This window comes from Calypte anna, chromosome Z, assembly GCF_003957555.1.
Source record: "Calypte anna isolate BGI_N300 chromosome Z, bCalAnn1_v1.p, whole genome shotgun sequence".
Classification (NCBI taxonomy): Eukaryota; Metazoa; Chordata; class Aves; order Apodiformes; family Trochilidae; genus Calypte; species Calypte anna.
This window is the reverse complement of record NC_044274.1, coordinates 51,091,634-51,336,345: the sequence shown is the minus strand read 5'-3', so window position 1 is coordinate 51,336,345 and position 244,712 is coordinate 51,091,634. Positions and strand designations below refer to the sequence as shown.

The window sequence follows — 244,712 nt, the reverse complement described above, 5'->3', positions numbered from 1 at the left end:
TCAAAAGTTTTTTTCAGAAATGCTGCATGGAGAGGGGCATGGAAAACTGTTGCAGACCTTAATTTTCTGGAGAATTGGGGATATCAGTAGAACTATTTCATTTGATTGACTGCAGAAATCATGGATCTTGAGGCCAAAGATAAATCTGATTAGAGATTAGGTCTGGATGTCAAAAGACAATTTAAAAAAAGAACCATCAAGGAACTTCATCCAAATATGCGTAGTTCAGTCTCAGTAACTGGATGTGCCAGCTGAGTGCACAGCTATACACTGATTTTTTTTTTTTTTTTCAGGAAATGGACCTGACTCTGCAAAGCAATGTTCAGATTGTCTTGTTTACATTTTCTTAGCAATGCTGCATATGTGCACTACCTCTGAATGGTGCTAAGCAGAGAACATATCACAGAAAGAGGGATATTTTTTAAAAGTTCTGTTCTTGCTTAGTAGCATTAGTTCCTTATTTTACTTCACTTAGTCCAGACAAGTAGGATTATTTTTCCCCATCATGTTAAATGTTTGGGAACATGAGCAGAGTTTTATGTTAGATCCTAGAGTCAGTTCAGGGCACGTCCACTATTCTGGCTGTTCAGCATAGTCAAAAAGCAGGTGCAACTCTTTATATCAGAATGCCTGCAGTACCTCTAGATATTATAGATAAAAGTGGGTTTTCACACTGTATGGGGTCTCGTAGCTTGCCTGCCACAGCCTCTCAGGGACCTGTAGCTGCCACTGCTGCCTCTGCACTGCTGGCAACTCATCCTAGGACCAAAGAAACACAAGTGTAATTTATACCCACTTTCTCCCTCATTGCTGGGTCTTGCCCAAGCAAAACTCAGATGCAGCAATTCATCTGGCAGTTTGTGTCATTTTGAGATACAGGCATGGGAAGGAGGAGTAATTGTCCAAGATGTTTTAGATTTGTGGCAGAGGGAGGTAGAGAGAATGCAGAGTTGTCAAAAAGATGCCCTTACCTGGAACTGGTAGCTCTAAAATCTTGCTTTCCTAAAGTTTCCGGGTCATGCTGTTACTGGGCATACCTGGCTTGCCCCAGAACTCTTCTCTGATGCCTTTAGGCTTCTCAAGGTCAGCACTAGGTGTATGTTTAATGAACACATCTGAAGTTCCAGCAGTCTGCAAACTGTGTCCTTTTGGCCTTTTGTCTTCACACCTCTAGAGGTCTGTTGTCAGTAGTAGTTGACAACACACCTTAGTTTTTCCTGCCATCACTTCCTGTCACCTTTGGCGTTTGTGTAACAAAGTTCTCAGCTGGGTTTTGGAGTTTTTCTTTCTTTTCTTTCCACTTTGAAGTAGTCTCAGACCTTGTCCATCCTGCCTCTGGGGATTCTGCTCTTATCAAAGTGACATCTCATTGCATGGATCCAGCTGCTTTTTCTTTCACCAAATTGAGACTAGCAGCCCAGAAGTTTTCTTGGAAGGGAAACTGCATTTCTGTAATTGTGGTAATTCTTGAGGAGGCAGAAATTTTTTTGCCCATAGAGCAAGCAGGAGGCAGAGCTCAGGACCTTCACAAAAAATATGTGCATCCAGGTACAAAGGGCAGAGGAAGACCTACTCTGAGAAGGTATGTTTAAGCGTAATCTGCATTTATTGATTTCCCCCTTTTGAGGTAAATACAGTCATGCAGATATTTTCAAGCTTAAGATTTTCAGAGAGGGAACAAGACCTTTTTAATTCTCGGAGTTTGGATTGTTTTCTGTTATCTGATGACAGAGCAAGACAAAAGACATGGGAAGCAAGCTGATCTTGTAGTTCCCTGAAAGAGAGACATCACAGCCCTTACTGTCCCTGTTGCTCACTGCTACACCCTGTGAGCTTTGTGGAAGTTATCCCTAATGTGGCAGCACTTGTTGCCTATCCCAGAAGCAACTCTGAAAAGTTTGTTGTCCTCTGTTCAGAGGCTGTATCCCTGTCATTACCATTCAAGCCCTTTTGCTCCTGAGCATTCTGCACATCTGGAGATTTGCTTGCACGGGGAGAAAACAAGAGGGGAAATTTCATTCTGCAGCTCCAAAAGAAGCAGCATGATGGGCTTGTTTGATATAATCAACTTTTCCCCATCTCTGAAAGGAAAAGAAATTACAAAAGCTTTTTTGGGGTGGTTATTGTTAACAGTTGAACCCACGAGTCAAACTTACAATGTATTTCTTGTATTTTTCCTTTCTGTGTTTGTGTTCTTTTCTTCTGCATAACATGAAGCAGCCAAGCACATGTTTACAATAAATGTAAAGAAGTCCTAAACTGCTTATGGAGATACATAAGTATTCAGTGACCCAAACAAACAAAAAACCCCACATAAAATATATCTGTAGGTATGTGGTGCTGTCTGTTGTGCATGAACATCTTAGTGAAGGAGTCAGCCAGCCAAAGAAGCCAGAAGAGGCAATGAAGAAACATCAGATGTCTTCTAGGAAGCATTACTGAAGTATGCTATGAGGAAGCTGTTTTGAATCAAGATTGGCTAAAACAGTGAGCAATGCAAGTACTTTCAGAACACAGGAGTTTGTGTGCTCTTTATTAATGATGACTGCATTGCAGAAACAGAAAATTCCTTTAAGGCATGTTCAACTCTTCAAGTCAAAATACAATAAACTGTCAGGATTGGCAGTCTGTTTTCAGAAGCTAATCTGATTTGCCTGCTACAACAAAAGACTCATATACCGGGCAGCAAAATTTCCCATCAAACCAGAGGATTTCTGTCATCAATGGGGATAGAAGACAGATGCAGAGGAACTAAAGCAAAATATTGGAAACTTCCCTGAGAGACTGGGTACAAAGATGAGAGCAGCTTGTGCACAGCAGCTGCAGTGTGCCCCAAGTCAGGCCGGGATATCCAGATACAAGACTTACAGCCTGGACTGGCAGGATGCCTAGGTATCAAACTGTGCTGTAAGTTCAAAGGTTTTTAAGGGAATTGTGACACTTTGGCCAAATTGCAGTACTGAAGCTGTAACAAGGCCACATATCTACAAATGAAATCCTCACAGCTGAGTGCAGCAGAAGTCATCCCTGTAGCTGAGGAAGCAGCCACACCAGGGACTCCCAGTTTGCCCCAACAGGCATCACCTCAGTGACCCTGACAGAGGGGAGGGGTTACTTGCAAGTTAAAACCAAACTGATTAACCAGACATTGAACCTGGTTTTACAGCTCAGCAGTACCTACCACGTAGCTGTGGAATTCACTGCTGGATCGTAAGTCTCTTTTGAGGTGCTGCACCAGAAAAGGGAGCTACTACTTGAGGCAGTTGTAAGCTGACCTCCATGACCCCCGTAAGCATAGCTCTGCATCTCAGATTGAATATAAGATGGGACATAGCTACTTGGGCAGTAGTTAGCTGTTAACAGTGCTGTGTCTAGTCATCAAGTCTTCATAGGCTGGAAGGTCTGTACAGATGTAAATTAAGATATTCTAATTTACAGTATTTTAGTATATTTGAAAAATTTTTAAGGAAATCTCATGAGTTACTATTGCAATGACATATTGATGGGCTAATAGAAAACATCTCTGTGTACTCTTGGGAAGCATCTAGGCTCCTTCAATGGGGTGACCTCCAAAGGGAGCAGGAGCTGAATTTTGCAGTTCAGTCACTTAAGAAAGGTGGTACTGACAATACCAAACATTTTCTTATTCAAAACTGTAACTGAAAAATTGAGTATCCACCAAAGACTTCAACAAATTCAGAGGACAGACAGAGAGGATTTAGGGTAGTTCAGCCCAGAGAAGAGAAGGCTTCAGGGAGACCTTATAGAGGTCTTCTGATGTCTGAAGGGGTCCTAAAGAAAAGCTGGAGGGAGGCTTTTCACAAGGGTGTGTAGTGATAGGAAAAGGGGAACAGTTTTCACACTGGAAGAGGGTAGACTTAGATAAGACACTAGGAAGAAACTGCTTAGCCTGGGGGTGGTGAGGCACTGGAACAGGTTGTTCAGGGAGGTTGTTGATGCCCCCTGCCTGGAAGTGTTCAAGGCCAGGCTGGATGGAGCTTTGAGCACCCTGGTCTAGTGGGAGGTGTCCCTGCCCATGACCAGGAGGTTAGAAATAGGTCACCTTTTATGTCCCTTCCAAACCAAACTATTCCGTTATTCTATCAAAGTCATGTGCCTTGAAAGATAGGAAGACCTTAGGACTGCTGGGCAGTTGATGGCTGGGAGCAGAACACAGGTTTTTCCCAGGTGGCCGATAGTGTGGTTTTGACAAAAGTTTCTGTTTAGCAAATAGAGATTAAAAACTGAAGCCTTGAAGGAAGTTTTTTGTTTGTTTGTTTGCTTGCTTTTTTTTTTTTTTTCTCTAAAAATGAACAGAGCATTGACTTGGAACTGTAACTGCTTTTGACTATATAGGTGTATTTTATATGTAATATATGTTAGTTTACATACAAATTTAAGCAAAGCACGTCTTCGTAGGCCACCTCGCAGCTCACAGTCTCCCTGAAAATATAGAAGTGACAAGCATCATCTGTACAGAGACGTGCTCTACCAATCAAGCATGGTTAACTAATGCTCCTTCTGACTGAGAACAAGTCCTGCACTCCTGCCATCTTTTCCTGGAATGGATTGAATAAGAGCAGACATGCTCCGACCCTCACTTGCTAGCACGTGGCTTTTCTCGATCCCATCTGCTGGCCAGGGGCACCGGAGTAGTGGCCCAGGAATGGCCAGACCTCAAAAATGTTGCTAGGCTGGCCCACTGAGTAGGGTTTAATTTAAACTTGAGTGACACAGCACGGTAGGGTGGGGGACGATGGGACATCTCATATGCTACTGCAGAGCAGGTGGAAATAATTTTTTCATAAATGGTAGTGGAGGACATGAGGAAACCCCTATCTTTCAGCCAGGAGGCACTGCAATCTGGAGAAGCTGCGACCTTCAATCAATGGAGATATTCAGGAAGCAATTCTGGGAATAACACAGGGAGATGTGCTTCGACAACAAATGGACAGGATGTGTGATTTATATATATTTTTTTTCATGCCAGTTCAAGAGTTGTGGGGTTTTTTTGTTTGTTTGTTCGTTTTTTTTTATTATGTCATTATAAATCAAGAGCAGTGTTTAATGGCTTCGTTGTCAAGTTGATTCTGCAGGAATATGTCCACTCCCAAAAGCTGTTTTACTCACAGAAAGTGAGCATGGGGGCAAAGAAAAGGCCATTACTGTATGGTGTCTTATATGAAGTTGATTCATAAAACATCTGGTGTGTTGTTTAAATTGTGAAGTTAACATGCATGGTAGTTTGAGCATGCATTGGTGATTTTGTATGCTAAGAGATCAGTTACATTCCTGCTGACATTTAATGGGATTAAAATAAAGTACTGAGGAAGAAAAGCATAGTTAATATAAATGCTTGGTATGAATTTCATGATTCTTCATTTTCTCTTATTCCTTTGACTCTCATTAATATACAGAATGTTATATGATGCAAATTGGGACAGTTAAGTTTAAGATAAAATGAAGTTCATGGTGTATTTAATTTCAAACATCATGATTGTGCTTGGCCTTATACAGACAATATGGGACATAGTGATATTTGTCAGAGAAGTCAAGTCTACTGTCTCCCATGGTGAGGAGAAGGTTAAAAGAACAGGTGATTTGTCTGTGACACAAGCACTCCAACAAACATCCCACAGACAGCACAAAAATGTAGTAGGAACAAAGAGTTACAGGGACTGATCTTGAATAGATTTTTGGTTTTGTTTTCTCCAAGATTTCTGGTTCATCAGTGATGAGACAGTGAAGCTCAAGACTTATGCAGGCAGCTGGCAGCTGTTAACAGCACAGATAAGAATCTCTTTTATCCACCAGCCCTTCTTGTTGAGGCCAGGTTTCAGGGGAGATTTTCTGGCTTTGAGCTGCTAAGAGTCTGGACAGTCAGCATAACAGTACTGAAGGTTTGCAAAAAGTTTAGACGAAGTAAGAGATTCTCAGTGCAAAGGAGAAATAAGCAAGAAGGCATCTCTGTGGGAACAAGTCAGGGCTGAAATTCTGTAGGATGAAGAGCAGGACAGCAATTTGCAGCACTTCCATGAACAAGGCAGGTGATGTGATGAGTCTGCTATAGCTTCCTGGTAGTATCTCTGGATTGTTTTCTGCTGAAGTCCCATGTCATCAGAATGATGCTCCTAACAGTTAAATGGCAGACAAGGCACATTTGAAGTTTACAGAGGCTGTTTTGTTATCTATCCCCCCTCAAGGTAAAATCCTTATACCGAAAAGGTAAAAACAATGGCAACACTCTATGGTGGTGCTGGTGACACATCAGTGGATTTGTGTTTCAGAGACACCACTTAAGTCCATGATTCCTGTCATCTCCCTCCCATGGCAGGAAGAATACAGCCTGTAAAATGGGCTTCAGCCTTTGATGACAAGCAGCAGTAAGGCCTGATGAGAAAAATAAGCATTCATAGGTTTTGGAAACAGATCTGACAAACTCACTGTCCATTTTTACTTCCCTCCCTTCTATCCATCCTCTCTGCCAAGTATTATGCAGTGTAACAGAAGCAAACCCTATATATACATATATATTAATAGTTTCTGTGGGAAAGAAGTGGCTTTTTACGTCTTTGTGTGGGGATTATGGAATGGGCTGCCCAGGGAAGTCACCACCCCTGGAGGTGTTTAAGAAGGGACTACAGGTGGGCATGGTCTAGCTGATGTGGTGGTGTTAGGTCATAGGCTGTGCTTGATATCTCACAGGTCCCTTCTAACCTCAATGATTCTGTTATTTCTGTGAATGTTTATTTAAAATGCACCTTTCCATCTGACATGTAACCAACATGAAAAAAATAAATTACGGTTTTACCCATCTCCCATATTCTAGATGCTGTATAAACATGTAGGCCATATTCCAAATAGCATACCACTGCCTTCCCAGTGTGTCTACAGAAGCATTCACCGAAACAGAACTGAGTTTAGGTTGGAAGGGACTTTAAAGATCACCTAGTTCCAACCCCCTGCCATGGACAAGGACACCTCCCACTAGATCAGGTTGCTCAAAGGCACATCCAACCTGGCCCATTCAGGCAGGGGGTATCCACAATTTCCCTGAGCAAACTGTTCCAGTGTCTCACCACCCTCAGAGGAAAGAATTTCTTCCTCATGTCTAATCCAAATCTACACTCTTCCAGTTTAAAGCCATTCCCCTCATTCTATCAGTACAAGCCCTTGTTTGAAGTCCCTCTCCAGCTTTCCTGTAGGTCACCTTCTGGTCCTGGAAGGCTGCTATAAGGTCTCCCTGTAGCCTGCTCTTCTCCAGGAGCCCCAGCTCCCTCAGCCCATATTCCTAGGAGAGATCCTCCAGCTCTTTGATCTTTGTGGCCCTCCTTTACTCATTTGCAATACTGATGCATGCATTATTATATATACTTCCCACCTGTATGATAGCTGTAAGAGTGGCAGAAAAGCAGCTACTTATCTACTGAAGGCAATGCCAAAGCAGACACCAGCTGATGGTAGCCAATGGTATTAAACAGAATTTTGTCCTACAGAGCAGAATGTGTGAGGGCACTCATGCCAGGGTGAGAGTGTTAGGAACAGACCTCAGCTGCAAACACAACCTTATTCTTCCATAAGAGAAGCCAGTAATTATCAAAGAATTTGCTTATTTCAAAATACATTTCCTACTTGTTCTACATTTTCTACCACAGCTGAAAATTAGCAGCATATACCATTGTCACCAGAAGTGAGAAACACTCTGAAATCCTCAGCTAGACAGGCCTCAGATTTTGGATACGACCCTTTGCATTGTACATTTGTAATGCAAACACAACCTTTGTTTCACTTTATTACTAGAAATACCTTTTTATTGTTTTCTCAGGCTTGCTTTTTTCCTCTGTTTTTCCGCTCTGATGTTAAGGCAAAGCAGAGCACAGAATGTGCCAGCACTGACTACCCTTCACTGTAGCTCATGTACCAGAAACACAGGAACGAAAGGAAAAAGATACATATCTATCTCTTTCATAGAACAAGAAATGTGTATACGGAAAAAAAACCAACCTAAACAAAACAACCCAACCCCAAACAAACCACCACACAGCTGGCAGCTCTAGTTCAGGACATGATAGGTCACCTGTTATGGGATATTCTAGCCCCCAGCCCCTCACTCCCCACCCCCCTCCAAAAAAAAGGTTAAACTCTTCTGCTTATGAAATATCCAAGTTCATATCAATCTGATTTGATTTTGGAAAACTATAGTGTACATATAGTAAAAAGCAAAGAGTTGATAAGTTCCATGCTTTTGAGATTTTCCATTATCATTACATGTATTTTAAGTGACTGCAGGTGGGGGCTTAGTCTATGTAGTGGCATTGCCAGTAGAAGGCAGAAGACTGCAATATTTAAAAATATTTAAATTAATATTTAAAAAGAGACTGGATGTGGCACTCAGTGCCATGGTCTAGCAACCGCAACGGTGGTTCAAGGGTTGGACTCGATGATCTCTGAGGTCCCTTCCAACCCAGCCAATTCTATGATTCTATGAATAAGGGAGCCAAGCTCTTCGTATTTCTGGGTTTAAATTTTTTACCGTTTTTCATTGACAATTTTTCTCTTTGATTGAATTGTTTATGTGACTTTGTTTACAAATATATTACCTAAATTATTCCCTGCTGCAACACAGCTAAGGCTGTAATTGCTTAATCTGCAATTAAGAAATGACAGTCAGCTTGAGGAGTTAAACAAATAATGGACACCTAAATGAACAAGATATGAGTTTGGTTTTTTTGTTTGTGGGAACCAAAGTGTACTACAAAAAAAAAATTAATGTGGGTACATATTCAAAGTTAAAACCAGAAAGTGATCAAATAAATATTGTTTAATAACGAAAAAAGGAATTATTTAAAGCACCAAAACTGTGAGTATGATGTTACATTGCATTTACAAGAAGGTGAGTGCAGTACTTTGTGTACAGGTTTAAGTTTTGAGCCATGATAATAAAACCCATGAAATACACAGCAATAAACTTGCATTGCAGAAAAGCTGCACTAAAGAAAAAAGAGCAAAAAGCAGACAGTTCAAACTATTTTTAATTTTTAGGTATTGCTAGGAATGTTTGTTTAGTAACTTTTTTTTTAACATAATTGTTGCTTAATACTTTGTAACAATGAGCATTTTTAGGCATAGTAAATTTGCAGAGTTGTTTACAACAAAATATGCATTTAGTATGTCCTTTTGAATATAATGGAGCTAAAGAATTTCCTTAAAGCCAAGCACAATGTGCTAGTAGTGTCTACTGATAATATTGCACAAAGCTAGTGAATGGCAAGTTGCTTTCCTTTTGATTATTTCTTATTTATTCGGCAGGCTTAACAAAGAAGTTAGTTTCATTAAACTTCACTGGCTTCATTCATGCAAGACAACCTGCAGGCATCTGTATTTCTTAAGCTTTCATCTTATGATGATGCATTTGTATATATTTAAGATGAAATTTAAAACATAGTAACTTCACTAACACACTGGGAAATATTAAGTGAATATACATAATCCCCAACACCTATTTCCCAGTTCAGAAATCAAAAATATGTTTCTAAATGTGAAAATCAAGCCAGTCTACAGTAAACTAATTACTGACTGGGTGACAATCTCTGGAATAAAATCTCTGCAGAGTCTGGACCATTCTCACCAAAAAAGCCATTGTCCTTTTCTAGTTGTTCCAAATGGACACTGGTTAAAAGCCTCAGATGCCAGCTTTAAATAATACTTTACATTAATATTAGAAACTGAGCAGAGTAAATTCATTGCTTGGTCATTTTCCATATCAGAGGTACATCAGAGCATTCACATTTGAGAATGGAAAGACGACCTTTTCTGTCTTCTGTCAAATTCTGAAGCTTTGGGTTACAGAATACAGAAGACCTGAATCAGCACAAAAATTCACAGATGTCAGGTTGCAGATTCACCACAGTCAGAGCTGGGAGTTACGGATTAATAGTCAAACTAAATGGGAAGTGCAAAGAACCATATATACAACAGCCCCTCCTAAAAATACACTGACATCCCCACCCACCCCAAACCTCCTAAAAAGTCTAATTTTAAGTATTTATGTATTAGGCAGCAATTAAATATATATTCATTTGTAGGAGAAAATTAAATTACAGATATTTATATGTTAAAAATAGCCACTGCTGTACTTCTTACAGCATTGATAGCAGTATGTTAATGTGCTTGTATCACCAAAGAGCAATTTGCAGTCAAGTTTAGGAACTTGCAGTCAAGTTTAGGACTGTTCTGTCATCTCCAGTAGCACTGAAATCATGCAACACGCTCTCCCAGTAAGGTGCTTCTCTTTATTCCTTTTCTTTTCAAGAAGCTTCACTTGTTCTTTAACATTATTTCTGTAGCGCTAAACTTAACAACATATTGCCCATCCTTATGGAATCATTACCAGAAATATATCCAGGTAATTTAATTACAGAAGCATTACAATGAAAATAAGATCTGATTACACACATGAGCAAACTTTCTTTACAAATTACACCCTTGAAATTCAGTGCAACAAATGGAATAAAGGTAACATTAGCCAACACCAGTTCCTATCTCCTCAATAAGTTGCATCTTCAATAATGCACCTGTCATTACTTTAATATTAGACATTACAGAATATAGTGCGTATACTCAAAATGATTCTTCACAAATAATGTAGTGAAGTATGTTGAGTTCTATCCCCAATGCAGCCACAAAAGAATACAATATATAATCATACTAATTTATTTTACAAGTGTCTGGTGTAGTATGCTGACTGTCAGGTTTAAAAAACAACACAAAAAACAAAACACCTTAAAAGTGATGTTTAAAAAAATAAAAAAGCCTTCATCTAGACAGGTAACTAACATATGAAAACATACTAAAGTGAGTAAATTAAGAGTGTCTGTGAATGAGAGTGTGAAATTCATGATGATGCAAATTCCATTTCTGATCAAAAGACTATAGCTGTTTACCTTGCATTTTGGTTATTTCAGTAGGAACTGAGTATTTCATTTCTTGTTCCCACTCATGAAAGATTTTTCAGTCCTTCCATTGGCATTTGTACAATAAACATTACACATTCCAACTCCTTAACTCAACGGGTCAGTTACACTATACTGAAACAGTTTAAATCTGAACAAAGAAGTTTCCAAAAGTGGAAAAAAGCCTGAAAACTGACAAACTGCTTAAGATAAATCACTAGCAACAGAACAATGCACCTACAGCAATGAAGTCCAGCCACAAATAAAAAATACCAGTGATATAGATGTCTTTTTATGGAGCCTCTCTTTGCTTGCATGTTTACATGTTTTTTCTCTAGTCATGCTTGCTCAGATTTCTCAAGAGCCAACATGATTATGCCAGCTTTCCTCAGCAATGGAAGAACCAATCTCAATGCATGACTGTCTTTCTTGTGAATATAGCTGAACTTTCACCATTTGCTGCTGTAGCCATCCCACTGCACAATTTCATGTTAGAGAGGATGGGAATTTTTACGCATTAGCCTGTACACCACTTATGCACGATTTTTATATCGAAGTGGAGAATTATGTGATATTGTGACATCTAGTGACTCCTGGAGGATTTCAATCCAGGAGTTACCTTTTTTTAGCAGTATGCAGAGTAAAACCCATTCACTTTCCACAATGAAGATGGAATTTTTGAACTGATACAAACTGCTGTGCTCAGCAGAGTGACTACTTTCTATGTGTGCATAAAATACATGTTCATATGAGCATTTTACTTATATAAACTAAGCTATTACATGACTCTAAGATTTCAGATAACTATAGAGATTAAGGACAGCAATTTTTCTCAACCATGCACACATTTTTCAAGGCAAAGATGTCCACATGGCAAACAAGTCTGAAAACTGTAGTATGGTACAGCCTTGAGCTATTTAGGTAAGTCACAACACAGTGGTAAACTGCAGACACAAATGTTGTGCAAGGGACAACTGCACCTATAATTTCAAACTACACTATTTTTCCTTGTCTTGGAATTTTGCTATGCAAACACTCTAAGGAATAAAACTGCAGACTGGAAAATCAGAAAGAAATTACATAAAAGTTGCTCAATAACCACTGTTAACTAAGGACTAAGTTTCAGATGAGCTGTATAATCTGAATCACCATTCTATACCATATTTCTTCTTCATGCTACAGCAAAAATTTGATTACCTCAGTTTTAATGTGTGGTGTGACTGGAAGGACAGACGAATAGATGCAGTGAAGAAACACCACAGTTAATGGGATAGGCAATGTCAAATGATTCTGATAAAACTTTGAAATTACTGCTACTGCTGCATGAAAACAGAATAAGACAGCTTACAACCAGACCATGTAACTTTGGGTTCAGAGAAGCAGTTTCAGAGAAAAATATCATGTAGTCTTAGGCCCTTGGAAAGCCAGTATCACGTGTTTCATAGAGCTGATCTCAGGACAGAAAAATACAGACCTGACGACTAATACAGCAAAATCAATACAACTCTACAGTAACCCTGCTCACAGGTACTTTGAAAATCAATGTTCATTAACTTTATAAATAAGGCAACAAGGTTAAGAAAACACCTGTTGATAGGAAGAGTAAAGCGATATCCTTTCCAGATGTTTGACAGAGCTTTGATTTCAGGATGGCCACAGCAAAACAACTGAAGGGTCTGAGATCTGAGGTTCCTTTAGTTTACATAGCCTATTGCTAAGGTAAGTCCCCCTGCTCCTCTTTATGTAAGTAAATGGGAAGACACAAAATCCCCTTTTAAAAATGTTAACACAGTATGTGTTCCATTACATGACAGCAGCAATGCATAACACCACTTGAAGAAACAAATCCACGTAGTAGGTTGTTTGTCACAACAGGAACAGTGAATAGACCACACTACGCAAAGGACAAGGACTGTGTACTTCTCACACACAGTGTATGTCATGCTAGGAAAAATAAAATGTTTGTGAAAATTCAGTTTTCTTAGAACTGTCATGGCCTGACTTATCATTACAATGGAGTTTCTAGATGACACTTTACTGACATACCTCCTAGTGCTGTGGTATCGTAAGTGTAGCTGCCTGCAGCCATTAGTTATGACGCTTAGGATTACTTATAAGTATTCACCACAGAAGAAGGTGTCACTTTCCTTTTTTAAAAAAGGAAAAAAAAAAGTCAGGATCAAAAGGAATGTTTTTTCAGCCAGTAGGCCTGTGGGTATGAAATACAAACCTTTTTGCAGCCAGTAAAGGGAATAGTGAAAACCAGCTAGAGAAGCATGATTTTCACAACAGAGTTATCAGTATGTTTACATGCTTTGAGCTTTTTTAAAGAAGGCTGCTTAGAGTAATCAAAAGCCACTTTAAATCAAAAGAGAAAAATAATTTTAAGTATGAAATTACAAAATATTTCCTTTTATAACAAATGATAGAAGTATAACTAACTTGGTTCAGCATAGCTAAATATTATTTTAAAAAAGCATGAAAACGTCTACTTCAAAAAGGTGTCAGACTACAAATGACCTAAAAAGGTGCTGCGGTATGTCCTGCTAAATGTACCATGTTCAAAACAAACACATTCTTGAGTATGTACTGAATTAAACTCCTATTCTTAATTGTCCTATGGTCACTTGCTACTTTTCATACTGACAAGCACTTCTTCAAACTCAGAAGAAAAAAGTCTTTAGTTCAGTTTAGTTGCACATTACTGAATTTCAGCTACTGCAGTGCAACTAAGAATTCTGCTCTTTCTGCAATATCACATACTACACAGCAAAATTCTCTGCAAGGAGCTATTCAGTTGTTTTTTCAGGCAGATGATATATTCAGTGCGGTGAAGAGGATGTTTTATAGTTGGTTTGATTCTTGTCAAATCCTAAAGTTCCTCACACAGCAAGTATTCTCCCAATGCAAAATGTTCCCCCTCTCACTTAACTGGCCACGAATTACTTATGCAAATATAAAAAGTGCTTAAGAATTGGGCATTCCTGATTATATAAAATGCACATCTAAACAACTTAGCTTTCTGCCCAAACCAAATTTTTTTTTGTTTTTTTAGCAAACTAAAGAAAAAAGTGACCTTAAAATTTCAGGTCATTTTTTCAATATACTGAACCATTTGCCAAAGAAAGACTATTTCTTTTCCAAAGAAAGCCTCCCGTGGAATTGATGGTCATAACTGCTGGCTCTGAATTTTCAGAAATGAAGAGGAAAAGTAATCTTCAGCTGGGGTTTCCTTCCTCATGTTGGTGGCTGTGAATGACCTGTTTGGGAAAAAAAGAAAAAGGGACATCTGAAAAGCTAAACTAAGTTCAAATATTCTCTGATCAATGTATTAAGCAATTCCAACACGCTATACTGAGCACTCTCTTCAAAAGCCTTGATTCTCTTTGTTCCCAGGGTAAGGACACACACAGTATGACCATGTCTTTTTTGGCCTTCTAGTGAAGTGAACCTTCACTTGGTGACAGTGAACACAGATTAGCATTTGAGGACCCCAAAGCACTGGATTAGAAGACTATAGAAAGCAAAAGCCCACTTCTTATCCCTTACTTTGTCCATCAGTCCCAGCAAGCCAGGCTTTGCATACTTGGTGCTTAATGTAGTGACTGATGTGTACCATTATGCACACATACTCAGACAGTCTTGGGATATTTTTTGTAACTTTTGATATTTCATACAGAAGCTTCTGCATCTTTATACTGTTTGTTCAGCTGCACTTCCAATACAAAGAGTGCCTCAATGTTTTAGTATGTAGATAAGTGTCCATAAGGAAAGAACTCATCTTTAAAAAGTTAGTCATAACTTCATGTAGAAGTTAACTCATAAAGCAGATAATACAAGAGATGACAAGATATCCTGCAGGAATTAAATACTATTAGTTTGTCTTCAAATTCCAATAGTTAATGAAACCACTTCAGAAGGCACTGTTAGTACTTGCACATGCATTAAGATGATTTTTGGCACTTGATAAGCATACATCATTATATCAGATCTAGGCTTCATTCCTAAGGCAAATTACATTTAGCCTATTTGGATGTAGGTGTATTCACAACATATGCGGTAGATCATGAGGAAATAAAGGCAACATTTATTTTCCTTTTTTAAAAAACCTACACGTTATTACTTGAAAATAGTATACCAATTGCATGTGCCATGGCCAGTTTGAGACATACTATTTCATAATCACAACATTCAGATGATTACATGGTGAAGTAACTATGTAACCGTCAGTTTTTAAACAGCTGTAGCACTTGATCAATGGACCTCCAGCTATGGTAATAACTAACCAGGGTAGCAATGCCTGACTGTAAACACCCAAAAATGTTCTCTCTTTCCTACTGCTAGCTGTGTTGCAAGAATTATAAATACTTATCTTGCATACTCTTGAAATATCCTTTGATTTCTAAATGGATTTTTAAGTTCTTTACAGATTGTCATACCCTTCTTTGCACCAAATTTTAAGTTTGGTGGCAGGTTTTTTTTGAGACTTAAGTAGATCCACATGCCAACAGCAGAGCAATCACAGAAGAAAAATGTTGTAAGAGGCTATTGTACTTAAGAACCTCTTTGTGCTACCAATGCAGCATTAGTTTTGAAAACTAATCTCTTGATCATTGTTTGTTCTGAAATCATTAGCTTTGAAGTCAACATCTGTACTTTCAGGCACTGTATCTTGTTTGTGGGATTTGTGTAAGTAGTAGAAATATAAATTGTATTTGCAAATTCACTGTTTATAATCTAGGAATTAATAATATTAAACCAGGATGTTTACACATAGAAACCAAGCTATCAAAGAATCAGTTACACAGGGTAACCAATGAGATTTCAGTGTTTTCAGCACTGAAATGCAATTATCCTTCACTTAGAACTATTCAGTCTGAGGTGACATACATGCTAATTTTTTATAAGGAAGGAATTAATCAGAAAATAAGTACATGCTGTGTCCAAGAGTGATCATGTTGCTTTGTTACATAAAAGCTTTAAAAAGCTTTTCAAAGCTTTTTGATAAGCTGCAAACAGTCCCTACAAATTTACTAAACAAAATAGAGCTTTTTACTGTAGTTCTGTCAATATTCAGAAAAAGTATCCAAACAAGGACAAGATGTCACCTAAAAAAGTTTTTCCTTAAATTCTCTGAAAAGTCAGTAATATTAAATTCATATGAGCATATTTTACCACACTGCATGTCAGTGAGTTTAGTCACACTAATACTGAGTCTCCTAGAATGCACAGCCTGAGGCTTAGCCACTAGTGTTATGCAAAAAATGTTGAAGAAATGTATATTTTTTAAACGTAGCTTAATTACAGATTAATTTTCCCAGTCTGTGCAAGGCAAACTCTCCTCTTCATCCTCTGATTCCGGTGATGCTTCCTTAATTCGTCGCAATGCTTCATGGATGCTCCTCGTCAGAGGGTCAGTATCAGGTAGAATTGTAAAGGATTCTCTCAAAACATCTTTCTGCACTTTCTTCAGTTTCACCCCTTTTCTGATCTGTGCCAAGATGTTATTGCTATCATCTTCATCAGGGAAAGGAGGAAGACTTCGCTGTTCAACTTTTCTTAAGTGAAAGCTGCCACGTTTCAAGGAAGCCAGCACTTCATCCATTGGGGAGCTCACTGCAGTAAATGAAAAGACCTTCAGTACATCTCTTACAAAATTTTAACAGTCTGCATTTGTATTTCCAAAAAGCAGCTGCACACTATTGATATAGTATGTCCCACACTATACATGTAATGGCACCTCCACTATTGTTTTTGCTTCCAAGTTTATTTTTGCTATTACTAGGTCAAAACTGGTTTATACAGACAATTACAATATATTAAACCATTTAACCTCCTATCAGGCAGGCAGTGAAAGTATTTTAATGAGACAGCTTTCCTGTTCAAGAAAATCAAATTAGCTACAATGAATCCAACACAACGAAAACTTTACATTATCTTTCTTGACTTTGAAACTCAGGTAATAAGTACTTATCTGAAGTATTGAACTGTGCAGTTCATTCTCAGCTCTTGCATTTTGTGACTGCTGTTACCTACTATATGAATATTACTACATGCCAGTGAGGAGGCCAGAACTACAGTAAATGCAACAGCATGCATTTTCCTGCTTCTCCGGACTAATGTTTATATTAACATCTAGTCACAGAGGGTCTATATAAATTCTCTTAATTTATAGTTAATGAAAAAGTAAGTAAAATTAATAGTTTATCATAAATGGAAACTAATCCACTGCTCAAATAAAAATCAGGCTCTGGCTCTTTGAAGAGCAACAAGTAGGTCAGTTCTCTATCCCAGAGAATACACTGTGCTAAAGTACAGTTTGAAACAACTTGCATACACGTGCACATACAACATGCAGCACATATCAGTCAGTAGATGTGAATATCCACCTCCAGCTCTTTTTCATGTAATGTAGAACACATTTTATAAACCTGTTTTGCATTTATGACCATCTGACTAATGGCCCAGACAGCTGGAACAGACATGAGGAAAAGACAAATAAAAGAATAATACAGGACTGCACTTTGAAGGACAAAGGAAGAAAATCACTCTCATACTGAAGCCATTTAGAGACTTGGGGCACTCAGCAGCAGGTGGAGTACTGCTGCAGACTTTTAAGAGGGAACATATGATTTGATTTTATATGGGTCATTTTATGTCATACATCAAATTGTGCATACAATGCATGCTTTATATAAAATTGCAAGATTAAATGGTTATCAGAAAAATAACAATACAGCTATAGAAAAAGAAAAATGGAGCACAGCAGCATCAAAATTGACAATGAACTTAAAACACTATACTTGTGACCTGCAAAATGCGTAACTACTTTAGAATTCTCTACCTATGCAGCTACTTCAAGGACTTTCAGTCATTCAAGGACAATTTCAACAATCAAATGCTCTGGTTTCTGTCTCATTAAGACAGTTTTAAGTTTGATTTTTTCTGGATGATGGTAAATGCCAATGGGAGGGTGGTGTCTGTTGCTGTAATTGACAGAATTTTTATAACATATTACAGCCATATTACAGCAGTGTTAATGAGGTACTTTTTTCCCAAGTGACTTCCACTATAATAGTTCAGCTGAGCAGTTTTGAAATCTGATTTTCAAATAAAAACTTATCTCCAATATAGCATGTTTCATTTAAACACTAAGTTTATTTTGTTCAAACATGGTTGGCATTCTTCCCTTTTTTAGATATGGCCTAAAGCGCAAACAATTTAGAACCTGTAGCACAGAAACAGCAGGTTGCAAGAGATCTCCTGGCTCAGCCCTGTGCTCTACTCATTCTCCTAAGTTTACGAAGAAATTTTTGATCTTCTAACTAGTCAATAACACGCTTTGCCGAATGGCTACAGAATTAATTTCCAGTTGCAGTTAAATGTATATATTCTTACTCAGCTCTCAAGAACATTTGAGGGTTTGTGGCTTTTTGTATGAAAACGTGAAGAAACCTTGTACATAGCTCTCTTAGGTTTCCTATGTCCCAAGACAAATGTTCATTTTGCTATGCTAGACATAGATTATGTAAAATGCTTTTAGAAAATTACCACTGCCCCCTCAGGTAAAGCACAGAATACCTGTAGTGTTCAGTAGGTATGAATATTTTCTTTTAAGCAATGTCTAGCTCCATTTTCCAGCTAATCTAATGTGGTATATCACAGAATCAGTTTCAATCTGTTTGCTCTCCAGCTGAACTACTTTATCATACGCTGTCAGAGGTCCAGCGTTTGTGTGATGTTTGTCTGAATTGATGACTTTTGTCAATGATTTCCTAGCTTTCCCATTAAATGAACCACAACATCCACTTTTCTGTAGATGAATTCAAAAGAGAAATCGTGTGCATTACCATTAAATACACAGAAATGAGAACATTACCTCTCCTCCTCTGTAAACCCTCTAAATCACCGGTCTTCTTCAGCTTCTTCTTGGCACTGACTAGCTGACTGCTGTCCAACAGATGTGCTGGTGGGACACTAGAAGAGTGCTGAACTCCTTTCTCCTCACTCTGACGTTTAACAAAGCTGTCGCTTTTCTCTAAAGATTTGGTGGCATCTTCTCTAGAGGGCAAAGGTGGAGGTGGTGGAGGCAAAGGGGGTGGAAGCGGTACCACAGTAACAGTGTCTGGTTGAAGGTCACTACTGGCAAGTGGAGAAGTATTAACATGGGGCAGTTCAGAGGTAACACCATTGGGAGGTAAGGAGACATCCTGAAGTTGTTCTATGCTTGTTGATTGATGAACTTGTAAAGGCTGAACTGCATTTTCCACTTCCACCTCTTCACTCTTCTCTGGGATTTGTATAGTTGCTGGCAAAGACTGAGGTTGTTCGGCACAGGACACGGAGCTGGCTGCAGATTTTCTTCTTGCATGAGCCATTCGCATCCTGGTTGATTTAAGTATTACTTGCCCAGGGTACCGCTAAAGGGAGGAAGTTGTTGACAATTAGATCAGAACATGCAAAGCATTAATTCTAGACACTAAGTACCTGTCCTTAGGATTCTACTAACAAGTAGAATCGATCCACTATTTTAATTCATTTTGCTCTGGATGTAAAAACAAAGCAAATATATCCTCACCTTTATGCAAAAATTACCCGTTTTCTTAATTTTTATTCTTAAGTCACAATTCACGTGATTGCTCTAGTTACAGATACTTGTAGGTTAGAATTAAGATTCCACGAAGAACTAGACTCTACATTTAAAACTTTTTTCTGATAACTAAAATTCAAAATTCCCTCGTTTTCCTTTTCTAACACTGGTAACTTCCTCTGCAACAAAATCCTCTGTGAACTAATGCAACGGCCTTAGATGTGAACTTGTCCTGCTTAAAAAAGTATCTCTCAAAACTTTAAATGTTTTGTGACTTCCCAAAGTATTTTAATTACGTTCTTAAGCTGGCTGCCTCACGTGTTTTTTCAAATTATTTCAGCCATAAGCCATTTTTACGTAAAAACTGAAACCAGTTGTGACATTTCACACAACTGTGGCAGGCCTAAAGCAATAGAAATAACAATATAAATATGTTAATCTATAAAGTATATTAACAGTTGCTGGCTAAAATAAATTTCCTGTATTTTTCAGACAGTATGCATTCAATAGCCTTGCAAACAATATGAATACGAATGCTGAGCAAGACTGCTTTCCAGTAAAGAAATTTCTCAGACCTGTATTTTTAATGTACCCAGCAAAACTCGAAGTCTTCACCAGCTAATAAAAGTCTCTGCTTTCTTGCACTTTTACCTCATTTCTTATTCACTCCCCTTCATTCCATCTTTCATCCATTTTCAGATATTTACATTGTCAAAGAAAGGAAGGCATTCGTGGGTGTTTTATCAACCAGTGGCAGTGGTAGGAAACACCATTTAGATTGTATTATGCTTTTTAAGGGAACATTTACTAAGTGTCTTGCCCTAAGTTGTGCATGTAAGAGTGGAGAGAAACTTACTATGACACTGGAAATGTAACAACCCAAGGAAGTCATTACCACCAATGCCATAATTTGTTATTAAAGTTTCGAAAGAGAACAGATAATAGCATAGTATAGTCCTGGAATGAGTGATATTTATTTTGTAACAAAACTAGCAGAAAAGAACAAGTCTTATTCTATTACCTGTTTAAATGTGCGTAGTCTGTCCAGTGTTTTCTGTCGTTCCTGACTAACCCAGGAGCTCTTTCTTTCCTCTTCGTCTTGTAATTGATCCCGCTTCTGAGAAAATGTGTGGAAAACATACAATTATATCCGTTCAATATGTCCAGCATTGTTAAAAAATATGAATTGAAATTGATATGCTGAAGAGCAGCCCCATGAAGAAGGGCCTTGGAGTCCTCGTGGACAAGAAGTTATCCATGGGACAGCAATGTGCCCTTGTGGCCATGGCCAACAGTTTCCTGAGGTGCATTAAGCAGTGTGTCCAGCAGATGGAGGAGATTCTCCTCCTCCTCTACTCTGCTCTAGTGAGACCTCACCGAGAGTACTGCATCCAGTTTTGTGCTCCCCAGTTCAAGAGGGACAGGGATTTACTGAGAGTACAATGCAGGGCTACAAGGATGACTAAGGGACTGAGAGCTGCCTTATGAAGAGAGGCTGAGAGACTTGGGGATTTTTAGTCTGGAGAGGAGAAGACTGGGAGGTATATTTTTGTGTATATTCAATGTGTATAAATACATGACAGTGGGGTGTCAAGAAGGATGGGCCAACCTCTTCTCACTTGTGCCCTATGACAAGATGAGGAGCAATGGATTCAAGGTGGAGCACAGGATGTCCCACCTTAACACGATGAAGAATTTCTTTACTGTAAGGGTTAGAGGGCCCTGGAAGAGGCTTCCCAGAGGGGTTGTGGAATCTCTGTCTATGGACCCATGACCTTTTGTGATTTTGTGATTGTGTGAAAATAACTCTTCTACTAATTGTTAAGATTTACATAACAATCTACTTCTCAAATAAATACATTTCTCCACTTTAACACTTGATCTTTGTCTTCCCCATAACAAATACAGATTTCGTGTTTTATAATATCAAAGAAATGCAGGGTTCAGAAAATAAAGGTTTCAGTCTGAAATTGGACCACTTGAAGACTTGTCACCTAGAAAAATGAGAAATAACTAGAGATGTGGCAGATTATTATTCTGAAAAAAGGCCTTTAAATTAGAAATTGTATAAATCAGCCAGACCTCAAACCTCTCATTCTAAGAACAAAATTACCATTCAAATTTCAAGGTTTCCCGTTTAAAATAAAGTCATACTAGTATTTTTGTAGTGCAAGATGTCACAGAGCTCAGAGCCACAAAACAGTAAACGAAAGAGTTTTATTTAATTAACTTATGATGTCATTATTTAATCCAGCTTGATTTTCTGAAATTTTACTTCAATAAAGCTTTGATGTAAGGACAGGAAACTGGCAAAAAGCACAGAGGAATAGAAGCATGTGGGAAAAAGAAGACAGCAAAGCAGTGGAGTAAAGAAGTTAAAACAGAAGTATGAAGAAAAGATCATAGCAAGAAGTAAAGATAGTTCTACCACCACATCTGCATGTTACATGTGTGATCGGGTCTAATTTTTCCTCATGTGGTCTCAAATTCAAGATGTGTTTTGTTGGTTTTTTTCTTCTGTTTGGTTCGTTTTGGTTTGGTTGGGAATAAGAATGTTACTAAAATTTTGTGTCATTAGAACTGTTAATTTGTTCAGGTTTGGACACCTTTGCTGTCAGATTATTAAGAGAAAACAGACAAAAAAGCCTAGCACGTTGTACTTCATAAAATTCAAATAGGCATCTCCACAAAATTAACAAGAAAAAGCTCTGTAGTGTTTGAGACAAGAAAGTCCTTCTGCTTTGCCAAGTCCTACTTTTAAGAGTGATTGATGGACTACAATCAAGTCAGCAAATTCTTTTGCCTTATTGTAAGAACTGAAAAAAGTGTTTTTCTAAGATCCTGAAAGAGTATGCCAATGCATAGCGTCTTCCATAAGTAGCCTTTTCATAAAATAAATTATGTAGCTGACTTCCTGAAGAAATGTATCAATGCTAAAAATGTATAAGGATGAAACACAATCACTTTTGCTAATCTAATCAAAGCCTGAATTAGAGACTTGGATTTTAATGGATCTTTGTCAGTGATCTTTATTAAAATTGATAGTGTATCAGCTCTCATGACTTAAGCACAGATTTTTACTATTCTTTAACATAAAACCTATTATGTTCAGCACATCAGTTGGACTAGCTAGCCAATTCTCATTGATGAGACTGTGAGAGAACGAAGGAGCATGCAGCCTGGAACTACATCTTTATACAACACAACTCAAGTGATTCCTTATGTAGAATGAAAAAAAAAAAAACGAACAATCTTACTAAGATTCAAGAAAAAATGTGTATGTTCTCCTCACTCATTTGAGCATATCTGACACTGTTCTCAGATGTCTGGAATCATCTGTGTGGACATTAACAAACTGCATACAGCACTATGCAGTATTCACTTAAACCATGAACCTAGAGTAAAAGAACTGTTTTATTTGCTTGGGTTCAGTGTCATCTAACATATCTATATACTCGCCCTTACCAGCATAATATGATAAACAAATCCATGGTCCAAAGGTCAGGGTTATATACCACCTTTTAAGAACAGCTATCACTCTGAATACTCTTAGTCCTAACTGGTATATAATGAGGAATGCAAGTGGTTGACTAAAGTCTAACTCAAGAGCAGAAAAATCAGACTTACTAGCTGAACAGTATGGTGCATTCTGTATTCCTCCTCACTCTGATGATGCTGCTGGATCTTTTCATTATGCTTTGCAATACAGATCTCCTGTAGACACATAAAATGCTATCTATAAAACACGAGTTTTAAACATTAATTTACAGTGTATGTCATATTTAGCAAATACCAATATGAATTAGGAAAATAAAAATCACAAAAGCTACCTCAGACAAACTGATTTAATATAGCTAATTTAATCTACAATCAAACCATAATCTGTAAACAAAACCTAGACATACAACCCCAAAGGTATTACTTCTGACTCTCTGAAGAATATACATAAGCAAACCTTGCTTGAAAAGTCTGTTCTACAACATCAGTAGAAATGTGGCAACAAACACCAATTTGTCACAAATTTCTTATAGCCCTTGTATAACTCCCTATCATTGTATACATGGATAACTAAATCTTAAATATACTACACATTCCTGTTTACACAATAAGGCAGCTTCACATTCACAATTCCCATTTCATGTTTTACAAGTATAATTTTGAGGCATAAACACTAAGGAATGTTACAATTTCTGCATGCACAAGTAAGTTCACCTATTACAAGTTCACCTCTGCAACATCTGGTTTAAAACAAACATCTACTACATTGTCTGCAAAGAAAACAGGTTAAAAAAAACACACCACCAAACCGAACAAAAAAAGCCATGTTACAATGGGTGACAATCGGACTTCAGGTAACAACATAAAAAGAACCAAAGTAAGCATCTCTTAAAAAGCACATGCAAGGATCTAGAGTACCTATAAGACAGACAAGCTCATAGGGCATTACTGCCAGCCAAGCAATCAAACTATGGACAATGAGGTTAGGTCCAGTACAAGCACCAAGCAGAACTGAAAGAAAGTCAAATGTGCCATTAGAAACAGTTTTTGTGGCTGTGTAAGAGATGGAAGTGTTAGGAACCTAAGTTTGGAATGTGACCGCAGCTAAAAGAGCACCCAAGAGTTGCAGTTCCCAGCCATCAGTCATCTTGTCCTTATAGCTGAAACCTGACAGGTTTCAAAAGCATAGCCTGGGACAGCTGATGGAGTTGGCAGCCATCAAGCAAGATACTGCAGCAGTAGACACAGAAAGACACAAAACCAACAAAAGAATGTATTAAAAAAAGCCCACAATTTTTTACACTCCGAAACATAGAACAAGCTATGTCCTCCTAAAAGGTAACTACAGACATACTGTGATCACAGAAAAGGTAACTGGTATTCCTGAATGTTGTTGTCTGAATTGTTCTAAATAGTATGACCAACAGTGTTGCTACTTGTCCTGGTTTGAGCCAGGAGAGAACCAATTTCTTTCTTGTAAGTTTACTTGCATTTATGTTTCTTCTAAGTAGCTGCACTTGCTGAAATTAACATCTTTCTCAGCCAGTGCCTGCTTCTAGAACTCATAATGCTTGATGATTACTAGTGAACAGTATGCAGAACCAAGGCCACTGCCTGGTTCTGAAAAAAATCTTATGATCCTTTTGAATCAAAAGGGTACAGAGGGGTCACAGATGCAACCCCCCGATTAGGGAGAAGCAGATCAAAGAGATGACCAGAACTGACCAAATGATTCCATCTCATATGTATAAACTCATCAGTATAAACTTGAGGGATCACAAGCATCAAGCTGTCTTGGTCCCTGGCTGGCATCCTGGGAGGACTCCATCCATTCCTCTGCCTTCGATCCCAATCCATGCACCCCTTAATCCACATGTTCCTGCATACAGCTGGACTTTCTCAGGCCTGCCCTTCAGACTCAGTGGTGACGTGAACATTACCGGGGGGGAGGAATGTGACACCGTTTTTGTATATATTTAGTAATTTTCCTTTGCACCATTACTACTTTGTCAAAGCTGTGCGGTTTTCCAACCTGTAAGTCTGTCTCCCTGATTTCCTTTCCTTTCCCTATGGAGAAGGAAGGAGGTTTAATAGAGAGCATCACTCACTCTCAATGTTTTACTGACAGCCCTGTGTCAAACTCTGACACTACCGTATACAGGTTAACATTCCAACAAGAGCCTAAGTTCCTGTGGAAATACTGTACCAGCTTAGTCAGGAGTGTGTGTGTATAAAATACTACTACTGATTCAATTAAATCAGTTCAGTTAAAAGTTTTCTAAAATAATGAGGAATGTATGTTATAAGATTAAAAAAAATTGATAAATAATGAGAAAATGTATATTACATTTGTTTTGGGTTTTGACATGTCTCATAAGTATACAGGGGGCTGTATTTTTTAAGCACTTCCTCTTTAGCATCAGTATTAAAATCTTTCTAAGAGCAATAATGAAAGGTATTTTAGGCACATAAAGAGGATACAGCAGACCAAAACATATTTGGTGCCAACTCTGTATTAATGAAGACCTACCCTTACATAATCAGCCCTCTGTGACTTGAAATAATAAAAAAGACTAGGACAACCAGAAGTACAGGACTAGAAATCTGAATCAACAAATTCCAGAAATGGTCCTAAAAAAACCTGTTGCAATTTCATAGGGACAAATGCAGGTTCCACACGTAGGCAAAACTAGTGACTAGAAAAAAAGGATCAAGAAAAAAACATCCAGCACTTAAGAAAAATATAGAGATGACTGTGACAGATGACAAGTTGAATATAAACCAACAAACTTTGCTAAAAAAAAAGAAAAAAAAATACCATAATACCATAACTCCATAACTCAGTGTATGAGCTGGAAAAGAAAGATGTTGGTCAACTGTATGGAACTGAGAGAGCATCAAGAAGTAATGTTCATTTCTCTTTTAATCAGCTGCCTGGTACTAAACTGACAAAATGAGAGAGCTGAGTAATCTTTTCAACCCTCTTCACTGGATAAGCTACCATGTTTTAGACTAGTAACATGTAATGTATGTAAAGGTCTGCATCAGTATTATAACTAGTTCCAGTGAGCCTTGCTTGCAGAGTGAAGAGCATCTCGATTAAAACATTAGCTTCTCATTTAGTAAACACAGTAGGTGCGAAAACTGTACTTATTACTGCACGTGTTCGGTGTAGTCATGCCCTTTAGTATTAGAAATAGTTAGTAGTAGTAATAGTAATAACAGCAGTTGCAGCATACTAAGTAACCCTGTACCAATTGTCACTGCATCTTCATAATACTGGTTTTAGCATGGACTATGCTTTAAACTGTTGGTTTGCAAAGCAGTAAAGGCAGTAAAGGTGTCCTGCTGAATGGACACAGCAGCATGTGAGTAAGCCTCCTAGGTCAAAACACACAATATGAACATACCGGAAACAGCTTCACCAACCAGTTGCTTCTCCCAGCCTGCTCAAGATGAGGAATACTCTTCCTGTATGTAAAATAACTCAGTTTCTTCACAACTCTATTTTTACAAAGATACTTTCCTAGATGCCTTCTACACTATCAGTTACCTTGACCCTGTCATAAATATAGTTCCTAAATAAAACAGCTGCTTTTTCTAGAAGATAATCTGATTAATACTACTGTGCAGCCAGCAGGGGGTAGTCTTGGATAACAGTAATGAAAAATCTAAACTAGCTTTAAAAAATAAGTAATGAGACTGCTATTAAAATCTTATTTTCAAATAACTAACTCACTGTCATCAACACAAGAAACATCAGGAAATGACTGCTTAACGAATGAAAAAATGAGTTCGTATAAAAAAAGAGTTTACAGTCTTTGTAGTACAGTGAAAAACATCAACCTCTGTAAAACCATAAATTCCAAAAAAGCTGGGTCAGTTATTCAGAATCACAGTTGAATGAAGTTTCTAGCAAAACTTCAGCCAAAGTTTCTAAATAAATGTTTGGTGCAATTATTTGACAAAATAATTTAAAAAAAGCATCAACTGCAAAAATAGGAATTTCTGAAAAACTAATAAAACTATAATCACACAAGTTTATATAATATAAAGCTTATATTATATATTATATACATAGCTTATTCTACACAGAGTAATTGGTTCCCTTTCACTGCATTATCTCCTTAACAGAATAGAACTATTCTACTATAAGAAAATAATTTCCTTTTGTTTTTTTAATCATGAAATCTGCTCATAGAAAGAAAGCATAGTTTTAAGGGAATCTTAAAACTTAAGGGAATCTTACTACTTGTAACGAGTAAAGACTTTAATGTCTAAATATTTCATAAGCCTGCGATATACACCACTTAATGCACAGCCTGCTTTCTCTCTTCAACTTGAGAACTAAGTTAAAAAAAAACACAGAGGAATGGGGGGAAAAAAAAAAAAAAAAAAAGGATGAAAGTGAAAAACACCAAAACCTCACCAATCCAGTCCAAAACAGAACAGCTGTTAACAGTTCTGATTTAAGAAACTTTGCTGAAACAAGTATGGCCAGGAACACAATCTGAAAAGCATTAAGTAGATTCTCATCTTAATTACACAATTGTCCTGGTTTGGGCCAGGATAAAGGTGATTTTCTGTCTTTTTATCAAGGAGGAGAGAGAGATTAATAGAGAGCGTCTGTTATTTGGTTTAATTGCCGGGCCAGTGTTAAACCGTGACAACAGTAAGTGTCTTTTAACTGAGAGACAGCCTTTAAGAAAGGCGTTTACCACACAGCATATACTTTCCAAATGCACCCTCAAAGCTTACTTTTTTCTACCTAGCATTCAGTCATCACTGTGCTCATTTCTCACCATCTTGAGTCTGCTTCGCAGCCTGTCTCTTTCTTCAGCGTGCTTAACTTAAATTGCAAACTCTTCAAAGCAAGAATCCTTTTTCCTCCCAGTTCTTTAAAATACAACTACCCACATCCACACTGTAAGTACTGCTCATTAATGTTTTCAATATCACCACAGCGCTCACTTAAGATACAAAGCTTGTTTATGTTTCAAAGCCACTAGAGTCTTGATTTTCCAGTAATTACTATTAAACTAAGTAGGGCTTTGTGGTATTCATCAGTAATAACAACATTCGCAGTAAATACCTCTTGCCCTAGCAAGTATAAATACACATTATCTTAATGTGTGAGTTCTTTAGAAGACTCAAGTTAAGTATCTCAACACAGCCTCAGTTGCAATGTAGTCAGAAAAGAGCTGGAACTAGTACTAAGAGCTCTGTGATGTCCACACCATGATGTTAAGCAGTGAAGTTCCACATGGAGACATTACTTCAGGTCCTGAAAGCAGTATGACCAAGTTCTTCCAGAACAATGCTGAGCATACATGACTACATTACCCCTGCAGGCATGCTCAGATAAGCAACTCTCATGATGTCTCAATGCACAAGCATGCTGCAACTACTGTTGCAGCCTAGAAGTAATTCCTTCAGCTTAGCCAAGGAATATCCTTGAAACGTAGCATATCGTAGCATATCGTAGCATATCCTTGAAACAAGTGGGCCAACTGAAGGTGGTGGCTACTTCATTTCCACAGATAAGAAGGTGTACTAACACACATCTCTACTCCTGCTTCAGGATGTCTTCTTGACTAGACAACTCTTGTGAACTGAGTATAGAATATCAATCAGGCTGTTGCTTTTTAATAGGTTTCTGCATTCTGTAAGATGCCAGCAGTGTCTACTCACAGTCAGGAGAAAGTAGCATAGCTTTTATAATGCAGCCTATATTAATTAGAAATGATAACATGACATAGTATTCATTTCTTAAAATACTAAAAAGCCCAACATCTTCATCCCTTTTTATGAACTTAAATAGAACAATGTCAATGACTGTGAGCAAACTACTTCCCATAGCAGGATAACAGGAGAGATTTCTTTAATATTATACTTGCAATCTTCTCCACATTGTAATAATCAGGACAGTGACTAAAGAAATATAAGCATGGACTACTGATTTGTTTGTTCCATTAAACTCCAGATACAGGTACAGACATTGATATATTAGTTATTAAGGGGAGGCAACACCTGAAGGCTCTACCCTCAATTTACTACAACTGTTTATATAAAGGGGTCATGTCCCACATCAAGAGACATGACTGGGAACAAACAGCCACATAGAGCCCTGATGATCATAATATAAAATCTAGAGTTCTCATCTAAAATTTCTGCATAGCCCTACCATTTATAGTATGGGGTGGAAAACTATTTTATGACAAGTATTATATGCTATCTCACAACTTTAATCCACTACACTCATTAAGCTCTCATGTTCTGAGAGCACATTTCTAAAACAATTTTCTGCACAACATTCCAGTCACTTATCACATAAAAAAGTTGTCCTACAGAGCATATCTACTTTTACAAATTAAGAATATATACTGGATTTCATATCTATCTGCTGACTACACAGTGTCAAAGGCAGGTAGGTTTAAAAGGATGAGGTAAGACAATATAGAACACGCTAGTGAGGAAACATTGAAAATTCTGTTCTCAAATACATACAAAACTTCTCGCTGTAAAAACAGACATTCTAGCATGTACTTTCCACAGGAAAGTATTGAAATTAGTTAGTAGAAATAAGTTTGTTGAATTCAGTCATTAAAGATTCCTTTAAAGCTAAAAGGTGAACTGAATCTTAAGTATATCAATTTAGCAACATATACTATGGTATTTGGTACTCTGTAGAAAAACTTCTAGTAAGTAGTAAATATAATCCATGAAAAATTCTGTGAGACTTGGAAGTGATCCCTGAAATTAAACCTTTTTAACTTTTATTAAATATGCTAATTATGATAGAAATTTGCAATTTATTCATACCTTCTTATTTCTGAGGTAGGCTTTCTTGGCTGAAATACGTCCCCGTCTTGCTTCCAGTTGGCGGATTTTTTGTTGCAGCTTTTGAAGCTCCTCTTTTTGCAAGTGCATAGATGCTGCCGCTTCTTCTTTTTCAAGCATGGCTTCCATACTTTCGTAAGTGTCATAGTATACCACCTCATCTGTCTTCTCTGAATTAAAAATGACAGTAATGAAAAAGTCAAATCATTAGTTTGCATTTGGTTAACATTTTGTTTTGTTCTACAAAAATTTCCCCACTGAACCCAGGATTTAACACAGAGGAATGCTATAGTCCTTCCAGAGGACTATTAAAAACTGAAAGTTTACAGAAAAAGCACTATTAAACAGCGTATCACTGTAGAGCCTTGAAGTTTATATGGAGAACAGGAATCAAGACCAATAAAGCAAGGCCTGGTATTCAGATAAGCTCAGAGAATTAGAAAGCAAAGGCAACTGTAAAAGTACATTTGTGTCTATAGCCTAACTCAATCACAATGTCCATGCATGTCTCTTGGTCTCCTAACCAGTACAAGGAACCCACGATGTGCAGTGATTTTCTCTGTTCTTCCCAACAGAGTTCAGAATACAGACTCTTTCTGAAGTCTTTGGCATGAGATTCTTCTGCCATAATGTATTCTTCATTTTGTGAAAGGACAATCAGCCAACAAAACACCAAAAATCTTTTTGTTTTTTGACCTCCCAGTCACTGCTACTGCTCAGCATTAGAAGAGGATGGGTAACATCAAGGCAATCCTTCAAAGCATTACAGGCCTGAAAAGGAGGTCATGACTAATATTTTATCACTACCCATGATTTTTAGCCTCCTGAGTAAAGCATTCAGTATAACATTGAGCTCATCTCTGAATGCTGCTTTCTCATCTCTTGCCAAGAAGAGTGATGATTATAAATCCTTGCAGAAGGCTGAGATGAAGAAGCAGCAAAGGCCTCTTGTTCTTTATTTCACTGGCATAAAAAGTAGGATATTTTAAAAATACAGTAAGAGGGATAAACATTACTTTTGGCTGAAACAGGCAGATATAGCTGGCATGATTGTCAAGTGTTCTCTCTGCAGTACCACCAAGCCTTTTCATTTTAACTTCATCAATTACTTTCAGCAAGACCATAACTTCCTCCTGCTTTTACTAGATTCTCTGGAGATAGGGTTAGGGCTTTCTTCAGTACAGTGTCCAATTTAGAATGTGTTGTCACTTTGTGTTATTTGTGCATACAGTCTCTGCTGCAACCAAAATTCTGATTGTCATGCTAATTTCAGCTCAGCAGAAGACATGGCAGGACCAGAAAAGAAAGCACAGGACTATATTAACCTTAAAAAAAAAATTACAAAAATAGACCTATTAGATCCTTTACTTAAATGCTCATATAAAAAAACCTAAAATAAAGCAAAAACAACAACAAAAAAACACACAAACCAGCAAAACACAACAAAAGCTCATCACATTATGTGAAACTGCCAAGGCATTAAAAACTACTTTGAGATTCGAGTAAAAATAAGACTCCTGGCTAACAACAATTTTGCCATACACTTATAAGATGGGAGAACTTACATGCCAATTGTGTTTTAGAACACTTTCACATGAAGTTAAAGACAGGATTTTACAAGTGAAAATGCCACAGCTTGGTTGCAGACCAGTCAAATCTACCACTACTAAAACACTATTTAAAATTCTGTTTTAAACAAAAAAACCAGCACCTTGGCAACTCTATTGCACCCTCCACCAAACACTCCAGGAGTTTTCTAAAAACAGCTTTTGAAATGCCTATAAATTTGGGAAGTGCTTAAGCTTCTAATGACTTAACTACTTAAAAGAAGACAATTAGAATTATTCCCTTTAAAATGCCATCCAGACCATTTGCACACATTCAACACACCCTCCAAACAAAGCAGGAACCTACTGCCAGATTCTGTTGACAGCAATGCACCCACTGCAGAACCATCCTACACAGATGTATGAATAGTTTTTATGGATACAATATGATCCTTTAAAATTCTAACCAAATAAATTCCCATTTTGTGTATATCAATGCAGGTATTTGGTAAATGACATTTAAGAACTACTACTGTTTTTATAATATGACAATCTATTATCACTTGATATTTTTCAGATCCAATGTGCCCATTACGCAAAATAAAATGTTTTTCTTCTAGCTGACAATGAACTAGCAGTCAAATCAAATCATGGTCTCAGAATATTCTGTTGATACTTCCATTAGTAGTACTGTGGATGTCCCACAATTCAAAACAGAATCCAGAATTCTGAAATGTCTCTGCAAAGCCAGTATATTGAAAAAGTAAAGAATAGTAACTGCCTCTACAAGTCACTAAAATGCATGTATTTCAGATCATACATATGTGCACAATTAAAAGTCTATTACTTTAGTGATTAGAAGTACATTTAAAAAAAGGAAGCATAACAGAAGAGGCAGCAGACCATTCTTTCCTCTGCGTAGGAGACTGCATAGGAAACACCACATATTAAAAGATAACTACATGTTTTAAGATGCTTTTGTTCAGATTAGGGGCTAAACAGTCTTGAAGAGATCTGGCCTCTATACTGTCAAATTCTTCACATTAATTGCTTTATCCTCTCCCCCTAAGTAAAGTCCAAATAGATCATTTCAACCTTTGAACAAAATTCCGTGACTTTAAGAACTGTATTTTTTAATCCCCATCCTATGGGATATAAACTGGTAACTGTTAAAACACAGTAATTCCATCAATCATAAGTAGCTCTCTTTAGGGAAAGAAACCTCAAATTTAGGATTTTGTATTAAATAATACTTTACCAACTTAAAACAGCAAAGAAGCCAGAACAATGAACTACTCTGTCATGTTGGGGAAAGGAGAGGGTAGGTAGTTTAGCTGACTGGAGTTTTTGTTTTACTTTGGATCAGGTTATGGCTTTGCAGTTTGTTTGGGTGGGTTGTTGTGGGGGTTTTTTGAGATTTCTGGATAAAACATTAGTGACATATGATGCTTAATCAAGGATCCTTAGGTTTTACTATCACTATACCAAAGTGGGGAGGGGGGAAAAAAAATCTTAGCCTCTTGTTGAGGGAATTTCCTTTGGTCCACAGGTAATTCAACCAGACCGTGTCCTCAGTATCAAAATTAAATGTCTGATTTCCTAATCAGATATGTTGCCATCACAAGCCTAAAAGGAGGAGACTCACTTGACAGAAAGAAGAATCTGTGATAACTATGTTTTTTGTTTTTCCACAGGCAACTCATATCACAATCCAGCTTCAAATCACTCTTAAGTAACTCTTCTATCCATAACAAAAATTGCTATGCACGTTCTATGCACTAAACAACAAAACAGACCTTGTGTGGATAAACATGTTAACTAAACAAAGGTCCAAAGGACATAACTGGACTAAAAAATGCTTTATGATTTACCTCTACCATTTCTATTGCTTTCAGGTATCCAAGGTGTAGCAGGTTCTGAAAACAAAGTTTGCATCACTGTTCTAAGACAGTGAGATGGCAACACAACAAGTTTCAAAGTTTATCTGAAAGACTCCTTATTTGAAGCAGTATCTTATGTAAACCATTCATCGCTTCAAATAAAAGAGTACCAATGGAAATTTCAAATGAGACAAGTCTCCAGCAATTAAGATATTTCCTTCTTCTTGAGTTCAGTTTTCAAAAACTTAGATAGTATGTTACATGCTTATTTCTAAACACAGTCAATAAGAACCAGACCAAAGCTTCTCTGGTTATACACATGAACATGTGTATATTTTATGAACATGTGTAAATTTAAATTTAACAGTACTTATGTTAAAAGATCAACCTCTTCACATGGTTAAGGCACTGCTTTCATTTAATTACCACAGGATTTATGAGACTGTAGTCTAGTAACAACCACAGAGAAAAATAGACATTTGTCTTTTACAGATTACATATCAATTAAAATGCATAAAGCACCTGACATCAGTCTTCTGATGCTTTCAAGTTGTGCTGTCAGCAGCAGCTCTTCACATTTCAAGATCTCAAACTGTACTTCATATAACTGAAGCTGTAGATCATAATAATCAGCTTCTAACTGGTCCAAATGGGCTATGGCTTCTGTACCACCTTTCAGGCTCTGCATCTAAATGGAAAGAGAAAAAAAAATAATCTACACAACTCAGGACAATGAGGAGAACAAAACCACAGACTTAATGATTACAGCAATACAATATGGTATTGTATGTAATATGGAAATGTAATGAGTTAAAACCAAACACATCAAGAGTAGAGGATAGATTTTGATGAGCCACACATTTTTAGACATCTTTGACATTCTTCTATATGGTGACAAACCATATAGAACACACATCTAGAAAACTACAGCTTAAACCATCATTAAAGCTGAACTGAGGAAAAAATTGAAACATGGTGGGAACAGGAATAATTACATGCACTGACCTCCTTGTTATAACAACCCAACATCGCTTCTGGAGGCAACCACTTCTTTATGTCAAGCATGTGACATAAAAAAGTGACAGTAGACACTATCAAACCATATTTAAGAAATACCATTAGGTATTTCTTAAATATGGTTTGATAGTGTCTACTGTCACTTTTGTGCTGTCTTATGTGCACTGTAACTTATGTGCTGTCTCACTTTGGAAGGAATTCAAAGTCATGCAGTTCTAAAAACTGCATGCAGAAGGGTTACAACCACATTTAAGTTCTCTACCTGATTAAAAAGAAAATGTATCTCTGTCAAGTTTCTCACTGAAGTCCACAGCCTTAATAATATAAACATTGCATAGATATATAGATGTGCCATCTTCAAAAGTATTAGTTTGGTAAGCATCAAGCTCTAGCAGTCTAAGCTCAGTATTTGATTCAGCTGCAGTGCTGTCTGCCTGATGAAGGGCCTGCATGACAACTCAGTCTTAGCATTGTAAGCATACACACCAGATGCTGGCAAGTATCTGGTCTGTTTTAGTGGTACAACACTACTATATTAATTTTTCAGGTGCAGTAGCAATCAGAAATTAATAATGTCATCTGGCTCTCAGGCGGATACTGTAGCTACATAAGAGAAAGAAAAATGGGGACCCTAAATTTCAACCATTGATGTTAAAACTTTGTGAGATACTATATATGTTATAATTCAAGATACAATCATCCCTCTTTCTGTTAAAAATTTAAGAGTGATTCAGTTCTTAATGTTACAAATTGCTATCTAATCTGTACAACTAAAATGCTTCTTCCTTGGTAGGTCACAGGCTAAACAATAAGTTGAAAGAAATAATAACCCTAATTTGCTAAAGAAACATTTTGAAGTTGGACAAAGAACTATAACTGAGATCCGAGTTCAATTTCCTGCTATGCCACAATTTCCTGCATTAACTCAAGCAGATTATTTAATCCCTTTGGCCCCAGTTCAACCAACAGTGTTTATGGTCTTTTGTTGTCCCATTCATACTAACTGAAGAACTTCAGCAAGAACTTGGGTTTCTCAATGGTTCTAAAGTATAAATGTATCACCCATATACCCACACTGGGAATAAATACAAACAAGTTAAAACAGAAAGCCTCCCACAACAGTAGTGAACAAGCATACTAAATGGATAGATTAAAAAATTAATAGTCAAATACCTAAACATAGAATAAAGAGTAAGAGCCACCAAATCAATCCTTCCACCACCATGGAATGCTTTTGACAAATCTAAAATTAATAGCTTTCATGAACTGAGTTCTTAAAATTATTTTCATGATGTTATTGTTGTTCTCTGATTTTGTCAAAACAAAACAAAGCTTCCACAAAACTCATACTGCAAGTCTGTTCCAGATACTCCCTCCTAACTGCCAGAAAACTTCCTCCACATTTCCAGTGTATTCATAATCAGATAATAACATTTGCTCTTGTATCTGTATTGAATAGGCAAATCCACTGCTCTTGACAAATGCATATTCCTATCGGTATTTTTCATTATTCATACAATATTATTCATACATATGTTTTGTTAATGTACAAACATATGTTTTATTTATGTTTTATTTATTGCATTATTCATACAATAGTTTGGCTTGGAAGGGCCTTTAATGATCACCTAATCCAACCTTCAGCATTGAGCAGTGACTGATGTTTTCAACTAGGTCAGGTTGCTCAGAGGCCCATCCTATCTGACACAGTTTCCAGGGATGAGGCCCATAGCAGCTCTCTGGCCAAGCAGTTCAATGTTCCACCACCCTACTGTAAAAAAAATTCTTTCTTGTATATATTTTGAATCTACCCTCTGAGTTTAAAACCATTACCCCCTTTCAAATTGCAACAGGCCCTATGGATGGCCTACCCAGCCCAACTCCACTATGTTTGCAGAGAACAATTTTTTAGCATCTCAGGCTTCATTTTATTTGTCAAAACCACTTCATCTCCTCTCATAAATCAGACTTGCTGTTCCTGGCATCACTGTGGTAGCTCCATCTAGAACTAGTATTTCTTGGGTGATGAGAAATGCACAAATAAAATGTGTATAAGAATCTCACAAGTCCATGTTCAGTGACACTAACACTTCCCCATCTGACAGTTTGGAGAGCATCTGCTGCTGTACCATCCTATAGCACTGGTGGCTCATTGACTTTGCTACCAGGTTCTAAGACCACAGTCATTCTCATCACTACCAAGAAGTGGTCTTGGTTCTGCATACCATTTCCTAGCAGTAACTATAAACATCATTTGTTATCAGCCCTAGAAGCAGATGCTGACTGAAAAACAAGCTGTTAATTTCAGCATGGGCAGTTGCTTAAAAAAGACTCAACTGAAAGCAAAATTACTAGAAAAAAAAATTGGTTCTATCCTGTCTCAAACCAGGTCATCCTAGAAAACAGGAGCAGAATGGTTTGCCAAAGAAGGTATTTCAGTTCTGATTTGCTAACATTGCAGTGAGTCTGTTTTAAGTTACCATGAATAGCTCATCTCCTTTTTCTGAGCAAACAGAAACTAAATGTCAGGGATGCACAAAACCCTTCAAACAAAATGCCTCTTCAAATGCTGGGGTTTGCCATCTTTAATACTCTTTAAAATACAATTTCCCCATCGTTTTCTGGGGAAAAAAAATGAACTATGCTCCAATATTGTTACTTCAAAAGAACTTATGAGGGTTTTGATTGTCATAAAGTCCAGTAGGTTACCTTCATTAATGAGTTATTTTCTAATAATGTCTCACTGTTATTAAAAGCATAACTACCAATGACTCCAAAGCATGATTCCAAATGACTCAAAAGCATGTCTCCAAATTTTTGTACAGAATGCACTCCAATAATTTACCTCAGGTACTTAAAGCCTTCTGCTTTCAATATTCAATATAACACAATGACAATTTAAAGTACTCTTAAGTCTTTCTGAACTTTTGATCAACTGGAGATTAATACACAAATATTCAGTGTCAGATTAAAGAAAAAAATATTAGCATTTTTACAACCAATTTTAGTTTGCCAATTTGAATACTGAGGAAGAAGAAAGCAATAGCATTCATGATCTGTTATTAAAATAATTCAAGTGTACTCAAATAAATCTTCATAGATTTCCCAACTCAGCTTCTTCCTTAGGCCTTCCAAAAAGCTGTTCCAGAAAGTTCTAAAACGATACAATGAAAGCTACCAAGGCAAAGCATGTATTTCTGCAAAATACATGCTATGTATTTTGTATTTTGACATGTTGCATATCAAAATCTCTATCCATTTTTAGAGAAAGAATAAAAATTTTCAGAAATAGCTATTCATGCTTTCCTGCATAGATTGTTTTATAAAATTCTTATTTTTGCTGATGCATCCAACTCAGGCAAAAGCGAAGTGACATTTGTGAAACGCAAAATAAATTTAAATACTCAGTCACTGGAAACAAGTATGTGTTTGATTCAGGCTCAGTTACAGGAAAGTACTAGAATTATGAAACTATGAAACATTCTTTTTAAAAAACAAGCAGTACTATGTTGGAATATGATTTTGTTTATAAAAAATATCACAAAACACTTACAATGTAAATTAAAAATTGTTTTCAATGTTTATCTTTAGAACTGAACTGCATGCTTCTTAAGGGAAAGAGAATAGTTAATGAATCCTACATACTGCAAGATAAAACTTGTTGGAATTTGAGTCTCCAGTCACTCATTTCCATCTGTCCAAACTACTTTACATACTTAAGAGAATTACAAAGGATTATCACTCTGATTTAATGTTTCTGTTCACTGTCATGAGGACAAGACTTGGCAACAAGTTAAAGAAAGCAGAGTCTGCTTTACCTCAAAAGGAAAGTTTTCATCCTTCCGCTCAAACAAAACTCAGAACAACAGATGGAACTCAAGGGGTACAAATCAGGAAAACAAAAAAGCACAAAATGCAACTTCTTTAGAGTTATTCTTGCTTAGTTTTTTTCTTTTTTTTAGCAATAGAGATGATCATAGTGCTAACATTTTCACTTGTCAACTAAAAAAAATCTTGTAACTAACCAAATCACCTAGACAGATGATTGTTGTATCATAGTAACTTGAAAAATATAATCACTTTCTAGTGGTTAACAGTGTCAACACATTTTAGGAAACAAAAAAGTACTCTATTAATACTAAATCAAAACTACAGAAACAAGAATACTTTTCCTGCCTCTCAAAAATCAACCAGCAGGGTCAGTTTAGATTTGGAGAAAAGGGAATTAAGTGCAAGACAAACAAATATACGATTTCCTCAAATATGGGGTCCCCAGTCACATCCAGCTTTGCATACTTAGGGCTATTATATTCCTGTAGCAAAATAAGATCATTTAAAGCAGCAGCTGGTCTCTTTGTCTCACCATCACCATGTTTTGACATGTACATCTCTATACCTTTTAAGAATCATCCCAAAACATGATGCCCACACACACCCATCATATGTTCCTTCTTTCTCCCTCCCCAAAAGCCCAACCTCTGATAAGAGCCCTTCAGCATCTACTATACTGCAATGAACCTCTCCTCTTCCTATGCAGCCCCTAATGCTTTGGCACATCAAAACAATTAATCACTCACTCACTAGACTGATATGTAACTCAACAAAAATTTACAGGCAGTCCCTACTGGATGTGCTACGGAAAAGATGATGCATGGCTGCCCTAAATAAGTGAACATATCAAATCTAATGTTTCCAAATAGTACTGTTGGATTCTCTTACCAACTCTTAGCTAAGGATGGCAGCAGCCTGATAAAACTCATGTTTCTGCACAACTCTTGACTTTCTAAATATACAGAACACTGAAATAGAGCAAATATTTTATTTTCATGCTCTGGGTCTTACATTAATTTTTTCCTTGTAGATCAGGATATCTTCTGTAAAAGATACTAAAAATAGGCACATAGTCTATCAGGCTCACAAAGCTACCAACCTACATAGTGCTGAAATCATGAGTACTCTGGGTAACCTTTTTATAACGGAGCCAACAGTTTATCAAATTTTGCTGAAATGCTTGAGAACTGCTCTAAAAATAAGCAACTGATTAGACAGAATGTGAATTATGTATGACAAAGTTCATAGCACGAATATTCATATGATATTAAATTTTAAAAATATATATTTGTAGCATTTTTGCTTTTGAGGAGGTGCCATAAAACCCAATAAATGTGGGTTGTTTTTTTTTTTTCCTGCTAAGACACTTAAATGCTGTTTAATGCATGTACTCTTTCCTCAGGAAAGCTGTAAACAACATAAACCCCTCTGGAATATGTATTAATAATTAGTATAAGCAAACACTAAGAGAACGCAGTACAACAGGTTAAACATCTGTGTATTTACTTATGTTCAGAGACCTTGCATCTGGGATCCCAGAAATATTCCAAAAAAGGTGGTCATGCCTATGAGAGCTGAATTGCGGACATTACATAGCAGCAGATTTCTGACCTATCCCATTGCTTAATTGTGTTCATATTGGTGGATAGATGCAAGATTTAACAGTAAAAAGATACTGGTTCACTGACCAAGAAAACAGGAACAAAACTGTAAATAAATGGCACAAACTCTACCACACCTATGTTGAAATTCCATTTGTCTAGCATGGTACAGAAAAAGTTTAAATGCAAACTATTATTAAAAGTGGAAAAAATGATTTTTCAAGCCTGGGCTGGTTTGTTTGTTGGTTTGGTTTTATATTTGGGTTTTTTTTTAAGTACATCAACTCTCTTTAAAATTTAGGGTTTTTTATTCATGTTTTACTTTTCTGTTTACCAGTATGAAAATTACCTCCTCCTTCAGAGCATGTTTCTTCTGCTCCAAACAGATTTCTTTAGCACGCATCAATTGCAGAGTCTCCTTAGAAAATGCATACTGAAGCTTTTCCATACGTTCCACTGCTGCTGCCCATGCTGCCTTCCCAAATTTTTTCTGGTCCGCTCGCATTCGATCATACACAGCTACAGAAGAGAAAAAAAAGGCAGATATGTTACTGCTCTGCTCCTCAGATCACCAGTGATTCTAGTACAGAGGCAATGCACATATTTGCATCCACACACAAAGTTCTCTTAGCAAGAAGCAGTCATTCTACAGAGCACTAACTTTCAAGTCCAGGATGTAAATTCTCTTAGGATTAATTTAAATATGCAACTAGCTATTTGCTGATAATTTTACCATAATTCAGATTTTTATTATCCAAAGAACCATTCTGAGTATTGACTACCACGATGACAATTTGAACCACTGGCTCAGAATTCCTGACTGAATAAAAATACGGCATTAACACTACCATGTGGTATTAAACTGCATCTCAAGTTTTCCTGCTCTAAAAGCTCCAGTAGTGAGTTACTACAGACTCCAGTTTACCTTTACTTCTGTAATGCAGTTACAAGTTTAAACAAATCTGCAGAGTGAAAAGAAAGTGCAATTTAAAACAAAAATTTCAGCTTGACCTCCAGTGCAATTCTATAAGAATACCAAATTAAGTTTAAATAACCTCTACCTTTTTATGTAGACTGTAGGTTACTTCAAAAAGCTAAGTCACAGTAATGAATTCAAACTATAATCTGATCTTAATATGGAGGGATGAATGCGAATCTTTTCGCGAAGAATGCAGAGTAGCTGCAGTCCCTCGCCTGATTCAGATGTTCTACTTCTTGAGTCCCAGGCAGCACGCAGGCTGACACAGATGAGATTTTCACCACTAATATATAGAACAGTAATATGACACTGTACACTTAGCTTTGCAAAACAAAAGCCACAGAAGTCACACAGTCAAAGGGATAGCATTCAATCCCCAACTGCTAGCAGATACTGCATGTTGTTGCTAGGTAACAAAAAATACCTTTATGTTCTCATGTGTTTTTCCTCTCCCATCTGTTAGTAGTTTAGTATGTAAGACTACCCTGGGATCAGCAGGAGGCAAAAAAAAATAAAAATCCCAAAACATAGCAGAACATGCAAGCAACCTGTAGACCAAATATTTATAGTTGTAAATGGTCTCCAAGCATTTAATTTCCCAGCATTTTTCCCTACAATCCTGTCTGCTGAACATTAAAAAGAACATAAACATACCAAACCATTAATAGCTATAAATATGTATTATCAATTAATAGGATATTTCATTTGCTGCCATTCTCACACTAGAAAAGGAACCAAAGTGTTCAAATAAGTTCAGAACTTGCTCTAATTAAATTCATCCCAACATGCCTGAACTGGTTTAGTCAGTTTTTTTTAAGTGAGACAGAGTTTCAAGTTTTACTTAACTTGAGCTGTCACCAAAAGAAATAAATTTTGCAGTGACTACTTTCTCGTGAGGCAGACCTAACAGTAATGCAAGGAAACCTACACACTAAAGATTTTCTCCTAGGGGTACAGATCATTTATATGCTTACAAAATCATTATCATGAAGGCAAAAAACCATGACCCTGCATTTAGGCCAGGAAGACAGTGAGACACAAACTCTTTCAGTGGTAGCCCACAGTCAAACTCAGAGGTGACATGAAACCACATCCTCGGGCCTGTTTGCTTTGATAAACTGATGATTTATGTTAAAATGGCACAACTTGAGCAAAGGTGTACATGGCAAGTCATATGACTTTGTTTTACTGCAACAACTCTTTAGTAAAGTAGCATAGGAATGCCAAGGTTATTCCCATGCAGATTTCTGAAAAATAAGTAGCTTTCACTGAGTAATTACACTGTGCTGTTACTAGTATTTAGAGCTATGAAAAGAAATCACTGAAATGCAGGGGAGACTGGAAAAGGAAATTAATTTAAAGGTAATAAACACTTACTGTGGTGGTCTGCCATATCCAGTACGGAAGACAGAATGCATCAGGAACATTATGCTCCCTAAATTCTTTGCAAATGTACAGTGCAGCTAATTCAATCACACTGACAAAAGCAGCTGTGATACTTTTAGCTTATTGGTGAAAGATTTGAAAAGACAAAGAAGGAAAAAATAATGGAAACAACATTTTCCCCGTGGAGGACTCATGAAAAAGAATTAGTATCACAGAACAATACAGAATACAGCAAACATTAAATACACTTTTGAAGATCTATTATTTGATGGACAGGATAGTAGAAAATTATTACCTTTCTGTGTTTTAGCTGTTATTTCAAAGTATTTAACTGTAAGATCTTGAATAGAAAGCACAGCCATGTGGGCTTTTCTCTGCCAATCGGCATCTTCTTTTTGCAGACTCTCAATTCTTCTGGGGCCTAGGTAGTCATTCTCTATTGAGATCTGAAAATAAATCAGTCCATAATTAATAGCACAATTAATTTCTGCTATATTGCTAACAGCAACCAGCTACAGGGTGCCTAAGAAACAAAAACAAAAGTAAAGAAAACTAACAGTAAACCATCATGACTTCTAACATTTTCTCAAATTCACTTTCTGGTTTAGAAGTTCTGGTTTAGAGTTGTACTCTAAAGTTCTAGAGAATGTGTGGTCTAACAAAAAACCCTCTCAATCTTACAACTACATCACAGAGGCAAATCTCGTTTCTTTACTAATCATCACAAAGCATATACTGTTTAGTATTTTTAACAGTGATACATACAGTGGGATGAAGTGCACCATCAGCAAGTCTACAGATGACACCAAGCTGCGTGGTGCTTTCAGAATTCTAGAGAGATGAGATGTCATCAAGAAGGACCCGACGAGGAGTCCTTCTTGAGGACTCCTCAAGAGTCCTGGAGAGGTAGGCCTAGGTGAACCTAATGAGGTTCAACTAGACTAACTGCAGAGTCCTGCACCTGCATCAGAACATTCCCAAGTACAGGCCGGGGGATGAGGTGTTAGAAAGCAGCCCTGTAGAAAAGAACTTGGGGTGCTGGTGGATGAAAAGCTGGACATGAGCCAAGAGTGCATGCTTGCAGCCCAGGTGGCCAATTGCATCCTGGGCTGAATCAAACAAAGCATGGCCAGAAGATCAACAGATGTGATCCTGACACTTTGTTCTGGTGAGAACACTCCTGGAGCACTGTGTCCAGCTCTGGAATCCTCACTACTGGAAGGACATGGACCTGGTAGAGCCAGGTCCAGAGAAGGGCCACAGAAATCATCAGGGGGCTGGAACACTTCTCCTATGAAAAAAAGGCTGAAGGAGCTGGGATTTTTCAGCCTGGAGAAGAGAAGACTCCAGGGAGACCTCATAGGGACCTACCAGTACCTGAAAAGCACCTACAAGAGGGCTAGAGAGGCCTGTAGTGATAGGATGAAGGGCAATAGTTTAAAATTAAGGAGTAGACACAGACTGGATGTTAGAACAAGTTCTTTTACCGTGAGGGTAGTAGAATAATGGATCAGGTTACCCAGCAAGGTAGTTGAGGCCCCATCCCTACAGACATTCAAGGTGACGACTGACAAGGCTTTGAGCAACCTGATCTAGTTGAGGATGTCCCTGCTTACTGCAAGGTGGTTGGACTAGATGATTTTTAGAGGTCCCTTCCAACCCAAATCATTCTATGGTAATTACTTTCTTTTAAAAATTTCAGCTATTCTTCCTTAAAAACCTTTTATTCTCTAACAAGAATCTAAGTTTGATGGTAAAACTAGCTAAACTCCATTTTGGAAACCTTCATGTTTTGCTAGCTTTATTTCAGGTAATGATTTAAAACCAAGAAAATTAGAACAGCTTTCAGAAAAGTGATTGTCAGAAACTAGACAAGAAGATGAAGATTTAACAGAAGTCATTAACTTCAACACATCACATAAACATCTATTTTCATCAACTATTGCTTCAGAGTAATAGAACATAAAAGAACACATTTCTTCACCATATGGATATGCTTCTGAAGGAAAACAAATTAGTTCTTAAGAGGAAACAAACTAAAAGAAGGTCCCTATTCCAGCCTGTGAGAAAATGAGAATGAATCAGAAAAGCAAAACTCTTCTAATGGAAACATTCTTCTCTGGAAAAGTTCACAGGTTATTGCTGAGCTACACGTTTATTGTGAGAAGATAGAAGAAACAGGTCTGCAATTGTAGAATTATGTTAGGTTTCATACAGCTTACATATCCTAAATATGGACATAGTCCCCAAGGATCTTTAACACTTCCCAGGTTCCTTCTGAAGACAGTTGAGACAGAATGACAATACTGACAGGAGGAGGACAGCTCACGTTATAGACAAGTCAGGGATCTATCACTTCTCTCCTGCTCCCTTCTTTATTCTTCTCCTAGAAGTACACAGCAGTTCAATTAATTGCAAGAACGCAAAAAAGTTAAGGGAGTACTGCAGATGACAAGAGGCAATATGCAAAAAGCAAACAGGTTTATATATAAAGGAGTATTACAGCTCAAACATTCAGCTACCTTCCATTGTCACACTCTAGGTGGCCAAACAGAAAACTGCAATCACAACCTGCTGGACAGATGAGCAATCATGTTTCAGCTTCACCATTCAGTCAGAGACTTCTCAAAGTTAGTCTTACAGGTTTTAACTATGCTTCCAGCTGGTAACATAAACACAGCACTATTTGCCGAAATATGCTTTAATTCCATATGTAAATCCCCAAATATATTAAGTGAAAGCACTCAGCTGTAGAAAGTGCTTTACAGTTTTACTGGTTTTATCCTAATGAATCTTGACATAGACTTTGATGTTAATACATGCAAAGTAACTTAGGCTGAATGGTCTAGATTCCTTGAAAGATCTGGAACCCAAGACTAACAATATAAACTAAGGGAGTTTTAATTATCAAGATATGAAACAACATACACAATTCAATCTAGATGAAGCCTACAGAGGAAGTAAACTAAAAAGCAAGTAAAATGGGTTTTGTTTTCCAGAATGATGGAGAACGCTGAAAAATAAAGTAGTATTCAGAAATTTAAAACTATGTAATATTGAGTTTACAACAAAAGTAAGGAATGACTGGGATTACTCAACCAGTTTTTAACCCAGACACCTAAGAGTGTATATTAAAAAAGCATTTAGGCCATTGCGTTTAAGTATTTTATAATGGCAAATGACAGAATTTAGGCTAAATTCTGCATCCTGAGTTATGCCACCCTCATTTACCCACATGTATATAAAAATCTAGTTGTTTACATTTCAGCTTCACTGATTAAGTTTACCTTCAAAAAGAAAGCTTTGGGTTTGTTTTTTATTTTTGTATTTTTACTAAGCTATATCCTACTAGTTATTTGAATACTTAGTTTAAGATTTAAAGTCCTTCAGGTGTTTAAATAAGTGAGCTTGAGTGTTTCTGGATGTTCCAGACAATGTGGATGAAAAGGACTGGATGGATTTTAAAATTTTCAGTTAAAAGAAGCTTAACATATACAATCAACAAAATATTAAGCACATCTACCAGGAATTCATGCCAAAAAAAATGCTTGACATTTTTTACAGATAGACTCAGGGAATGAAAATAATGACACAATTATTTGACAAGAAGAAATCAGATTAAATACATATAAACACCCATGAATAGGGATACTGAAAATATGACAACTGCAAAGACTCAGGCAAATATAAGACTCAGTATAAAGGCAGCAAACATTACGAAAGCTTGCAATAATTTTTTTTTCAGAAGACCACTGAAATAAAAGTATCAGATCCCAATCTTTTTACAGAGTTAAGTAAACATGAGCTTTACCCTCTCATGATCAAACTTTTTTTTGAAGACTTTTCTATTAAAGTCCTTGCAAACCTCAAGCCCCTTCCCTTGCCCTCCACAACCTACATAGCATTACATTGAAGTCTCTATTTCTCATCTCCAACACTGCAAAATAAAAAACAGCATGCACCCTCAGCTTTCACACTCTTTTACTCTTAAATACTTAGAAAGACAAATAATTTAGTATTTTCTTCATGTTTAACACCCTTCCAGAGTTTCATCAAAATACTTTTTGAAGGGACAACCTGATTCTTCATCTTTCTGCAACGTTTCCCCCATAACACAATTTTAGGACAGCTCCAAGGCTGTACTGGACACTGCTTTCAACTGTTATTATTACTAGACCTAGAGAAAAAAAAATAAAATGTAAGCCATGAGGTATGGATACATTGGTAACTCCCAACACCTGTGGCCTCTAAAAGGCCTAGAGGCTTCCTGAGCTGATGGTTAATCTGAATCATTGTCAACAGCCACTGCTGGATCTCTCTTTCTGAAATACATATATATTTAACCATAGACATATATACATGTCCATACATATATGGACACATCCTTTAACAGTGGAAATTATTGCCACACAGAAGGTAAGGTGTGTGCAGTAAGAATAGGCTTTTTTTTAGTATGAGAAAGATTGAAAGAACCAGTTCAATACTTCCCCTTATCATTTATGATTTATCTTAAGACAAAGATCTCCTTTTTATCTTAAAAGAAGCATATGCTTTCCAAACAAAGGCAATCTGATTCATTTACCAGCCTTGCAGTGAGGCTCTTTGCAAGGAAATACCCTTAGCCACCCTCACTGCCATGCTATAACTATTCTGATCCTACAGTATGTTTTTGAGAGTGAGAAACTAAAACTGCACTATTCAAGATGCAAATATACCATGGATAAAATACAAAACACATGACATTGTTTTCCATTTGGTTTTGCTTATTTTTTCCCCTAACAATTCAAAATGATGAATGGCAATCTATGGCATGACTATTCATTTACAATTTCATCAACCACTTCTTATTCAGCCTTTTTTAGGGAGCTTCTTTAAATAAAAATAAAACTTAAAAAAAAGCAACCCAAACCAAACAAATCACCAGACACAAAAAGCCTGACAAAACCCCAAACCTTTTGGCATTCAAACACTATCAGATTTTTCTACAAGTTTTATAAGCTATTTTATAGTTGAATGTCCAGGGCAGTTTTGTACTCCATTCACCTTATATACAAGCAGATGATATACTCTCACAGTTTTGTACTCAGCATTATCATACCAAGAGGTCCATTTCCTTACTACTGCAGAGTATCACACTACCTTCCAACAGATCACCTGCTTAAAGTATTTTTCCAGAAAGCCCATAAAACCCTAATTTAAGTCAGCAAAATGTTTTGCCACAAGTTCGTATAATATATCTAGAGGTTTTATAGTTGAGAATGTAGAGACACACAAGACTGACTGTTCTGAAACAGACTTTGATGCTGTAGAGGCAATCCCAGCATAATTCAGCATACTACAACAGTTTTTGAAACAGCAAAGCAGTGTTTTCAACAAAGCTCATGACGTTCATTTGCAAATCCAGTCATTTATCTTAAACTTAGATTACCACTTCTTCCCTACTCAACAGGTTTTTCAAAAGCCAAGTTTATTTAATTACTATTTCACATCTTCAACTACAGACACACTAAAAGAGACTTAAGAATTCTTTGAAGTGTTTCAGTCTCTGAAACTAAGTACTAAGTACTACCTTACTGGATTTTACCAGACATTTTTCATCACCTTCTTGTCAGCAAGTCACTAGTCTATAATTACTGGAGGGTGTGGTTCAGAAACTGAGAGGAATGAAATCAAGCTGATTGCCATGTAAGTAATTCTGTTTTAATCAGTACTGCATTACTGCCCCCCAATATGCCTTTTGTGTAGCTTTGCATTAATGTTCTTCATTGCAAGACCACCAAGCAACATATTTTTAAGTATTTCATTTTATGCAGATCAGAGTCAAGTTACAACATACTCAGAATATGCCAAGTAAGAAAGGACCCATCAGGATCACCAAGTCCAACTCCTGTCCCTGTGTAGGGCCTGCCCAGAATCACACCATGTGCCTGAGAGTGTCATCCAAATGCTTCTTGAACTCAGGCAGGCTTGGTGCTGTGACCACTTCCCTGGAAAGCCTGTTCCACTGCTCAGCAGCCCTCAGGGTGAAAACCTTTTCCTGATACCTAACCTCAACCTCCTCTGATTCAACTTCCTACCTACCAAGTCCTTTCTTCTGTCACAGGAGTGAAGAAATCAGTAGCAGTCCCATCTCTTCCCCTCATGGGGATGCTGCATACTGCGATGAGGTCTCCCCTCAGCCTCCTCTTCTTCAAACTGAACAATCCAAGTGACTTGCTCTTCAGAAATCATCCCCTCCAGACCCTTCACCATCTTTGCTGCTGAGGCTCCTTTGGATGCCTAAATTAGTTTTAGGGTTCACTACTGCAATACCCCATCAAGTATTAAGCTGCAAAATAAATCTGCATGTGGTTGAGCCAGTTACATCTTCAAGTATACCCGTATCTGCTTAAAGGAAACTGAAAGGGAAGCACAACACAGACTAATAAACCATTCTACAATTTTAATTAAAAAATAATTCATTAATTATACAGCTATATGCTGCTCTAACCTCTTACACCAGACCTCAAAATCAGTTTATTTCAAGGTCTTGAAAATTAAAATTCAAACTAATTCACATTCAAGTGAAAATAACGGAAATGTGTGCAATGAAACTAAGACTACTTTTAAATATATTTAATATATAATTGCATCTTAATGTTCTAATTTCCTGGACAAGAACTGAGTGTAATGATTACTATAGGCTCTCACCTCTATTATGATATAAGCAGATATTCTCAGTTTAGCAAATCCATTCCAACTCAGACTTTCAAGAATGCTTGGGTCAAAATTTTGCTGGCATTTATATGTGGGTTATGAAAGAATTTATTTTACATTTTCTCTTTTGTCCAATACCAAGTAGATAAAAACAATTTAAAAAATTTAAAAGGCATGGAAAAAAGGAAGCATCCCAGCAACTTTACTGGGGTTTGATCAAACACTTTTCATATTCAACAAAAGGGCCAGTAAATAAAAATGTAAATTGAATCACAGGATCATAGAACAATTTGGGTTGGAAAGGACCTCTAAAGGTCCCTCCAGTAAGCAGGGACATCCTCAACTAGATCAGGTTTCTCAGAGCCTTGTCAACCCTCATCTTGAGTAGGGATGGGGCCTCAACAAACTCCCTGGGTAACCCGTCCCATTGTTTCACTACTTTCACAGTAAAGACCTTCTTCCTAACATCCAGTCTATATCTACTCCTTATTTTTAAACCACTGCCCTTAATCCTAAAAGCCTTTATAAAAACTGTTCTTCGAGCCCTCTTGTAGGCCCCTTTTAAATACTGGAAGGTCACTATGAGGCCTCCCCAGAGCCTTCTCTTTTTCAAGCTGAAAAACCCCAGCTCCTTCAGTCTGTTTTCATAGGAGAGGTGTTCCAGCCCCCTGATAATTTTCAGGGTCCTCCTCTGGACCCAGCTCTATCAGGTCCATGTCCTTCCAGTAGTGAGGGCTCCAGAGCTGGACACAGTGCTCCAAATGGGGACCTGACAGGACAGACACATCCCAGTGTCCCAAGAGAATTGGTAGATTTAGTCACCAAGCCACTCTCCATGATATATGAAAAGTCATGGCAGTTGGATGAAGCCCCTGGTGACTGGAAGAAGGGACACATTACACCCATTTTTAAATGGAGCAGAAAGTAGGACTGTGGGAATGACCAGCCTGTCAGCCTCACATCTGTGTCTGTAAAGATCATGGAGGAGATTCTCTTAGAATGTCTGATAAGGCACACGGAAGACCATGAAAGTGATCCAAGATAGCCAGCACAGCTTCACTACATGCAAATCTTGCCTGACAAACCTGGTGGCTTTTGAAGTTGTTCTTTTGAAAGATTTTTTTTCTTTTAAATAACTTGATTTGACTTCCTGTATTAAAGAATACTTCATATATTACTCTTAAATGGCTTAAAGCTTAATAACATTAAGCTCCCAGTAATTTCTGTTGCCTCATATCAACCACTATCTCATCCCACCCCTCCATACTTTCAGAAGTAAACTGCGCTATATGTGGAGGACCTAACAAAATTGGGATTAAAGAGTCTACCTACAAGTTGTCTCACTTTTACCCTTACAGTCCTCTCCCCTTTCCCCCTGGGATGATTGTGTTGTCCTTAGTTGCTGGCTGGGTTTAAAACACAAAAAGCACTAAAAAATATTAAGCATTTCTACTATCAAAAGTAGCTTTCTGAAGCTGGAAGCCCCACAAAATGATAAACTTATGACTACTGAACACACTGTTCTACGGTCAGATGGCTAGCCCATAATTAAATATAAATTCTGGCAGAAATCAGTTTTCCAGACTGACATTTAATTTCATAGAAAGCCAATTTTCTCTTTCCATAATCTTCTACCTTTTCCACTATGTTTTCCAAATTCATTCATACGTAACTGCATCACAGCTTCGATTCCCCTCTCACACTACATGATTCATCTTTTACACTAAGTGAAGCAAAATACACCTGAGAAACACTAGGATACAATGAAGTTAAAATATAAAACAAAATGAGAAAAAAAGCCTAGACTTCTATTATTAAGAGTAACATCCATTTTCAAGCTTCAAAATGTTTTTGTTTTGCTATGAACTTTTGTTCTGGGTTGCTGTGGTTTGCTGTTTCCCAAAAAGGGAAACTGCAGCTGCAGAGACGACATCTTTTCTACACTAGTAAGCCTCTACTGAGCAGACAGAATTTTGTGTTTGTTCCTCCCTTCCCTCCTGTAAGTTTATCTCTAGCTAAAAAGTTTCATGGAAAGATCAGAAACTTAACGCCTGTAACATATCTTCAAATTTTTATTTCTTGCTCTAAAAGGAGAAGACAATAAGCACTCTTCTCAAGGTTTAAAGGCATAGCAATTAATTGGCTCCAAAACTCATTCTCAAAATGCAACTGAGTAAAATACTTAATAAACTCGCCAAATTCTTAAAAAAGAACATTTTCCTCACAGATAAAAATCAGAAACCTAATAGAGAAGAAGTCTAAAAATGTTAAATAAAGTAATTGGAGAAGGCATAACGAACGTTGTCTAAATACTATTTTTATTCAATCTTACTTATCCTTGTAACTAATATTTTCATTTTAGTAACACATTCTGTAGGTTCTTTTCTTACCCTACCCTACATCTAAATTTTACATGTCTCCTAGCCACTTGTTACAAGTATACAGTATTTTACGTTCACAGCTCCCATTTCACTGGAGTAATAAGCATCAGAAATAGTTCTATTATGCACTAAAATGGAACTAACCCCAGCAATAAGGGATTACAGGAACCTAAGTATCTTTGTTCCATTATTAAGCCTGCCAGAAAAACATATGCAGCAAGTTAACACAAACCATTTCATGCACGAGTTCTATTTATAAAGCAATTATTCTACTCTAGCTACCCAGCATAATATATATTTTGTCATCACAGATAGAAGCGCTGCTTTCTCCCAGACTATGAAATCAAAAACAAGAGATGGCATCTTTCCCTACCACATAACACAGAGGACCAAGTTTTATAACTCAAAAATTGCCAAGTTAGGAAGAGAACTTGAGTTACCTTAGATACAACTATGTGCAACTAAAACAATCAACCACAGAACATGCCTCTGAAGTTTACCAATAGAAAATGAGGTTTTTTTAGAACTGGAATTAAAGATCTTGTTGATGTTGAAACAAAACAAAGAAAAAAAAGAAAACAAAAACAACAAACAACAACCCTTAATTCTTATGACACTTATCTTTTCTTGCTTTACAAAAAAACAAAAAAATCATCTTTTCCTTTGCTACAAATTCAAATAAATTTGGAACTATTTCATCACAATCTTAAGGAGATTTGTATTAAATGTAGCATTCATAATCTTCAACTGCATAACAGACGTGAAAAAAATATTAATCCGAATTTTCTATGTAGCAACATTTATCATGCAGTGGAAGGGAAGGCACTTTTAGTTCAAACATCACCACATTAACTCACTGTGTTAGTTTCAGATTGCTCAGCTTACTGAAAAATTACTTTATGGACACAGCAATAACTCAAAATCGTCTTGCCTGTCTGTCTTACTCTATACTCAAAACCATTTTCTTAAACTGAAATCAGTAAAAATAACACAGGCTAGTTGAAAAAGGTACCATGCTGAGGGAAACTGGCATTTGCAACACAGATTGATTGAATGAAAGAAATTCATTTTAGCTTCTGTGTTACAACACATATAGTAGAAGAATCAAAAAACTATGGTCTTAAAAATCTGCACAGGAACTAATGATTTCATCAAAAGTGCTATGGAGATGCAATAAAGATGACATTTTTATTTTTAGCTAAATCTTTAAAGTTGGAGTTATTTATCAATAAAACAAACATATGTATTACAAAAAAGTTTTACCAAAATGTAGTGCTCTTAGCCAGCTATACTTTTTCAGCTCTTAGGAAAATACACTGTTAAAGTATTATAACAAATTATATACTTCTAATATGCTCCCGTGTTTAAGTATTTCACAACATCATATCAGGAACTACTGATCTCTCATGGTTTAACAAACACAGAAAACTGAAATTAAAAAGTAACTTCCTGTATAATATTTTAAAAGAATTAACAAAAGCATAGATACTGTACCTACGCTTCCTTCTGTTTCAAATAATAGTTAGTATACCCTGTAATCACAATATTGCATATTTTACCTCCCAAATCACCTAGGGAATTTAAACAGTCAAAACCAGTAAGTTAAACAGGTAATAGTCAGCTGAGTATGTCACATTCTCATTCTTCCAAAGCACTCCTCTGAATGGAGGAACCAGAAGAATAGGGTCTACCTCTAGTGAAGAAACCACCACTGCATATACTGCATAATAAAAGTAATAACAAGTAAACAGTAACTAAAAAGTATGGTTTATCCATTAATAACAAGTTGTTATTACTATTAAGTTGTTACTTTTACCATACCTTTATCTGCTGTCTTCTAAGCATTGCAAGCTCCCTCATATCTCGGAATGGCTGTAGTAAGTACTGGTAAAGCTCTGTGGTAGCTTCTGCAAGACTACTGTAGGCTTCATCTTCCATTTGGTACAGTTCAAGCAGCTCTACCATGCTTTCTGTGTTCTTATGTTTTTCCAGGAGCTGCAGAAAAGATACAAAACAAATCTTTATCCCCACCGACAACTTGAAATTAGACAGTCAACTATGAGCTTAATTCTAAGTGTGCAGAACCCCTACTACTTTTTTTTCTTCAAAAAAATCTCTTGAACGTAAGGAATATAAGCAAAAAGCACAAGAAAGCAACTTAGTACAACTATATGTAACTCTGATCAGATACCTGACTTCACACATTTCCCACTTCACTGGTCAGGTGTAGAGGGATGAGCTACATGACAGGATCCAGAAGAGAAGACACACTTTGATCTTTCTAGTTTTTTGGTGTTTAGTTTGTTGTGTTGCTTTTTCAATGCCTGTCTGCACTTTGGGTACACACAGCCCCACTGTATCACTGCAGCTCCAGAAACAGATAAGAATCTCCATAAAATAAAACAGCGATGTGCATTTCTGATTATTTTGCCTTCCTGTTTATAATTTTAGACTAGAGAGTTTACATATTAAATTTCAAAATCATGAAGTTTCTATTAGGGTTTTTTAAAAAGGAAATAATTTAAATATTATAAGCCTTTGGAAAATATTTACATAAAATAAACAAAAGTATGTTTTCCTTCATGTACAAAACCAACATTGCTGAAGTCTGTCTATTCCTGACTTTAGTTCTTTTGAAACTGAAAATTCACCTCCCTGTAAAAACTTGCTGCAATATATTTTAATTTATATGCTTGTTTTGCATCTATTTTGGCATTTGCCTGGGAAGACCTCACATGCTGCTAGAAACCTTTTCACCACTTCTAAAAAAATATTCAACTGTTTAGCAAAAATTACTCTCATGAAGAAATACATATTTGATGTTTTTACAAAGACAAGATTATCTGAAATAAATTCCCCTCTTAAAGAATTTTCAAAGTTGAAGTGTCTTGTCCTTTACACAATAATCTCAATCATATATTCACAGTCTCAGTTTATTTAAACTTCATATATATTAGGAACACTATGGATAAGCACAGTGCATCTTCTACCTGTTCATTCTAGTTGGATGCCAAACCTACATATTTTCAGTATCCTCAATGCATTATAATTGGAAGGCAGCATAGAGGGAACTGCAGATTAGACATCGAACAGTCCTTTTCTGTCTGCTTCATTTATACCTCAGGCCAGAGAAGTTTTGAGTTTACCACAGTGCCTACTGATTTTCCTCCATTACCCTTACATTACTATGCTGCTTTTCAGCTACCTGACTGTGTAAGGAAAATTTGTCTTTCTTCAGAATGTAAAGTTTGCTTCCGAAGATTCCCCTAGCCCCATCTGGGCTTTCTCTGAAACATTAAAGACTGGCCAAAAGTAGACAGAGCATGCAGATCAGAATGCAGAGAGGCTCATGGTAGCTTTAGCTTTATTTACATGTTCAGCATGAAAATGATGGTCAGATGACAAGCCAGGAAAAGCTTTCCTGCAGCAAGCCTCAGCAGAGATGAGAGGGCTGGGAGAGATAGTGTTTAACAGATGTGACATTCCTCAGCAGCACGAGGCAATTTGTTATATCACCTAAAAAATTCCACCCAGGGAATTGTTCCTATTGCAAAGTCACTTGCTACACCCTTCTGTTCTTTTCCAGCAGCATGTAATATTCTGGCTTTGAATCCCACATTTCTATGGATTTCATGCATTATTTCAGCACCCTAGCTGCTTTAACAGCCTAGTCTGTAAAGCCACTCTCTTCCTCAGCTCTTCTTGCTTGTTGCTAGTGCCTAAAAACAGAGCTGCTGCCCTCCAGCTTCCCTACAGCACTAATCATAAAACTCTCTTGAAGTCCCATATCTGTAATAATTCCTCTGACCAACTACAGAAAATAAAGAACTTTATTCTCAAGCACCCACTGCACTGAGTCTCTATTATTAGCAACAACCCTACAGCATACTGTAATGTTTATTTCCTTTTAGTCACTTAACCTATTAGTAAGTATCTTCTTATCAAGCAAATTTACATGTTTGTTTCATGGTGAAATCCTACCATTCTACTAGAATACTAAATCCTGAAGGTCAAAAATAATGTGACAAAATTATAGGAAACTTATTGCCATTCCACAGAGAACCAGAAGTTAATATTGTTCCAGGAATAGAACAACAGAATGCAGGGTGGTGGGTTTTTTCTTAAGGCTAATTAAATAGTTTTGATATTCTGGAAGACAGTCACAACTTTGCAGAAATTGGAGGTAAAGTGTCAGGAAATGAAGTACCATTTAAATGTTAAGACCACAGGTACAATACAAAGATATCTTAGGAAAAACTAAAGGCAAGTATCTACTTGTAATTAGCGGGTTGTTTCAGTGAAAATCATGTCCATCACTGGAAAATGTATGGACAAAGTAATGAATTGCCATCAAATTCCTGCACATACAGAAGACTAATAAACCAGCATTGTTTCATGTTGACCTTGTCTAGCTCTATTTGGCCAGCTGCTGAGGTTATCCCAATCCTAAAACTAATCCTCAGTTCCTTCAGAAGTACCAAACTCCCAATAAAAACAATACAAGTGAGGGCAGTTTATTCATACAGAATATATATATTCTGAAATTATTAACATAAAGTACGCAAGCATTCTTCCTCCCTAAGGCAATGGTGCACACAAAGTCTATTTCCTGTGCATAATGGAATTGATCACTTCACTGCCACCATTCCCAAAGGGGCACTGACACAGGAGACAGATGGTTCTGTGCTGGCTCTGTAAAGGACCTCGCCCACTTGCTCTGTCAAGCAGTTGCATGGAAGCTTTCCTGTTCTGGATCAAAGTCAGCTGAAGCATTTTTTTAGCTGGCTGCCCTCCAGACAGTATTCGGACTATCAGACAACAATAATGCCAGGTCTAGCAAAGAATCCACTGGATAAATAATGTCATAAGACAAACCAGGCCTCTGTAGACTCACAGGTGGTTTAACTGCAAATGTTCCAATTTTCACACAAAAGTACCTAGAAGACACACTACATTAGAAACATGAAAATTCAGCTAATACCTTTGAGTAAAATGGAGACACTGGTTAAGCTTGGTGACTGCCTAAACCAACTTGGTGCTTTACAATCATGGAGTTTTCAAGGTCTTACCATAAAATACATGAACAATTTTTTGGCATGTTTTAAGCCTCACTCATGATTAATTCTCAGCAAATATACAGTGTTCCTGTTCATTTACTTCAGCAGTCTCAGTATGAATTTTTGACTTTTGCAATTTTTAAAGTATATTATTTAAAGAAGTGGGTGGAGGAGGGTAGAGTAATATCCTGTACAGCCTGACTAGTGCTCTAACCATTGAATACTGCATTTATTTTAAGAATCATGTTTCACAGATGTTACATTGTTCACAACTAAATGAATCCATACATTTCAGGCAGCTATTATGCAGATAGATTCTAACCAGCAGGAAACTTATTTTTTTCAAGTAAAGAGCACATTTATTTGAACTAGATAGCAAACAAAATTCTGTCTTTTTTTTTTTGTAATGTTGTCCACAAAGCTTTAAAAGCCTTATGGTAAACAGTGTAATTATGTGCAAGTTGACTTCAGATGAGAATGAAATTCAAAGCTTAATTGAATCAGTGAAGTCTCAAGTCTTACATTTCCTTTGCTATTATTCTTCAAACTTTCCCTATTATTCCTGTTTTATTCTGCGTATTTTATAAAAACTTTATAATATGATGTATCTATTTTAAGCTAAGACAGCCCATAAGTCTATTTTTCAGTCTCTTCCTAAGCTTCTTCATATTTTTGGAATAAACGTTATTACCTAATACCCTATTTGCCTCTGAACTTAAGATACTCAGAAGCCTGAAAGTAATACCTTCCATTTCCAGGACAATTTCTAAAAGTTTTAACTGAAGATTGAAGATCACAGGTAAAACTAAGGATAGCTGTTTTCAGAGAAAAGTACACTACTGCAGATGGAGTAGTTTTTAGATACTCCATCCTTGCCATGGAAAGGAGTCCATGGTGGAGTGGATAGACACTGGGCAGCCTGTGGAAGAACCCACACTAGAGCAGCAGATGTGCCCCCCCTGAAGGAGGCTGCGACACTCCGGGGCAGGCTCATGGCAGATCCTGTGAACCCAGAGTGGCTCACACTGGAGCACCCTGCCAGCAGGGCTTCTGACCCTGCAGGGTATCCTACATTGGAGCAGTTCACTCCTGAAAGACTGCACTTTGTGGAAAGGGCCCATAGTGAAGAAGTTCATGGTTTGTCCCCCATTGATCTGACTATCACTGAAGTGGGGAAAAAGTATGAGGAGCAAGGAATAACCAAGACGATGTGTAATGGACAAACTATCACCCCCATCCACCTGCACAGCTCAGATGGTGGAGGTTCAGAAATCAAGACTGCAGCTGAGCCAAGGAAGGAGGGAGAGGTGCAGGGAAGGTGTTTTTAAGATTGTTTATTTCTCATTATCCTACTCTTGATTGGCAATAAATCAAATTTATTTCCCCAAGTTAAGCCTTTTTTGCCTGTCATGGTAACTGGTGAGTGATTTCTGTCCTCATTTTAACCCATGAACCTCTGGTGGCCGAGGTCTATCCACTACAAGAGAGCATACCAGAAGGCTAAGACCAGTACAACCCTAACCCTCACCTCTTTTCACTCATTTGTTATCTTTGTTTTCTTAAGCTAACAGCTCTAAGGGCAGTAACAATTATATTTGTCAGGGTGATTTATACGGCCTACCAAAATGCACCTCATTTCATTGCACCACCTGTAATACAAGTCCATAAAAAAAAGAACTTAACTAAATAATAAAAAAAAGAAGTAATATTTTAGTGCAGCCAAGTGAGCCAAAACATTACTGAATAATGCCATTATTTTCCTCCCACCTGGAATTCTAAACAGAAATCTCAGAAGAACTCTATGTATACACATAACTCATTGGAGTACCACAAGAAGTACCACATGCTTACAGTTGCCAACTCTGACAAGTAATGGCACACCAGATTTCTTCTGAAAGATCAAAAGGGCAACGTCTACAGTTTAAAACTATGCATATCATTTTCTGCAAACAAGACAAAACTACATGTAACACCATGGTAAAGTTACTTCTATTTTAAAATGGTAGTTGTCTGATCACCTTAAATTCCTGTGTGGTGGGGCTGTGCCACTCCTGAGTTACACTACCATGCCAGATGTGTAGAAGAACCAACTGCTTGTTTTAATTTAGTATATTCTTTAACACAGCACAGCCTAAAATAAGCTACAAAAATTATAGCAAACAGGGACTAATTGGATTGGAATGCTCACAGTACAGGACTGTGACGCTTTTTTCTGCTGTTAGTAACACGGAAGTAAGTATTTATGTTGTAATGTGACTACTAAAATAGATGTTTACTGTATGTTTAAGTTACAATGACATTCTTGGACTCCTTGCCTTTGGAAAGGAGCAAAATAACTAAAAGATAAAGTCACTAATGAATCACTAATCAGTTGGAACATGGTAACTGAACAAAAAGACTCCGAGGCAACACCTTACCCTGAAGGCTTGGCAACGACCTTATATTACAAGTCCTAAGGAATACTAAGCAATCTTTTTCTCGAGTCTGATTGAAAATAAAACTAAAGCCAGAATACTGTGAACCTTAAGTGTTCATTCTGTGCCATAAAATACATTAACTTTCCATCCACACCCCATCTTCCTCAGTGCTACTGAACTATTAATCAGGAAAACATGTTCAAGAGCCTCAAAAATGTCAACTGTCTAAATAAACTAGTACTTACACATAACTAATATATTTACTTGGCAGGTATTGTGATGCTATTTTAAAAAACCCTTCTTTGTGTAAAGTTCGTAATGTGAGGACACAGACCTAGGCAATACTCCACTAAAAAGCAAGTGTTTTTTTATGAAAATAAAGGTGAAATTTGATGGGAAGAAAAAATTTAAGAGGTGTGAATCTATTTCACTCTGAAGTCAGCCCCCAGGAATTGTATCAGCAGCACTGAATATATAGTACTCTTACCACTTCTACAATGCATTTGGCATGGCAGCAGATATTCTCAAATGTCTGATAAATCTAACATTAGGCTTTTAAAAAAATCTAATTCAAAGTGTGTCAAGCACTGTGACAGTATCGGATTCAAAGTTCTACTAAAGGAGAATTTACTTTTTAAAGCTGAGCTGAGATACAGTTCTGCTCCTATTGAAAGAAGATCCCACTTTCCATTCTGTCTTCTCTCTCTTCTTACAATGCCACCCTCGTTCCTTCTTCTGTATGCTCTCATGTACCTTCTTCCTCCAATGCACTAGCTTTGGTATTTCTCAGATCCTTCAATAAACTAACTAAAAACCTAAAACCTAAAAACCAGAAACCTATTTTGACAGTTTCTCTTGGATTAATTTACTCTGTTGAATCAGCACACTCCAGGGATTGAGAAGACCAACAGGAACACAAAGCTGAAGGGAGGGAGACAGAAAGCAATAGGATGCCCCACTTTCATCACTAGCAAGCTGAAGATCCAGCTCTTCAGCTCCTTTCAACAAGGTGGCTGAAGAGCCTCCTTTAAACCCTGCATAACAGCTGACAGGTAACTGTGATTTCTCAAGGCTGGTACAGTTCAGCCATTTTTCAACCTTCTAAGCCCCCTACACAATGATGAAATCATGGAAAGGCAGGTCTAAGAAGGAAACAGCATTACATATGAATAAACGCTTTTTTTTTTTAAGTTTCTAGACTACAAAAATGAGGGTCTTTTCAATTAAAAAATCAATGTAACATCCATAAAAAGCCCAGTAGAAAGAACACATTTACAGTCCACTAACAGAAGGCTAAACAATATACAAAGAAACTGAAATCCTGTATCACATGCCCCATTTTTTCTCTTACTCTAATATATCATGTAAATAACCCAGGAAATCATTTCATAACAACACATTTCAGACAAAAATTATCTATACCAGTACCAGGTGAACACAGACTTGTACTCTTGTGGTAAAAAATTTGAAAAATTTGGACTCTGAAGCCAGTGTTATTTTTAGAAACATTATACTTCCAGAAACTTCCAAAACAGGTCCCTCTAAAGTTTTAAGTGAATCAATACATTTGTTTAATTTTTTAATTATTATTATTTTCTTATGGAAAAAAAAAAGCATGAGATTCAACTGGAACAGGCAGAGAAGTTCCTCCTAGCATAGTTCTTCAAGATGCTAAGTCACTGAAAAATCTTTTACAATACCCTCTCCCTAAAGAAGCTCAAAATAAGTCATGATGCAATGCTGTTACGTGAAGTTATGCTACTACTAATTTTAGATGACTCATATAAGTTGTCTGCAAGTCATCACAAACAAATGCTAATTGATCATTTGACATTTTTCAAATAGAAAAAAAAAAAAACAAAACAGCCCCCAAAAAACCCACAACATCCACTTCCCTCACACTAATATCATAACATTTTTTCCAAAAGAAGGCCATATAAACATTTGTCTACAAATGTATTTGGAAAGCATTCAAACAGTAGCATAAAACAAGCAAAAATTCTATTATCATTTAAGAAAGAAGAGGTACTCAAATTTACGATAAAAATATAAACAAGTTTGCTGAATGACTGTGTTTTATAACACCTCTCCGGGGCAACTCATTTAACAGAAAAAGTCCACCAAGCATTTATATTTTTCTGCGTGGATAGTTTTTCTGCCTCATATATAAGAACCACCCCCCCCCAAAAAAAAAAAAAAAAAAAAAAGGAAAATAAACCAACCACCATACATCTGGTAACTCTTACTATATAAATACCACAGACAGAAAAGAACAGAAAGGAAACCCAGAGATAGGGTCTTAACAGTAAGTTTTTCAAGTGAAAACAACCTCTGTCACAATGTTTACAACTGGTAAGAGGAGTCATAGGCAGATACATCACTAGCGTTCTATTTGCATCTACTCTGAACAATCTACAGATGATGACTTTTCAAAACCAGGCTGACAGGGAAGCTCTCTGCACATCAAAACACTTTCCTGCTTGTGACCAGAAGAGTTAATATTAAAATAAAATCCCAACTGCACAGATGAGCCTCTAATAGAGTTATTAATAATAATGGACACAGTTGACAAGTAAGAGCTAGTAAACAAGGAAACATTTGTGGTGACATTTTTAACATCTACCACTCTGTGTTAAAATTCTTCATGAAGCTTTCAGACAAACTAATATTGGTTTGGTTTACATTTCAGGCCTAAATTTCAGAAAATGGAAAAGTTTCAATTACAAACTAATTAAAATAAATACATTTGCCTAATTAATTTACACAGAGTATGACATGAAGATACTATGAGGTTATTCAATCAGCCCAACAAAAGTGTACTATATTGTTTGTTTTTGTAATTCTGCTTCCATTTATGCATGGGTTTCAACAACTGCTGTTAAAGATTAACCTGCATTCCAGCAAACAGCACCACCAGATTTGTGATGACATCATAATACTACTTTCTGTAAGGGCATTTTTTCACCATTTAAAAAACTTTATTGCATGTTAGCTATTTAAACAGCACTGAACTAAAAGCAGAGATTTCCAGCGGACTATTCAAGATCTTCATTCTGAATGGTTACAGTGATGTTATCACTATGCAAGATGTATGACCAATACAAATAAATTTTTGCAATATATATTAACTTCAGCTCCCCTCCTCAAAACCTCTCCATTTTCTAATCTCAGTCAGTATAAGGTACACAGTTAAACCCACAGTTCCTGTTAGCCTCCTTGGCCCCCACCCCAGCACTTTCAAGCTGAATACCAGCAGTAGAACAAAACTTCTGGATACTCAAGTCTTTAACACAGAAAATTGTTTACAACTGCACAGTATCTTATTTACAAGCTTTTTCTACATAGTAAATTTACAATAACTGGTGGTGGATTTTAAAAATAGAGTTAATTCAACTAGTTTTTGGTTTGTTTCTTGGGAAAGAAACAATGTAACTGTTTTATTACTGGCAACTCATGAATACTCCACTTATCCCAAATCACAAAATACATTCTAGGAGTATGTTCCTCTGAGAAGTTCAATTCCTGCTCATTTGTTTCTCTTGCTTTTCCATGTTACCAAAAAAAAACCCCAAACCATTATGGCATTATAGACACACCAACAGTAGAATTATAATGTATCGCCAAATGCTAATATTTGATTCTTCTCTGAAGAAAATAAAGAAAGAAAAGGACTGAGCCTATTTAGAAGATAAGTGCTTCAAGTGCTAAAGCAACAAGCTCAACAGACCACAATCACACCTTATTCCACTGCCCGACACTATTTAGCAGACAGCAGTTTGAGCAACAGTTCAGATGTATTATACAGAATACCTCTGAGTTAGTCAATATGTATCGTAATAGTATAAAGTTCTCCCTTCAATATAAGAAATAGTTGTTAAGAAATATAAATTATCTAAAGCATTCTGCTGTTTTCAGATACAGCAGTAGTATTCACCATCTTCAGCTAGCTCTTGACAAGCTTAACAACGCACAAAGACAACAATGCATAAAGTCTACCTACATCTGTATGTACAAGGGTACTGTAGGAAAGGAAAGCAAAACAAAACAAAATTGAACAAACAATAAATACAACAAACTTCAAATCCAAAAGATGTGTCCAAATTAAAAGAAGTCTAATTAACCTATGATCACTACCTACACATCTCTGCAACAATTTGTTGCTACCCACAAAACAGAAGTAAAAGGAAAGGGAAGTAAAAGAAAAAACATTTACTCAAGAAGAAATCAAATGGAAGAATAATAAACAGTAAGACTTAAAATCAGAAGGTAAATAGTTACTTTGATTAGGACTTAGAAATTTTTAATACACAGACTGCAACACGGTCTGATGTCCTTTATATATGGGACTCTCAGAAGCCATTTTAAAGCATGGATTTTAAAATTGTATGTCATCGTATCTTAAGCTTTCAGCAACTGTGACTCCACCATACAGCTGAGCTGTTGTGTAATTATCCTTAATGCTATAAGGGTACAAGAATATTAAGTGAGTCCCTCTACCTGATTTCCACATCTTCCAGTAGTATCAGTTGTCACCACCAAGCTTTTAACACCTATTTACCTATGCAGAACATATTTCAGAAACTCACTTAAACACTGAAAACAAAATAGATCTTTTTATTTGTAGAACAGGGGAAGGAAAGAACCACTCCACATTTATTTTCACTTATCTTAAAAAGCATTGCAGTATCTTTGCTATGGGGTTTGATGCTTGTAGAATGAGTCAGGTGTGAACTTCCACACCTAAAATACCAAGCCTTTGAAATATTTATTAACTTAGGACTAGTTTGTAACAACCAGAAATAACTGCTAATAACTGCAGTTGCAATTTATATAAATAAAAGGTGACAACTGACAAGGAAGAAAATATCTTTCACTGGTTAACAACAGAGGTACTAGCCAGAGAAAAATTATCATGGCTCATCCAAACTTGGAGTCCACTTACCGGCTGTACACAGCATGCCCTACAGCTTCTGACATACTATAATTTGGTCAGTACTATCTTATAGCACCGATAGAGTACTTAAATAGCCTATTTACAAAATATTTAGAAGTGAATCGAAATAGTTTTATTGAAAACTAGTCTTAACACTAAAAATAATTAGTATATAAGAACAATCTTTCCAACACAAATGAATCAGATTTCCAGACTGCTCAGTGTTAGTCCTAAGTCTGCCCTATTCATGTCAATAGAAAAAAAAAATCCACAGTATATGTCATATTAATCCTCTCTGCTCCCGAAGTTAAATCTCAACCAGTGTTCTCTCCTGAAACATCCTGTCTATCTTCTAAATCTAGCTGTTAAAGGTAACATACAGAATTCAGGTTTTTTTGGCTTCTTTCATAGAAAGGTACTACAATTGTTATGATAGAAACTTTGTTGCTAGCATTTATTTTTTGCATTACTGAATCACTGAATACCTTTTAGTAGTGTTCAACAACATTTACTTTGCATTACTTATAAGTCTGATTTTCAAATATCTTTAAATCACACTGTGTAGCAGTAGATCATTAAATAGAAAAGGTCAACTTACCTCTGGAAAACTGGTACATTGCTCCACTACCTACCATGTAGAAATTTACTTAAGAACTTAATGCACATAGTCAAAAGCAAGGAAATCAAATTCTCTTAGTTACTGAGATGACCATAAATACTAATTTTCCTAATATTAGACCAGGTTGACAAAAAAAATAATAGCTTATGGATATAATTTTTAAATGCAAATAGAAATATTTGAAAGTATCATTGGAAAGCAACAAATGAGAAATTCTGCTATTTATAACCAAAACAATTACTCAGTAATTTGTGTGACTTGACAATCATATTTTGTTCACTGATAACAAAACTTCCTTACTAAAGCTGTGCAAGTAATTCTAAATAATTTTACACATACTGGTTTAAGAAGTAAAGATGACAACATTACAGACTGTTGCCAAACTCCTACATTTTCTTCTAATACAATTTGTTACTGTAACAAAATATAAAAGATAAAAGATGTTTATTTTTCTTAAACTTTCTAGCCCTTTGAATAAAAAGAACATTAAGCCAACCAAAATAGAAGTTCCTATGGCTATTCTGGTGCTTAGTAAAATATCCCACTATACAGGAGAAGAAGTTTAGAAGTATCAGTAGGTTCTCACTCCCAAAGCAGTCTTAGGTTAGCCACTGGAAACAAAATGCTCTCAGAATTTCTAGATAATGTAATAATTATTCGAAAGTGTTTCTGAACTTTTCTATTAACGCAATTCAGAGAACAAAGATGCAAAATGGTCTTTAACAGCCTGCCTGCAGATATGAGACTTTATAAATTTTACAGAGCAACAACAAAATGACAGCAACTAGTTTTTTAACTGGCATTCAATATCCTATAGGCTATTACCTGCCTGTTTCAGACTTCCATGGCAATTATGAGTCATAGGGAATGGAAAGACTCACAGGCATCATTAATTCAAAGACGCTGAAGTATACATGTAAGGTAAAGATAGGCTTCCCAAACTCAAAACTCACTATGCAAGGGCAAGTAAGAGAATAAGCATACAATGAAATACGTTTGTTGACTAAGCCATCAAACCCTTTTAATCTCTTTTTAATCATGGTTTATACTACCACCACTTTTTACTCATCAAAACTGTGACTAGGTTCAAACTTATGTGAATACAGCACTTACAAAGACATGAAACAGCATATTTGATATTAAAATACTCAAAATGTACAAGTATGTACACTTAGTCTAGAAAAACTCCTCCTATGTTATATGGAGAGGAACTTAGAAAACTGACAGGATCAGGAGGACAGAGACCTTACTGTGCTTTCAAGAAAATAAGGTTTTGAAAATACTGGTCAAGAAGAGCCCCACATAACGATTCAATGTCATCCTCTCAGTTGAAATAACATCTTTTTTATCCGATTCTCTGTCATGTCTCCATTTGGTAGCTCAGATCTCTAGCTAAGCACTCAAAAAAAATTTTTTTTAATAGGCATAAACTTAAAGAACATGGGCTCCAAAGAATTGTTTACTCATGTTCAAAAAGGAGGTAGAAAATGCATTTACTCCATTAGAGACAAGTGTTTATTTTAACACAAATCAACATAAATTAAATTCCTAAGCTATTTCAGAATTAACTTTTACTTGAAAAAAATGAAAAAAACCCAAACAGCTATTTCAAAAACTGCATAATATGCAGAAGAAATTAATTCCAGGTCATACAGTTCTTTTAAAACTATTTTTTCTCTTCATCTTTGATCTGTTTGTACCTGAAATATTATTCTCATTTATTAAAAGTCTACAATTGAGACAGAGATAAAAATGGCTATTACAAAAAGCAACCATTACTATTAACTGCTGTGGAAATAAACTGTCCTATGTATAATTTATAGAAAGCAATATATGGAAAGGAAGGGGCTGCTGAAACAACAGAAACAACGTAAGAGGTTTTGTTGCTCTTCCTTCTCCACCCCAAATCCCATTACTAACAAAAACTGAAAGCACATCTCAAATAATATCTAGCTGCATGGAGACATTTGTCCTGGAAAAAGAAAAAAGAGATATATGAATTAACTGTAGACCTCACAAGCATTATTTTAAAATGTTAAGCCAAAGTTTTTGAGTTCTGAACTTTGTTTTTGCACATTTTAACATTAATGACAATCTTCCATGTTTGTTATGCTCCTTGATACCATTTCGGTTGCCAACACTGCTTAATCCTTTGCCCCTTTTCCCAAAAAGTTCTTGTAAGAAATAGAATCATTGAAAACTGCAGGAATCCAACATTCCAGCAATCAGTTAACAGGCAGACTTTAAACACAAATGGAAAAGTAAATTAAACAAAGAGATGAAACATTGATTCAGTCGGTTCTCTTAAAACTATGAAAAACCTTTACTTCAGAAATACAAAACACTATCCACAATCAATTGCTTCATTTGCTTGGAATTGCAATGACAAACAATTTTTTAAGTATTTACTTAAAAGAAAGACATTTCCCATGAACCAATTAAACCACTGACAAGTAAAGAAAAGAGAAACCTGAGAGTGAAAAGGGAAAAAGCAGGTCATTTGGTTGATTTCTTCTCTTAAACATGAACTACCTTTAATTAAAGAAGGATCAATTTACACAACTAACAGTGACAGAAGTACAGTGTACTGACTTTAGGTACACTACTGGATTGGTTACCAGAGGAAAATAAAGGTTGTACTGTACTCAGATATACAAATAGGCTCTGCCATTTTGTCTGAACCAAGTTCTGAACAGAGAATGAAATCTTGTAGTTCAGAGAACTTTATCTTTTGCTAATAGTACTGGTGCTGACAAATTAACAATTGAGCTTCTCCAAGAAACAAACACTTCTTGCACAGTAATCCCAAATTAGTGCTTCCTCAAAAACACCATGCTTTGATATAGGTACCCAGTTCCCAAACACAGGTTTAACACAAACTGCTCTAGTCCTGCTCAGCTCCTTAGAAAAAGTGCTGTGTTGAAAACTAAGTAAATCTAGGTACACATGCCCAAACATTCATGCCACCAAAGAGAGAAAAGTGGAAGACTACACTTTTATACACTCTGGACTAAAACTACTATAAGACTGTAACATTAATTACCAGCTTTGTTGCAAAATTAAGGGGGGTGAATTCAGTCTTCTAAAAACCAAAACAAAACCGCAAAAAAACCCCCAGAAAAATATATCCTAATGTAACAGCTTGGAAACAAATTTGCACTTGACAATGCTACCTACACCTGGATGCCCTTATCATTTCATCTTTGATAAAACTATTTCCTCACACTCTCTAGGCAAAACTAGGCCTGTGTGGACCAACTCGAAGGCAGGAGGGCTCTGCAGAGGGACCTGGACAGACTAGAGAGCTGGGCCGATTCCAACGGGATGAGGTTCAACAAGGCCAAGTGCCGGGTCCTGCACTTTGGCCACAACAACCCCATGCAGCGCTACAGGCTGGGCACAGAGTGGCTGGAGAGCAGCCAGGCAGAAAGGGACCTGGGAGTCTACATTGACAAGAAACTGAACATGAGCCAGCAGTGTGCCCAGGTGGCCAAGAAGGCCAATGGCATCCTGGCCTGTATCAAAAACAGCGTCACCAGCAGGTCCAGGGAGGTGATTCTGCCCCTGTACTCAGCGCTGGTGAGGCCACACCTCGAGTACTGTGTCCAGTTCTGGGCCCCTCAGTTTAAGAAGGATGTAGAGGTCCTGGAACAGGTCCAAAGGAGGGCAACCAGGCTGGTGAAGGGACTCGAGCACAGGCCCTATGAGGAGAGGCTGAGAGAGCTGGGGCTGTTCAGCCTGAAGAAGAGGAGGCTCAGGGGAGACCTCATTGCTCTCTACAACTACCTGAAAGGAGGCTGTAGCGAGGTGGGAACTGGACTCTTTTCACAGACGACCTTCAACAAGACAAGAGGACACAGTCTTAAGTTGTGCCAGGGGAGGTTTAGGTTAGATATTAGAAAGAATTTCTTCACGGAGAGGGTGATTAGGCTATGGAATGGACTGCCCGGTGAGGTGGTAGATTCTCCGTCCCTGGAGACATTTAAAAAAAGACTGGATGTGGCACTCAGTGCCATGGTCTAGCAACTGCTCCGGTGGGTCAAGGGTTGAACTAGATGATCTCTGAGGTCCCTTCCAACCCGGCTAATTCTATGATTCTATGACTCCTACAAAGACTCAACAGTCTCAAATGAATACTACAAAAGATTTAAAACTATGTCATGAAAAAAGTCAGCAACCAGATATGCTCACACTCCATCAAGGAACATGCATGACTGCGTATTTTTTAACGTGTTGCTAAAATATATACAGGCAGCTAAAACAGCCAAGCCTGACCTATATCCATACAAGAAAATTTACATGGTGTTTGCAAAAATAAAAAATTCCATAACCTCATTCACACAGATGGTTGCACCTACATAAATCCTAGTACATTCTGCATTAGGGCCATCCAAACACAAACATATGTATAGAATTCTCCTTTTTCATTGGGGAAAAAAAGAAGTTAAAAAATTCCCACACATGGGTGCTGGAAGTTAATAGAACCTCAAGTAATTTCATGTAAATAGTATAGTATGAGAAAGATTAACTGTCCTGGAACATCCAAGTCTTGACAGGCACAGTGAACACTCACTATGATCAGAAAGGCTGCTTTTTAAAATCCGAACTTTATGACCTCATAGCTGAACAAAAGTTGTACTCACTCCAGTTCCACTGGAAAAGATCATCACACTTGAAATACCAGATTCAGTACCCGGAGCCTTTAGGAAGCTAAAACTTTTCTGGCCTCAAATGCCTAAACTGTACTGTCAAACATCACATGTTGCTGCTGCCATCAAAGAGAAAAAGTCTTCAACATACCCTGATGCAAAGCAACACAAGGTAAAAAATCTGGGAGCAACACTTTCCGAAATCCAACATATCCTTGTTCACAAACATCTATATTCAACATAACAGAAAAGTCCCGAGCCACACTTAGAGGACTAGGGAAATCTGCACCCTCTTAAATCCTGGTCCTAGAAACCTAGGAAAGTCTCATTTTCTTATTTAGATCTGCAAAACTTTTTTTATTGCCTTTTTTTTTGTTGTTGTTGTTGTTGCTTTTTTTAAATACTAGATGTTTTTCCTGTAGTTCTTTTGTTCCATAGTACAATCAATTCTGCAGAGGTAGAGGGGCACAGAATAACCACACAGGATGTAGTTACAACAGTAAAGTCGAGATAGCAGAACCATGTGGTAGCCTCACCTCCTGGATTCTCCTCCGAGCTCGCTGCAGCACCTCTTCGTACCCCTTCTGGCGCAGCTCACTCAGGCTCTCATAATACTCTTCGGGGTCGTCAGTTTCTGTGAAGAGTACCTGCGAAAGTATCTTCCAGCCGCAGGTATCCAAGCTATGGACCAAGTAAACTTGTAGTTTGTAGCAGAGAGCGTCCATCTCCTGCTCGGACAGCTCCGGGGCTCCGAACAGCACTGTCCACATGCCCGAGGGCTCTTCGGGGAAAGCAGGTAGGTAGGGCTCCAACTCCGAGTTCACCGAGCACAGCTGCTGGTGCACAGCCCGCAAGTCCTGGAAGGAGAAGAGGCCGGCCCAGCTGCACTCCTCCCCCGCGGGCTCCGCGTCGGGAGAGGCCGTCTCGGCTGCCTGCAGCGGCGAGGGCGGCAGCGATATCGCGGAGGCCGCGTCCTCCTTCCCCAGCTCCAGCACTTCGATCTCTTCAGAGGCACCTGCCGCCTCCGGGGCCCTCTGCAGCCCCCGGGCGGAGCTGCTCTTGACACGCAGCGGGCTCTTCGGCACCGCCTCGGCCCGCTCGGAGCCCCGCGGCAGGCCGGGACCCGCGGCCCAGGCCGGGCCCCTGCGCACCGTAGGGCTGCCGGCCTTGGGGTCGGCTCTGGCTTCGGGGCCGGCGGGGCCGCCGCGGCGCTGCTCGCGGGAGCCGCTGCGCTGGCGCTGCGCCGTGCGGTTGTGGCAGGTGATGGCGAACTTGCCCTCGATCTCGTTCCAGGCCACGATGAAGACGAACTTGTGCTTCTCCCGCTCCTGGAAGGCGTGAGGCCTCACGGCCACCCAGTCGGCCTCCAGCGTTTCCTCCAGGGCGAAGGCGGACATGGCGCTGCGCGGCTTCCCACGCACCTCCCCCCCGCTGCCTGGTCCCGTCCCGTCCCGTCAGCCGCCCCCGCCTGCCCCGCCGCACGCCGGCCGGCAAAGACTCCCCGCAGCCCCGCCTCACCGCCCACCATCAGCCATCTTAGAGGCGGGAGGGGAAGGCGAAGGCGCTGAGGGGGGAAGATGCGCTGGATCCCCACCGGAGTCGCAAAGGCGACCGGGGGGGGGGGGGAGGTGGAGAGAGAGGACAGAGAGGAATCACCTCCCCTCTGCTGGGAGCCCGCTTCCGAGGAGCCCCGCTGCCGCCAGTGCTTATGGGCCCTCCGCCGCGGCGGACAATGCCCGGTGGCCCCGCACAGGTACTTCACGCGCGTCACGTGGGGCAGGATCTGTTTACAAGCGGCGGTCGCGCTGCGGCAACTCCGCGCCGGCCCGGCCCCGCCCCGCGGCCTCCCGAAGCCCCGCCCCACGCCCCGCCGAGCGCCCTCCCGATTGGCTGTCGCTCTGGTTCCCCGGCGGAGGAAGACGGAGTGAGCCGCAAGCCCCGCCCCGCCCCTTCCACGGCGGCCACGCTCGCAGCCTCCCGCCCGCCCCCCTGTGCCCTCCCGCCCACCACGGGCGGGGCGGGGCGGGAGATGCCGCGTCCCTTCCCTCGGACGTACAACGCGGCAGATCGAGCTCTGCGCGTTGCATGCCGGGAGGGGCCGGTGCCTGGCGTTAGGGGCGGTGGGGCGGGAGGGCAGCGGGGAAAGGCAGGGATTGGTTGGGGCGCTGTCATCTTTGCTCCCTCGTGGAGTCCGATGAGTGGCGGGTTCTGCCACCCTTGGTCTGCCTGTACCGGGCCTCCCGGGGGCAGCGGCCTCTGATCCGAGCAGCTTCTCTGGCAGCGCTGTCTTCGGCAGGCGTGGATCTGGCCTTGCTGTTAACCCCGTCAGCCCCGTGGGGCACAGTGACCTCAGCGCTCCTGCACTGCGGTTCCCTTGCCCACTCTTGAGTAGCCGGCGGCCAGTGCTGCTTCCCAGGGCCTCTGCCTCCAAGTTGGCAGTGTCTTAAGAATGGAAGCCCATCCAGGCAATCCTCTCCCAAGGAAATGGTGACTTCAGGGGATTTGTTTCTCCTTTTCCTGTAAAGTGTTTTTCTGCATGGTTACAAGAGTAGAGGTTTAGCAGCTTGTTTTAATTGTATGACCTAATGCGGACTAGAAGTTGAGCCAAAATACTTCAAAGATCCATTATCAAGAGCGTTTAACGGCATAACATGCAACAGAAGTTTGCATTTGTGGTTAGGAGTGCAGCATCTGTGACGACCTGGAACAAGGGCATGGTGTCTTGGGCAGTTGTGTACTTTTGTGGCTGAAGTTAACAGCGCTGGGACACAGTGTTTTATACTCGTGTTGGATAGTCCTGCTTAAGACTTGGCAGTGCCAGCAGTGCTCTCTGGGGATTCCAAGTGTGTTTCAGAGCACGTAGGTTTGAGTAAGCCAGCACAGACAACTCTCATAAGCATGTCTGAAAAGATTGATTAATCACCTGTGATTCCAGGTTCAATTACTGCTTGCCTTTCAGGATATTCCTTTTCTCCCCTTGTGTAAATGAAAAAAATCTGTTTCTTACTATAGCAATCCCAAAATACTTGAATAAAGAATGAGATCAGTAGACAATACGCATTGGTCTGTCTGCAATGTTGTTGTCCTGCTCCAAATTAGAGGAAGCAATGGGAAAATAAAACATTCGTAGTTGAGTTTGCCAGAGAACCAAGAGTGAGTCATGACTTTTTTTCTGAAGTTACTGTATTCACTAGCATCCTGTCTTTGGAGGCTAAAGTATTTGAGAAGGGCCTCTGGCAATCCAAACATTCTCTGGTCATTATCAAAGCAGCCTCATATATGTGGGAGAATCACAGCTTCGTCTCAAATAACCAAAGTCACAGCTGTTAGAAAAAAGGAGGAAATTACAGCTCAGCAGGCAGAGGGAGGACTTAGTTCTGAAGCTAAGGGTGATGTGTGCTGTACATCTTGGTGAGCATCATTCTCTTCTGTTACTGTAAATTCAGGCAACAGATCAAAGCATCTGTGAAATCATCTGGAAGATATGATTACTCCCCATGTGAAGTGAGGATAAAAGCAAGCAAAAGAATAGAGTGGTGGGGGGAATCTGGTTTGTTTCTCTAAAGTATTCAGAAACAATTTTTCACTTGATGAATGTAAGCAGAAATCCAGTTTTGTCTTTAGTAAGGCATGACGGAAAAAATAAAACCATGATGATGCAACAGTACGTGTATATCTCTATCTCCAAGCATAAGAGAGCTAAGATCGGATTCAAAAATTCTCATCAGCCAGAGTCAGTCAGTATTTAAGGTATGTTACTGCACAGTCTGACACCTTTGAAGCACTATTTGCCTGGCTGTTCTCTGGTACCAGAGGGGCAACCTGATACAATGTAAAGGAGATACTAGCTGAATGTAGCATTTGGGAGCTGGCTGAAAACTAGTCTGAAATCACCTTTCTCACAGCCCTGTTTTCACTCAAGAGAAAAATTGTGCCATCAGCTCTCAAGAGATGTTGTATTTTACCAAAATTGTATCCTTACAGAAAAAACTGCAAGGAAATAGAAGTTTATCAAAATTATGTTATCAAAGAGCACTGAGTAACCTTCACAGTAACTTCTGTGCAGGGGAACATGAGTAACTTCTCATTCATAATAATATAAAGGGCAGTCTTTTCAGATGTCGGTGAATTATTCTTATAGGTAGCTAAAAGAAATATATCACTGATTTCTACTAAATAAACCAGCAAAAAAATTAAATTACATTCTTAAAGGCCTAAATTGCCTTCTGAACAGGGCTTGTCGTGGAGTGTTTTCTTCATCAGTAAGTATTAGTGGGTTAGCTAGCACCCAGTCAGCCTGACCTGCCATTGATACCCACATTAATAAAGGTGACAACTTTTTTCAACTTTTTTTTTTTTTTTTTAAGAACTGGGCCGAGCATCAGAAACAGAGTATTTTGAGTCATTGCTATGCCTGGGCAGCCTCCAAGCAGTGATTATTTAATAAGATCTTTTAAGATGCTGAATTAGTAAGCCAGAGTAGAGGAAGTTTGCAGACTGCCGGGAGTTACTTCGCTTTTTCTGCCTTGCACTTTCACTGTCCTGAGCTTGTATCTGCTGGTTCTCAGATAAGGTCAGTACTGGGAGAACAAGGAAACTACAGAGTCCAAATTCAGCACAAAAGGTAGCCTGCCTAGACAGATGGGTACATAGTAAATGCAGAACCAAACTGTTGATGGGATGGAACTGCCCATATATACTCGTGTATGTGTGGGGTGGATAATGATTGCTGGGTGTAAAAGGCTGTCTGGGTCCTTTGTGAACTGAATAACCACTGCAAAGTGACCTCACTCAGTGCTGCCTAAATTGTCTTCTGCATGATGATGTTGTGAACAAGAACTGCAGTGCTGCTCTAAATGTTTGTACAAACTATTCCAGCAGCTAGTGTGTGACTCTTGCATGCTGAACTGAAATTATAACCTGCAGGATCTGAATCTTTGAGCACTTTGGATAAACTTAGCTTTAAACAGAACATTTTTGAGAAATCCAAGTCCCATGTAGAAAGACTGATTTAAAGTTTGATCAGTTCCAAATGACTGCTCTTGGAAGATGATTTCTGTCCAAATGACAGACTTGTATTCTCAGTTAACCATCTGCTCAGTTCCTTACAGAAGTTGAGGAGATGAGGAGATTCCATAGCATATTTCAAAGTACCTTAGCATCAGGAGTATTTTTACATGTCCTGAAATTGCCATTAAATATTGTACTTCACACAGCTGTGCTGGACAAGCATTTTTAATAGGTTTCTGTTGAAAATATGGCTCAGATTTTGATGTGGTCAAGCCAAATAAGTGTCTGCTTGTTGATAGCGTGTGTCCTCTTTCTTGCAAAAGTTTTAAAATTGTTTCTGAGAGTTATGTCTGTGTAAAGTGACAGGAAACTGGCTGCATAAAAGCACTGTTGACTTTTGGATGCCTTAGTAGCAATGAAACATTCATCCAAAAGCATACTTTGTAGTCATAGTTGTACCTGCAATTGAAATTTTGGAAGTGCCTGTCCTTAACAGCTGCTATATAAGAGATTTGGGGTAATTTCCAAGAACAGGATACTGCATTTTGTAGATCAGAACCAGAATAGCTGCTGTGCATGTCATAGCCCATCATTTCATGGAGGAAAACAGGATACTTTGCACATTTATCCTGGCTCTAAACTGAAGAATTTTCTGCAACCAAACGTTGTTGCAGTTCTATAGTGGAGTTACTACTGCATGGCAAGCTTTAAAACCGTGTGATCAAATGTAAGTGTAGTGTGATCTCTTGCTTACTGCTGAGAGGACCCTAGCAGTTTATAAATCAATATTTCCTTGAAAGAATTAATAGATAAAAGCTAATCTTCTACCTTTTAGCCAAAGGACTACAATGGCAAAGTTAATTTGTTTTAAGTAAAAGGTAGAATGAACTTAATAGAGCAAAAATTGGTATATTGGTAATATTGAAGAATTCCTCTGAAAGCTCAGATAAAACAAAACTTTAAGTTTCCAACTTAAACTTGCCATTTTACTGGGAAACTTGTAAGTTTAACTAATAAAATTTTTACTAAATTGTATGAAAGTTTTCAATAGTCTCTGTGATAGATAAAAACAGTCTACATCAAGAGAGACAATTGGAGCAGTCTTGTCTTGCAGGCTGGATGAGTTTGGAGGGATGGTGCTTGCAGGTCTCTTTAGTGGTTTAGGAAGCAATTTGTCAACTTGTTTGCTTACAGAAACCATATTCTATGTGCTCCACCCAAGTACATGGGTATGGGGAAAATTATCCTGGTGACAGAGAGAATAATTTGTAGCTTTGAAATCTAAAGGTTTTGCAAATAATTAATTGTAAAATTGATAAAACTATTTCTAATGTAAATATATATATAAAATGTAAATATATATATATATATATGATTTTTGTCATGCTCAATATCTCACAATTAAAGATAATTTTATCAAACAGTTCCATGTCTTATTTTATTTGAGGACAAGAATTAAAAACTGTGTTCATCATATTTTGAGATTCTTCAAATCTATAAAGAAGGCATCTACTTGTCTCTGAATACTGTGTGCTGAGCTGTGCAGCAGTATCTGGACTGCAATGGTGTGTTGGAAGATACCATTCAAGGAAAGAGGAAACAATATGTTAGGCCACATCCCCCAATCCAGCTTCATCGAGAAGCATGATAACTAGGCAGGGAAGCCACAAACCACAGAGCAAACATAGGCAGATGAAATACCTCCATGAATCTATAAAAAGGAAATTCTAGTTCCTATGTCAGTGAATAATCTGCCTTTTGATTAATCAGTGGAATATTTTACAAGATGTTTTACAAGAAAACATCTGAGATGTGTTTACTTAGTCTTAGAAGTACCATCCTCTCAATCCTGGATACACTGGTGGAGAGATCAATAGCCTGACAATCGTGATCTGTCTGCAGCATCACACGAGGCCTATACTAAAATAATTTGATTGTATGGAAAAAGATTTATCTGAAGAAATACAGATTGCCTTTTGGGTGAAGGGAATGATTGAAGAACACCTGGTTTATGACGACTCTATTGGGCTGAATGGGTTTTGGAAGCAGAGGGGCTGCAGGGGTGGCATTTGCGAGAGTCTGACAGAAGCTGCTCCCATGTCTGACAGCCAGTTCAAGCCAACTCCAAGACAGACCTGCTGATGGCCAAGGCTGAGCCCATGAGCCAAAGTGGTAGCACCTCTCTAATAAAGTATTTAAGAAGGAGAAAAAACTTTCTCAGCAGCTGACAGCTGGAGAGAGGAGTGCAAATATGGGTGAGAAACAGCACTGCAGTCACCACGGTCAGTGAAGAAGGAGAGGGAAGAGGTGTTTCAGACACCAAAACAGAGTCTCTTTTGAGACTCTGGGATAGTACTTGGTGTCCTTATCCTGATCTAAATTCAAGACTGTTTTGATATATTTTTTCCCATCTTGTCCAGCTGAAGAGTTGCAGTGATAGAGTGGACTGGTGGACACCCGCCAGCGGGGATCAACCCACTGCAACCAATTACCTTTTTAGTGTATGATCTTGGCATCTCCCATAATCATGTAAGCTTTTGTTCCTTTGGTCTGAAGGAGGAAAACTTTGAATGCTGGATGAGTCATTCATATTTCCAGCATGTTTCCAGTCCATCTGACCCCTGGCAGGATTCTGCAGGGTTTATGTCACTGTGTTATATGCTGGCTGAGATGAGCATAACAGGCTATTATGAGCACAGTCAACACTGTCCTTGGATCACAATTAGGACTGTAAAATTTCTAAATGCAGTCCCTAAAAAGCGAAGGATAGATTGAGCAATGGACCTAAATTACTCTGTTATCTGGTTAAGGGGAAGTGTACCTCTTCTATCCAATATTCAAGTGGTCTTAGTTCAAATCACCTATTAAGGTGACAAAAAGCTGCACTAAGCCAAGAAAGCATCAGGGTTTGTTTGCATTGTTTGTGACTTTAAAAGGTGGCTTACCAGGCAAGGAATTTGATTGGCAATCAAGAAAAAACCTTCAGGGAATGACATAAAATTTGTCTTTTGCCAATTAATCTTTACTGCTTTCTCTGTATTTCTTAAGATTCTAAGTATGATCAGTTATCAAATTAACTGTCTGTGGTTTATGAAATCACGAGTACACTATCTCACTTTTTTTCACCAAAATATTCTCCTTTTTATGATTCTCTCTGGTGTTCATACAGGTGAAGGAAGCTCATAAGTACATACTTTTTTCATTATTCACTCACTGTCTCATGGATGCCCAGTGCATTTTGAGTCACTTGCTAGCCTCACTATAGAAACTAACTTATGTTCAGCCTGTATGTAATCTCCCTGCTGTTTCAGCTCTCCTATTCTAAATACCCAAGCTGCTTATGTTAAAGCTGCCTTGTAAACATTTGTGTAGGATTCAGTCAGAGATCTGCCTGCAGTGTAGACATAATTAAAGGCAAAATAAAAGAACAAAAAATTAAAAGACAAATTTAAAGAAAAGCAACTTAAAAAATTAATTTTTGGTTGGCACAGCAGCAACAGAGAATGCTTAAGACAGAGACAGGGTTGGGACAGAAGCTAAAGCACAAGGCAGACTAGCAACAGTATTAGCAGACTTGTGAACATAAAAAAATGCTAGACTTGCCTGATGTTTACTAAGCATGAAGTATTTTCCTAGGCATTTTGAAATTCTATCTCCTAGTAAAGTACAAGTCAGTGGGCTAAAACAAAGTTTAAAGCCTTACCACTTTTTGAGCAGAAATAACTACAGCAGGGATAATTTGGCAGATACATCTTCCAGCATTCTGGGATCCAGTGAGGTTGGAGGCTGTTCAAGATAGAGGAAAGCTTGCTGAGTGAAGAGATGCACACTAATGAGAAAGTCTTGCAATAAAATTATCCAGAGTGCTGTGGGAAGACTCCATACGACTGCAAAAATTCAGTTTATGCAGTTGTTTATGGAGTGAGAAGTCACAAAAATGCTGTTGATTGTATGGCAAAGCTTTCACCCTGAGTGTTCATATCAAAGCATGTCAGGATGAGACCCCTGTGTCTAGGGCATCTAGTGTCCTCAGACAGAAGGCCTGACATTTTTCACTTGTGAAAGAAGTTCTTGTCCTGATTAAACTATTCTGGAGAAATACTGGATAAGATCAGCTGCTGTCTGTAGACATAGCTACACCCAAAGCCGCTACATACTTGAGTCTGATCCAGTTACTCAGTTCAGAGAAACAGATGATATCTTCATCTGGTTCCATCTTCAGGAGAATTGCCATGTGATCCCACTGCCAGCACAAAGGGAAATGGTAAAAAGAAAGACTTGTTCACAGGCCTCCTTGCTTTCCATTGGATGGATAAAATCCTTCCTTAAACCCAGGCAGTCAGAGTCAGACTTTGAAGAGTACCAACATCCAGGAGAGACCATATGGACCTATAATTTGTAGTTTAAATGAGGATGATGAAGGGGAGATTCTTGATGTTGATTATAGCGTCAGTGGGCATTTCTGTTGTGCAAGCCTCTAAGTAGGCATTTTGCAGTGAGGCATCAAAGTCCAAAGATGTGGGAGACGGTATAGTGTTAGGAATAATAAAATGTTTCTGTATCCAAATTATGTTCAGTATTTGCAGAAAACTGTTGTTTATCTGATTATTTATTACTGTCACATCATTGCTGATGAATATCTGGGCTGAAAGAAAATCAGGCTTGTAAAAAATAGAACAGCTTTCATTTTTAGAAATATTTTTTTTCCTCTGAAGCAGTATCTTTGAACAAAAATTCACCTGATTGCAATTAAGAGTTGAAAGAATGTTCATAACATTACTTCATTAACTTGTTTGTAGGTTGAAATGAAACATGGCTTTTTTTACTTAAGTTCGGTTACCTGTGTCATATTTTGTGCTACTGTTCTTTAGCTCATATAATGAGCCTTATTGTTTCCAGCTCTTACATTCATGTCCCTGGAAATTTACTCTATGAGAAAAAGAATATTCAAAACTATTTTCTTACAGATTTATGTTCCATATCCTCAATTTAATGTCCTAACTCATCCTGCACCCCCTCAAGGTGACACCCCACCTGGGTAAGCATCAGTATATGCTATGATTCATCAAGCTATGTTAATACAGGCATGTGTGTCTTAGTTGGTCAGTCAGCTGATACAAAAAATAAGGTGTATGCATATATGTATGTTAATGGCAGATTTTTTTGAAACTTGTAAAAAACGCATTTACCTTTTGGTACTTGACCAGCTGAACCAGATGACCTCTTGAGGTCTCATCCAATCTGAATCATTTTGTGATTCAACATTGCTAAGTTGCCTCTGGGTGGTTTAGCAGTTGGACTCCTCCAACCTGAATTGTCTGGCAGCTCAGTGCACAAATTGGCCAGCACTTTCCAATATTGGTAGGTGTGGAGTGCCAGGGACATGGACTGATGGGCAGTGATCTGCAGATCAGGCTGGCATAGCGTTCCCAGCAGTGGGCTCTGGGGCTGGCACTTCAGTGTTGCTACCTCAGGCTCTGATTGTCATAATACTAAGGTTTACTTTCAGTATCTGTTCAACAAATATGTTCCATACCTGACATTATTGAAATAAACCTAATGACACTGTATGCTATTATCATACATTTTAACAATCACCCATTTGGTTTTTGCATAACATACATTCAAGGGTTGGACTCGATGATCTCTGAGGTCCCTTCCAACCCAGCCAATTCTATGATTCTGTGATTCTGTGATATTAATCAGACCATTTTTATTATACTATTTTTATATTTGCTTTAAGGCTGTTATGTTTTCTGTTGCACAGAAGCTGGTCATCCATAGATATTATTTTTATTAATGATTTCTCATGTGTGTGCCATTAATTACCAGGTGACACCCTTTCCATCCAGTCATTATTCCTAGCATTGCATCATATGACAAACACATCTTAACATCCTTTGCTGTTGATGCAAGATCTAAAGAATTCTGAGTTGTTCAAGTTCCTGTTGGTAAATTTTTGTCATCATCCTGTGGCAAATCCTTTCTGCTTGATTATATCAAAGCTATATTCTGTATGTTTAATTATTTTGGAGATATTTATAACAATAGCTATAAAAATGTAAGACAACATTTTTTAAAATATGGGAGAATTGGCTTTTATTAGACAAATATAATTGGAGGAAGAATGTACTCTTCTTTCAACATTTGTTAATTGATACTACCAGTAGCTGTAAGGTTTGTTTACTAAAATATTACATGATTTTGTAATTGCTGAACAGTGAAAAAAGACCCTGTTTCTTTTGCTTGGTAATTCCTTGTTTGTTTACCAATACAGAAAACTCATTTATGCATTAATCACTCTATTTCCGCTAATTTAAAATATCACCTGTTTTTCTGTAATTAGTAACTATATTCTTTTTAGTGGCTTCCTTTTTTTTACAAGACTTGACAGACTTTAACCTATTCTGTCTTTTGATCGTTTTAAGCCAGTTTTGGATACGTCTGCTGACAGAACCAGATCTACTGAAGATCCTCACCTGTACCAATTAATTAAAGTCAGCTGCAATGTATTCTGATTTTATGTATAAGTCACAGGTGTTGAACATCTTGAATAAAAATAATTCTAAAGCCTCATCTCTTATTTACATTTGCTCCAGTGAGATACTGATAATTTCCTTCTGGGAATGGATGTTTCACTGGTGAAAGACTGTCTATCTGGTGCCTTTATTTATCATCCCTTCATTTTAATTCCTCAAATTGCTTTTAGAATTTTCTTGAGAATTCTGAGTGGGTCCAAATGTATCTTATATGGCAATGAAGATTTTTCTTTTTACTGTAGGACTCGATTTTTAATTTGTAAATCTGCACAACCTTCAATGCCATTTCAGTCATAGGAAGTATAACTTAAATGTATATTGATTTGTAAAACCTTATTAAGGCTGTCTGGATGTCAGTTCCGCAAATCCGCATTATTCCAGTAATATTTTAGAGACATGTATGTGCTTAACTGTGCTACACTGACTTGAAAGAAGAATCCTCCATCCTAGGTAGTATGGCAAATATTCCACTTTAGTTATTTCTCTTGATGTGTTTGCAGTCAGAGCAGGCACTAAGAAGCAGGGGATGGGATCTAAGAAAAGGTTGGTGTAAAAAGGGGCAACGTGCAATGGGTCCGAAGGTGCTGGCAACATACTTCTTCTGTTAAACTGCTACCAAGAATCTGGCTTCAGTGTAATTTGACCACCATTTGTAAAGTATTTTAGGTGACCACTTGAACAGAATTCAGGTTAGCCTCACCTGGCTTTGGTGGAGTCAGATTTGTTAAGTGGAATCAGATATTTCTTATTTTAGTACGGAGTCAGTAACTATGTCAGTCAAGGACCTCAACAGATCAAGCAGAACATCATTTCTCCTAGAACAAAATCCACTGCAGGTAACTGCTTCCCTCCAGCTGTCTCTGCCACCTCTTATCTGATGTGTCCAACAGCAGAGGTTTTTCAGCCTTGTTAGGTCAGCTATTACACTGCCAAATTTTCTTTGTGATGGAAAGATGTTTCCTTCTGTCTAACTTGTTCACCTTCTGCAGTTCCAGAACTGGGTGAAATTCTTTGGCAGTGTAGTGGTCAGAATCTGTGCTAACAGCAGGGAATGACAAAGTGGGAGAGTATGGATTAACTGAGAGCCTGGCTAAGCATAAGGAGTATTTCCCCAGAAAGTGGCTACATGGAGAGCAGTGTGTAGTGATGGGAAGAAATGGAGGTGGTGCACTGGCTACAAAAGCCAGAAGCAAGGGGAAAGCTGCAATGAGGTAACAAATTATATCATAGTTGCTGGCCATAGTCTTGAGAGGAAGAATATGAATGAACTGAACTATAAAAAGGCTATCAGGCCTCACCTTGTTATCAGAAGAACTGTATTTCTCTGATTTGTGTAACCAAAAGTAAAGACCTGTGTTTCAGCTTAAAGGACTGCTTTTCATTTCAGTAAAGCATATCAGGGTAAGAGCAGCTTTTTCCTGGGGAAAGCAGAGATGGTTGGGTCTCCTCAGTCAGTAAGGTTAGGGAGGTAACCCAAGGAATGGCAGCTAAGCAGTGAGAGGAAGAGCACTGGGAAGAAGAAAATAATGAATAGGACTGTTTATAGAGTCATCAGCGGGGGTGGAGAGATGATATTGGCATCCTGTATTAATTAGAAGCTTTAAGCCTGTTTTACCAGAACAGATGAGTCAGTAGGGTCAAAGTTAGTTATTTATATGACCCACTGTATAATACGGAATTCAGAGACTCCCAGACACCCACATCTAAAACAAAAACCCAGTTTAAGCACAAAGAAAAGAGAAAAGAAGGGACACACTTGAGGGAGATTATAATCACATCATTTACTTCCTTAATCCATAGCTTCAGTAACAGTGCTTGGGTTTGTTTTATATCCTATAATAAGGGAAACTGTTGTATTTGGCAGACATTCAGATGGTGTGAAATATGGTAATAACTGTTCTTTTTGGATAAAAAAGGAGTTTAGATGATGAGCCAGAGCTGCTTGTTGTTACTGTTGTGGTAAAAGCCTGAATCTGCCTCTTAAATGATAAATCATGACAAGTACACACAAAAGGGGAAAGGAAAAAAACCCCAGCAACTTAGGAAATACACATTTTGTTCCTGCTACTGACTTTAATTTGCAGTACTACTGCTAGTGGTGATCGAGTGTATATATATATAGAGTCACACACATGGTGACTTCAAGATTGGCTTTTGAGAGCACTATGTTTAAAGGCATTGCTTTCCTTTGCCTCCCTGTTTTGTGTTTGCTTTGGTGTTGCCAAAAATAGTGAGCCAGCTGGCTAAGAGTAGCTGAAGGCACAGGAAGGGAAACAGAAAGATGGCAGTGTTGGAGAAGAATACAGGCACAAGTGAGAAGATGTGATGCCATGAATGCAAGTTATCTTGCAGCAGCTGCATTTGCTGAAGCTGAAGCGAGAGGCAAGCACACAGCCTGCTATGCACTGCTCTAGTCAGGGTGTTTCTTAGGTCAGAAGAAAGGAGACCCAGAGAAGTCACAGTGGATCTTCTTGTTTGCCACACCATCTTTCTTCATGGTCCTTGGCTGGGTACCTGAGGCCTTTCTAGCTTAAATTTTTCCTGACTTGTATAAATAATATGGTTTTATGGCCTCTACCTATACTCAGCGCTCATATTTCTTGGCTGTCTTTTACTTGTCTAAGCTTTTCTCAGGGGATATCAGATAATCAGCAAACTGCTGTTCCTCTTATGGTTTGAAAGCCAAACATAACTCTTCAAATACCAGTATTTACTATGCTATTGACACTGTTTTCTTTAAAAAAACAGAATGCTTTTATTTGAGCTGGAATGAATACAGGGTAAAGATCAACTAGCCCTCATTTTCTTTCTTAGCTTAGGAGAAAAACCTAATTTGATAAGACTATCGTAGAATGGTTCGGGTTGGAAGAGACCTCTAAAGATTATGTATTTCACCCTGCTGCCCCTGCCATGGCAGAGACATCTTTCACTAGGTCTACTTGCACAAAGCCTCATTGAACCTGACTTTGAATTCTTCCAGTAATGGGGCATTCACAACTTCTTGGGGCAACCTGTTACAGTGTCCTACCACCCTCATTGTAAAAAATGTCATGAAAGCTTATTTCATGTTTATTTTGCTGCATCTGTTTCAGGACTGAATGACCTCTCCACCTTTCTTTGTTTGCTAGTGTTCAAAACAGTTTCTCTGCACAGGGGCTCAACCCCTGTGTTTCTCTTCAGCGAGCAGCAATTGTACTCTTAACCTATATTTAATAACATTTCCCATCCTACAATCTACTTTGTAGTTCCCATCTTTACTGCACAGTATCAGTGCATACTTCTTCAGAGTTGCTGAGTTGGACTTCGGTACTTCAGATAACCTTGGACCTTCAGATAACCTGTTTCTGCCCAGGGCTTTCATGGGAGGCCAAGCCCTTTCATCCCTTTGGACTTTTAGGTGAAACAAGATAATTTTATATTGATTGACAAAAAAAGAAGACTTTTTTCAATTTTATTGGAATTTCTTATTCACTTTGTTTCAGTGACATTAGGTAGAAATGCAAAGAAAATTGCATCAGTTTTTTTGTTTGTTTTCCTCCTCAAAGGTCAGAGGAAAGCATTTTTATTTCATTATGAAAATTAATTTTTAGGAATCTTTTAAATATTATAAACATTTTCCTTGTGGAATACTGAGCAGTTTCAAATATATTTTGCTGGAATACAGTGGCTTGTAAAGACCAAAGAAGCAATGGGAGCTATTGTGCCTTTGACCTACAAAACAAAAGGATTTGGGGGCCCAGGAGGAACTAATTGGGACTTGAATAAGGGCTAAGCTATTTTGCAATCAGATCTTTCAATGTCCTGAAATAAGCAGTTTCTCCCATTTAGCCACTTAAATACATTTTACCACATACAAATTCTGCCAGCAAGAGGAGCTGTAGCCTGGAGGGAAATGGAAGGTGGGGCTGCAGAGAGGCAGGAAACTGCTGGGTGGGAATCTTCAGTGATGAGTTTGTTGGAGACTGATGGCTCAGAGGTGCACCCTGAGTAATTTTAATGTACTGTAGTCAATCATGAAGGTTGGAAACAAGCAGAGAAAATGGAAGGTTGGAGAAATGTAGGGTATGCTGTGATGCAAATGAATTTTCACAATTATGCACATCTATGCTTGTGAAACACTGAGGTCCTTGGGGAGGACACAGTGAGTGTGAAAGAGAAGTAAAATGGAAAAGCTTTCAGAGCACTGCAACAGGAGGTAAGCAGTTTGTTTAACTTTTTCTTCTGTTACAGTTTCCCTTTTTTGGTCTTCTTAATTTGGTTCTTGTTTTCCTCTTTCCTCACTAATTCCATCACTTGTATTTGTTTTGCTTGGTCTTCTTTGGGTACCCCAGTTAAAATGTGGCTACACCTTTGTATTAACATGTGTATGCTACATTTTCCTTAGACAATGCAATTTGACTTAAAATATTTTAAGTGTATGACAAAATGGAACTGAAATTTTGACACACATAATATTTCAAAAGTTCCAAGTTATTTTCTCCCTTGTTCTGAGTATATACATTATAGAAAGAGACTTTATTTTCTTATCTTCTCCTTTCGAAAAAACCACCAAATTTTAAATCAGTGCAGTAGTGTTTGTGTTTTCATCTTTGACTAGCTCCTCTCTTCATACTTTTTACTTGCATTTTTTTCCGTTTTCCTGTTGGTACCCAATTGCAGAAGTGATTTCTGGTTTCTATCTACCATTCCCAGTTCCTGTGAAACATTTTGTATGTTTTTGGTTCTATTGTAGAATCATCTCTATGAAGGGCGCATAATTTACAGCCTCTTGTAAGCTTGTGCAATAACAACAGGGAGAAAGGTAATATTTGAGTGTATCTATAGTAGTCAGGGAATGAGTTGTGCCTTAACCAAACTAGTAGGTCTGCTTAAACCACTGCATTGTTTCTTCTATTTCTCATTTTTTTAAAAATTAATTTTTAGTCAGGAAATCAAACAAATTGTGTAATTAATTTGTAGTATGTATATCTGTGTAATAATTTATTTTTCAGTGTAGGTATTTCTGTCAGTAGCAACTTCTGTTCTCACTAGTGCTGTTGGTGTGTGCATTCAGTTTGCTTCCTGACAGACAGGTGAAATGAGGACAGAACAGGCAACGCTAAGATGTCAGTCTGCATTCTAGAGGTAGCATTTAAGCTGCTGGAAAGAGCATTAAGGAGGTCTGTTTACATCAAAAATGAATAATTTTTTTTGTTGTGTTTGGTTTGGTTTGTTTTTTATGTATTCATGAGTTTTATATAGACTTAAACTACAGGTATGGCATTGTCCAGCCTTCATAAATCAAGTGGTTGGAGACATTCCTGATTTCAATTTCAAAAGTATACACCCAAACCCCAGAAATCAGATTAGTTCCAGATACATTCCAAATAATATTTTTATTCTAGATTCTAGTTTCAGTTCTTATACAGCTTCACAAATTTTCTACCTTAATGTTGTATCTCCTTTTTGGCATTAATAAGTGAACAATTTGGAAGGAATAGCAGGGTAGTTACAGTAAAAGAAGAAAATAAAGATGCAGTTAGCTATTCTGTAATGCAAGACAGAGCTTTTAGAGAGTCTGAGCTTATTTCTTTGAGTATATTTGAACACAAGTAAGAAACGCAAGTTTCTCTGTTCTCAGTTCCCAGCCTTTTTCAGCACAGACAGGCCAAAAGCTGCATTAGTTTTGTTCGTGCAGCTTTTGCTGCTCATGTCTTGTTTTTTTGCCTTGTTTTTAATCTGTGTGTATGGAGCTTCTCTTCTCTGCTCTGTTTGTTAAAAACATGGATGCATATGAATACCCCAGCCTCAGACACACACTGTTCTGCTTTTAAATCAATACCATACTTCTGCGCTATTTCCCACACTCAGGGACAGCCCATGGGACGCTGCAGCTCAGCTGTTGCCCCACCCTTAGTGTGGCTGATTTGCTGCAATTTTTGCCATTGCTGAACAAAGGGGTCCCTCTAAATTGTTTCCTGAAATAGGCTAAGTAGAAGATAATTATTAAGCCAGCAACTTCAGCCAAGTGCTGCCATTGCCCACAGATCAAAGACTCATTTGCTGGGAACTTAGTTGATAGATAACTAGGGAGTATTCCTTATGGCTCTGTTGTAGGAAACTGAGTTAAACACAGGGGCTTAGTTCTATTTCTGGAATTGCTCTGCAGTGAGCACTTCAGTGAACATCGGGATGTCTAAATGCCACATATTTTATTGACAATTTTTTTGGTAAAAATTTCAGGTCAATGTTTCTAGTTTTTCTTTTCCCACTGTGTGTTTGGTAAATTTGGTTATTATTTTCATTATATAGGTGAGGTTTTTATTGAGACACAGGTTTGCAGTGCATAAAGATACGGATTCGGGCCCAGGCAACCAGTATGTTATTAGTTTCCAGAGACATACAGGTAGTTATGGTGTGTTGAGACTAAACAGCAGCATTACCTTGAATTTAGTACTACTTATAGGTAGTACTGCTTTGGCATTCTTCCCATTGCTTAATATTTTAAGAGTCAAAAATGCCTTTGTTAATTTTTAAATTTTGTATTCTGCTGCAACCTTAAATTTAAAAGGAATTGCTTCTCAGTACTTCTCTACTTGATCCCATATCTGCCAGCCATTATTTGTGACACAAATTTGAAATGTATAAAGAGTTTTCCTTCCCTAGCACGTAACACTCCTCATACTGGGTTTACCTTTTCCTTTGGCTCTCAGGTGAAGCAGTATGCTTGTCAATGCAATGTGTCAGCTATCTTGAAACTGCTTAGCCAGTCATTCAAACTATTTTATTTCCAGAGCTTTAGCAAGAAATACAAAATATATACTGATCCTTGGAGCAAGTTTTACTTCTTTTTGATGAAGAAGTCTATTGAATTTACACCAGTAAAATAATCTGTTCCCTTCTGAAGGGATAGGCTAGTGAAACAGGAAAAATTGCATTTTCCATGCAATGACATTATCTGTTGTGGTTATGGATCTTGGATTTATACACTTATTCCTTATTTTTACAGAATCTGTAAATCTAAAATTTTTATTTTAGCTTTCTGCAAAGTAATAAGCAAACAATTTTTAGATTTTAGGTTGGATGTGACTTTGCAATACATGTTCTTTTAACTTGCTTCTTTCTAGATTATGTCTTTGAATGCCACTGAAGAAGGTCTTCCAGAGTTTTGCTCATTGCTATCAAAGACACAAGTCTCTGAGCCAGTAATGGATTTATTCTATGTGCTCTGACACATTTTTAGGTTGTCATTGAGATGCCAACTTGAAAACAATTAGGGTTGGATTGGATATTAGGCAAAGTTTCTTCATTGAAAGGGCACTGGAACAGACTGCCCAGGGAAGCAGTAGAGTTGCCATCCCTGGAGATATTTAAAAGATATGTGAGCCTGTGGCTCTCAGGTGTGTGGTTTAGTGGTTGACTTGTCAATGTGCTAGGTGGACAGTTGTGCTATATGGTCATAAGGGCCTTTTCCAACATATATGATTTGTAGACTATGTTTATATAGACTGTATAGACTTAGGAAAAGACTAGTCTGTCCTGCTTGTGTGAGGGAGATGAAAAAAAGTTTTTGGATGCCTTCCTTGTGCCCAGTTTTTACTACCAGTAGAGCAAGTAAAGCATGGAATGTAAGCAGATGCAGATGATGGTAGTTGAGGGGACAAAACTAGTCCTATAAACTGCTGCAGAGCTTCTGTATAGCCACTGCTTTATGTTAGAAATTGCTGTTCTCCTTATAAAAGTAATGTAGTGCTTGAGCTTTAGTTCTGCCCTGTATTCAGTGCCAAACTATGTAGCAGTGAAGTGGCTTATTTTCAAGAACACGTTTTCTTTACCGGGATACTGCAAGGAAGCAAAGGGCAAGAATCAGACTACTGTTTGATGTTGTGGTCCCTGTCCTGTTGGTGGGTATAATAGCTACATTCTGCTCCAACTGTAAAGGTTGTGTCAGGATCAGAACTGTCTTTTGCTTCTTGGAAAAAAAAAACCTATTCAGAAACTCAGATGGAAAGGAACTTTTTTCCCAGGTGAAAGAGAAATTTTCCAATGGTAGCATCTGGTTCGTGCTTTCTTAGCAAAATAAACTATGCCCTGAAAAACTTCTGCATAGTTTAATCTGAGGCCTTCTGGGTGGTGACCCAACCCCAGCACAGAAGTGAAACACTGATGTATTTCTGAGTTACTTCAGCTAATAGTTGTCGCTCAGTCTGCTCCACATCTCACTGAAGCATAGCCATCACATCCCTTTGGTCCCTCTAGTCCCTCCAGCGGGATTAAGGATGACCATGAGGTGAATCATTGTTACAGCCTTGTAACGATTATAGATTTCTATACAGAGGAAATTATATCTGTAAAAGGTGATTGTTCCTGCAGTCATACAAACCCAGATGTTGAAGTGGCAGAGAAACATACACTGCTGAAGAATAGAGGAATGAGGCATCACTTTGGCTTATCATAATTTGCTTTCCTGATAGTTTTCTCAAAAAGAGATACTAAATGATGAAAAACAAGAGAGAACATGATGGAGAATTAGCATATTATTGCTAATGCATCTGGCTGTTTAATTACTATATGGTGGAATGAAAGGTGGATGTGAGGACAAATGACTAAGGAATCAAATTTTCTGGCTGAATTATGGTACTTCCTTGTATGGTGTATTGTCCAGTTTTCCCACCAGCACTGGGAGATGCAAAATTGTTTCCATCATTTGAAGTACAGAAGAACTTCTTTAATTGCTGAGAAGTCTTCAAATGGATCGTCCTGACCGGATGCTTCAGCTGAGAGTTATGGCTGAGGATGTATTCAGTTTCATAAAATAAAATCTTGGGCATCTAAGCTTTCACTGGAAAGTTTGACTAGATCCTACTGTTCTTACCACACCCAATATAAAAACAAGCAAACTAAAAAAATATCTCTGTTTTCATCCTTTCTGAAGTGTTTGAAAATATATTTGCTACATTTTCTGCAGATTTTTAGGTCTCTGGCCAGGATCAGTAACAGGCACTATCCCCAAAGATATGAGAACAGTCCTGAATTCACTGATTGAACTTGCAGTGCTGCAAGGGCATTTTACAGGCAGACATTTGTGCCAGCAGTAGGATTCTTGCAGAACTGTGTCCTTAGACAAGAAGTAATAGACCAAATAGAAAAAAAACAAAGGAACCACTGAAATATAGATGGTCTCACCATACATTTGTTTCTATTATTAATATATGTGGATGAAGATGTTAACAGAATCTAAAAGACTACATTTTTGGCTACAGCATGACAAGCTGCTTTATGTATGAGCTGTGTGCAAGTTATATTGAAAACAAACTTTGCTTCAAGAACATTCTTGGCTCCAGTGTTCAACAGCACAAAGGGCCTTTGTTATGTTCTCAACAGTGTTATTTATGGATTGCAAAGGACTTATGAAAGGATACGTTCATGTGGTGGTGTTCATCCACTAACTCAAATTTAAATGTAGTGACTTAGGTTAATACAAATCATAATTACAAATGTAATCAACCAGATGAAGATTTCTGAAACTAGAAATGGGATTGCTTTACAGACTGAGACCCAGGAGAGCAGTACAGAGTGGGGTTTCAGAATCAGGGCTTTGATTCAAATGAGCCAGAATCGATGAAGCAACAAAAAGCTTTGCATAATTCACATCAATTCCAATCATCTTCAGTTGAATTGAAAAGGAGACTCTTGGCTCTTGAATGGAAAAAAGATTCACAGAGAGCAGAGGGAGCTAACTGGCTGTTGAGTAGAAGAAAATTCCAGAGAAAAGTGGATTGGCGAACATATGCCATCAGTTCTTAAGGATCTATGGGTCCTTATGAAGCTAGTCAAAGGGACTATGCTTTCCTCTGGATCACCTAAAATTGCTTTTACATTAAAGGATTACTTTCAGAAACACTTCTTTCTCCAGATTTTTCCTGCTTGACCTGTGGGACTTGGGAAGCATCCAACATCAACTTGATGTTCTACTTCAAACTCAGCATGAACAAGCTCTTTAGAGCCATATTCAGATCACTTGCTATCAGTACAAACCTGTGGTTTCAGAACTGCTGTCACATCTAGGTTTAAGAGAAAGAGAAAGGGTTAAGAGAAGACCCAGCTTCCCTATGATACCATTGGAGGAGGAATTTTATATGAACCACTCTGAATATAATCCCTGTTCTTTCTTTTCCTTTAGTTTGCCATGTGCAAAACAAATGGTCATAAGCTACTTACCTCACTGGGTTCCTGTGAAATGAAACACTTTAAAAGGCTACAAGGCACTGAAGTACTGCAAGAAGGGAAGTTATATAAATGTAATACAATTATATAAGCTTCTTCAGATGAATTGCACTTTCATTACCATAACTTTCTGCTGCATCCTTGTTGCTTATTCATGCTATTAGTGGTTGCATTGGTTAGATGTTATTTCAGATGTGGAAACCCAGTCTTATTTTCCTTACTTGGTAAAGAATTATTTTTTTGATCATGCAGACTCCTTGCAGATCGTATTGTCTCCATCTATAGCTGCAAACAGAATGCTTCTCAGCATCTGGGCAAGTTTTCTGAAGAATTTCAGAATATATTTACTACAGTATCTCCCTTCTTGCCATTTTCAGGATCCACTGTGACCTGTAGCTATGCCTAACTCCAGATTTGTTGTCACCCAACATGCCCATAGGGGAAATGACATCAAACTGTGTTTGGATGGAAGGATGTACAGTACTTGGCTCAATTTATAAGTAACTTGGCACCAACATGGCATCACAATCAGTTCACTGTTTACAAACTATTCCTTGACATCATGATGTTCTTAAGTTGCTAACAAAATAATTATCTGTCATAATTAACTGTTAGTTTAGTTATTAACTAAGCAAAAGTCCTTACTGTTCTAAGTGATCAATGGCATTTTCTGTGTTTGCTTAAAAAGCCGCTGGGGTACAGCAGGTTTTTGTATGGAAAGCATTACTATGTTTCACATTTAAGTATATCTTGAGCTTTGAGTATCACACATTTTATTATTTTAATGAATTCCATGCATCAGGGCACTGAAGATTGCAACAAAAAAGTCCTGTGTTCTTCTGTGAATGAAGGGATATTTTCTGGTTTATGGAAGCTTGATGTATGTGGTCTCTGTGAGAATAAAAAAAAAAAATTAAGAATGTCCTACCAGATGTGTCTACAAACACTTTTTATAGCTGTAGAGTGGCTGTAGGACTGGATTCTTGAGTCTGTAAAATGCACAACACATATCTGGGCACTACTTCTAGAAATGAGGCCAGAATATTAGGAGAAAATAATGAGAGATTTGATTTATTAGCTACAAATATCTAGCTAAATAATGGAATGGGCTATGTTTCTCAAAAATATCTTTATGCTTCAGTTAAAAAACTGTTAACCAGGCACCATATTAAGTTAGACCCTATTCAAGCCAGACTATTAAAATGAGCCATGAACAATAAAGACATACCTAGTAGTGAATACAGTCCATCCTTAGGTCTCGTGCCACTGCTGTCATTATCTTCACTCTGTTAATGTCCATTTCCCTTGGTCCTGGCTACTCAGCTACACTATGGGGACATATGCCAGCCCAGTAGTCTGGAGTGCAGTGCTCTGGTCTTTCAGCATTGAATGCTCACCTGTGTGATATGCCTGATTGTTAATAACTGAAGGGAATACTGATTAATGATTCTCTGTGCACATGAGTGAGAACAGAACATCTAATCAAGCCTGCAGAGGTTTTCTGCATGGTTTATGCAAGAATCAAATCAAGGGCCAAATCCTTGTTTGGCCAAACAATTTTCTGCATGCAGAAAGTGCCGCCAGTTACCATATGGATAGACTCCTATGTCCTTAGCTGAGGACAACTGCCTTACACATCTTTTCTCTAACACCTCATGGTGAACTAAGCTACATATTCTGGTAAAAATTACAAGTCAAAATATAAGGTCTAAATTGCTATGCCTTGGCAGTTCATAGCAGTTCTGTTCAGCATACATATAAAGCATGAACAGATCATAATTTTTTACTCCCATACTCCTATGTAGCCTTACATGACAAAACTGATCAACTATTTTAATTCTCTAGTGAAAGGCAACCAGAGTGTGAGCTGGCCTGACCATTCTATCACACCATTACAATGTTCCGTATTCCCACATCTGGGAAGAAGCTGGTGGGTAGGAGCCAGGAAAACCATCTTTACACCACCCAATGGTTGCTTCATTTCCATGCAAATACAGCTAATCCAGTTTCTGTTCCTTTGTGCTGCTGTGTCAGTCCAAACAGAATGGAACACATTCAGCTTCAGGTCCAAAAAAAATAATGTGGATTGTCTTTCAGGTCACTGGTGCAAACATTAACTGTCTTTTAGAAACCTGTCTGCCTAGCAGAACCAGCAGAACCAGTCAGATGAAACAGGTGTAGCAGTATGGAAGTAGGGTGCCATAACGATGACTTCTCTGAAGCAAGAATTCTTATATGCATGAAAACATCAGGAAGGGCAGTAAAAGGTTTAAAGTGTACATCTTTAATTTGCAGATGGGGCAGTCTTGCCAGGTAAGCATGTGCAGAACCTGGCATGGTGTAGCTCTGCAGAAAGCAGTGGATGCAGCACAGCAGCCTGTCAGATCAGCTAAATTCTGGCCTATTGTGCGGTAGGTGCAGTTTTGTACAACACTTAGTATTACACACAGTGTCTCTTTCTCTCTGTATTATTCACTCTGTAGGTCAAACACACAAAATACAGTTAAGTTATTAACCACTTAGAAACTTTGGAAATCCTGCATTCTAATAATGTCAGGACTTTGGAACAGTGTTAGAGGGGAGCCAGAGAGAAGGTAGAGTTATGTTGTATTTTGACTTTCACACTTGTTAAGTACCTTCCAACTTTTTTCTCCACTGTCCTGTTCCTCGTAATACAAAATCTGTTTTTCTATGTTGTATGCAGTATTATTTTTTAAAATAAGAATTACTTGGCCATATTAAAAGTAAATCTTCAGTCCAACCCTTTTATTTTGACAGTAAAAATAGCTTGAAACATTGCACAGTTGGAGTTTATTTAAAGTTAATTAGCTTTTAAAGTTGTTGTAAAGGAAACAATTCCTTGTTAAGTAAAAAACTACAGGTTTAATTAAGCCTGTTCTGAAATGAAATAGAAATGACTTGCTCTTCTCTATGCTGTCTGTGTATACAAAACCAGAAAGTTGCTTGAGGTGCCACCTTCAGACAGTCGCCAGGAGGCAGTATTTGCACAGATCGCTACAAGCCTGCGCGTTTAAAGTGCAATTTGATGAAACTTCATCATTAAGGGAAAGTCTGAGCAGAAATTGAATACTGAGAAACAAGATATTTAAAAAGCCTGTGCCTTAATAAAACACATATTTGATTATCCACAAAGCTGCTGTAGTGCGATACCACTCAGTGCAATACTACAAAGCTTTTCACATGAAGATTTGTAGGAAGAGCTGTCAGGATTTTTGAGCAGGCTAGCTGATATAATTGAAAGAACATGCAAACTTCCCTGCATACAAAGCTTCCCTTTTACTGGAAAACACTTCTCTTCCAGACGCTGCAAAAGAACACTACTGCTTGAGCTAAATAGTGGTTTTATTCTAATTTATAAAGTTATAACTTTTTACTCTAGTTTTTTCCTGAGTAGAACAACCACTTTTTTTTTTTTTTTTAAATTAGAAATAAAAATCAGTCAAAGGATTTTGCTTATCACCAGCTATAGAGCTTGATATCATGTCTGCTAAAAGGCAAAGACTAGTTTGCTGGGATGAACAAGTTTGATCTCTTTCCAGCACGCATGTGATTTTCAAACAGGTAAATTGCAAAGCAGGACTTACTTGCTTTTGACAATTTCCCTCCCATGTTTCAGTAATCACTTGATCTCTCTCTTCAGTAAACTGAAATGATGACATGAAAATATTTGCAAATGAATGCTGCAAAACACTTCTGAGCTTCCCGTTGATAACTACTACTGCTTGTAAAGCATTTTTAATCAATGGATGTTTGCTGTTGCTTTTTCAGTCATGAGATAGAATCATGTTTCTTCTGCCTATTCCAAGCATATATTTCTTCCATCTGCCTTGAAATTAATTTCTTAGCAATTACCCTCCACTATGATTGCATCAAAACCTGTTACCCAGACTTGCTTTTCTTTTCAGTTTTACAACTTCAAACACGGAAGCTCCAAGATGAAGTTGTTAAAAATACATGGCAAATCCATCTTTAGATTCTTCAAATTGGGATGTACTGTCTGCCACTTCTGTATATGGAGAGGTATATACCCTTCAAAATGTTTGATATAATAATTCCATGAAATTGTATGTTGTGGAGGTTAGTATCTGGTATAAAACTTACTGCACATACCATCTCTTTCTATATAAAGTGGAATATAAAGAAAAAGTAATTAATATTTTTTGAAATAAAGCAAGATTCTGAAATAATATATTTTGTGATAATACTCTGTTTGTCCTATTTCAAGGATGTCTATACTTAAAATAATTTAATGTACTGCAGGATGAAATGAGATTGGTTGTGTTTGATACTTTCTAAAGTCAGTGGAGTAGAACAAGACATCCACTTCTCTAATGCTTAGATTTTAAAATGTCACTGAATTTGATGCTGCATTTGTGTATATGTGTTGAACACATTCACTTCCATACAAATTTTTGCATGTTTGGACAGTTAACAAACCAATCAGTTGCTTATATCGAGTATGATGGTCAAGCTGTATCTTTTGCCACTGAATGTCCTTAAATTGGTGATGATTGTTCAAAACAATTCCTTATCACCTGTAACTTGTATTTAAGCCACTTTATCATGCATAGATCTTTAAGGATGCATACATTTCAGTGGTGATCAAAGATTAGGGCTTTTTGTTTAAAAGATTTTGCCTTATTTCACTGCAAGGGGAACATCCAGATGAGTTTAGGCAGCAAAGAAGTTTCATGTAGTGCATACACATGTACATGGATGCCTTCCATTTAAAATATTAATTGTCTTGATTTGACTGTTTTAGGCTTTCAGGAAAAATTTCCAACTAGTAATTATTTCAGTCTGTTATAACCTTGGTGAAGGCAGATAACGTTTTCTAAAATCTCTCTGCCAGTAACTATTTGGAAAGGATTAATGAAACTTCCCATTAAAGTGTTGCATCTTCAAATGTTTCCTGAACTGCAGGATATCGGCACAGATAGAAATACGTTTTTTGTATAAAAAGTAATCCAACAAAAGCTTTCAACACTATTTTTGAGATTGGTTTTCTCATAAAGATAGTGACTTTAATGTAGAATGGGAGGGAGTAAGATTCTTGAAAGAAATATAAGTTGTGTTGTATTTCACAAAAGTAAACTATGGAAATGTGTCCTTTATGGGTGATACCCTTCCCAAGAAAACCCTTCTCAACAAATTCAAGATAAAAATGTCCATGGGCTTTCTTAAGTGAGTTTTCTTAACAGGATTTTTTAATTTCCTAACAGGGTTTTTCATGTATTCTTATAGCAACAATTCTACAGTGATGAAGTAAGCTTAAAAAAAAATCATGTAATGTTCTACTGCTCTTATAAACAGGAGTTATGTTTTAGGAAGCTTCAGTTTTTAAGTGGTATTTTGAGATAACCAAATATTTCCAACGAGATAGCCAGAAACCAGGTAGATTATTTGAAAATCAGTTGTTTAGTGGAGGTATTCAGTAACAATAAGGTTGAGTGCCTGTGGATCAAATTAAGGGGAAGGCCAACAAGGCTGATATCCTGGTGGGACTCTGTTACAGATCGCCCAACCAGGATGATGAGAGTGATGAACTATTCCACAAGCAGCTGGCAGGTGTCTCAAAATCACCAGCCCTTGTTCTCGTGCGTGACTTTAACCTGCTGGATGTCTGCTGTGAACTACACTTAATCTTTCCACTTCTTCTACAGATACATCAATAGCAAAAGGAGGGGTAAGGAAAATCTTCATTCTTTGTTAGACATGGGGGGAAACATAGCTGCTAAAGAGGGAAAGGCTGAGGTATTTAACACTTTCTTTACCTCAGTTTTCAACAGTGACACAGCTGAGGACAGCTGCTATTGGGGCTTGTAGAGAGAAATTGGAAGCTGAGTAGCTCCCCTGTAATCCTGGAGGGAACATTTTGTGATCTGCTGTGCCACTTGGATCCTCACAAGTCTATGGGAACAGAGGGAACCCACCCCAGGGTGATGAGGGAGCTGGGGAAGAGCTCTCCAAGCTGCTCCCCGTCATTTACCAACAGTTCTGGCTCACTGGGGAGGTCCCAGATGACTGAAAGTTGGCGAATGTCACAGCAATCCACAAAAAGGGATGAAAGGAGGACTCAGGAAACTTCTGGCCTGTCAGCCTGACCTCAGTCCCTGGCAGGGCTATGGAGCAGATGTGAGGTGCTGGAGCAGGTCCAGAGAAGAGCAAGGAGACTGAGAAGGGATCCAGCACAAGTCCTGTGAGGAAGGGCTGAGGGAGCTGGGGGTGTTCAGTCTGGAGAAGAGGAGGCTCAGGGGAGACCTCATCACTCTCTACAGGTCCCTGAAAGGACCCAGCCAGGGGGGGGGGTCAGGCTCTTCTCCCAGGTAGCTCCCAGTAAGACAAGAGGGCATGGACTTAAGCTCTGCCAGGGAGGTTTAGGTTAGATGTTAGGAAAAAATTCTTTACGGAGAGGGTGATCAGGCATTGGAATGGGCTGCCCAGGGAGGTGGTGGATTCTCCATCCCTGGAGGTTTTTAAGAAGAGACTGAATGTGGCACTTAGTGCCATGGTCTGGGAACCACAGTGGTCGTGGATCAAGGGTTGTACTTCATGATCTCAGAGGTCCTTTCCAACCTGGATGATTCTGTCATTCTGTGATTCTGTATGTGATTCTGTTTGGGTCTTATGATTTAAGGTGTCAAAATAATGCAATATCTTGCATCATCATCAATATTGCTTTTAATTTATTTTTTATAATTTCAGAATCTCTTCAACATTTCAGTCTCTAGAGGAGTAAAACTTGAGTACATGGTACCTTGAGACAAAAAATAGTGTTATTTAGCTGTCATTTTTCTTCCCTAAAAGTTCTATGAACCTTTCTACTCCAAATAAGAATTTACCACATGATATTATTCTCCTTATATTTTTATTCAAATTATACAATTATTTTCCAGTTTACTTTTATTCTCTTGGAGTCAAGAAAGTGGCTATAGATAACTATGTGTCTCAAGTATTGGCAGCTTTTTTATCTCTGAAGTAGCCTTCAACAAACCTTGAGGTCTGAGGAAGAGCCTTTATATCCCCAAACTGAAAACAGACACAGGAGTGGAAGTCCATTGATACAGTATTCATAGAGGTTTTCTTCTTTTTTACTGGTGAGTTGAACCAATTATTACTTATATGCATTTTTGTGTCTGCCCAATTAATAGCACCTAGCTAACAGGAACTCAATTAATCATGAGAATCCAAACCTCCTCCTGACTGTATTGTTTAAACTGTTTGTCCAGAGAAAGATACTATCAAAGTTTGACATACTTAATCTCTAATCGCATTCTTTCTGCATTTTTTTCTCTTCCATTACATGTTAATTGATAAATCAACAGGGTACTCATCTTCACAGATTTTCTTGTGAAACATGAGATGAAGATGATCTGTAGGTAAATCACTCAGCATTTACACAGCTGCAGTGGATTAGAACTTCTGTTTCTGGAAGAGCTCCTTCAGTTGTTGTTCACTTGTTGCTTCCTTCTGTTGCATCAGTTCCTTAGCTCCTTTGGTTACTCCCCACCCATCTGGCTTTGACATCGAAGGACAATAGGGCCTGCCTGAAGCAGGCTTCAGATTCTCCCAGTATTCTCTTCTTGCCCTAAAGAAAAGGAAATGTAAGTGTTCTTCCAGCAGCTCACAATACTAAAGGAAATGTGCAAATCACCACTGCAAAGGGTCATGTGACTTGCACAAGACTGACTTTATATTTAGGTACAGAGGTATGAATGAAATCATGCAATGCAATTCTCCATGCTTAAGAAGTCTATTTTCATTCTTGAAAGGAACATTCTAAGGAACATTCTACTCATCATTAGGAACTGTTTTACATCAGCCTGTTAGTTTTTGATCTTATCTTTAATTACTCTAACAGTAGTTGAGACTAAATCTTTAGGGATGAGAATTTCTTGAGCTCTTCTACTGCCCCTTCACCCCTTTCCCTGTCCCCAGATCAGATTTAATTATTCAAAATTATTAACACATAGAATGTTTACAATGATATCTGGACCTCCATATCACTTACATTGGTCCATACAGCAGATGGGCTTAACTGATAAGCATTTGCAAATAATAGACTGGTGTACTTTCCAGTTCAGATAAACATACCTTGCTCTGACCCAGGGTTTGGTATGCATGCTCAGGTTATTGCCCCAGCTACCATGTTTCTCAGAAGCTTCTGGCAAAAATCCTCTTTCAGGAGCCAGTTCCTCAGCGATTGCTCGGACATGATACGGCTCAAATCCACAGCAACCTCCAATGTAACGAATTCCTAACTCATAGGCCTTTCTTGCATATCTTTGAATATCCCATCTGGTTACAATTCTTGGCTCCAGACCTGCAAAGACATCGATATCTTAAGTTTCCACCATGTTCCATTTCAAAACATTTTGAGTAAGAAACCGTTTTGCTGAGATACTTGCACGCTGATTGCAAAACTGATTGCTGAAGTAATGTGCATCTTTAAACTACCTGATCTGGAACGAATGATGTAAACTCTCAGAAGTCTAGCTTTTAGATTTTGCTATGCTCCGCTGAGCTATGCTTGTTGCAAGCTTTTTTTGACTTGCAAAACAGCACCTAGTATCTTCTGCAACTTTAGGTCACACGTGTGCCATTCTACCAGAATTCTTAAGTGAAGTATTGGACTACTTTCAGTGGTACACCCACATTTCCAAAGAGCTCCTCGTAAGCAATCGATATCTGGGAAATCTGATACAATACTCTAGTCTGTGAAAGGATAAGGTACCAACCTACTATCAAAAGGAATAAGTATGTTCATTATTCCTCAGGAATGCTTACTCTGCTTTTTTCCATCATCAGGTAGTAGAAACCAGTTGTTTCACTGGTGGCTGTGATCTGTAGCTATTTCTCAGCTGACCTTACTTAGTTATAATCCCAGCCATAAGAAGCTTGATGCCTCAAACCACATTATTCCTTGTGTGAAGTCCTGAGTAAGGACACAATCTTTATTTTGAACCCTTCTCTCTGTTGCAGGCTGTGGTGAGCTGAGTGAAGGGTTAACAGAGCTGAGAAGATTACTTGTGAAAAGGAAGAAATAACAAGTGAAAAGAAAAGCACACCTTAAAGGGAAAAAGGAACAAGAGAGGCAGAACTAGAAAGAAAAGACCAGAAACTGAAGAAACCTCAAGAAATAAAAATACAAAAACAATGGAATAAAAATACAGGCATAAAGGAATAACAATTCTCCCATTTCTTTATGCACATTTGCAGGAGAATTAGCATGGTTATCACACAAGTGCAGTATTAAGTCTGTCCATGGAAAACTGATGGGCAAAGAAGTCATGGTGAGGTAGTAACACTCCATCAGCACACCAAAGCAGTAGGATTCTTCTCCCTATGTCCCTTCCCCAAAATGCATAACATGCAAGAACTGAAAGCACATTTACTCCAAGTCCAATGTGTAGTCAAGAGACAGGTTCAGAAAATAAAAAGCTGAAGGAAGAAAATTAAATGTTTTTAAACATAAAATTATTTGTATCCAAGGAAAAGTTTGGAAAAAAGGAAAAGTAGATCATCTGATACCAGAAGCAAAACCAGATGAACCTATTTTAGAAAGCTGTTTAAATAAAAGTAAGCTTGCTTACAGTTCTGCAAATGTCAGAGAAAGCTTCATAGGTGCAAGGTCATTAAAGAGCCAGTGTTCAATAGTTACAGAATAATCAACAATAAGAATGCAACATCTTGCACTCAATTTATAGCTGTATAAGCAATTAAACTCTGAGGGAACTGTATAATGTTTTCCTGTCCTCTCCATAACCCAACTTGTCACAGTTCATAGCACCTGATGAGATGAATCTGAGGGTCCCAAGGGAACTGGCAGATGAAGAAGCAAAGATACCATGCACCGTATTTGAAAAGTTACAGCAGATGAGTGAAGTTCCCACTGACTGGAAAAGGGGCAGTACTCCAGGTGTGGTCTGACAAGTGCTGAGTACAGCAGGATGATGAATTCTTTGTCTCTGCTGGTGATGCCCTTGTTGATGCAACCCAGCATCTTGGAAAACATGAACCTAACTATATGGGTCCAGATGAGGGTCCAAGATGATCAGGGGGCTAGAGCACCTCCCCTATGAGGAACGGCAGAGAGAGTTGAGGCTGTTTGGCTTAGAGAAAAGAAAATTCCAAGGAGTTTTTATAGAAACTTTTTAGGTCCTGAAGGAGGACTGTAAGAAAGATAGGGAGGGACTTTTCATCAAGGACTGTAATGATAGAATGGGGCAGTCATGGTTTCAAACAAAGAGAGAAGATTTAGATTAGAAATAAGGAAGAAATTCTTCACTGTGAGAATGGTAAGGCACTGGAACAGGATGCCCAGGGAAATTGTTGATGCTCCTTCTCTCATAGTGTTCAAGGCCAGGCTGGACAGGGCTCTGAGAAACCTGGTCTAGTGGGAGGTGCCCCTGCCCATGACAGGGGGGTTGGAACCAGATGATCTGTGAGGTCCCTTCCAACCTGAGCCATTCTGTTTCTAAAAATCAGTCCTTGTGCTTCAGTAATGTAAGGACACCAACAACCTAAACTCTGAGGAAACAGGGGAAAACATCACCTTAGCAGTCAGTGGTGAAACATGGTGATTGAAAAGAGGCATTATTCTATGAAATGGATTACCCATCATATTTGGTGGGATTTTCCCCTTCCCAAAATTGACTAACACTACATTTTCCATGCCTGTCAATGCATTTTTTTTTCTTGGCTTTATTCAGAATTAATTATCTATAGCATAACAGTTAACTTTAACATTTATAGTAAAAAGAGAAAGAAATTTTCATCAGTTTTGGATGAGAAGATTGTCACCTTCTCCTTAATTTAGCTCCTCTGTATTTCTGCTCTTGGGATTATTTGGTATGCTTTGACTGACTAGGACATTTCTTTATAAAATGTTGTACTTGCCTAACTTGTGACATTTCAGAGCAACTGGAGAAGGGAAAACACAGTAAACTGAAAAAAGTTCTACAGATAAATACATACTCCGAGCATCTTGCTGTTGGAATTTGCCAGTACAACATAGGCAACACTCTTCTAGAAACTGATCTTGTTGGCCTGTACAGAGGTTATGTACTCTTCCAATATATAAATACCTCTCTTTGTGCCTTTTGTTAACTGGGTCAGCTTAGCAAGGATTTACCAAACTACTTCTCTGCTGTACACAGATCAGTCGCTTCTTCTGTATATTGAAAATGTTCACAGAAATAGCCTTCTCCAATTGACTTGTGAAATTTCTGAAAGCTGACACCTCATACAGATTGCTTATAACGTACAGATTCCCTTAACATACAAGCCAAGAACAGTAAAAAAAACAGTAACAAAAAGTGAATCCTTCAATTCACTTGATTGCTTATTTCATCTGTTCAATCTTTTTTAGCCTGTAATCAGAGCAGTTATATGAAAGAATAAATAGGATAAATGAGTTCCTTTGTAAGCATCCCTGAGTATTTTCAGAACTCAAACACATTGTTATAATTTAATGAATTCCTCAGGCTCATGCTTTATTCTCTTCCCTTCATTTATATGAAGAGAGGAATTTAAAACAAATGAAAAAATTCCCCCAAATCACATATACCTCTTAAATTCCTTGCTACAAATTCGAGTTTCAAATGTTTTAATACCATATTTTATAGTCTGACCTTGAAAAAACAGTGTATGATACCTGAAAATTAAAGCAATTTTTCTAATAAATTTAAAAAGTATTAGCTTGTCTTTTTATTTTAAAACGATGGGATTTTCTACATCCCAGGTGGAAATAGGTCCTAAATACACAAACCTTAATACACAGGAAGGAGCTGACTCTTTCAGTCTTTGTAGAATTTCTTCTGAGCCTATATGTGGTGAATCCATTTCCAAACTGCTAATCCATTTGTTAGCAACATCAAAGAGCATATTACCTCTTCTGGTTTCTCTCTAATCTCACTTCTATTAGACTGAACCATTATGAATTCAATAATCATGCACTTGTATCCAGTTACGTCTATGCATTTTATGTTAAATCCCCATGCTGGTAAACATGATACAGCTTCTGGGGTAGATGTCAGAACCCAAAACACTGAGGAGGTCCTATGCAAAAAGCACTTAAGTTTGGGCTTTTTAAAGTGTATTTACTCTTGCTCATTGGAACTGTTTATAGCTGTTCTGAAAATTTTTTTGTAGCACAAGGCACAACTACATTTTTTTAATCTGAATTCAGATTATGGCACTTTAAATATTTTCATCATCATTTCAGCCACATGCTTTAATACTACTGAAATACTCGCACTATGTATGCGATCGTTAAACCACTGAAATTCCTTTTAATTCCATTAAACCACTGCAACTGGGATTATAGAAGAACACCTTGCAACTTTAGATTTACTGAAGTGGGGAGGTAAGAAAGGAACAATGAAAAAAAAATTAAAAGCCTTGCCTTACCAAAGGGAAATTCTGGGAGATCAATAAAACCCTGCTTTCCACAATCAGGTGTATGGAAAGCGAGTGGTTGGGACATCAGGTGAGCTTTCAGTTTAGCAGCCTGCAAGCCTTCCTTCATCAATCTCACAGTTTCCAGGGAAGTATCTGGATCAAAATGGCAGTTGACTCCAACAATAGAGGCACCTAGGAGGAGGAAAATAACTTAAAGTCACATCTCCGTAGGAAATGGGAGGCAAAAACGTTCTTAGCCACACTAGTGCAGAAGCAGACCAGGCCATCTTTACACCAGCATTACAAAAACAAGGCAGTTGTGTTAGAGCCAGCCTCAACTATCCTGAGGTTGATCATTCCATTTACACTTCAATTGCACTCCTTCCCCTTCCTCATGATGAATCACATCTCCCACCCTCATACGGCTGCTTTTCTTACAAGTGTTTACTCCATGTAGAGTGCTACGTACAGACACTTAAGCAAAGAGCAGGCTCCTAAGATAGTATCTACCTTTGGGTTTCAACTGGAACTCCAGAGGACAAGAGTGGTTCAGAGTATATACAACTGAACACCTATACCATCATTAGATGTCCCTGACTAATTTCTTCTTGCCCTTCTACTGCAGAAAACTCAACCTTTGATGGGGAAAAAGTTTAATTTTTTTCATCCTCTTATTCTTTCATCCTGGATTTTGAACTGTGATCTCAAAGTTTCCAATATCATGAGCAGAGAACGAAAGGTGGCTTTGGACTCTGCTTATATTTTATACTTGTGACCCCAGTATCTGGGGTTGGCTCTCTAAGTAAATTTAAGTAGGTTTAGGATTTTTCTCTATTGAGTATCAGCTGCCTGTGGTTATTACTCAACACCAAGCTGGTTAATGAGGATTCCACATCTGTGTTTTCATGGTTTTATTTTTTCCACAACTACTCTAATTAAGTACACATTAAAACTTTTCTCCAGGGTCAAAAGTTTTGTCAGATATAATTGGGAAGGTACCTACTTGAGATACACATCTATTTAGCTCAATACTTAAGATCTTTTCTTGTTCCTTATTTTCAAAGGGCATATTAAAATAGAATCTTACCAGCCTTTACCAGTTGGACAGCACATTGTCCAGGGGACACACCATGCATGTCTCCTTCTGGACCAATGCACATTGTAGCTGCGACTGGCTTTCCAGATTCTTTTAGAACTTCAACTGCCCAGACAGCCTCTTCAACATGTTCAAAATACTAAAAAAAATTAAAACTGAATTACTTACTTTTGCTTGGAGATGAAGCATAGACTCCTTAATCCAAAACCTAAATTCATGAGCAATACAGTGACTTGGTTCTTTTATGGTTTACACTAAAGGAATTCAACTGAGTTCACTGACTACACAGTTTAAAAGAGTTTTAAAAAATCAGTAACTAAAACTATATAAAAAATAATGATACTTGTTTATCAGAATAAGGATGCCCTTACTGGAGGTTAATCAGGGATTCATCCACGACGAACTGTTTTTATCTAGAAAAGTCACCTTAGGGTGACTGCTTACAGTATATAGGGGGAAACAGGAGCTAGTTAAGATCACATTAAACTATCTTCTTTGTACCAGTACAGAATTTGACTTGACAGAGGTACAAATTCAGGTTCCAAAGTCTTATCTGAGGATGCTTGCAGATACTGCTATGCATTTAGAAAAATACCTACTACTACTACTGGAATAACAGCATAACAGAAAACTTCTCTACTCCCTGAAAATAGACAAGGTATCTTAAGGCTAACACTGTGCTGGTCAAAGCCATGAGATTCTTTTGCAGATTTACCTCTGCAATAAGGAAGTCCACGTTCTTCTTCATAAAGACATCCAGCTGCTTTTGGAAAACTGCTTTCACCTCTGCTTTATCCTTGCAGCTTAAGTATGAAGGTGTTTGACTGACTCCTCCAGCCACTAAAGCATCACCTTCATTAGCCACTTCTCTTGCAATGTCACAAGCAGCTTCATTCACTTTCTGGCACTGTATGAAAAATAGATTATGTCAGTTTTACCTAATGAGAGATGTGCACATAATTTCAGAGCACAGCATCAAAATACATAATGGCTATTTCACGTTCTTTTATAATTTAAATTAATTTTTAAATAATATTAATTACAAAGATCATCATCTTTTAAAAACCCCCCAAACATCAGGAAACAATTTTCTTGCTGCCTCTAAGTTATCATATTACCTGGTATTACAAGAACATACTACCCTTAATACATCTTACACAAATAGTCTGTAAAAGCAATTATTTGGTGTGAAGTGGAATTTTCTTTGCCTCTTAAAAAATAAGTTAGATATTTAAGTGTATCATTTTATTCTGATAGTTTGTGGGTGGAAAAAAAAGGTATGCAGCAATTTCAACTTATTTTTTCTATTATTTAAAAAATTTATTTTAATATTTTGATAATTTTAAAAATTTAAGTATTAATAGCATTAATATAGACTTATTTAAGACTTTTTTAAAAAGTAATAGGTCAATGATGTTAAAATTGCCAAATAATGAATAATTAGGGAAAAAATTAAGCTAGGGAAAAAAAAATTTGGGAAAAGAAATATTATTTGGGATAGATAACAGGTACTGACAAGAGCAAGTTTCTCTGCATCCCATGAATTGCTAAGAACCCATATAGACTTCTCTCTGCTGAAATTTTCCACAACTGTCTCAAAAAGATGCAGCCGATTTTTTGAGGCACTGATTGTCTTCTGTTTGCGCTTGTGCTCAGGCGCAGGTTTGGGATCTCCGAGAGATGGAGCCATAAACCAGGCTTTAGCCTGGAGGAATCTGCTCCTAGAACAGGAAGCAAAACAATCTTGGAATGCTGGAATGCATTCCCAATACCAGATGCTCTCCCAGCCCTCTGGATTTCGTGTGGCAGCAAGAGTTGCTACAATGCTTGTTTCAGAGGCACTGTGTTTCTGGGGCTACTACTTCAGACATTTCAATGTTACCTCTATTGAATGTAAAGGTGCACCACATCAGATAAATTTGATCATGACGTTTTGGTAGGGCATCTTAATTAGTCCTCAAGCATTTCCCTACTGCCCAGATTGTTCTAATTTCTGACTTGGGTTATCACCACAAAGATACTGTTTCCTCCCTGCCCCCCTGGATTTTGCTCTCTGTGCATTTAGTGCACTTTGTGCCAAAATTCCAGTAAAATAATGTTAGAAGTAAAAAATACTATTTGAGCATTCTCTTTCCTCTCTTCATCCTGGCCCTATTTTAGTTTTTTTGTATGTTTGCTTGTGTTGTTGGTTTTTCGTTCTTTAACCTTGTCTTCCTTGCTATTCCAAACTCTTAAATTCATCATCTCACTCCTTGGTCCTCAAATACAGACAAAATGTGTAATAACAATACATGAAAGTACACGATAATCTCTCTACTAAATCCTATTAAATTAATCCTTTTTTTTTCATATCTCCATCAATACAGTGTTTCACTCACAGTTATTTTCTCAGCCACATAATTGCCTCTGTTCTCCAGTTTGTCCTCACTGGCATAAAAGGTGAATGTTTGCAGAACATTAGATCCAGCTCTGAGGAATTCCCGATGAAGCTGGCGGACTGAGAAGAATTAAAAGAGACAAAGAAGAGATATTTCATATACTTACTCTTGTTATCCCAAAATTAAATGTTTATTGAAGTAATGTTACTATAAAATACGTGATAATGTGTTTCCCAGAAGAGACCTTATGACAGAGCAGAAGCTCTACTCCAGTCTGTAGAACTCCTTTCTTCTCACTCTCAGAACAATAGGCAGAAAGCTTGCTCCTTAGTTATTCTCTGCTGAGAATGACTGAATATTTCTATTTAGTTTATCTGTAGATTCAATTTTATATGCCACCTGGCTTATTTTCTACTTTCAGTGGTCCTTTGGACCGCTGAAATTTCACTGTAGAGAATTGTGCTGTGGTTTAGGAAGGGAAAGCAGACATCTGACAAAAGATCATGAAAACATAACAAGGAATTACAGACAAAAAATCATCAGATTAAATAGCCATATTTTCTTAGCTTCTAGACTATGACAAAGAAAACACAAGTACTGGGGCGATAACTTTAATGACAAGATTGTATTTATATACAAGAATAGTGTTTCATTATTTCTTCTATTTTGTATTTTCTAGTTTTCTCCCGCTACAAAACTCTAGATGAGTCTAAGCAGCCCAAACCAAAGCTCTGGTTTGCTAAATACACCCTTAATTGAAAGATTATTTGTTGATGAAAAGAAACAACACAGACTTAATTCTTCTCATATGTCAGCAAGGGATGATTTTGCTATTGAGACAACACTTCTTTTGAAGCAAAGGTTGGTATTACTTTTAAGGGACAAATTTCCTACATTAGGACTTTGAAAGAGGGTTCTGTAATGGTAGTTCTGCTTTCTTAGCTGTAAGCAGTACCCTGCAATTGTCACAGTCGGAACAAAACAGGAGATGTCAATGGATTTTATAAGCAAACCCATGGAACAATGACTATAACTTCTAGAATGCTACTAATCATGTCCAACAGACTTAAAATGCAAATTCAGGAATAACCTATTCCCTAGATATGTAAAGACATAAAAACACTGCAGTTTTGTAGTATTCCCTGGAAGGGTCTGACAAGAGAAACCCTTGAGATCCCTTCCAACCTGACATTCAGTGATTCTATGGTTCTGTGGCAGATGCTTCAAGTTGTTTTCCTGAAGTCCTAGTTTATCATACCTTATCGTCTACAGACATCCTGTGTTGTTGGGGAAATATGTGAATGTGTTACAAGACTAAAATTACTCCCTTCAGCTGCAAAAAAGACAGCCTGTTATGCCAGAGAAGCTCAACAGCAGTTTGAGTTGCTAGCATAAATCTGTGTGCACACAAGCTTGCTGTGAAGAGCATAGTGTCCCTTTCTTTTCTCTACTAGTACATCTTTCATTTGCATTTGCAGCCTTGGGTAGCACAGTGTGGCTTAACCCAATGCTTCAGCCCCCAGTAATCACAGAGACCTGTCCAGGCATACAGATCGTAGCAGAGCTACAATTCAGAATATCTCTGGGATCTGCCTGAACCACCAGGAGCAAAGTTAAGTTTTACAAACTCTACACAGAGTCAAACCATTCCTAATGCAGGAAGAATTCTTCTTGCCAAAGTGCTAGAATAGTCTACTGATCCCAACTCAAAGGGCTGTCTTTGTGTTCTGTAGTTTTTCTATTCTCTCCCATGAGAAATCATTGATTGAAACTTGTCAGGAAATTAAAAAAGAAAAAAAAAAGAAGAATCTACAATAAACCAGATTTCTTTATCCTTGTGGCTAATGATCTTTAAATATGACTCTTTCATTGTTAGAAGAATGCTTAATGCCAAACCATCAGGTATGTGAACAGGAGACTCTGAATGGGTCTACCTTTAGAGGTTACAAGCATCAACCTAAACCTCATTCAATCCCAGGCAATTAATTTTTGCCAGTAGAACATACTGCTACTACTATCAAGTCCACAGCAGTCTGCATTATCAAAATCCCAAACCACCCTGTAATTTACTTCTTGTGAGACTTTCAGAACACTATTGAAGCTGTTTTCTTCCACTATTTGAGAAATATGGGTATTGGCCACAAATAAAGTAAAAAAATTACTAATATGGTACATTTTATCAGTCATACCTATAACACTGTATTTTCATTTCATTCTACCATAAACTGGCCATTTCACAGAAGACACAGACTTAAGCTAACAGGACAGGGGGGGAAGAAGTGCCTACGCATCTTGCTCACTGCAGAGCAAAACCTTTCCTTTCTCAGAAGAAACACTTAGATCCCATTTCTAAACTTGTCAGCCTGGCAAGACTTCTCTTCTTTTGTAATGCAGATAGTGGCCTTGAACTCACTTTTATTTATTTATTTTAAATTTCTTGTTGGATTCTCCTTTTTTTGTCCTTCCTTCCAAGGACAAAAAGGTCTGGCAGTCGTAGGATTTTACACCAGCTGGCTCAGCCAGTTGCTCCTTCTATTCTGTACACCTGCCTGCAAAGTAACATGACCCTTAAGCATGAAAGAGGAAAAACCAGTAATGGAGTGAAGGAAGCAAACAGCATTAAAACAAATCAACATATTTCCAGAGAAGGGTGTGTTTATAAGTAGTCTATAACGGGCTTATAAGAATTTTATAACTGTGTTACAACTATGAGCAGTAGGTTCCAGCAACTTAGCAGCAATTCTTAGAAGTCTGGATTTCAACTCATATCTACTGATGACTTATTTAAAGCAAACTATGTGCCATTTTAGCCAATTTAAGCCATCTACAGCTGCCTTTAAATATTTTGCATTCCCCATGGATTGAGACATTTCATTCCCAAAATGACATAAAGGGAGCGCCATTGGCTTCTGAGGTGCCAAATAAGAAATCAGAGGCAAAATAAAGAGTATGAGATAAGAGCTGTGATTTTAAGATGGAATGTGTGGGGGCAGATGGAGGTAGAGGTGGAAACAGAAATAGAGGTGACGGGATGTTTTTTGTGGAGATGAGAATCAGCAAATTAGGTCATTACCCTTTAAATCTTTGCTAGAGCTTGGCATTATTTAAACATTTCTGTGACTCTAAATTAGAAATGCTACACATTAAGTGAAAATTGAAGGCTAAAAAGATAAGAGTGAATAAATAGGTAAGGTGTACAAAGTAATGTAATGGGGAGAGGTAAGATCTCTCTCCTTCTACTCCTCCTCTTCCTTTTCCCCATTGTGTAAAAAGACTAAGAATGACAGACACTTAAAGCAGACATCCCCCAGGATATTAGGAATTGGCTGTGGTACACCATATTACTAGGGCAAATGCTTTCTTGTAATATCTGCAATTATGTAAGCGTGCATAGAGAGACAACAGCATCTTCTTTTGCGCTGTTTATGCTAATCACTAGAATCTTTATGCTGGAAGACAGAATGATTCCTTGTTTTTTAACAAGTGCTTTAAGTGTGTTACACCATTAAGTGTTTATTGCAACTCTTAGGTTCTTTTAAGGTTTATCATTCCCCATTTCACAGTGGATACTTTAAATCCTCCTCTTCCATTCCATTGTTTATTAAAAGCTGCTATTTTTCTGAAAGAAATAATTAACAAACTATATTCATTTATAACAATCTGAAAGTTCTAGAATGTCTAGGACATGAGAAAACAGATAGCTTGATGCAGAATTCCTTTTTTACAAGACGTTTGAAATTATAAACTCTGTATCCGCCCATGGAGAGACTGGCCAAATCCACGAGAGTGGAATTACTGCTGTTAAATACAAAGATACCATACGTGGCTCTAAAACGTCCTGGCCTGCAAATTCCTGTACACTGGGATAGTGTCCTGGAGAGGTGCCACTATATGTTTCCACTACTCATGTTCTGTCTCAGAAAACTGGTTTTGGCCAGTATTAAGAGCAAGAAAAAGGTATAGGGTGAACATTTAGTCTACAGATTCTACAGACTAAACTTAACTGTGTAATGCCAATAAGTGTCAAGGATGACTTCTATTTAAAAACATACAACATGTTTATATATATTTATTATTTATCCAACCATGTTTATATTCACTATGGGATTACCAGTTCCCAGTATAACTGACCTGCTTCTGGGTGTTCTACTGTTGCTTCAGGAGTCCAAGGCCCAGCTTTTACATATCCCCTCTTTTCGAGAGCAAAGACAAATCCTCCATCTCCAACCACAATTTCTCCAGCATCTAAGCGCTCTAGAATACCCTGAGGAAAGCAGGAGGAAAGATTAACAATTACATTTCTTCATTTTGGTGGGCATTCTTTGGCTTTGTTGCCATTTCCTCTATTTGCATAGCAGGCATAAACATTTGTGGTCTGCCAGAAACAATCTTTGCCATAATGGAAATAAATTTTCTTCTTTAAAATCTCTTTAAAGAATGGTAGATGGTCTGTTTTGCAACATAAGGCTTTAATATGTGCATATATAATATGCACGACTTTTAGACAGTATTCCAGAGACACGGTCCCCAGAAATAGAAGCCAGTGGTTCCATTCCATTCCATTCCTAAGAAAGTAAAACACTGTATTAAATTTTCACGTAAAATATAGGAAAATTTTTTTAAATGAAATGCTAGTATAACTGGCCTCTTGATTAACTCATTTGCTCTTAACTAGAAATGCCATCTCAACAGAGCCTTAGCACAAGTAGCCTGTGATCCAGAATAGCACATCATGCATCATATAAGAATTAGCATATAACATTCCTGTACCAAATATGACAGATCTCAAAATGCTGGCCTTTATTTTCTGGCAGATTTTTTATCTGACCGGATTTGGCTTCCTAGACTTGCAAAATGAAAGAAAATAATGCTTGTTTTGCAGAGCTCTGAAATGTTTCAAGGTGTCAAACTACAAACCTTACAGCAAGCACCCTATGATTAATCTTGTTTTTCCCTTGAACTCCATTCTAATGCAAGGAAAGTAGTAATTTCCTTTTTAAATTGAACAACATGAGAACAATATATATTGGTTGCACCTATTTATTTATTTATTTATTAATTCATTAATTGCTTCATTGCTTTCTTCTAATTTTCCAAAAAGTACATTGCTATTACACTCAAGAGTACTAATTTCTGCAACTGCATTACAACCATAGTTGTGTTTACTTTAAAAAGTGGGTGAATGCAGACTCATTACATCAACAAAGGTAGTCCATACAGGAAAATAATTAGTCAAGGGACAGACTGAAATTTTCCTTCATAGTCTCCTTTATGTCACTAGCATTTCGGTAGATGAAAACTGAGCACGAAAGGCAGGAAAAATATGGCCTTATGGACACAGAGCTGAGTGTGGCTGTTGTGTTGAGAGGAAGGATTTTTCTACAATTAGCCTCCAGTCTTTAGTAGATTAGCTTTCTTGATAATTTCTCCTTCATTAATTTGATTACCTCAGTCCATACAGCCAGGAAAGACATACACTTGTGTTGTCTCAGTAACTTTAATAAAATAATAATTAACTTTAATAAAAGTGTGCAAGCAATTGTGGTCAACTAGGGAAAATCTGTTCTAAGTGTAAATGTCAGAAGGCTTTCTGTTTATAGGTAAGTAATTTGTAGCTATAACTCTATAACTCAAATGGGGCCAGAGAAGGCACCCAAGGGATCACTAGTTGGGATCACTTCTTCCTCTGCCCGCCAAGGAATTTTTTGTAGAGAGAACCTGCTTCCAGAAGCTTAATATGTAGAGAACATATGAAAGACGTAGATGAACAGATGAAAACAAAATCTTTAACATACAGGCTGCCTCCCTTGTTAACTGAATATTAAGTAATAGATACATGTTGACATAGTATATAGATATTATATTTAAATTTACTCCAGCTAACAGATTTTTTGCTCTTAACAAGTCACTCCTAGGATTTAACAACAATTTTCTTTCACAATTTTAGTTTTTAAACTGCATTTAAAATTAATCTTCACTTCGGCACACGGAAGCAACATGACTAAATAGACCATGAAACCTTAATATATCATATATATATATATTGCGATACATTAAACTTAGCATTGAGGTGTCTAATAGAAGGTGACAGTTCTATAAAACACAAGGTGATGAATACAACTTTGTCAGTTCAGATTGGCTTTAAATGGAAATACATATTTGCAAACTTTATTATAGGTCTGATATCATCTCTTCACACCATTTTTACTTTATCTATACTACGCACTATACAATTGGTTCAATCAGCATACAGGTAACGTAAGTTCAGCATAAACATTGGTTTGTTCTGTCCTGGAGATTCACAGTTGTGTGCTTATGCTCAATCTGGATCAAAATTGTACTGCTAAGTAGTCTGGTAGTACACATATTTGGTATTAAATAACTAGACTTGGTATCTGTAAAAAGCTAACCGGGGCTTTCTTGAGCTTTCTTTTCACTGTTTTACAATTGCAACCATGAATTAAGTTGCACCACATAGTCCACGGAAAGAATGCAAATATTTGTATGAAGAAATTCCCTCAACCAACTTCAGGAATGTTACCAAACCATGTAAGTGAAAAGTCTGATTGGTCAGCCTACATCCTACCTTTCCATCAGGGAAAAAAAGAATCTTAAAACAACTACTGAGATCTCAAAATACGCTTATCTCTTCCTTTGCCTGTAGGGGAAACATAGGACAAGTGCCTTCTGCTACGTGTCTGAAGTGGCATCAGTATGTGTCAAGAAATGAAAAGCACAACAAATACCTCCCTCTTCCTTTATAACTGATTTTCCTGAAAGGCCTAGAGCTCACAGATTCCTTCCCTTATCCTTCTGTTTTCTTTTTCTAAACTTAAAATGCTACACATAGAACAGAGTAAAGTTCTGAATAAGAAGTGTCCTGTTGGTGATAATAGCAACCTTCTGAATTGAAGACAGAATATGTGATTCCACTGATCTTTCCAAGCAGCAGTGCAGGGTAGCAGTAGTGGTGTGTGTTAGAGAGTCTGATTTAGACATTTTTCATGTGTTTGCCTTTATGACTATAATGTCTGATACTTGCATAAATTTTTATACTGGATTATTTCTTTAGCTAAATGAGAGTGAAAACAGCATATATTAGAGACTGCACTCATATTACAAATACTGTTGGTTCTCAGTCATATAAATCAAGAGAGGAGCAATTTAGGGCTTTTAAATAGAGTTGTCAGGACACTGGAGACAGAAATCCCACCCAGTGATGGTTTACGCTCAAAATATTTACAATTTTAGTGTGTCCCAAGCATTGCTTAGTTTGCATGTCAAATATGCTATGCAAAATAGTTTTGAACCCTGGTAGATCCAGTCTTTATTTCCAGAGAAATCAGAATTCTGTGAGTGGTTACTGCTCTAAGAACAATCTAATCTATCTACAACTGTATCCAAATCATAGAATCATAACATGGATTCAATTTGAAAGAACTTTGGAGATCATCTAGTTCCAACCCTCCTGCATGGGCAGGGACACCATTCATTAGAACAGATCCAGCACGCCTTGTACACTTCCAGGGATGAGGCATCTGCAGTCTCCCTGGGCAATCTCTTCCAGTGTCTTACAACCCTCAAAGAATTTCCTCCTAATGTCTAACTTAAATCTAACATCTTCCATTATAAAACCATTACCCCATGTCTTATCACTACACACCCCTGTAAATGTCCCTCCCCAGCTTTCCCCCAGGCCCTCTTCAGGTACCAGAAGGCTGCTATAAGGTCTTCCTGGAGCCTCCTCTTCTCCACGCTGAACAGCCTGAACAACCCCATCTGTCTCAGACTGTCCTCATAGCAGAGGTGCTCTGTCTCTCTGATCATCTTCGTGGCTCTCCTCTGGATTTGCTCCAACAGCTCCATCTGCTACTCATGCTGAGGGCCCCAGAACTGGACACAGTACTCACCAGAGCAGAGGAGGAGAATCTCCTCCCTCGACCCGCTGGCCACACTTCTTTGCATGGCTAACAGGTCGAAGGTACGGTTGGCTTTCTGGGCTAATGTCTTCAGTGCCTTGATACTGAATAGGTCTAGCTATTATTATGGCTTTACTTTATCTGTTTGCAATGTGACCTTTCTTGCAGAAATCGAGCACTTTACCGGGAGGTTACCAGCTCCGGCTCCAGCAGCAGCTCCCCAGGAGAGCCTCGGGGCAGGGTCCCTAGGAGGAGGGGGAGGTGGTCGAGCCCCGCCTGGTGCCGCAGCAGCGATGCGGGGCTGCTTCTCCCATACGCCCCCATCCCGCCGGGGCAGCGCCCGCACCCTAGCAGGCGTCGACGGAACCTCTTCCAGCGACCGCCGGGCCCCCGCGGGCTGGGGAGGGGGGTGGGGGAATTACCCTTTTGCCCTGTTTCATGGTCTTCTGGATCGGCAGCATCTTCCTCGCCCAGGGACGCCGGCTGCCTGAGTCCTCCCCGTCGGTTCGGCACGAAGGGCAATGCCCGACAAGCGCTGAGCCCAGGCTTTTATACCTCAGGGAGGAGGCGGGCCGTGGTGGGCAGCGCTGTGGGAGAGACCCCCAGCCGCCTGGCCCCTCACCCCTCGGGGCCGTCCGGGGCTGCTCCTCGCACTCCCACCCCCGCCCCGCCCCCCGCCTGGCCCGAGGTCGGGAGCTGGGTTGCTCCCCCGAGCTGTCCCCTCAGCCAAGGGGTGGTCCGGCCCCCTCCTCCGCCAGGGGTGGCCTCGTCGGGGGCAGAGAGTGGACGGGACGGGACGGGACAGCGTTTGGGGAGGCGCGGAGCCAGCGCTCTCCATCCCTGCTGCCGGCGGGATGAGCGCGGTGCTGCGGGGAGCCCTGCGGCGGCTGCTGCTCCCGCGCCGTGCCGGCCGTACCGACCCTCGTTCTGCGGCTGCCCTGCGGCCCTTCGGAGACGCTGCGGGCGCTCAGGGGCGGTGAGTGCGGGCCCGTGGGCCGGACAGGTCGGGCGGGGCTGCGTGGGACGGACAGGCGGGGGGCGATAGGGGAGGCGCGGGCAGAGGACCCGTAAAGGCCGCGGGTTTTGCGCGTGGTCACCGCGTCGCCTCAGGGCGCGGCGGCCCCCGAGAGTGAGGCTGCCTGGAGGGGGCTGCCAGGTGAAGGCGGTGAGGGAACGGGTTCCTGATGCGGTGCTCCATCTGAGACCATCCGGGACCGCCGGTCCGCCAAGGCCTCTGCGTGCCTGCGGGCAGCCGGTGTATCTTCGCCCTGAGCCTCGCCCGTCTGCCTCGGAGACCAGGGCCACCCAGCCCCGGGTGAGTGGCTGAGCAGGTATTCAGGGATCCCTCCTGATGTCTTCTGGGATGCATCTCTGAGAGAAAAATGACCCGGTTTCAACGGGCTGGAGTAAACATCAGGGTGAACCGTGTAGGCCTCACAGGGCAGGTACCTTCTGGATTCTTATCAGGCTCCTGGATTTGAACGAAAAGGTTTGAAAAGAACTGAAATTCAGGTGAGGACAGCTCAAATTCAAGGCATGAAAAAAACATGGGAAATACCTCCACTCTGACTTTGGTTACCATGTGCCTCAAAATTCAGTGCAAGAGCTTGTGCTAAGTGTCGCACATTTGGCTGTTAACTTGCAAAATTAATATGTAATTAACTTGCAAAATATATATGTATGCTCAGAGAAAGAATACATGAAAGTACAGAAAACCCGGGGTTTCCAGAGCTCTCATTTATTTTTACTTTTTGTTCATTTATACATAGTCAATAAGCATGATGCATATTCCTCCTGCATTTAATTCTAAAATGTCATAAGATGTCCATTCCAAGCACATAAAATTAATAGCTTTGATTTCTAAGTGAAGGATGGGTGAAAGGCTAGTTACACATTACAAAAGCATTCTGCTGTAGAAGTTGCAAAAGCCAAAATGTACCAGGAGGAAAGAAGGGGGGAGATAAAGCTGAGTATTGATTAACTGTCCTAAAGGGAGAGATACTGTGGTTTCATAGTAGTCTGTACTGCTCCTGTACTAAGAGATTCTACCTTGCCTCACATTGAAAATTGTTGGGTTTAAATTTGAATAAATTTCCTGATCTGGCTTGCTATTTGGGTCTCTGCTGCTGGGGCAGGAGATCAGAAGAGATGGAGGAGAATGGGTTTGCTGACAGCAACTGTTCTGGCTTGTGATGACTTGAAGTGGCTGTCAAAATGCAGTTTGGTGTAGTCAGAAGTGAGCCATGAACAAAAACCTGTTTCTATGCTTTGACTTCAGCAAAGTAGAACATAACAATATAGAACATGAAACACTGTTTCATTGTTCATAAATACAGTGATGTATTCTGTTGAGACTGGCTTTAGTAATCTCATTAAGGCTCTTTACTAAGCTAGTCTTTAAAGCTATTTTTTAAGATATATTTTTATTATCTTTTAAAGACTTTGTCTTGTGTGTATTAGAGCACTTCTGAAAAGTGAGGTTTTGATACTGTCATTTCAAGGGTACAGTTTCTCAATGAAAAGTAGGGTCTACATATTAGGGTATATTGAACAAATAACAAAGATTTCAAGTTCTGAGTGGAAGTAAACTTGCTTTGCTTTTTGTATTACTACTGTTTATATATATAGCCTTTGATAGCATTTATTTTAAAAGAAGACAAGAGTGAACAGGTTGAGTTTTAAATTAAGGGGGACTAGACTCCCAAGCAGACTCCATGTTGTACTATAAATGGATTATAAATCAAAAGAGATGAAAGAAAGTGCATTTGTCTTTTTATAACTATCTGTAATTTTTATTTATTTATTTTTCCCCAGGAAAAAAACATCATCTCCTTCCTTGGGGAAAGACAAAGCAGACACAATAATCATTGGAGGTGGCTGTGTTGGTGTGAGCCTAGCCTATCACTTGGCTAAGGCTGGGTTGAAGGATGTGGTTCTGCTGGAAAAATCTGAGCTCACTGCAGGATCTACTTGGCATGCAGTAAGAAGTGTTTTGTTAATCTCTCAGATTAACAGCAGTTTGGCATTGGAAATGGTGGTGGATATTTCATTACCTTTATATTCCCTGGCTTTCCAGATATTAACTATGTGGTTGTTTTATAGATACAAACTTTAGTACTGGATTCATTATAGATTGACTACATGAGTTTTGAAAAATTGGCTCATCTATCCATATTACCATTTTTCTCAGTTGTAAAAATTGGAACAAATACTCTGTTTTGAAGGTAACTGTTAGTATGACTGTATGTAATTACACAGTTCTGTGTCAATGTCCAGAGTAGGTAGTATTGCAAAATGAAATAAAGCTTGCCACATTAATAGATGCTTTTTCTGTTTTTTTTCCAGCTATGCTTAGCTGAAATTGGGAGAATGTTTTCCCTATGTGTAGCAATACAAAATCCAACAGTTTGCTGTCTCTAGAACTGTTACAGAATATCTGAGCGCCTTTCAGGAACAAATTAAGTTTGGTGACTCAGATGGATTTTATTTTTTTGTATTCTCATTCTTAGCCAAGAGGAGGAAGTCTGAAATTTGAAACACTTCATCTTAGTGCAGATGTTTTGTGTGTTTTGTCTCGCGAGAGAACAATATTAAAAAATGAAGTATAAAAAAAGTGACAGTCTGACATGTATAAGTACATTTTTACTTAACTTTCCTTGCTTTTAAGCAGAGTAAAATAAACAACATTGTGTAGACTTTGGAAAAACAAAATACAGTAATTAATTCTTGTTTGGATGTAATTATACCACAGCTAATAGCATTCTGCAAACAGAGCAACTCCATGTATTGTGTCAGATCATGCATCTTATGTATTGAAATGCTCAAAGAAATACTGTGACTTACATATATAAGTAAGACACAGGCTGAATTCTATGTACGCAATAGATATACAGAACAATATGTGTGTAAAAAATAATAAAAGTCCCCTAGTTGAATGAGACCAAAATAACGAACGGGGGGTTGTTACTAAATGTTTCTTTTGCTCTTATTGTTATGCTCACTCACTCTATCTTATTGCTCATAACTCCGTAAAAACAACTTCTTCTCCAGTATTTTTGCCCTCAGTGAATGCAGTGAAGGAGCACTGTGTGAGGAACACGGTTTCAAAAGTAGGGAGGGTTCTGGAGTGCAGCAGAGAAAATCTTGCGTGGAGCTATTAAGAGGGCTGCCTCTGTTGCAATGGAATTTGATGGAACTGACATAGCAAGACACCTAGTTATGGGACAGGTGAAAATGGGTAACTGTTAGGTAAACTACATGGTATGCTGTCTCTTTTAATGGAACTCGCTATTCAAGTACTGCGTCTGAAGGTGAAAAAGTCTACTGTAAGTCTGTTTCAAGTGATGAGAGAGATCAAAGCTGTGGCTGTGAGTTCTCATGACACTTGGCACTGCATATTTATCAGTGTTTTCCTCACAGCACTACAGTACTGGGTACAAATGAAGTTTGCACATATTGTTAGAACTTATAGTGGTGCATAGTGTATTGCCTGCAGTCAGAAATTTGGGAAGTCTGGTTCATACGTTGCTATACTCTACCCAGTACACATTTTCCTTCTTTCACAGTCCAGTAAGTTTTGCCAGAGTTCAGGATCATGTTTCATATAAGTCACTTTCTTGATAGTGATGCTGCCGAAACTTCTTCCTCTTCTTGTGTCTGAGATGAATTTGGCATGTGTGTTATTAAAACAGCACAAAAAAGTGTCCACATTGTTATTCTATCAGTAGTAAGAAGATAGAAATAAAAGACCAAGTCCTGCTCAACTTTTTACATCTAATCATGACAAAGTAGTGGTTATTATAGTTGTAAAGTAGGTCAAGACTTAAAGCCCAAGAACTCCAGAGGTTGTACTACAGGTCATTTGAAATCTCACTGAAACCTTTGGAACTGAACAACGGATATATAACTCTCACAGCAAAGAGGGGTTTTGTCTTGTTACTTTTTTAAAAGGTGTTTTCTAAGAAAATGTTTAATGTATCATGCTCTATGTCACACTTCTTCTTGCAACATGCATCTTATTCTGCTGCTGATAGTTAAAGAACAGCATAAGACAAATAAAAACTTGCTAAGACTTGGTCAGAAGAAGAAAATAATAACAATTTGAGTACCATTTTCCTCCAGAATGCTAATGTATTAAATGGAATTGGTATAAAATCTGAAACAGACTGGAATAAAACAAACCTGATATATTAATATTCCAACAAAGAAAAATTTCAACTATAAGAAAGCCCTTAAAATCGCTGTGTGAATTCTCATATCAAAGTGACCATTCTTAAATTTGGTTTTGCAGCTCATGCTCACCTACAGTAACAAAATCTCTGGTTTAGTAAAAATAGGGCTAAACCTGAGGCAAATCTCTTTCAAATAGAAAAATGATCTACCTTGAAACTCAAGAAAAAAGGGGGGGGGGGCAATTCGGGAGGGGATTGTTGCACAGCTGGGCCAGACTCAGGACTGAGTTCTGGAACAAAACTACAGAATACAGCAGGTAGAAGCAGGAAAAGGTCATGGAGGGGTATTTCCTAAGCGTGTCAGGGGGATGTTAGGAAAACCAAAGGTCAATTAGAGTTAAGACTTGTAAGGAACATTAAAGGCAACAAGAAGAACTACTGCTGCATGAGTAGGAAAGTCTAAACAAGGAAAATCAGGACCATTGCTGAATGAGGTGGGTAATTTAGTCACAGATGAAGTACTCAATGGCTTTTTAGCCTGAATTTTTACTGACAAGATTTCCTAGGCCTCTGTGCTCTCAACAGGACTCAAGGAGAAGAGGAACTGCCAGCAGTGGATGAGGACCAAGACAGGGATTACTTGGGGAACTTCACTCATGAGCATACCTTGTACCCTATAGGCTGCATGCAAGAAGGGTGCTGGTGGCATTTCACTGGCTGCTGGTGGATCACCCTGAAAGATTATAGATATCTGGGGAGGTGCTCAACATTTTGAGAAGGGCATATATTTGCATCATGTAAAAAAGCCAAAGGGATAAGAAAGGAAACTAAAGGTCAGCTAGCCATAGATTTGGGAGAATCAGGACAATCAGAAAGTGAGTCTCAGATCATATTTCTAGGCCCATAAAGGAGGAAAAAAGGTCATTTGGAACAGTCAGCATAGATTTGCCAAGTGTGACCAGATCTAATTGCCCTCTATGATAAAATGACTGAGTCTGTAGAGAAAGGAAGAGCATTGATGTCACTTATCTGCATCACAGAAAGACTTAAGACACCGTCTTCTGTAATACTCGTGTTCAAATGAAGATCTTATTTTTTGTGTGGCTGGACAACTACATAGTTAAAAGACTGGATGGTTTGGCTCAGAGGGTAGCAGTTGGTGGGTCACCTGGGAGTAAGCGAACTGTTGCAGGGCTTTGTCATGGGACCCATCTTCTTTAAGATCTTTTTCAATGATCTGGACTAGGTAATTCAATACATGTTTCTACATCAAACCAGGAGGACCAGTCAATGCAATCAGGGGTAGTGCTGCCATGTTGAGGGATCTAGAGAGGCTGGGAAGGATAGGAAGGAACTTTATGAAATTTAGCAAGTTCTGTACTTGGTCATAGAAGTAGTGCAATCTCTGCCCTTGGAAAAATTCAAGACCGGGCTGGAGAAAACCTTGGGCAACCTTGTCTGATCTCGTAGATGATCCTGCTTTGAATGTGAGGTTGGTTATAGATCTCCTGAGTCTTACTCAGTCTTCTTTTGTATTTTAATTATTTGAGATCATATAATCTTAATTTTTATATAGTCCAGTTATTTTATACAGTGTCTCAGCTGCACTCCTGAAATCAGAAACGTTCATTATCTGAAGCCAAAAGGTATCAAATATATTTAAAATTCTTTTATTCACTTGAAAATGGCAGAGAGATAAGTTTTGATTCAAGTCCTACAATTAAATTCTCTGGAATGTATAGCTAACTTGCAAGTGATATGCCATTCTTTTGGTTTGAAATAACTAACAGTGCCTGATAAAATGGGATTTCCCTACATCTGGAATACATTACTATGTTTGGAAAAATAAGAAAAGACCAGAATATGTTTTCATAAGTAAAAGAAGAGAGTAAAAAGAATATGAGATTACACAATCTGTAGGTATGAGTACATTCATTACTTATAGGTTATTGTGAATTGCTAAAGAAATTTAAACATTTCAGTGCCTAATGTATTTCCTTATGGACAGATCAAAGGCCCTTTGGACTTATTTTTTTAAGAAATAAGAACTTTTTAATTACAAATTCTGTAGTGAAATAGCTCCAGCTATTTAAAACGCTAATTAAAACAATTGTGTTCACATCAATGAAAAACCACATGTATCAAAGGAGATAAAAAGCACATTTAGTCAAATACCATTTAGTCTCCAGCAGCGTCTAGTATGATAGTAATCCAATATGATAACAAGAATAGGAAAAACAATTTTTTTCCAGACTATTAATCTAGCCCAGGGACATCCTGAATTCAGTGTGCCTGCTTTGTGCTGAATATTAACCTCAGCTGTTGGTTCTTCCTCCTACAGATTTGTGTGATCACTTTTTAAACTCAGATTGTTGAGATAACAAGCAATACCAAACATACACTGGGAATTTCAGCCAAATTTAGGAATAAAATACAGGCACAGCTGAAGGATATGCTGCTGGTAGATGATGTATTTTGCACATTTTTCCATTGTTTTATTTTGACATTTCACTCATGTGATACACTGTGATAGCATATACAAACTTTGAATTATCAAAAATATAAAATCCTCAACAAAGAAAAAATTTGAATTGCTCTTGCTAATTGTTTCTGAAGAAAAAGATTGGATCTGAAATGTGAAGCTGCAACAACAAAGATGGATTGCAAGAGCCCATGGTTTCAAAACACAAGGATGTATGATCCAATTCATGCAACACATGTTGATGTTACTTAAAGAGAAGCATAACTATTTAATATGCTTTTAGCATAACTAAATTAGTTTGAAATAAAATACATCTTTAAAAATCCTAAATCTTACTTTTGTTATTCATATGCATTCTGCTAGCTTTTGAAGTTAAAGCCTTAAAATATGTAGCACAGAACAGAGATAGCAAGCTAAAATCAAGAATAGTTACTGTATGTGCATACTAGACAACTTAGAGGGAATGTCTCAAAACTACTGTTTTACTTTTCATCTTTAGATTTCCTGGGTTTTTTCTCAAAATGGTGGTAACTCCGGTGTCTAGCTCCATTAATTAAGTCAACTTTCATCTGTGAACAAACTCTATTTTAGTTGCACTGTGTATAAAGTATTTAAGTCAGTGCAGTTAGCTTGAAAATCTAATGCAACTGCACATACCTGTTTTTTCACTAGGAAGAATTTTAGTGAGATGTCTAATTCAGGAGACACAAAAGCATATCCTTAACTTCAGTAACACTTCAATTCGGCTTTATTCAGATAATTTATTATCTGCAGTTACAACTATCGTTAGATTGATGCAGCTTCTGCTTGTAGGCAGGTGAACTGTTTCCTTAAATATGGAGTAGGCTATAGTAACTTCCTGATCTTACCTTTCCATGAACTCAGAAGGGCTTGAAAGCCTTCTTAAAGTCAGACCTAGTAAAATGCTGTTCAGAATACATTCAGGACTTTGTTTCTCTAGTTCTGAAATGCAGCAGTTGCTCTTCAACTGCCAAACGTGACAACTGTTGAGAAGAATATTGACTTCCACTGCCCTGCTGTTCATACCTCATGAAAGTTAATAACTTTTCTTAAGATCTGATCTTTATGAAGGTTTGGTCTCTCTCCCATATCTATGTGCAAGAAAGAGAAGATCTCACTATGGAAAATTTAGAGTTAATCAGTTGATATATTTGATCAGCAGTGGGGATGCTTGTCTCTTCCAAAATATTTGAAACAGACAACTGAGTAATTTAAGGAAGAATGAAAACCATAGGAGAGAACAACTGCAGCAGTATCATGGGTTGACAGATTTGATGAGAAAAGACAGGTGGAAAAACATGTGTGCTAAGAACAAGAATGCTGAAAGTTGGGAAAGAATTTTATTTTTATTTTTGTAGCAGTTGGTTCTGTCCATGTGTTCCTTTTATTTACAGTATCATGACAGCTCCTTTTTGAATGACACTTAGAGGAAGGGAAAGAAAACACTGCTTTTCTAACCTTATCTCTATGCTGTTTTTCCTGTCTCTTATTTTAGGCTGGTTTAACTACTTATTTTCATCCTGGAATAAATCTGAAGAAAATACATTCTTACAGCATCAAACTCTATGAAAAGCTGGAAGAAGAGACTGGTCAGGTAGCCTCATTAATCTTTTAAGTATTCATTCAGATAAATGTTAACCTTACTAGTAGTATTACAAAGAAGCTTGGGGTTGACAAGTTGATAATGTGTTTGTTCATTACTATCATAAGGCTATTCTTTTATGGAAATATATTCTTCAGGCTGCATGTAGTCTGTTGCTTAGTCCCTAAATATTTTAGATGGTTTCTCAGATCTCTCCTAAGTTTGAGAAACTGTTTTCATCAAACATTTTGAAAGCTCAGCAGGCTGAGATTCTGCAACTTGAGCTTGATATAGGAGTTAAAATAGCATCAAGGATGTGGAATTAATGGATTGATTCTGATACACTCCTGCGTTATGCAAGTCAACTATTCATATGATATGATACTGTATGTACTTCAGAAGATTGCTGCAATTTGTCCCATCCCTTTCAGAGATGTGTTTTTGTTTAGTGATTTAAAGAATGCATGTGCAGAGAAAAATAGGAGCCATCTTTTTTATCTGGCATAATTTGGCCACGTAAATAGATTTCATTTATTAAACTCATTCTTGCTTCAGGCTGCAACAGATATTGCCTGTACTAGTCTACAAACTTGATAATTGTAATAAAATGGGGGTTTTGTCATCCTGTTGCTCAGCTAGAAGAGATGCTACAGTAGATTAGCATCATGAGTTTTACTGAAAGACATACTCTGCTATATTAATGTCCTGCAAAATAATACCAAAAAAGTGAAGTAAATAGTATACACTAGAAAGTGAGCATTCAGTGTCCAGCTGTACAAGGTTTTCTTCTGTATTAAAAAGATTAAAAAAGGCAGGTGGCTATTCATTGTGTCAATGAAGGTGCTTAGTCATTTAAATTTATTCTGCATCATCAAAAAAACCCAGTATGATAAATTTATCTTTGAGATGCTTCTGATTGTAATTTTGAAAGTGTATGATTGCATAAATTCAAATATGAATAAAAATTGTATTGCGTTATTCAAGACAAGCTTTTTACAAGTGTTTTGAGGATAGTATCTATTAACCTTTAATTTAACCTTCAAGGGCTCTTAACCTATGTGAGTCCCTTTCCAGTGATGTTAGAGGCAAAATTACTGTAGATGTCCTGTAGCACAAGAATGCACATTTGCGGAGATAAGTAAAGGTTCTTTCAATTATTCACTTTTACTCTTTGTTTTAGGCTGTGGGTTTTCATCAACCTGGCAGCATCAGGATTGCTTCAACCCCTACTAGAGTGGATGAATTAAAATACCAAATGACTCGTGCTGGTTGGCACCCAATAGAGCAGTACCTAATCACACCTGAGAAAGTACAAGAACTGTTTCCCTTATTGAACATGGATATGGTAAAGAACTCAAGTTTATGACAAATAACTTCCCTCACAATTAAATGTTGTTTTTTTCAGATATGTAGACATAAGGTCTTTTTCCCTTATACAAATTGTACAGTAGAGATTTGGTCTTCAGTGAAAAAAGATGCATTATAAACAAAAATCTTACTCATGTGCAGTTTGCTCTATCCCAGTATGCATATATATATTGTATAATATTGTATAACATTATACAATATTATAATATCAAAGCATTGTAGCCTTTGATCACATGGGAGAACTGAGCAATTTTACTTCCTTATACCATTGTTATGTTGGCTAGCCAAAGGCCTGATATTATTATATGTTTTGAAAAATTTTTTTTTTTTTACTCCTTTTGGTTTACTGAAAAAAATTAAACAAAAATAAACAATGTTTTCTTTTCTTTAAAAAATAGTTAATTGTGATAAATTTTAATTTGTTTCATTTTGTATTTCATTTTACCTCCACTTAGGTTCTAGCTGGCCTGTATAATCCTGGAGATGGTCATATTGATCCTTATTCTCTTACTATGGCCTTAGCTGCAGGAGCCAGAAAATATGGTGCCCAACTGCATTACCCTGTTCAAGTGACAAATCTGAACTCCCAATCGGATGGGACATGGGAAGTTGAAACTCCACTTGGAATACTTAGAGCAAAGAGAATTGTGAATACTGCAGGTAACATAAATGCTTGTGTACTCTTCAGATTTGCAAAGTAGATGACGCAGAACATCTGTGTCAGAGTACTGAATTGTGTAGATTACAGGAATAAGTAACATGTTTTTGAACTAGTTTCATGTTTTTTCACTTGGTTTGTGGTAAAAAGTACTCTGCTTGTATTTCTTTACAGTCCTGTGAAAATTTAGTTCTTAAGTTAGTTTTCCTTGACTAGGCATTACTAGTAGTTCTTTCTGGTTTGTTTCCAGTAGTTGCTAGTCAGACTGCTTTGTTAGAATTTATTAGAAGAGACTTTTCCTGGTCCACAGTTAGTTGTGCATGAGACAGGCTACTGTCTATGCATATTGTCCTTTAAAATACTATAAGCACTGTTTTGGAAGGGAGAAGGGATGTGTAAATAAAGTAGAAAGGTCTTTGCTCTTTTTAGAAAGAGACTGAGGATTTGCTGCAGGGAAGATAACCCTGCTTATTTCAGTGTTATCTTTCTCTAAGATTCTCTATCCGCATATTCTTGAAACAAAAGATTTTGTTGCCCTTTGAACAGTATTTCAAACATGCACTTGGCTTAACAAAATCTTTTTTCATGTTGTAAAAATTTCCTAGCTGAAAGGAACTTTTATTGACATATGCAATTTTTAATACTCCATTGTGTCAAAGAAGCTAAACTGATATTTCTGCTTCAAAGAGCTTTTTTGCAGTATTCCTTTGCATTTGTGGGTTTTTTCCAAACAAGCTGATACCTCTGAAAACCTGTATTCAATCTTTATGCTGCTTTATACAAGTGATAGAAAAAATATATTATTGGTGGATCTGTTGGAACCAACAATGTGAAGCAAGCCTTTTACTTCCTATTCGAAGACTTTCTGGTTTCCATTGTTTGAAAATATGCTGAATATTTACCATTCGGTTGAAATTTCTCCAGAGTTTTGTTCCGAGATCAAATTCTGTCTACATCTTGGGGGCATAAATCTTTCATGCATCCCAGTGAACAATCACACTTTGGTGGGATGTGATGGCTCAAGAGGACTTTCTGTTGCTCAGATGGGACAAGTGAACTAAGAGCAAGGATGTATCTTTATAATTCTTTTTTACATCTGTGCAGTGGAAAGGAAACAAACAAAAAAGCATCCATTCCTAGTGCAAAGCAGATAAAATGAGTTTCAGTAAAGACTAGCTTGGAAACCCACCGAAAAGTGTTTTCTCCTAATGTGCCTCCCATCACCTGCTATTGCTAAAGTAGCAGAGATCTGAAAAATTCACCTTGAAGTTCTAAGCATACTCATGAATTGTCATGGCATCCATACAGTGCCACATAATGGTATCTTGGAGAGAAAGAGGACTAGATGAGTTCAGTATGCTTTTGAGAAAGCCAGCAACCACACAAACAGGGAAACCAAATTGAAATAATTTTATTTAAACCACAAAGTCAGGCACTTAGAAGATGAGAGGCATGGATATTTTATTGCCTTGGGACTTGCAGTTCATGGCTTTCAGGCATGAATTATGGGACAGCATGCAGTTACAAAATCACAAACTCTATTACTAATATGTTCCTTATGTCATTTTTTACACAGAATGTACATAAGGGCCTGGGAATGATCCAACATTATGAAATGGAAAGGCAGCTCTTTTGGCAATCAGACTTTCTATTTAGGCCTCACACTTCTAGGCACTCATTATTCCTAACTATTGGCTCTGCATTACGTGGAGGAAGTATTACAGATGTAGTAATTTCCCTTTTTTTTTTTTTTTTTTTTTTTTGCCTGATTATCTTTGTTTGGCTTGCTTATCAGGCTGACGTTAGGCAGTGTTTTCTAGTAAATGTGCAAAAGTTAAAATGTGCCCTTGTGAAATTTTCATAGTTTTGTTTATTAAGTTATTTATTTAATGTCATTCCACCTAACAGTATATTTAGTTAATTCTCTCATCTAGTTAAATATGCAGCCAAAATGGACATTTGAAGTATGTATCACTTTTCATTCTGGCTAAGGATATGAAATCAATACTGTATAACACATATCTCTTATAAATGTTCTCTCAGCTAATATTCATTCTTCTTCTCCTCAGCCTTGCCTAACTCAAATACAGAACATGACTGGTATCATTCAGAGCTCATATTTTAGGTTCATATTTCAATGTGAGCAGAGAAAAATTTATCAGAAGGCTCTCTATGTTCTCTCTCCCCTCTTATCCCCTAACTGACATCTGTTGTGGAACTGGAAAAAACTAGTTTCAACCAGCCTTTATGTGAGATTTCCATTTTGGAAGAAAGCAGATGCCTAATAAATAATCGCTGACACGAAGTAATGGCTATTGAGCTTGATGAAGTGATCTGCAGCCTGTTGTAATGTAATGTTTGATTCAAGTCTACAAAAATAGTGAATTTAGTTTATATATACATATGTGTATATATACTATGTGTATGTATATATATAAGGATACATTTAAGACCAATACCACTGTATATATAACTGTTTATCCATATGTAGTGATGGAAAATTGGAACTTTTTTTAAACCTAGAGTTAGTCAAATTACATATTTCAACAGATATGCTAAGTAATACCACCACTAAATACTGCAGCATCAGATGTTTGCAATCTCTACAATTTAATCTTTATAAATACCCTAGAGATATAATTTATGCCTTCATTTACTATGTATGATAAGACTCGACATCTGTTCCTAATTGGAATTTTGATTCAGAGAACATATTCTTTTTTCTTTTTCTTTTTTTTTTTTTTTTTTTTTTTCTTTTTCTTTTTCTTCTTTTTTTGTTTGTTCTTTGTTTGTTTTTGTTTTGTTTTTTGTTGTTTATAACAACTTGTATGCATGGTTGAAAAATTTTAAACAAAGATACTGTAATATTTTTAATCTAGTAAATGTCAGATGTTGTTTTCTAAGCTATTAAATAATCACTTACCATTAGTGTGATTTTATTTTTTGGAAGTACAAATTTTATTTTGAGCAATACTGTGGTTTAGCCTTTATTTCAAAAACAACTTAAAAGCAGCTGTATTTGTAGTGTACTTCTGCAAACTTAGTGGCTAAGAAATGTAACATTACTTCAAAAGAAATAAAGTTAAGTTTCAGGGATCTAAAACTATGTTTATCATTTTTATTTTCTTGAGGAGTTTGAAAATGCTTCCTCTTTATATTTCCCCACTCATTCAGTTTTAATGAGTAAGCAAAATAATGAATTTACTAGAAAAAAAAAAACAGACCACTATTTCTTTTTCAAATATCTCTTTAAGTCCAAGTAATTTTGGCAGGAAAACAGTAATTGATATTAAAGATGGCATTTTCTGCTACTTCACCTTTCCTTCCCCTTCGTGGACACCTTAATCTTAAAATAGTTTTCCTTGTAGGTGATGAGGAAGTGCCTAAATGCAAAGTTCCATAAAGGATGCTAGCCTCCACTTAAATCCACATTTATATTTGTCATGTGTAATGGAAGAAACCCTTGCAGATGTGCCAGAAATTAAATCTTATTAGATTTTTTAGCTGTTTTTCTTTTGTACAAAGGAGCATAGATCATGTTACAGTAGCCCTAGAGATTTTTTTGGCCTACTGGATAACTATGGCATGGTCTTCTCTGAGATGGCTGAACTGACTTAACAGCTGTTCTGTAGTGAGTCTCCTCCAAGTGCTGAGAATGCCTTTAAGGAGCAAAACTCTATATACGATCAGTGCAGAACAACAGATGGTCATTTTTAGTATTTATTGAAAAAAGGGCTTTTGACAGATCCATCTCTCATGATCCTTGATTTTCTGCTCCCTTGCTTTGCCTGGCAGCCAGCAATTTGCAAGTGAGTCACCCACAGAAAATGTTCTCCTCAGAAAATTTTGCATTGTTAAAAACTGTATGTATGAGACCATGAGGCTGGTTTGCAATATGAAATAGGAGAACGACAGCCCTCCAAGTGTGGGGAAATGTCTCTAGACCAGTGCAGCCCAACTCAACTTTCCTAGTTGCCCTGACTTTAGGCCATGCCAGAGGTGAGAAGATGTAGTCCCATGTTAATGTCAGCAAGCAGCGTGAGCCAAGTGTGGTAGCCAGGCTGGCAGGGGACAAGCCAGCAAGGGCTCTGTCCTGCAGCGCACAAGCAGGGCAGGCTCAGGACCACCTGCTGGGGTCAGCCAACAGTTCACATCTCTAGACAAATTTGTGAGGATGAGGCACATGCAGATCCATAGTGAAAAAGCCAGAGCCAAGCCTGAAAATCAATCCACAGGTCAGAAACAAGTCTGGTGACATCAACCAAGGTCAGGTACTGCCCATTCATCAATGGGCAGGTCCATGGAGATGAGACTGTGCTAAGGTCAAGCTGGGAAGCAGTCCATAGATCAGGGTCTGGATCAATAAGGTCCATGACCAGGTACAGGCATGGTTGTGACAGAGCTGCAAACAGGCACATCTACAATCAATCCAGCTCAGACAGGTTCTGAAGGACCTAGGCTGACCTGAAATGGGGCTCCAGGTGCAGTTGTATGTTAAGCTGGGCATCATGATTGCAAGTCTCCGGAGAAGGGGCAACTGTGTAATGTAGCAAGTCTGGGAGGTAGCTTTTCATAAATGGTTTGGCGTCAGCTGGTTACACAGGAACCAGGATGACCTGTTTTTCTTTTATGGATGCCATAGAGCACGTAGCTTTGGAAGGCCTGGCAGCCACTTATTGCTTTTCCATTTTGCCTTCCCCCCACATTCATTCTTGGACTTCCCTGGAATTCCAACTTCCTTGGATTTTTTCCCCTTCATTCCTACTTCTGAGACCTCTACTCCTTGGTCTGAAAAATCAGAAGAGTGGGTTTGAGAGATATTCCAAGCTTCTTACAGCAGCTACTTTTCCAGTCAACCTGTCTGATTCCCAGATCTATATGTTCCACCCTCACAGCAGATGGGAGCTGCAATGCTAAGAACAAACGAGTAAGTTTGGCAGTCAGGGATCTTCCACTTCTTGACTTTGACACAGGTACCTCACTGTGAATATGTCTTACCAGCTGGAAGCAGCCAGTTTGGAGGGAATTAGGTCTTCTTTAACGTATGCACAGTAATATACCTGAAGGGCCTGTATAGGCTTCAGAGGCAGGCAAAATGTTGCTTGCTTTTTCTGGTCTCAGTCAGTATCAGAACAGCTATGGGAAAGCACACAGACTATTCATCAATAGGAACACCATAATGAATTGATTGCTACATGAGACATGTAATTAAGGAGTTACACAGTGCATCTGAAAGAGTAGAGAAACTTAAATTCTTGAGATTAGCTGGCTGAAAGTACTGTCATGCTCTGCTGGGCTGTTCAGACTTTACTGTCCTGGGAAAAAATTTCTAGCTCATTTGGTTAATAGTAAGAGGCTAGGTTAACACCTAGGTTGTAGGCTAATTTATTCTGATCTGTAAGTGTCTGACTTTGATAGGACTGCACTACAGGCCTACTTTACCGAAAGAAATAATGGGATTTGTGATACTGTTAATTAAACTTTCTTCTGAACTTTCAGAAATCTAGTCTGTATTTTTCCAGTTACATTTTTAAATATCTGTACTCTAGATTAGAATATGGTTAGACACGTACTTAGACACAAGGACATGGGATCATGAATATGCTGGATAATATGAAAAATTACTTAAAAATTTAAAGTATGGAAAAAGGTTCCTTATCCACATTCCATAAAGTGGAATTCCTGCAAATGTTTAACTGTTGGTTTCTGTATGTTGAAATTAGTCTGAATATTTCTTTTTTTTTTTTTTTTTTTCTTTTTGTTTTTTCTTGTCTTCTCAAGGTTTTTGGGCCCGGGAGATAGGCAAGATGATTGGCCTCCAGCACCCTCTCATTCCTGTTCATCATCAGTATGTTGTGACTTCAACTATCCCTGAGGTGAAAGCCCTAAAAACAGAGCTGCCCGTGATTCGTGACTTAGAAGGATCATACTATTTAAGGCAAGAAAGAGATGGTCTTTTATTTGGTCCATATGAAAGTGAGGAGAAGATGAAGCTGCAGGACTCGTGGGTAACAAATGGGGTCCCACCAGGTAATAAAGAACCTCGCATCATTAAGCACTAGCATATGTTTTAATGTGCATAAATCCCAGCCAGTCACTCTGTCTCATGCGATGGAAAATGGCAAATATTTGCAATGGGCAATTGTTAGGCAGAACCCTTTTTTTCAAAGAATGGAAAAGGTAAGAATGACCAGAAATAATTGATTGTAACATAATTGATTGGCACAAAATACCTACAACATAGTCCTACCCTGCTGTCTGAACAGGTGCCCGTGTGTTGTCCCTAAATGTGTGAGGTAGCCTTTTGCAACTGAACAGGGATTTTTCTAATCTACACTTCCCTCTGGCTTTCTGCAAGAAGCTTTGGGTTTTTGCTGTTCTCACAGCAGTCATGTGGTTGTCAAATAGGAACACAGGCATAGCAAATCAGTGCCTAAAACAAAACACTGTGCTCAGATATACACTCAAGAGAACTGTAGATTTGTGTAGTTTTTGTGTAAAAAATCCCAACCATGTAAAACTGCTACTTATTAAAAATATTATTTTAATAACATTAATATTAATAATATTTTTTATTTTGTATTGTTATTTATAAATCCTACAGGTAACTAGGCATTTATGCACACTATTTTTCTCATGTAGGATGGCACAGTCCTGAACATATGAGTTCCATGTAACTTTTATGTATGTTGGTTGCATAACTATATTTAAAAATTAACAATTTTCAGTGTGATTAAGTTTATAACAAGAGTAAAATATTTGTGCAGGTTTTGGAAAAGAACTTTTTGAGCCTGATTTAGACAGAATAATGGAGCATATTGAGGCAGCTATGAAAATGGTCCCAGTTCTGAAAAATGCAGACATTGTCAACACAATTGCGGGTCCTATCACCTATTCTCCAGACATTCTTCCCATGGTGGGACCACATCAGGGTGTCAGAAATTATTGGGTAGCTATTGGTTTCGGGTGAGTAAGTTCTTTGTGAAAGCTTTTTTCTCTCTCAAATAGTTAAAATGGCAGATAGCTCAAGCTTTGCAATTTTCTGTGTGTTTGGGGGGTTGTTTTGCACAGATTTTATGTCAAATGTAAAATGTAAATCTTTATTGCCTTTACAGGCATAATACAAACTCTGCCTTGCTTTTCTTGGTAATTCTTACTGTTTTTTCAATGTTTCCTTCTTTTATTCTGGAGGCCGGTATCTGTAACACTTTATGAAACAGCAGTGGGTGGTATTTAATAATGTCTGTGAATTAAGTTCAAGTTGTAGAATCCTGTGCTTTCCAAGAGACATTCTGGTTAATTTTATGTATTGTTTTGAATTACATTGTGTTCAACAATTATTTGGCATTTGTAGAAACTAGTGCTCCTGAAGTTGTGGCAAGAATGATTGGCACATGGAAAACTTCTAATATGAGGTATTAACTTTGGGTGATGCCTGTAGGACAAAGTAGGCAGAAGGCTCTGCCAGCATCTTGGGTGACAGACCACCCGAGGGATACAAAGTGTAATGACTCCTGAAGGCTGAGCTGAGAAATCACGTTGCTGGATGTTGGTGGAAAGCAAGTGAAGGCAGAACGATAGCAGGAAAGGCTCTTTTATTTATGCAATTTATTTTACCTATTACACTATTTCCTCTTAATGTGACTTAAATATATGGCCCCTACTGAAGTCAGTGCTGAAACTCTGACTGACTTCTCTGTAATTGTCTTAGTTTGACCATGGATTCAAGATGGATGGAATGAACTGAATACAATTCCAAGCACATGTTATTGAACACATTCTGTTTACTCTGTCTCTTCAATTGCCTAATTTTCTGTTCAAAATCCAGCTCAGCCATTTCTAGTTTTCTTTCAGTCCAAACCAAACAAACCCTCAGATCATAAGATAAGGCAGTACCACTAACTTGCTTTCTGAGGCTCTCAAAATAAAAGGGTTTGGTAGTTTCGCAATGGTTCGTTGTGAAAGGTATTCACCTTTGCTGCTTGGATTTAAAAAAAAAAAAAAAAAAGTTATCTTTTAGTAACATTTGCAGAAGTTACAGTTACAAAAGTGGTTTGCTTAGTCCTCATTCACCAAAATGTCTGTTTAAATTTCTGGCTGTGCCCCCAGACTTTGGAGCCTCGTGGGGTTTTTTGTTTTGTTTTTTGGTTTTTTTGTTTTGTTTTTGGTTTTTTGGGTTGTTTTTTTTTGTTTTATTTTGTTTTTGGTTTTTTTTCATTGGTGTCAATGGGGGCAGAATCAAAGTTCCATATAGGAACAACTGAAGACCAGTGCTACATGTTTAAGTTCCTTTAAAGAACTTATTTCAGGAATTTGATTAATCTCAAAGTGTTTCAACACATGTTGCAATTACGTTGCTGTCATAGGATTGCTTTGTCTGCTTTTCAGGGACTTTTGACTCCTTGTTCTATGCTTCTGGGTCACTGCAGTGTTTCTACCAGTGTTGTAATTTTTTTGTGTGCATTAGCAAATTGTTATCTCACAGTCAACTAGAAGACACATTGTGACAGGGTACTTAGTGCTGATAATTTAGAGGATTTTTATTACCTAAAATTAGCAGCTTGCTAGGTATTTTAATGTGCAAAGAAGTTAATAAGTGTAGTTATCAGAGCTTGTAGCTCTATTTATTATTAAGGTTACTCAACACCTCCCCTTTAAGACTGTTTTCAGTTACTTATAGGTTTGAAAATGCTAACAAGGGTAGGATATAATTTTATTCAGAAAAGCTTAAGTCAAGCAGTGTAACTATTGCAAAAAGCAAGATTTTTAGAAGGTATGTTGTTTTGCTTAGTTAAGGTTTTTGGCATGAAGTCCTTCTTTTGAAAAGTTCTAAGCCACATTTTCTGAGAATAAGTTTCACCTTTGGCACAAGTGGCCTTTCTCCTAAAGGTATGTCTTTCTGTCATTCTTCACAAAATCTATCCAGGAGTCCCACTCACAAACTTTTATAAATGTTACAACTTGCAGTAGAGACTCACTAAATCTTGCACTAAGATTCCTGCATTCTGCCCACAGTAGTATTGTTTGAACAGTTTTTCTGGAGAAAAGGGCTACAGAAATGGTAAACTTGGGAAAAAGACACTAGAAAATAGACATGGTTTGCAAGGACTCAGATTTCCTAAGCAAAAGGAGTGGAATGAGTCAAAAACTGGTGAGAAGCAAAGGCTGGCAAACAAGACAGGCACAACAGGAAAGATAATCCTGCAGAGTTTGGAAGGAGAGAAGAAAAACAGGTAAGGGCAGTTAGTATTCAATAAAGAAATTTTCTCTAAATCATCATATGAAGAATGAAATGCCTAAACTGTAGTCAAATCTGATATTCCTGTAATTCAACACTATCTAGTACATTTTGGTCATATGTAGACTAAGCAGTGATATACACATGTTGCAGCACAACAAAGATTCTTTTTTTTCCTTTTTCTATTTGACCACTGGAAATACCTCACAAGAGCACATTTCACACATGCTTTTCTATCTATGGATGTCAACCATTTTTGAAGTTACATTATGTACAAAATTATTAAATACGAAAACCTTACATCTATCAATTCTTAACTTTTGAGTTCCTCTGCTGTTTGGTATGGTTTCTTTAATGCATGTTTCTAACAAGGTATCTGCTCTACAGTCTTGTCACGCAATCATCTAGAGATAAGACAGATTTTTTTTGCAGACTGGTAGAAGAAAATTTCTATATGTTGATTTTTTACCATAAGCTTTCTAGAACCAGTTCTCTTTGCAGTTGTGGTTGAGAAAAGAGAAGGTAAATCAGGTGAGAAAAAGCAGCTTTCAGATCAGGTACTTCTGCAAAAATGTCTTCTAGTTTTACCTGCAGGGCCTCTATATTGTCTGATTCTTTAAAGCTGCCTCAGTTGTGTGTCTCCTGACTTTTGCTGCTGTTGCTCTTGTCACAGCAATTTAAGCGTTCACTGTGGCAGCTAGAATGCCTCAGTTTTTCAAGTGTTAGGTTTAATCAAATCCAATTGAAAAAGAAGAGGTATTCTATGACTGCAAAGTGTATTTAGTGGATATCAGAACTCTGACAACTTTATTTACTCTTAATTGTTTAGTTCTAATGTCCCTGGAAAAGATGGTTAAATTCTGAACTTTGGAAAAGGGAAGAGCTTGCTATTATCTCATGCACTGCAAATGATGTACGTTAGCAATGGGTGTTTTCCTGTAGCATGGGTCAGTAGAAGTATCTGTCAATAAGGTGTGCAATCTTGGAAAACAAGACAAAATAGAACAAAAAAACAAGCATAACAGAGGAAAAAAATTGGAATATTTTAGGAGGTGTGTTAGTAGTATATGCTAGTACTGATTATTAAAAAGTAAAAAAAAACTGCACTACCCGACTTCTACCTGTTTTTAAGGTATGGCATTATACATGCTGGTGGCATAGGAAAGTACCTGAGTGACTGGATCCTTGAGGGGGAACCTCCATTTGACCTGATAGAATTAGATCCCAACCGGTATGGGAAGTGGACCACCACAGAATACACAGCAGCCAAAGCAAGAGAATCTTATGGGTTTAATAATATTGGTAAGAAAGTGTTTTCAAAAATTTCAACAAAGAGTGCTTTCATATTTTTTGTTTATATATATGTAGGTGCTAATATATATTCTATCTGTGTGATATAGAGTGTTTAGGATGTTGTGGATTTTAGTTTGTTGGGTTTTTTTCCCTCTAGTTAGTTACCCTAAGGAAGAAAGATTTGCTGGGAGACCAACAGAGAGAACCAGCGGGCTGTATGATTTGCTGAAAACAAAATGTTCAATGGGCTTTCATGCAGGATGGGAGCAACCTCATTGGTTCTACAAACCTGGAGATGAAACTGGATACAAGTAAATGAAATAGTTCTTACCCCCATTCCTCCTTTTGATAAATTGCCATGACAGCAACGTCAATAATAGCTCAAAGAAAAGACAAAAGAACAATTTGTCCATTGTGTTTTTTCCCATTTCCTTTTCATATTATTTGATTGGCAGCACAGAATAAGGTTTTCATGAAAAAGGCCATTCCTTTCTGTATAATTCTCGGGAAAGGAGAAACCAAATAATCAAATCCCCCCCCTTTTTTTTTTCCCTCTCCCTGCCTGCCTACCCAACATGCATGTGGAGCATCCAGCAACTAAACGTTTTCCACAGGGATACTGGAGTCCCAGCCTAATTGAGGCTCATAAAGGATTAGAGATACACTCTGCTGTTCAGAATTAAAGCCTTTGGCACCCTAAACTCAAATAAATGATTCAGCAACCAAGTATGCTGTAAATTTGCACATGACAGACTACTAATTCTTCTAACATTTGACCACTTCACAGTTTATTGTACACAATTGTTGGTAAAACATCAACCTGTATCTTTCTCTGTTAGAAGATTTTAATAATTAAGCTATGTTAGACCAAGGAAATATTGGGCAAGCTGCCTACAATTAGGAAAGTTTGTGTCTTCTGAATGATTATTAAACTGAAGGAACTAAAGACTGCATTTTACTGAAAAGAGCACAAAATTTCCAAATTGTGTTTTATGTGTGTAAATGCTCTGTTTCAGACCCAGTTTTCGGCGCACAAACTGGTTTGACCCTGTGGGTCGTGAATATAAACAGGTTATGGAAAAAGTCGGTGTGATTGACCTGTCACCATTTGGCAAGTTTAAAGTAAAAGGCACAGATTCTGTTAAGCTGCTGGATCATCTATTTGCAAATGTTGTTCCAAAGGTAAATGGGACAGTGGTAACTGTTTTTAAGCAAGATGAATAAGTTCTATTTAAAAAATGGAAAATGAGGCACAATTCTCTTGCCTAACTTTCAGATTTCAAACACTCAGATCCTTTGGAGAAATTGCTGCACCAGGAGATGTGTTTCACTCAGTTAAGAGCAAGGACACTGGAGTTTACACTAGAGTAGCCCAATGTAGAAATACATTTTCATACAAATGATTAAATCATAGAATGGCTGAGACTGAAAGGGACTTCTGGACGTCACCTTGTCCAGACATCTTTTAAATCTCTCCAAGAATGGAGACAGCACCAGCTCCCTGGACAACCTCTTCCTGTGCTCAGTCGATCTCACAGTAAAAATAGTGTTTTCTAGAACCACAGAACCTGCTGTATTTCAAATATTTGTATAAAAAAATCTAAGTGTGTCTCACCTGGAATTTCTTTATTATTAGAATAGCTTGGCAGCTGCCTGCCTAAAACTGCTTTGTGGAAACTTCAGGAAGCAAAGGAGAGCAGCGAAAGGTGCTGTTGCCTGATGATAGCTGGATGTTCTATTGTTCCTGGATGAACAAGGGAACAGTTTTGGTTTGGTTGGTTGGTTTTTTTTTTTGAAATGTGACTTATGCTTATTTTCCACCCACCCTTGTTCCAACAGCTGTTCCAACATTTGGCTGCCTGGAGCAGTCAGGGTTGCAAACATGCAGGAGATTCAGCTTTCAGCTTGTACCTGTCCTTTCTCCACAAGTGTGGCTGCTTAAAGATCCTCAGAATATGTCCCAGTTTTCAAAAATTATACATTGTGACATACTACTCCACATTTCTTATTCATGGTTATCAGTTCATAGTAGTGCTCCATGAGTTGTTTTACCTTCCTGCTTTGTCATGTAGTGTTATTGACTTCAGAGATACAGCTGCAGCAAGCAGATTGTTCCTTCCCAAAGTGCTGCAGATATGAGGTGTGCTCGTTTCAGCATAGAATTTCATGAAGCTTTTGCTGTAAGTGATGGGTTTAGTTCTTGTAGACACCAGAGGGAGGAAGCGTAGGGCAACAGCACTGATATTATAGTTGTGAAGGCAGATAACTCCTCAGAGGTCAGAGCCAATGGAATGGGAAGTCTGTACACAGGAATGGTACCCTAAAGGTTTAGGGGAAAGAAGAACTTGAGGTGCCACATAGTCACATTTTTTACTATATTAATTTTTTGGTAGCAATATAGATCAAAATTTTTCTTCCTTTTAGCTTGGACAGAGGTAGGGTAACTGTCATCAGTAAACATGGTTAACACTTGCAGAATACATTTATGTGCTGTCAGGAAAGCAAAATTAAATAGGAAATTATGAGAACAAAGTGAGTGTTTTCTATGGAGTTTAATCGGTGTTGCTAAGGGGAAATGGAAAGATAGATAACAAAATAATGTGAAGAGTTTAGAATACAACTAAAATTCCCTCACTTCCAACAGCTGATTATTTAAGTTGTCTAATTATTTGTACTATTCATGCTTGCATGCATCATAAACTAATTCAGTGAAACTAGTGGAAATATACTTTGGTATCAACCGGGTTGGGTGTGACTACCATCATATCCTGAATATTAAATTGTGTGCCTGTGATATTCCAGTAAATATATTAATGTAATATGACCTTGCAAAAGAATGTTAAATCTGCCGTATAGTTCCCTTTTCCATTCTTTGTCTGGGATTTGGGCACTAACTGAGTGATTGACAGCGTTCTTATGAAAGCAGAATCAAATAAGAGAAATTAAATTCTGCCTCTGGAACTAAACCAGCACAACAGCTATGTCATGTTCATATTTCTGCTTATAGGGATGATATATCTATGAGCATGTATACATTTCATGGTCATTGCTTTAGAGATCTTGTTTCTACACTGGACCTAAGGGAGGTAGCTTCATAGTCAGAAGCTACATAAAATATAAAGACATATGTCAGTCAGGGTCAGCATAAAATCATAAGTGAACTCAGTATTTTTTTGTTTAAGTAAGGGCCAAAGCAATGTTACCCTTTTGGGAACTGAAAGCCTTATTCATATGATTGGAAAAGAATATGTCAACAACGTAGAGTTTTTTATTCTCATGATCAGAGAATGAACTAAAACTAATTGAGTTTGCATTGAAAATGCATTCTTAAATCAGATGTAACTTAAAGACACCTTGTGTAATACACAACTAGTAAGTACTTATAAAAGCCTTGATTTGTCTAATTTCAAAATTGAAATTTTTTCTTTCAAGAAAAATATGACATTTCCAATGTAAAGCTTAAGCACTGTTAATTGTTTGTCTGTCCACTCATATTATGGCATAGCAGAACAAACATAAAAACATTGTTCTTTCAAATAAATACATATTCACATATGTTTCATAATGTTTAAGAGTTCAAAGGGTTTATTTTGCATTCTTAATAATCGCAACTTTTACTCTGTAGGTGGGTTCCACAAACATAAGCCATATGTTAACACCGAGAGGAAAAGTTTATGCTGAGCTGACTGTCTGTCAACTGTACCCTGAAGAGTTTATGCTTGTAACTGGCTCGGGGTCAGAACTCCATGATCTGAGGTTAGTTTATTTCTGATGCAGAAAGTACAGTCACAGTAATATAGAAACCTTTGTACTAAGTGCCAGATTTTTAACCACTACTTAACAAATGTTTTGCTAGGTTCAAGAGAATTCTATTTATTTACTGAATTTAGTTTCTTCAAAAATAGGTGGAGTCGAATCCTAAAGCCTAAACAGTTGACTATTGGATTACTGGCTGTCTAAAAAGATGGAGAACTTACTGATAATTATGTAATATAGTTTAATGGAGGCAGTTCTTGTTGAACCTGTTTGTGTTTGGCATTGTATGAATGAACACAGCACAGTTGTTCCTTTCTAGTGTTTTCTCTTACGTAAGAAAAACTGGCTTTGACCATGTATTCCCCCACAGACACTGACCTGGCCAGTCCAGATAGGTTGTTCAGTCTTCCTGATACTGTGATAATGTCTTCTGCTTTGGGGCGTGGGGTCACAAAGAGAAACAGCAGAAAGATAAGAGGTAGAAGAAGTTGCAAGATGACTTCATTAAAATATTTTTCATAGATGAGCTTTGGAAGGGGTACTTCTAGTGCTATTAGTGGCTGTGTATACATGCTAGGAAAAGACTTTTTCTTACTGCAGACTGCTGACAAATCAGTTATTCAAGATGGGTCACCATGTAAAGGTCTGAAATTTGCTATCCCAAGACATAATAAATAATGTGGGATACATAATAAATAATGTTGGAATACTCTTTCATGACTGTCCCAAAGGGATCAGTAGGACCACTGGCACATTCAGGAAGAAGATGTCAGGACTGGATCTGGGGCATTTACTACTACAGAACTTCATCAGTTCTGTATGGTACTTCCCTGCACCTGAGATTTTTAAACAATGCTTAACAAAGTAGTACTTCAGAAGATTTTGAACTATAGTCCTTTCCTTTATTTTGTGAGCTTCTTGAAAGACAGCAACCAGTTGATGTTTTTTATTAAATTAAAACTAAAAAACAAACTTCCTGCCAATACTTTAAATAATGGCTGTAGGAAGGAACAAGTCAGACCTTTCTGTTAGCAGAGCAATTGGTGTCACTGTTTCTTATATTTGTGGTGTTAAATGCTTATTCTTTATATATTGGCTATTTTATTAAATATACTCTGGATCCAAAGGCAAATATGTGTTCTATTCTGAGTTCACTTCGTTCTCTTACCTTGAAATACCATTTCACCCACTTTCTCTCTTTCCTTGCTATATCCCAGCTGCTTGTGTTCCTCTACCAGTATCTCACAAGAAAACACTTTTTAACATCAATGACAGATTTGACTATTTTGTGTACATATTTCCATTGTTTTTTACAAGGTGTGGGACTGGGAGCTGCTGGGAAGATAAACACTGTCAAAAATAATTCCTTTTTAATTTTTATCTAAATAAGTTATTTTTCATTAAAAATTGACATCATTGTTTTGTTTTACATGTAGATGGATAGAAGAGGAAGTAACAAGAGGTGGATATAAAGTTGAAATTGAAAACATGACAGATGAGATGGGAGTACTTGGTGTAGCAGGTCCATATGCCCGACAGATCCTCCAGAAGCTGACAAGTGAGGATCTGAGTGATGGTTCATTTAAGTTTCTCCAGGCTAGACAAGTGAAACTTTCTGATATTGCTGTTACTGCCATTAGGATATCATACACAGGTAAGAAACAGAGAAAACTGACTCTTAAGGAAGTAGTAATAAAGTAAATGTGATTAAACTTAGGCTGAAACGTAAATCTTGTTGTGTATGCATAATAATTCAATAGGTTAATTACATTTTGTATATAAACATGTGAGGAAATGCAGTACACAGATTTTCAGATGTGATCCGGTCAGAGTCTGTGCTGAGTTTTCCAAGAGTTTTTTCTCTAGAATACCCAATTGTGTAAATATTTATTTTACAGATCAAAAGGCCAGCTCTAATAACCTCTGTGGTATTTGAAGCAAAACCACCGCCAAGAATTTTTTTTTTGATTCATATATAAAGTGTCTGTAAAGTCCCTTGAAAATGTAACACTATAATGCTGAGTATTTGTTTTTCTCAGTTTATTTTTATTTTTTTTTGTGTCAGACCTTACTGTAATGACATGAATTCAGACCACTCTGAAGCAGCTGTAGTCCTCTTCCTATTGTGCTAACTATGATACAATATACTCATTTTATGCTTGTTTACACTCAAGTTACATTTGCTGGTTACTTGCCAAGTCTTTTTATAATGCCCTTAAACATTCTCTGTCATTATGACTTTGGTAAATGATCTTTTCTTATCATGTAGTCTGATTTATTTTTTTTCTCCCCCTTTTTGAGTGTTTAAATTAGAATAGCACCACTGCTTAAGATCCAGGGCATAAGTCATCTGGTGGTTCTAGCAAGGAGTTGGACTGAATATATGATAGCAGAGTCAATCATAGAATGTGAATTAACAAAGCACTGATCCTTATTTTTTACCAAGAATAGAGCTGTATTTGTTAGAATTTTTAAAATATTGAGCAAATGTGACTGTTACTCTTGCTTTTGTAACAGGTGAATTGGGCTGGGAGCTCTATCATAGGAAAGAAGATTCTGTGTCTCTTTACAGTGCACTTATGGAAGCTGGCCACAAAGAAGGAATTGACAACTTTGGAATGTATGCTCTGAATGTTTTAAGGCTGGAGAAGGGTTTCCGAGCTTGGGGGGCAGAGGTCAGGAAATACAACTGATTTACTACTCTTTCTGTTTATTTTCTTTATTTCATCATTACTATACAGCTTTTAGTCAGCACTTAGTCTAGATAATATTTGTGCAAGTTTCTCAGTTTAGCGTGAAAATAAAGTTTACCTTGAGCAGGAAAAGCTGGTATAATTCTGAACAGTGGCTTTTCTAAATAAAAATAGTCCATTGCACTGCTGGCAAAGAAACACTTATTTTGATTCACTGATATTTTTCCCTTTGTGTATAACATTATTATGAGTGTTTTGCTGAGCTCCAGTGTTCTGAAATCAAAGATTTTGCTGATTGATTCTGAAAATGCTTTATTACTCTAATAATTATGTCATGAGGGGAAAATTACTTTTGCTTCAGAATATATTTGAAATTTTCATTTTCATTACCTTGTTTCTGCCAAATCTACTCACAATATGGAACTATTCAGGAAGCCTAAGGAATCTGGGGAAAATCAGTATAAATTCTGCATATCTGAATTTTTTCCTAATTGCTTTGGAAAGGAATTCAGGAAGGTGAAATAATGGGCTTTTAGGGTTTCTTTTTCATTTGCCCAATGGTAATTATTTTCATTCCTGCTTCAAATGCTGCCTAACAGATCATTCCCCCTACACCTAATGGGAACGTGGTAAACAAAACTGGTTTTCTGTTTTATTTTCCTCTACAGCTAAGTCATTCTGCCCTGTTGCAATTCATGTGCATAGCTCAGTTATTCAGTCTTCTGCTGGTTCTTTCTGCTTTGATGTGAAGTCTTCTTTCTTATTGAAATCTCTGTTTACTTGTCATTTTAGTAAACATTTAGATTAGGCATAATAGTAGACATTTTGTTGAAATCACAGTTAGGAACCATGCAATGTGTTCAAATGGAAGTCACGTGTGTGTAATGGGGAAGACATTGAATTAGGAGTAAACACAAGGCTGTGTGGAATAATTATATGAATACTCCCCACCCCAACCCAAAAAGCTATGGTAGTCCATCAGATACAAATGACTTTTCTTTTTTTAAACAGATGAACTGTGACACTAATCCCTTGGAAGCTGGACTGGAATACTTTGTGAAGTTAAACAAGGTATGTCCTGTTATTTGCAAAGTGTTCTATTATGCCCAAGTATAGTGCTTTAAGTATTTGAAAAGAAAAATGTAATTCCCTGTAAAAGAAAACAGATTTAGAAAATGAAACAAGCAACTTTTTTTACTGTAAGAATAATTATTTTATTAATGATTTGCTTAAAACAAACAAAAAAGCCCATATTTTTCCATTTCTCTTCTGAACAAAATTAATACATTACATCTGAATTAGCAAATACACAATGTTGTCTACATGAAAAATAATTCTTTGTGATTTACTTTTAGATAAATTTGAGTTCATGTGCTTCAATATATAGTACCTATGCACAAGCTCAACGACACTGTTTATATTGTGAAAACATTATGACTGCGTATTCTTGTTCAAGGAATTGTCTGTAGGATCATTTTCCATAGTTACTACTCTGGTACAGCAGTTACTGAAAAAAACCAATCCGGTTGCGCTGCTGTCTGAAAATTTGGGTTTGAGTAAAATGTAAGTTAAAATATTTTGATTAACAAATAATAACAATTAATTTGTTCATACAAATTCTGAAGAGGTCCTGTGCTCATAATGTTTCCTTTTTGATTTGAAGTTTAGAGAATGGGACTAGCTGAATTTAAATATGTAGTAAAAATCAAAATTATTCCATCTCCTTATATTAGCATCTCCATTTTCTTATATTATTATTTTATCAAATCAAACTCTGTTGTAACCTAAAAGATACAGAAAATATTTGCAATTCTCTTACCTGGTCCAAATGAAACCTAACCCAGTGTCCTAATTCTGTCAAATACAGCATCTTTCCATTAAATCACTGAAATTTTTTCCCATGCAGCTCTAATGTCATCTGTTATTATCAGTTAACCCACCAACAAAAAGAAATTACCTGCACAGTGGATGTGACGTTTCTAATGTAAAAACATCAGGTCTTATACATGACAATTTCAGTGACCAGGATGGTCCCAGGAAGATGCTTTTCCTCTACAACTATTGAACTATAGGTGTTGAGGTCTTCAGCCTGTGCAGGACTGATAAAACATTCATTTTTGTCCTAGTTTAACATCAGTGTGTTGCCTCTAGCACGAAATCAAGGTTAAAAATTGTCTTTACCCAGCTACAGAGCTCATCTACTGCAAGACAAGGTTCTCCCAGAGATGTCAATTGAAGTTCCTACATGTAGTGGGTACAGTGTCTTCATTGGGTATTGTAATTTTTCCCTAATTAGAGAGAATGACACATGCAAGTGAAATACAAAACTTTATGGAGTAGGAGTAGGTTATATTTACTCATGAAGTAAATCTTGAGGAGAATGCAATGAAATATGTTATTGCCACTAGCTTTCCTTTCCACTTCCACTTCTACTTCCACTTCCACTTCTACTTCCACTTCCACTTCTACTTCCACTTCCTTTTTTTTTCTTTTTTTTTTTTCTTTTTTTTTTTAACTAAAAGCAGGAAAGCAGCCATAAACAGGGAACTGCTTCTTGCCAAGATGCCCATGCAGAACATGCAGAGGCGCTAATGTGAATGAAGCACTTGATTCTTTATTGCTCCGTGCAGTTCTCTGGATGTTTGAAATGCAGGGTTGGAACAGCTCTCTGGAGCAGATATTCACATTAGATGAATGGGTGTCGAATGAGTCTCCAGCACAGATGCAGTATGTCAGCCTAAAATATTTGCCAGTTTAGCTGAACTGGCGTGAAAAAGGAGATAATCGATGTTTATTTATTGACTCAAATGGGGGGCAGCTGCGGCTGTGTGTTGGCACTGCAGAGGTACCTGAGCTAACTCAGATATTGGAAATGGTCTAAGCACTGTAGCATGAAGTGCAATGTGAGATTATTTACTCTGCATCTTGGCAGCTTGGGGCTGTGAGTCCTAATTCCATTCCTCTTGTTTTGGAGTCTGTTTGGCATGGCATGGACCTCAGCACTCCTTAAATGGAGTTCTACCATGAGGGAAGACAAGCAGAATCTTCTGCTATTATCTGCTTCTATTTATAATGAAATTTCCCCCCCCAAAAAAGGGCAAATGGAATACAAACTAATAGTAACAGATGCTTAAATGACCCGTCCTTGGAAGTGTCCAAGGCCAGGTTGGATGGGGCTTTGAGCAACTTGGTCTAATGGGAGGAGCCTCTGAACATGGCAAGGGGGGCTGGAACTCGGTGAGCTATGAATGTCCCTGCCCATCCAAACCATTTTGTGATTCTGTGAAGTCTGTTTGGCCTGCAGGGTGACTGACAGGGATTGGTTCTCTAAGCATGCACACCTAGCTGGGACAAGTGCTGATTTTTGTGTAGAGTTTAAACTGTGTAACAAGAACCTGAAATAGCTTACAAAATGCAAAGAGACTTCAGCATACATGAATTTCAAGAGGTATTTAACGCTAAATGTGAACAGTTTGTAAAAAGATTAAGGTGAATGAATGACCAGATACCAGTGAAGGTACCCACAATCGAAAAGTATTTTAATTTCTATGAGAGGGCATTCAAATACCTGGGGGATAAATATTGAGGTGTAAGTTCCCAACAAAATCCTGGTGTTTATCTATATTTGTGAAGTGTATTTTTTGCATCATCTGCAAGTACATACAGACTAGTAATTTCGTTTCCTGATGAGTAACAGGAGAAACTCTTAAAAATTTAAGACTTTTTTTTTTCACATGGTCTAGTAAATTATAGCATGACAATTTCTGTGTCAGGTTGCATTTTATCAGTAAGGCTGAAGAGACAGTGTTGTTCTAGGTGGTTTACAGACTCTGCATGTTACTCTACAACACCATTTCCCTGGTGTTGGTGTTAGCTGCTTCCTTACACAGATGAGCAAGCTAGGCTGTGATTAAACCAAAGGGGAGGAAGAGTAAGAGAATTAATTAATAGAACTAAAAGAATTAATTTCTTGCTTGGAGTATACATTGTCTCATAATTTCACACTAAAATCTGGTTATGTGTGGGGTTTTTTTTTAATAGCTGTTGATTTTCTTTAGTTCGTTCTATTGGTCGTGTATGTAGAAGGTTAGGTAAGTTGTTAGATAGCCTCATGCATTAATACTTTCATTTCATGAATAACTAATCTGGTTATTCACTCTGCAAAATATTCAATTGGTCTTTGTGACAGGAAGTTCACAGAATAGCTTTAGAGAAGAACAATTTGCAATCCTTTTTTTTTCACATCCCAGAATATTGAGTTTTGCTGCACCTTGGAATTTTCTCATGTTCAAGTGGTCAAAGATATATTGTATATCACCACTGAATACTTTCTATTTTTCAAAAGTCTGGTTTGAATTTAATGACTTTTTCAAATGCTATCATGGAAAAAATAATAAAATAATCCAGACCTTTGTTCTATGGCAGAATCAACTACATATGTTTTCCTTGCCATATGTATTAAAATTTCATGTGTGAAATTCCAAAGACCTCTCGATCTTGAAGATTCTGCAGTGTCCCTTGGCTGTCTGTTCTACTGAGTCACTGTCCTTGTGCTAGAATATGTTTTTATTGATACATATTAAAGTGATCACTGGTTATTTTGTTCACCATTGACATATGGCGAAACATAATATGTTGGCAGGATAGAAACAAGAACAGATAGATACAGAGAGAAGATACTTGATAGAAGTAGTCAGAGAAGCAAGAGACCAGGCTAGGAAAACAAAAGCACAGAAAGGATTGTATCTGGAAAGGGAGGTTAAGGGCAACAAGAAAAGTTTCTATAGGTATGTCAATGGTAAGAGGAAGACTAGGGAAAATATGGGCTCACTCCAGAATGAAACAGGGAAGCTGGTCATCTAAGCTGTAAAAAAGGCCAAGGTACTAAGTGACTACTTCACCTCAGTCTTCATGGGCAAAAGCTCTGGTCACACACTCCATGTTCCAGAAGCCAAAGGCAGGGACTGAGAAAAGAAGATCCCCCCCTCTGTAGAAGAAGAGCAGGTTCAAGACCACCTAAAGAACCTGAAGGGGAACAAGTCCATAGGACCTGATGGGATGCAGCCACAGATCCTGAAAGAACTTGTGAATGAAGTTACAAAGCCACTGCCTGTCGTATTTGAAAAGTCATGGCAGTGTGGTGAATTTCCTGGTGACTGGAAAAGAGGAAACGTAACCCACATATTCAAAAATGGAAAAAAAAGACCCGGGGAACTGCAGTAGTCAGTGTCACTGCACTGCCTGGCAAGATCATGGAGGTAAGCACAGGGGTGATTTGTGACAGCCAACACAGCTTCACAAAGGACAGATCCTGCCTGACTAATTTGCTGACTTTTTATGATGGGGTCACAGAGTTGGTGGACAAAGGCAGAGCAACAGACATCATCTATCTGGACCTGTGCAAACCATTTGACACTGTCCCACATGACATTCGGGTCTCTAAACTGGAATGATACGGATTCAGTGGATGGACCTCTCTTTGGATAAGGCTGGATGGTCACACACAAAAAGTTGTGATCAACAACTCGGTGTCCAAATGGAGACGTGTGATGAGTGGTGTTCCTCAAGGGTCAGTAGTCAGACCAGTGCTATTTAAGATCTTTGTCAGTGACGTGGTCAGGGAAATCAAGTACACACTCAGCAATTTTTCAGACTAACACCACACTGTGTGGTGAAATCAACATGCTAAAGGGAAGGAATGCCATCCAAAGGGGCCTTGACAGGCTAGAGAAGTGGGATTGTGCAAGGAACATGAAGTTCAGCAAGGCCAAGTACAAGGTTCTGAACCTGGATCAAGTCAATCCAATGCATGAATACAGGCTGGGAGGAGAAAGGACTGAGGACATCCCTGAGGAGCTGGGGACTTGGGGATGATGGTGGGCCAGAAGCTCAACATGAGCCATGAATGTGCACTTGCAGCCCAGAAAGTCAACTGTTTCCTGGGCTGCATCAAAAGAAGCATAGGCAGCTTAAAGAGAGGTGATTCTCTCCCCCTGCTCTGCCTGGAGTATTGTGTCCAGTTCTGGGGCCCCAACATAAGAAGGACACAGAGCTCCTGGAATGTGTCCAGAGGAGAGCCACAAAAACCATCAGAGGGCTGGAGCATCTTCCCTGTGAAGCCAAGCTGAGGAAGTTGGGGTTGTTCAGCCTGGAGAAGAGGAGGCTCCAAGGTGATCTTATAGTGGCTTTCCAATATCTGAAGGGGGACTACGTGAAAGCTGGGGTAGGGATTTTTGCTGGGTATGTAGCGAGAGGTCAAGGGAAAATGGTTTCAAACTTGAAGAGGGGAGATTTAGGTTAGGCTTTAGGAAAAAATTCTTTCCTGAGAGTGGTGAGATGCTGGCACAGGTTGCCCAGGGAAGTTGTGGGCACCCCCTCCTTGGAAGTGTTGAAGGCCAGGTTGGATGCGGCCTTGAGCAACCCTGCCAATACTGTGAGGGTGGAACGAGGTGAACTCTAAGTTCCCTTCCAACCCATTCTGCGATCCTGTGGTACAGAAAAAAAATATTTCCTTAATTCAGAAGCTGCTTATGTCCTGAAAACATGCTAGCATGTGCCTTTTTGGTGTTCTGAAGTGGATGTTTTAAAATTTTTTTTTTTTTTAACTACTTAAATGTTCTTAAAGCAGCCTACTTTTCTCCTAAGTGTAATAGATGTAAGTCCCAATAAAATTGGATATTAGAGTGAAACAACTCCTGTCAGTTTGGCTGGTTCCCAGAAAGGAACACTCTCAGAAGGTTTTTCCCTGTGAACCCAATAGTGACAACAGTCATGAAGACAGTGGTGCTACAAAAATATTCTGTAGTTACATTTGTAGGTTTGTGACTAATTTCTATAACCAAGACTGCCATCTTCTGGGCATTTGCTCCACAACAACAGCTCAATGCCATTTGGGAAGAGAATGCAGTAGATCATAGGAACTTCATATAAACACATTTTCATTCATACATTTTTTATGCATGATCATATAATGTTTGTATATGTATGTGTGTGTTTATATATATCCATATATGTGTATATACACACATTTTTGCATATTGTGTGTGTATATCATTTATATATTTGCCTATATTTTGCAGCATTTGAATACTAGGTTATCTTGTGGTTGTTTTTCCAAGACTTGTTTCTGAAAAGATAAGAATTTTCTTAAACTTCAAGATACATAAAATAACAAAGAACAAACTCATTACATGAATGCCCCAAATTAATCTCTAGTTAGTGATTTATTCCTGGTGGCCAGAAACCTGTCCCAGTTAAAATTAATTGGGTAGAAATATAATTATATGTCTGTAACCAACAGGCAAAGCTTGATCCAGAGATATGTAGATACTAAAGCTTGCTAGCTGCTTGCTCTAATGGTTTCCATATCTAAAATGTAATTAAGATGTGGAAGTCAAGATTATTTTTTCGGTCAACCTCAAGGTTCCAGCAATTAGTATATTAACAGGACTTAACTGTCATCTATAGAGTTAATCTGGAAGTGACCCATAAAAGCAGTACGTATCTGTAATCAGGTCATACTTAAGGCTCTGAATATGATTGCCACAGTAATATCTATGGAAACTGTTCTTCCATCTCTAAATGAGGAATTTATAGAGGCAATCTTGAATTAAACCCAAACCAAAACAAAACCAACCAAAACATACCAACTTCAAATACAAAAATAAGTGTTTTATAAGGCTCCCATTTCTCTCTGTCTATGTATTTAAAAGAATCTGAACATTCCAGAAAAAAGGAGCTGTGCTGTCAGTACAGCAGTGGGTACTGCAGTGCTGTGTGATAATGCATTCCTAAGGTCACCGATTACAATTCTGCCCTCTAGAAAACTATATGACTTGGCTAAGGAAAAGGGCAGAGTAGAAAAATGCTGTCAAAAGCTGGTCAGAGAGTCCTGTTTGTTTCCACTTACATATTCCTAAGAGACCTAAAAATGGGAATTCACAGACATTCATACTGCTCTGTTAGATGCGTTAGATGGGTATCAGTTACATCCCCACTGGGTTGGCAAAAATGACACAGGACTGAAGTGAGACCTAACCTCTCCCAGAGCAGCAGCTGAAAAAATGGAAGGCCTCAGGGTATATGTCATCATATTTGGATATTTGTGTCCAGTACCACAGTCACATTCCCCAAGACTAAATACCAGCTAATCCATTAGCACATATAGGAAGAAGTTGATTCAGTGCTAAGTGTACCAGCAGGATACTTACTTCTTGACATTTCTACATCATGAAAAACATTTTAGTCTGTGTGTCAATGCTGTGGTACACAGCATGCCCAGCAGTGGGCAAGGGAAGAGCTATAGATGTCTTCTACCTAAACTTTTGTAAGGCCTTTGTCACCGACTCCCATAACCTCCTTGTCTCTAATTTGGAGAGAGATGGATTTAATAGATGGATTGTTTGGTGGATGAGGAATAGATTACTCACATCCAGAGGGTAGTGGTCAGTGGTTCAATGTCCAGATGGAGACAGGTATCACTCTGGGGTTCATACTGGGACCAGTACTGCTTCATATATTCATCAGTAACACAGACAGTATGATTGAGCACAACTCCAAGGAAATTTTCAGGTGACAGACACCAAGCTGAGTGGGGTAGCTGACATGCCTGAGGGACTCGCATATTGCCCAGAGAAACTTGGGCAAGCATTATAAGTGGGCTCATGTCAACCTCAGGAGGTTCAACAAGGCCAAATGTAAAATCCTGCACCTGGGTCATGGCAACCTGCAGTATCAATAAAGACTGGAGGATGAAGGGATTGAGAGCAGTCTTGTGGAAAGGATTTAGGACTACTGGTGGATCAAAAACTGGACACAAGTCAGCAATGTGCATGCAAAGGCTTTGATGTATTCTGGGCTGTGTCAAAAGAAGCATGGCCAGCAAGTCAAGGGAGGTGATTCTGCTTCTCTACTCTGCTCTGGTGATACCCCACCTGTAGCATCCACTCCTGGAGTCCTCAGTACAAGAAAGACCTGGACCTGTTCAAGTGAGTTCAGAAGAGGTCCACAAAAGTCATCAGAAGGCTCAAGCACCATTCCTGTGAGTTTGGCGTGTTCAGTCTGAAAAGAGAAGTCTCCAGTGTCTCCAGGAAGACCTTATTGTGGCCTTTCAGTACTTAAATGGGCTTATAAGAAAGATGGGGACCAACTTTTTAGCCTGTTGCAACAGTGCAAGAGGTAATGGGTTTAAACTGAAAGAGTGTAGATTCAGACTAGACATAAGGAAGAAACTTTTCATGATGAGTGTGATGAAACACTGAAAGAAGTTGCCCAGAGAGGTGGGAGATGCACCACCCCTGTAATTCAAACAATTCTACACTTCTGTGATTTGTGTTTTTAGTTGTTCCCTTCATAAAAGGTGTTCCCTTCATAAAAGTTCCTGTGTAGTAGAAATGTAATTGTATGAAAAGTGAGAGGGGTCTACAAGCTGCTAGTTATTGTCTGAGATCTTTGCTTCATCTTTTTCAGCAGCATCTTGAAAGTTGTCTTCAAAAATGAATCCTCACAGTCCCTTCTTTTTCTGATCTGGGCTGAATTACATACTGTCTTTTCCCCAAAGTTGCAATCTACAATCTTTATATGCCTTATCCTTAGCTGATCTGCCTCGATTTTCATACTAACTGCTCTGTAACTGGTTCATAAACTGTTGCCCACAACTGCTTAGAGAGTGTTAATCTCTCAAAGTTCAAAAACTCTTCCTTGCTTTAGTAATTTCTTTCAGCCTATGCACAGACATATGAACCTGAACAGGAACAACAGAAATAAGAACTGATAAAGCAACTGAGCCAAAATCTATACCAAGTACAGTGTGTGATGCTTGTAATTCAGACAGTGCAATAATTCTCTACAGAAATTTAAAAAAACATTACCAGAAACAGTATTTTTTACATCTTCAACAATATTTTCCTTCTTTTCTCTTAAGCACTCATCAAATTAAAATAATTCCTGCTTTAGACATACTAGAGCTGTCACAATGTCCTAAGATTAAATGTCTTAAAATATGCTATTCACCATCCCAGAGAATGTTACTGTGTTTCCTGCCCCTGGGGGCAGGCTGGTGTAGATCTGGCAAATTGATTGAATACAAAGCTCTCATTCTGCCTGATCTGTATCTTTAAAGAAAAAATTAATAGGTAGAGTTTATAAGCCAGTATTGCTAATATTTTCTGAACAATTATTACTGATAACAATAGCCAGCCTGATTACTATTTAATCCTCTTGTCTGAACTGTCAGGACCCTTGAAAGAGGCTTGCTCTTGGTTCTTAAGGCATTCTTGTCCAGGACCATGAAGTTTATAATAACTTTTTTTTCTATGGCTTTTTTTTTTTTCTTGAATTATTGTCTACCCACCCAACTAAATCAGGAAATTACCTGAGTTTCTTTTAAGAATTAGGAAATAACATCATGAGGTGTCAGGTTCACAGCCACTTTTAGGCAAAATAAGCTCATACCTGGGATCCTGGCCATGGAATCAGTCTAGCTCATTGGAACCAGCTGAACATTATCACATACAATAAATGGTATCTTATATACCCACTTAGGATTCAGAGACTTACTGATGGCTCCCCCTATACTTGACACACATTTATGCAATTTGCTTCTAGAAATAAAAGAATCTGGGGTTTTTTTAGGCAAAAAAAGACATACATAAAGACATACATAGTGTAAAACAAGTGTATGGAGCAAAGTGCCAGCTCTGCAGCCTGGCAAAGACACGGAAGTGGAACATTAACAAGTTGCTATCATGTTTGCGAATGCCATCAAAGTGGACATGTGTCCACACAGTGAGGCCAGGACTTTATGATTTGGGTTGGTATTCTATTTTATTTAAAGAAACTGAAATGAAACACCATCTTCTGGCTTATAACTTTAAGCAGACAGTCTCATAACACACTTCTTATTACATATGTCTTTCTACTACACTTGGAATTATATTAAGGTTCTCAAATCTAGCAAAACTAATATACTCAAAAAAGTTACCAATTTATAATGTGCCAATATAAAAGAAAGGTACCAAGATACAATATCTTTCAAAGATTTCATTCAATCTCTATTTCATACAGAATACTTCTCTGATAAGAAAACAAACAAAAAAATAGACATATTTGAACATATGTATCTCTAAACTTATCACAGGACACAAATAACCACGTATCATCTTTATATTTTCTCTCTCTCTCTTTTTTTTTTTTTTTTTTTTCCCCAGTCAGCAGACTTTACAGGAAAGCAAGCATTGAAGCAGATTAAAGCAAATCAGCTCAAACGACGACTGGTGTATCTCACCCTGGAAACTGATAATGTTGATCCAGAGGGAAATGAAAGTGTGTGGCATAATGGCAAGGTAAGGTGAATGCAATACTTTTGTTTTACTGGTACAGAACAATTTGAAGCTAAGATAATAATTTTCTACCCTTCAAGCAGGAAGCAAAGGCTAACAAAATATTTACAATGAAAAATGTGAAATACCATGAAGTCACAAAAACCAGAGCCAGAACAGTCTAAAGTTTTAACTCATCCATTATTTCCTCCTGCAAGTTCACTGCTATCAAAACAAAACTTTTGCTATTCACTTAAAAGAAACAAAACAACATCAGTGTAGGCCGACATGTCAGCACAGATTTGTGTTGAAATGCTCACAGACAGTTAAATTATTGTATATAACAAACATAGGCATGTGCATAACATTTGTTCCAGTAAAAACTTAACTGAACACAATAGGGGCAGACTTTTTTTCCAGGAGCAAACTTTTTCCAGTTTAAGTGATGACACCTACAGCAGAAAATATTATGAACATCATGACACACTTGAAACTTCATTGATGTCTGGTTTATATAATAAAACTAGTATATAAGTTGTATAATTGTTTGTCCTGTTGATTGGTTGTTTTTTGTTTGCTCGTTTGTTTTTTAATTAAACCTTGCTGCATCTTGGAATTAATGGCAAACGGGTTGTGTTTTGTCAGGTTATTGGCAACACCACATCTGGATGTTTCAGTTACAGTGCTCAGCAGAGTCTGGCTTTTGCATATGTTCCCACAGAACTCAGCAAAGTTGGACAGAAACTGGAAGTTGAACTTTTAGGAAAAAATTATCCAGCAACCATCAGACAAGAGCCACTAATGATGACTGAACCAACAAGAATGCGCCTTCAGAGAAGGGGTGGAAGTCCCAAAATATAAACACAACATGAGGATATAACAAACTGTGCAGTAGGAAATAGTTCCTTTGTGTGCATGACGTTAAGAAAAACAAACTACTTAGATTTCCTAATTACTAAACACATCATTGGCTCTATCACACATCAGTGAGAAATTCCGTGGCGTTACCCTCTTGCTCCTTTGCATGGGTTCTTCAGGCTATCAGATGTCTGGGCATAGTTCATGACCTGGTATGTGTTCTGAGCAGCACTTGAGAGCAGAAAGGGGCTGGGAATTAGTTGATCCTTGATTCATTGTGCTCTTACACGGGCTGACAGATCTGAAGCAATGCAGAAGAGAAAGTTGCTTGTGGCATCGACCAATAGCAAATCTTCCCATCTTGATCCTCACAGTTCCTCCTCTACCTGTAAAATAGCTTCTCCTGGCTCCTTACAACATGACATTACAAACTTTCCATTAAAATAATACCACTTGTTATGTACAGAATGCTTTCTAAGGAATGGAAATACATCCCAGCAATCATTAAAATAATAAAAGCAATATTAAAGGCAAAAGGCACTTATTAACATCTTTTTCCAAAGTGATGCCCTGGCAGAAATTCTCACAGAAAATAAAAATCTAAGAAGCCCATTTTTCATTATTTTATATGAATCATAATAGGATGTTATTGCTTAATTTTTAACAGCACTTAAAGCACTGTGTCATGGTTTTACTCTTCTGAACTGGAAGAGCTAACCTGACACCAGAGAATTTCTGTTCTTCCTTTTCCTGTTAACTATGGATTGAAGAGCTGTAGGGACCATATGTTTTACACAGAAATATTAACAATGAAAAAAACCCCACAATTAAGTACACAGCAGAAGAGCTTTATTGAGTTTTATTCAGTAACCCAAATAAGCAGGACTGGGATAATGTAAATGATGGGAACACACTGATTTTTTAATACACTCTTCTGAATTCTGTCATATGCTCAACAATTATTTTGAAAAAGATCCATGTCATAATTTCCAATTTACAAAGAGTAACACTCCCATATAGGCTTTAGGCAAACCTTTTCAAAGTATGCATGAGTATGAAAAATGTCCAAAGGACTCCAAAAGGAGTCACTGCCTTTAAATCTTTAGCAAAGAAGCAAACGTATAAATAGAATATACCAGGAGAAACACAGTTTGAATAATGAACATTTAGCTGTTGCTTAAGTAAGCTGGCATTGCATCATCCTATTCTGAATAACAGGTCAAAATAAAATATATAAGCTTTGGCAGGTTTGCATGTTGAGTGAAAAGCCCTGCAGAAATGATTCTCTGTTGTGCTTTCATAAGCGATATAGTTCTACATTGCCAAACCAATGGGAGAGGTTACTTTTTCTAAAAGTGAAACTATTTGTAATGAGACAGTTGCCTTCTATGTTCCCTTAAGTATTGAAAAAAATGTAACACAATTAAATACTCTTTCATTTAGGAAAATAGTTTTGAATTTCAGTATTTCCCAAGAACATGCAAATTCACCAGACACCATGCCCTGGAGTGTACTGTAAGAGGTATGTTGAACAGGCTCTGGGGGGGCAGAAGGAGAGGAGGTTTTGTGGTTTCCTACTGATGCTTCTTTACTGTATGTGTTGTGTAACAGTGTTGCATAAACTTGTGGTGTCAAGATGCAGCAAGAGAAATTTAATAGAAGCAAGAATATTTAAGCAGTACACTTGTCTTTGAAGAGGGGTTCTAACCAGTCAAACAGAAATACCAGGGTTGAAAGACTGACAGGGACAGGTTTAAACTCTTCTGTAACCCTGTTACATAAGAAAGGAGGCAACTCTGTAATGAGATGAAGAAATGACAGTTGATCATCCAGGAAATTTTCTGAAATATTGTCATTTCTGCATGTGGAGAGATAAGGATGTGTCAAAAGGCAGATTTCTCAGACACATTTTTTTGTAAATTTTCCTTTATTCTTTTTCCATCTCCAGAGAGTTTTGGGACACCATAGTAGTTGTTACTACTACCATGTGATTTTTTTTTTTCCTAGTTCCCTTGTGCTATGGCAAGATTTGCCCTGTTCACACTTACTTGTGTTAAAAGATAAATCAACACAGATACCATAATCTTGTGTGCCACTTTAATGGCTTCATAATTCACTGACCTCAATACATGGTCCAGATTATTCAACCCCAAATTCAGAAAACGCACACTGAAACACGGGGGAATGAACATAGACCATTTCCAGGATTTATTATGTTGATTCAAGAGAATACTACCCGATACAAATAGTATATTCTGAGTGTGATTTGAAATGCCTCAAGTATTTTTATAAAAAATAAAATATGTAGAAAAACCCCAAACAAACAAACAAACAAAACCCAAAGCAAAACAAAACCCCTCAAGAACAACAATACAAAACCAGTAAGACATTGTGACAAGGAGCAGCATTCAGACTGCCACTGCACTGTATCTGCTGTATACGTTCTAGATGGTACAACTTCATCACAAAACTGTCACAGTTGGAAAAAAACTCTCTAAGACGATCACGTCCGACTGTCAACCCAGAAAAAAAAAATGTTTAAAAATAACCATGCCCATTAGAGCATGTCCTTGAAGTGCCTCATCTTCATGGGTTTTGAACACTCTCAGGGATGATGACTCCACCACCTTCCTGGGCAGCCCACCCCAGTGCCTCACTACTTTCAATAAAGAAATTCTTCTTAATATCTAGTCTAAACCTCCCATGGCCCAACTTGAAACCATTTCCTGAAGTCCCATTTTTATTTCCTTGAGAGAAAAGGCCAACACCCACCTTGCTACAAGCTTCTTTGAGATAGCTGCAGAGAGTGATAAGGTCTCCCCTCAGCCTCCTTTTTTCCAAATTGAACAATTGCACCTCCTTTGACCTCTTCTTCTTCTCTCCTTCTTTTCCTTCTCCAGACCCTTCACAAGTTTGGTTGCCCTTCTCTGAACTCACTCTAGCAACTCAGTATTTTTTTTTTGTAGTGAGGGACTCAGAACTGAACACAATACTCAAGGTGCAGCCACACAGTGCAAAGTAGAGGGGAACAATCACTACTATACTCTTGGCCGTACTATTCCTGGTACAAGCCAGGATGATGTTGGCCTTCTTGGCCACCGGAGCACAGTGCTGGCTCATATTCAGTGAGAGTTAGCCAGTACCTGAAGGTCCTTTTCTGCCATAAATATTCCATCCACCCTTCCCCAACCCTGTAGTGTTGCATGGGGTAGTTGTGACCAAAGGGCAGATCCAAGCACTTGGCCTTGTTGAACCTCATACAATTGTCCTCGGCCCATCAATTCAACCCATACAGATCCCTCTGTAGTGTCTTCCTACCCTCAAGCAAATCAACACCCCACCCAGTTCAATGCTTTATGCACACTTGCTAATGAAGCACTCAATCCCCTCATTTAGATCATTGATGAAGATATTAAACAAGATCTGCCTCAAAACTGAGCCCTGGGGAACTCCACTGGAGACTGGCCACCAACTGGATTTAACTCCATTCAGTACAACTCTCTCGGCTTGGTCACCCCACATTATTTTACCCAGCAAAGAATACATCTGTCTATGCCATAAGCTGCCAGCCTCTTTAGGAGAATGCTGTGGGAGATGATGTCAAAGGCTTTAGTAATGTTTTGACCCTGTCAGCTCTGGCAGCCAGGTTATCCAGTTCTGGTGGAGCAGGATAACCAGCAAATAATTCTTGGCACTCCTTTACAAAGGACTATGAGTTAAGATGTTCTTGAGCATGTTGATCCCTTTGGAAACATGCCAGGTGAATAGCTATTATGAACTTTATTCCAAAACCTCTAACCAGCATTTCAGATTTTGCCAGCACTGTGTGGATTTTCAAAGTAATTATTTCAAATTAACAAGAATGGTTTCCATGGTAACGGGAACATTTGAGTGGAACTTTACCTATAATAAGGACATGGAAGAAGTTAGTAAAATGCACTATCCAGTGAGACAACTAAAGATAAATCAGAACTTTCCAGCCTTTTGAATTGCATGAATCACATCTTAAAAAAAAAAAAAAAAAAAACCACCACCAAAAAACCCCTCATAGTCATGTACAAGCTTGTCAGTAATTCTGGAATTTACTTCATGGAAAACTGACTTTAAGACAGTATTGTTGCTTGTTGTTCCAATGCCAGTTCTGTATACATGTATTCCTATTGTAGAAGAAAATGTACCATCGCTCATGATTGATGTTGTTCTCAAACCAGCAGGGAATTCTTTGGGATCTGTAAAAAAGAAATCTCCTCCACTCCACTCGTCTTCATTGACAGGTGCAAGAACTTTCTACAGAGACATGTCAATCAAAAAGAAAGCATACAGGAGTCTGGCATACTCAGCATTTGCCTTCCTGTCCAAGTCCTGGGCAGACTAGAGAGCTGGGCCGATTCCAACGGGATGAGGTTTAACACGGCCAAGTGCCGGGTCCTGCACTTTGGCCACAACAACCCCATGCAGCGCTACAGGCTGGGGACAGAGTGGCTGGAGAGCAGCCAGGCAGAAAGGGACCTGGGAGTCTGCATCGACAAGAAACTGAACATGAGCCAGCAGTGTGCCCAGGTGGCCAAGAAGGCCAATGGCATCCTGGCCTGTATCAGAAACAGCATCACCAGCAGGTCCAGGGAGGTGATTCTTCCCCTGTACTCAGCGCTGGTTAGGCCACACCTTGAGTACTGTGTCCAGTTCTGGGCCCCTCAGTTTAGGAAGGATATCGAGGTCCTGGAACAGGTCCAAAGGAGGGCAACCAGGCTGGTGAAGGGACTCGAGCACAGGCCCTATGAGGAGAGGCTGAGAGAGCTGGGGCTGTTCAGCCTGAAGAAGAGGAGGCTCAGGGGAGACCTCATTGCTGCCTACAACTACCTGAAAGGAGGCTGTAGCGAGGTGGGAACTGGACTCTTTTCACAGACGACCTTCAACAAGACAAGAGGACACAGTCTTAAATTGTGCCAGGGGAGTTTTAGGTTAGATATTAGAAAGAATTTCTTCACGGAGAGGGTGATTAAGCTATGGAATGGACTGCCTGGTGAGGTGGTAGATTCTCCGTCCCTGGAGACATTTAAAAAAAGACTGGATGTGGCACTCAGTGCCATGGTCTAGCAACTGCTCCGGTGGGTCAAGGGTTGGACTAGATGATCTCTGAGGTCCCTTCCAACCCGGCTAATTCTATGATTCTAAATATGATTTCACCTGTCACCAAATGGCTATGTAAATGTAAAAAAAAAGCATGTGTGTACCATTCCAGATAACTATGAAACACATGGCTATTTGATCTTTCACGGGGCACTGAAATGTATGTATGTATGCCATGGGTGAGCAAAATAGATGAGAGTTGTCAGCTCTGTTTGTTCTCTCACAATCTTAGCTATTCCATCAGAATTATAACCAAGGCAGCAGTCACTTACAAGATTGCCTTAGAAGATTACAAAGTTTCAAGAAACATCCCCGTTTCAAGAAACATCCCTGTTTCAAGAAACATCCCTGTTGACTGGGCTCTTATTTCTGCTTCTGTGTTGCTTCACTTCCTTGCTACTCAACAGCAATCAGCAGCACTGTCTTACAGCCAAACCTAGACCAAGAATTGTCATCGTTATGAACAAAATCATGATTAAAAAAGCACCGGCTCATTCACAATTTTGAAGAAAGGTCAGGCAGGGGAGGAGAAGAAAGCAGCAGATGATGATGGCAGGGGAAAGGCTATGCACTTTTTTTTTTTTTTTCTGCAGGAACGATTGCCACCTGGCACAGCTCAGCTGCTTCTTCAGTGTCAGTGGCAATTTATCTGTCCCAGGATGTAGCACAGGTTAGCAAGCAGCAAGGCCACGGCTGTTTTGCAGCTTCTCCACCTTGGTTATGCATAGAATAAACTCTTCTGGCAGTATTAAATCTAGATAAACTGCCGGGGTGTTGCGTATGAAAAAAACCCAAGAACAGCCCAGTTACTCGTACCAGAACGCACTATCCCCTCTACTGAAACTGTTGCACCGCCTCCCCTGGAAACACAGCTGACTCGAGCAGTGCAAACAGTTCCCTGTTTCCACTAGGAAAGGCTGCCCGCAGCCCTTGTCCCGGCCCTCGTCCCTTCCCCTGTCCCCGCCCCCGTCCCTATCGCTATTCCTGATCCCAGCTCCAGTGGCCTTGGTCTGCTGCCAGCAGACATCCTCCCCTGAGGTCCCTTCCCGGCCCGCCCCACAGTTGGGAGGAGCCGGGTTCTGCCGCCTCCGCCGTGGCCCGGCCCCGGGGCGGTACCCGCGGCCCAGTTCCTGGTGTCGGGGATGGCGCGGTGGGGGAGCGTCCCGCCGCCGCTCTGCCTGCTCCTCAGCCTGCTCGCCTGCCTGCCCCTCTGCCTCCCGCGGCCCGCCCCGCACCTGGTGCTGGTTCTGGCCGACGACCTGGGCTGGGGCGACGTGGGCTGGCACGGCTCGGCCATCCGCACGCCGCGTCTGGACGCGTTGGGTGCGGGGGGCGTGCGGCTGGAGCGGTATTACACTCAGCCCCTCTGCACACCCTCCCGCAGCCAGCTCCTCACCGGCCGCTACCAGGTAGGCTGCAGGACACCTGCGGGAACTCGGTCCCGGCTTTGTTTCCCCAGCGCGGAGATGCCCTCGGGAGAGCCGCCGGGGTTCCCTCCTCCACCTTTTCATCCCTTCATCCCTTCCCGGCGGCGGCGAAGCCCTCCCAGCACCGTCCCTTCGCGGCGTGTCAGCAGGTAGCTGGTAGTGTTCAGCAGCTCTGAGTGTAGTTTGGCTTTCTTGTAACCTTGCGCGAAAAGATGCAATGAGAAGAAGGCTACAACGAAAACCACTTGACTCTATATGCAAAGTGATGTCGCTTACTTTTTGGCTTGTGAGCTCGGCAGTAAACTAAACATGAGCTTCGTGCCCGGCTTCGGAAAAGCTGAGGTGCAGTCTGTGCTACAGCTGTGTTAACAGGCATTGCAGCCCGTGGTGAAGAATATTATGGTCATGTTATGTTATGTACTGCAGAAATGGGCAGAGAGGCAGTCGATATGCAGGCAGTAGTTGATAAGCACGATGTCTGTGTTACTGCATCTTGTTTTCCAGTGCAGCATTTAAATGCATCCTTACCTGTGCATTCTTCATGTGCTAGCATAGGTGTGTAAGCATCTATACACCTCTCGGTGGAGTGTGCACAGCTGCTGTGTAGTTGTAGTCTTTCCCTTTTTTCAGTTGCACAGGTATAAGACATTGACTTTAAGAGGCTACTGTTCCCCTACTTTTTGTTTCAACCTTAGCAAAATCAAGGTGGCAGGACAGAAGAATACAGCATAGACAGGAGAAACTCATAAAGACTGTTTTATCAAGAGTGTATTTCAGAAACTTCCCCTTTCTCTCAAGAAGTCCTGCACATGCATATAAACCATGGTGATTTGTCAAAGAAACTCTTCAGACATAGACATATATTCAACCATATATGTCAATGTCATGTTGTCACAGGAAGATTGTTCCTAAGTGATACTCTTTCTGAGCAACATTTGTTCTGTTTCTAGAAGTACCAAAAATCAGTAATAAAGGAAGATTTTTTTTTTTTACCAATTCTTTAAATTGTCTTATGTAAGCAACCTAAAACACTTTTCATTTTGACTGATTTCATAGTACAATTCCTACTCTGAACGTACTTAACTAGAACTGGGATAGGGATAACTTTTCTGCATCTGATCTTTATAGTGGAAATTGGAAATGCTTGTAGTTCAATCCTGATTTAAGTTCATCATACAAATCTGACTTCATAAGATAATCATCTTTGCTTTAACCTTGTTATAAATTAATAAAATAATAGTAGAAATTGAAGCAATTTTTCAGTAAAATTGAGCAGACATTTTGTAGCAATTATGGGAGGTTTTGTTTTGTTTGACCCATTTATATGAATAACAGTTTCTCAGAGATTTGAAAAACTAGTCTAAATCTGGTCCTCTCTGGAAGTGGAATTTGGATAGTCATTTTCCATCCCCAAAAGAAAGAAGAGCAAAGGTAATTCTTCGTGTGAAAGCTATAGATTTTTTTTTAATTATTATTTGCTTCTCTTTTTTCTTCATTTCTCTAGGCAGTAGAAGAAATTACAGTGCTTTGCTAGCTTGTGTCTTTACTGAATTGATAATCTTTTTGGTAATCAAATATATTTTAAAAAAAGACTTTTTTTCCCAGCTAATATTTCAAAGAAAACTAATAACTATTGGTTCCTTTGAGAGAGACTGGTTACTCACCATCAGGACCTATTTTGTTTAAAATTGAGTTCAAGGTGTTGGTAAAGTGAAGGTTTAAAAATTAATTAGACAGCTTGCTGCACCGTAGTGCTTAGAAGAATTAAAATCTGATGTATTGTGGTCAAGGGAGCCTTGGAGGTTTTGTGCTTTGACAGAGTGAGATTAGGAGAAAGATTTAGTAAATAAATATGTATGTGTATATTTGTTCACCTAAGTTCATGTTAGTGTTTTGTTTGTTTGTTTTCTTGAGGTAGGAGTGCTGGCAAGATTCAACTTGTCTTATGCTGCTCCTAGATTTCAGAGAGACTGTAATGCAAGGCTTTTTAAAGGAATTTTTTTTTTTTTTCCTGGAAAGATCTTATAAACCCCTCCAGTGTTAATTTTTTGTCTTTCTCTTCCCTGCCCTTTTGTGTGGCTTCCTAATCTTCCTCAGTTTCTGATGTAGCTTGTTTGTTTTTCCACCTGCATATCAAACAGCCTTAGAGAGTGCTTTGCTGTGTTGTGACTAATCTCACATTTTTCTTTTCTTTGCTAGATTCACACAGGTTTACAACACCAGATAATTTGGCCATGCCAGCCCAGCTGTGTGCCACTGGATGAGAAACTCCTCCCAGAGCTACTTCAAGAGGCAGGATACGTCACTCACATGGTGGGGAAGTGGCATTTAGGGATGTACAGAAAAGAATGTCTTCCAACCCACAGAGGATTTGATACTTACTTTGGTAATGGCTAGATTTCACATCAGCAACAAATGCAGTGTTAAACATGATGGGGAAATGCCCAACTGTTCTAAGAACAGCAGATTTTCTGTTAGTTGTGTAAGTAAATCGATACCTGGGTGTGCATGTTTCCAAAGCATAACTGCTCAAAATAAGATACTGCTTTAAATACATGCCCCAGCCTTTCAGCTTAGTGAGAAAAACACCATGATTATTGAGTGGCTCCAAGTAGAAGTGTTTGTTTCTTGTGATCTGCATTTAATTTGGTTCTGTAATGCTTGGAAAGTTTAAGGAGTAGTGACCGGTTTGGTTTTACAAGTGTCTTTGAATGTTTTGTGTTACAACAGACAGTAAATATTTCTTGCTTGCAAAAAATGTAACACTTCTCAGAGCTGATATTTTGGAGAGAGAAGTAGAAGTTACAGCACATTGTGTTCATGCTTTGTGAATAGAGTAGCAGTGGTATTCCAGAGCCTGTGACAAGGAAGATGGTATGAGAGCCCCTATAAAAAACAGCACAGAAAAGGCTTGTTGCAGGAATTTTTAAGTTATTAAGCAAAATCCTCAGATCAAAAAGACTATGCCAGAGTTAGATTGTCCAAGTGAGAGTGTGTTACAATGCAGCTTGCAGCTATGTGTTGTTTGTTCTTCCTCTTGCATTAGTTCATGTCTCAGCATTGATTGGATGTTTATTTGTTTTGCCAAAGCTCCACAGATGTGTGAATCAGGCTGCCTGCACTACATCTCATTCCACATGGTATTGAAAGCAAAGTTTTCCATCTCCATGTGGGGTTTTTGTTGTTTTTTGGTTTTTTGTTTGTTTTTAACACCTTCATTGAAAGTAGAATTTCAAAGCTGTTCACCATCCTGAGGATAACCATGCAAGCTGTTGATAATGACTTCTGCAACTGAGAAAATCAGATACAGAGAAATTTATGCTGAAGTCCATATTCCTCACATTTAACCTCAGGTACTTAAATCAGAATCAGAATTGTCATGGTTGGAAAACCCCTCTAAAATCACCATGTCCAACTGTAAAGCCTCCCCCCAAAAAACCAAAAATTTTAAATATCATCGTGCCCACTATAGGATGTCTTAAAGTGCCTCATCTACATGGGATTTTGAACACCTGCAGGGATGATGACTCCACCATCTTCCTGGGCAGCCCGTTCTGGTGCCTGACTACTCCTTCAATAAAGAATTCTTAATATCTAGTCTAAACCTGCCCTGGCCCAACTTTAGGCCATTTCCTGAAGTTCCACATGTCACTACAGATGGTAAAATGTTGGATGAATGTTTCAGCTCAAAACCACTAGAATTTTGAGAGAAAAGGCCAACACCCTTCTTGCTACAACCTCCTTTGAGATAGTTTTAGGGAGCAATAGGGTCTCCCTCAGCCTCCTCTTCTCTAAATTAGAATACCCAATTCCCTCAGCCTCCCCTCACAGGACTTTTTTCTCTACATCCTTCCCCAGCTTGATTGCCCTTCTCTGAACTCTCTCCAGCAGCTTAATGTCTCTCTTGTAGTTAGAATTGAACACAGTACTCTAGAAGAGCCTGGCTGTGCTACATTACCATTACAGAGAGTGGCAATCCAAACTTTAGGTGTTCTCTTATATTGCTTCTCTTTTGTGACTCTTCAGGAAGCTCGGGGCTGTTGTTTCTCAACTGAATTAAGCTAATATAGATGGACTGTAATGTAACAGCTCATTGCTTAAACACAGATGCCTCGTCTCATCCCTTTGCAGGACCTTGGTATGTTTTTAATGGCACAGATGTTGTAGATAGGCCAGCACTCCTCATGTCCTAGGACCAAGTAGGCTCTTAATGCAGGGGCATTCACACAGGCTGGCTCTGGTCATGATTGTTGAGGGCACAGTGCAACATTATTTTTCAGAGAACATAGCAACTTAATATGTAATTATGTAATTCCAGTAGGTGTTGATTGCACTTAAGGGACATTCACATCTTTGGCAGCCTTCCTCACTGGGCACTCAAAATGAAAAAGTGAGACTTGAGGCTCTGAGTACATTGATGTAGGCAGTCTGCCCCTAAAATCTCTCCTTATGCTTTGAATGAAACCTGTTTTTTTCCTCCTAAAGTGGCATTAGAAGTTTATATTGTTTTTAGAACAGAACTTAATTCTTTCTGTACATGTTTTTTTGCACAGGTGGCTGTACTTGAGGCTGCTGAATAAAAATTCAAATGAAGTTCATTTGTTTTGGATTTTATTCCAAATTTTGCTTTAGTTTTCCAGAACTTCAGAATGTATTTTTTTAGATTTGTGTGTTTTGGGGGTTTTTTTGGTTTGGTTTTTTCAGTATATTGACAGATAAATCTGAAGTCTAATTTCCAAAGTACAGTTACTGAGACTCAGAAACTTTTAAAGAAGTTTATTTCTGGTCAATAAGAAGCAAAACCACTCAGTGCTTAACAATATAGTGCTTTGTAGGAGCAAATTTTTACCTCTTGAATTTTTGCATAATTTGAGAATCTTTAGGTAACTGTCTTTTTTTTTTTCTACCAGCTGGTGTCAGCAGTGGATCAGAAGTTGCTTTACTGGTGACAAAAGTGTTTTCTACTTTGATGTTTATTAATAAATAAAAAAAATCTCCAAACTTTCCAATAGAGATAGAATTCTTATGTGAAGATAAAAATCAGAGTAGTAGATGGATAGGTCACTTCCTTTGTTATCAGTGCATTAGTTTAATGTGTTACTGTGTTAGACATCAGCTTATGAATATAAAGTCATTGAAATGCTTTCAGAAGGTTTTGTGTGTTTTGAAATCACTACTTGCATTAGCAAAAGGAAGTCTATAAAGTAAGAGGCTACTATAGTAGCTGTAATAGTGTTGAGCTGTCACAGTTTGTCGCTACAGATGGTAAAATGTTGGATGAGTGTGGCTCAAAACCACTAAAATTTTGACATTTATTTGTCTATTTTTCTACCTGATGTATCTGTTTATATGACATTATGGGTGGCCTGCTTATTTGACTTGTTTTTCTGTTCTAGGCTATCTTCTGGGGAGTGAGGATTATTACTCTCATGACCACTGTGTCCTCATCAAAGCAAAGAACACAACACGCTGTGCTCTGGACTTTCGAGATGGAGAAGAAGTTGCAACTGGTTTTAAAAACATGTATTCTACTAACTTATTCACAGAAAGAGCTGTGGATCTTATAGCCAATCATAAAACTGAGAAGGTATAGTGAGCATTTCTTTTTGATAACTTTGATACTAACGAATATTGTAAAAAACATTAATGAAATGTTAATAGAGAGACCTACACTTGAGATGTTGGATGCATAGAGCTAAATGTGAGAAGTAGTGCTCGTAAAAATTACCTTATCTGCTATGAGAATTAGCTTTGGTTGCACAGTCCTGGGCTCCTGCCCTTCCTCATTTCTTTACGGAAGTGATTCAGTATGTATTTTTCTCTTCTTAAAAGAGAATGGATTGGTTAGTGGGAGAAGTTTCATGGAAAGAAGCTGTTAACAGCTGTGTTATGACTAAAAGGTACACCTGGTGTTTTTCCACAGCTTCTCAGAAGTCCTTTGCAAAGTTTTATTAGTTTATGTTTAGAGGTTAGAAGATGGAAGCAGAAATAAAAAGCTCCTGAAAGGAGGCTGTAGTGAAGCAGATATTGCCCTCTTCTCCCTAGTGACAGGACAAGAGGAAATCAGTCCAAGCTGTGTCAGGGGTAGTTCATATTTGAGGCTGAGGGAGCTGGGGCTGTTCAGCCTGAGGAAGAGGAGGCTCAGGGGAGACCTCATTGCTCTCTACAACTACCTGAAAGGAGGATGGAGCCAGGCAGGGGTTGGTCTCTTTTCCCAGGCAACTCTCAAAAAGACAAGAGGGCATGGTCTTAAATTGTGCTGGGGGAAGTTCAGATTGCATATTAGAAAGAATTTTTTCACAGAAAGGGTGATCAGACATTGGAACGGGCTGCCTGGGGAGGTGGTGGACTCTTCGTCCCTGGAGACATTTAAAAAGCGACTCGATATGGCACTCAGTGCCATGGTCTAGTGACTGTGGCGGTAGTTGATCAAGGGTTGGACTCGATGATCTCTGAGGTCCCTTCCAACCCAGCCTATTCTATGATTCTATGATTCTATATTGGATATTAAGAAAAATTTCTTCACTGAAAGAGTGGTAAAGCATTGGAACAGTCTGCCCAGGGAGGTGGTGGAGTCACCATCCCTGGGGATATTAAAAAAATGGGTAGACGTTGCGTTTCAGGAGATGATTTCCTGGTTTCACTGGTGTAGGACTGATAGTTGGACTTGATGATCTTGAAGGTCATTTCCAACCATAGTGAATCACAGTGCTCTTGATGAATCAGGGCTGCTTTTGCTGTAGTAGGTTTTGTATTTAGTGCTTTATATACGACTAATTTCTATTCTGTCCCTTCCACCGCAGCCTCTGTTTCTCTACCTGGCTTTTCAGTCTGTCCATGAACCTCTTGAGGTCCCTGAAGAATACATGAAACCATATTCCTCCATTGCAGATGCAAAGAGGCGCCATTATGCAGGGATGGTGACTCTTATGGATGAGGCTGTTGGAAATCTTACTGATGCACTGAAAAGATACGGTCTTTGGGACAACACGGTTCTTGTTTTCTCTACTGGTAAGTTCATTTAAGTATTCTTTCACTAAGAATTTTTGTATAGTATTTAGGAAGCTGACTGAAGAGATGTCTGCCCCCTCTGTCCTTCCTCCGTCTATTTTTTAAGTACAGAAGAGTGATGAAAGCAAAACAGGATTTCATAACAGAAGGAGTAGTTCCTCTCCATCCTCTTATGGCTTTCTCAAGTATAATGAAAAAAATTCTGAAGAAAAATCTGTGCAAATGGAGGGTGCTTCTATTGGAGTAAAGATAGCATTGTGAAAATTGAAGAGTGTGGTCAACTTGGAGGCACCTTACTTGCCCCTGCAGTTACTGAGTATTTGTTGGAATGTAATCCTTACTGAGAGTGATCTGCCAAATTAATTTGTCCTGACTTAGAGGTAGCTGTTTACAAATTGCCATGTGTTGCATGAAGCACAAACAGCCAAACAGCAAGCAATTTGAAGCCAAAACTATTTTCTTACTTTCATGTAATGTTTTTTTTCTTCCTTGGAATACTTCACTGGCACCTTGCAGCCATGAAGCAAACATTTTTTTTATAATAAAGCTTAATACATGATGATACAGCCTAGGCTGCTAAATTGCAAGCTAAGTTTCTGTATGTACATGGTCTATTTTCTAGTTTATTAGGATAATGCAAATAATACATTACAAAGTGGTCTCCATTGTTTCCAAATTAGGGATGAAACAGAACCTTTTGGAATTACAGCTGCCTGGCCAAGTTTCAGGAAAATATTGTTGTTTGTTGGGAGTGGGGAATAGCCTTTCAGTGTCAATGGTTGCTAATTGGGCCAAACGTTACATTTTAGGGCTGTAGAAAGGGCAAATGAATTTACTATGAACACTTTTTTAAAAACCCTAAAAAAACACCACCATTACCAAAAAGTAATAAATAAATTTTTAAAAAAGTTCTCATCAAAATGCAGTGTTATGTTTTGAGCTTAGCAGCTGCTTCCTATAGAACTTGGAATCTTGGAATTTCATTATGAGTCCAAACCTGTTTGCTTTGTGTTATATTTGTGTCCAGGTTTTGTCTCTAACAGTGCTCAATAACTCTTCTATCCCTGTTTCTTTTTACGATGTTTTCGTATTTAGAAATGAAAGTAAGTGTTTATGGTTTCTGCAAAATATTACAAGTAATTTTGTTGGAAACTTGCCAAATTTAGAGCAAGGGAATCTGACCTCTAATTTCAATTCTGTATTAAATCTACTAATTTTTGCTTTATTTAACTTTCAGCTTTTTAGTGTACTAAATAATTACGGAGCAGAACTCCTGATCACTCCTTCGAATTTTCCTGTTAATTCTTAAACGTGGATTAGCACTGAAGTGTCTTGTAGTTGCCATAAGAGGGCTTTGAACAGCAAACTGTGTGGAACTTTTCTCTTCAGTTTTGGTTTACGTTGCCAAGAGGAACCACATAAATCTTTTCCATAACAGAGCATGTGGCAGTGATGACTGTTTTCACTCAAGAAAAGTTGGGGTTTTTTATAATTTTTGAATTATGATTAGTAAGAGCACATATTATTTTGGACATACATACCAATGTTTATACAGTCTCTTGCTCACATCTCTAGATTATTGTCCCCAAAATTTTCATATTACACTTCTTTTGACTTTTTTTCCCCACTTATCCCAGGCTGCATATTGTAGCTTTTGTCTAATAAAATGTTGGCTTTTTTGTTTGTCGTTGTCGTAGTTGTCGTTGTCTTGTCGTTGCTTACTTCCAGCTCTTACACTGGGAGAAACCAGAGATCTGACTTTCACTGGTTCCTTGGGGGCCGATCTATCTTCTCCCTGATGTCTTTGTTCCTGAATGAGCTTACTCTCTTTTGTTGGTAAGGGAGCTCAGAGAGACTTTTTTTTTTTTTTTTTTTTTTTTTTTCAGATTGTCCAAGCCAACTGAAGGACAGATTGGTTAGATCAGTTATTCTCTGGCTGTGGTGTTAGAGGTGCTAGTTGAGGTGCTAATTTTAAAGGTTGGGTTGCTGGATTTTGTTAGTACACCTTCTCTGTTACAGATCTGAAGACCTCCTCTAATTGGTCTTGTCTGTGATTCTGTAAAGTTCTGAAATATTCTGAGAGGTTCAGTGCATTGCCAGCAAGGAATTTGCCTGGGCATCTGCTGCTTCCTAACAGGAAGTAAGCAGAGCAGACTTTGCTGCAGGCACCTTTGACCACACCATCTGAGTCCATTACCGAGTATTTCTTTTCTATTTCTTTATTATTTAGCCTTGTAATTATACAGGCAAAAGCTGTCGTGCATCACTGTGCTTGCATTGGTCAGAGGTGTGGCATGTCGATGATGAACAGTGAAAAGTGTACGTGATTGGTGTTTTGTGCTCCAGTGATAGCTTTTTTTCTTTGTTTTTTTTTGTTTGTTTGGGGTTTTCTTGTGTGTTTGTTCGTTTTTTTGGTTCTTTTTTTAGGCTTTTCCCACATTAAAATATGGGTGGTAAGAATAAATTTTTTTGAAATCAAATAATGCCTTCAATGCCATATGATGCAGATAGTAGTACTGAGACATCTAGACTTTTATAAGAATATATTATCAAAGACAGAAATGTTTTCTTGTGATGGAAGCTAATTTCAAAATGGGAACTGAGAAGATGTTGATAGTCAGTATATTGGGGTTTCTTCTCCCCTCCACCTTGCATTTTAAAATCCTGCGAAAACCCAGAATGTTTTGTAGGAAATGCTTGTTTATCTTCTCTTCCTTCTAGCATTAGCACCTCCCCATCCACCCTGCTTTTTCTATGAAAAACCTAGCACTCCAAACTTGGGTTCCTGAGCAGAAGGTGACCTTGTGATGGACACACATCCTTCTTTTTTTCACTTTGTGTTTAAAATTCTAGTATGAATGGAATCTCAAATTTTTGTTCCTGGTTTGAGCAAAGCCCATGCTTAAACTGAAGATCACTTGTAAATGTGAATTGTATGGGTGCCCATTCAAACACTACTTGCTCTGAGCTTAAGACCAATGCATCCCTATGAGGAAGGAATCAAGCAGAGGAGATAGGAGACCTATGTGGATGAGTAAGGTTCTCCTAGAAAAAAATAAAGGGAAGAAGGAAAAGTACAGAATGTGGAAAACAAGACTGGGCACTTGGGAGGAATATAGGAATGTACTCGGAGAATACAGGAATACAATGAGGAAGGCTGAGGCACCACCTGGAACTCAATCTAGTGAGGAGTAGAAAGACAACAAGAAAGGCTTCTTTCAGGACATCAATAAAAAAGGAAGAACAGGGGAAAAGTAGGGTCTCTGATGAATGAGATGGGTGCCATAGTAGCCGAAGACACAGAGAAGGCAGAATTATTGAAGGTCATCTTTGCTGTAGTGTTTACTGCAAAAGTCTTAAAGTCTAAGCTCTTGAATCCCAGACCATGGAGGTAAGAGGTAAGGTCTGGAGAGAGGAAGGATTCTCTTTGGTAGAGGAGGACCAAACTAGAGACCACTAGGCCAAACTGGCTGTCCGTAAATCCATGGGGCCTGGTGGGATGCATCCATGAGTTCTGAGAGAGCTGGCTGATATTATTGCTAGACCATTCTCCATCATCTTTGGGAGGTCATGGAGAGCAGGAGAGGTGCCTGAGGACTGGAGGAGGGCAAATGGTACTCCAGTCTTCAAAAAGGGTAAGAAGAAGCACCCAGGGAACTACAGGCTGGTTAGTCTCACCTCTGTCTCTGGTAAGGTGTTGGAAAAATTTCTTCTGGACAGTGTCACAAAACATGGGAAAGCAAAGAATGTCATTGGGGGAAGTCAGCATGGATTCATCCAAGGGAAATCATGCTTGACCTCTGGGTGATCCTGGTTTAGGGAGAATGTTGTACTAGATGATCTCTACAGGTGTCTTCCAACTCTGATAACTCTGTCATTCTGTGAAATGAAACTCAGAACTGAACTTTGCCCAGAATCTTAAGCTGGCCATTTTTGCATAAAGCTTTGACTTAAGATTGCTAATATTGATGCTAGAAATTTTTTTCTCCGAGCTGAATGCTGAAAACAACTCATTGTATGTGTTATGAACATTTAATAATTTCCCACAGCTCTCAAGAGGCTGTTCTCCATAATAGAGTTTAAGAAGCCACTACTGTTTGAGTCAGAATCTTTTACATCCAAATCAGTGGTCAGTCAGTTCTCTATATCTGACACAGGTCCAAAGTTTTCTCAAATGTGTCTTATTTAACTTGCTTGCTTCACACATATGAACAGTTTGTCAGGTTATCCCCATTGCTTCTACTTTAAAATTTCCCTGTGTTTCTCTTTTGTTTAGTGATGGTGAGTGTTAGAGTAGGCCTGACGTAGCAGGGTCTGTAACTACTGAGACCTGTTTAATTACTGCTGAAATTACAGTTAAAGCAGTTGTCTGAAACTGTCTGTTCTAGGATTGCTCCTGTCATGAAAGCTGTACTGGAAGGAAAGAACAAAAACATATATATTCAATGGGATGAAAAAGTACATTGTGCACTCAGCTTTTGTAGGGCTAGGTTTTTAATTACTATAATAGTGTGTACAGCAAAATGCGTTTTTTCCCATGAGATAAATTTTGCCTTTTTTTGTTTTTTCCACTTGAGAAGTCAGAGAATAAAGCTACATTTCTGGTGAGTTACAGAAAATCTGTAGAGGTTGATTTATCTGTGCCCAACTCAGTAAAAGCTCAGTAAAGTTGCTCAGCTCATGGTGCTTTGATGCAGGAGAGATATTATGTTCCCGTGATGGAAAATAAAAGCCCTGTGGGTGTATTTAAAGCACAACAAGAATTACATTCGCAGAATTTTATAGGAGAAGGTGTGGTTTCTCTTTCTATTGTCTCTCTAATGGAAAGGCTTTTAGGAGTTCTTCCATCACACACACATAAATCTTTGTTAAGCACAGAGAAAATACCATAAATCATCAGCACTCTGGAGACACTTTTTTGAGTGGCTTTTCCACTGTTTATATTGTACCATCAATGTTACTCTTTCCAATGAGAGTATATAGGGTTAGAGAAGTACACAACAGATATTTTGTCATCAATTGATTTTAACCAAGTGATTTTTGTCTCGTTCATTGGAAGTGTATTATTTTATGCTAACCATCAGGGGGAGTCTCCCTGTGTTTGTCACATTTGTAGAGTGATTGAAAAATGGAGCAATAAATGGTCTTTCAGATGCAGTATCTCAGAACAGGGAAGAACTTGAGTTCAAATTAAGGGCAAAATTATTTTTTAATTCATGCTGCACATCTGCTATCCACAGTGTAGATATCTGTTGTGTATTCTGTACTGGTTTTTGGTTGTTGTCCTTTTATTTGTTTAGTTGGTTGGTTGGGATTTTTTTGTTTTTTGTTAATGAAACTTCAGTGGGAGTTCCACACTTGGAACACATACAGAATAAGCATTATTCATACTGTGAAGATCAGAGGGGAGAAATTTTCCCCAAATGTGATCCTTTACTGCTGTTATCGACAGTGCTCTCTGTTTAGCTATGAGTCACAACCACGAGTTTAATCATGCAAAGGAAGGGCTCTGAAGTCATGTTCTGTGACACAGACTACCAGCAAGAATGTTAGAGGTCATAAATGAGATGAATTTACAGAGCTGTGCATTGAAACTGTCTTGTGCTTGCTCCTATTCAGGGTATAGACAGTAAATGCTATTTAGTTCCCTTCCATAGTTCAAAAAAACCCAAAACAAACAACAACAACAAAAAACCTGCTAACTGCCTGCTTCTTTTGTTGGTATTGGCAGCTGATTTTAGTGTTACACCTAAGCTTCTATGTATGAGAATTATACATCTACACTTGTCTCCTGCTTCTATGTCCATTACTTCATTTTTAAATACAGAATGGCATGGGGTTTTTGTATCATGTCTGCTAAAACAGGGTTTAAAACTATTGTAGTTGTCCTTCTTTGCTTTTTATTGCTGTGAACTTTTGACTGTGTCCTGAGTTTCAATAGTATTTGAAACAGAATAGAATAAAGGTCAGTATTGTATTATGGAAAAGAGATGCCTGCACTTCATGCAGCCTTAACTACTGGGGTTTGACTTTTCTGTCATCTCCCCATCAGAAGTAGGCAATGGCAGGAAAGGTATAAGGATATGGAATTTGTACCATCTGCTGTCTTTTGTTTATAATTTTCTGAGGTTGTTTCCATGTTAGTTGTTTATTTTCAGTTGCAAACTTCAGAAATTTGGGTTTTAGATATACAATAGGTAATTTGAGTCTCTTCATTGACACATCATGTTTTTAACAATAATAAAACACTAACATTGTTAAATTGGCTTCTTAAACTCTAAGTTACATAGAAAATAATTTCACAGTTAGCTTTAATGTACTTTCCAGTTATGCTTTAGTTGGATGGACACTTACACTGACCTCCATATGGTTCTGATTAAGTATAAGAGCATGATTGTTCATGAAGCCCCAACCCTTCAAAGGCACACTAGATATATAAAATGTAACCAATGTTTACAGGATTAAACTATGGATGAATTGGATATGCCATCTTATTTCTGTGGTATTTTTCTATACTTGTTACACCCATTATTGTTTAGTTGTTGCACATTAGGTGAACTTATATGGTCTCTAGCATTCAGGTTTTTGTTGGGGTTTTTTGTTCTTTTGTTTTTTAAAATTTGCTTTTCAAAATACAACATTAAAATAGCAGAAAAATAAAAACTTCAGTACTGGAAAACAAAGGGGGGTACGAAAACAATGTCTTCTAACATCCAGTTTAGTGGTTCATACTGCTTTGGATCAGAGAGACAATGGTAGTTGAAAATCTGTCCTCAATCCGTCATCCCCTATAATTCATCCTCTGTTATGGAAATTGTGTTGCCTGGCTGACAGTGGCACAGTGGTTGGCTCACTTTAAATGCTGTGAGATTCAGTATGAAAAGTCTGTTTTGTCTGTTGCTGTTTGCAACTTGTAAAATCTCCCACTGCAGCAGGTATAAGGAGAAAAGCGGAAAAAAGTCGCAAAACCTTGGGAGTTTCAGTTTGTTTTTAGGCTTTCATCATTCTGGTAGTTTTGCACAGATGAAATGTATGATAAAATACAGCAGCGGAAAGGAATTTGCTCATTCCTTATGAGTACCTGGTGTGTATGGGTTTCATTTTCTCTGACTGCCCAGCTGTGCATCTACACAGCCAGGCAACATCCTTATACTCTTCCCAGGGCACCCGTCCCTTCTTCAACTGCCTGTACATTTCCTTCTTGTCCTTTATTTTGATCAGAAGGTCTTGACTCATTTCTGACTTCTTTTGGCTGGGTATTAAGGGTTCTTGTGCTCCAGGAAAAGCGTCCTCAAAGATCTGCCCGCCCTTTTCTTTTTCCTTGTTCCTGAGGGTAGTTTCCTAGGAGGCCTCATGGACTAACTCCTTGAACATCTAGAAATGTACCTTTCCTAAAATACAAGGTCCTGACTTCATTCTTCATCTGTCCCATACCCCTGGGGATCATACAAAAAGTGGTGGAAATACTTACGTTTTGTAATTTCAGTACTACTTATATTAAGTTTAGTAAAACAAATGTAAATAGTCTGAAGTTTGAAGTTTAGTAGAAAGAAATTTTTAGATTTCATTTGTAACTGATTAATGTTGTCTGGAACTACACAGAACTGTGTCACACAAATCTTTCCTATTTATTTAGCAATATTACTTCTCCAAGAGACTTACTTTGCCAGTCATGGGCAGCCCTTCCTTCTATGAGACAGAATAGAAACAATAATAATAATATAGATAAATAGGGAAAACCAATCTTTTATTAGCTTGGGAAAGAAATGGCAATATCTGGTCTAGATTAAGAATTTGGAAAAAGATCTAGGTGTTGCAAGATGGCCTTAGTCAAGGTAACCTGATCAGCCTGAGCAACCTAATCTATTGGGAGGTGTCCCTGCCCATGGCAGGGGGGTTGAAACTAGATGATCTTAAAGATCCCTTCCAACCCTGAGAATTCTATAATTCTAGAGAATTAGTATCAAGTAGTCAAATAATGGTTAGTAGAAATGATTACTTGAATCCCTGTTGAGATGTTCTGGATGTGTTTTACTTCTCTGTTTTTTGGGGGTTTTTTTGTTGGGTTTTTTTGGTTTTTTGTTTTTTTTTTGTTTTTGTTCATACATTTATGTGAATATAAACTGTGGTTTGGTTAGTAATCTATCATATATTAATGACTATTCCAGAATTAAAGTATGATCCAAATAAATATGTAAATGAAGGCTAAATGCTACAGAGGAAATGGAGAATTTCCAAATAAAAGATCTGCACAACTGTCTTTCATGTAATTTTCTCTCTTACACTTTTTATGATTCCATTTTATTCTTATGCATAGAATATAGTAGATCTGTATTTGAGGACAATTTCACTTAAATATGCACTAAAGGACTAAGATTTTCTTTCTCTGCCTTAATTCATGGGAGAGTACGATCAGCAGAATTCACTGAGTGTGAGAAAATAGATGTGCTGAATGCCAGGGAAACCACACATTTTACAGATTTTTTTACTTAAAAAACCCCAAAGAACACAAAAATCCATAAATACATTTTAGTAATTCCAAATTACAGTTACCTTATGCTAACGTATTGTATCAGTTGAAACTTGGTGGGCTTTAAAAATGGAGGGAAAGTTTTGTAGAGCAGTATATAGCAGTTTTGTGCTCTTGCCTGTAGATTTTGCTGATCATCTGTTTCTTCAAGATTTAGAAGGGATTTAAGTTTGGAGAGGCCGAGCCTTGCCAGTCTCCTGTGCATGCAGTAAAGAAGTTCTTTGCTCTTGTTTTTGGTTGGTTGTTTTGGGGGTTTTGTTCATTTTTTTGTTTTTGTTTGTTTGGTTTGGTTTGTTTGTTTATATGTGACAGTGTTGGAAGCTGTTTTGGAAGGCTTAAATACAGAAAAAAATCTATAAAATATCGTAAGGTTAAGAGGTGGAAAGCATCCATCCTCAGAGCTAGTGAAGTTGAGCAGAGTGAGTTTGAAAGTAGCTGTACTGTAGGTGTGGATGTTAAGATTTGGCCATGGGTGAGTATATTAGATCTTGTGAATGTCTGATGCAAAACCTGCTTGGAAGGCTCTCACTGCTTTATCTGTTGCATGTTTTTTAGCTCTTCTTACTAACCCTGAAACACATAAGCTAATTTCCCCTCCTTTTGTAAGGATCCTTGTTTGTGTTTTTCAGTTCCTGACTGAAAGTCTCAATCCTTCCTGTGTTCTCTCTATACATTGCCACTAATTGTCTTCATGCACATTGCAGATCTCTCAGCTCTGGAGACCTTTGTGTGCCTTCTATGACTGGAATATTTGTCTCTTACTAGACAGCATCTGTCTTTACACTTCTCTTTAAGCAGATAGCAACACCCCCCTTTTTATCTGAACTTTGAGCACTGCTGCTCTGTGGAATGCTGCCTCCGTCTGCTCTTCTGTTTGACCTCTAATTGTATTTTCTCAAGTTAAAAAATAGCCAGAGCTTTGTGTATGTTGAATTGAGCTGACCCTGAATCCTGTGCTAAGATTTCAAAGTTGCTTGAACTTGGTTGAGGAGAAGCAGAAATCTTCAGCAGTAATTTCCCTTACATTTTAGAGTAAATTGCTTTAGCCAGCTACGTATAAAGAGAAACCATGTAGCAACTGTAGTGTATGTTTTTCATTATTATCTTCTTGTATTATATACAATATACATGTTTAGACTGTGCAAACGGTTATTACTGTCCACTGCAGGGAACTGTATATATTTGAGCACAGCACTGCTTCTGATATCTTTCAAGAAGATACTTTATCAAATTAAAAATGAAATAATTAGAATTGATACCTGGTTTGCAAAACTTAATGACAATTCTAATAGTTATGTCTCAGTCTTTCTGTTTTCACTGCAGCACTGTACACTTATTTTATTTTCCAATAAAATAAGCATCTGTAACAAATGGATCATAAGAATTGTATCTTATGTGAGTAAATAAAAAAAAAAAAAAAAAGCTAGCTTCAGTAATTTACCACATTTAAGTTGTACATTGTGGCAGTTGTGGCTGTAAATGATACAAATTCTTATCTGCCTACTTGAATGTATCACATATCATGCTGCCATCAAGTTGTATTCCAGTGATTTCAATGGATTGAAAAAGCAAAGCCTTTGTTTAATAATTACATTTCACTGACCACAAATGGTTCACATTGACTAGGAGATACAAACTGCTGCTGGTGAACAGAAAAAAAAAAAAAAAAAAAAAAAAAAGGCATGCCTCATGAGGAAGAATAGCTGTGTAGACAGTGATAGTGATGAGTGGGACTAGGGTTAGGGGCTTTTTCAGCCCACAGGTGCCTCCCTTCCCAAGTGACTGCCCCTGATATCTCTCAGCTGCATTCAGGGACTGCCTGTGGCTTTTTGTGATTCTCTCCAAGTGGCCTTGGGTAGCTGAGACATTTTTAGTAGTTACAGTGGTTTAATTTGATTAATCCAGATATTTTTTACAAAACTGTATTAAGAGTAAGCAGACAGGAGATTGTACCAGCCTTTTTTAGGAAATATTGACCTCTTTAAATCATTTTAGAGCAAAAAGAGGACATCTTGCAGCAGCCTAATGCAGGTGAGGAGTCAGGCTTTGGGAAAACACGGGCCTGAAAGCCTTGACTAATTTAATGCATCACTTATTCCATAATCCTGAGAGAGATTTGAAGTTATTTTTGAAGAATTAGTAATTCCTTTAACAAAATGGGAGTAGGGGGAAGATGTGACTTCTGGACTTGGATGCATGGGTCAGGTAGTGGTAACTTGGGAGGGCAAAAGTCCTTATGAGGTAGATGAAACTGCAGCTGTAATTGTGGAAACGGGGGGAGCACATCACACACAGTGCCACTCTCCCCTTGTCTCACCCTTACTTACAGTGACCTTACTTGTTTGACTGAAACAGCAGATATCTTTGCTAATGCCAGATTAGACTGAGCAGGCTGTGGAAGGGTGATTTAGTTAATAATATTAAAGAGATTATAAATTCTGACTGCTGGTGGCATCAGGGGTGGCAAGCAATAGTGGACGGACTCCTTTTGTAAGCACAGGTTGAACTAGAAAGTGGATGCACTTTATGACTTTAGATAAGGATATTTAGATAAGGAATTTGCAGGGAAAAGAAGGCAAGATGTCTTCTTAAAATGAAAGGATTAATTTATTTCTGTGGTATGGGTGTACAAGGAAACACTTGGCGACCTAGAGCTAAAGCTGTGTTTATAGTGAAATGGTGTCTTTGAGCAGAGGAACCTGTTAGTCCACTATAGATTTTTCTGCTTCTTTTCCAGTATCAGGATTGGAACAGGAAGCCAGGTCACCTGTAAAGGGCAGAGTTTCCAGGATAAACTTTGTAAGGAATGACCATTGGGCACAAAACCACAAAAAGAAAGATGGTCAACAAAAGTGAAATATGCAATTTCCCTATTCCTTTCCAGTCTACAATTGTTCCCATTGTGTGTATCAAAAGCTCCCTTTTGAAGCTGCTGAGAGTTACATGAGTATATTTGAAGACTGAATGTGATCTGTAAAGCAAGACAGTTGCCAAGAGGAGAGATTTCACAACTTCAGGATTCAGGAAATACAATCAAAAGTGGCAGAAAGTTCAAGGATTATGATGTTGGAGAAAGGTTGGATCTTGCAAAGAGGAAATTGCTTGTGACCTTACTGAACTACCATGGTGTCTTGCAGGCATGTTGGAGAGGTTCAAACACGTGAGCAATTAGAAGAGGGCATGTTTGGGCATGTAACTGGGAAAAAATAAAACACAAAGTTGGAGAGTAAAATCATCAGTATTAAATTAAAAAATTTTACTTTAAGTGTTCCTGCTTGTCACTTATTGAATGCAGTACTTATGTGACAAAATTAAAGAGGAAGAGAATATTAAGCGCACTAGGGACTTGTCTCCTTTTTGTAGCAAAAATAGGTTCAGCTTTGTCCATTTTAACATCCTTCTTTTTGTATTCAGCAGCATGTTGTTCATCCATTGTTACTTGTCACCTGGCAAAAATGTTAAAGAAATAAATAGCAAGCACAAATTACCCTGAAATGCTCATTCAACGCTTTCTGTCGTTTCCCCCCCCTTTGCCCCCTCCCCCCCGGAAAACGTAATCCATTGCTGAAAAACAGATTAATGGCATTTGAATAAAAATGCTGCCTGGAAAAGGCAAGAAAATTACTTATGTAAAGTTGCATTTCTCTTCATTATCTGTGTTTCTGTGTGACAGCATTGCTTTATCAAATAATCTCTCTCCTCCTCTGTAATCTTGGCTGCATTCAGCAAAAGCTGAGGTTGTTGTTGGGAGGGGAATAGACAATGCTGAATATACTGGTAGAAGACTGATGACTTTTCCACCTTGTCCATGCATGCTGAATAAAAGTAGCTATGTCATTTCATTGTCATCATTAGGAGGATGACACAACCTACAGGACACAAAATAATTGCAAGAAATTAACCTTTTTTGGCTCACCTGAGGTTTAAGATTAGTGCTGTAAATGACCTTATTTTCTTTACTCTCTTATTGATGCATTTGGTTTAGAAAATTGTTGGATGGAATTTCGTGTTTTGTGGTTTATGCACCTGGTGTGAGAGTTGGCTTAGGGACAGATCCTTCTTACAAAGGTGTGTGCTGTCCTTTCTTCACACTTCCAGTGTGGTTAGTTGTAACTAAGGAATTTTGTTTCATTTTTATGTCTATATGCTAGCAGATGTGTGTTTCTTTCTGTTAGTGAATTGAGCAAATATATTCTGGGTCTTGCTAGGGGCCCCTAGTGATTAAAAACTTGAGTCACTTCTCTGAAAACAAAAATGATTCGAAAAACAGATGTAAATCTGTCCAATTGCCGGAATCAAGTTATAGCTTGCACTCTGTGAAGCAAATGCATGTTCCTACAGTTAATATTAAGAAGAGGACACCTGGCACATAGCTGATGAAATATGAAAGTCACAGACGCACGTGACGAGTTGGGCGACTGCTGGGTGAGCAAGGATCAGCTGCAATGTTCCTGGCAATGAGCTGTGGGCCTCCCACACCTGCTGTTAAGAGAGGACTTGTCAATTCTCAGCATAGAGGTTTCTGCTGTTTCTGGGCTGGCTGGCAAGTTTCTTCATGGGGCAGCTTTCTGTGCCTGCAGGTGGAGTTGTTGAAAGGTGCTCACCTGAACCACCTTCCAGTCCGCGGGTTCTGCTGGGCTGTGCACAGCCCTCCTTCTTTCTCTCCAGCCTTTCTCCTAAAACCTTTCCCAGCTGTATCCTGATGTGCTAAACAGCTTAAATTGGCTCCAGATTTCTGTTTATTGTGTGCCAGAAAAGTGTCAGAAGGCAAATGGAACAGCACTTCTTCAAGTAAACACTAAGGAAGAGGGGGGTACAGGATATTAGGATAGAAAATGTAGGTTCTGGGCACAACCTTGAGGATTCTATGCCTGTGTATTAAATCATTTGTCTCTGCTGTTTTCATGTAATTCTAGTTTTTGGCAGCTTCATAACCCCAATTTTTTTGTTTTAGTTTGGTTTTTTCCTTTTTGTTTTTTTTTTTTTCTTTTTAAAGGAAATAAAAAAAGTTTTAGGTTTAAGTAGTCATTTATTCCCTTCCTCTCTGAAAACAAAACTGGAAAAAAGTGAAATAATGATCCCCGAAGGCTGTCAGCCTTACCTGCAAGCCCCACACCTGCAAGCTTCTGCTGTGTCTGGAGTCAGGGGTATCTTTTCTTGAACACATGCCTGACCAGCAAGAAATGTAAAACTGGTTTTCCACTGGTGCTGTCTTCACGACTGGAACTAGATCCTCTTCTCTAACCTTATGGTGTAGCCTGAAGTACAAAACCAGCAGGCCTGAAGTCAGGTATTTTCCATTCATCTGGAAGTATGGATGCATTGGTTTTGTGTGATCTCTGCTTATACCAGGTGTCTGTCAGCCTAGTAACACTGGCCTGACTTCCTGCTTTTTTTCATCCAAAGGCTGCTATAAATATGTCTCCTAATTAGATCCATAATGTTGTTTGTATAACAGTGCTAGGTCTGTTCTGAGAGTCACACTGCTTCCAAAAGCAGAGGAAGAAACTCAGATGTATTCAAAATAAACTTCCGAATGCTTTTACAGTGTAAAAACACCTGGATGTTGCCAGCTCTTGCACAGTGTCTGCACTTCTAGTGCTTGAAATTCAGTGCTTCCCAGCAAACTAGCAGTCATTTGTCAGCCCTGTCCAGTCCTCCTTTTATTGAGCATATGGATATACCTCTTCTGTTTGGTGGGGAGAACAGGGTGGGGGGATGCACTTGGAAACTAAATATTCTTCTGAGTTACATGGACAACATTTATTTTAAATGGAAAGAGGAAGCATATATCAGGGACCCTATTCTTCCTTTTAGCAAAGAGAAACCACCTTATTTCCGCTCACATCTTCACAAAGCAATTAATCTGTTAATCAGAACCAAGGAACTGGAATGAGTCCCAGGAATTATTGTTGACAATACTGCCCATTTCAAACATTTTATTCACATATTTCATGCCTGATTGCATGCAGCGGATAGCTTTGTGTATCAGCAGCCTTTAGTTTCAGGACTATCAGGAGCTTTAAACATTTCTTTTTTTCATTATTTTGAAGATGCTTTACTTTGGTAACTTATAGAAATGCCCAAATCTGCACTGTAAAATAAATCATAGATGGGGTTTTCTTTGAGTCTGTACTCACTTTAAAAATACCACGTGGCTTTAGGCTAGTCTTTCAAACAGAGCGTGGCATGGCTTACGTACCAGACAGATGTGTCCTAGATCAACTTACTGCAGGGGCCCAGGAGCAGAAATTTCAGAGTCATCTCTTGCAGCTTCAGAGAAATTTATCAATTGGAAAAAAGTAGGAGCTTAAGAACAGGTGGGGGAAAAAAAAAATCTGGGGCATACCAATACTGAATTTGAAAAGTACTGTACATACAGTAATAGTATTTGGCAAGTATTTTGTACCTGTTTTCAGGAAGAAAGGAAGCCTGGGTGTTTGTAGCCAGCAGCCAAAAACAGATTCTACAGATTGGTTACTGGTATTAAGTACCAATACATGATAAATGATTAGTGAATTGTGATACCTAATTGTGATCTTAGGTGCTAAAAATTAAGCTTTCTTCTTTCTTTGTCCTTCCAAATGTATTAAATGCCTTTTTTGTGCTGTGTTCTGAATAGGATGAAAAGGGTTGCATGGTCAAAAACATTCTTGGCACAAACCACTTAATTTTTTTTTTTTTTTTTTTTTAATACTCATTCCTAATTGAATACTTCCCTCAGATATTGGAAGACTATTTCTTGCTCTGTAGATATGTGAATTAAATACATGCAGAACTATTAAACCTTTGGATGGCTATTTTTAAAAATTAGTCTAGATATCCAAGACAAGTTATATCTCTAAATATATTAACCTTGTTAAAGTTAAGTATTTTGCATTTTAATACTTTCTGTCATATCAGGCAGTCTGGGTCTTTTGTAACTTACTGCTCAAAATTTTTTATGCAGAATTTGTTGTGTGGTGAGATATACAATGCAAAACAGAAATACTTAGCCTACTGGATTGGTATGCTTAAAGAGGCTCTTTTTAATTTTCTAATTTTATTTTTCTTCTATGAAATAATTAATTACTACTGTGTTTTCCAGAATTACATTGTTGCAAGTATTTTTCATATTATTGGATCACTATTTCACAAATAACGAACAGTTGTTAAAAGGACCATGATAATATTAGGACACCATACTTAGGATTACATTCTGCCATTGTAACCACTGTTGTTTAATAATATCACAAACTTAAAGTCTCTGGGCTTATCATCTTATGAGAATGAAAGGTTTGTAATAAATAGGAGTTAAAGACAGTTTATGTAAACCCTTCATGTTTTTATGAGGTATGATCACTCTCTAACACAATTTGCACAACAAATGTAGTCAGCAAAGGTGAAATATTTTTTATTATTTTTTTTAATAAGGAGACTTATAAGTAGCTCCTTATATGAAGTAAGAAAATACAAAGACTGAAAACAAATTTTGAATTTAAAAACTGCTTAGTAACAGCACCAAATGGAGTCCTGAATGAATCTTTGAAGAAATTTCAGGGAAGAAGCTCTTTCAAAGGAGCTTGTCTAGAACAAGTTGCAAGGCACATCAGCAACACTGTGAGATGCAGCTCAGCTGTGGTCATGAGAAGAATGCAGGACCCTGAGTTGTCACAAGAAAAAAAAAAGGATGCTCTGTTTTTAAAAAGAAATAATAATTTGTTACTTTTTCATAGTATAATTAAGACAAGGTCTAGTCTGTTAGAAGAAAATAAGCTGCTATAGTAACTCCATTGTAGGTCATTAATGTAAGGCAAGACCATGAGCAGAAGCTGCTAAGATAGTGTGTTCATGTAGTATAAGTCAAGAAGGAAAGAAGTTGTTTGGGCTATTTGTCCACATAGTGGAAAAAGTTAGTGTGTTAGAGTTTTTTTCCCCATGCATAAAATTAAACACAAAAGCCTTTTATAGGTTTTTAAATTAAGTTTTTCTTTCCAATCCATAGGCAATAATGACTTTTGTGTGTACAGCTGGGGTAGATGAAGTTTCTTAGAAAAATGGCCTTATACAGGACTTGTCTCCATTGGATTTCTTCTCACAGCAGTAACTTTCAATCCCATTGATAAATCTTAAATAAATTTTTAAAAGTAGTGAGCTCTGACCTGAAGTTTTTTTAAGTCTATTAATGCTATTAATATTGCCACTGAGTTCAGTAACCACAGTGGACTTGCCTTAGCAAGAGACACTTATGAATCTGTGAGGGACATTTGTCAGGGTTCATCCCTAACACTTTTGCCTTTTTTGTTTTTCTAGTGTTAAAAGAGATAAAATCCCAAATGAAGCTTTTCCTATAATTGTGAGTATCTATTGCTGCTGTGGTTATCTTCATAGTATGAAACAAACTGCTGTTTCAGTTCCAGGGTAGTTCAATAACAAAGCAAGTCCATCTGAAGGCTTGAATCCATACATGTTTCATTAGTTACTGCTCCCATAATTGTTTTCTTGCTTTTTTTATTGTGAAACTGCTCTTCAAAGAGGCTTTAGTCATTAAATTGTTTACTAGTTACATGCATCCCACATCACTGCATTTTATACATATATGTATATATATACATACACATATATATGTGTGTATATATATATATACTACCCTAGTCAAAATGTTTGGGAGCTGGCAACTCTTCAGAGAAGTGTGTGGGGGAAACAGAAGGGCCTTTCTGTTTAGTTTTGTTTATTGATTCCTTTAAGAACTCCTGCAAAGCATCTTTTACAGTTTACAAATTACAGATTTAACAAATTAAATTCTTTCTTGTGTCTATGACAATGAATATTAATTACAGAAGCAGATGTTTGCAATAAAAAAGCATTGGCCTTAATTTTTAGAGCTATATCCAAGATTTACTTTGGTTATATTTTGCTTATATGGAAAAGTTTTATTAAATTAAATAATTTTTTGAAAGTGCCATTTATCTTCATTACCGTTGAAAAAAAAAGACACAATAGTTTGAAAGGCAGTCACCTTCTTTTGAAAATAGATTGTACTGTCTGATTTTCTGTGTGGGAAGAATGTACTCTTTTCATCCAAAATTTTTGGGAAGAAAATCTTTTAAAAGGAAGGTCTTGTTCATCAATAAAAATCTTTATGGATCTTTATTTCAATGCACTCTATTGAAGTGTCTTAATGTGAACAACATTTTATGGATTTTAAGATGGGTGTTAAAATCATTAGATGTAAACAGTTTTATGAGAGTGAAAGAATGTAGAAATAATCTTGTATTAAGTGGTTTTTTTCAGGAAGGCATATTTCCATACTTGAGTTAAAAGAAAAATAATTTTTTTTTGCTAATATTTTATTCCAAAGACAGAATTTCTCGCTTTGAAATTTTATTTTTGCTATAGTAATGCATGGTATTCACTAAGGATCAGCTTTGCCAGTAGTTAAAAAGATATTCAAGAGGTTATGGTACTGTGCACAACTATTGTGAAGACAGAAGTTATTTCATCTGGTGAGCTATTTAATCAGGATGCATGTCCCATGGATACATTTGTATGGAGAAACTAATGTAAAATTTGGTGTTTTGGGTTAGGAAGCAGTGCATCAGTTTTGGGAAGGGGTTTAGACCTGCTAATTTTGTTAGTACCAATTAAAAACCAATTAGGCAGGCTTTTTGGTTTTGGGTTTGTTGGGTTTTTTTGTTTGGTTTGGTTTTTTTTTTTTGAGGATGCATTCAGATTTTACCACATTCCTACTCCTTAGAAGGACACCAAAAAATTAGAAGAGAATGATGCTACTTGCATGAGTCATGTAAATTGGCAGAGCATGATGGAATTAGATATTAGCATGGCTTTTATAGCTAAGGACTCTTTCCATCAGTTCCTGATCCTCTGAAATATCTAGGGCCCTTAAGAAAGTATTCTGTCTGTGACTAGATGTTTTTTTTTTCAGGTCTAACAATGTAGGATCCCTCCCCGTTGCTTACAACTGTCAATGTTCTTCCTTTTCACTTTAGGATTTTTGCTTCCTAATCGTTCTTCCCAAATCAATGCAGCATATCATTGCTCTTTATGCTACCATAACTACTTTAAACAGATTTATCCATAGTCAACAAGACTGATTTAACTCAGGGTTGTACAGCTTTGTTAAAAACTGCCCTCTGTTTTTCTCCTTTATTCTGATGTTTTGCCATTTACTCTGCATATATGTCTTCTGTGCATTTTTATTTGTTTTTCATTGATGGTGTTAACGGCTGCTATAAACTCTCTTTCAGCCTACTGTATCTGCAAGAATGTCTCTCCCCAGTATTATCTTTTATTGTTACAAATTTCAGCTTGTAGAAGAAAACTCTATGAGAATGGAAAAAAACCCCATGTTGCTACCCCCCTCCTTAAAATGGCACAGAATGATGTGAGTGATGAAAATACTGTGAGAAAATAAGGGCAGGTAAACATCTACCAAAGCGAGCCATGCCATGCAAACAACAAAGCTCTTTAAAAATGTGTGATGCTTCCATATAAGAAAGTAAACAGAGCTGAACAAATTAGATAGGTAATGCTTATGTCAAGCATGATAATTTCCAAGTATATCCTTATTTTCTTCTCTTTCATCCTTTCTTTAGGGACAAGAGCTGGTTTGTTTTATGATTTTTCTAATGCATATAGTGTGTTGTGGGTACTACTGAAGTCTAAATTATATAGGTACAATTACAAAAATTATTCTTACAGATAGGAAAAATATGCTTGCTACATTTCCCAGGCTATTTCACTGTTTTTTTAAATGAAAATCCTCTTTGATGTTTGTCTCCAGGAAAGAGATAATTGAAGAATAATGCTTGGGGGAGGCTTATGTTTTCAGCTGAAGTAGCAAGGCTGAAGCTTTAATAATAAGAAATGTTACAAACCAGAGCCTCTCTTGGTAGGTATCTTGATTCAAAAGCTTTGCTCTGGACACTGTCTGCTGAGATTAAATATTAGGATTAGTCATGGAGAGAAACAGTTATAAAAAAGGATTATAAATCATTCAGGAAATACTGTTTTGTAGTGGATTTAGAAGTTGGTATGAAGCCAGCCATGAAAGAGTTATCTGAGTTGTCTCTTACCTAAGTAGACACATTAAGTGGGTGTTTTAAACTACTGGGTGTTTCCGTAGGGACTTTGGAGTTTCTTTCATACTCAAGATAATTTACTAAAGTAGCATGAGGAGTCAGGGAGGAGTAGCTTACTTGGTTGTTGTGATCCAAGTGCAGGACCTAGCACCTGCCCTTGTTGAACTTCATAAAATTGGCCTTGGCCTATTGATCCAGCTTGGATCTGCCAAATTCTGCCAGCCCCCTTGGTACCCATGGGTGGCTCCCACCCAGCCCCTTCGGCTTGTGTGTCTAAATGATACAGCAGCAGGTGGCTGAGCATTTACCCTTGGAATGTGGGGGCTTCATTCTACTTCTTATCCCTGTCTCCCATCTCAGGAGACTGAGTACTGAGAGAACATTGCTTTGATGCTACTGTGTTAAGTTCTAGTTGGATTTTGGCCCTTCTAATTTCCTCCCTACCTAAGTTCATGATATAGTAGTCCTCCTGAGTCCTGCTTCTTCTTCCAAAGACCATAAATTTTCCTCTTTTTCTGGATTTCCAGTCAAAGTTCTCCTTTCAGCCATGTTGGTCTTCTTCCATACTCTCTCATCTTTTGGCAAATGGGGACAGCCTGTTGCACAGATGAAGATCCATCTAGCCAAGAATCCCTTTGCTGCAGCAATGCTTGGTACCACATCCCTAGGAAAGAGTTTGGTGATTTGTTTAACCAAGAATTTTGTGAAAACCTTAAAATCTTCTGCAGATTTTCATGGCAGAAGAAAATCTAGGAACAGAGGTGGTATCTTTTTGTACAAGAGCTACCCATTATTGTTTGATCTTTAAGTTCTGGAGTGGTTTTTGGGATGGATGCAAACATTTAGCATAAATTGTATATATCTGCAGGTGTATCTTAGGGGAAAGGTATTAAAAAACACACCCAGCAGGTACCCATTTTGTCTTCTGCTGTCTAGGCATGGCACCATAGGTTAGACTGACTACAACTCCAGTCACAGTTCTTTTGTATCATGTTCATGGCTTTCCTTCTGCCATGTCTATACCTTGTGCTATCAGTGGCTTCTTTATTCCCTGCTCCCACCTATGTTATTTAATGGTTAGCTCAATATTTCATCAATATAGACTCCATGGTAATTTATCATCATTATGTAACTTGCTCCTCTTTAACAAATTGTTGATACTTGAAGTCCTAGATAACTATATGACCATATGGAAATCATTATCTGTAACTTAAAAAAATTGTATCACTTATGTATAAACTGCTAGTGACATATCAGCTCTGTTCTACCTACCTAGAAGGGAAACAAACTTCAGTAAGCAGAACAGAAACCATCTTTTCCCTCCTTCAGTGCTTTCTTGGTAACTCAATCAAGAAATGAAGCAGAAAGAGTCTTCTGAACAAAAATTCCTGAAGGAGAAGGAAATAATAATGTTCTAGCAATGGAAAAATAGGAAGTCAAAATGGCTGAACTTTTTTTATATGCTGGGGTTTTTTGTGGGTTTTTTGGCTTTTGTTTATTTTTTGGAGGGGCTTTTTTTTTGTTTTGTTTGTTTGTTTGTTTGTTCTCAGGTTTTTTGAGGGTTTGTTTGTTTTAATTTACACACTAGATAAGCTATCAAAAAATAATATTTTTTATGCTTTTTTAAACTTAATGTACTGTGTCTGAATGCTGATATAATACATGAGTTTTTACAGGATATATGCTACATAGACTCCTTGTCTGGGAATTTATTGTATAATGAAACTGGCACAATATGAGTGTCTAACTCAACTACAGACAGAAAAAGCAAGTATTAAAAACATTTGACTGTAACCTGGGCAATGCACTCCTTGCTCTCTTTCTTCAAAAAGATCTTCTACAGTCTACTTCTTTAAGTTCCTTGCTACTTTGTTACATTAGGGCAGAAAAAAAATCTTGTGTACCAGTATTAAAATGGTATAAAGTAGCTTGTGATATGAAGAAGTTATTTAACATAGTTTTTATGCCTCTGTATGTCCAAACTGTGCTATAATATAGTGTAGATAACTTTTACTCTAAGGCAACCAAAGGTTAAAAGCTGCTGAAAGCTGTGTCCCATGAGTATCCCTGACAGGAATTCCTGTTTATACTAAGAGTAGAAGGAATTGTTGAAACTCTTTTTTTTTTTTTTTTTTTTTTTTTTTTTTTTTTTTTTTTTTTTTGTAACCAGCAACTACTTAAATTCTAAGAGCTCAGTGCTTGACATTGTTGTGTGAGAAATATTGGTAGCTGGTATTTGTTTGCCTGCATTTCATGCTGAAGACATGAAAGGACTTTATTTCTTTTTAACCCAAGAATGCTGGATGGACAATTGGCCCTACTGTAAGCTAGCTGGGCCACAAAACACTTTATGCTTTTCAAATTATGGTATTTTTTCCAAGAGCTTCATTTGGTTTAGTCTTCCAGCTTTTAAGGCTTTCACAGGGACATGCACTAGTTTATTCATTAGTAGAACAAAAGAACACTTCTGTGTGCAGTAGAAAAATGCTCACAGTGGGGGTGTTCATCGATCTCTAATTAATGAAACAGAGGGGAGGTTGTTGTTTTGCTGTGTTGTGGCTACAGTAAACTTCTTCTGTAAGGTGTTAAACATTAATTTCTTATTTCTTCTCTCATGTTACTGCTTTTTAAATAAAAAATACAACATAAACATGTCAAATTATGCTGAACTTTAGTTCAAAAACTACCATTTTAAAGAATTTTAACCTCATTAAAATACAGAAAATACATGCTTAAAAGAATTGTCATCAATGACTGTTCTGAGATCATTACAGCAAGTTTGAAAAAGAACAAAAGTACAGTAATACTAAAAGTAACTTCAAAGAATCACTAATTCTGTTAATTTCAGGAATCTGTATTTTATTTCGAGTGTTGAGGCTTGGTCAGAGAGAGTTAAGAAGAGTTACATGAGCTATCTCTAATTCATATAGGTATTTCTGAGTTACTGTAGTCACAGTTCAGCTTTTCCTGTAATTATATATTGTTCTCACCAAACACAATAGATTCAGTATATTTTCAAACTGCTTAAACTATTTTAAGTAGTGTCAACTTATTTTTCTAGGCTTTCTTCTTCTGCCTGAGAAACTTTGTGTTTTGTGTCATGCTAGAAATCCACTTGGCTGCCTACAAAGCTAGGGAAAAAATTGTTCTAAACTAGGAGGACAAGTACTGTCCTGACACTGGAATAACAGTTTTCCATTTTGAGTATACTATACTGTTTCAGAAAACAGTGTATTCTGACTATTAATGGTAGGATTGATGGAAACTCTTCTTTTGGTTTTACTGTTAAATTAATGAAACAAAATTTTTTAAGTCTTTGATTCTGAAAGCTCTGAATATCTAATGCTATTTAGAATCAACATCAGAGTTTGCTCTTAACAAACTTTTCTAAATCATTGGCTTGTAGTATGATATGATTTCTGCCTAGCAGTAACTTTGAGGTAATTTGTGAAATTCTGTCAAGAGTGAACATTTGTTTGTTACGTGCTCTAAACATGTGACATTTTGTATGAGCATATAACAGCACTGTGCAAGGACTTTAAATGACACATGCCTTTATTGTGAAAAGATTTTTTTCAAACAGAAAATAAACATTGTGGGGAGGATTGTTATGTTTCTTTCTTACCAATAATTCTTTTTATATTGCTTTTCAGATAATGGAGGGCAAACTTTGGCAGGTGGGAATAACTGGCCGCTGAGAGGAAGAAAATGGACCCTGTGGGAAGGTGGAGTGAGAGGTGTAGGCTTTGTTGCAAGTCCTTTACTGAAACGAAAAGGTGTAGAAAGTCACGAGCTCATCCATATCTCTGACTGGCTGCCAACGCTGGTGCACCTTGCTGGAGGACAGACCAATGGCACTAAGCCTTTGGATGGCTTTAATGTTTGGCACACTATCAGGTAACTTGCATGTCAAATCACAGAGTCAGCATTCTGGTATGAGAAGAATTTCATGAGCCCAAAGAACAAAGCTGGAACTGGAGGGGGAATTACTGCACCTTCCTTTCCCTTAATAAAGGGAAGGTGTAAATCCAGCTAACTTTACTACCCATGAGAGAATTGTGCAGGTTTCAAATTAATTCTGTTCACAGATGCAAAACCTCCATACAGCTTTAACTTGTTATGTTGAATTTATCAGTGTGGACACAACAATGCACAAAAACGATATATTTATTTATGAACTCTCTGTCATCCAGAATGATGTTAACCATTTTTGCACAGTGAGGAGTACAAGTTAAATTTCATGGACCTAGTGCTGCTCTCTGTAGAACCTAATGGTGTGTCCCTGCAGTATTCATCTGGGATTGGACTAGTGGGAAATCTGTGCAGACATCAAACTCACTGAACATGAATTCCACTTTGGTGGTTTGTTAGTACAAGACCTATCAGGCTGGCTCCAAGTGTAATCATTTGAATCTTGCTGTCCAGTGCCTTAAAAAGCCTGTGAGGCTTAGTACAGTAGTGGACCTGACTTGGTTGCTGAGAGGTTCTGATGTTGTTTTTTCTCATTTAAGTAAGCTGGAGCACTCAGGAAGACAGTGCAGGCATGCTTTGGTGGCTGGAGAAAAGAGGCAGCTTCACTCCAGTTGGATTGATGCTGAGACCAAGCTAATGACTTTTACTGGGGTCTGGCTTAATGTGTTTGCCCCTCATGCTCTCTGGATCAGCTGGCATATCCCAAACCACATTAGTTCAGATGATGGAGAGTCTTCTGTGTATTAAACAAGAAATGTGTTAAATCCCATACATTTTTTCCTCTGGAAAAAGAATAAAACTGGTATCATAAATGCTGGATACTGGGTGCTCTGGGCACATCTGAATATGTGTTCATTAACGGTACATTGGGCTTTGGAGAGTAAATAAAACAGAATATAAAAGAATAAATTAATTTGGCATTTACTGATAAAATAGGTATTTTTCTCTGGAACAAACTGTCAAAAGAAACCCTGGTGTTGCCCTTTTGTGGTATCAAGAAAATCCAGATTTATATTCAGTCTTTTGAAGCTTTTCTTTTATTTCAATGTTTTTTATTCTACTAAAATTAGTTGCAAAGTCCTTAAAACCTGAGTTTCAGCAGAAATTTACACTTCTTTGACCAACCCTTAGTTTTGCAAAATTGCATGGTGACATTGGTTTAAATTCCTTTGTTTCTTCCTCTTCTGTGCTCCATGTAATGTATTCATTGATGGGGCTAAATCCTATTGTCTATGTTCTTAGAAACTGTATTTATTGCAGTTGGGCTTTGAATATTTTACTTCCCATAAGAATCACTGAGGACCTAATGTTTAATACTCCTAAATCAGAATAAAAAGACTAGCAATTCTACATGCCATTCAACTGAGATTTAGTGTTTTGTTTCTTTTGGTAGTCTTTGTTCTGTTTTTATAGCAGTCAGATTAATACTGTATTAAGTGTGTAACAACCTTGTGTCCCCTTCTCAGTGCTTCCACCCCTGCTTGCAGGAGAAATACAGCTGTTCGTGCAGCAACCTTTGAATTTTCAGCAATTTTCTAATGTATATTACTATAAGCACTGATTTTTTTGTGTGTGTCTTTGCATCCTAGACTGTGAATTACAGGAGTTAACCAGAGTAACAGGAGTTCTTAAACAAGTGTTAGCAAGAGTGTCTGAGCTAGGGACAGAGATGAGAAATTGAGAGTTTGACCCCACAGAGTTGAGCCCACCTACCCATTGCTGGTTAGATCTTGAAGTAAAGAAACCAAACAAAGCCACAAACCAAACCCCAACACCCACCCCCACATCTTGAGTTCAGAATTGTTTTATTTGTCCCTGTAGGAAAGATGGTTGTTTTGAAATTGCTAAACTTTATTTCTTTCTTACTGCTGCCTCTCCTTCTGAGGAGCAATGGGGTAATTTTCTGTACTAGCAGGGGTTTGCAAAGAGCTCCTGTGTGTACTGTATCACTGCCTTCCAAGTGGGAGAAGATAACAATACGTACAAATGAGGCCAGGGACCATTAACTACCAGGAAGGAGTAGAGACTCCTGTCCAGCCAGGGACAATAAAATGTTTTATGGGCTGATGTTTGTGTGGGAGAACAGTATCAGCAAGATCCTGTGGTACTCCTAAACTGCAAGTTTGCTTCCAGATACCGGCACAGTTCCAGCTTAATATAGGTTCAATTTCAACCAGATATTCCTTGCGATTGACTGTTCTTCTCATATCAGTTTATTTCAGCAGGAAAATTATACATGGGGAAGCATAGGTACAGCTGTGTATCACCTGTAAGTTCCTGGTGCTTGAATCCTGTCTCTTCCTGGGTAGACTGAATGCAATGTGACTGGCACTGACAGGGAATAGGTGACATACTATTTTTAGTAGTGCCAGCTAGAGGACCTCTGTCCAGAATGGGGGAAAAAGTAATTTTTTGTGAATTGTTAGGCTGCTCTTTGGCTGAAATGCTCTTGCAGCTGAAATGTCAGTTTTCACATGATTTTCCCATATAATCAGGAGAAATGAGAGTATTAAATTTCATGGCTGTAACTCAAAAGGTCACTTGAATATTGGATAGCAAACAATGAAGACACAATGCCCTTTTGGTGACATCTGATGGAAGTCCAAACATGTTGCTTATTATGAGTGAAATTACATTTTGCTAAGATAGGCCTTATTTGAAAAAAGTAAGTTAATAGGCAATCCCTATGTTACATCTGTATTTTTTTTCAGTCCAGTTTAATGTAAGTAGCTGCATATGCTTCTTTTGATTTGTGTGTGTGTGTGTGTGTGTGTGTGTGTGTGAGTATTTTAATCCTAAGTCTTAAATTTCATATGTATCAAATCAGAGGAAAAAAGATGATAAATTTGGAACCTCAATTTAGATGTTAAAAAAGATGTGTGAGACAATGCAGGTAGGTACTCTCAAAAGTAAGAAAAATATTGGATCCATTTCAGTATCTGTCCTCTGTCTATATATGGTCACTTTTCAAAGAACGTGTTCTTAATATATTTCTATAATAAATATAAATAATACAGTTCTGAATATAACTACATATAAATATATAATGCTGCAATATAAAACATTATATAAATGACATAAAAAATAGAGATAAATTTTGAAATCCTAAATATAAATTCTGAAATCTGAAACTAAAATTAACTTTCTTTCATGGTTTTAAGATGATTGGTAGTCCAAATTAGTAATTGCATTGGTATGATACTTACTGGTATTAAGTTCTTATAGTAAATAGGAATGCTGAAAACCACACATGCATACAAGTGTTCATTTTATGCTTCCTCTACTTAATTTTTACTTGAAAAACAAGAAAGCAAATTGCATGAAAAGACAGTTCAGGAGTACGTGTTTCTGGTAGACGAAGATGCCTTCTTTTGCATACTTTTTAGCTATAATTTAAATTTCTTTCATACAATGCATGAGGCTGGAGAAAATACTATGTTTTGTTCTCATTGTTTGACCTCCTCTTGGATATAAAAATTGCATGCCACTTAAAAGCTTTTTGACAGGGACTTTTACAGGGAACTCAGAAGCTCTTCCCAAACTGACCTGTTGACCTTTTAGTGTAGGAAATACTATAGCAATGCTGAACCAGGGAGAGACTTAGTAGGACCAAAATGTTATATTATTTAAAATAGAAATGGAAATAAAGCGGGATTTACTTGCACTTTCACAGCCTGGCACTGTCACTCACCAAAAGGTGTGTGTCTAAGAGGTCTGACCAGCAGCCAGGACCAGGGCAGGCATTTTCAAATGCTACAGTGCTTGTAGACCAGGTATTAGGCCCAGAATCTGTTGTCATGGTGGAGAGATGCCAGAACATGAACTATGAAGTCCTTCTAACATCTTTTGTGGTTTTCCTAGGTTGCTTACCATGCAAATGGTCTCGTTATGCCTTTCTATACCCTTCTGATGCTGCTTGTCTGTCTTGTTGCATCTCTGTGAGTCACCAGGTGCCATCACTGGTTTGTTTCCACTTGCCACTGTCCTGTAAAGCTGCCTTAGATGTATTGGAGCCTTGCTAGCCTGCTGATGTGGGTGTCAGCAACACAGGCTGCTGAGAGCCCTTTCCCTGCTGTGTCTGTGAGCTCCTCTGTCTCCTGCAGTGGTTTAGACCCAGCCAGTGAGACAGAACCAGGTGGCTGCTTGCTCTCTCTTCCCCGCATTGTGGGATGGAGAGGAGAAAATCCAACTAAAAGTTCATGGGTCAAGACAAAGACTGGGAGAATACACTCACCAGTTATGGCAACAGGAAAAATAGACTCCACTTTGTGGGGGAAAATAATCAATTTAATTTATTCTGAATTAGATCAGGACAAAGAGAAAACAAACACCAGAGTTTAAATACCTCACGCCACCCTTTCCTTTTTCTCTGGCCCAAATTATTTTGTCCCTGATATCTCTACCTCCTCACGCCCAGTAGCATGGGGGAACAGGGAATGGGGCTTACAGTCTGTTTGTGTTTTTTTTCTGATGCTGGCTCCTCCACAGCTGGAAGGACTGTGTTTTTCCCTGCTAAAGCGTTGGATCCCTCCCACAAGAGAGTGTTTCATGAACCCCTCTGACATGAGTCCCTTCCCTGAGGTGCAGTCCCTCAGGAGCAGACTGCTCCATCTGGGCTGCCTGCAGTGTCACAGCCTGCTTCAGGAACAGTCACCTCCTCTGGTGTGGAATTCTCACAGATACAGGTCTACATCTGCTCCATCACGGTCCTTCATGGGCTGCTTGTCCTCCTCCTTCTTCTTCCTCAGTGACCTTAGTAACTCCACTCAGGTATTGCTCTCACCTCCGCCTCCTCTCTGCCCTGCAAACAATTTTACTTTCCCTTCTTGAATATGTTAATCACTCCCATCGCTGATGGGCTCCACCTTAACCAGAGTTGGTGTGATTCTAGAGCCTGGGCAGCTTCCAGCAGCTTCTCAGGGTTTGCCTGGGGCTCCTTCCTTGCTACCAAAACCATGCCACACCAACCCAACACATCTCCACATGGAGATCTCCCCAGTCTTTCTCTACTCTTGGCCTTGCAGCTACAGTTTTCTACAGTAAAAACTGTACTTTTTTTAAAAAAAAAAGCTTTTTCTGTGTAAAATATTGTCACAGCATATTGTAAACCAGGTAGTTCTGAAACTTTGTTTTTCTCCAAATACCTTTGGAATTAGATGTACATTTTCCTTTAATATTTCTAACTTCTTTTCAAATATGTCAGAGTACTGTCTCCATACCAACCCATTTTTGGATATCCATCAGATCATTCCAATCTCAGGTGCAAACCTTCTCCATAAATAATGATAGACTTCGCTTTTCTAATATTAAGATTACCATGGGTAATGCTACAGTGTAGCTGAAACCTTTAAAACCATGTAGATACTAGAAATTACTTATTATTTATGAAAATAGAGTTATAATAACTGTAATATGTGTTATCAAAATTGTAGTTCAGAATACCAAGAACAAGTAATAGAAAACAATACTAAAATGCTACTAGTCAACGACTCTTAACTATAGTACATGTTTTCAAGCAAACATCTCAAAAGGCACTTGTGTTTTTAAGAAACATGTTATCTAACAGTAACATCTGTTAATGATAGCTTGATTTTCTACTGAAACCAAGACACTAGGCAAAAAAATTTTCCTTATGCAGAAATTTGCCCTGGTTGATATATTGATACAAAATATATATTTTGTTTTTCACCACTGAATATCTAGTATGTCTGTGCTCAGAAAAAGGATTTTGTGTTGCATCAGCAGGACAATGTAAAACTAAGTAGTGGAGCTCATGAAGCAGTATGATAAGAACTGAGAGATTCAGGTTAAAAGTCAGTGAAAATAACTAATATCTCTTCAAAGCTTGTTAGCAATCATAAAATTATAGAATCAGTGCATCACAGAAACATAGAATGGTTTAGGTTCTAAGGGGCCTTAAAGATCCAGTGAAGGCTTACAAGTTTATTTACACCATTCTGCAGGGCAAGTTTCAGTTTTATATTTTGTAATGGTGGACAGAACTTAATTAGTTGGATGAAGCAAATGAAGTAAAATTAACTTGAATTCGTGTGTACCAAATATCTACATTAATTTTAGGAATTAAACACTTGTTTAAAAAAATTTCATTGTTGTAGTATAAATTAATGCTGAAGAAAAAGTAATCTGAAGCTGAGATTTATTTCCAACATATCTGAAATATTATTATTTTAGGAGAGCATGTACAGATGTGACCTAGAGAAATACAATATATGTCAAGGTTATAAAGGCTCACAGATTTTGCTGAGTGATACTGAGGATGTTTTTGTGCAAGATAAACATACTTACCCTGAAAAACCTTGGATTCCTTCCCAAGGACACCTTCTGCCTATTTAACAACAAGAGCAAAAGTGAAAGATTGCATGTAAAAGTTTGTTCGCGTTCACTGAGGAGAAACTGTTCTTTCTGTGTGTTTCACAAACTTTGCAAAGCAGAAAGGAGCAGAGTCTCATACTAGCTACTTTTTAGCTAGACTTTTTTTGGACACGGTAGCTTTTAACTGTTTAATTAAATTGTCAGTCAGACGTGGTAGAATAATATCTGAACAAAAGAAAATGTTCCTTATTTTTATGGAGAGGATCAACGCATTAGAATATTGGAGTCTAAAATTAAAGATTCTAAGTTTAGATCATGGTAAGATACGGTTACACTGGAAGCTGCTAAAATCCAAATGCAGGGTTCCCCAGAGAATCCTGTTGCTTTCAAATTCTAACCCTGTTGGCTATAGTATATTCCTGATGCAAAATGTCCTTGAACAAACGTCTGCCAAGGTGAATCTGTTGTTGAGGCAATGTTTTTTGAGGTGACAAAGGTCAGCATGGATGTCCATACGATGGAGGGAGGACAGAATTTGGACAGAAGGAAAGGCAACTCTGTTACAAATGTAATTCCTCTAGTTGTTTCTGTCTTCCTGATGTCCTTTTCTGTCGGGCAGATGCTTCAACATTCAATGCCATCTCCTTTTCTGTGGCTATTGTTCTGTAAATAATATGTGCTAGTTACAAACCTCCCTGTTGTGGTTAACAGAATTACTGGAGTAGCACCCAAACTGAGCAAGATATTCAGTAGCACTTCATGGTGCTACAGAGCTTAATTCAGTAATGCCATAAGCATCAAGAAGCATATCTCATGACTATATATAAATCACAGTTCCAAATTGCTAATACCAGTATTCTTTCACAGAAGAAAAATGGCTTCAATGAAAAAAACAGCTGCAGCATAAAAAACTTAAATTAATGCAAGTGTAATCTTTATATTTTGTGTTCTACCATCTGTGCAATTATGTTCATGACATGTTTAGTGTACAATATTCACCCTCTAGATTAACAGCCATAGAGGAAATTGCCTTTAATGGTATGACAGTGATACCAGTCTGCTTGAGCAATATGAGTGTCCTCGGTTATGACTTTCTACATACATTTGTATGAAGTTACTTCCTCTGTGTTTGACCCTGGTGAAAGATACTACATTACTTAGTATAACTCGTGCTTGCTTTCTTGTAAAAGGATACTGGAAAATGCAGATACAGCTACAATATAAGAATATTTCCCCAAGCAGTGACTACAGAGTCATTCACATGCTATAAATTTAAGTTGTGCTAAGAGGTTCATGTCACTGTTACCTATGATCAGATGGTAAAAAGGCCTGTTTGACCACAGTTGTAAATAGGGACAGTAAGAATCTATTAAATCTAAGAGAATATTCAGCTAAATGGGCCAGGCATTCCTTAATTAAGAGTGTAACTACTATAAATGCTGAGTTTGGTGCTGGGAGGGAGTTCAACCTTTCACTCACATTTTGGGAGAAAAATTTCTGTTGCAGTTTTTATACACTGAACATACAAATATATTGCAGAATTCCTACACTGGAATTATTTATTCCTCTGTATTGATTGCCAGGCTGTATTATCTGAACACATTTGATCTTTCATCCAGACCTCCTTGTTAATTTTATACTTATTCATAATGCCTAGCATCAAAAAATCATTTTAGAAATGGAATACAGCAATAATAATTTTAATTAGTTGTTACTGAAAGTTTTAAATTACAGGTAAATATTGTTTCAATATATATTTTACATGTTAAAATAGCAGTAATTTTTGAGGTTTCCACAAAGTTTTATGTTACCTGATTTTTTTATATTCTTTAAATCAAGTGGTTTAGGGGCCCTGATTGAATTTTTGAGTCTTAAATGAAGCTTCTTAATATAAAGAAAAGAAATTAAGTTATTTAGAAGTTCTAAAACAGTGTATTTAGGCTCACTGTCAAATAATAAAATATTGTTGTATCATGATTACCCAAAATTCTTTTTAATAATATCTTCCTACTCACATTGCCCTTTATAAGGACTGTATTTATTTTATTCAGCTTTTTAGGACTTGGATTTACTTAGAAAATTTATGGGTAAGTTCAGAGGTTCATCCCACACCATCCCTATGTAGCCATTGACTAGAAAGAGGATTTTTTTTTCCCCACAATAAGTTTCAGAATTATCTAAATAATTCTTGTGGCCTCAATTACAAATTGCAGGTAGGTGTCCTGAGGGATAACCAATGCCTCTCTTGTGCTTTCTGAGCCACTGACCCAAAATGCTTTCAGCACTCATTCAGATATGCAGAGAGCATAGCAGGGCAGTTTATGCTGCAAAATTTGATTTTTTTAAAGTTGTAAAACCCCACTTTAGGCCAAATTTTGGCAAATTGCGTAGTCTGTAAACTTCTGAATAATCTCAGTAAGCAGCACTGAAGTCATGAAAGACTGATAAAGGCAAAAGCAGTTGTTACTAGACTGGAAAATACATTCATGTTTAAGTTTAAAGCTGTTAGTTTATGGTTATGAGCTCATTCTGTACCATGCTGACAAAAAGCCTTAAAATTAAACATGTAGAATCCTCGTGAGCTGTGGATGGAAATTAAAATTTCCTTTTGAAATCTTTCCTAGTGAAGGAAGACCTTCCCCCAGATTGGAACTACTGCACAACATAGACCCTATGTTTGTCGATGACTTCCCATGTGAGTATGCTGTTGATTGTTCAAGACTTGTTAAACATACAGTTTATCTTCTAAACACAAGTCCTTTCCCTTAAGTATTTCCTTCTGGGTGAAACAAAACAGAGTAGGATGCCTCCTGCTTTTAAGTAAATAGCTTTAAAATACAGAAAAATTATCCCATGGGTGCTGTAAGTTCTTACTGAGTCATGACCAATGCATGTTTCCTATGTCAGAGAGCTCTGAAGAACTGCTGCATAATGAATAAAGTACTTGGGGACATGGAAATGTTGAGGAGCAGCCCTGTGCCTGACACGCACTGGGAGACACACTGCCAAAAAGCCCTACCAAACCCTGTCTTCAGTGCTCAAGGCTGGCAGGAAGCTCCCAATGCACTGTTCACCTAATGCATCTTGATACATCTATATATAATGTGACCTTGCAGATGGAAAACTTGAGCTTGTGAGAAGCTGAGAAGTTCAAGCTGTGTGATTGCTTTTGGTCTGTAGTCACATGGACTGGATCTTTAATGCTATAATCACATGAACTGGAGCTTAAGATTGCCAGTTCTATAACTTCATAAGCACCATCTGTTTTATGATTCAATATTGTTTGCTGAGGCCTACAAACTTTTCAAGCAGAGTTTTGGGTTTGGTTTTTTTTCATACGGAATATTGGAACAAACCCTTTCCAGTGTTTTTATAGCGTTTCTGTATTTGATTAAATAAAGAAGTAAAACCAGGCAGAGGAAAAGTACTGCAGTAGGAACAGTGATCTGTTACCTGCAAGACAGATACACATGCTGTAGTAAATGGGTGGAAACAGGTAAGATGTCCTTCTGCAATGCACATCTAATTCTGTCATGCTTTTCTCAGAACAAGCAACATCATGCCTATCTACTGCTAGCTGGACAACAGAGCTCCCAGATAATGCCTGCATACTGACAGAGTTAAGGTGTAGCTACTCCATTTCCCTTCAAAGGATGCTCACTGAGTCATAGCATTCTTGTATGATGTTGTGGCCTGATGTGGTTACTCTCATGCATACTTTAGAGACCGTATTTTCCATGTGTGAACTGCCGTGATTTTGCTCATTGGAGGTGTCTGAGTTGACAAATTTGTTGTGTAAATAGGAGGGAGACAAGCAGAGGGGATTTTCAGGAGCCTAAGTTCAGGAAGAACTTCCCCAAATTCCTCCCATGATGCCATATTCTGGTGATTTTTCACTATATGCTGCATGTATCATGCCCTTTTTGTGTGCATTGCATGAGATGTGGGCAGAGGGGGCAGGTGGGCAGAAGCTGTATAGGAAGTGGAATTTTTATGCTGAACAAATTGTCATTTTTAAGCATCATCAATGAGAATGTGTACCTATAAATTTAATATTTTTATGTACCTTTTAAAACTGGAGTAGTGAAAACCAATAGTGTAACTCTTCATCCACATGTCTTTATGAACTCATACAGAGTTTCCTGGCCCTTCTCAGCAAAGGCCTATAGTTCTGGCAGGTTGCTTTTCTGAGTTTTGGTAGGTTTGACAAGATGTATCATTGTTACACATGAAAAAGTACACATTTAACATTGATCTGATTCTTTTTTTCAGATGACTGTTCTTTTAATTATCATACTGTTTCTGATGCAATAGAGCATGGTAATTCATTGTCCATTGCTGTGGACAAGAAATCTAGTGTTCTTTGTATTTCATCTATAGTCACAATGTGCTCAGTTTTTTATAAATTAAGTGGAAGTTGGAATGTTTTCTTTTTCTTTCACATGAGTCATTGTATTACTAATGATTCTGGTTTTGACCCAGCTAGTGCAATTATGCCTTATCACAGGAGGATTAAGTTTTCTATTTAGCAATCTGAATTATGAGTGACTGTGGATCTGTGTAACTCAGGTGATTTCTCCTTAGTGTCTGTTTTTCATTTGTGCAAAGCAAGCAATAATTTTAGAATTAAGATCAAGATAAATTATGTTGGTGTTTCTGTTATGAACAAATTAGGGAGAGACTGGAATATGTAACTACTTTCATAATTTTCAGCAATCATGGCACTCTGTGTTTTTTAAAAAAAGTCTTAAATTGTATTCCTATCACCAAGGTGATAAACTGTGTGTCACTCTGGAATCTTGTACTTTTCTTGACTGTTTATTGTTTCCTTGTCCTAACTCTTGAGATCAGAGTACTCTTTTGCCTATGCTGCTAAATTAGGTGTATGTATGGTTTGCTGGGTGCTTTCTCACCAATCTTTTCACTTCAGTGAACTGATCTGATTTGCAATGCAGACTAACAATGATTCTGCTGGTGCAACAGAGGAAACTGGAGTATAAAACTAGGGTAGCATCTCCAAAAAGCCAGGATGAGGAGGGGGGGGGTGTTGTGGTCTCTGTGGTGAACCCAGTTTGGTGGTGAGCTATTGCCAAGATGACCAGCCTGTTCTCTCCCTTCCTTGCGTTCTTTCCTCCTTCCCTTGGGATGGATCTGGAAATCACATGGTGACAAGATGAGTGCTTGGCCATAAGCCTTCACACTATTCGAGTGACAGAGAAAAGAGGAGGAGAGGTTTCTACTACATCAAGCCATCTGCATCATCTTGCCCTGTAGCTGTATGACTGGGAGAGGGGGTGAATGTGTGGTTGGTGGCAGATGGAGGGACTGGCCACAGGACCCAGAAGCTAAGAGCAGCTCAGGACACTGAGCAACCTCAGCCAGAAGCAGTAGTTTAAGCTAGCAAAGATCACCATTCCTCCCAAGGAGGAAATCCTGACTCCCACACTGCTTCACTACTGCTCCCCTCTCTCATGTGTCACTAAAACCATGCACAGAGCCAGGCTATGAACCAGGTCAGGATATTAGTTCAGATTTTAATAACTCTCTCTCTCTCTCTCTCTCTCTCTTTTTTTTTTTTTTTTTTTTTTAACTTGGGTTGTATGTTGATAGCCGAGCACTCATTTAGACACAAAGGCTGGGACTAGAAGAAATTTTAGGAGACAGGTGAGACTGATTCTGTTGGCTCTTAAACCTGAGGTTTCTGCTTCATAATACATGATAAAGTTATCCAACAGGTTTCTGCTTGGGATGTGCTTTAGTTCCTTCCAGCCACATGCTCCTGATGCTTTTTTCATCCATTCTGGAACTCTCCATTTACCTCTGTGGACTGATGGAACTTGCTAGCCTAGTTTTTCTCTGTCAGGAAGGTCAAATGTGCTCACTGAAGGGTTTGGTGGATGCCAGAAGTCGTGAAAGGTGGAGGCTAGGAGGGTTGTGTGGTGAGAGAGCTCCTGAAGCCAAAGCTCCATGGTAAATAAGTGGGGAACCACATATTCTGGTGGGATTTCCCTCCCCTCAGCCAGTCTGGTGAGCTCTGGAGATAGAGCTGGGCCCAGGCTCCTCAGAGGTCCTCTCATCCTTGCTAAAGATCATAACTTTTGTCTTTCTGGCTGTTTTTTCATCAGGCTTGATTATTTTCAAAAGTGATGAATATACTCAATTGCTGGATCTCGGTATGGGTTTGTAATGTATTAGAGAGTTTGCAGTTATGCAAAAGCAGGACACTGGTACAAAAGATGAACTGTCATCCATGCTGGGGTCTGAAACATTCACATTTTCTGCTAGTTTTAAGACTTTGCTAGAAAAATTGGAAAATTAAAAACAGAAAGCTAAAATTATGTTGAAATAAAGTATCATTTTCTTGCTAAGGTTAAGAAAGATCAAATAAAATGTATAAAGTAACTTAGAAGTTGCATCAATCAATGATCTTGCATGAATTGGAAAGTAAAAGAAACCAAATTGTTTTGTTCCATTCTTTGTGACTTTGTCTTTAAAGAAAGAAGGAAAGCCAAGCTGTTGATGGTTTGGCAGCCATGTGGGTGACGTCAGTTCTTCCATTGTGAAATATCTGCTTTCTTTTAGACAGCCTTATGGCATTTCATCAAGTTTTGGTGATTCAGCTGAATTAAAAACCAACTGGATTTAAGTCTAAATTCCCCTAACTGCTAAACCAAACATAATTCTGACCACACAGTCATTGCTAGATGGCCCGTCTGGAAGCAGTATTGAAACTTTATATCCCTCAGAAGGCAATTTTATTTTGAGAATCAAGACTAAATGACATGGTGAAAGGAAATGTACCCTTTAATTCAGTGTTGTTAATCAGAATCTGTCAGTACACACTATATTATTTTTTAATCTGACTTATTAATTTCATTAATGAATATAGTGAGTTTCTTGTAGACTAATTGTGCAGCATCTCTCTGTCCTCAAAAAAATTTGAATTTCTATAAATGAGAAGGATGTATGCAAAATAAATATGTTGTTGGGTGGGGCTGTTTTAGGCTGAAAAAGCTTTTACTTTCATTTGAAATTCCAGACCTAGCCATAAACTAAAGCTTCAAAGGCATAATAAAATTGTTGGCTACTAATTGTAGTCAATTTATTTTGAAGATACCTTTTCATAGAGACAGACATTCAAGACAGAGAACTTATAAAAACATGTTGTGATTTTTGTACTAACTGATTTGCCTTGAGCAAAATTAATCAAACTTTAAATTGCTCTAGTTATTTGCCTTGAGCAAAATTAATCAAACTTTAAATTGCTCTCCTTGACATTTGAAAAAAGGCATTACCTCATATATAGTGCTATTAGTTGCCAAAATAAACAATGTCTTACAAAGGACTAGATCTGCTATATGCAGAGTGAACACAACATATTACAGTAGAGAAACCATTTCGGTTTTGGAACTGATGTATCTTTCATAGGCATTTGAAAGGCATAATAATGGTAGCAGAATTTTATATTCTATCCATACATATATTAAAATGATTCATCTGGATTAAGGAATAGACACGCTGGACTCCATTTGTTACTTATTTTTACCAAGTGAGAGATCATTCCTGAGACTTTGAAGGCCAGAAGTTTTTTCTTCCCCAGTTATATTACTGATGATGTGGCTGATTTAGAATTTTTAAAAAACAAACAAAAAATCCCTGATAGTGGAATTATTTGGTAGCAGTAGCATATTTAGGTATGCAGCGATGTAGGTATGTTGTGTGGGCTCTCAATGGGATAAATACACTCCCACAATGCCAAACTAGGACCTGAAATCCACTCTGCTAGTCAGAATATGCAGAAGAGTGACCAGTATGGTTAGCTGACTGAGCTTATGTAGTGACAGCTAGGATGAGAGAATGGTCAAGAATGACAAAAAAAGAAAGATACATTCTTTTCTACTCTGGATTTCCATTTCTCTGCAAAATTATACATAAGCATGCTGACCATCTGGACTCTATCATCTTCTCATCACAAGAAAATGACAAATTGCAGTGAGTCCCTGTGAGTTTACAGGGCAGCAGTTGCCAGCATGTGGCCCTGGAACTGTGTGGGGCCCTCACCACTTATCACAGAGCTTTCATCCTGCTCTGGCAGACCTGGGCAGAGCTCAGCTCCACTCCCTAATGGGAGGCCACTCTTCCAGCCAGCTCTCCTGCCATTCACATCAGAGATAAGTGGTGTTTTTTCTTTTGACTGTTGACTAGATCAAGTTTCTGGGTTGTATCTCTTGCTGTCATGAAGCTTGGCCCATGGATATTTGTTGCCTTGTCTTTTAGCCCACCTGCATCTCTGTGAAGCATCCATCACTGAAGTATCAAATACTAAGTGTACAGGGATTGCACTTTTGGTCAGCTTCATAAATACTGATTTCCTTTGAAACCTCCTTTAGAATTTAGAAATGCTAAGTTGCTTAATAATGTCTGTAATGCCAGTATCATTACTGCAATTCAGAAATCCTAGGTCCTGCTTCTTTTTGATGCTTTGTTATATCCTATTTGAACATAATACTAACACTTTTTATTTTTATGTATGTCTCAGCATTGAGTCCATCATCAGGAAATTTGCAGATGACACTAAGCTGGGGGGCAGTGTGGATCAGCTGGAAAGCAGGAGGGCTCTGCAGAGGGACCTGGACAGACTGGAGAGTTGGGGTGATTCCAATGGGATGAGGTTCAACAAGGCCAAGTGCTGGGTCCTGCACTTTGGCCACAACAACCCCATGGGGACCTCAAGGCTGGGCACAGAGTGGCTGAGAGCAGCCAGGCAGAAAGGGACCTGGGAGTCTGGATTGACAGGAAGCTGAACATGAGCCAGCAGTGTGCCCAGGTGGCCAAGAAGGCCAATGGCATCCTGGAATGGATCAGGAGCAGCGTGGCCATCAGGTCCAAGGAAGGGATTTTGCCCTTGTACTCAGCCCTGGTGAGGCCACACCTTGAGTCCTGTGTCCAGTTCTGGGCCCCTCAGTTTAGGAAGGATATCGAGGTCCTGGAGCGGGTCCAAAGGAGGGCAACCAGTCTGGTGAAGGGACTCGAGCACAGGCCCTATGAGGAGAGGCTGAGAGAGCTGGGGCTGTTCAGCCTGGAGAAGAGGAGGCTCAGGGGAGACCTCATCACTCTCTACAACTACCTGAAAGGAGGGTGTAGCCAGGGGGGAGTTGGTCTCTTTTCCTAGGCAACTCTCAGCAAGACAAGAGGGCACGGACTTAAGTTGTGCCAGGGGAGGTTTAGGTTGGATATTAGAAAGAATTTCTTTATGGAGAGGGGGATCAAGCATTGGAATGGGCTGCCCAGGGAAGTAGTGGATTCTCCATCCCTCCAGATATTTAAAAAGAGACTGGATGTGGCACTCAGTGCCATGGTCTAGTAACTGCAGCAGTAGTGGATCAAGGGTTGGACTTGATGATCTCTGAGGTCCCTTCCAACCCAGCCAATTCTATGATTCTATGATTCTATGACATAAATGTTAGATTAAAAATATCTCTGCAGTAGAAATGTGAAAGGTTTTAAATGTAACAGGATGTTAAGAGTCAGATTATACACCACTCAGTTCTCTTTACCTTCAGTACTGCTACCTTATAGTGATGCAGGTGGGGTTTGGGTGTTTCACATATAAGGCCACCTCAACATGGCCTTTGATATCTTCAGTATTTCATAAATACTAGTCCATTCAGTTCAAATCTTCTTCCTCGAAAAAGTAATATTTTGATTTTTTCCCCTTATTTTTCCAATATAAGTGAAAGTCTACCATTTCCTTTCACTGTAGCTTATTTTCTTATTTAGGCTGTTTTAATAAGTTGTTTGGTTTTTGGGTTTTATTTGGTTTTGTTTTGTTTTTTTAATTCTCTTATTGTATAAGAGCGTAATAATCTGGATAGATGCTTTTCCCTGTTGATGTTCACAGGCATTTTTTTCTGCCATAAGTAATTATGAATTTTACTCCGTTGTTTGTGTGGTAGGTTTTTCTGTAAAGTTATAACCTGTTGTAAAAATCAAGGTGAATACTTTGAAAGAAGAGTTTGGTTTTTTGTATGCTTACTGTAGTGGAAGTTAAGAAGAACATGCCTTTTGAAAGGTAAGAGACTGAGTATGATATTCTGTGGGAAAACAGTCTGCGGAGGCTTAAGGATTCCATGTGCACATCAATATGATTGTATGAAATCGTTTATTAACAATTTGCACTCACTTATATAGAGAAGCCTTGTTTACACCATCATATCATGCAGGTGGCTTTGTATTCCAATTACACATTCCGTTCTCACAGAACCATCCTCTCACATAATTAGTTTCCTCTTCTGTTGCCAATTAAATTATCTCTTTCCCATTAGCTCGTTCGCAGAAAACCTCTAACTAGGCCTCAATAACCATTAACCCAATGTGGCCTAAACTGAAGTAAGTCAGGATTGCTCACAACCTGTATATTTCTGAACTGTTTCCCCAACAATATTCCAGCATAAATCTTTCCCTTGGCACCAAACATGACTATGAGAATACTGAAATTAGAAGGGATAATACAGGATCTACATGTCCACAGCTTTTCAACTGAGTGAATTAAGATAGGTGACCTTCTCAGAGTGAGGGGGTCTGTGGCACAGCCCTGTGCCTTATTAGCATGAGGGTAGGAAGTTACAGTGTCTCAGGGCTCATCTATTTCTTGGAGATCAGCATCCTATTTGCTCTTCCAAGGTTAAGGTCATGGCTATTGCTCAAATATTTTTACTGTAATGAAGTAACAGAAAGACTGGGAGTTTAGTAGAAAACTCATTATTGCCATAAAACAACAAAAGGTCACAAAATGTCTTTCCTCAGTGAAGTAGCAAACCCCCTTATTTCTGCAGTAATTCATTGTGGCAGTATAGGCTGGAAGAATCCTTGACATTTTCTAAGTTTTGTTGTTGAGGTGAAGTAATTGGTCTATGTATCACAGTTAAAAAAACAGATCTCAGTTAAAAGTACATATATGCAAAGTCCTTGTTACTCCACAGAGCCATCCATCCACATTTCAAAGTGACTGCATCAATCTTGTCCTTCCTTCTGGCACATTTTTATGAACTATCACATTAATCAGGGCATTATGCCTACAAACACATCTGCAACCCCAATGTGTTCCTTATGACTGAGAATGTGCAAAGACAAAGGTTATGCAGAGCTACTTCAGCTGTCATTTAGAAACACTATAGAATATTTTCTTTATTTTATTCATTATAAGGAAGAACTTTCAGCTTCAAAGAGCTCAGAGGAAAAGTAAAAATTAGTTGACTTTATCTGTCAGGACATTAAAGTGCATCACCTGACTATGAGCCTTTTCAAAAAATATGCAACGTTTTCTCTCTGGCAGGCATAAGAGTTGTCTGCTTTCTGTAGCACAGACCATCAGTAACAGCAGCTGTCCATAGCTCTGCAGTAGGCCTAGAAATAACTGTGAGAACTTGTTCTACTCTAAAATTGATGGTGTTTGTTTTTGTGAAGGAAAATGCTACTTTAATTAGACATGGCTAATCAAAGCTACTTTGTAACTTTTAGCTTTGATGTCTCTGAGATTTTTCAGCTTTGGTGCTTCATTAGAAGGCAAAGATCTAGGGAAAAAAAATCTAAGGAACACCAAATAATGTTAGAGACAACCACAATTTTCAGAGTTTGGAAAGACTTGATTTAATATTCATCAGCAGAAATGAAAAATGTATTACTTTCACTGTTCTCAGTGCTGTAACCACTGTGGTCTAGTGTATATGTTATAAACTTGAACCATGTTCGATATATCTTTTCCTGATATTTAGGAGAGGAAAAAAAATCTCATGTGAAACTAAAGAATTCTGGTGCTTAATAAAAAGCATAAAGGAAAAACAAATAGAATGGAAATCCAGTGTCATTTCCGACACAGTCCATAGATTTATACTACTCTAATTCATACTACAATATACTATTCATACTACTTGCTTAATTCAGACTACAATATACTATTCTGAGACAGCCTTCACTACGAACAGTGTGTGCTGAAAGGTATTTGTATGTTCCTGTGTTCCCACACTGTACCTTCTTGGCACATTATGTCTGTTCTCCCCAGATCTGTGTGCTTCTAGACTGGGAATTACTGAAGTAAGTCTGGATTATTTTTTTCTTTAATTAAAAATATTTGTATATATTGCATGCTGAGAAACTGAAAAGATAGATAAAACCTACATCCTCAAGTTTCATACGTTGTGCGGGAGAAATCTCTCGTGAAAGATCATAGAATCATAGAATCATAGAATCATAGGGGTTAGAAGGGACCTCGAAAGATCATCTAGTCCAACCCCCCCTGCCAGAGCAGGGCCACCTAGAGTACATCGTGCAGGAACGTGTCCAAGCGGGTTTTGAATGTCTCCAGTGAAGGAGACTCCACGACCCCCCTGGGCAGCCTGTTCCAGGGCTCTGTCACCCTTACAGTAAAAAAATTTTTTCGAATATTCAACTTGAACCTCCTATGCTCCAATTTACATCCATTACCCCTTGTCCTATCACTGGTCATCACTGAGAAAAGCCTAACTCCATCTCCCTGACACTCACTCCTTACATATTTGAAAACATTGATGAGGTCACCCCTCAGTCTCCTTTTCTCCAAACTAAAGAGACCCAGCTCCCTCAGCCTTTCCTCATAAGGGAGATGTTCCACTCCCTTAATCATCTTAGTAGCTCTGCGCTGGACTCTTTCAAGCACTTCCCTGTCCTTCTTGAACTGAGGGGCCCAGAACTGGACACAATACTCCAGGTGCGGCCTCACCAATGCAGAATAGAGGGGGAGGAGAACCTCTCTTGACCTACTAACCACACCCTTTCTAATGCACCCCAGGATGCCATTGGCCTTCTTGGCCACAAGGGCACATTGCTGGCTCATGGTCATCCTCTTGTCTACCAGGACCCCCAGGTCTCTTTCACCTACACTGCTCTCCAGCAGGTCAGCCCCCAACCTATTCTGGGACATCTTGTTGTTCTTCCCCAAATGCAAAACTCTACACTTCCCCTTGTTGAACTTCATCATGTTTCTCTCTGCCCAACTCTCCAGCCTGTCTAAGTCTCTCTGAATGGCAGCACAGCCCTCTGGTGTGTCAGCCACTCCTCCCAGCTTAGTGTCATCAGCAAACTTGCTGAGGGTACACTCTATACCCTCATCCAAGTCGTTGATGAAGATATTGAACAACACCGGTCCCAGTACCGACCCCTGAGGGACTCCACTAGTCACACACCTCCAACCAGACTCTGCCCCATTGACTACAACTCTCTGACTCCTTCCTTTCAACCAGTTCCTGATCCACCTCACTACCTGATCACCAAACCCATAATTGATCAACTTATCTACAAGGATGCTGTGAGAGACGGTGTCAAATGCTTTACTGAAATCAAGATAAACCACATCTACTGCTCTTCCATCATCTATCCACCTAGTAATTTCCTCATAGAAGGCTATGAGGTTAGTCAAACATGATTTACCCTTGATAAAACCATGCTGACTGCTCTTGATGACCCCCATGTCCTTGATATGCCTGGAGATAGTGACAAGAACAAGTTGTTCCATCACCTTTCCAGGGATGGAGGTGAGGCTGACCGGTCTATAGTTACCCGGGTCCTCCTTCTTGCCCTTCTTGTAGACTGGGGTGACATTTGCTATTCTCCAGTCCTCAGGCACCTCTCCTGTTACCCATGACTTACTGAAGATGATGGAGAGTGGCCTAGCAATGACCTCCGCCAGCTCCCTCAGCACCCTTGGATGCATTCCATCTGGACCCATCGACTTATGGATGTCCAGATTACTCAGCTGATCCCTAACCCAATCCTCATCTACTACGTCAAATTCCTTATCTATCTTGACTACTTCTGGGGCTAAATGAATCTGGGGCTCATGTGGAAACCCTGCAGGAGTAAAGACAGAGGCAAAGAAGGCGTTCAGCACCTCTGCCTTCTTTATATCCTCTGTCACCAGGGCTCCCATCTCATCCCTTAGTGGGCCAATATTGCCTCTAGTGTTAGTTTTACTAGCTATGTATTTGAAAAAGCCCTTTCTATTATCCTTAATCTGACTTGCAAGGTTAAGTTCCAAGGAGGCCTTAGCTTTCCTAATTGCCTCCCTACATCCTCTGACAACAGTCCTATATTCCTCCCAAGTGACCAGCCCCCCCTTCCATGATCTGTAGATTTTCCTTTTCCACTTAAGTTTTCCCAGCAGTTCCTTTTTTAACCATGCTGGTCTCCTAGCTCCCTTACTAGATTTCCTAACCATAGGGATGCTCTGATCCTGTGCTTGCAAATAGTGGTCCTTGAATATTGACCAGCTATCTTGAGCCCCTTTATCTTCTAACACCCTGTCCCATGGGATTTCTCTTAACAGTTGATTGAGGAGGCCAAAGTTTGCCCTGTGGAAGTCCAGGGTTTTGGTCCTACTGGGTATTCTGTTCCTTCCACACAGGATCCTGAACTCTACCATCTCATGATCACTGCAGCCAAGGCTGCCATTGACCACCACTTCTTCGACAAGGCCCTCCTTATTGGTTAGTACAAGATCCAACAGCGCTCCTCTTCTAGTCGGTTTGTCCACCATTTGCATTAAGAAGTTATCATCAATGCACTGGAGGAACCTCCTAGACTGTGAAAGGCTGGCTGTGTGAGTCAACCAGCAGATATCGGGGTAGTTAAAATCTCCCATGAGGACTAGGGACTGAAGTTGTGAGGCTGCTTTCAGCTGCCTGTAGAAGGCCTCATCAACCTCTTCGCCTTGATCAGGAGGTCTGTAGTAGACCCCCACAACTGTGTCACCCACACCAGCCTGCCCCTTAATTCTTACCCACAGACTTTCAACTTGCCCCTCATCAGCCCCTGCACAAAACTCAACACATTCTAGTTGCTCTCTCACATAAAGAGCAACTCCACCACCTCGCTTCCCCGCCCTATCTTTCCGAAAAAGTACATAACCATCCATGGCCACATTCCAGTCATGTGACCTATCCCACCATGTCTCTGTTATCGCTACCAGATCATAACCCTTAGCCCGTACGCTGACCTCTAACTCTTCTTGCTTATTCCCCATGCTGCGTGCATTAGCATACAGACATTTCAGGAAACAAACAGAGCACACTGGTGGGACTAAATCCTTCCTAGACCAACTGCCTTTGGGCCCTGGTTTGTTCTTCTTGTGTTTGTCCCTAACAGACCCAGTTTTCTCCCCTTCCCCCTTCACATCTAGTTTAAAGCTCTCTCAATGAGCCCTGCTAAGTCCTGCCCCAAAAGCCTCTTCCCCCTCTGGGACAGGTGCATCCCACCTGTCACCACCAGGCCAGGTGTCTCATATAGCATCCCATGATCAAAAAAACCAAAACCCTGTCTTTGGCACCAGTCTCTTAGCCACTCATTGACCTGTAGACTCTTCCTATATACCTCCCCACCCATTCTTACAGGAGGGATGGAGGCAAACACTACTTGTGCTCCAGACCCCCTAACTAGCCGTCCCAGGGCCCTGAAGTCACTCTTCATTGCCCTTACATTTCTTGTGATAATTTCATCACTGCCAATCTGAAAAATCAGCAGTGGATAGTAATCAGAGGGACCCACAAGATTAGGGAGTTTCCTTTTAACATCTCTAATCCGAGCCCCAGGGAGGCAGCAGACCTCCCTGTGGGATGGGTCTGGTCGACAGATGGGCCCTTCTGTCCCCCTCAGAAGGGAGTCACCCACCACAACTACTCTCCTTTCCTTCTTGATTGAAGAAGTCCTAAGGACACGGGGTGACTGACGAGTCCTAGGTGGTTCACTAGGTGAGTCTACCTCTGTAACTACATTTTCATGTCCCTGAATTTCCAAGGCCTCATACCTATTCTTCAAGGGCAATTGGGAGGGAGGAGGGGGTCGGGAGGATTTTTTCTTGCCCTTCCGAGGCCGGACCTCCTTCCGTTCATTCATGTCTCTTAAGGCCTCTCCTTCTGTCTGGTGGCAGGAGGGGTGGGGATCCATCATCTCCTCAACCTCTCCCGTCTGCCCCTGCCTCAGGGTGTGATTCCACCAGTCTATTTCCCTCTCACATTCTCTAATGGATCTCAGTCTCTCAACCTCTTCTGTCAGTTTAACCACCTGCCTGAGGAGATCATTTACTTGCTCACAACGCACACATTCGGTGTCACCGGTTCCATTTGATACCAGTGCCAGGCACAGGCATTCACTGCAGCTAGAGACTTGCACTGCTGCATGCCTGCTTGGGAGCTCCGTCTGAGTCCCCACATTCTTTTTCACTGTGGTTTTTGTCCACGTTGTGACCATGATGTATCTATCTACTAGTTGCTCCCTGTCTAGCCACGTGCCTCCCCTCTGGAAGCTAGCTGCCGCTCTCTGCTCTCTGCTCCGCGCTACCACCATATGGGACATAACAGTTCAAAACCCAATCAGAGTTACTGAGGGCATGAATTTGAGTCTTCAGAGCCTACAAACATATCCTCAGTGTTGGGCTAGATTTCTTCAGAAAGAAGAGAAAGACTCACATTTTGTCAGGTGCATCCTCATGTGAATTTAACCATTAGTTTCCGGTTTAATTTTCTTTTTATTAGAAGTTATGGAAACATGAGCCTTTTCTGTATTTCCAGTTTACTGAAAATTAAATAGGTTCTTCATCAAGTTGGCATCTGTTTCTAATTGCTTTATTGGACAATAGTAATTTATATAGCATGCGGTTCACTAGGGCTTTCAGTGTGACCTGACAATTTCCTCCTTTAGGGAGGAAACTATTGGACTGTTGGAAAAATACTGTCGGAGGCAAGTTCAGAAGATGTGGTTGTGGGAAGCAATGCTAACCACAAAGAAAAGTTATAGTGTGGCTTCCTGAGTTTTACTGCAGTGAAGTTATGGTTCATTTCTTGACTTTGTTTCCCTTTCTGGCTGCATGCTCCCATAAAAAATCAAGTGTTTGGGTGCCTGTTACCTGAATTCTGCCTTTATTCTGCTGTTTCAGTGCTTCAGGGAAGAACAAGCAAGATGTTTAAGTAAACAGTTTCTAGGTCTTAACTTCTGAGCTTAGTGACATGGATTTTGAAGGAGGGAAAGTTACTCTGAGATTCGCTGCTCATCCATAAGGCTTTAGTAACATTCATGGGACTGTATGCTGTGACAGACTTAAAAAAAAAAAAAATATATATATATACTTTTTTTTTCTTAAGCTTTTTCTTCTGAGAATTAGTAAATCATGTATTGGATTTTTATTGTTGTTTAGATTTCAGAATCATTTTAATTCATGGGTAATTTATGGGGATATTTAAATCATATGTGTTGTCAGAAAGTATTACTTTGTCCATAAATGAGGAAACCTTTCACATGAAGATTGTGTCTATTCAACTGTATATATAAAGGCCTAGTTAGCTTCATTTGTTTAAGAGGTGTCCATAGAGTGAAAAATTCCTCATTTGCTGCTACTGAAGCTTAGCCAATCTGAAGCAGAGCCCACTGGAATAAGTGGAAAGGTTCCCATTACTTTCAGTGTGGGTTTCCCCAAGCTTTAACAGACCTCCTGCTGTTCCCCAGCTGAGCATTAATAAGGGACAGTGAGCCTGCCAGTCATGATGGTTTTGTGTATATATATATATGGTGAGATTTCTAGGAGGCTGAACACTGTTTCCATCAGGGTAATTTTTATGTAGAGTTCCATAGTATTTGAACAAGTCTGATTTTTTTTTTATTTTTTTTTACCTGCTCCTTCTGCTGTTGTAGCACAAAAAGAAGCTGTAAGTTGATCCAAAGGCTTCGGCAGTGTCCATTGATAGAAAACTGATAGAAAACTGAGATAAGCTATTGATAAAAATAACCTCTTTTTAATTCCTTGATTTTTCTTTTCTATTCAAAGGTCATCATGCAAGTAAATGTTTTAAATTCTGGTAGTAGGGTTTACATTAGAACACAAACTGTGATGGGTAAGTCTCTGATTTATTTTAATGGAAGCAGTGGGACAATGATTACTATTTTTTCTGACAACATATGGAAGCTGGTGAATATAGTAAAGATTTCTTGGATTATTAAAATGGTATGTTGATTTTAAAGCTTATGTATGAACATACTAGAAAATGCTCTCTTGTTTGGGTTTCACATATAAGTGGTTTTTGGTTCGCCAGTCTCAGACTTCTGTCTGGGGATCTCCTCTTTGGTTTTTATAGAATACTAATCAGATCACAAGAGGCAGGGAGGCATATGCATTGCCTTACTATGAAAATAATACTGGTTATTGTTTGTTGCTTTTAAGCTCTAGTGGAAGTAGCCTGGGAGTTTTTCTCACAGTGTTTGGTTAACCTATTAAGCAAAATTCTACTCCATGATATTCAGAGCTGTTGATTCTTCCCTAATAAAAAATATTTTTATGAAGTAAGAAAACTGGTTTTGAATCCCTCATAGCTTTTTAGAGAATAGTCTCAGCAGAGAGGTCTGGAGAAGTACAAAGAAAATTTTTATGTATTAAGAGAATATCTCGTATTGTATTGTATCCTATGGTATGGTATATATTGTAAACTGCAAGTTATCAAACTATTTAGACGTGCAGATAGTGTAATATGCACATGCACAGGAAATGGTGATAATCCTGCTTGGGCTGAAAGCTCTTAAATGAACCTTACACGTGCAAAGCACTAGCAGCTGTTTATTAATTGTTTCAGATGTGGTTCTAATTTGCACTGAGGAGTGTGAACCAATTAAAATCTTAATTCACCCTTGAATTTGTGGCTTTTCTTAATGCATGCTCTTCCATCCTTTTCATCAAGCAATTAATGCAATTTAGCCTGGAGCTTTTTGTGATTATATTTTCCTTGTGATATGGCTGAATCTGCTGCTACATTATGTTATAATACATAGAAGTTTAACTATATGGAATGCAGATAATTTTAGCTTTTTGATTTGGTAAATATACTACAAAAGGTATATAACTTTTAATGCACTAGTTTTGCAGATAAAGAAACAAAAGTGGAAGCTTTATTTGCTTCTATTGTCCATAAAGGCACTGATTATATCTATATAGCTGCTTATAAAGGAATGTTTTCACTACTGTATAGGATATCAGAAAATTTTACCTCAATCTGACACTTAGACCAGCAGTTTAGATTAAATCTTTGGGCAGGGCTCTGTCTCCCAAATAAATATTAAATTAACATTCTTTTGTCTTTTCCAAAATTGCTTTTTAGTACCCAACATCGCCTCTCTGCACACTAGTATTGTAGCCCACGTTGCACAAAAAATATAGCATGTTTCAAGATATATTGTTTTGGACCCTTTAAATTTTGTGGTCAGGGCCTTGCTAAATGGCATGTTAGAGAGAACTGTGTGCTCTTTGATTTCTTACCAACAAAGAAAACTTCTCAACATGAATCATTTTCATCATCTTAATCATAGACTGAAAGCAAAATACTTTATTTTTAGATGTACTGTCTATTTATATCCTCACATTTTACATTTCTACTGATTACTTGAGTTTCAGTGAAAGAAAGAAGGAGAGCTAGAGGAATGAGAACACTAATTAGATCTCTAAAATATGTAATCTATATTTATATAGAATATGTATTCCCTTTTTTAAATCTCAGATGAAAATTTGCAGTTTATCTTCTTCCTTCTTATGAATAAGAACCAGACAGTGACAGTTAAATGAATATACTCTTAAGAAATTCATTACAGTTACTAAAATGTTTCCCCAACTTTATCTTTCTGATTAATCTAAAGAACAAACTTTTCTTTAAAACAAAGAAGTTCAGTTGTACCTTTTTTATGGTTTTAACCTTGCAAATTTACACAGTATGGGTGTTGGCTAGTCTTAAATCTTTTTTTACAAGTTATGGTTACATGGTACTTGGAATACTTGCTTTGCAAAACAGAAAGCAAAAGATTGAAAGAAGTCATAGGAAATAGAGATTCTGACAGTTCTGAATTTTCCAACCCATCTACCAAGTACTGTGTGCAGTGGCTTTTTGTTATTGCCTTTGCTGTTTTTAAATTTTGCTTGCATTAGAAAATTTTAATTTTTTTTTCTTTTGGTTGAATATTAAATACTTCAGAGAATATAAGTGAAGCCTGTCAGGAACATAGTAAGAGTTACAAAAAATAAACAAGTTGGATTTTTAGGCTCTATGCAGGAAGAGGGGTAGAGAGCTTCTGATAAGATACTTAAAGCTGTAAAATGTAGTTAAACTGGATCAATCCTGCTTCTTTTTATTACAATGTAGCATTGCTGGCATAGAAGGGTCTCAAAGTTATTTTGTTGTACAGTAGTAGAAGAATTTTAAATGTTTTGTGTTACATAGGAAATAAATGAATTTTCAGACTTTTTGGTCTTTTTTTGTGATAGTTAGATAAACTGTATTTTCATTTAGATACGTTTCTGATAGGTACTAGTATTGTATTAGACAAGGAATAGATGGTTGATTCTCAAGCATACATTGATCACCAGGGAAGAAATGTGACAAAAAGATTCTTCCTGTTTTCTACCTCCAGGAATCATTGCCCAGTTGGACTAGTGAACTAATCAGTTAAGCAGAAGGCAATTGGAAGTATGCAAAAATATACAGAAAGACAGTTCTTTTCTCTGAAAGAACTGCCCACCTAACTTAATATTATTGTATCAGGAGTACACATTGGATATGGGGTATTGGATGAGGTTTAGAAGAGTTTTTCTGAAAGGCAGGAGTTAACAAACAAGGTTACTAAGTGCATTGCATCATTTTTTATGATCACAGAATCATAGAATAATTTGGCTTAGGAGGGACCTCTAACCACCAACCACCCTGCAGTAAGCAGCTAGATCAGGTTGCTCAGATCCTTGTCAAGCCTCACCTTGAATATCTACAAGGATGAGGCCTCAATTACTCCCCTGGGCAATCTGTTCCATTTTTCCACTACCCCTGAGCATAGTGGAACACTTGTTCCTAACATCCAGTCTAAATTTGTTCTTCTCTAATTTAAAGCCATCGCCCCTCATCCTAACCCTACAAGCCCTTGCAAACTCTGTCTCCAGGATTCCTGCAGCTCCCCTTCAGGTACTGGAAGGTCAGTATTAGGTGCCCCCAGATCCTTCTCTTCTCCAGGCTCAACAACCCCAGCTCCCTCAACCTGTTTTTATGGGAGAGGTGTTACAGACCCCTGATCATTTCTCTAACCCTCCTCTGGACACAGTCTATCAGGTCCATGTCCTTCCAGTGCTGAGTACTCCAGATCTGGATGCAGTACTCCAGGTGAGGTCTTAACAGACCAAAGTGGCAGAATCATCCCTCTTGATCTTCTGGCCGTGCTTCCCTTGACACAGCCTAGGATGCAGTTGTCCTTCTGGGCTGCAAACGTGCACTGTTGTCTCATGTCCAGCTTTTCCACCAGCACCTCTGAGTTCTTTTCTGCAGGGCTGCTTTCCTCATCCTCCAGCCTGTACTGATAGGGCAGATTGTTCTGACCCAGGTTCAGGACCCTGCACTTGGTCTTGTTGAACCTCATGAGGTTCAGCTCTCCAGTTTGTCAGGTCCTTCTGGATGACATCCCCTCCCTCTGGCTTATCCACAGCACCACTCAGCTGGGTGGCATCTGCAAATTTGATGATGGTGCACTTGATCCCACTGTCTGTATCACTGATAAAATTATTAAACTGTATAGATCCCAGTACGGACCCACTGAGGGACATCACTTGTCACTGGTCTCCATCTGGATTTCAAGCCATTGACCACTACCCTATGGATAGAATACAACCATCCAAACAATTCCTTATTCACTGAACTGTGCACACATCAAATCCGTGTCTCTTCAACTTGATGAGTAGGATATTGTGGGGGACTGTGCCTTGCAGAAGTCCAGATAGGTGACATCCCCTGCTTTTACCATGTCAGCTGATTTGGTCACTCCATTGTAGAAAGCCATGATGTTGGTCAGGCAGGATTTGCCCTACGCTGACTGTCTTAAATCACCCCCCTGTCCTCCATGATCTTCCCTATGCTTAGAAAATGAAGTGAAAGAAAAGACTGATGGGCAAAGTAAGCAGTTTTGGTTTATTTTTTCTGTTTTTCTTTGAATCATGAGCTATTAATTACTTCTTGGGACACACTGCTGGACTGAATGTACCAAATAACTTCTTCAGTATGGCAAAAACTGTAATAACATTTCTGTAAAATACAGTGGCTTTTTAAAAATATAGAATTGTATGATTAAAGAAGAAAATAAGGTAGGTCTCAAGTTCTGATTCTAGTCACAGAATTTTAAATCTGATGTGAATCCATTCTTTCTATTACTTTACTTTTGATTTGTATGTGTAAATGAAAAACAAGCCTTAAGCAAACACAGACTTGACTGGACTGACACAGGCTGATATGTGCATTGGAAGCCATTGCTAATGGAAATTAATATTCTCATTTCTTTGCACTACCCCTCCTTTTTAGAATAGCACAGAAAGCAAAATAGAGGGTATGCTAGTAATGACTCATGCTGTTCATGTATTTGTGAAACTGCAGTTAAATCTGAATCTGAATCATAGATACTTATAGAGGAGGGCAACCAAGATGGTGAAAGTCCTCAAGAGCAAGACTTCATGAGGAACAGGTAAGGTCACTTGGTTTGCTTTGCTTGGAAAAGAAAAAGGCTGAGGGGTGACTGCATGGCAGGTCACATCTTCCTTGAGGGCAGCAGAGGTGGGAGGTGCTGATCTCCTCTCGTGTTTAGCAATAGGAGGAAATGTAATGAAGCTGCATCAGGGGAAGTTGAGATTGGGCATTAGGAAAAGGTTCTTCACTGAGAAGGTGGTTGGTCACCGGTACAGGCTTCACATGGAAATGGTCATGGCATCAAGTCAATTCTGACAGCAGAGTTCCAGGACCATCTGGATGATGCTCATAGTCACATGGTTCACCTTTAGGTAGTCCTGCAAGAACCAGGGAATTGTACTGGATGATGCTTATGGGTCCCTTCCAACTTGAAACATTCTATGATTCTATACTTTTGTGAAAGCTTTGAGCCTTCAGTTCAGTGCATGTAGAGATTAATATTAAAAGGGGTTGCATAAATCTGCTTCAGCAGATAGTGCTTTCTTTTGTAAACAAAATAATTGACTTGTCTTGAACTGAAAATAATTTGGTTACATGTATCTTGTGTATGATCATGATAAAAATCTGCCTCGCTCATTATTCTGTCTGAGAGTAGTACTTGTGTAAGAAGAAGTACATGAGGGCAAGTGCATAAATGTACTTCTCTTGACTGCCCCTGCAGCCTGCTTCTAATGGGGGTCCTCATATTTATGTTGCAATTTTGTATATAAGAAACCCTGATGGATTTTTCTTCCACTTTTTGCAAACTCTTTTTATCACTCAACTTGCATAAACTTATGGAATCCACTGTATTCCATGGAAAGGAATTCCACATGTGTGTTGGGTTTGTGATAAGGAAGTATATACTATAATTTATTTTGAATATGCAAGTTTCTAATTTATTTATGCCCCTATTAGGAAAGACCAGTTGTTCCTTTTTCAATTTGTTATGGCTGTACAATTTCTCTGTCCTGTTCCTCATCAATTGTCCATCTCTGAGGATGAAGAGTCCTATTTATTTGGTCGTTCTTTACACAAAAACTGTTCTATAGCTTTGATCTTCTTTGTCACATCCGTTTGTATCTTGTACATTTTTACTCTGTCCATTTTGTAGCATGAGGACAAAACCAGCCCAGTGGTGCCATGTGAGTCACAACAATGACCTAAGTTGGTAGCATTTGTCCTACTCTTTGCCACTTCTAATACTGCTTTTACTTTTCTTGACTGCCCCTGGACATTGCCTTTTCATCACTATTTCAGAAACTCTTCTCTAAATATCAATAGCTTTATCTAAGCTTATTCTTTTGTTTATGCAGGGTGAGTATTGTCTTTTTCACTCTTGTACTTATTCTTGTGCATTAGCAAGGTTTAATGTATTGAAATATTGCTCAGTTTTTAGGGAAGTCCCACATATTCTCTGATGATCATTCAGGATGCTATTTATGTACTTACCCAGTAGTATATTTTTTATCATAGTGCCTGGACTAAGCTAGAATACTGAAATGTTAAAAATGGCAATTATTTTTTTAAATGCAGCTAACATTTTTGACTGATGTTTTCTGAGCATCTTGCATAGATTTTTTTTTATAATTCCTGACATTGTACATTGTTCTTCTGAAAAATCAGGTCTCTTGAAGATACAGATTAGCCATGGATTTTTCATTCCTGATTTGGAATATACAGGTGTTTATATGATGTATGATAATGAAAATAAAAGAACTAAGCTGAAATTTTCATAAGGTGCAAGGAGCCAGGCTTTTCAGATATTTAGATAATGAGCTACTTTTTTGTTAGTAAGATTAATTTACCGTTCCACTTAAAAACTGATTCTGAAACTCTTTTTCAGACTGTTAAGGCAAGCCTGGAAATAGAATATAAACTCCAAAGTCACTTACTAAGGGTAACATTTTCTGAAGGACTTGTTTTTTCTGTAGAGGTAAAAGAACTATTAGAATACTTTTTTGTGAACTCCAGGGAAAACAGTAAAATATTTAATTCGATTTGTTGTAGCATTAAACATTTGAAAGTAAATATCTGAAAGAACTGTCACTGCTTTCTTAAGTAATAGAAGTTGTATTATTTCCCAAGAGGCTATTTAAAAAGAAATACAGCAGCTGGTGAGCATCCAAAGTTGGGTTTCAGAAAAATGGCTTGTGTTTGAAAATAAGAAAATTGATAGCAAAAGTTCTGATTTTTTTTTTTTTTTGAGGTAAAAATAAAGCTTTAATATTTCCTTAGCCTCTTTTGATCAGATGCGAGAGAATGCAAGCATGTAAAGACACACTTGATTACACAAATCAGTAAAAGGCATCTGTCCCCTGGCTGCTAAATTAATACACAGAGCTGTTGTTACTGCCAGGTCAACCATAAATGAGAAAAGAAGAAAGAAACCTCCCCAAAACTAGACCAGTTGCAGAGAAAAGCTGCTTAGATACCATAGGAATTAACATCTTTTCTTGCAAAGGAAACAGAAAGAGTGTGACTTTTAATCTGCCAAATTGGAAAAGGGGTCCCTGTAAAATTCACACAGTGAAGGAGAACACTGCCCAGACATTTTGCATTTCACCTGTGCTAACAGAAGCTGAAGAATGAGGACAGAGGTAGAAGCTTAAAAGTTGGGCTGAAGAGAACATGATAGTCATGCAAATGCAGGAGGAGGAATATCTGAGATTAAGGTGAAAGTCTTACAATTATAAGAACCCATATCTTTATTTTAGCTCTGTATCTGGTGCTTACATAATGTAAAAACCTGACAGTCCTATAAATATCCTGTGTAGAGAGCATTCAAACAAGCATCAGTCTGTTTTCTGTGCCCAATACAGATGATAAAATTTGACCTGTACTGCTTGTGAAGCAGTGGATGGATTTGTCTGGGCAACAGAGTACATTTCTTTGGCACAAGTAAAGTGCTTGCAATGGGTGAATTAACATAACTGACAGGGTTCTGTTCATAATAGCTCAAAACATGAGGAAATCATCTTTTTCTCTTTGCAAAATTTTGCTGAAAGATAATAGCCCACCAAATAACTTCAATGCCAAGCTTTAGTAAATGCATTTCTTGGTTTAGAAGTTTGTTTTTTAACCTAGACCAAATAAAAGTTTTAAAAATTATCTTCTTGAATCTCATTTTAAGTCTCATTCCTAGCATTCTAAGGTTATTTTGCAAAGTGTATCTAAAAATAAAATCTTCCATCCTGTTTATTTGGAGTATTTTAAATAATCTATTTTCTATAATACTATGGCTTCACATACTAAAGCCCAGCAAGCAGAAGCATATTCTCCATAGTAAACCTTAAAATGAAGACTCATGCAATTTTTCCTGTAGACCAAGCCTTGAAATTGTAATTTTGAGACATAATGTTTAAAAAACATGTCTGTGTTTTTGATCTACTGAATGCCTTTCATTGTACTCTTTAAGAAAGTAGGTGACAAAGATGAACATTCCTAGTAGCAAACAGTATGACAGAATATTACATTACATAATGATGCTGACAAGCAATATTAATCTTTAAATTGTGTTGCATCTGCTACAAATAACGCTTTACTCTATGGGGATTTATATTCCTGAAGAAATTCTTCTGGGGATATTTATAGTTTTCCTTGTTTGTATAGGAGTTTGGGGCTTTTTATCATCAGCTCAGTGCTTTGTGCTTGGAGATGCACTGAGTCCTCTTCAATTTGTGTATGCATATTCTAAACAAGTAGTCCCCTTTTATAGTCGCCTTTATCTGGGAACATTGTACAAGACTGATGTAAACAGGGAACTTGAGTATGCACAGAAAATGCTTGCTAAAGAAAAATGGATTCAAAGGGTAAAGCCCAGTAATAAAACAGAAATTTAAGACTGGCATGAATAAAAGGAACTGTGCCCCATCATTTATTTCCTTTCCCAACTTTGTGTTGATCTCCTCTATCAGTTGTATACTTGCTCCATTGTGATGTACAGGACTTTTTAGAAACCTCTAGGTCTTCTAATATTGGATCTCACATAATCTCATGGATTCTCTGTAGTGAGACAGGACCAGGTGCCCTGAGTTATTGATGAGTGGGCGTGGGTTCACCTGTGTCTGGCCTCCCTCCTGAGCATGTGCAGGAGCACGGGGCCAATAAGAGAGCAGCTGACACCCACAGAGAGAGCTCTCACTCTTCGATAAGGATGGAGAAGCCCACAGCTCGAGGAGCCCCAGGAGCAGGCAAGAAAGGGTAGATCCCAAGGCCCCAGGAACAGCCCTAGGACATCGTCCAGGAATGGGCTAAGCCCCGAGGCCTCAGGATCAGCCCTAGGAGCAAGAAGGGCTCCTCCCGCTTCATCTGGTGGAGAATGCGGGCAGCCTGCAGAAAACCTAGCTGGCACAGAAACTGCAAGAATGTTCTCCCTGTAAGGTATGATCAACAAGCTCTCTGGACAGGAAACCCCAGAGCAGAGGGGTAAATCCCATGAGGAAGGGTTAAATCCCGAGGCCCATGAGGAAAGAAACCCCGGAACAGAGGGAAACCAAGCCAGAAGAGCAGATACAGGAGGGAGAATAATAACTAGAAGAACAACTTGCAGAGACTCTGTGAAAAGTGCCTGGTGCAACTTGCAGAGACTTTGTGAAATATGCCTAGGCTAAGCCCTTGAGCAGAGGGAAATCCCATGAGGAAGGGTTAAATCCCGAGGCCCATGAGGAAAGAAACCCCGGAATAGAGGGCAAGTGCCTGGGACAATTTGCAGAGACTTTGTGAAGAGTGCTCAGACAGCTTGCGAAGACTTTGCCAGAAAGGGGCTGACATCGAGCGAATATATGGGTATGCTTAATTCCCCTTAAAGAAGGTTGAAAGAAAGAAGGTTGAGAATTCTCCCCAAAATACGTGTAAGGGTTGAGAATTCCCCCTAAAAATATATGTAAAATAAGTTATATGTTATATGTAAGTTATATGTTTAAATTTTGTAAGTTATATTTTTGTGTAAAAATCCTCTAACCTCTCGGCGCCTCCTCGATGCTCTTAGTTGAGTGTCCCGCGGGGCCCGAAGAAAAATCCTGTAAAAATCCTGTATGTCTATGTCTAAATCCTGTATAAGTGTGTTTTGTACTGCCCCTCGGCGCCCCCTTGATGCTCTTAGCTGAGTGTCCTGCGGGGCCCGAAGAAAAATCCTGTAAGTGTATTCTTGTGTATAAAAAATCGTGCTATGTAAATATGTAAATGTCTATGTAAATGTCTGTGTAAAAAAAAAAAAAAAAAAGGGGGGGAAATGTAGTGAGACAGGACCAGGTGCCCTGAGTTATTGATGAGTGGGCGTGGGTTCACCTGTGTCTGGCCTCCCTCCTGAGCATGTGCAGGAGCACGGGGCCAATAAGAGAGCAGCTGACACCCACAGAGAGAGCTCTCACTCTTCGATAAGGATGGAGAAGCCCACAGCTCGAGGAGCCCCAGGAGCAGGCAAGAAAGGGTAGATCCCAAGGCCCCAGGAACAGCCCTAGGACATCGTCCAGGAATGGGCTAAGCCCCGAGGCCTCAGGATCAGCCCTAGGAGCAAGAAGGGCTCCTCCCGCTTCAATTCTCTTTTTCATTTCAGTGGCAAAAATCTGTCAGCTGAGTCCTCCAAATGCCCTAAATTTTTGAAATTTATCTTTTGAAAAATGCTATAAAATCAACACTATTATCTTTCCACATTCTGATGGATTGTTCCTAGCCAGATCATAGAGTTGCCTTCTGGTAGCCTTATGGTAAACAGGTATCAACTGATACAATAAATGAAACATTCTTAGATTTTATGTCTTAAATGCCTACTTTTTTTCATGAAAGTTGATATGAAAGATGTATGTCTGACTGCTTCCTGGTCTCAGTAAAGAGCCCATCTTCTGGTCATCCCTGGTCTATGCATGTTACATTTTTCTGAGCTCTCTCCTATTAGGAGCTTCAGGTTTCCTTTTGAAAGGGAAATCGTTCATATTTCACTCTTGAGAGTTTTCTGCAGTACCTGGATAAGGGGCCATGTCATATGTGACTCTACCAAAGACAGCATGAAGACATGCTTCATACTGTGCCATGGAAGTAACTCACTCACCAGATATATATCTGTGTGTCTGTAGCCATGTCAGTCCAGAGAGACATCTTGCTGCATGTGGATACAAGTTAGGACCTGGGGCTTGTCCCTGGAATGATCTAAGCAAATTAACAGTTTTAGCATTGATTTAGGAAATCTCTCAATCCTTTTCCTAAATGACAAAAGACACAGACACTTGTATGAGCAAATTTAGTGATTCCAGTCACACATGATACGTAACATCTCTAGATTAAATTAGTCGGGTTACCTAGACTCGTGGGATGTTTCCCACTGGAAGTTCTTTGGGGAGCAGTTCAAGTTCTGAGTGTAACACATCCAGTGAATGATAGCACTGTCCTTTGCATGTATGTGTAACAAATTATTTATCCAATACACAAAACCAAATGGATGATACAGCTTTGTTTTACAACTGAACTCTAAAAAATAATTATTACAATAACTTAATTTCCTCTTTCATTAAGGTCTTGGCATTGACAATAGGATATCTCTACCACAAAACAATTCTTCTTCATGGGATCATAGACTTTTCAATATATCCATTCATGCAGGAATCCGAAGAGGAAAATGGAAGTTACTAACTGGATATCCAGGTAACAAAGTAACTTCTTTTTTTACAGTGTGTCATATAACCCACCCACCCCAAACACAGCTTAGTTCTGCTTAATATATTTTCATTTCTTTTAGTTATTCTGCTAACTTCTCTGATTTTGATCATGTGTGAAGATCTTGAAGGAGCACTTCTAAAATCCAAGAATGTATTATTTCATTTTGCACATATTTTGTATACAAATGACTTTCGCAGTAGTGGAAAAGCTATCATAGAATTGCACAGTGTCTCAAATTGGAAGGGACCCATAAGGATCATTGAATCCAAGAAGAACGTCCATGAAATTACTTGGTATGAAAGTAAGTGGCATGGAAGTCTGAATCCCAGTGGTGCAGATTTTTTTATTTATAGGACCTTGCTTACATCTGAGGTAGCCTCAAATTAGAGACACTCTGGTGCTGAGCTAGAATTAAGGGGTGCAGAAAGAGTCAGTAGCCAGTGGCTTTACAAGGGACCTAGTGAATTTGTCGATTACAGTATAATTACATCTCCACCTTGCTGCTCTGGATCTGAAAATTAACCCTTTTTTCTTGTTTCTGCAGGATGCAGTCATTGGTTCCCTCCACCATCTTTGTTCAACGAGTCAAAGATTCAATCATCTGATCCACCAACAAAGAGACTTTGGCTATTTGATGTTGTTCATGACCCTGAAGAGAAAAATGATTTGTCTGACAAATATCCTCATGTGGTGGAAAAACTGCTCTCACGGCTTCAGTTTTATTATAAACATTCAGTGCCCGTATTCTACCCCGAAGAGGATCCTCGCTGTGATCCGGCAGCAACTGGGGCTTGGGGCCCGTGGGCATAGTACACAGTGCTGCATCCTGCAAAATAACCCTGTAACAGAGCTTGGTTTATGGACTCAGGGTCCTAGTCAAATATTTCTTACCTTGTGCATTAAACTATTGCTAATTGTGAGTTCATTCCTTGAGCAGTTCAGTATTTCTTCCTCTTAAAATATTTTGGGACTCCTATTTTAGTTTTTTACTAATCTGTCTTTCCCAATAACTGTATGTGAAATGCTAGTTAAATATGTTGTTCAAATATTCTTTGCCCAGATTTTGATACAGAAGGTAAAACATTGACTCTCTCTTTAAAAGAGATTACTTTTCTTAAAAAGCTGCAATGAATCCTGGCAGCAGGGACACCTACAATGCATCCATCCTGTGGAATAAACTGGTCTTTGGTTTCATCATTGTCCAGAAGACAAATTCTGTTGGAAACAGTTGGGTATTTGCAAAGAACAGAAAAAAATACAACAGCTGACATTCTTTTTGCTTTTAACACAGAATTATAGAATAGTGTGAGTTGGAAGGAACCTTAAAGATCATCTACTTCCAATCTCCTGACGTGAGCAGGGACACCTTCCACTAGACAAGGTACTCAAAGCCCCATCCAGCCTGGCCTTGAACATTACCAAGGAGGAAGCATCCACAGCTTGCCTGGGCAACCAGTGCCATTGTCTAATTTAGTGCCTCACACTAAAGAGTTTCTTCCTAATACCCAAATCTAACCCAATATAACCCAAATCTACCTTCTGTCAGTTCAAACCATTACCCCTCGACATATCACTACATATGCTTGTACAAAGTTTCTCTCCAGCTTTCCTGTAGTCCCCCTTCAGGTTCTGGAAAGCCACTAAAAGATCCCCCTGGAGCCTCCTCTTCTCCAAAAAGTTCAGCTCTCTAAACCTGTCTTTGTAGGAGAGATGTTCCTCTGATCATCCTGATGATTCCTTTGATCATCTTCATGGCCCTCCTCTGTATTTGCTCTAACAGCTCTGTGTCATTCTTGTGCTGGGGACTCCAGAACTGGACACAGCACTCCAGGTGGGGTCTTACAAGAGTGGAGTAGAGGAGGAGAATCACCTCCCTCTACCTGCTTGCCATGTTTTTTTTTGATGCATCCTAGGATATTGTTGGTCTTCTGGGCTGCAAGTGCACATGGCTGTCTTATATCAAGTTCCTCACCAACCAGCACCCCCAAGTCCCAGCACCCCAACTTTTCCCAATTTGTATTTGTGCTTGGGATTACCCTGACCCATGTGCAGGACCCTGCATTTGGCCTTGTTGAACTTTAAGCAGTTTGCATGGGCCCAGCTCTCAAGCCTGTCAAGGTCCCCCTGGATGCCCTCCCCTCCCTCTAGCATGTTGACCACACAACACAGTTTGGTGTTATCAGCAAACTTGCTGAAAGAGCAGTCAGTCCCACTTCCCACACTGCCAACAAAGATGTGAACAGCACTGTTCCCAGCACTGACCCCTTAGGAACTCCACTTGTCAGTAGTCTTCACCTGGGCATCAAACCATTGACCCCAGCTCTTTGAGTGCAGTCATCTAGCCAATTCCACTGAGTGGTCCATCCATCCATCCATCCATCCATCCATCCATCCATCCAGTCCATCTCTCTCCAATTTAGAGACAAATATGTCATATGGGACAGAGTCAAATGTTTTGCACAAGTCTAGGTGGATGACATCTGTTGCCCTTCCCTTATCCACCAACATTGTCCCACTGTTGAAGAAGGCCACCAAGTTTGTCAGGCACAATTTACCCTTAGTGAAGCTATCTTGGCTGCCACCAATCCCAATCACCTCATTGTTACCCCTGTGCCTTACCATAGTTTCCAGGAGGATCTACTCCATGATCTTACCAGGCACACAGGTGAGGCTGACTGTACTGTAGTTCCTTAGGTCTTTTTTTTTTTTTTCTGTTTCCATTTTTGAGAATGAGGGGCTGTGTTTCCCTATTTCCAATCATTGGGAACCTCACCTGATTTCCACAATTTTTCAAAAATTATGGATAGGCCTTGCAAACTTGAACCAAGTCTCCTTCTGAAGAGGGCCCACATTGTCCCTAGTCTTTGTTTTATTAGCAACATACCTATAGAAGTTTTTCTTTGTACCTCTGATATCTCTGGACAGATTTAATTCCATTAGGGGATTAGTTTTCCTAACCTCATTCCTGGCTGCTCAGGCAGTTTCTCTGTATTCCTCCCAGGCTACCTGTCCTCCTTGCTCCCACCCTCTGTAGGCTTCCCGTTTATGACTCAGTTTGTCCAAGAGCTCTTTGTTAACCCATGCAGGCCTCATGGTGCCTTTTTCTGACTTCCTCTTTTTTGGCATATAGCAATGGTTCACGCTTGATGGAGGTGATCCTTGAGTATTTATCAGCTTTCTTAGGCTCCTCTTCCCTACAGGGCTTTAACCCATGGTACTCTACCAGGCAGGCCCTGAAGAGGCCAAAGTCTGCTCTTCTGAAGCAGCAGGCTTGCTGTGTGCCCTCTTGGCTGGCACAAGGATCTTGAACTCCCCATTTCATGGACACTGCAGCCAAGGCTGCCCTTGAGCTTCACATTGCCCACCAGCCCCACCTTGTTGGTGAGAACAAAGTCCAGAATAACATCCCCAGCATAACACCCCTTCTCATTGGCTTCTCAAACACTTGGAGGAGGAGTTTATGATCAGTGCATTCCAGGAACCTCTTGGGTTGCTTATGCCCTGATGTGTTCTCCTTCCAACAGATACTGAGGTGATTGAAGTCTCCCATGAGGGTTGAATGTGGCCATGGCTGCTCTTATCTGTCTATAATGCACCTCATGCACCTCCAACCAGAAACGAGAACAGCCGGAAATCTCTCACAGTGAAAAAAAACCCTCCCAGGATACAGCAAAGTCCCTAATCCAACTGTATGTTAGTCTATATAAGCAAAAATGTATTCGACACATTAGGGGAAGTGTTCATTTCCCTCTGTTCATCACCGGAGCACAGTGTCACATTTTCAAAAGTACTGGCAAACTGGAGTTGAGTTCAGTGGCGTAACATGAAGATGATTGTTTTGGGAGGACAGCAAATAGGGGGAAGATAAAGCAAGGTGTTGGTTAATTCTGGGGAAGAAAGAAAAAGGGAAAACTGCTATCTTCAGCTACCTAACATGAGGGCATAGAGAAGATGGAGCCAGCATCTTCACAGAGGTGAGGGGCACAGAGGGAACATGTGGAGGTCTAGTTCAATATAAGAAAAGAAAGAATAAAAGAATATAAAAGAATGAGAACACCATACCATGAGGTTAGTCAAATATGGGAACTGTGGGGCTATGGCATCCCTATCCCTGGAGATATTTAGTCCTCAGCTGGAGAAGACTCCTAGCAATAGAAGAGGTATAACTCTAAAGTTGGATCACTTTGAAGTTGGCCCTTCTTTGGTGGTAGTGGTGAGAAGCAACCAGGTGACCTCCAAAGGGCCCTTTCTTCATGAATCATACAATGAATCTGTGATTAACAAAACTACTTTTATTGCCTGCCTGATGAGTACTCTTCCTTCTCAGATTTTGTTTCTTTTTTTTTACCATAATAGAGACTATTTTCATTCTGAAGTGGTCACTGAGCCCTGAAGAAACTGGGCCAAACAAAATTTCTCAATTACTCATCAAACTGATGCAAGATCAGCTCACTTCTTCTCATAATGTCTCAAACCTCTGGCATCTAGCCAGGGTTCTGGGCTTGTTTCTCAGTGTTCTTAGCCAAGTTCTCAGGCTGCACAGCTCTAGCTGTCATCCTCTGCAGAAAGTAGAGATCTAATTGTGCTTTTTGCTTTTTTTTTTTTTTTTTTTTTTTTCTGGCTCTGGGACCATCTTCTTTAAACTGCATTAAAATTTTGCCCAACTTCTCCTGCAGGACAGTTGTGCTAATTGCTAGCAAACAGATTCATGAAGAGACAGACTTGACAGGATTTGTGCCTTTTTTAATTCGGAAGACAAGGCATGGAAAAGCTAAGACTTAATAAAACTGAAAATGCATATGAAAATTAATAGAAATTCCCACTTTCTGATACAGATGATTCTCCATTACAGTCTTAAATCTAGCATGCATTTTCCATCTTTCATAGAATCATAGAATCATCTGGGTTGGAAGGGACCTCTGATATTATCAAGTCCAACCCTTGATCCACTGCCACTGCAGTTACCAGACCATGGCACTGAGTGCCACATCCAGTCTCTTTTTAAATATCTCCAGGGACAGAGAATCCACTACTTCCCTGGGCAGCCCATTCCAATGTCTGATCATCCTCTCATGTTTTTCTACAAGCAGAAGTGAACCCAAATCTCTCTGGAAGCCTGTTCAGCTGTCTGTCTTTTTCTCAAACAGCCTCATGTTTCTCTTTCCTTTGTCACTTCTGATCCTTTGTTTCAGTATTTTTTCAATTCTATTTCATTCAGTTTCTTCAATCTTAAAGATGGGGAGAGAACAATAGTTTGGGAGAAAATAATTAAATAATTGTCCTGTAGTAGGTTAATGTATGTTCATTGTTGCTTGTTTGTATTTGATTTGTAGCCCTGTTTAAGACCAAGGTTCAATATACTTCTCCATTCATCTGTCAGTGGCTGAAAGCAGATGGTTGCAGCAGGATATGACCAGTGCAAGCATATGTAATAAAGTCTTCAGATTGTCCCTCACCTTCTAAACAATCACTCAGAGCCCCAGACATTTCACTTTGCTGTATTTAGTGAAGTGATCTTTTTCTCTTTCATAAAGCTTCACAACCTTCCCATTGGGTTCCTTGGGCATGGTGCACAGCCATACAGCCTTGTAAACTGTATTCACACAATTTCAAGTTCCCACAGCTTAACTAGACACCATGTGAAGATTCATCTGTTTCCAGATAACTTGAATTTTCACTGGCAAAATACATACACTGTGACAGAAACTTTAACTATGCTATGTTTAACAACTCTCATGTTTAACCATGAAATGTTAATGGGCACAATTTGCTCTTGGGGAGATTCCATTTGAACACAAGAGGAAAACTTTTCACTGTGAGAACAGTCGGACACTGGAATTGTCTCTCAAGGGAAGTGGTGGATTCCCTCACCTTGGAAAGTTTTAGGTCTCAGCTCAATGGGCTGCTGGGGCATGTAATTTAAACAATAATATTAGAAAGTTTGGACCAGGTGATCCTTGAGTCCCCTTTCAAACTGACATTCTGCGATTCAATATCTTTATCAAACGGAATTCATATGCTCTGCAAAGGTAGTTTACAAACTGAGACCTGACCATGGTCCCTTTCTATTTCACAAAACACATTTAAGCTTTTTTTGCTGTCATGTGTAACTGTTCACTCCACTCCTGCTCAGAGTGTAGCCAGCACACAGCTCATGCAAAATCCTGATATGCATCAGGATCATCACAATTAAGTCTAACTGAGAGATCAGTGTGTCAGAGACCTGTAGGAAGGGCTACAGATTGTCACACAGCCATTATCACCTGCAGTTGCTGTCTCCCGCAGCTGTAATCCTTGCAAGTGACTGGCAGTTCCTTCAGAATCCACTAACTTATGGAAATGGTTTAGACCTAACTTCCAAGCTGGAATGTATAAATATATCAGCTTACTCAAAAGACTTTTGAAGCGTGTCTAACAGCAGCCAGACTGCTAAGGCTCTTTTGATCCCTAGTGAGATATAGGGGAGGACTGCACTGTGACACAGAAGGAAGGATAAGCACTTTCAGCATCAGCGAGGTAAGTATTTTGCTTATAGGTGCATGAGTTACAAGTTACAAATTAAGATTTCTGAGACTTACTGTAAGTTAGAAACTTCATGACGGGGTAAGTTAGTGGCTTCATTGGTCAGACTACTACGTATGAAGGGGACTGAGCCCTTGCTCTGTGTGTGTGTGTGTGTGTGTGTTTGTTTTTATTGCTAATGAGCTCATAAAATAATTTACAAGGTGTGTTATCCTGTATATTTGAGCAATCTGAATGAACCATGGCAATGTTGGCTTCATAGATCAGCACCCTTTCACTTGTGAGCTTTCGAAGAATCTTGATGATAACTGATGTTCAGGCTCTGTTACTTGCTGGACACAGCAAAGGATGGAAAATGTAAGCAAAATACCTTCTTATGAGGCATCTTAGCACCTTGACAAAGCTCACATCTTCCTTCAATAGCTCTAAAAATACTCTTACTGCAGTTTCCTTTCCTAAACACAATTTCCTTGTGGTTTATTTTACACCAATATAATGATTTATGCTAGCTTGAAATTTATCTGTTAAGTACAGCAATTTTAAGTTCCATCTCCTAATTTTCTGTAGCATATACTTATTTTGGAATACGGATTTCTAAAGAATAAGGTGTCAAATCAACTTCTGCAACTTTTAGTTGCAGTTTTTTACTGTTTCTCTATGTTATATATTAATGACACAGATTGGCCTGCAAATGCATTTTTGAAATAAATCATCCAAACATCAGAGGTTGTATCTGTTTAGTACTCCATTCCTCCTTCATCCAGAATCTGATGGTTAATTTATTTCTACTGTCAAAATGAAGATGGAGAAGTTGACAGCTATTCTCCAACATATAAGGCAAGTAGATCCAATGAAGTTACATTATTCTCGCTCTTTAAAAGGCTGGCTGGCTGTTTTCATGGTGTGTATTTATTTAGCACTCTGCCTACACAACCAGACCATGAAAGAGTAGAAAGCTAACTGTTCTCAGTCAATAGCCGCAGATAACATTTTAGTTTATAGTAGCAATTACAGGATGTGGTTGCCACAACAACAAGGGACTGGCCTAAGGGGTGGGAGGAATTTGTGCCCTACATTCCTGTGTGTTATTCAGCATTTGACACTCACATGACATGAGGAAAGATTTTGGCTTACCCACAAAACTGGGAACTTTTGTTAATGATATTTTTATTACAGGTACTGTTCTTTTTGTGCTGATATCCAATTTTATGGAAAAGAAACATCAGATAACTTTTAAAGGCTCAAGATATTAATATGTGTGAGTCTCCCATCAGTGTCATCAGCTCCTTGGCTAAAGTTAGAAAAGATTAAAGAAACCTAATTTTAATTTCAGCGGTAAGCAGAGCTTTTATGTGTTCTTTTTTAATCTGCATCCCGAAATACACATTTTAATTTCCTGCTGATAGTCTAGTTCATATAATTCATCTGGTAGGAGGAGACTGTGGCATGTTACTGTCTTCTGCAGGTATCAAATTCACCCTCCATTTACTCCTGTTTTATTTTAAACTCTAAGGATTAATTATTTTCTTCTTCTTCTACAGTACACATAATTATTTATTTAATTACCTAATTATTTTCCATGGGTGGTCTCTCATAAAATACTTTGATTGAACTGGGTTAGAGGAAAAAAACATCTGGCTGACACGTTTCAGCTGGCATCTGTGAAGAGTCCTATACTGTTCAGTTGTTTCAAATTGGGAAATGCAGAATTCTTTATATGCCTTGTGGTTACTTGAGTAACATTCAAAAATGCAAGCCTTTGAACTCTAAATACAACTTCATTTCAACCTTTTCCAAGTGGAGATCCATTCTTAACCTAGCAAACAGCTGAGCATTGTGAATTCAATGGTCTTCCTTTATATATTATGGAAACAATTTAAGCTTCAGAAAAGTAACCAAGTTTAGGAAGAATGTTCACACTGGCTACTCATTTTTCATAGCTTATTTTCAAAAAGAGGCACACAAACAAGGGAGAGAAAATTTTATATGGAAAACAGAAAATCTGTACCTATTCTTCAGTCAGAGTTCCTATATTCAGGCTGAATAAATTTGTCCAGAATTCCTAAGGTTGATAAGTAGGACTTGGATGAAACTATGAATTTAAGCTTTTTCAGAATCTCTGAATAGAAGAACCCAAAGTGTAAATCCTGTGACCTGTGTGGATTTGAAGGACCATTAGCAGTTCCTGTTGGCCTCTGAATTTGCCTCTCATTTTACTTTCTGACAAAGTGGTTTCATGGTAATGAAGCCTCTAGGAATATTCCCCAACTCTTCCGTATTTTCATTAAGAAGCAATGAAATTAAACTGAGGTTACACGGAGAATCCTTTTAGATCTTTGTTAACCTGGTGCTGGTCCTGATGAAAGAGGTGATAGTGACAGAGCCATTGATATGGCTTGTGTATGAGGTCTGGTATATGAGGACATGAGGTTTGTGTGAGTAGCCATGTTAGCAATCCTAGTGCCAGGAAAACCCAAATGAGAAACAGGCAAGTGAATCATAAAACACAGTCAGACAGTCTAAATTAAAGAAGAAAAAAGAAAAAGTATATAATGTCAAACAATACATGGTGACCCTGAATCTAACCATAAGCTAAGTGGTCTTAGCCTAGGAACACCAAACCAAGACATAGTAGTTGTCAAGGGAGAATTTATTTTCCTGCTTACCTACTCCTATGGCAGCCCATCCCAGCCCCCACTCCAACTGGACCCTAAGGCTGTGTCTCTCTCAAAATACTAACTTTAGATTTGATGTGATAGAAGGATCAGAGGACCCCTTCTACAGCTCAGCTCTTCCCTTGGCAGACCTTTTCAGTCGCACCCTAAGTGGGCCCATAGGTTTTGTGTGTCTCTCTAGCTATAAATAATATAAAGTTTGTAATGGGAAAATAGTGCTTTTGCTAAGAGAAGGGAAAAAACATCAGTTCTAAGTCTGGGGAGGTTTTAAGCAGTTTTTCCTGCCAGCAGGTTCCCAACTGAGTGGTTTAACTCTTTCTGCTTACTGTCTTTGTTAGCTGCAGGTGGTGGACTTGATTCAGTTGCAGATTGGGTTGTTCTGTGGGAAGATTCTGGTTAAATACAAAATGCAGAGAGTTCCCTGGAGTCCTAGGCTGCTTTTTCTGATTCCAGTGCTCTCATATGTCTGCTTCTAGTGCTGTACAATATGTGTATGAGCTCATCTACATTGAGCACAACTGCTGAAAGGAAGAGTAAAAATACTTTGGCACAAAGCGCACAGAGAGTCAGCCATCCAGCCATGGACTGGTTCAGTGACCATCCTAGTGATAATTGCATCCTGGGGTTAGCAGAGGCAAAGACGATGATTCATTAAGTTCTTGTTGCACTATTGTCCCTTTTGAGAGAGTTTTGGTTTTTTTAAGGTGAAGAGATATTGGAAAGTTTGGCAATATATCAGCTGCCAAGTATCAAAAAAGCAGCTACCCACTTCTGTCATTAAAGCAGCTTCTAGATGCTGATCCCCTAATTCTGGCTAAACTCACTAGCAACAAAGGCAGCTATATTTTGTCTTCAGAACTATAGTTAGGAAAAAAAATACAGTCAGAATCACTAGATTTGGATCTAAGGAAAGCAGTGCTTATTTGTTCGAGCCTTGAAAAGCCACAACAAGGTACTACACCAAAGCCACAGTTCTGGCCTGCCAGATTCTGGCCTTTAGGACAGTGATAAAAATAAAAGAACTCTGTCTTGCTTTGTGCCATGCAATCTTGTGATTTCTTCAAGCAAACAAGAAGCTAGAACGCAGTGAATACAAATACAAAGTAAGCTGTGTTCAGTGTTCTACTGAATACTTGTTGAGTAGTTTTGGGCATACAGCCCACAGTAATGAACGGAAAACTTTTATCAGGACATCTGTGTCCTGCCCAAATAATTTAATGGGATCTACAATTCTGTTGGGACCATCACTTGATGGCCCTGTTAACCACGAATGTTGGAGCCTTTTTTCATTGTCTACATTGTACCAACACACTCGTGAAGCAGGAGTAATTTCATTGGATGCAAAGCTCTGAAATGGCTTATTCAAGGACATCCGAACCCTTATTGTTGCCCTCATATTTATCCTTCCTCCCCGGAAAAAAAGTCTAAATGGTCTCTCTGAACACTGAGAAAATGAATGCTGAGAAAATTAAGAGTCTTGACTTCAGTTTTAGCAAACAGTCTCAGTTTCAGCTTCACTCCGCTCAACTCACTGTTACAGGTATCTTTGAGGATTTTTTTCTCTATAGATTACAGCCACGGCCATCCTGAGACTCCAAACTATTTTCTCAGTGTTGCTCACCAGTGCAATCTTATTCATGGTAAAAGTCAATTTCTGGAGGATCATAATTTTTTCCCCTTTGCCCCTGCATATTGGTGGTAAGAGAAGACTTTTTAAGAGACTGAAAATCATAACAACTGCCATCCCCAAGAACCACAAAAATACTGCTGCACTGCTGGTGGTCCTTACAGATGTACTAAAATTTCACTTTCATCTTTGTCTCCTTTGGTTTGTTTTCAAATACCTTGTTTTACAAGTCATACTTGATTGATAAAGCACTGTCTGAAATAATCCCAAAATGACTATTAGTCTGGTCTGTTCACACGTGTCCTCCCCAGCAGTGATGTGTTGTTGAAACAAATCATTGTCCTGTTTTTTTTCAGTTCTGTTTTGGTTTTACTGTATAATGAAGAGAGCATGGTCATGGTATACCGAACAACTGGGTACAATGAAACCTATGCATTACCATTATTCTGCTTCTAGCTAAGATGAATACAGTGGAGAAACCTGGCTAAGAATTTATTTATGGTTTCCTTTTGCCACAATTCTAAAGAGATTTAGAGGAGGTGAAATGGTGCAGCCATTAGCTGCATAAAAAATAAGTGTGTTTATAATACCAGACTTAAAAAAAATATCCTGGCTGAATTTTGAATAATGTAGAAGGGAATAGAGTGGAACAATTGCATTTCTGCTTGTATTAATCCCAATCCCTAACTTTCTGTGATTTCTGTGATTTGCCCTATGAAGTAGCCCACTTTAAATAAACATTTACAGAAATGAATGATTGAAAGATTATCTCTTAGAGGCACCAGGTATACAGGGTCTGAAATTGTTTGATTTTGAGTTGCTTGATAACAACAGGAGTTTTTTGTAATTTTTATTATTGTTGTTGTTATTAATTTGTAATTATTTCTGCCCACAGACAAAAGGATTTTAATACACATTGTTTTAAGTGAAGAATTTCTTTTAACTCATGTTTTGTTTTTTTTTTTTGCATTTACTTTATAATAAAGAAATGGCCATGGTATGGTAAAAAAATGGCTGAAAGCAAATTTCCTTCAGTTTTCTTTAATCTTTATTTTTTCCTCTATACAATGGAGAGTATTTTCATACTAAAAGGAAGATTTTCTATGCAAATATTTATATTTATATTTATATTTATATTTATAGCAAGAGATAAAATTGCTAGAAGTCATCTTTTTAGCTGTAAAACTGAATGTGGGCTTAAGAAGCAAGTCTAATTATTAACCCACAAATATTATTGAGGAATTTTTTACTGTGCAATAGATTATGCATTTTATGTTTAACTTGTGACATAAAATATATACAAACTCGATCAATCCAAAGAAAGTTTCTGGTTCTACTTTATCTAGTTTTGGTGTGCTTCTAAATTTTACATTTTTGGTCTCTGGTTCTCAAAACCCAGGTCATATTACTCAATGCATTGGCATCTATTTTTTTCAGAAGCAGTGATGATGATAGCACCCTGCTATGACAACATCGTTTAACAGGTATTCTTCTCATGTCTTATAAAAATGTACTAGGAAGCAACATGAGCTGCTACCAAAAGCTGACTTTTTTAGTATCAGCCACTATTTATCCTTTAACTTAATGTGGTTTGATGACATTTGCTGGATGTCACATTCAATTAGTAATGGCCTCCCTTTATATGTAAGTGCTGGTTTTATCTGTAGCTTATTTTCACTGTGTTTTTATGAATGTACTGCTGGTATGTAGTGGAATAAAATTAAATCTTTTGGAACACTTGGTTTCACCCTAAACATTATGCAGGCTGTAAGTGACAGTAATGCACTGGTGTTCATCACAATTCTAGATGCAGCAGGGATATGGCATTGTTCAGCTCTATAATTCCCAGGCCCAAATGCACACACAACTGCAGTGCCCTCAGAGCCTTGTTTCTTCCCACTGTATTCACAGGACCTGATAACTGCAGAGATCCCTATGTACTGCTAGAGGAAAAGTTAGAATAATTCCACTCAAAACCACAGCTTCAAGGAAATACAGTGTTCAGAAAAAATCTTTGCCCATGAGTTGCACTTAGAAGCTTCTGAGTAATTAATGTTTAATTAACACTGTGTGTCTTAGATGCCCATGTGACAGACGGGACAGGAGAAGGTACTGTGAGAAATTCAGGCTGTGCCAAAAATGGTACCTTCAGGGAAAGCTTTGTTCAGGATATTGGTCAGTCAACCTGATGCTGTCATAGTTCCAGATTGTTTTATGAACCAGCCCTGTCCAGTTGTAGAGCAGGATTAAAGACACCTCTTTATAATATAAAATGGAATCATGTTTTCATTTCAGGGAAAACTTTTTTATTCTTGTTCACTGATAAAGTTACAGCTGTTTTGGAATCATGGGCTTGTTTTGAATAGTAATCTGAATATGTGATGTCCTGACAGCTATTATCCTGTGTCACTGTTGGAAGAAGAGAAACTTACTCTCTCAATTAATAACTTTCTCAGCCTTTTCATCCATGCATATTGAAAGCCCATTATTCTTGTTTAATGATATTTTAGTTTTTTCATTCTATGTTTATCTTTAAAATAAATGTTAGCTAGGTATGACTCCAGAGAAACATATTAAGCATACATTTACTCATAGAACATCAGTTTCAAAACAGACCTGCTAATATTAGGAACTGTGACTAGTAAAATTTACTGTCTTGAAAATGTTATAATCTCTATTTTGTCAGTCTTCTTCTCAAAAACCTGATAATGAAAGAAGTTTTTTCATAAAGATCAAATGATAGCTATAAACCCTAGAAATAAAAATATGTTTAGCATAGCATTTTCTTATGGTATATGTATAATGAAAGCCCAGTAAATCTGTTAGATTTCTATATTTCTGAATCAGGCCCATATTTAGCTTTATATTGCTGCTTAGAAAGCAAGTTCCAAAAAGTCATAACAGTGACTACTGTTCTTTGTCTTAGGGTCTGAACAAGGAAATCCAATGTTTTCTGCTCAGCAGTAGGAATTCCACTTTGTAATCTGACACTCTTCATTCCTCTCCTCTCAAAGGCAGTAAACCAAAAAATTAAAGGCAGGACAGATTTTTCAAATTGTGTAGCATTTGCAAATCCTCATGCACCTTTAATGATTCGTTGGCATGTACAAACTGAAAGCTTTATGACTTGGCCTTTCTCTTGTCAGTTTCTGCTCTCATCACTTCATCTAGTTATTCACGTTTCACTGAGAATTTGTGCTTTCACATTTCTCTCATGTGAGCCCTATTGTTCCAGACTCTCTGGGAATAATAAGAACCATAGAAGAGCCAGGATCTTCATGTTAGGAGGCTGATATAGCTCTACTGTAGTCAACTGTGCTATACTAATTTTACCAATAAATATTATACAGTTATTCGGAGGGTATCAATCTCTTTTTTTCTTTTTGTTTTTGGTTTATTTTGTTTTGTCTTACTGGTGTCTACCAAGCATATGGCAGTGGCATGTTTCTGTGTATTTATGTAGCTGAAACAACTGGATCTTTTCATGCTCAGGGTAACTCAACTCCACTCGGTCTGTAATTTCATTCTGACAGGCTCGTTAGTTCTGTGCTGATGATATGGTGATGGTTAAAGCCAACTATAGAATTCAAAAGCTGACTTTTTTTGTGAGAACAGTATGCCTATGCAAGCACACTCGTGTCCTAACAGCACTCATCCTGCTCACCCAATAGCCACTGGCTACATCAGCTGCAGAACACAGTTGAAATACATTGGATAGAGCAAGCACTTTGCCATACATTTTTATTTGCTGCTATAATTTCTGATAGGAGCACATAATGATGAATATATGTTTTTACAAGGATCATTGCAGATTCCGTGAACTCTGGACTAAGAAAGTTATCCAGTTGCTTTGGCTGCTTGTTATTGTTTAGGATTTGCTCAAGTTCATGCTGGTGTCAGCATGCCCTCTGACTTCATTGGAAGACTTTGGTGCTATTTGAAAAAAATCAGAGAATTTGCAGTGAAAGACCTATCAAGCATAACATGAGCTGCAAACTCAGTTGGAGCTATGTAAACTTCCCTAAGACATGTTTGTAGTAGGAGCAAATGTAGTTAAGAGAGCGCTATTAGGAAATTACTGTTCTCTATGCTTTCAAAGTATATGCTGCACTTAATCCACCTATATTGAATTTATGCATCCTTCTGCAACTAATCTGTTAGAGCTCCTTTTGAAGAGATACTGATTATTTGTGCATTTTTAAATAACTGTATTTACTATACTTGCATAAGAAGTTCTGAAAAGTCTACTTCTCAATAGTGCAAATTTCTTGGGAAATCGCAGCAAGAATTCAGTGAATTCTTAAGTGTTTAGTTTGAGTATATCCCTATAGTTGGCACCTTTAGTATATGACATTTAGCTTGGATCCATACCCGAGCAGTGATATAAACTATTAATGTAAATTAGCAAAATAGAAACTTCCACATTTCTTAACATTTACTGTAGGGTGGCCGTAGCAATAAATTCCAGCACAATGACTTTATGCTCATAGGAAATTATGTGGGTATTGTTCATGGTCACTCTTATCAGTGACTCTCACACAGATGAATTTTATGCCTTGCCAAGAAAGCAGACAGGGATTTAAAAGATAATGCATTGGTGATTACTACACTCTGTTATTAATACGTCCACCACCTTGGACTTTTTCTGAAACAAGCTGCTGGGAGGAAGGAATGCTGACTATAAAGTAGGGAAGTGCAGTCTCAGGCTCTCCACTCAATTCATGGGGAGCCTGAGACTCATGGTTAACAGTAATTAAAGTTCCTTTATATTTTGCTGGTTTCTCCCTAGTTTCTTGTGGGGAAAGATCAGATAAACCTGAAGTACTTTCAAATAACTATTGATAGTAGTTCCTGACTTTTACAACAAAAAGTTATTTCTAAACTTGTTAGTTACCAACAAATTAAGAATAAAATTCTGTTCAGAGCGTGTCATTTAGCTAAGGCTGATGAACATAACTGCTCTTACCTCCTGCAACTGCTTATTTTTCCCACACTGATGTTTTATTTTTTTAAACTTCAAAGTCTCCAAATTCCTCCCGATTGATGAACTGATATTTTAACAATGTCTTTGTTATGTACTGCAATCAGACAAGTGCTAATCCCCTTGAGGAATCTGGCAGGGCTGTGGGAATCTTCCAGCCATAATTCTATCTCTACAACAAATGTGATGATATTGTCAGCTTCAGCTGAGTTGACAGAATGTGCTGTTGTTGTTGAGGATGGATTATATCAACTTTCTCTATTGACTCTCAAATCTAAGGGTCACTCGTTACACATTCTTCACTGTCTTTTGTAGGGGTTTTTTTGGTACTGTTCTGGAAGATGTAAAGTGATATAAATGCCTGCAGTATTTAAACAAAACCAGGCTGTAATAAAATAAAATAAAATTTAAAAAACAAAAACACTAAAAGGAAATCCCTATTATATAGTTGAAATAAAATCACTACAGAAAAAAAAAGCATGGTGCACTACAATCAGTGAAACTGAATTTTAGTTGTGTACTGATGCTAAACAGGCATCTATCTTTATTAGTCTGAATATTAGGACAAAGATAACACAAAATAGAAATGATGAATGTAGTTCCACATAGTGTATAACCCAAATTGAATTTTTTACAAGTTACTTCAGCTGAGCACTTTTTTTTTGCTTCACAGTTTCTAAGGGTTTCTATTTTCTATTTCCACTGTAAACTAATTTTTGTGGCAAAGAACATTGCAGATGATTTATTAAATGCCTAAATGTGAAACCTTATTATATTTATTCAGTATTTTTATCTCTGCCCCAAGCTGTGATTTTAATTTCTTCAAATTCTGGCATGGACCACCTATTTCTCTCATAATCTTAGCAGAGCTTCCTTAAGTACAGCAAAAAATATTGATTTTTATTCTTCTGAGTTAGTCTGCATTTCTTCTTTCCCTGTATTTGCATGAAAAAAAAGTGGAAGATACCTGTCATTCAAATAATTTGGAAGATCCGTGACTTGAAAAATGTTTATTCATTGGATTTTACCAGCTATGACCAGACTATGAAGAAATAAATATTGTTTGCTGTTTGTTATAGTAGCACTAATGGAGTTTCAGAGACATAGGACTTGATTAATTTGAAAGACAAGTGGAAAAAAAGGACCCTTATTTGTTTCACTGCATATACTCTCTCTGGGCTCCTTTATGTCCACTTGGACTTTGGAAAAACATGATTTGGCTCTGAGTCAGACGCTTCAATTGAAATCAGATAGCCAAACCCACAAGAATCTAATTTGTCAGAAATGGTGACTGTTCAAAAAAATGTGAATCCACAAGGCTGGCATACACACAATAAGTAAAGAAAAAAACCCCC

At 38.3% G+C, this 244,712-nt stretch overlaps 5 protein-coding genes across 5 annotated transcripts; 3 read left to right on the top strand and 2 right to left on the bottom strand.

Annotated features, from left to right (window-relative positions):
• Positions 1-13,982: 13,982 nt before the first annotated feature.
• JMY (junction mediating and regulatory protein, p53 cofactor) lies at positions 13,983-70,270 on the bottom strand. Its single transcript, XM_008503458.2, has 11 exons — positions 69,410-70,270; positions 53,020-53,193; positions 42,417-42,567; positions 40,106-40,275; positions 33,830-33,995; positions 29,863-30,050; positions 23,170-23,256; positions 20,564-20,659; positions 18,832-19,372; positions 16,258-16,568; positions 13,983-14,212 (listed from the first exon to the last, which is right to left on the bottom strand). Exons 1-10 carry the CDS (start codon positions 70,268-70,270, stop codon positions 16,261-16,263), a joined length of 2,742 nt encoding a protein of 913 aa, XP_008501680.2. The 3' UTR covers positions 13,983-14,212; positions 16,258-16,260.
• LOC115599857 (forkhead box protein G1-like) lies at positions 69,551-99,731 on the top strand. The gene is made up of 3 exons (XM_030466681.1): positions 69,551-69,669; positions 70,167-70,626; positions 99,632-99,731. Exons 2-3 carry the CDS (start codon positions 70,269-70,271, stop codon positions 99,694-99,696), a joined length of 423 nt encoding a protein of 140 aa, XP_030322541.1. The 5' UTR covers positions 69,551-69,669; positions 70,167-70,268; the 3' UTR covers positions 99,697-99,731.
• On the bottom strand, positions 97,434-115,080 carry LOC103537245 (betaine--homocysteine S-methyltransferase 1). Its single transcript, XM_030466680.1, has 8 exons — positions 114,867-115,080; positions 110,657-110,789; positions 106,526-106,644; positions 104,863-105,054; positions 104,139-104,286; positions 103,061-103,243; positions 98,744-98,972; positions 97,434-98,237 (listed from the first exon to the last, which is right to left on the bottom strand). Exons 1-8 carry the CDS (start codon positions 114,903-114,905, stop codon positions 98,063-98,065), a joined length of 1,218 nt encoding a protein of 405 aa, XP_030322540.1. The 5' UTR covers positions 114,906-115,080; the 3' UTR covers positions 97,434-98,062.
• Positions 115,081-115,119: 39 nt separating this feature from the next.
• On the top strand, positions 115,120-155,482 carry DMGDH (dimethylglycine dehydrogenase). The gene is made up of 16 exons (XM_030466679.1): positions 115,120-115,420; positions 117,259-117,424; positions 123,614-123,712; positions 124,881-125,045; positions 125,524-125,728; positions 131,508-131,756; positions 132,494-132,692; positions 136,097-136,266; positions 136,415-136,568; positions 137,274-137,439; positions 139,883-140,013; positions 141,450-141,667; positions 142,531-142,688; positions 143,718-143,777; positions 153,914-154,048; positions 154,670-155,482. The coding sequence occupies exons 1-16, from the start codon at positions 115,299-115,301 to the stop codon at positions 154,883-154,885; spliced, it is 2,613 nt and encodes an 870-aa protein (XP_030322539.1). The 5' UTR covers positions 115,120-115,298; the 3' UTR covers positions 154,886-155,482.
• Positions 155,483-161,113: 5,631 nt separating this feature from the next.
• ARSB (arylsulfatase B) lies at positions 161,114-228,696 on the top strand. The gene is made up of 8 exons (XM_030467252.1): positions 161,114-161,421; positions 163,639-163,825; positions 166,836-167,026; positions 168,243-168,450; positions 191,715-191,958; positions 200,991-201,061; positions 227,409-227,537; positions 228,097-228,696. The coding sequence occupies exons 1-8, from the start codon at positions 161,155-161,157 to the stop codon at positions 228,360-228,362; spliced, it is 1,563 nt and encodes a 520-aa protein (XP_030323112.1). The 5' UTR covers positions 161,114-161,154; the 3' UTR covers positions 228,363-228,696.
• Positions 228,697-244,712: the final 16,016 nt, after the last annotated feature.

Coding starts and splice junctions, on each gene's coding strand:
- LOC115599857 (XM_030466681.1), top strand. CDS start 70,269: ATGGCGCTGCGCGGCTTCCCACGCACCTCCCCCCCGCTGCCTGGTCCC. Junction 70,627..99,631: donor TGCCCGGTGGCCCCGCACAG/GTACTTCACGCG, acceptor TCTCTGTTGCAG/GCTGTGGTGAGCTGAGTGAA.
- JMY (XM_008503458.2), bottom strand. CDS start 70,270: ATGTCCGCCTTCGCCCTGGAGGAAACGCTGGAGGCCGACTGGGTGGCC. Junction 40,276..42,416: donor AACAGCTAAAACACAGAAAG/GTAATAATTTTC, acceptor TCTCTTCTGTAG/CTGTGTATGATCGAATGCGA. Junction 30,051..33,829: donor CATCAGAAGACTGATGTCAG/GTGCTTTATGCA, acceptor TTTTTAATTCAG/AGAAGACAGATGAGGTGGTA.
- LOC103537245 (XM_030466680.1), bottom strand. CDS start 114,905: ATGCTGCCGATCCAGAAGACCATGAAACAGGGCAAAAGG. Junction 106,645..110,656: donor AGTAGAACACCCAGAAGCAG/GTCAGTTATACT, acceptor AATTCTTCTCAG/TCCGCCAGCTTCATCGGGAA. Junction 98,973..103,060: donor TCTCCCAGAATTTCCCTTTG/GTAAGGCAAGGC, acceptor ATGTCTTTGCAG/GTCTGGAGCCAAGAATTGTA.
- DMGDH (XM_030466679.1), top strand. CDS start 115,299: ATGAGCGCGGTGCTGCGGGGAGCCCTGCGGCGGCTGCTGCTCCCGCGC. Junction 115,421..117,258: donor GCTGCGGGCGCTCAGGGGCG/GTGAGTGCGGGC, acceptor ATTTTTCCCCAG/GAAAAAAACATCATCTCCTT. Junction 140,014..141,449: donor TCAGAACTCCATGATCTGAG/GTTAGTTTATTT, acceptor TTTTACATGTAG/ATGGATAGAAGAGGAAGTAA.
- ARSB (XM_030467252.1), top strand. CDS start 161,155: ATGGCGCGGTGGGGGAGCGTCCCGCCGCCGCTCTGCCTGCTCCTCAGC. Junction 161,422..163,638: donor TCCTCACCGGCCGCTACCAG/GTAGGCTGCAGG, acceptor TTTCTTTGCTAG/ATTCACACAGGTTTACAACA. Junction 167,027..168,242: donor CCAATCATAAAACTGAGAAG/GTATAGTGAGCA, acceptor CTTCCACCGCAG/CCTCTGTTTCTCTACCTGGC.